At 42.4% G+C, this 288,358-nt stretch overlaps 1 protein-coding gene and 1 long non-coding RNA gene across 9 annotated transcripts; one reads left to right on the top strand and one right to left on the bottom strand.

Moving 5' to 3' along the window:
* Nucleotides 1-123,316: 123,316 nt before the first annotated feature.
* NRP1 (neuropilin 1) lies at nt 123,317-256,330 on the bottom strand. 6 transcript variants are annotated; one of them, XM_045535860.1, is made up of 17 exons: nt 255,758-256,330; nt 252,093-252,267; nt 203,125-203,306; nt 197,331-197,558; nt 191,268-191,423; nt 189,328-189,494; nt 163,253-163,408; nt 159,963-160,107; nt 153,789-154,120; nt 148,515-148,659; nt 145,140-145,244; nt 140,579-140,638; nt 135,163-135,300; nt 130,986-131,257; nt 130,387-130,483; nt 128,173-128,223; nt 123,317-126,255 (listed from the first exon to the last, which is right to left on the bottom strand). In XM_045535860.1, exons 1-17 carry the CDS (start codon nt 255,822-255,824, stop codon nt 125,966-125,968), a joined length of 2,766 nt encoding a protein of 921 aa, XP_045391816.1. In that variant the 5' UTR covers nt 255,825-256,330; the 3' UTR covers nt 123,317-125,965. The 6 variants fall into 6 exon arrangements, with proteins under 6 accessions (XP_045391816.1, XP_045391837.1, XP_045391806.1 ...); XM_045535881.1 differs by having other exon boundaries at nt 145,161-145,244; nt 255,758-256,294; XM_045535850.1 differs by having other exon boundaries at nt 130,986-131,260; nt 255,758-256,267.
* A 1,849-nt stretch (nt 256,331-258,179) lies between these two features.
* Nucleotides 258,180-279,762, top strand: LOC123626656. Of its 3 annotated transcripts, none has more exons than XR_006730961.1 (4): nt 258,180-259,470; nt 260,385-260,589; nt 262,580-262,676; nt 279,733-279,762. It is a non-coding gene; the product is annotated as an uncharacterized LOC123626656 (long non-coding RNA). The 3 variants fall into 3 exon arrangements; XR_006730962.1 differs by lacking the exon at nt 279,733-279,762 and adding an exon at nt 266,772-266,799; XR_006730960.1 differs by lacking the exon at nt 279,733-279,762 and having other exon boundaries at nt 262,580-263,619.
* Nucleotides 279,763-288,358: the final 8,596 nt, after the last annotated feature.

Genomic DNA, 288,358 nt, shown 5'->3' with positions numbered 1-288,358 from the left:
CATCAATGAACAGTAGGAAGCTCTTCCTTCAGGAAGAGGAAACTATATTTTATGTACCTTTTCATTAATTGCCAAGATACTTATGATTTTCATTCTAAGAATGTAAGTTCCAGAAAGCAAGAATGTCTGCCTGTTTTGTTCCCCAATACCCAGAACAGTGCCTCGTGCTTACTAGGTAGTCACTGATATCTAGCCAATAAATACATCTTATTGGGTAATTCAGTCACAGCAACTTATCCTCCTCTCAATTGTATTTAAGGTTGCCTTTTAAAAAATATATCATTTAAAAATTTTTAACTTTTGCTGTTTCTCTGCTAAGAAAATAAGTTCGTACTATGCTGGGGGTGGGGTGTTGGGAAGGATTCAAGGTCATACTGTGTTCACCTGCCTTAGGTAGCAAAGTGCAGCCCCAGGCTACTACTGGCTTCAGCTGTAGGTCTTCCTGCCGCAGCCTGCACCTCTGTTACCGCCTCCAGGGAGGGATGGGGCTGGGAGCTCTGCGCGGAACAGCGTCCAGCCAGTGAGTCACCGGGGCATCACGATGAGTCAGGCCCTCTTTGCACTAGTGACTAGGCGGCTTTGCCAGATCCCGCTGCCGCATCACGGCCTGTCGGTGCTATTGTGTGAGCCGCGCTGTAGCAGCGCCTGCCCGGGTCTGCGGTGCCTTCCTGGTTTTGCAATGCTGTGCAGGAGCGGAGGAATGCGGGCTTGCAGGGGACAGGGCCTTGCTCCGGGAGCAGGACTCTCAGGAAATGATGTTGCTGCTCAGATAAACCCTGGCTCCCTGCTGCTGGCTTCCTTGCCGGGAGCTCCTCTGCACAACTGTTCAGCTCTCCTGCCTTGGTCGGCCTCTGTTATTCCTTTACTGACCTCTCCTTAGCTCCTTACAAGGATTCAGAACATTCTCACCAGTGCTTTTTCTCTGTCTTCACTGACTGCTTCCTCCTCTTTTTTTTTTTTTTTTTTTTTTTTGGTAAAAAACTAGAGAAAACAGTTGATGCTTGAGTAAATAAAATGTGTTATCCCCTTTGACATAATCTGTGTGACTCTAGGCAAATCTTTTAATTCTTTGGCTACAAATTTTCTCATCTGTGAAATGAGAAGTTTGGACTAGTAGTTCTGGCACCAGGCCCCAATGCCCTGAAAATCTGATCCAGTTGGACTAGGAGTTCTGGCACCAGGCCCCAATGCCCTGAAAATCTGATCCAGTTGGTCCAGGCGGGGCCTGGGAATCTGTAGATTCTTGAAAGCTCTGCATGGCATTTGGATGGGCATTTGGGTTTGCCTGTCACTGGACTAGCTAATTTCCAAGGCCCCTTCTAACTCTAAAATTCTAACAGCCAAGAAAGGAACTTATTCATTACATTCATTTAGACTATAAAAAGGTAGACAGAGTCTTATAATTTTATTTTAGTAAAAATGAAATGTTTATATTTTTGTTTTTAAACTTTCCCCACCTGGGAAAGTACAGAACTGTTTACATTTAAACTCCCATTTGTAAGGATTAAAATTCCAAACTGAACAAAAGTCCTAACTCAGAGCCCAGTGCTCTGCGGCCTCGGGGGAGAAGGTGGTTGCTAGGTCAGCAATATTTGAGTGCTTCTATTTTATTCACAGCCACAGCCCACCAAGTTCATTGTGAGCGACACTTCCTGCCCTGCTTGTGAGCTGCAGACTGCATCAGGAAATAAAGTTTGTAAAATTGTATATTCTGGCCGAGACTAACCCTTTGTTAAAATAGCCACATTAGCTATGACATCAGCGATAAGGCCAAAGGTGAGAAAATAGACATGAATTAGTCTCTCAAAAGTATTCAGATAAAGGCAGGGAGACCAGATGTTTCCTTTCTAAGTGACAAAGGCCTTGGGAACAAAAGGTAGGAAGAACCACTTTGAAAGATCCACTTGGCCTTCTTTCTTGGTACCTGAGACTAAATTCCCCAAGGACATTGCACTCCTGGATTCTAGAAGAGAATCTGGCACATAATAGATGTTCAATAAACATTAAACAAATGTATGAATCAGACAGTTCTGGTAATCCAAAGATCATTATTTGTTGAAAATGAATTCAGGAAAAACTCTAATAAATTATAAATGCATAAAGGCAGAGACTGGGTCTTCACAGGGTCTAGCAAAATTATCAGTAAATATTTGTTTAAATGAATCTGCCAAGAAAGAGCTCGTCCAGTTAGGGGGGAAAATGTCAGGCAACACTCGAGCCTGGCAATAAAGGTTAAAAAAGTGTGTATGTGTGTGTGTATTTTACAAATCTAGCATTTCTCGAAAAATCATGTTTTGATTCATCGATGACATGCAAGCAGAGATAAAGTCATCTTTAACTGTAAATGATAATACTTATTTCAAGAAGAGAAACAGCATAACTCAAGGCAATGGGTTTACGGACATTTGATTTGACAGTTTTAGGACAAAATACTGAGTGATTTATGATGGTGAAAAACTGAATTTCCCTAAATGTCTAACAATAGGGAATTTGTTAAATAAACTATGATGCTTTCATGTAATGAAATCATGTTTTCAAAAAAAATATTGACATGGGGAAATTCATATATATTAAGTCTAAAGATATGGTAGCAGAAACTGTTGACTTTCTTCCCGTACCATTTCCCTTCTTCCTAACACCCCCCAGTTTTGTCGATATTGTCAGCCTCCTCTGCATAGCTGTGTGCTTCAGGGGAGGCAGGCACCAGCCCTGCCCCAGAGAGTTAAATCATCAGTGATAGATGTGAATTCCTCTTGCTAGTGGTCAGTTGAGGCGTGAGAGTGGAGAGGCTTCTGGAAGTTTTCCTTCATCCTTAAAAGAGCCACAGGAAAGGTCCTGCTTCTATTAAGCATTGGTGAGTCTACATGTGATGCTTAGAACCAAGGCAGCCACCATTAGGCCAGGTGTGGGCTGAGCTGACATGTTGGAGAATGGAAAGGCCCCAGGTGGATGTTTTGCTCATCAGTAGCCTTGCCGCCATTGGCAGAGAGTTAAATCACCAAACACCCACCCACTGCAAGTCCGTTCCCTTTATAGCTGATTTGCTGGATTTAGTTACTGATTTTAACTATTTAGATATTAAAGACTAAACTCTGATCTTTTTCTTTTGCCCAAATTCCTTTCTAAGGGGGCCTGGTGGGTCACGCCTACAAATGATTAAATCTCACTAAATAGGTTTTGTTAATCCAATACAATGTGATTTACTTCCCAACTTGATTTCGGTATGAATCAAATGAAAGATAGAAGACTCTTATCTTAACTTCTTTCCGCTGACTCTTGGTCTTTGAGACACAGCCTAACTCTTTCACCCAATTGTCAACTAATGAATCCCTAAATCCACCTGTGACTTGTAAGCCCCTGCTTTGAGATGTCCTACCTTTTTGGGCCAAAGACTAACACATGGACTAACGCATGCCTTCCATGTATTAATTTATGACTTTACCTATAATTCCTGTCTCCCTAAAATGTATAAAACCAAACTGTAACCCAGCCACTGGGAATCCACTTGCTCAAGGCTTCTTGGGCGTGGCTCCAGGCCATGGTCCTTAAATTTGGCTCAGAATAAACCTCTTTAAATTATTTTACAGAGTTTGGCTTCTTTTCGGTTGACAAGATTATTGATTGCCTTTCATTTTGTCTTCGTAATGGCATTTAAGGAATATTAAAATTGTCTCTGTCCCAGTACCTTGTTGATATTATATAATTGAAGACTGCCTTTTGATGAACTGTCAGGCTTAAGAAGTCACCTTATTTCTGGACATCTTATTATGTGAGCTAATTATTTCTCATGGTTTAAGCCAATTGTATATTGAGTTCAGGTTTTCTCTTAGTTCCAACTAAAAGAATACTAATGGGGCCAGGCACGGTGGCTAATGCGTATAATCCCAGCACTTTGGGAGGCTGAGGTGAGAGGATTGCTTGAGGCCAGAAGTTTGAGATCAGCCAGGGCAAAATAGGAAGACCTAGTCTCTACAAAAATTAAAAAAATTAGCTGGGCGTAGGGGTGCATGCGTAGTCCCAGCTATTCAGAAGGCTGCAGTGGGAAGATCACTTGATCTTAAGAGTTCGAGGATGCAGTGAGCTATGATTGTGCTACTGCACTCCAGCCTGGGTGATAGAATAAGATTTTGTCTCCAAAAAAAAAAAGTGAATTTGCTTAAGAAAAAGAGTGATGCAGACTGAACTGTGAGTAGGTAGAAGGATAATAAATTTGAGGGACCAATAAATGATGTCTTCCTTACTTTGGAGGAGAAATTGATTGGTGAAATAATAGGGTAACTACTATTTTAAGACTCTAGGAATTTTTACCCAATGACAGATGTGGAATTAAAAACCTGTTTATAGTTTGTACCTGACTAATTTTATTTTTCTTTTTGGATTAATAACAATTTATTTTTATATATTTAAAAAATCTGGACTTATATATAACATTTTAACATTTATTAATATACTGTATTAAATGTGCAACTGTCTTATTTAAACTTGAAAAGAGCTCAGTTTTGGTGATAGCTATTATCATCTCTATACCATGGCTAAAACTCCCTCAAAAGCATCTGTTTAACTCACAAGTACATGGTAACCTTGGAAATAAGGTGTGTTGGGTGTTATTATCCTTACTTTCAGATATAACGCAACATAGAGATCAAAGAGGTTACCTGATTTTTTTCCAAGTCACATATCTAGTGACCTGTGGATTTTGGGACTCTATTCTTGTACTGCACTGTAGTTACCAAATTGCCTTTGTTGTCATGTAGACTTTTCAATTTGCAATTACTTCTAGATTGAAAAAATTATGAATAAAAGAATAAACTATTTCAATTTTCAGTTGCAACTTATAACTGTTGTTTAAATCATGATTAAAGAATTATATGTTTCAGGAATATCACTTGAATCTGTTTGAATGAGGGATAGAAATAGACATGGGTTTTCATCTGTGCTCTGTGGACTTCTAAAGACTCAGGTGAACCTCAGGAGTCTTTGAATGTGCTTGCATGTTCCATAGGCAATTCATGTTTTCGGCCCAATAATGATAATGTACACTGTTGAAGAAGGCTATGTACCAGTTTTAATATCCCTGAATTATATTACTTTGCTACATGATTTACTAGATCATATTTCTTTCAGCTTTCATATTTCATCTTTTGTGACACTCTGAATCAAATGTGTATATATATATATATATATATATATATATATATTTTTTTTTTTTTTTTTTGAGACAGAGTCTTGCACTGTTGCTTGGGCTAGAGTGCCATGGCATTAGCCCAGCTCACAGCAACCTCAAATTCCTGGGCTCAAGCAATCCTCCTGCTTCAGCCTCCCAAATAGCTGAGACTACGCACTCAGCATCACACCCAGCTAGTAGAGGTGGATTTCACTGTTGCTCAGGCTGGTCTTGAACTCCTGCTCTCAAGAGATCCTTCCACCTCGCCAGCATTTGGTGCTACCTGTATTTTGGATTTGGGTCATTCTAATAGGTGTGTAGTCATATCTCATTGTTGTTTGAATTTGCAATTGCCTAATGACATTTGATGTTGAGTATGTTTAATATGCTTATTTGCCTTTTGTATATTGGTGAGATATCTGTTTGGGTCTATTGCTCATTTTTAATTGAGTTGTTTTCTTGTTGAGTTTTAAGAGTTCTTTGTGTATCTATTTTAGTAACAGTCCTTTATCAGAGTTGTCTTTTGCAAATATTTTCTCCCAGTCTGTGGCTCGTCTTATTCTCTCTTATTCTTATTCTGTCTTTTACAGAGCATCCCAAGATAATTTTATTTCTGGAAACTCATTTTTCTTCTATACCACTGAGCTTTGGTCTAGGTCAAAATTACTGTCTTAAAATTCACTCCCCAGACACCATGTTCTTCTTAAGCAGATTGAAACACATCCTCCCTAATAACCAATTTCGAATATCAGAGATTTCAGGTCAACCTCTATTCAGTCATAGAAGGCTCTGTTACACCCTAACCTCATGTTATGGCTGTCTAGATGTCCTACATTTGTCCTGACCCATGACAGGAAAAAGATATGATTTAGAAAAACCTTCTTGATTAAAAAATGTAGTTCTGAAACTATACTTTATGATACTGTAACGATGGATACATATAATTATGCATTTGGCAAAATCCATAGAATGTATAACACAAAAAGTGAACCCTAATATAAATTATGGACTTTAGTAATAATAATGTATCAATGTGAATTTGTGGAGCCCTTTTTTCAGACAGAGTCTTGCTCTGTTGCCTGGGCTAGAATGCAGTGGCATCATCAGAGTTCACTGCAACTTCCAAATCCTGGGCTCAAGTGATCCTCTTACTTCAGCCTCCAAGTAGCTAGGACTACAGGTGTGGGCTACCACACCTGGCTAATTCTGTTTTTTATAGAGATGGGGACTCACTCTTGCTCAAGCTGGTCTGGAACTCCTAATCTCAACAATCCTCCTGCCTTGGCCAAGCCTCTTTAATAAGGGCTTTAATCCCACTCACAAAGGAGGAGCCCTTGTGATCCCATCACCTTTTAAAGTCCCTGTGTCTTAATACTACCACACTGGCCCTTAAGTTTGGAGGGGACACATTCAAACCAAAGCAGGGCTTAATGAGGTTGTGCCTACTCTGTCTGCATGTGCTACTGAACATGCTAATCATTGCTTAGGGCCCAGTGAGAAAGTGGGTCTGAATTCAGATTTAGGCATGAGAGGGGTAGGAGGCACCCCCATACCTTGTGTCTAAACTATATTCTTGATACAGCTTTTCTCGACCTGTGGATTTAGGTGCTTCTGTAGCTAATCGTAAAGTAGACACTGTTTTTCATCTGCCTGCTGTGGCAAACCTGTGGGAAAGAGAACTGGTGGGCCAGATCACATGATACATCTGGGGAGGGGTCTCTGATCCTAGTAACATAACCGTTTTAAACTCTTAAAACTTCAAACATGTCTTAAGAACAGCTTCAGCAGCACAAACAAGTACAACAACAGCAGGAAACACACTCATACGATGTGGTATAGGCTTTGACCCAGAAATTCCTCTTATGTAATTTATCTTTGGGGAAATACTCACTCATGTGTATGCAAAATCTCAGTGCTATTCATTGCAATGCTTTCTTTAAGGGGGAAACAATTTTTTCTTTTTGCATTCCTGTGTTTGAATTTTTCATGATGAGGATGTTAACTTCTATTAAAAAACATTAAAGAGAGTCTATTTAGTGGTAAAGTGCAACAGGTCCTTGAGCAACATCGTTTCATTCAACGTTGTTTCATTATAACATTGATAAAGAAAAAAATCGATTCCTGGCCAGGGCCAGTGTCTGTGGAATTGGTATGTTCTCCCCACGTCTGTGTGAGTTTTCTCCAGATACTCCAGGTTCCTCCTATATTCCGGAAATGTGGATGTTAGGTTAGTTAATTGGTGTGTCTACACGGTCCCTGTATGAATGAGTGTGGGTGAGTGTATGAGCACGTCCTGTGATGGGGTGGCGTCCTACCCCGGGAGGGTTCCTACCTTGCACCCAGAACCGGAATAATTGGGTATATAATTATCTTACTTGTTTTTATTAATCTGTCTTAAATGTATGTATAGCTCACTTCTATTACCAATAGAAGTGTTTTGGTCTTTATTTGGAAGTTTGGTGATGTTTTTGTGGCCAGAAATATGCTGTAGGAACTTAACTCTTGTTTATATCAATTAGCCTGTGGTCAAATTGATTTCCTTAACTCGAAGTTTCCAAGAACCTATTGATGACATTAAGTGAGGACTTACTGTACTTTTTTTTTTGTACACAGCAAGCTTTGAGCAAAGAAGAACTCACTGTGTAATTATTTGGTTTCTTCTATCACTGTTATTTAGTTGTAGCAATGTCATAGACTAATTTTCCTAGTTGATTTGTATAGGATAGATAATCCTTTTCTGGCATGTTTATGGAATGTAAGACTAAGCCCATTCTGGTTATTTTGTGATGTTTAAATTTAAATTCCCCATAATGTCAAACTTATTTATTAGTATCTAATAATGTTATATATATAAAATTATATATTATCAGATCATAATAGGATGTGATAGCAAAGTTTAAAAAATGAGAATATATTTCTTACAAGAGGTTCAAAAGTCCTTATGGGCATAATCATATAGCGTTTTAATACAGTACTAAAAACTAAGGGAGACAGATGCTATGGCCATTTATGAGTGGAAAAGTGAGGTAGTGTGAGCTATGTGCAAGCTAGCAAAATGGAAGGGCCAGGAATAGATGTAAAAACTTTTGACTGTTTTCCAAACATTCATCCAAGTCTTTTCCTTCCTCCTGAAACATGTCTGGTCAAAATTCTTGATAGTTCTAGTTTCTGGTTTGTCAGTAATTGTTAAGTCACAAGCATTACAGAAATGAGTATACATTACTAATTCCTTTGATTTGTCAACAAGGTTGGTTCTCATGTCCTACGACCTTACATTTGCATTATTTTTTTAACCTACAGCAATGCTTCAACGTCACAGAGATTTTTGTCCTAGATCCTAAGTTAGACTCTCATTAGAATATTTTGTTGTTTTCTTAAAAAATTAAGCAAATCTAGAAATAAAGGTATAGTAACATTTATTTATTTTTTTAAGGTTGAGAAAAGTCTCTCTGAAATTCTCCAGAATTTTCATAACTGTTTAACCACGTCTCCGGCGGGTTCGATTTCCGTGAGTGCCCCGGCATTTGCAACACTTCCCTTTTCTGATCAGCCTTTTGAATCATCGGCAGACTTAACGCCGTTAGTAATAAAGTCTGCCGAAGGGCAGATTTCGTCCTGACCCTCGCAACAGTCACTCCTACCTAAGGCAACTGACTCAGGCTTCTCTCGGGCTTTTTTTTTTTTTCCTTTTCACTAGGCAGGCCGTTTTCTCTCTATATATGGTAATAATGCTCACACACAGAAGCTGCTCGCTTCCCCAGGAATACTGGAAAGTGAAATCACGTTAACAAAAACTGTGCAACCCTGTTGGCCACAGAAGTTTCTCTGCCAGTCATGGTGAAAGTCAGTCATTTAAGGGAGTTACGTCTTCTTTGAGCGATTTGACTTACGACGGCCCTGACTTGGGGGGTGCGCGGCTGGGGCGGTGGCTGGCACCCCCCGCCGGCCTCGCTGCGCTGTCCCTCGGCCCAGCCCCCGGGGGGAAGGAGGGGTCCGCGGGGACACAGCGCGCGGGAATGCAGGCGCCCTGGCTGCGCCTTCGGGAAGCCAGCTCCCTGTCGGCGTTGACCGTCCTTCCCATTGCATGCTGCTGTGCCCTGATCAGAGCCCTGTTCATTGCCCCCGAGATTGGCACCGAAACTACTGGGTGGGTAGGGCCCTCGTCCCCGCCGCTAACACGTGGGGAAAGGGAGGCTCAGACGATTGACTTGCCCAACGTCAGCCAGTCGTGCAGCCTAGATGTAAACATGGAACTCCCGGGGCAGGGTGCTGTATCTCTCCATGCTGCTTTTTAGGATTCCTTTAGAAGGGCCAGCCACCATCTGCTTTCATATAATAAACAATCGTTACACTTTAAATATGTAGAGAGCTACAAAAGGGAAGTTTAAGGGGGGGGAAAGAGTGAATGTGTGTATATATGAATCCTATGTGTGGAAACAAAACTCCGAATAAGTTGTAAGTTTTTTCCTAGTGAAGTTGATCATTAAAATAGCCCAGGATATTCAGAATGACCAGAGACTTAAGGAAATGTGTAGAAATAAAAAGTCTTTTAAATATGATCTCAGTAGCTTTAAATAGCTGTATCTTCCTCTTTTTTTTTTTTTTTTGTGGAATAAAACAACTTATCTTTGGAGTGGTTATCTAAAAATAGTAAAGACTTCACCAAAGTTATCATAGAGTTTTTACCAAATCTCATTGTCAAGTAAAATAATATTTTACTTCCTAGATATAGTCAGAGAATGGGTAGGAGGAAATCGAATGTTGTTAGAATATTTAAAATATGCAAAATACGCAGAAGTCCCACGAGCTTCAGTAGGTTTAAAGTTCCTTTGGGGGTGGATGTGATAGTTACTACATTGATACAAGTGTGCTCACTGTAGAGTGTGTTAAACAAAATACGCGCTCAAGGGATGTGAATTAAAACCATTCTTACTCTACTTTGCAAAGCAAGTCAATGTGAAAGTCGGGTTTGAAGTCCATTGTCGGCTTCTTTCTACCAAGTTGATTTAAGTAGAGTCCTATCCAGAAGCAGTAGAATAAATTACATGTCTCCTTAGAGTAACATTTAGTTATGTTTCTCAGCCCTGCCAGGGGCACCAGGGCATTTCTGACAGGGTGGCAAAGGCAGTATGGCTTTTGGGAATAGTGTCATTGCTGTTCATCCTGATCATACCTTCCAGCTGTGTATTCCCACTGCCTTTCCCACCCGAGCTTCCCTTAACCCTGACCTACAAAAATAAATAAATAATAAATCGAAAAATTAATTCATTATAATCAATTTAGTCTCACTTCACAACTTCATCACCACTCTCCTTATATGATCCTTCCACCATTTCCTACCTGGGAAAAACACAAAATATAAAGTCGAACAAATAAACAAAAAACTTCCCTCCCCCCAAACCCCATACAAAAAACTAAAAGAGCGTGGGCGCAGTGGCTTTCTCCTATAATCCCAGTACATTAGGAAACCGAGACTGGAAGATCGCTTAAGGCCCGGAGTTCAAAACCAACCTGGCAATGTAATGAGACCTCGTTGCTACAAAAAAACTAAAAATGTAAAAGTACATGTACTCCTAACTATATGAGGTTAGAGGACAAACAGAAATGTATGAGCCATAGTGCTTAGTTTTTCCTTACTGGGGCTTTACTTATTTGAATGGGATGGAAAGAAAGTAGTTATTGTCTGCCCTCTAGTGTACTAAATTGGAGTTGCGACTTGCCGCTCTGATCCGGTAGCTAAAATTAAGGAAAATAGTGTACTGATTCAAATAAGGATTGATGAGGATTCTACAAAACGATTCTACTTTCTGAGCTTTAGAGCTCCACAGGCAAGAAACAAAAACAAAAACAACCCAAGAAGACATCATGCTGAACATTTATGGCAGAACTGAAGAGCCCAGGAGTCGATGCTAAATCAAGACAGGAAGAGCAAAACCACACTTACAGAACCACATAATGAATAGCTGTGCGAAGTGAGGAAATGTGAGTCAATTGCATTCAGAATACTTTGTGGAGCAAGGACTTGAAATGACCCCCTAATAAAGCAAAGCAAACAAAACAGTGTCAGTGTATGCTGACTTCCAAACAGAGCCGAAGTTCTTGAAGTCGGCAGTCACCTGGGCTCAAAAACTTGAACAAACTTTAACACATCTCTCTCCCTGGTATCTAGTAAAAGGGATCTAGTCTTTTCAGTTTTTTCCTTTATAATGTTTCCTCGATCTCTTCATTTTTTTTCTGTTACCACTACGAAGAGTAGGAAATACTTTTCCATATCACTTTCCATCTTCTTAGCTCCAATCAGACTGTATACTGTTCTCGATGCATCTTCCTTAAGCTGTCATCACTGTTGTTTGAAAATTCCCCAGAACCCTATTCTTCTTCCTTTTGAAATACCTCCTCCATCTGATCTCACTGTTGCTTTAATCCAGTCTCATCCTATCTCTAAATTTTATTTTCCTACTCTTTTTGAACTTTTTGCTAGTCATTTGTGGCCCCTTGAATAAGCACTGCTCACTGTTCCCTTGGAGTCCTCATTGATGAGCACCTGTCCTTCTCTCCTTTGGCAAAACCTTTTTGCATTTCAAGATCCAGCCTGGCTGTTGTGCCTCCATGTCACCCTCCCTTGCCTGTGAAATCATAAATGAATTACAGGTTATGTTCTATAACCGTATGCTTGTGCAAATGCTGTCAAATGGTTTACTCTCATTACATAGGCGTTAGTGTCATCTTATCCAAAATCTATCGTGAAATACTCCAGGCCAAATATTTCTTATCCCTTTTCAAGCTGCCTTCAGGGTCTACACTTCTGGGAGTACTATGAGCTCAATAATACACCTCCTGATGGGTTTTCTTTATCCTCGGCTCATAATTCTGCAAGGAAGATGCAGCTGGTATTGTAATTCCCATTTTATTAATACAAACAGGGTATTTGTGAGATTTGTTCTTGCCAATGTCAGCTGCAGGACCAGAGCTCTGGGTGTCTCTTCCTTGTCTGTTCTTTTCCCGGGACACCCTGCGTGTGCCACCATCAGAATGGCACAGATGGAAGAATGCCCTAAGCCCTTCTTTATTTTCAGACAGAGTTGTAGATAACTCATGTGAGCTTGGCGTGTAGGGAGCGGCCAGGCAACAGGTGATAATCAGGGCGTGTGTTTATGCCTCCTGCTTGGCAATTTCAGTTCTTTCTGGGTGGTTATGCCACATTGTCAGCCCACACCCATTTGTCCTTTTTGAAAACCACAAACTGGTGCTCCGGCAGATCTGACATTCTTCAGCACAGCCCTCTGATTAAATGACTGCACTGGCTTGTTTACTTCTTTAAACAACCGTGGCTCAGACTGTCTCCTGCCCTCCTAGCCTGCTGGAAGGTTTCCTTGAGAGCTGGAGCTCCCACGCCTGGGGAACAATGAAAATCGACTACTGTACTGTGAAGTTTTTTAAACCAGAGTCCTCAGGGAATGACCAGTCAGGGAGAATTCCTAGGTAGTTCCTCCTCTGGCCACAGGATGGATTCATTCTCCATCCTGTGTCTTTTGCCTCATTCATTCGCACAGAATTATACCGGGAAGCCCTCCACGGATATGGGTGTTCTCCCATGCCTGGCGCGGGTCCTGAGGTTTTGGTTTACTGTGCAGGGGGACAGGGTAGCAAAATGAAAATATCCTATCCACATGCAAATAAGCAGCTCAGAGGGATAGCATGGATGAAATCAGTCCTATTAAATACCTAGCAAACAGATGCTAACAAGATTGTTAGGTAGTGCTACTAATTTAAAATAACTATGTGTTAGCTGAACAAAGAGCAGTAGAGAGAGTCTTAGATTGATTGCTTAAAGAAAATACAAATGCACGGTTGTAACAAGTGACTTCTATGATTGCACCTCTAATGAAATGATCAGAATGAATCTAAAAGTGTCACGAAATGCAGTATAGTTACTTTTATCTTATGACAAGCCTCTTCACATATAAAGAAGATTGGTTTCCAACCAAGTTATAACAAAGTTTCATGATGAGTAGTGGCAGGAAATTTTAAACTAAGAAGTAGAACCAACTAGGAACTTGCTCTTGAAGAGCCTGGAATTATTACCACTGGGACCTGTCCGGATGGGAATGACATCACAAAGCACAACCACAAACCGCATTTCCTTCTGTTCTCCCAGGAGGTACATGGGAAACCAGACCAGCTATTCCGATCCTGGCTTTGTAGGGTTAGAAATTCAGATGGCTTTCAATCCTTCCATGTCCATAGCTTAGTGGTGGCAGGGTTAGGCGTGGGTTGCAGTTCTGAAGCCAGGCCTCATGACTTTGCTATCCATTGACTATCCTTACACCAGTGTGTTAGGAGAAAAACTCCATCATGTCATAATAAAATCGACTGTTCAGCCGTTGAACTATGTGGGCATAAAATATTGTTTTTCTAGTCTTATGGAAATTTGAAGGTGGTCTCAACAAATTTCCAAGTGACACTTTGGGGGGAAAAATCTATTAAAGATGTTTTGTACTACAAATCTTATTGTATATGATTACTTAGATTTTAATGAATCTATCACTTGACACGAAGCTTAGTTAATGATAAAGACAAAAGACTAGAATCACATCTGTGGTTTCTGACCCTTTTTGACCCTTTTATTGGCCAACAACATCTGTAAAGCCACTTGTTGTTCTAAGTAACAAGGATCAGAACCTCTATGGCCTGAAATGTCTATCTAGTCAGTAAGCCTTGGACGCAGATGTCGCAAAACAAACCAGAGATGAGATGTGGGAAAACACACGGGAGGTTATTGCTAATTTTTGATTCTTCACAAGTTTATCAGAAACTCTATTCCTTGAGTCCCAGATGCAAATCAATCTTCCCCATTTAATGTGACAGACTTGGACGGGTAGATGGCGTGGCCACTCCATAAAATGGCAGAACATCCAATTTCCTGTTGTCAAAAAAATTCTGGGTAGGTTTCTACAAGTTAACTTAGTAGAAAACACTGTATTGCCTTTTCATGTGCAAGGCTCGAGTTTCTGATTTCTTCTGAGCTCCGGGTAGGTATTGCCGTTGGAAATGAAAGCTCGATTGGTTACAGCTGAGCTGTGCCTTTTATAAGATTGAATTGCTGGCCTTAAAGGACCAAATTCAACTCTCGAGGGGGATGCTGCCTTTCTAATTCTTTCTCCTCCCTGGGTGGTTGTGACTCTTTTCTCATGCCTTGAAATAACATGCTGTGGAAGATCAGATTGTGTGAATAGTCTCCTGTAAACTGTCCCTTAGGCCTAGATGTAATGATTACCATCTATTAGCAGAAAAGGAAAAGCTGAAAGATCCACGAACTATAGGCAAAGCAAGAAATCTTTTCTTGCTTCACATGATGTCTGCAGGAGTGGTGTCTCAGTGGGAATGGACATTCAGTTAGAAAAGTTAAAAACTGAAGAGCACTTAGTAAACAGCCTGCAAGGACGCACACCTCTGTCTAACCACAACTGTGACTTCAGTGTCCTGATTGGCACAGGCCACAATGGAGTACATTCTCGACTCTTCTCTTTTTTTTTTTTTTTGAGACAGAGTCTTGCTCTGTTGCCTAGGCTAGAGTGCCGTGGCATCAGCCTAGCTCACAGCAACCTCAAACTCCTGGGCTCAAACAATCCTTCTGCCTCAGCCCCCCGTGTAGCTGGGTCTACAAGCATGTGACACCATGCCCGGCTAATTTTTTTCTATATATTTTTAGTTGTCCAGCTAATTTCTTTGTATTTTTAGTAGAGATGGGGTCTCACTCTTGCTCAGGCTGGTCTTGAACTCCTGATCTTGAGCGATCCTCCCACTTCGGCCTCCCAAAGTGCTAGGATTACAGGCGTGAGCCACCATGCCCGGCCTTGACTCTTCTCTTGAAGCAGGCTTTCGGCTGCTGGTCTGGACACTTTCTCATTCGGACAGTGATCTCTGTGTCCCAGTCCCTTCTAAGTCAAATCAAGCTCTAAGTGGCTCTAGGCCAAATTGAAACCTTATCTCCCAATGGGACACAAAAGTTAACTGGAGGGGGTGGATGATGAGAAGTTACTTAATGGGTATAATGTATGGTATTTGGGTGATAGATACCCTTAAAGCCCTGACGTCACTATGAAATCTGTGCATACAACAAAGTTGCACTTGTACCTCATAAATCTGTACAGATAATAAAAAAGTAAACTGCATACTTAGAGGTGTTCTAGGCAGGGAATTATTCTGAGTCCAACTCCTTCTTTCCCAACTCGTTATAAACTGGCACTTGCATAAGAGGGTCAACCAATTGGGGAGGTTGGTTTGCCTTTTATAAATTATTTAATTGATATGGTTTTGACTAGATAAAATATGCACATGTTCAGAATTCAGGGAGCAAGAGGAATACGTAGTGAAGAGTTACTCTCCTCCAAAGACGGTCTATGCCTACATGTACACTATACATACACAGACACACATGCTATAGGTGCATACGGTTTTCATCAAGTGGTTGTATACTAGAAAAACAGCTCTGCACCTTATTTTTCAGCCTAGCAATATTATCTTGAAGCTGTCTCATTCTTTTTTTTTTTTTTCCACCCTACAAAAACTTTGACTATGTCTCATTCTTTTTGGCTGCTATATAGTATTGTGTTTCATGAATGTGCCATAATTGATTCAATCAGTCTCTTATTGATGGACTTTTATTTATTTTTTTCATTTCAGCATAAATGTTTCATTTCAGTACAAATGTTTAGGTTACGTATGTTGCCTTTGCCTTACCTGAGTCAGAGCTTCAAGCCTGTCAATGGACTTTTAAATTGTTCCCAGTATTTTGATATTACAAACAATGCCGCAGCCCACATCTTTGTACACACATAATTTCACATGGATATATTTGTAGTATCAATTTCTAGAAGTGGAACTGACATCTTATTTTTAATTATAATTACTGATATACTACCTGTTTTTATTGATGCATTCATTTCTATCTTTCACTATGAGGTCTGTGTTTTATTTTCCTTTTTTTCTGATCATGTGAAAAACTTAATTCTTTCTCTACTGGTTTGTTTTTATAAGAATACAGTATACTTTACATAATGCCTCTATTGCTCTGATCATCATTCTTTGATTCCTTACTATAACTAATCTTGAAATCAGTAATTCCCACTTTTTCTGCCTACCTTTCCCTCTACTGCTTGATTTTGCTTGATTTTTATTATTTTTCTTAGCGTTAATATTTATGTATTTAAATAGACTTCAATTAGTTGGTTTATCAGCATTCACACTTGGTTATAAAAGATGAGGACATCTCTAAATCTACATAGCCTTTTGATAGCACCTTTTGCTCTGAATTTTGTTATTTATATAATTTTTCCATTATCAGGAAATCTTTCTTTATCTTTGGTATCTGGTAGTTTTACTAGGGTAGGTCTCAGTGTCGATAATTTGAGGTAGTACTTTTCCTGGAATAAGAGGTGTCATTTCAAATTTAGATTCAAGCCTTCTACTAATTCTGTATCTCATTCACCTGTTGTCTGTATTTATCACTTTTCTCTACCCCTTTCCCACTCTCATCTATTCCCGTTTCTCTTCCTCGCTCTTGTCCTCCATGTCTCTGTGTTTTCTGCAATGTCTCATCCCTTTCATGCTGCCGCCAACATTTCCTTCCTATTTCTCCTATTATTTCACCTTCTATGTCCCTATCCTCTGACTTTAAACTCTTGTGAGCGAGTGCATGGTGAGTCTTCGATGTCGGCCTTTATCTGGCCCATGGCGTCACTTTTCTGGTGATGCTTTTTACTTGGTCGTCCCACCCCTCTCCCCTCCCTGGCTTCTCTACTTGTTTCTGTTTTTCCTCTTGTTGGGTCTTCATATAGACCCTGTGATCACCCCATGTGACCATCACTCACCTTCATCAGGAGGGGCTTCTTGGACCCGCAGTTGTGGTGGTGAATGTGAGGCAGGGAACACAGCCACCTGCCTTCTCTTGTAAAGTTTCCTCCTTGGGGAGTGGTGCACGTGAGTGAGCTCACCACTCCCCACCTTCCTTTTGGCCCAGGAAGAGATTGGCAGCTGTCCTGCTGTTGGCCATACACAGTCCCTACCTCTACCCTGCCCCAGGGGCGGGTAGGCGAACTGTGACTCATCATTCATCTCTGCCTCTTGCATTTCCGGAGGACAGAGGACAGGGGACAATTAAAGCTTTATTCTGCCGTTTAAATATTGGAAGTCAATAGGTAATTTTTTTTTTTTAGAGTTGGAGGTCTCACTGCGTTGCCCAGGGTGACTTCAAACTCTTGGACTCAAGTGATCCTCCTGTCTCAGCCTCCTGAGTAGCAGGGACTACAGGCCTGCACCACCACATCTGGATCAATTGATAAGTTTTTACCGAGGTTTGATAACATGGATAAAAGAGCAACGGTCTTGAGGCAAAATAAGCCACCCCTACTAGCTATGCAACTTTGGGCAAGTCTTTTAACCTCTCTGAGCCCTACCTATGCTTTGTTATCTGAGATGATAATAAAGCCAGTGTAGCCTGACTCAAGCCATGGGGAATAATGGCAAAAAGTGCATGTGACAGTACTATAAATTAAATTCACTATGTAAATGTGAGAAAAATCTTAAAATTATTATTAACAATAATTTTTTTTTTTAAAGTAAGACCCATCAACTCTTGCCCATCTCAGTGCTGGCTTAGAATTTACAGGTCCCAAAATGACGGAGGTTCATAAAAGCATTTTGCTCACTCTGGGACATCCATTGTTTTCCAAGGCGACATTTCAAATATTAAAAGCATCTGCCCTTCCAAGGAGTTATCTTCGTTTTTAAAGAGCCCAAATAAATCCTCCACAATTTTTATTATCCACTTTTATCACCCTTCCTTCCTCATAGCTGCAGCTTTAAAATAAGTTCTCCATTATTTTTAGAAACATTTTAAGGGCCAAAAATAAATTATATCAGAATTCATCAGCAGCAGCCCAAAAGTCAGACTGAGGGAACACTCTAAAAATCTAGGAAAGACTGCTATGTCCTTGTTCTGGGATAGAATTCTCATAGAGCCCCTTTGATTAGAATTTAAATCTGATTCAGTTTAATTGAGTATCTACTACCCCCCAAACCACCAATGAAGAGTTTCTTACAGTTCTAGCACCCTCTCATACCTAATACAACAGTGGAAGAGGGACACCTTATTAAAAAACAATAGAAAGAATGGAAACACCTACTAGTCAGTGTTCCTAGAAATTCCGATACTCCACTGAGCAAACATGGCAAGCTACCCGACCCTGGTGGCAGGAAGTGCTCCTTGGTTCGTCCCAGTTGCATTTTCTGGGAGTGATTTCTCAGTTCTTCATCGTTCTTGACACCACCTTCTGGACAGCTTCTCTGTTTTTATTGTCCTCCTTGGCCTTTTCTGAAGAGAATGTTGGGAAAGGAAAAAAAAAAACCCCACCATTTGTGGCTAAGATGCTGTCTTGGACTGCTTCCCATTTGTAGAAGATTGGGCACCCAAGGATTATTTTATGACTTGAACAGTTATTCCCTTTTCTAAGCCAGGTTGGTGGTGCTTTTGGAAATACATCTCTCTACACAACCATTTTTGTTTTTAGAAAATTTAAGCCCAGTCAGTTCCACGTACGTCAATAGCCACAGCCATAATTTTTTGAGAAATCCTCCATTCATAGATTTTGTTATACCTCCTTTGATCCTATGGAGCTTCAGATGGAATGTACCCTTGGTTTCTTTTCCCTGAGCCCTTTTGTCCAACTGGACAATTTACTGAGGGCCCTACTAATCTAATCAGAAGGCTTAATAATGGGTATGTTTGGATCTGTTGCCCGATCTTTGTCTTCATTTGAGATTCTTTTATCTGTGAGAGATGAGAGTTTCAATTTTCAATTTTTTTTTTTTTTTTTTTTTGAGACAGAGTCTCGCTCTGTTGCCCAGGCTAGAGTGAGTGCCGTGGCATCAGCCTAGCTCACAGCAACCTCAGACTCCTGGGCTTAAGCGATCCTCCTGCCTCAGCCTCCTGAGTAGCTGGGACTACAGGCATGAGCCACCATGCCCAGCTAATTTTTTGTGTATATATATATATATATTTTTTTTTAGTTGGCCAGATAATTTATTTCTATTTTTAGTAGAGACGGGGTCTCACTCTTGCTCAGGCTGGTCTCGAACTCCTGACCTTGAGCAATCCACCTGCCTTGGCCTCCCAGAGTGTTAGGATTACAGGCGTGAGCCACCGCACCCGGCCTCAATTTTCAATTTTAAAAGTCCTGGAATTTCTGCACACGCTGCAGCTTTGCTGGACTCAGAATCCAGTTGTCACCCTCAGGACTCGGATCAGCCCGTGAGGGCTCAGGGATGAATGTGCAGCGCCTCTTGAAATCTCCGCTCAGCTGAGGCAAAACCTCCCTGCTCATGGCCCATTGGCAAGCCACATGGCCAAGCCCAGATCAGTAGGATGAGGATATTTACAGGGAAATCTGGAAAAGGAAATGAATAATCGTGAACTAATGAGACAACCTCCACACCTCACAAGATAGACACTGTCATAAATCTCTCGATAAAGAAGGAAATCGAGGCACAGAGAAGTTGAATGCCCTGTCCAAGGTCCTACAACTGCTTCATTGAATCATTTTCCAGATTTTTTCCTCCAGAGCGCTCATGTGTTTTGGAATTATCCACACCATCTTGTCTACATTTTCAACAGGCTGCAAAGGAAAACAACTTTAATAGAAGACTCAGATATGCCAAGTAATAAATAAAGCTTTTTGAAATGACGTTGTGGGTTTCTTCAAGAAAGAATTCATTAAATTGATGCCAGTTGCGAGATCATAAAGCTGCGTGCAGGAATTTTGCAAATATAAAGGTGATCCAGTCGCAGCGTGTTCAATAACTGAGTGCCTTCAAAGGAGCTCTGGGCTTCCTCTGAATTGCTATGCTACACTTTCACCCAGAACCTTGAGACTATAAAAACCTAAAGCATCATATTGTAGAAGGGATTCAAATTCCTGAATCTTACACCCAGATAAGGAAATCTTTCAGTACAAATCCTAAAAGATTTGTCATGATCAGCCTAAGTCTCTGGATTCCAAAGGCATCCAGGCCTTGTTAAATACCACAGCTGGGGAAAGCAGCTATTAAAGCCACATGTTACTGTCCCATCACAGGCAAGTGTTAAAATTCCAAATGCGGTCTCCTCCTTATTCTTGACTTTTCATTCTTGTTCTACTCTCATTTCTTCAGAACCAACTCTGATTTGCCTGCTACAAGAGTTTTTTGTAAATTGCATTCCAGCCTGTCACCAGGGGAGGCTCAGAGCTTAGACTTATTTTACATTGCAGCTCCCAGACACCCCTTAAATAAAATATATTTATATACATATTAAATCAAGTTAAAGTGAAGAGTGGCCTTGAGGAAAGAGTCATACAGACGACTGACACTCTGAATGACACGTACAGAACGGAAGAGCAAGGGGAAGAGTAGCCTAGATGAGCCGTCTTCCCTCCAGGGCCAGTCCAGGCTCCCTCACTCCAGTGTTTGAAATCCAAAGTCAGCCTTGATTATGCCTTGAACATAGGTGCGTTTACTTTCTAGGCATTGTTGCTCCAGGGTACTGAAAATTGGAAGGAACTCCCTAAGGACTTTTATGGGGACAACATCTGCTTTTGATGCAAGTAGGAACTGAGCATTCTGTGAGCCTTGGGAACCCTCCCTGGAGACCTGGTTTACGGAGCTGGTTCTGTGCTACCTTATGGAGGGAGTCAGTCAGGGCTGGGAGAATGAGGGACACAGACGCACCTACTGCCAACGAGTTGGGGGAATCTGGTGCCATTGGCACATGCCCTGGGAGTCCTCCTGGAGAAAAGTGAACAGACGCCATTGGTATTTACCCATATGCCCGGGTAGACTACCTGTGCAAGCAAAGCTGCTTCGCCGCTCCCCAGAACTTCCTCACCTATGGAATTAGTTGATATGTTAACTCCCATCATGGACAATCCCCATTTTTTAGTAGCTTCATGGCACAGAAAGTTTATTTCTCACTCAGGTCATAGTCTGATTGGATATCTGATGGACAGGCTCCCATGCAGGAATTCTGGGACCCCAAGAGCCTTCTGCCTAGTGGCTCTGCCATCTTTTGGAGCTTCAGAGTTCTCCACTGGAAGATGCCAGAAGCAGTGCCCATTGCATTGCTCATAGTTCATTTAGCCAGAACTCCATTGTGTAGCTTCATGTAACTGTATGGGAAGCTGTGCCATATAGTCATCCTGGGTGCCCAAGAAGAAAATGAATGGGTTTGAAGAACATGTTGAGAAAGCCTATGCGGGCAAAATCCCCTACAGGTAAGAACCAAGTGATGTCCACATGCTGGGAAGAGGAATGCAGCCAAATCAAGCAGGTTCTCTTAGCAAAAGAAGTTCTGAGCCTTCGCAATCCAGCCCTCACCTATGTTTCTGGTTTCATCTCTTTCTGCTCACCACCCAGCTCCTGCCTGCCCTGCCCCGTGAACTTCACACTTCGGCCAGATCAGACTGCTGGCTATTCTTTGAATGTGTCACAAATGTTCACACCTTTGGGCCTTCACAATGTCGTTTCCTGCTTGAAAACCACCAGAGCCAGCTCAGACATATCTTTGCTAGGTGGCCCTTCTTGAACTTCCTTCCCCAGGAAGAATGGATTACTGCCTTCTTCATGCACCCACAATATTCGCCATGTTATTTCATGATAACTTACTACATTGCATCTATTTTATTTGCTTACCTCAATGTCTCTCCCCCTTTAGTGTAAAATGCTGGGAGAAACAATTAAGTGAGATGATACTTACGGGGCCATAAGGGTATCAGTGTCTAATTGAAGGACCTCTTAGCAAGTATAAATCAAGAAGCAGTCAGAAGTTCTTAAATACAGTAAAAAGCCCGAGTTGTATTTTAGAAAAGTTGTAAGCTATTTGGAAATGTATTCTAGATGCGTCATTCGTCCCTGGGGAAATATAAAAGCTAAAAGAAAGCACAAGTAATACATTTCTGAGGCCAAGAGAATCATGATACTGTGTGCTTTGCTCTGCTCTCTGCAGTGACGGTTTGAACGCATGGAAAAGAATAAAGCTGAGATCAGGGAGAGTCTCTGATAAAATGCAATCCCCACGCCATGTACATGGAGGAAGGCCCAAGTTTTGGAGAAACACAGGAGAGAGATAAGCTTAGATTAACATGTCATTGCCTGAGCTGTGCAAAGGATGCTCTCCCACGGAGGAACGTGAGCAGCTCGGAGCTGAGGCTTACCCCAAATCTTTCTTTCCCAATAAATGAGCCTGAATTTCCACCTTAACCAAAGTCAACACAGACAGCTACAGCTCAAAAGAAATTTTTCCATTCCCATAATGGATTGCAATAAAAACCACTGGCCAAGCCTCTTCCTTGTCGTGTTGGCATTTATGACTTTAGGCTTAGTAACTCTCAGAGTAAAATGAGTTCACCTTTTATGCAGACTTCTGTATTTTCTGCACTGCTCATTTCATGTGGTTGAAATGAGCCTCTCAATTTCTCTGGTTTCCTCTGTCCTGGCTGTGATATCCCCACTGCCTCGGGCCAGATCTTCTAAGACAAGCTTTCCTAGCAGTCAATGCCATGGTTATTGCTCCCAGTACTGTTAAAAATAGACCCTGTTCTGCTGCTTCAGTCCTTAAAGAATAAGAGACGAGATCATTTTCTGCTTGGAGAGTGGATCGGGACTGTGAGTGATTGGCATTAGGGCATTCGATTGCAGAAGAAACAGGTGTTAAAGTGACTTCTCCCATCCTATTAAACATCCTTTTCATACACTGATTCACAGACTTGTTTCCATCCTCATGATTGAATAGGCAACCCTGTAATTTGTCGGCTACATCCATTTTTTCCACCCCCTGGCAACGGTTTCTCTTCAGTTTCTGCCAAGATTGTCTATTGTCTCCATAAGTTTCTGCTCAAGGTGGGTGATAGAAGGATGGTCGTGTAAAATTAAACAGCAGAAAGCAACAGGCCTGTAATTTAACAGGACTAGCAGGCAGTGACATCAATCCGTACTTTTATTTGAATTTTGGAGATAGGGTTCCTCCCACGCCTTTTCATGTGCTTTTTGACAATAGCTTAAAATTACTGAAACTTCAAGCTTTCAGAAATGACCTTTTAACAAAATGTGGAGCAAGGCAAGAAAGAGAAAGCATCATAAAGTAAAAATACCGAGTGCTGGAACTAAGGAAGGTATTAATTAAATTCCTTTTAAATCTTCTGGCCACCGGGCAACATGTTTAGCACAGGAGGTGTGGAAACCACAAAGCATGTTTACACCTGAGTGAGCTAGTGGTTTGCAAACACCCTGGTACAGACATGAGGGTAAGGGGACAACTTCAGTTTTAAGCCCCCATTGGGGCAAATGAGGACAGCTGTTCTGAGTGGAAAGACTGGTATTTTAAAGAGACCTGGGTCCTAATTTCATCTCTAACCTTGACCATCTCGCTGACTTTGAACAAATGATGATTTCTTGAGATCTCAGTTCCTTCATCTGCAAAGTGAGGAAATTGAATTAGACGACCTCCAAGGGCACTTCTAGTTCTAATGATCTGTGCATGCCGTTTTCTAGTCCGTATATCATGTCATCTGGAAAATCAATTCTGTAGAGTTACTGTCCCCAACTCACATCGCTGGCATATGGCAACAATGGTGACATGCGTCCCTGGCTGGCTTGTCTTCGTGTTTTTAATTTTGAAAGAGTCTGTGAGGATGTGTGTGTGTGCCTTTGTGTGGGGCACGTGTCTGTCTGGGGTGTAGTATTCAGATTTAAAAACCTTAAAGCAACCAAGTAAAGCCACTGTGTTTAGGAGACCGAAACCTGGAAGGCCAGCCCTGCGGATGCTGGAGGGGTTGCCTTGGTCCTCTCGGGGAGGGTTTGGTGCAGTCACAGGGGAACGGAAGTGAGCCAGACCCGGGAGCAGCGGGGTAGGACACCAAGGTTGAGAGTGAACAGTTTTGCATTTTCAGGCCAGAGACTTCTTGAGGCCTTCAGAGGTTACCCTGAACAAGGTTCTTTGACTCTGCCCCCTCCTTCTGGGGTTTCGAAGCATTTTGGAGTTTGCCATCTCCAGTGTGATACGCAAAATCAGTTCTTTTCCAAAGCCTACTCTTCTCCAACCTGGTTGTTTGAACTTAGATGTGCTATAAATTCCCCTTTATGTGTGATTCAAGTAACAGGCATTATTTTCCTTTTAGTTCTACTTCTCTAGCAGAGACAAATAACAGAAAAACAATTTCAGAACAGGAATTTAAAAAAAAATAACATTCCATGGTACAAGTTGAACCTAATGCCCTGAATGACCTTGATTTATGCTACTGGTCTTGGATCACTGGTCTGCTGGTCTCCAGCTAGTTTCTTTGTGTGTCCAGTGGGGTTAAGGAATGCAAAGCGAGATCCAGCCTGCTACAAGGCCGGTGCTAGCGCTGGAAATGAGACGAGGCTGGTGACGTGGTAGGGCACGCGTTAGCTGTCTGCTTGCTTGGGGTCCTGAGGGCTCCTGGCAGCAAACCCAGCCTGAAGAGAGAGGCATCCGGGTCCACAGACTTACTCCAGCGGTAAAGCCTTCCTTACAGGTTGGATCTGTCACTCTGATTTTTTTTTTTGGTGGCTGCCTTTCCAATGAAGTCATATCCCAGGAAAAATGTTTCTGTAAATAAGAACTGTTTTCCCTAAAAACTCTCATAAGACATTGGGAGCACAAGCAATAGAACTCAGGGGCCCCATCCAGTGAGATGACAGTCAGTGCACGCACAGCCTTCAGGGAGAGTGACAGGTGTGCTCGCTGGGGCGGAGGCAGCAGCTTCCGGGGAGATGCTTCATGGAGGCAGTATGGGAACCTATGGACGGGGCGTCCTCAGTGGCGTTACAGTGCTCTGTAGAGGTTGGACCTGGCCAAAGGGAAATAGTAATGAACCTTGTAGACACATCCTGAAGACCCCTAGGTATGCTCGGGGGAAGGGGGGACTGAGTGCAGGGAACAGGTGAGGACAGGGAGAACCAACATTTTAGAGACAGGAGAACATCTTACTTTGGCCTCCTGGATCTTATACCCTAGTTGGGAAGGCAAGACTATCCCCCCTGAAAAACCTGGCAATGATAAAATCTAGGATGTGATCAAGCACTAAACTGATTTTTGGATTATATTCAGCCTAATTACAGTGGTCTTTGGGACGGAGGTGGTCTCTGACATGGCCCGAGATAATGAGTGTGTGGGATTTGGGTAGATGCAGAGTCTTCTGGAAGTGGTAAGAACTATGGGCCCCTTGCCACATGCCAGGGACCATGCAAGGAATTTTCCACCGTGTGTGGCTAATCCTCACAATAACTTGTAAGGGGAAGAGTTTATTTTTTCACCATTGTACAGAGGTGAAAATTGGAGATTCATAGTAAGTGACCTGCCCAAGCTCACGCAGTTAGGGATGGGAGAGCTGAGTTAAGGGTAGATGTCAGAGCTGTCTGTCCCCTGAGAACAGCGGGGACAGGGCAAGAGGAGGAACAGGGATGCGGTAGGATAGGCAGAGACCTTGAAAGCTGTGCCCAGGGGTTTGTGTGCAGTTCCAGAGAAATCACTGGAGATATTTTTGGGAGAAGACTAACAATATCCATTGTGGTCAGGCTAATTAACTAGGAAGTGAGAAAGGAAGAGCCTAAAAATAAAGGAAATCAAGCTAGAGGGTAAAATTAGTAATCCAGGCATTATGGAATGTGGAAGAAGGGTGAGCGGAACAACATCAGACAGGAAGAAACTACAGGCCTTGGTAACATGTGTTTAGTCAGGACCACAAGCCTGATAGGACTTGGAAAACTCTCCAAGGAAATGCTGCCTGCTGTCTGGTGGGCAGGTTCTGGCATAGCTGGGCCATGCAGTATGTCCAGGCCAGCACCATGGTCCAGGGATTCCCAGTTCACTGGACTGGAATCGAAAGTCCAGCTGAGAAACTGGTTGCAGAAACGGGCCCAGAAGCAGGCATTGGGCAGGATCAGAAAGTATGGTGGTAGAGATCTCTCTGGGATCCTCAAGTCCTCCTCAAGTCCAGTCAAGGGTGTGGGCACAACAGGAGAGAGTTCTGTAGAATGGCACCAAGGACCCCAAAAGTCTAGGGAGCACAGAACTGAGACGAGTCAGGGATTTTATTTGTCCCCACTCCAGACAAGGACATCAAGGGATGAAATCAACAGTCATCCTCTTAGAATTATAGTTTTAACTTAACTGTGTTTTGCTTGTTTCAGTCTTTGAAAACAGCTAAGCTCTGTTTTACATATGTGGTATCCTTGAGCTAGAAAGTTCAATAAAATCACAATGCCTTAATTCTCATCCTGGAGCGTGTGTGTGTGTGTGCGCCTGCACGTGTGTGTGTGTGTGTGTGTGTGTGTGTGTGTGTGTGTGTAAAATTGTCTAATGTTAAAATGTATCATTAATTTATTTGCCAGTGTCTAGGTTAGAATATTACTATGTGATATATATCAAATGAATTTCATGGCTACAATCCAAATGTAACAAATGAATCATTTAAAACTATCCGCATACGGGTGATGCCAAATTTTTCATTTTCTTCCATTTTATAAATGCATCATATCTCAGCTCAAAATCAATCTATTAACCTTGAAAACATTTTGAGCTGGAATGAAGGTTAGCAGCGAACTCTGCGACCTTCCATGTGATATTAGTCATATTTAGCAATTATTACTGGCTTTGAGTAACGAGGAGCCAGTTGAGACAGGAGCAGCAACGTGGCAGTTCCCAATAAACTAAAGTTCAGAGACCACGGGGAAAAATGAAGAACATGCAAAATCAGGTTTTTAAACCTCCAGCCTGTCTGCTACAAACCTCCTGTCTTTTTAAAACAAATTTGAACATCTTGGCAGCTATTCTGATAAATGACACACAAAATACTCTAGTAAAATCTTGGTGTTATGAGATAAGGAATTCTGTTTACTGGATTTGAAGGGCAAGTGAAGCCTGACAAAACGGTGTGTCTGCCCTGGAAAGCTCTGGTGGAATGAACTGATGGATTTCCCAGGTGCTAGGGCTGCTTCCTCTGCCGTGAAACTGGAGGAACAATGTGGGTAGAAGCTTAGCAACATTATTTTTTCAAAATTAAAGTCCAAATAAATGTCTCAACTAAAATTGCCTTAGGAATACATAAATATGTTACCCTCTGGATGAATTTTATATTGCATTATATAGATTTTAACACAATATAAAACATAATATAGGTACGTTTGGACTCACGACATAAACGAACAGATAATGCTTTGTCCATATGGGACACATAAAAATACTTCTCTTAAATTCTTCAGCCATGTTTTATGGATATTCTACTTTCATACCACTAACAGTAGGGAGACTTGTTACTACTATAAATGGAATATTTTTTTCAATTATTTGTTAGACATAAAAGAGTCCCATCTTTATGGTGAAAGAGACTAACTTTGTGTCATTTCAAAGTATTTTCAGCTGCGTTATTTTTTGTAATTTAAAAATATTTTCACATATGCACAGTCTCATTTTATCTGCTGTCCTTAAAATATATATATGATTTTATAGTGTTACCCACAGAAGCAAAGAAACGCCAGATTTACCTAATGCCACATGATAAGTATTACTTTCAGATTTAATTGTGTTTTTAAAAAGTTAGTTTCCTAGAATCTTATCTTCTGTTAAGGGAAACGTGCATTAATTTGCATAAACTAAAATAGTTGATATAAAAGATGATCAAACCACAACTCTAACTTGTGAAACCTGGAAACTCGGGACTGAAGAGGAGCCATCTCTGTCTGAACAATGGATAATGGAAAGTTACTTTCAGTAAATATATTCAACAACTTTTCCAGAGAAAGACAGAAATTAGCCATGGCCTGCTGCTTTAGAAGTTCTTCCAAGTGACCTAGAATTATGAGAATTCATTCATTTGAGTTGGGAGAAATAGCCCAGTGATCCTGGGAACCAGAAATTTTGCAACCAATTATTTGAGAGAATTTAACCAAGTGTTCCCTTTTCCTGTCTTTTGGTTTTTCGAACTGCCACATAGTGTAACCTGAGAAATGTTTTGAGCAGCTACAGCAAAAGGAATGGGTGGACCCATCTCTTGTACTTTTTATGTATCCCCCCCTGAGTATTTAATACATCATGAAGTTCATTGCAGGTGCTCAATTGCTCTTGGATTAAAAATCCCAGTTCCAATGGAACTGCTCAGAAAAATGGAAGGGCCTCCACTTCCAGAAAAGACCCACATGAAGATAACAGGAATGAGCAATGGATCTAAGCTACTGGAACCACAAAATACATTGGTCTCTGTCTAGGAAAACAATACAGAGGCCAGGGCAACTATTGGAATTTGCAAGTAGCTTTGAGTCCTATTGTAAAAGAGGGTTAATGCTGGGTATACTCGTGGAAGAGTTGAACTAATATGGGATTTATCCCCAGAATTACCAGAGAAAGCAACAGAGGATTAAATCACATACTTGTCTGAGGTTAGTGTTTCACTAGGAACATGTTTACAAATATTAGAGTGTGGTGGTTTATGCCTGTAATCCCAGCACTTTGGGAGGCTAACGCAGGAGGATCACTGGAGGCCAGGAGCTTGAGACCAGCCTGGGCAACACAGCAAGATCCCATCTCTAAAAATAAAAATAGAATTAAAAAAAAGAGAAATGTTAGAATTTACTTTTGGTCTCCCTTTGTGACAAGTAATAATGTATGTGTTTTGTTTAACCTCTTTGGTTGTTTTGAAATGTTTTGGTTTAACTAGCAAGTACTTTATTAATGGCAGTTTATCTTATAGATCTTTTAATGACTTGGCCTAAGAACAAAATTAAACTTCCTGGATTTGATTTCTCTAAAACATATCCAGCAAACGCAATTGCCCTTTCTGTCAAATAAGCCCTTCCTGGTTTATAAGTCTGAAGTGATTTTTTTTCCTCTCTCATTATGGTTGTTCCAAGACTCTTGACATTCCTGTAAATCATCTTTCGCTGAGTACAAGAGGTCCATGAGGAAGTCAAGATCGATGATAGACTTCATCTCCCTTGAATTTTAATGCAAATGTCTGTTACTCTAATCAAACAAAGGTTAAAAAAGGAAATCAAATTAGCTTATTACAAAAGCCAGCATAACTGAACTGACAAGAAAGATGCTTTCTGCATAAAAAGTCTTTAATCAATACCTTAAGTAAGAATGTCACTGGGAGGAAGAGTTCATATGTGGTCAAGTTTTAATCTGCAAATCAATATGTTCTTTTTAATAAATATTTGACCACAGCTGCTCAATAAGGCATTGTCCATAAGAGTTTCTTTCTTTAAACCAAAATGAAACAAAATTATAGCATAAATGTAATGTTCAGAGCATAACCTAAACCTGTGGGAGAATCCAAGGTTAGGGCTATTTTGCCATTTAATCATTGGGTGTTAAACATTGGAGAAATTCTCTTTAGTACCTTGTCTCAGATGCCAGTCTTCTGTGTAACTGAGCCATTCAAAAATAAAATGATCTTGGAAAACAGATTACTTATGAGAGATAGATCGAGGGACAATTTTCCTATTCTAGGTTTACTTCGGCTATCTGAAACTATTTAATCTAAAATACATGCGATATAGTCTAAACTTTGGCAGGTTTTCAAACAAAGTCTACAAAAATAAGTCATGTGGCAGATGGCTTTTTATAAATAAGTGTACTTTAATAATCTATCAAAACTATAATCAACTAATATCTGATAAGCACCTTCTACATGCATAGCAGCAGCCATACATGTTGGCAGGTCATTTGTATTACTACAAACATGATCTGGAACCTTCTACTTATTGGATGTGTGACCTTGAAATCACTTAATTTTCCATACTACAAAGTACAAATAGGAATGGTGTCCACTTCAAAGGCTGTTTTGGGGATTTAAGAATGATGTTAATATAGTGCCTGACCCATTGTAAATGGTAACTCTTACTATTAATTACTATTACTTGAATTTTGATGGTGAACACATAAAGAAACACAATTTAACACAAAATGCTGATTTTTCACAGCCTGATAATAACCAATAGAACTAAACAAAATATGCATTGGAATAACCCATCAGACCATTAGAGATATTTAACTTTAATCCATAATTTTACTGTGTGTCTATGATTTGCTTTCTTTCTCTTTTCCCACCAAGCAAGATAGGGGAAAATATGCTTTTTAAAAAATTTCTCCTTATATAACTTTAGAAAGACATCATTTAGCTCATTAGAGCAGTCCAAATAACTAAAATACATAAAGGTAATAAAAATTATTCTGAGGTTTCTGCTTTTAACATTATTCAAAACACTGAATATGTAGGTTTTATCCCTTTATCCATCTTCTTTGAGATATAATTTCTTTTTCTTCCACCATAGGACTTTCTTTCTTAAAGAAGTTTTACAAAGTAGATTCCTTAAAAACATTTGGGTTGCTTAGTCTTGATACGCACAATAAATGAAGATGTAAAATGTATTTCCTCGAAAAAATATATGCCATTCTCATCTTTCTGAGATGATTTTATTTATTTATTTATTTTTGAGACAGAGTCTCACTCTGTTGCCCGGGCTTAGAGTGCTGTGGCGTCAGCCTAGCTCACAGCAACCTCAAACTCCTGGGCTTAAGCAATCCTCCTGCCTCAGCCTCCCGAGTAGCTGGGACTACAGGCATGCGCCACCATGCCCAGCTAATTTTTTCTATATATATTTTTAGTTCTCCAGATAATTTCTTTCTATTTTTTTTAGTAGAGAATGGGTGTCACTCTTGCTCAGGCTGGTCTCGAACTCCTGAGCTCGGAGCAATCCGCCCGCCTTGGCCTCCCAGAGTGCTAGGATTACAGGCGTGAGCCACCGTGCCCGGCCTCTGAGATGATTTTAAAGTGGTTTCTGCATAGAGTAGGAGGTCTTTCTCTAAGCATAAATGAAACAAACAAGGAAAGCCCAGGGTAAATGTACACATCAAACTGCCTGCCTCTTGGCAACATTAGCAAAACTCTTGTTGCTGCTGCTATTGTACACTCATTTAATTATTCTTAGGTGACCATGTCAAGATTTCTAGACAGTATCCTTGGAAGCTAAGTGCTTTGAATGTTTGAAGTGTATTAGTCAATGTAAAACTAGTGCCCTTGAGTATTAGAGATAGTGCTCCAGTGAATTACAAAATATGTTAATTAAAGTACAATGTTTTTTAATGGGATTCCTTACTGATCTCTTAGGGTAACTAATTTAGGACCATGTATACGTTGGCATTATGATTTTTTATTTTATTTTTATTTTTTATTTTATTTTATTTTTTTTTGAGACAGAATCTCACTTTGTTGCCCGGGCTAGAGTGAGTGCCGTGGCATCAGCCTAGCTCACAGCAACCTCAGACTCCTGGGCTTAAGCGATCCTCCTGCCTCAGCCTCCCGAGTAGCTGGGACTACAGGCATGAGCCACCATGCCCGGCTAATTTTTTTTTTGTATATATATTTTTAGTTGGCCAGATAATTTCTTTCTATTTTTAGTAGAGACGGGGTCTCACTCTTGCTCAGGCTGGTCTCGAACTCCTGACCTCGAGCGATCCACCCGCCTCGGCCTCCCAGAGCTAGGATTACAGGCGTGAGCCACCGCGCCCGGCCGGCATTATGATTTTTTAAATGAAGAAAAGTGATGAGGATGACCAATGCATGTGTAATAATTTCTGGTGTGTGAAGTGCTCTATTTAATCATTTCAACCTCTATTAACTATTCAACTCTCACAGCTATCCTGTGAGATAGGTATTATTATCTACATTTTACAGATGAGGAAAATGGGTCTATGAGAGTTCAAGCATGTGGCCCATGTTAAACAGATAGAAAACTGTCATAATAAGATTTTAACATGGGCCCGTTAGCTTTAAATGTTTCATTCTTTTCCATCACATACCACTGATGAAAATTTCCCCAACTTTGCCTCTTTTGTATTTGAGAAAGCCGAACATAACAGAGGTCTGAGAAAGGGTTGATGCAGCTGTGCTGTAGTGTTTATGATTTTTTTTAAGTAAACAACATTTTTGACTTTCATGTGTATAATTTTAAGGTCAAATTTGTGGTTTGAAGTACTGGCATTTGAGGGCTATATTGTTAGAAATGTTCTGTTTCTGCTTTGCAACTGCAGCGTTTAGAACTGAGAATAGAAAAAGTTCAAGTTACTCAGGAGTAAACTTCCTGTAATGAAGTATTTTGTGAGTAGTCATGATGTTCAGGACTTCAGCACTTCCAATTGTCTTGTAAATTTAAGATGCTTCCAAGGAATGAAGGGTGACCTATTGAAGCTGGCAGATTAGATAGCAAGTGATTAGATTTGTTCATGAGTTTATCTAGTCCTGAGCCACAATGACAAACTTATTCCCATCTGGGATGAATCCTCTTTGCTTTCTGGCCAGTAATTTGGATAAGTCAAGGTCACTACGTTCAGCCTAGTTTTTTTTAAAGACACATACACCTTCCAGAAGGGCATTGCTTTCTTTCACATGGGGCACAACAAGTGAATGAGATCATCCTGAGCACAAGTGAGACGCCATCTCTACAAAAAAAAAAAAAAAAAACAAAAATTAGCTGAGCGTGGTGGCACGTGTCTGTAGTCCTGGCTACTCAGGAGGCTGAGAGAGGAGGATCCTTTGAGCCCAGGAGTTTGAGGTTGCAGTGAGCTATGATGATGCCACAGCACTCTAGCCTGGGTGACAGAGTGAGAGCCTGTCTCAAAAAAAGAAAAAAAAAAGAAAAAGAACGATTTAGTGCTTCAAATATCTTGGTGCCGGGCACAAGGCTGAGAGAGCAGAAAGAAAATCAGTAAACTGATCTCTGTCTGGCTCAGGGGCTTCTAAACAATGTGACTTGTAGAATTAGTTGAAGGCATCAAGCAAAATGAACAATAAGTGTTGATTCCTTTGTGTGTGCATAACATCACATTCAAGGCTATAGGAGGTAAACGTGATAATAAGAAAAAACTTGCATCCTCAAGGAATCTATAAGCTAATTGAGGACATTTCAAAATATTAGAGAGAAGTCAATGATATGTCCTAAATCAATGGTGTTCAAATCTTTAGGACCTCAAGTGCGGAAAAGAGGAATCTCAGCTGAGGAAACTCAGGTAACCATTTACGGACAGCATCGAACTAGGCTGGGTGACATGCAGGCAAGAGGTAGAAATAAATAGTCCTAAAGAGGAACTCAACAATAGAAGAGAAATTATGTGAGTTTGTGTTGCGGGACTAGAGAGAAGTTTCATACAGAGAAATAAAAACCTCTGGGATATAAGGATAAACTCATTTGCAGACGGATTGAAATGACAGGCTGAAAAATCTGCAGTTCATGACAAAGTGCCACCAGCAGTTTTTTTCCTCACCAGCAATAGATAGATACCCAGCTGAAGGTGATGCATCAGAGTGGCTGAGCTGGTCATCTCAGGTGTGAAAAGGTGGTGACAGGAGCTTGCACCTGGGGACAAAGAATCCCACCAGGAGGTGCAGCAACAATTCAAGACTTTTTTTTTTTTTGCATAGTTCCCATTCATGGAGCTGGAGACTTAATATGTATCCAAGGTCTCGCAACACAAGTTATACTGTGGCCAGTGGACTATCTGGGTTCTCTGCTTCAAGGATAGGATGGGAGAGTTGGCACAAATTGCTGACCCATGACTCTGAACTTAATCCTGGAGATGCCATGGGAAAGAAAGGAAAGAGTGAATTAAATGGCCACAAGTACCAGACAGTGCAAATTGGAAAGTGACCAAACCCTCCTGAAACTGGGAGAGACAAATGGTGGTAGAGTCCTAGTGTGAGAAGAAAAGCAGTTGGGTGAATGTTGCCTGGAGTAGGAGAGGGCCATGGGCTAGGAGTGGGGGAAAGGCTGGGAAGAACTTCCTAGTAGTGGCCTCTTCCCTTTGGAGGGACCATTGTCACCCTCATTGCTACCACGTGGCAAGAAAGCCAGCCTAAAGCTGCAAGGTTAGGCAAACTCAGTGCAGCTCAGAAGCCCAGCTGGGATGGGAAGGCAATAGATGAGAAGAAGGGATTGGCAGGCCTGAGAACTTCCCCAGGGGCAAAGTCAGAAGACTGCACCTGCAAATCAGTGCTGCATGGAGCAGGCCCTTGATTAACTAGGAGGTTCCCTGGGGAGGGGGATGCCTGGAAGAACAGAGAATGTTTGAGCCCAGATTGCAATTCTAGGAGCTCTGTGGCCTGGGCCTATTCCCTACAGGACGGAAACTCGATCCTAGGTTGTCATCCCCTTCTCAGACGTTACTAGCAAAAGCAATTGTTAGTCCTAAGATGTGAGGGAGATTGCCAGGCATCTGAGGAGTTCAAGTATAATGAAAGAAAGGCAGAACTCCACAGGAGGAAGCAGAATTAAAACTAAAACAGATCGAGAAGGCAAAATAAGTATAATTAACATCACCAGAGAAATAACAGAGACTATTGGAAAAAATGCCATAAGAACAAACAGGTATAAAGAAGAAGTAATGTGAAATATTGGTTTTGGAAAGATAATTGTTGAAATAAGGGATTTCACGGATGATGGCATAGCAGAATTGATGAAGCTGAAGAATAAGATGAAAGATTGGATTGAAAAATTCTAGAAGCATCAGGAAGGGATAACAAGATTGAGAGACAAGCTAAACTGTAGGGAAGTAGCAACAGAAGTATCAACATCCATGTAAACAGACCCAAAATTAATGGAAAAGCAAATGGAGGAGATGAAATATTTGAAGGCATACTATGAAAAATTCAGCCAACAGTGATTATCTACATAAAGTTAAACCCCCAGCTATTTCCAAATATCTTTCTGAATTATGTTACTGGTAACACTACAACATTCCAAGGAAGATTACTACTCTGTGAGGAGCTTCGGAGGGGGTCTTTGTTGCTGCTTGGTCTTCCTAATCACTTACAGGAAATAAAGGGCAGAAGTTACAACTGCATGTCATGTGACCCAGGCCACATATCCACATTCCTCTCAAGGCTCAGAATAATTTAAAGTTCCAACAGCTTTAAGTTTGAATTATTTAATATCACAGTGCTTACTATTTATTTTGTAATCTGTGCAATAGGGGAATAGGTTAAGTCTTCTTCCCTTGGGTTCACCCGGTGTTGAGGAAATTGTTTGGTTATGGTAGGTACCCAGTGTCAAATGCAGCAGTGAGGCCTCGGTAAGGGGACTGAAGGTGTCTGTGATGATTCTTGGTGACTTGGAGCACACCCTTTCCCCAAGGCCTACTTCTGGATGGCAGGCAGTGTAGAAACCAAGGGACAACTTCCCCTTTGCTCTGTGAAGGTTTGCTGAAAAAATCAACTGACCAAAGGTAGCATAATAAGAGAAAAGACATACAAAGTTATTAACATGCACAAGGGAGAACCACAGAGTGATCGCCCAAACTGGTAATGAGGTTCAGAAAGTTATATACTGTCTTGAGGTTAGAGAAAGAAGGTGGGCTCAGAGCATGGCCCTAAAAGATCATGGTGGTAAATCAGGTTACGGTGGCAAGACAGGCTATAGGAAGGAGAGAAGAAGAGGCCTGGCTAGCAAATGTGGTCTTGTTATTTATGTAAACGATCTCACAGGTAGCAGCCCTCCCAGAGAATATGTGGTAAATGTTTCTTCAGACTTTCAAGATGTCAGACTCTCAGTGAATCTTTCCTAGATCCGGACAAGGAAGGCCCTCTGAGAAAGCATGGTTGCCTCTATGCAGATTTTCTTTACAGATGCAAATCTTCCCCCACAAAAAGACAGCTTCTTAGCTATCCTTCTGTTTCCAGCCCTTCTGAACAGCCATCTTGAAATATGTCAAAGAAGTACAGTTTTTTGGATGCCTTCAGCATCCTTTCCTCTCCTCGAGCTGAGGGTTACTTAGCACTGCAGGGCTTCTTTAACTCTCTTCAGAAGTGACAGGAAAACTTAGCTATTGCCTCAATGGTGCAGAGCTCCAACAAGCCCTCCAAAGCTGTGGCAAGAAAATGAAAGCACTTTGTCTATGAAATCATAGAGGCTCCTGTCCCAGGTGAACTCCCGTGAAAGGACAGAAACTCCTGTCAAAGGGGACTAGAGCCAGAGCCAGTGGTTCTGGTCTCCTGAGTGGTGGTTCAAGGGCACAGAGGAAGGGTACCCCGTCCTTTCCACCCTGCTGCCTTTCCCAGCTCTCCAGAAACAAGGTCTCAGGGCACGTGGAGCATCTCTCTCCTTCCCAGTCTCTGCTAAGGGTGGGACCGAAGGCTTTTAGACTCATCATTATCCTGGTCTTCCTCTCAGATGCTTGGACAGGACCTTAGAACTTGGTTTGTAGGAGTCCTGATTTCCCTCTCTTGGGCTGTCTCATCTTTCCTGTGCCTGGGTAAGCAAGCATCCTCTTTGCGCCATGTTTTATATAGTGTTATGCTTAACAGCAAAGACATTTTTACGGCATTGGAAAAAATATAAATGGTGGTTGCGCCACTTCAGCAGAGAGGAATAAACGCCGGATGCTTAGTTTTTTTTTTTCAGCGAACTATTCCCATGATCTAACTTTTCTGACTGCAGAACATCAGACACTGTTAAGGAATTATAAATAGTGTGCGAATCAATCTGTAACACTGCCTTCTTACATAGGCTCTTTCAATCGCGGTAATGATTTAATACACAAACATGCCCAGTGCACCTGCCTGGGTGAAACGCCGCGATTTCCCCAGTTGAGTGGTGTGTGATTCCTCTCCTCTGTTCCACTGGGCTGTGCTTTCTTCCTTTTCGGGCCCCCCTTCCTTGTTACTGATCCTATACTTCTTTCCAGTAGCTCATGTTTGTCCTATGCATCAGACACGCTTCTAAGTGATTTTTTCCTCCCCTTAATTTGCTGTGGTGGTGTCTGGAAATGTGATCAGGCAAACGTCAAAGAGCCTCACAAAAGTGTCCTTTCCAACTGAGCTGATGTTAGAATCTTGCACCGTCTTCCTCTGTGCATAAAACACAAAGCCAGTGTTGCTACTGAAGCATCATCCAGGACTGAATTTATAATGAAGAAATAATTCATATCTGGTGAATAAATAGGGTGGCTGGACTAGACTCTACACATCTTTTTTTTTCTTTCTTATTCTTTGTGCTAAAAGGCAGAATGCAGAGAATGTAATCTTTTGAAAGCAAGTGCAAAAACTCCAGGTTGTGCTCACTGGGTGGGCTGATACGAGATGCCTGGTTTTGGTGATCAGGTACAGAAGGTTTCCATTCTGTTCAGATTTTGCACTTCAGAATTATTGCTTTGGAAACTATTTTAATTAGATCAATTGAGATAAGCACAGTTAGGGAAGTGATTCATGTGTAAACAAAACATTAAGGCCTAAGCAGTCCATGACTATATGATTTGGGTGGTTAGATTTTCTTTATTACTCAATGTTGGCTTGAACCTCCCCTTATCCATGAAGAATGTTTTAACCCTCCCAAGACATTGCCCTGGTGCTGTCTGATGTGTGCTCTCAAATGGGTCCTCGTGTTCTTAGGCAGCAGGTCCTTTCTGAGCCGTTGTACTGCTAGCTGTTACTACTGACCGTCGCTCTGGGCAGAGCGATTCTTCACTGCGTCCATCTATGCTACCTCCACTGTGGCTTCAGAAGAGATCCTCTTCTGTGATCCATAGGTCAGTTGATGCCAGGCTATCATGTCCTGTGTGCCGCATGCCAGGGGAAGAGAGAAGAAATGTTTTGCCAGTAGTCTAGTCTAAGTCCCATAGCCGAGTCCTTGGTTCCTCCCAGAAATTACCTCTTCGTTCCGTAGTTAACAAGGGAAGTGCCCACTTCCAAGGGGGAACCCACTCCTACACACCGGGTGCGTGACTTTGCTCTATGGTCCCAGCAGGAGAATCACATCACAGAACATAATGGCTTGATGTCAGTACATTCTAGGTCATTTATTCATTAATGATATCATTTATCAGAGTTGATACTTCAGCCCAATTTGGTCTGTGCCGTGTTCAAGCTAGTACTTTCCACTGTCTCTGTTCTGGTATGAAGAATGTTCTGGTAAGAAACACAGGTCCCTTCTGTCTTCTGCTAGCTCTCCAGTCCATATTTTTCATAAACAATTTCCAGAGCACAAGCGACAGTGCACACAATGCCTTCTAAAGTCACACAGAGCTAAGAAACACTCCCAGTACCTTTCCCTCATGGGCCACCCCCAATCCCTACCATCAAAAGGCTAGAAATTCTTAAATGGATTTAGCTTAGCTCAATTAAATCTAGCAATGTTCCAATTCTTCAATCAAATTTCTTCTCAGTGTAAAACATTGCATACAGGTCAATGGTCCCCTCAAAGCACCAGGAACAATAACGGAGTTCTTTCTTTCAGATCCAAGCAATTAAAGAATTTTCTTAAAACTAAGGTCGGTCTGCAAAAACAGTGAATGAAAACCTTTAAACTCTTAATAGATAAAAACTCTCTGAGTCTTAGAATGACTCCTTTTCTTCAGATTCTAACCATCAAGTTCCAAAATCAAATAATACAAACTTTGATTGATAAATGACTATGCAATGTACTCAATAATGGGAAAAAAATGTTCTGAGTAGCTTGTTACACATTTTGTTTTCCTACTTGGGTTACTTGGGAAATCTGAATTAAAATAAAATTAATGAGAGCTAAGGGGTTAGCAAGTGAGGAAGGGTTGGGGGAAAAACCTAAATATTTAGGCCGATCAACTGCTATTAATCATTGCTGATCTAGGTAATTTACATATGATATATTTTTCTATCCCTCATCATCCTGTGAACTAGCCATTTTACAGCCACTTGACAGATGAGCATAAAACCAGGACTCAGGGATATTAAGTATCTTGTGCAAGGTCGTAGTATATAAGGTTTCCAATTGTGAGGCTTGGATCCAACCAGGTCTGTGAGATTCCAAATCTCCTTTTCTTTCCATGATACTATTTTAAGCTTGGGGGGTATTTTCATTAAGCCTTGGAAGCCTAGTGGGATCTCCTTCTCCACCTTGGACCTTTGCATACCCTTTGTTGTACAAGACAATTATAACCCTGAACCTTGGCCAATCAAGACTTAACTCATTCATTCATCTGAGCCCTGACCATGTGCCAGACACTGTGGGAATTGCAGGCACAGAAGCCAATGTCAGTGGGGAAAGCCATTTCAGCACAATCCACTTTTAACACTCCCCAAACCACACTTGACCCCTGGTTGCCAATCCCAGCTACACATCAGTGCCCCCAAGAAAAGGTACAGGGTAGCAGCCTTGGATCATTCAGGGCATTAAGAGAACCTGAGCGATCGGAAGATGCATTCCCAGGACTCTTTGCTGTTTTCCACATTCTCATCATCTTTTTGTAACTCTGTGTAATTGACTGGATTTTTAATTGGAGGAGGGTAAATTTTTAATCAGGAGAAAGTAGTCATGGATAGGAGTAGGCAAATGGAGAGATTTATGGGGCTTTCGGGAAACTTACAGGAAAATCCCCTAAAAAGTCTCCATTTGTTATTCTTAGTATTGACTTGTTAAAAGTCATTACCTTTGTTTTATCTGGTGTATTTATGGAATATGTTTATTTATTAATGAATTTTTCTGAAGCAAATGTAACAGACACGTAGAGCATTCTGATAATCACTTAGCTATATGGCTGTGTATATATATTACTGGTCTTTAGAGACTGTTCAGAAATGCAGAGTTCCAGGAAAACAACAAAAAAAGCCTTCAGTTCCTTATAGTGCATGCATTCCGTGAATCATTTATTCAGAGAATTAAGAAGCAAGATATTTCTGCGTTTGTCTGGGATCAAAAATAAAGCTCCTCAGCATTGTTCCCAGAATTGTTCAGAACAATTTTCTTTTCTTCAAATGGACAGAGGCAGCTATGAGGTTGTAAGGGCCAATGAAAAACTTCTCCTCTGAACATTTGCTGAGAAATCAACTGACAAAAGGCACAATTAGTAGCAGAAAAGACATACAAATTGATTACTGTGCATGAGAGTCTTACAAAGTATAAGATCTCAAAGAAAATGGCCAGATAGTTGATGCTTTTATACCATCTTGAGGGCTCAGAGTGTGGCTCCAAAAGGTTATGGTGGTAACTTAGGGCTGTGATCCTCAACCCCCAGGTTGTGGACTAGTACCGGTCTGTGGCCTGTTAGGAACCTGGCTGCACAGCAGGATGTGAGCGGCGGGTGAGCAAGTGAAGCTTCATCTGTATTTACAGCCGTTCCCCATAGCTCATGTCACCATCTGAGCTCTGCTTCCCTCCGCCTTGGTCCGTGGAAAAACTGCCCTCCATGAAACTTGTCCCTGGTGCCAAAAGCCTGGGTATGGGAGAGGGAGAAAAGGAGGCCTAAGTAGCAGAAGTGGTCTTTTTATGCAGATGAAACCTCACAGGTAGTAGCCCTCAGAATACATGGCAAATGTTTCTTTCAGACTTTTAAAGGCATCAGACTCTAAGTTAATCTTTCCTGGATCTGGACAAGAGAGGGTTTCAGAGAAAGCCTGGTTGCATCTATGCAGATTTTCTTTACAGATGCGTATCTCAGCCACAAAAGACAGCCTTTCAGCTGTGCTTATATTTCCAGCCCTTCTGAAGAGCCATGTTGAAATATGTCAAGGATATATATTTTGGGATAAAATATTTGGTTTCCTTCAAGGTCATGGTACAAATAGGTTGGGTGTTCCTGGAAGGGGCTTTGCTGTGGAAGCTGCTCTCAATAAGCCTGGTCTGGTCAAGTGAAATGTGAAGAAGCAGATTCTATTATCTCTTTTCTTGGATCTTTGCACCTTCTGTTGTTTCCAGTCTTGGCAGATACTGGTGGGCATCACTAAAGTCTGTAACTGACACCTGAAGAAGCAGGTGGCGTTGCCCAGTGAGGCGGAGTCATAGCATCAGAGACTGCCACAGCAGGGAGGACCCTGACCTCCCTGCTTTCATCTGACCAATGTGAGTCTTTTTAAATAATCAGGCCCAGAGAGACACAAAAAGAGACCGCAGTCAGATCCGACTCCTCTCTCTGAGCTGTCTATTTATCGCTTGACGTTGCTTGCTGTTGCTGCAGTAACTATAAATTAACTTAGTAATGAAACCACCAATTACAAATTAATAAAGGGGTGCAAGGCGAGAACTGTGGTAGGGGCCTAAGCTCTGCAAAGGCACAGGCATAGTTAATAATATAACCAGCCATTGTCCCCTTCTTTGCTTTCCCATAATTGCTACTGAGGAGTCACATAGCTGATGGTCATAAAGATTCTTAACTCCCTCCATAGATAACATCATCCTTGTGAAACCTCTGCCTAGTTCCTGAGACAGCTCCCAGGCCCTGCATTCCAGTGGAACAGCTGATCTGCCCAGACCAAGGGACTGACTCAACTGGTCTTGCGACCCCGCCCAGGAACTGACTCAGCATGAGAAGGCAGTTTTGGCACCCCTGTGGTTCTATCAGTACCAATGGCCGGGCCTGTTGACCACTAGCTGTACTCACTTTGGTTCCAGTCAACTCTTTACATTTTATTTTGTTCCTCAGCCTCTTCCTTTTAAATCGACAACCTGCAAGCCATTCCACAATCAGCTCCCTTAGTCTATAGATTTGGAAATAGTAGAGTCAGTGACATGTCCGCAGTCACCAGATAGTTGCCAAAAAAATTGAGACTCCTTCTGGAACTTTACACCATTGCACACCAAGGTGCGAGACCTCAGGGAGCTCATCCAAGTCTAATCTCCATCCGCGTATGCCTGTACCTGAAGGAGCAGCAGCCACATACTGTACCTGCACATCTGAAGATACGCCAGGAGCCTGGAGGGGTGGATTGGTAGTACTTGGTCACCAGAAATCCCAGGAAGTAAAGAATATATGTTTGAACAAAAGACATCCATAGACAATAAATGAGTATGTGCATATCAGTTACATAGTATATTGCAACAAGTTCGGAGCAGTGTTACTTACCTTCTACTTGAAGGTTGAGGACTTGAGTGGCGTTCTAGAATCCATGACTGTCCTTGGGCCCTGCTTAATTTATTGGCAACACCTCAAGCCTCACAAGGAGAAGGCTGTGCTCCTGGTTGCTGGGGTCTGATTGCAGCAAGTCATCATCTGTCTGGTCTCAATTTTTTTTTAGGAAGAGGCCAACCTGGAGATTCTTATTAGGCTATGCATTTTTATGCATGTGACGGAGCCCTGCAACCATGCTTCTCCTCTTCCCTTTTTAATTCTGATAAACTAGCAGTTCAAGGCTATTTCATTATCAGCCTCTTATGGTCCTGGAAATTAAGGAGGGCTGAAGAGGACACAGAGCAGAGTGGGGGCCTTGGGCTGAATTTGGCTGGTACACATTTCAGTTGGCCTGAATGATGTTTAAAATAATTTGAGACAATGTTTAAAAACTGGTGGTCTCCTAAAAATATCTGGACTTTGGGGTGTCTCTTTAAATAAAAAAATCAGAAAATCAGGCAGCACTAGGCCCCAGTTCTGTGTGGCAAGAATGATCAGAGTCTGAATGGCCTCTGTACACTTTAAACCTGCCATGGGTTCTCTCCTGGGCCTCCTAATTGTTTGCAACTAGTTGCACTGGAGTTTGCAACCCTTACTGAAGAGGAAATAATAATAGCCACCAAACCGTGTCTCTACCAGAATTCATTGGTTCTTTTATTCACTCACAATTACAAATCTTTATTGAGCCTGACTCTATGCCAGGGTCAATTCTAATATGAACCTGTTTGTGAAACTGAACACCCATTCATCAAATATTTCTCATGGTAGCACTGTTCTCGGCAGTGAATATAAACAGAGCAAAGGTCTGATCTCTCCTTTAATGGAACTCACGTTTTTTGCATCTAACTCCTTAGTGGGACACTCAGTTCTCTCACCCTGTGTCTCCCTGCCTCATTTCCTGCCACTTCCTTCAAGGTTTTGATGCTTTAGCAACACGGATGATTCACACATGGCTTGGTCCAAGCCCACAGAGCTTGTGAATGGCAGGGATAGGCTCAGACTGAGCCCACCTGGTTCCTGCACTCATGTGCTGTGTTCTCACCACCACACCTGTCAGGGAGTGACAAGACACCTGAGCTTCCATCAATCAAGGTTGAAGAGAAGTTTTTGCAGTGGTTTGTTTACAACATTTCCTCTCTTGACAGCATGGCAGGCTGAATCATGGTCTTCCAGAGATGTCTTCTTTCTAATGCCCAGAACCAGTGTATATGTCACCCTACTTGGCAAAGGGACTTTGCAGATGTGACTCTGTTATGTGTCTCAAGATGGGGGCTGTTCTGGATATGTGAGTGGGCCCCATGTAGTCCCAAGGCTGCTTAGAAGGGGGAGGCAGGAAGCCAGAGGGGAAAAAATGTCCTGCCGATTGGCTCTAAAGATGAAGCAAGGTGAACAAGAGTGGAAAGATGCAGGTGGCCTCTGGGAGCTGGAAGGGGAAGAAAGGAAAGGAATTCTCCTCTAGAACCTCCAGAAGGAACCCAACCTTGCAGACCCATTTTAGACTTCTGGCCTCCAGAATTATATGAGAATAAATCCGTGTTGTTTACAATCACTAAATTCGTGGTAATTTGTTGTAGCAGCAATAGGAAACTGATACCGTGTAGAAGAAAGGCTTCCCTATCTGTGACATGTGAGTGTTGGACCCGTTTATTCCCAAAGCCCTTTCTTGTCTGTAGTCTAAGCCCACTAGGCTGGGGTCCTCAGTAGTGGAGGACCCACGGTGCCGACTGGGCACGTTTGGAGTTTCTGAAGCATTCGGTCCCTCGGATCACAGGCGTTCACCTGGGGAACAAATGCTTTCAGTGATCAGTCTAAAATGCAAGCAGCGTTTTACTGGCAGCCTCTTAAAAGCACATGACTCATTCAGAAGTACAACATTTGGTCGATGAATATGTCAGACTTTCAGGTAAATTTAATCAATGGACAACCACTCTTTTATTTTCCTCCAAACCAGAATTTCATATTACATTTCATTCCATTAGCCTTGATATAAAGTGGCAGTTGATAGCAAGCCATATTGACAGGCCCTCCTGGGCATAATCTAGCAGTTACCTTAAATCACTTATGCGCTGCATGATTCACGGCACACAGAGGAGCAGGTAGTCAGTGGGTATTTAAATATAAAGCTAAAATAACGGCACACTCAAAATCTTTTATTTCGGTTACTGAATCCACCTAAATAAATTAGAAGGCATTTGACCACCTCTCAGCATCTTGAGTCACAGCTCATGGAGTATCTGACCTTACCATGATCAAGGGCAACGGGCAGGTGACCCGAGGGGTAGAGCTGGAGGGGCTGGCAGTGCCTGACTTTGGAAGGACGGTCCCCATGTGCTTCATGGTGAGAATTCAATCCCGCTTGGCACAGCTGCCTTCCTTTGATGCAAGGGATGATGCAAATCATTTTAGCGTGACAGCTATTTCTTGATCAACCACTCAATGTCAGGCTGGCTATTAGGGGTAGAAAAATAAATAAGACTCAGAGCCTGTCTTGAAAGGTCCTTGGTCTCAGAAGGAAGAACAGAAGTTGTAACTCAGAGACTGTCTCTGAAGTTTTTGAATGATTCTACCCCTGGTGAGTTATTTTGGTTTAGAAATATTGTTGATGAGAAAACCAATGGTGACTTAAGAAGGCAGCTTCTAGGAGTGCTCTGCTCCTAGCAGGCTTGCAGAACAGAGTTTGAGGTTAGAGAAGGAAGCAGACCTGAAGGTTTTTCCTGGTCCCTGGAAGGGACTTGGTGAGAGGGATCATCAAGTTGGCAGAATCCAGTCACGAGAGTCTAGGTAGGAGAATGGTTCCAGGTGGCCTTTGCATGGTATCAGATTACTATGGGGCACCATTTGGCTCATGGACAATGTGCAGTTTGGGAATCTGAGAAGAAATTAAATGAGACCAATAGAAAACCCAGCTAGGAATGAAAAACTCCACGTTGGCCACAATTTGAGAGTGAAATGCAAACATGTCGCAAATGAAAACAAAGTGGAACTTTGTCAGCAACAGAGTAAAGGAGGAGGAGCTTGAATTCCCCCAGGTTTTGCTGTTGTTGAAGCACGTGAGGGTGCACAATTTAGCCCAATCTCATGCCCACAGTACGTAAACTCTTTGAGTTTGTCACTCGAGTGTTCTTCCCGGGAAGTAGGTGCCCAGTATTAGTGAGAACGCCAAGATGTCAAACAATCCAGTCCCCATGGTTTCCCCTCCCCTTGCCAGGGCTTGTCAGAGTCGCAGAGCGGTGGCAAGTCTCTAACCTGCGTCGGGGGGGAGCACCATTCTGAGAGCGGCATTCCCCGTGTGAGGCCTAGGACCTGCTACTGTGGGGTGACGAGGTATATATAAGAGGTAGGCTTTGTCCTGGAAGAGTCTGCAGTGCACTTAGAGGGGTCGGTCATTCCTGTAAAGATAATCACATAAAGGTTCGAAAGCTAAATACCCATCAAAGGTTAAAGACGATCAGTCCCGTAAAAGTTGAATTGAAGCAAGGGGGCTCAGGAAAGCCTTTTGGGAAGAAGTGGGCCTTGAACCAGATTTTAAAAGGACAAACCAGAAGACCTTGGGCTGATAACTAGGAGAACTCTTTGTACTTCTTTTGCGTGTGGTTTTCACACTACTGCTTGCTAGTGAGGTCGCGTGGTGTAGCAGAGTCCACAATCTTTCTTTTGTCCCTAAAGCCATAAATAGTGATGCCATGTACATCTTTGTACATGAAATTTCTTTTTAAAGAGTGCATAATCTTGAAGTAGGATAAACCTGAATTCAAATCACAAATCCCAGCTATGCCATTTCCAACCATTATGGACAAGGCACTAAGTGTCCCGGAGCCTCAGTTTTTTCCATGTATAAGATAGAATAGTACTCATCTCGACATGTTTTTATAAAGATTAGATGAAAAATGACATAAGTTGCCTAACTCGGTCTGAAAATTATAGTTTCTTATGGTTATGTGGCTACAACAAAGACTCCCAAAGTGATAGTGTTTAAAGAACAGAGATGGTCATTTCTCTCCCGTGCTAATCACCCCCAGTAACGTTAGAGTTGGTGAGGCATCTCACTCCAGGGAGTTTATCAGGGACCCATTTTGCTCTTCTGTCATCCTCTAGGGCAGGGATATGCAAATGATGGCCTCCAGATTGTTTTTGTAAATACTGGAGCACAGCCATGCCCATTTGTTGACATACTGTCTACAGTTGCTTTAACGGGTAGAGTTGAGTAGTTTCAACAAAAACCAAAGGGACCCCAAAGCCAAAAATACTTACTATGTGGATCTTTAAGAAAACGTTTGCTGACCTCTACTCATGCCTAACATAAATATCTTTACTTTTTAGGGCTTGCTTTTTTTTTCCTCCCTTAAAGAGACAGGGAAATATGAAAGAAATAGATTTCTTCCGAAGTAGAAGAGAAAAATGTGCTATTAGCAAGGAAAGGGAAAGACAAAGGGAAAAAATTAAACAGAGATGGCAGCGCGTCTGAGCTGTTCCCTTCAGCAACGAGCACACTGCAACCCAATTTGCAAGCTCTTGCAGGTTTGCGCGGAAGACCCTGGTGCTGTCTCTTTCCATTAGTTTCCCCGGAAGCAGGACTGTCTGGGAGAAATTGGCTCACTAGTACATCAGTAGTTATATTACACAACAGCTGTGCAAAATTATTAAGCTAACAGAGAGACAAATGGCTCGGGAGAGAGGAAAGTTAGCAACTCTGGAAACCTAAATAACAGTACATCATGTTTGGTTTCTTCTCCCTAGATTAAGATCCTGGTTTCTAAATGAGAATCCAAATTGCAGCTAAATCTTTTACCTTACCCGCTTCTTTTCTTGTTTTTCTTTTGCCAGTTACAGCTCATGGTATGTTACCCCATCTTGTTCTTTTGCCTTGGGACGTCCTTTCTTTTGGGACATCGCTGGAAGGAAGCATATATATAATCTCATACTTTCATGCTCGTGTGTCCCTCATATTCACGCTCACACACTCATGTGGTCATGTTAGGTACATAGGGATTCCGGGTCTCCTAGGAACGAAAGACGCTGTTGCCCCATCTCGGTCCTGCCCAACCCTAATTCTCCATGCCTGGGGGAGGAGGCAATACCCTATGAATCTGCCAATCAGAACTTGGCCTGCCAGCTGCAAAAGAATGTAGAGGACTCTCTAGCCCACGGGCCTAGTGGCATGGGTGCCATAGTCTGGAAAGTGACCTAGAACACACATGCGTAGTTAAGGCTCAGGTCATGTGACTCCCAACTGTCCAATCAAAGTGGTTCCATGGTGACCTTGGAACCACAGGGGAGGGTCCCTATCCCGGCACTATAACATAAGACACGGACCATACCCAAGCCCTCCCTTTCGTGCCCTTCCTTTGGCTCTCTTTTCCTGCTGTGACAAGGGGTCTGGTCGCCATCTGTGGCATATGTACCATGCTCTGTAAACCTATGTCTTGCTCTTGCCCTATAATCCTATTTTGCTCCCCCTCAATAAACTTCACCTCATGCTTGCCTAGCTTTGGCGTGTCTGGTCATTCTTCGACCATGGGTGCGCCAAGAACCGACATTCCAGACTACAACCTGACAGTCACACTCACTCTCCACACACACACACACACACACACACACACACACACACACACACACACTCCTCACACATGTGCACATACTTTCTTTCTCTTTCTCTCTCTCTCACACACACACGCACACACTTTTGAACACATTGCCGAGACTTCAGCATCTGGACCCTGGAGATAAGGCCAATTTCTAAATTCCTTCCCACTCTTCAAGGTAGCTGCAACCAAGTATGTGCACTCCCGAAGGCTCAGACCACTGCTGAGATTTCAGCATGTTTGTCTATGTGACTGGTTATCAAATGATAGGAATTTGGTGAGGAACACACATGAAGTAGTTTGTTTTTTTCTCCAAGTGCCACCTTCCAATAGGCCTGGGTGAATCTCCATTTTGTTTCTCTTAATGACAAATCCCATGGCTTCTCAGTTATTATCACATATCCCCAAAATGCAGTGGGGTCCAGATTAAAACTTAGTATCTTGTCACTCCCTTCCCCAAGTGCTGTCCAGGCACCGAGGGTCTTAGAGGAAAAAGGAGTGGTTGGCGTTTTCCTTTCTTCCCCCTTCTGCCTGTAGCCCGTGTGCAGTTGAGAGGAAGGGGGGAGTGAGATGAGAGAAAAGCTGTTCTTTAGCTGTTGCTGCTGGAGTTCTCTCCTGGTGGTTGGTGTCCCCTGTGTTCAGGCATCGGAAGGCTGACTCTGGAAGGGGCATAGGTGGTGCTTTGGAGGACAATGCGCTTACCTCCCCACGTGCAGTTTCCTGATGTGGGAGCTCATCTGGCTTGATGCTGGGGGCAGGGAGGGAAACTTCCCCTTTGTCCCAGAAACTTCACTGAAAGATCAACTCACAATAAGGCAGGTTAACAAGAGAAAAATTACAAATTTATTTACCATGCACACAGGAGAATCAGTGTGACTACCCAATATCCCAAAGGGGTCCAGAAGTTTATACAGCCTCATTTTAGAGGGAAGGGGGCAGATGAGGAATGTAGGTAATTCTGTTTAGGGGCAATGGAAAGACAATTGTTCTTGATGATGGGTCTGGTTTTTATGCAGATACAGGGAAAGCCCCTTCCAAGGCCTGTAGATCCCTAAGGGCCTTTAATTCAAAATACTCTTTATACCGAGGAGTCATGTTTTGGGGTGAAATTGCCTGAGCTCTTTCAATGTCTTCTGACGGCACCCCTCCACCCCCTCTGGCCCAGCCACAGCAAGCAGGCTGCTTGTGTATTATCTTGGGGAGCCTGGTCCAAACCCACTGCATTCTGTAATGTTTAGGGTACCGTGCACTAAAGCGGGTGTGCAGACTCACCGTTGCTGTCCCCAGTCACCCTGCCGTCTCTCTCTGAAAAACATTAAGGGTAGAGCAGCAAGTCTCCTGCATCAGAGGCTGTCACCCGAGGATACATGCCAGTAACTCTTCTTGCATTCACTCTCCTTCTTCACACACAGTCCTTCTGGAACACCCCTGTATGTGGCTTTTTGGAGGAAGTACTGATTGAAGGAAATCAGAATATTTAACTCCGAAATGTATTTCTTTGAAATATTTTGAGATGGCTGCCACAGGTCCAGCTGCCATGCTGTTCAGTGTTGGGGTGGGGGCCGGGTGGCAAGATTTATGTCTGTAAAGAATCTGCCTGGATGTAGGCAGGCCTTTCCTTACCTGATCTCGAAAGATTAACTAAGGGTCTGATACTTCTAAAGGTTTGAAAAGACACATTCACCATCTGTTCTCTCTGCGGGCTGCTACCTTTACGGTTTCATTGACATAACAAGACCACCTTTGCTAGCCAAGCCTCTCTCTTGCTCCGTCTCAGCACCTATCTTGCCACTGAAACTTGTTTTGCCACAATCCAAGGCCCCATTGTTTACAAATTTCTGTACCTCACTGAAAGCTGGAGGCTTCAGTCTGAAGGCTCCCATGTATGCACGTTTAATAAATTTGCGTGTTCTTTTCTCCTATTAATCGATTGGTCTTATGTCAGTGCTTTTTCAGCAAACCTTCAGGGGGCCAAGGGCCTTGGTCCCTATGCTGTGTAAGGCAGAATTGTGAGACAGCCCCAAGACCCCTGCCCCTGCTGTGTGCACCTGCATAATCCCCATGATTGAAAATATGATTTATTTTACTCCCACGATAGGTCCTGTCATACAGCACTGTTGACTTTAAGAAGGGGAGGTTATCTGGGGGTGGCCCTGACCTCATCAAGAGAATGCTTAAAAGGGTCCAGGCTGTTCCTGGAAAGATCATGAAAGTGTGAGAGGGATTCAGCCTGGGAGCTCTGCTGCTGGCTTTGGAGACAGAGGAGTCTTGTGGTGAGGAATGTGGGTGGCCGCTGAGAGCAGCCCACAGCTGACAGTCAGCAAGGAAGTAGGGACCTCAGCCCTACTGCTGCAAGGCACTGAGTTCTGCCAGCAACCACACGAACTGGAAAGAGGGCTCGGAGCATCTGGTGAGAACCCAGTAAGCTGACACCTTGGGGTTGCCACCTGACCAGGTTTGTTTGCCCACTGCCCGGGAAGAAGCCAATATGCTGAGTCAGCAGGTTTTATGGTGGAGAAAGAGTTTTACTCTGCGTAGCCCAGCAGGGAGATGGGAGAAATTTCTCAAATCCACCTCCCCGAGAATTTGGGAGACAGGGTTTTTAAGGATAGTTTAGCAGGCAAGGGATTAGGCAATTAGATTTGTTAACTAGGGCAAAATTATTGGGGTGTAGGAATCATCTTGTGCTGCTCCAGTGCCTGGGGTCACAATTCCAGCTGAGTTGGTTTCCTGGTACGGGCCATTGGTCTGGGTGAGTCAACCAATCCATGAGAATGTGGGACCTGGAAGGTATCTTAAAAACTACCTTTAGGTTTCAAAAAGGTGATGTTATCTATGGAGAAAGTTAAGAATCTTTATGACCACCAGCTGTGTGGCTCCAGAGTGGCAATTATAGAGAAGCAAACAGGGGGACAGCAATTATTATCGTTATTATCATATGGCAAAGGCTAGGCCTTTACCATAGTTCTCGCCTTGCACCCTGTTATTGAAGGGTGGTTTCATTGGTTCCAGCCTTGTGGCAATGGAAAAGAGCCCAAACGCTGTAAAATAATTTAAAGAGGTTTATTCTGAGCCAAATATGTGTGACCATAGCCTGGAAAGCCATGCCCAAGAATCCTTGAGCAAGTGATCTTGCTGTGGTTGGGTCACAGTTTGGTTTTATACATTTCAGGGAGACAGAAATGACATGTAAAGTCTTAAATCAGAACATGGAAGGCATATATTGGCTTGGCCCAAAAAGGCAGGACATCTCAAAACAGGGCATTACAGGTTATAGGTGGGTTTTAAAGATTCTTTGACTTGTAATTGGTTAAAGAAATGAAACTTTGTCTAAAGGCTTGGAATGTTTTAAGTTAAGATAAAGAAGTCTGTTAATCAGAGACAAGCCACCAGACATATACCCACAGTCAAATCATTAGTTAAGTAGATTGATGACTTGCGGGTGTGGTTTAAGCTTTGTCTTCCATGGCCATAGGCCCATTAATGAGTTACAAGGGACATCTCCAAGAAGGGACGGGGGCATGAGGAGGCATGTCTGACCTCCCTTCTCATGGCCAACAACTCAGCTGGTATTTCTGGCATCCCTTTGGCCAAGAGGGGGTCCATTCATTTAGCTGGGAAACTTAAGATTTTATTTTAGTTTAAAATTGTGATAGCCTGAGCAGAGAACCCAGCTACACGGTGCCTGGACATCTGACCTACAGAACTGTGAGCTAATGCCTTTCTATTATTTGAAGCCACTAAGTTTGTGGCAATTTGTTACAAAGCAATAGAAAACGAATACATGTTCCTTCACCTGCTAGTGCATGCAGACTCTCAGTGCTAAAGTGGGACAGAACCAGGCAAACCAGGACAGTTGGTCTCCCTATTCAGTGAGTCCCACTCTGTGTTCAGATTCTCCTCTTAAAGGATGTGGAACATCGTTGATTCCAGAAGCTTAGAAACCACCATGTCACCATCTCCTCATCTCATCCCTCAGCCTGAGAGGAGAGTTAGATCTTCCAGCCAGAATCCTTTTATGTGCAAGAGACATAAATGTCTGTCATTTTTATACCTCTGTTATTTTGGATTCTCTGTCATTAGCAGCCAAGCTCCATTCTTACAGATACAATAGTATAAATGTGATACTAATTAAATTCATTTGCATAAACTCACCAATTCATTCTTAATTACTATGATGTACAATAATGAAGTGTGTACCTCAAACTACTACTCTCAGTTTCATTTAATTATAGCACTAAACTTCTTAGTTTATAGAGATGCTTATCTTCTTTCAACAGTTTGTTCATTATGTAGTGTGATCATCCACGGAAACTTAAAAAAGAACAGAAGACCCATATTCCTTCTAGCATGTGAATGGAAACCCCGGGCACCAGGCCCCACTAATGAACTTGAATACATAGTGGAATCTCTTTTGAACAGAGTCTGAGAGATGGCATTAACATACACCTCATGGCCAAAGTGCATTATCTTCAGCCTTCTTTGCATGCAATTGTTTTTAGAGACACGATGTGACCTTTGGCATGTCTGCATCTGTGAAATAATAAGCCATTCTTTAAATCAAGATTTTTGTGGCATTACAAATGATAGGAGAGGGTTTAAAAAATTATTATTCTAGTGCTGGTCTGCTTCCTTCTTTCTCTTAAATAATCTGCTTTAGGCATTCAAAGGGTCTACTCATCCCAGGACATGACTATAGCTAATTTGCTGAGAGCCTCTGAACATACCCCAAGCCTGCTTAGGACATCTGCAGGGAAGTTAAATCATTTTAAGTGGAGGAATTAGGCTAGTGTTTTCTGCTAGCAAAAAAAAAATCATGAATCTTGTTATTCTGCACAAGACTTTTAATGGTGGAAACGAATTATGCTGCAGATATACAAAAGAAAAATAAATCCATCTTATTTTACTAGGAGCTTGACACATTTATTTAGACAATTTATATTTCTGATAAATTCTGATAATGCTTCCTTCATACATTACAGATGCATTTCAAATGTGACTCTGTTAAGTTAATGGTCTACCCGTTAAAAACAGATCAGGGAGAAAGTGGGGATTGGGGTCACTTCGAAGAAAGAGGATTTATCTAGGTAATGGACCATGATCAGTGTGTGTGTGTGTTTTAAATATACTTTCTTATTTGTAGATTCAACATTGAGTGCTACCTGCTATGCATATAGGATAAACTGGTGAGCTGAGGTTATTTGCTGGAGGCAACTGGGAAGTTGTAGTTTATGGGATAAAAGAGAGCTGTGGGTAGATGCCTCCTCGTCTGAATCTGAACTGGCTCTCAAATAAATGCTGTAGATAGGCTCATGTTGCTGAGAAAGATGTAGTTTTCAACTAAATAGGCAGAGTGACCCATCTCCATCCACTCCTGGACCCTAATGAAAGCCAAGTTATCTATACTACAATTCACCTATATTTATTAGCTGCCAAGTCTATGCAATCTATTTTCTTGGTGCTGGGGGACTGTAGGGCAGAGTCTGTTACCTCCCTGATGTGGAGTTCATTCGCTTGGAGAATATCAAGTCAATAGACACAGCGAAGTTGGTTATAGCAAGAGGGTTTTTATTACTTGGAGTAATTGGAGCACATTGGCGATAGTTCCCAAAGCAATGTGTCCCCTGACAAAAGGGCTGGGCTCATTTTATCAGCATAGGATAATGAGGCATGATCTGATTGGATCTTGCAATGAGGTGATGCTGGAAGGCATGATCTGACTGGATCCTGCATTGGGGTGGCATCAGGGCTCAATCTGATTGGATGCTGGATCCTGTGGTGTTCATTTCTAAATTCAGTCCCCACTCCTCCGTCCAAGCACTTAGATTCCACCCATGGTTGCAGGCTCGGTTCATCTGGGCTTGCTCAGAGTATGTGACCTTCAACCTGGGCATCATGGGGAACTGCAAAACAACTCCCAAATTTGTTACATAGAAGTTGAGGCAGATTGATCTGGTGGGGTTACAAGCCCACCTCTGGATGCAGACATTGCTGGAAGCACTTAACACAACAAATAGATGCCTGAACAAAAATGAAACCCACCCTCACTAACCTGATTGCTCTTGTTCTCTGCTGTCAGCCATGTTTTGAATTGCAGTCTTCCGACAGGGGTGACTCATTAACTGAGGTATCAAGTAAAATATTCTGAAAGTATGTTCTTGAGGCTGCATGTTCTTTCTTTTCCTGAAAGGCGTATGGCAACTGACTCCCTTACGTTGCTGAACCACTATCAAAGGGGTGGGTGAGGAATCAGCCAGTTGCTCCTGGCCTTTCTACGCTGTAGGATCTGATTATGCTGAATGTATGCGTGCCTAGGAGGCCAGCCCATGAATCAGACTTCAGTCCTGCTGTGTCAGATTCTGGGATTGCTTAGGGTCTCGGTGAGCTCATCTATAAAATAATGATTCAGAAAAATTGTGAACTGCTGGCTGAGTCCCTTGTCATTCTGAATAAGCATCACGTTCTCCCTCTATTCCAGGTTTGCATTATTTTTCTTCTTAACATCTAGCTGGGGAAGGATGGTGCCTGGGAGGTGTTTCAATCTTGCCCTGTTGGAGGGCACCCCAGTGTGACAATGAGCTCATTCTTCCAGGGATGGTCTATCTTGGCATTTGTTTCCTGATCATGATTCATGGTCCTAAATACCTGTGACCCTATGGTACTCTGTCTAGCTGGATTTCTCTACTCAGCTAATTTAGAATGCAGAATTTCATCTTGAGAGAAAGTTTAACATTTATTGTCCTTTATGCACCCTCCCAAGGATGGCTGCAGTGAGCCAGCCAAGCAGCCTTCAATGACTAGAGCTTGTTCACACAGCTACTATATTTATCCTAAGAAGAATATAAAATGTGCAGAATCCCCCACCCCACCCTCCCTCACAAAAGATTTATCAGAAAAAGTAAAGTTCATATTACCCTTAGAAAGATCTTAAATTGTTTTGTTTGTGGTTTCTCATTTCCTGAGACTTTGAGAAAGTCTGACCTAGCTTTTTTCTCTTTTTAATATATTTTATTGGAAAGAGAGAAGGTGGTGCTCTTGTCACTAAGCAACGTGAATGGAGAAAGAGCACCCATCGTTGTTTGTTGTATAAACAGTGCAATAATGAAGATAACTAAAATCCTGACCTTTTTCTATTTCTTTATAAACCAGCCTGAAATGCCAACTCAGTGTCTGAACACGTTAATATAATGGGCAAAGCACCATTCATGCCCTGCACCTTGACCTTCTCAAGCAGAGGGCAGAATGCTAACATACTAGTTGTTTTATGTGAGTGGGCAGCATAATTATTATCTGTAGCTTGGAGGCACAATATATACGTAATCTCTATTTCAGATATTTATTCTGGGACTTCGTTCTTTGGCTCAATTTTAAAAGGCTACTTGACCAACATACTTTGTGTCTATAATATAAAATCTAGTATGGTGTTGTTTTTCAGTGTAGAGAGGCATTTAAAGACAGAGACATATGTGAAGCTGGTTTCTTATGTAACAGATGAAGAAATAGAGCCTTTCATTGGTTTGCTCAATGTCACCACATTGAACAGGCTCCAGGGCTGTCACTAGAATTCACTTGTGTTAATATGCAAAACTTGGAGAGCCTACATAATGAATTTCCCACAGTGAAGTTTGTTTTCTGAAAAGAGTAGTAAGCTCCAACAAAAGAAGTGAAAAAAAGGCTTTCATCTAATATTCATTTTAGAAATATTGATTGAATGGTCATCTTATACTATCTGGTAACTAGTAGGAATAAGGTCTTTTGATTTCTTCTACCAGCAAGTCACCCACAGGAGCTTCACTAAGCAAAACAAGTAGTTCGAGGGTCTGGGGATGCAATAGTGCCTGAGACAGACATGATCACTGCTTCTTGGGGCAACCTAGTGAGTAGATGGGATTACAGAGGTGGAGAGTGGACAGTGAGAAGAGAAATGAGCCTGAGGTAGAGTCACCTGGGGGCCAGCACAGAAGGGCTGGGCAGGGGAAGATACGATTGAGATGGAGTGTAGGGAAAAGTTGACCAGCTCAAGTGTAATTGGCTCCATGAACAAACACAAAATGACCCCTCCCCACCCCCCGCAAAAATGATTTCCCTGTAGCTTTCCTATACTTTGGATTCTCAGGCCAGTAGGACTTGACGACCAGAACATTATAATCTTTCCATTTAGCTAAACTTTTTTACCTTTTGAGTTGTATCCCAGAGACGGTGGATTCTCCACAGGATAACAGCATGGAGACTCACCATCCATCACTAACCTGTAACTTCTGAATTAGATCTCCTGTCCACGTTGCTTTCAACACAGCCTGCCCCAATGCACGTCACCACCTTCCTGAACCCCTTGTAAAAACCCCTACCCTAGTTGGTCAGGGAGACAGATTTGAGGCAGTTCTTCTGTGTCCCATATGACATCATCCATAAAAAATGCTCTTTCTTCCTCGGCAATACTCATTGTCTCAGTAATTGGCTTTCTGTGCAGTGAGTAACCAGACCTAGGTCAGAACCCTCTTGTGGGCTTGGTAACAGAAGGAAGTAGGAGAAAAATTAATAGAATATGGTCTATCTAAAGAGAATATTGTGGCTTAAAAGGGAGGGGTGGTCAACATTGATAAACACTGCAGAGTGTTTAAGAGAAAGACAAACACCCATCCATCACTTTAGCACTAAGGAGGTCATTTGTGGGAAGGGTCTTCCAGGAGCTATGGAAGGGGCAGCTACCCCAGGAGGAAATGGGAGGTGAGGAAGTAGACACAGTGAATGTGGACATTTCTTCGGATTTCCTGTGGAAGGGAGGTTAGGAAATAGAATGACAGTTGGAAAAGGAGATCATGTCAAGAGAGTTTTTGTTTGTTGTTTGCTCATTAAGATGGAAGAGGATCAGTCAAGTGTGAGTGTTGCAGGTGAAGGAGACAGAATAACCAATAAAGGGGGTTATGGCCCCTGAGAGGGAAGTTGGGGCTGGGAATGGGCGGGAGCTGGGGATGGGTTTACAGAGGAGGAAGTTTGTCTTTGCAACAGGAAGGAAGGATAAAAGGGTGGGTGCTGGTGCAGGTGAGTTTGTGCATTCAGTGTGTGGAAGTTGAGGCACTTTCAGTATTTCTGCAAATAGGAGAAAAGTTGTGTGCTTCACATGAGGGGTCAGACAAAGGCAGGGTAATGGGCTGGGCTCTGTTTATGACTCCAATGTAGTTCATTCAGACAGAAATAGGGGCCTGTGGGTGATCTTTCCCCATTAAGCCCAAGTCTCATCAGAACGTGAGAGGTGTCTTCTGGGATGTGGGTCCAAATCCATGAGACAAATCCCAAATGCCATGTTGGTTCTCTGACTCTCCCATATCACATGCACATTTGTACTTGTTAGAAAATTCAACTCAAAAACTGTTTATAGGACATATACTAGGAGCCAGGATTTGGGGATAAAAAAGGAGTAAATAATGTAAGGATCTTGTCCTCTGCTGACATAAAATGCATTTCCAAGGGAAACTGACTTTTTAGAAGGGACTTTTAGATTATTTGCTTTCTTTGACTATCTAGTCCATGATTCCTTTCCACAAATATAAATAATAAGTAATTGCTTCTTTGGAAATACTGTGCTTTACTAAGATGAGAAAATTGAGATAAAATTAAATACAAGACTTTAATAATTAAAAATGAAACTTCTCTGCTTTATGTAGTACATTAGCTTTCACAATGCTTTATGTTTATGATGCTCTATATAGGATATAGAACATTTTCAGAAATGCTATTTTAGCTGTTTAATTTATCCATCATTTAATAACCACAACATTAATTCTTAACATTAATTCTTAATACTTCACCTTGGGAGAGAAGAGAAGGGTTAAAAAGAGGTAATATTTATTTTGTATCCAAGATGTGCCAGGTACCTTACATATTGTATTTAATTTTCACAAAAACCCTGTGATGCCAGTATTATCCCCATTTTACAGATAAACAAGTAGAGGCTCAGATCTTGACTGAAGGCATTTAGCTGGAGAATGGGGTTCAAACTCAGGTCTGTTGGTTCTATAGCCCTCATGCTTTCCTTGGTGCAGTATTTTCTTGGGGAGGTATTAAAATAATCTCTTGCCCCTCTGCAGCCACACTCTGAAGTGGGTAAAAACACTGAAAGGTTAAGAGTCTCATTCTGGGCAGAGACCAAGGCAGGGAAAACTCAACTCTAGGCCCCTGGCTTCTAGTCTGCGCCCTTCCCACGGCCTCCCCTTCCCCACTGCGACTCCACCACGTGGTCACCTCCAAGCGACCCACCAGAGAGTCTGCAGCACTCTCAGGGAAGGCCACACGAGTCTCCCTGCGAGAATCTGGCTCCCTGCGAGAATCTTGTCATGTTTATAGCATCTGGATTCTTGCCGCCTCTCTGTGCTTGACAGGCACTAATATTTAAGCTTCCTTCGTTTCTTACAGAACAGACAGGTGAGTCCAGGGAAAAAAATAAATGGGAGACGTTTGCTAAGGGCTGGGGGAATATTAACAGATTGTGGCAAGTTTCAGGAAGAGTCGCAGAAATGAGAAATGATCTGGAAGGACAGATTCGGGAGGGGAAAATGTGAAAACAGCAATGATGAAAAAAACAACAAAAACAGAAACAAACAAGCCAAACCTCAGCTATATATTTCTCAGCCAGCTCAGGGACTAAACGTGCTCTTTTCCGAGGCAAAATGCCAGCGTATTTGAATCACAATTTAGAGGCTTAAGCTGTAAAAACAAAAACACCAAAAACAAACAAAAACGAAATTGATAATGAATGGATATTTAGGTTGGACATTAAAAGAAGTTTATCAGAAAAACTTAAGGGGGTAGATTGATCTTTTTGTGAACTGGTCTTAAAATGTAAAGTGGTTTATATCCCATCATATGAGGCTTTTCACGTCAATCCATTGTTAACTGGAGTTCCACCACTTCAGAATGGGTGAGAATTCTGGAATCAACTGAACTGAACTGAACTGGACAAAATAGTGACTGTCATAAAGTCAGCCTTTTGCATCTCTCCCCTTAAAAGTCCCCTGTCCCTCCTGGCTTCCCCCATTTCTCTTTTGTGTCCACATTCTTCACTCTGTCCCCTCAGGGCCCAGGCTGGGACCACCTCTCAGATAGTACCAGCTCCCTATGTTCAAAACGTGACTCTTTCATGTCCCATTGCCTCTAACTTTCTTTCATAATGACTAGCAACCCAATTCCTACTATTTTAATAATATACCAATTATCCAGGAAGATTTTCCTTTTAAACAAGAACCTTTCTACTTCCCCCACTTCCCCGACATCCTTAGAAAAAAAAATCAAAGCCTTCAACCCAGAAAAATAGTTTGAGAAGGGAGACCACCTTGATTTCCCTCCCGCTGATTTCCTTGAAGGCAAATCCCAGCCTCTGAGGTTCTGTGTACTCGATGAGTTTCACAAATAATATAGGCTGTTGCGTATTTTATAATTTCCCAAGATACCAAACTTTCAGTATGCTCCTAAAAACATAGGAGCAGCTCTTTGTGAACAAGTCATTTATTTGCTAAACAGAGCTCATTTTTAATGTATCTTTTACATAATTTCCCTTTAGGAACTGGAATAAACTCATTCCAATCATTTCATGCATTTAAAAAAGAATAATACTGCATTTAGGAAAAAAATGCATAATTCAATATTTTATTAGTTCAGATATTACCCCCGCATCACAACCTGTCTTGAGTTATGATTAGCTCTGTGTAGAATAAATATTACTATGGAAACAAATGTTACATTGGGACAAAACACAAATCTGAGAAAAAAATGATTCTACAGTATGCTTTCAGGGCTTTTGGTTTAAAGTAAGAGAAACCAACTCTGTTTGACTGAAGCCAGGGTGGAATTGATTAGATGATATTGAGGAGTTCTTAAAATCAATGCCAAGATGCAGGAACTAAATGCGTCAGGCCTCCCTGCTCTAGTCCGATCACTGGCTTCAGTTCTAAAACCGACTGGCTGAGCCCAGGCCCCAAGCTTGGAACTTGTGGCTAGGAGGTGGGGAAAGGGGGAGTCTACCCAACTCCCACCAAGACCTAAGTGGGGAATTTCCCACAACACAATTGGGTCTTCCAAGTGCTGGCTATGTAAAAACCTTCCACTACTTATACACAGAAACTTAAATTTAACTCAAGCCCCAAACTCAACACCTTTGAAGGTAGAATTTCCAAGCAAGAACAGCCCAAATTGGGCTTGTTTTATTGATCCAGGTTTCAGCTTTCTTTATTATATGGAGAAAAACCCAACTATCTCTACCTTATGTACCTCTGGGTCATGCTGGTTGTTTTCGCAGGGGGGGCAACTCCATAATATACCAGGCACACGTGAAGTGAGGTACATTGGCAGGGAAATAGCAGGCAAGCTGTCCTGAAGAGTAACATCTAATTCTTGCATTTGAAATTTTTCCTCTGGAAAATTGTGTGAAATATCAAATAATGCTACATAGGGTGACGTAATGGTTTGGATCCTAATATATACGCAGCATGGTTCCTTTATGATAATATAAGATTTTTCTACTATATCAATAGACAGGCACTTTGAAGCATATACACTTGGATACTTGATTTTACCAAATCAATGAAATTTAGTAAGGCTCATGATGATGGAGTTTTACTCTTCAAACTAAAAATATATAAATAAATATCACACACATTTGATGCATAATGTAACTATTCTGTAGCATAATATATCTTATACATGTCACATATTAACAATATATAAGATGTAATGTTCTGTAATATGTAATGTATAATTAGATATTAAATATAATATATGATTATACATTGTATACATAATATATATAGCATAACATATAGTTTTGTCTTCTTTTGCCTAATTTCTCCCTTTACCTCTAATTATTTGTTTGCCCATTTTGAAACTCACTAAGTGACAGTCTAATAAAGTAAGTATTATTACTCATTAAACAGGTGACTAGGGAGAGGGCTACAGTAACATTTTAAATGGTTTATTTGAAGTATCTTTTTTTTTTTATTGCATTCTCTATTTCTGTCAGTGTAATGGGGAAATTGAAAGCTGGCTGCATGTCATTTTAAGCTACTATTCATTCTCATTTCCCCATTTTATTTTTGTAAAACTATTTCATTGGCCAGTTAAAGACATTAGATGCATTTAATCAAATCATCAATGAGTGATCAGTGCATGAAGAGTAGGAAGAAGAGGAGAGTTGAAAAAGTTTGCAAAAGAAAAGCAGAGATGTAGAAGAGTGGGTAGGAAGTGAGTGGGATGGATGAAACAGAGCAGTCCCATGAAGCACCTGGCAGACAAAGCCAGGCACCCCAGAGGAACACTTTGCTTCCCTGTCACATCTGGGCTCTTCCCCAGATGAAAGCTGGGCTGCTCTTGCATCTGGGCATATCCTTTTCATGGTTAAAATGGCTACTACGGATTCAGGAACAAACCTGCACACAGTGTTACTTCTTTACAAGAATGGCATCATTTCCTAATTTGTGAGAGGAGATGGTCTCTACCTACATCTATGTATAGGGCAGGGATTTGAAGACCCACTTTATATCAGATCTGTTTTACAGTGAAGCACATCGTGGAGGTTCTAGCGAACATCACATGCCACAGAGATTGAGAAAGCCAACAGAGTATCCGGCTCACCAAGTGTTGGATGCATCTACTCACGACTTACACATTTGAATTCCCTTCATACGGAAATCAGAGGAGAGGCCACTAGTATGTAATGCTCACAATTATGGGCGGTAGAGTCTGAGACCTGGGTCTCAGAAAACCACAGCCCCACGATGTGCGAGGTACGTGTCCACGAGTGAGTTACCTAACCTCTCTGAACCCTTGTGTGCTCATCCACAGTGTGGGGAGAAATCATAGCATCTGCCTCTGAAGGCTGTTGGAAAGGTCGCATGAGAGTGGAAAGCTCTCAGGATGTTTCCTGGCATACCGTGATTATTATAATCAGAATATGGTTGTTAATTCCTGTATGCTTTATAGTTTTATTAAAGCTTTCACATCTATTTTCTCATTTGATCCTCACTACCACCTATGTTGTAGACATTTTTAGTATTACTATTCTATACATTTTATAAAAACTCATTAGGCTGGCAGTTGAAATGATTGGTCAAGGTCGCTCAGCTGGTGATTGGTGAGACTGGAGTTTTAACCCAGGTCTTCATACTGTAGGGCATTTGCCTGGTTTGCTGTTGTCAACCAATGTTTAAAAAACCCTCTCTTGTCTATGAGAATACCCCTTTCATCTAACTCATTATTTAAATATAAATGGACTCAGATATGCTGTTGTTTTCTGTGTTAAAATATATGAATTTCATTATTTTTTTGGCATCTCAATTATGATTTCCCATTTCATGTGGGTTTACACTGGGACTTTGGAATTAAGACAGAGCTTTAAATCTTGTGGTTTAATGACGGAGTCTGGAGATATGGTTATTCCTTTTTATAAATGCTATATTGATGTACAATTGAGGCACAATGTGCTTCACACATGGATGAAGTGTAAAATTTGATGGATTTTGACATTATACGTGCACTCATCATACAGTCAGCACAGTCGAGATAAGGAACACTTTCGTCACCCTCCAAAGTTTCCTTGTGCTCCTGGGAACACCTCCTTTTCCTTCCTCTCATCCCTGCCCCATCTTCAGGCAACCACTGATCTGCTTTATATCACTATAGATTAAGTTGACATTTTCTAAAATTCTATATGAACAAATCATATAAAATTTACTTTTTTTGTCTGATTTCTTTCACTCAGTGTAATTATTTTGAGAATTATCCACATTGTCACTTGTACCAGTGGTCCATTCCTTTTCATCGCTGTGTAGTATGCCACTGTAGGGATAATCTGCAACAACAGAATATACCCCCTGGCCTATAGATGGACATTGGATTGTTTCCAGTTTTGGCTATTACAAATAAAGCTCCTATGAACCCTGGTCTGCAGATCTTTGTGTGGTTATATGATTACATTTCTCTGCCCGAAAGTCTAATGGCTAGGCTAGATCATCAGGCCGGTATACCTTTAACTATGTAAGAAACTGTTGAACTGTTTCCCAAAGTGGTTTCACCATCTTACATTCCCACCAGCAGTGTCTGTGACAGTTTCATTTTCTCCACATTTTTGCCATCACTTCACGGGTCAGTCTTTTTCATTTTAGCCATTCCAGTGGGTGGGAGTCATATCTTATTGTGGTTTGAATTTGCATTTCCCTGATGACTAATGACTGTCTTTTCATGTACCTAGAGGCCATCTGGATAATGCTCTTTGGCAAAGTGTCTGTTCAAATCTCCTGCTGATTTTTAAATATTGGGTCTTTTGTCTTATTATTATTATTTTTGGAGACTGAGTCTCGCTTTGTTGCCCAGGCTAGAGTGAGTGCCGTGGCGTCTGCCTAGCTCACAGCAACCTCAAACTCCTGGGCTTAAACAATCCTTCTTCCTCAGCCTCTCAAGTAGCTGGGACTACAGGCATGTGCCACCATGCCCAGCTAATTTTTTCTATTTTTAGTTGTTTGGCTAATTTTCTTTATATTTTTAGTAGAGACGGAATCTCAATCTTGGTCAGGCTGGTCTCAAACTGCTGACCTCGAGCTATCCTCCCACCTCGGCCTCCCAGAGTGCTAGGATTACAGGCATGAGCCACCGCGCCCGGCCTTTTGTCTTATTATTGAATGATGAGAATTATTTATTTATTTTTTTTTAGGTAAGAGTCTTTTGCTGGACATGTTTTACAAATATTTTCTCCCAGGGTATGTCTTGCCTTTTTATTTCCATGACAGTGATGCATAGGAATTTTCACTCTGAGGCTTTTTGCTCTCGGGAACACCTCTTTCTTCGCTTGCCTAGTGTTAGGGAAGGAGCCGAGAGAGAGACACATGAAACTTCATGTGTAGTAAAATGTTGTTTATTTTTGAGTATCTGGGTGTGGATGGGTGGAGGCGGAAAAGTGTCCACCCCGAGGGAGGGGAAAGCCTTGGGTTTTATAGAGGGTTTTTTTGGGGGCGGGGGGAGTAACACCTGCAGAGATAGGGGAGGAGGGTAGCTTTGTCCTTACTAGGGGGGATAGGAATGTGGTCCAAGTTAGATTTATAATCTTGGACTCTCCAGACTCCTGTGGTTTTTGTTTCACAGGGTTTATGATAATTTCAGGGTTCCCATTCTAAGTAAACCTAACACCTAGAACATCACATACTGCTAAGCACTTTGTACACCACCACTGCTTCCTAGACTGGATTTCTTTCAGTCCTTGCACAGTGGTCTTCTGCTTCTACATAACCTCTTGTTACCCTACGTCCCTCTCTGAGAACAGAAATAATGCCTGGCTGAGTGCTGAGGAGTGACGCCTTCTTGGAGTCATAGACTTCAGTGGAATCATTGCATTCTTTAGAACTCCTAGCACACTCAAACAAAATAAGGCCGTCTGGGTATGAAACATAATGCTAGCAAGTTTGTGGTGCTGATGTGGAATCAAGTCATTTATATTTATTTACCCAATAGCCACTGTGTGTAAGTAAGTGGTCTTCTCGATGATTCTAATGGTCAAGAAAGAGAATCTAAACAGCTGACTACAGACTGCAGAAGACTGGCACTGCACGCTAATTCCATAATATAAACACGGCCTGGGTTAGTGTGGTTAGGAAGGACACAGTGATGCTCTTAGATGTGGAAGCCCTACCATGTCGTTCAGAAAACTTTCTAAGGTGGTTGGCATCATGGTTCTACGGCTCACACCATTTCCTACTGATCTGGGACTTTTTGCTCCTTCATTAAGAATACATGTGAATTTCTTTCTATGACTTATAAATCTTTCAGTACTCTATTTTCCTTCTGAGTTCACACAAGGAAACTGTTCATAATGGTTAAAGAATATCAACCTGATGATTATTTTGTGTGAAATTTTCAGATGATGGCATCGCAAATGGTGAAGGTAGATTTCAGGTTTGGGGTAAGTGCAACTGCAGAATCAGTTAGGACTTACGGTCACCCATTTGCCGTGTCCAGGGATTTCTTAGGATTCATGTCACAGGCTTGTCCTCCTATCTGTGCTTTTCCAAATGTTTAATTCTAAATGCAGCCGTTGCCTCCTCGGGATAGATTCCTGGCTCATGTTCTGAGCAGTGGGGAAATTCTGATGGAATAACTGAGAAAGATCAGCTCTCTCTTTCTTGCCCCAATGGCCTGTCTTAGCAATTGCTACTCCTGGAAGGCACTTAGCCAGTCCAGAGAGGGACAAGTTCCTCGTTGTTTCGGAGATGGCCTCCCCAGGGGGACAGTCATCTGTGGCCTTTCCTTGAGTCATGGTCTAACATGCTTACCCTTGGCTTTCTTCTTGCACAGAGTTCAATAGTCAATTGTTCCTTGGCATCTGGCACTGCTCACTAACGACGCATGGAACAAACAAATTTCTATTTTTAATTTCTTATTTAGGAAAAAAAAAAAAACCCATAGGGCACCATTATAGTCAAGTGTTTGAGTTTCCTAGTTTTTAAACAAAAACTCTGTTCGTTCTGTTTTCAACCCTCCTTCGTCGATATCTATGGCGTGGTTGAATCACCGTGAACTCTGTTATTTCATCCTATAGAAATGAGCTGCTTTTCATCACAACTGTGCATTTTATGGTAAATTTCAGGTTCTAAAACAGGTCATTCTAAGACACGAGTAACCGAGTAGGCAGAGAAACTTAAAGAAAAAGCTAGTGTTTGGCTTCCTGAAGGGAGAAAGATTTAACATGAGAGGGTGCGAATCCTCAGGAAGGCTGGTAATAAAAACTGAGAGTCTGCAGGAAGGAGTCTTGGAAGATTTTGAAGGTAAATTCCAATTAGAGGATAAAAGAAAAAGAGACCTATTGCTAAAGCAAGGTGGTGTGATGATATTTGCAGCTGGGAACATGATTAGAATGCAGAGGTGATAATAAAACACAAGCGGGGAAGGGAGACTTTAAAGAACTAAATGAAAAAAGGGGTAAGGTAAAATATTTTAAATCATGTTTAATGAGCTTGAGTTAGAGCAAGCCAAGAAGCAGAACTGAAATGTGCTGAAAAAAAAAAAAAAAAGGACTTAAATATGCCTCTTCCCTATAATGAGGTGGGGGATGGAAAGAGATGAGAAGAGCCTATTCAACAAAGGGGTGCGTGGAAGGGAAGTCGAGGCACGTGCACCCTCTAGGTGGGAGGCGGACAGGAGTAGGGCTGTTCCCCTCTTTCCTCACCTCCACACCATTTGGTCGTAGCTGCTTTTCTGAGTCGATTATACACATGTGAGTGCCTCAAGTTATTTTTAGCCTCGCTGTACCTGCATCCTGACTCATGTCACTGTGTGCTGCGCTGTGGCTGGCAGAGCAGAGTGCCGATTAACAACGTGACACACCATTGATTGATCACCTGCTCCTTGGGTGCTTAATCATACATTGCAGCCTGCGCCACTTCGTTTTCAAGGTGAACATGTTTTGTTTCACCAGCAAGATTGGAAGCATGGTGAGGACAAGGACGACAGTCCATTCCTGTTTGCTTTTCTCACGGCACCCAACAAATGGCTATAAAAATAGGAAGCCGCCGAGAAATACATGCAGGATGGAGACCTCTGTCCTGTGGTCGATGGGGTTTCTGAATCAGTCTTCAGGAGAAAGACCTTCCGGGTGTGGGGGCCATCTGCAGGAGGAATTCTGCAGCACTTGGGCTGATCCTGACTGTCTTATGCATCCAGGGGCTGGGGAGAAGTCAACTCTCTCCTGAGCTCCCACAGTTGCACTCGGTAGCTGCACCTAATCAGGCCAGGGTTGTTGCTATTTTTCTAAGTGATAGAGGGAGGGAGAGGCTGCCTTGTCTACTTCCCCCTAATTGGGCCTCAATAGTGGCAGGTCCACATTGCGGAGGAGCTGATGGGGGAAGGGTGAGAGTCGCAGCTTGATGGGGGTGCTCTGGGGCTGCTTATGCAACTCACTTCTCTATGCCTGAACTCCTGGTAGATGAGTTTTGCAAGACTCAGTGTTTCAGGTTCAGTAGGGATATTTCGCTTTATCAATTTAGAAAATAAGTGTGCTGAGAAGAGCCAAACATTTATCTGATTAAAGAATGTAGAAACATGTGGCTGATTAGATATGGTACATTCAGATATGTGTGCTTTTGTTTTTATAACTAGCAATTCTTCTCCATGGTGACAGGGATTAGATCTCTCTTATTGATCAACGTTTCAGTCTAGGTCTTGGTTTTGGCTGTAACTATTTCATTCTTGGATTTTTGCTTTGTTCATTTTTGAGCCTCACTCAGCCCTCAGCCCTTCCTAGGTTTTTGTTTGTTTGTTTGTGTGTTTGTTTTTATTTTTTTCATATGAGAACCTCTCAAGGCTTTTATCGGCTCATTCCTTATCAGCCTTTTCCAAAGGGTATTGGGCACCCAACCATTGCTACATAAGCCATAGTTGCTGACGTGGATGTTACTGTTTCTCTTTCTGTTACTCCATTCCCTGTCTGGAGTCCTCCTCTTCCAGTCTTTTCCATTCTGGAGTCCTCTGAGCATAGCACGACTTGAGTGATTGCTGGAACAATGCTAGGGGCTGTGACGGAAGGAAGGAAGGAGGTTTGTGTTAATCTGAGTTTACAAGGATGGCTAGGATTCAGATAGGTGGGAAGGAAGGGAACACAAAGACACTTTGTTTAGCGCTGGGGGTGGACCCGAGGGACTGCTGCGCAGTGAGAAGATGGGAGAAGTGTCAGTGCCAGGCTGCTTTGGCCGTTCTCCGGCTGCTAGGACAGCCCGATGAAGACCTGAGCTGGGGACTGGGGTGACGAACGCTCTGTCTAGGGGGAAGATGAAAGTGAAGTGGTGCAGAATTTACTTCTTTAAATCCACCACCACACTGATAAAAATGTCCACCAAATGGTCAATTTACGGGTGAGTTTTCTGGCTCACGTTCTAAGCTGACTTGAAAAATGTGCACCAGCTTTGTGCTGTGTTTTCATTCAAGGTCTGAAACATCCAGTCTTGAAAACTTCAGCTGGTCATTGCCTCTAAGATACTTAAAAAATATTTCTCTGTTCATATTTGAGCTGGGTATTCGAGTGTGTATTATCTAAATGCCCACTGTGGTGGTCAGTCTCTAAGATGGTCCCCGGGATGGCTGTCTCCAGTATTGGTGACTCTGTGGGGTCCTCTCCACTTGAACGAGAGTTGGTTTTAGTAACTAACTTCTACCAAATAGAATAGGGCAAAAATCAAGGCATGTCATATCCAAGATTAGGGTATAAAAAGACTGTGCCTTCCATTTGGGGTGGCCTCTGTCACATTCTTTCTCTTGGATTCTCACTCTGGGGGAAGCCACCTAGTATGTTGTGAATAGACTTAGGGCGCAGCCCACATGGCAAGGATTTGATATCTTCACCTGAAAGTAAGCAAGGACGCAAAGGCTGCCGATAGCTTGGAAGCGTATACTTCCCCATCAGAGCCTTGGGATGATGGTAGCCCCAGCCGACACCAGGACCTGGGCCAGAGGACGCAGCTGAGCTGACCCACAGAAACAGCAAGATAATACCTGCTTGCTGTTTGAAACTGCTAATATTTGGGTAATTCATTATACAGCAATAGATAACTAATACATCCATTTATAGCAGGTTTGTGGAATAAAATTATGGCACGTCCATGTGATAGGACATAAGTCAGTCACTAAAATGATGAAGTAGAAGAATATTTAATAACATGGGAAAATATTTACCATATGCTGTTATTTGACAATAGCAGATGGTTACTAAACAACTTGTATTATGTGGTCTAAGATATATATGAAAAATACTGAAATTATATTCACCAACATAGGTGTTAGATATGAAATGTGGAATTTATGGCTGGGATAGTTGTTATTTTACACATTTTCTACAATGAACATACATTACTTTTAAAACCAGAGGGGAAAGAGGGTACATTCTGAGACGGCACACACAGGGCAGACCTTAGGTACGGTCCTAGCACAGTTGTTCTTGAAGGTACCAGGACATTTGGGGGTGGATTTTTAACCAGCTGAAGGTAAACTGATTGTTAGCACTGTTTAAGCTCAAATTCAAGTCTGAAGATGGGTACTTTGTTTAAAATAAATATTTATTATTAGGATTAAGAAATGCCTTTTTCCATAGGCAACATTCAGCATATGAGAAATGTCCTTGAAGCTTTCGTTGCACTGGTTCTTTTTCTTTTTCTTTTTTTTTTTCTTTTGAGACAGAGTCTGGCTCTGTTGCCTGGGCTAGAGTGCCATGGCGTCAGCCTAGCTCACAGCAACCTCAAACTCCTAGGCTCTAGCAATCCTCCTGCCTCAGCCTCCCGAGTAGCTGGGACTACAGGCATGTGCCACCATGCCCGGCTAATTTTTTCTATATATATTTTTAGTTGGCCAGATAATTTCTTTCTATTTTTAGTGGAGGCGGGGATCTCACTCTTGCTCAGGCTGGTCTCAAACTCATGACCTTGAGTGATCCTCCTGCTTTGGCCTCCCAGAGTGCTAGGATTACAGGCGTGAGCCACCGCACCCGGCCTGCACTGGTTATTGACTCAAGGTTGAGGTACCTACTTGGGCACCTTCATAGAAAGCATGTTTGGCTCACAAAGAGGGTTTTCAGACCACACGTAGTCAGTTAGCAAGAACGAGGGAATATCTGGGAAAATTAAGTGCTTAGGAGTTTAGGACTTGTTTTGAAAATTGCTTTGTCAATCAGCATTTTCCACATGATCTCCATACTGGTTTTCTCCAAGCAGGAAGACACTGGAGCCCACCTGTTCTAGATGGAGATGAAATCTGTGCACCACAATGGAATAGCTGTCACAGCAAAGGGAAATGACACCCGACGTTTGCTCCTGGTTTTAAATTCCTTTAGGATCTGTTCACTTTGGGGAAGACCTACTGGCTTTTGTAAATAGACAGGATGGTGATTTGTCTCAAACAGAAAAAAAAACCTTCTTTCTGAGAAATCTAGAATTTTCATCAATGTAGCATCTGTTCTAATTAAATGGAAGTGTCATTTAGAAGTGGAGTAACGTCATCTTCATCTTTTAGGAAAATAAACAACCCAAACAGTACTTTTCATGTTTTATTTTAGTTTTCTCTAAAATACCAATGCAGAGAACCTGACAAGCAGTTGAATGAAACAGTCTGTCCTGGCAACTGTGGGGCAGGTTAATAGAGTGTGTTCAGACAGCCTGACAGCCTGGGTTTGTTCCTCAGCCTACCATTCAGTAGCTCTGTGACTTCTGAGTCCTCAGTTTCCCTTATCTGTATCAAAAGTACTCGTTTCATAGCATATTAGGATTGATTGAATAAATGCTATTAGAACTATGTCAGTGATGAAGCATGTGCTCAATAAATATACTAATTACTTTGGAGACAGCAACATATTCTTAGTAGAGCTCTTCCTGAAGTGAAGGACTTGGTTTCAGAGAGCAATTTCATCAACGGCTTATGATCAGTTGATGGAGTTGGAAGGTAGAGTGCAATGCAGCTTTACTGAGTAAAGCCCAAATTCCACAGTCCTTTGGAAACAGGAAGGAGGGTCCTTAAAGTTCATATCATGGATCTGGGAGGGTTTTTTTTTAATAATTCCCAGGAGGGAATGCCTATTAATGTAACTGACCCCAGGCAACTCTGACCCAGGAAGTTCACAACGGCCTTCCAGTTGGAGTGGGTCAGAAGGTCATTGTGTGTGTGTGTGTTTTTTTTTTTTTAGAGAATGGGGAAGATGCTAATGTGGGAACTGGTTGGGAGAGCATCTGCTCATTGCTATTCTTAATTATTGTGGAAGGAGAAAACAGAACAGTCAAATCAGAAGTGTAGACCAGTTTCTGCATCTGGGAATGCACAGAAATTATCCAGGAGGTAGAGAAAAAGGCCAGGAAGGAAGATGGAAAGACAAGCAACCACATCTTAGGTTTTTGTTCAGTCTATTTTGTTAACATCAGCATCTATCCTCCCCTTTGTCTTCTCATGAGTTATTTTTGCAATTTTCTTCTAGGGGACTTGATACAAGTTTGGGGTTGGGATGTGTCTTTACCAGTGGACCAAAGGACAACACCAATAGCACCAGATACCTACTCTGTACCCCATGCTTCATGTTCATCATCTCAATTAATCTTCACAATAACCTCATAAGGAAGAGACTTGAACCCCAATTTTATAGATAAGGAATCTGAGGAGCAGAGAGGGTAAGCTATTTGCTTAAAGTCACACAGCTCAGACATGGCAAGTTGAAGTTTAAACACAGATGTACCAGAAGTCAATGCCTAGACACTTTACTTATTCCAGGATCTCAGAGGAGGAAAGGGGAACAATTTGTCAGAGGAACTCATTTGTCCAAAAAGTGTCTAAGGATGTATTTTATTGCATTCGTTCTTAAAGCCTGGTTTGAGCTAGGTAGAACTTGGTAGAGCCTGGTAGAGCAGAGTGCTCCAATCACAAATAACTGAGTGCTGTCTTCGTGAATGGAGAATCATTAGAGTAACTTCAAAACCACCTGCAATGTAAGGGATTTAGGGATAGAACCTTGAGATGGTTTGTGGTTACCACTAAGCATAATAAATAAAACGGTGAAGTTCATTAGTAGCGAGAAGTGAGAGGATGTCCAAAACACAACTTTTGAGGGTTAGGAAGACCTAGGAAGGCAGTATAACTAGTTCCCGTGGGGATTTGATCAAGCGATTCTTAGCAACAACACAGTCAATTTTATTGAGTTTTCAGATGTGTGTATACGTACAATTTTGAAAAAGGTCAATCGGTTCGACTGCAGAAAGGTGCCCGCATCCACAGATGGGCCAATTTCTATTTGGGGCTGAAACAGTTATATAGAAATTGCCATAATTTAGCCCACCCACTACATAGACAGAAGCTGCTGATATCAAGTTAGTTGCTCGGTTTTCTTCTCTATTTTATTTCTATAAAATAGAAATATTTCTATTTAGTTTCTTCCCTTTCAAAGATGTGTAACTAAAAGATGAAGGAGGGAAGGAAGGAAAGAGAAAAGAGAGAAAGGAAGGAAGGAAGATATTTTCTCTTCTCTATGTGTGTGTTTTATCAACACATCCTCGGCCTGCGATCCCCTGGGAGAGGCATTTCAAGACAGGCAGAATGATGTCCTTCCTGCCACAACATAATTTTCCAGCTGCCAGGGGGAAACTACATATTGTACCCCAAACAACAACCGAGAAAGAACAGATAATAATCACTCCCTAAGGGCACTTCGCTTCAGTTTCCCTCCCAAAGGGCTGTAGAAACGATCTGGAAGTTACTATTAAGTCTGTGTTTTAAAAGAGACAAGATGGATCCCTGGCCTCACTGGTTGGAATGGCTGCGCCGCTGTCTGCCGGCGAGGTCCCCGTTTTTATTTAACAGAACCCAGCACAACCGGCCTACAGGCATGGGAACAGCGAGAGTGCGGCAGATCACATCTGGGCTAAGATTAACCTTAATGGGAAGGGAAGTCTGCAGAGGGGTTCAAATTTCTTTCCTGGTCCTCCTCCCAAGATGTTCTTGTCAAGTGCAAAAATCCTGTGATCTCCACAGCAATGTGTGTGAAAACCACATGTTTCAATGCAATACAACCCCACACGGTTCTTATCTGGAAGCTTATAAGAAACATGTGCCATTTTCTTAGAAGCTCCTCGATTGAATGCCAGTGTAGCCCTCCCCAATACTCAGAACGCTGTGACTTAGCAGTGATGAAACCCCTCAAGTAGCTGCTATGTGAAAACTCAAATTTCCCCTTTTTTTTTTAAAGAATTGACCTCCAAAGGGTCTTTGCAAACTGTGTCACCAAGTGGCTCTGCCCTCCCAGGCTTCCCTTAATGAAAAACTTCTTGAAGGACTCACGTTGAGCTGTTGCAGGCACTGCCAAAGCTCTTTCTCAAGCCTGCCAGTGAGTTCTGCAAAAAAAAAAAAACCCAGAAGTGGTTGGCACTATATTTTTTTTTATCAAAATCAAATAGAAAATAATAATTTCCTCAGGATACACATCCTCTCAGAAAAGAAAAAAAAAAAAAATTCTCGTTTTGACAGCAAAAGGAAATGCCGAAACGGAGTCAGTCGAGAGCCTTCTTTGTTTTTCACATTATCTGCTTTCCTCCAACTGAGGAGGTGGCGTAGAGCCTCACGCTTGAAAGGGGTCTCTCGAGGTTGTCCTGTTGTCTCCCCACAGCTTTGATTCCAGCAGATAAGAATCCATCTAATTTCTAAACCTGCCAAGAATGGAGATTGCCCGAACTCCCCTGGTGCCTCATTCCAGTGTTTAACAGCCCTGACTGTCAGGAAATGCTTCTCGGTGCCTCATGCGAGCCCCTGGTGTTGCAATTTGCGTCCAGCCTTCTGCTGACAAGTCCTGGGGGAGGCGAAGTCCATCTCCCCACCATCGCCTGTGCGTCTAGGTCCTTCAAAACTCGAAGACTCGGAGTCAATCACTCCTCACTCTTCCCTCTTCCAGAGTGAAAACAACCATTTTCTTTCTTTAACTTCTCCTTTCGGGTCCTAAGTCTAACTGGGTTTTAGCTTGCCACCGTCTGTCTACCTTTTCATGTCTGAAGTTCAGAGCATAAACGTTTTAATGGGAAGATCACCATGGGGTCCCCCCCCCCCCACTGCCCTGCCACCCTGCATGCTGCAATTTTCAGATTTATATTTCAGGGCCAGAAATAGCTCAGTTAACTCAGGGTCACAAGGAAATTTTTGGACTGGCTCCTAAAAATAGTACGGGAAAATAGTTCTCCGTGTTGTGTACCTCTGGGAAATTAACTAAAAATTCCCCCATAGAATGTATTAAAAACAAAAGGCTTGAATCATCTATTTTCAGGTGTACATTATGGCTGGATTTTTAAAGGTGAAAAATAGTTATGGAAGAATTAGTATCAAAAAACTCACCCATAGCTTCATATCTTGTACTGGCAATATTCATATGAGAGACATTAGTTTATTACCCTGAAATATTGAAATTCTGCACATAAATGGGTCCCCTACATGGATGGGTGAGTCAAATCAAACCAAAGGACGGAAACAACGCAGTTGTTGAAGAATCTTGCAAAGTTCAATGTTATTTTCCGTGGAACTGCTCATATGCTGTTCGTTGCTCACCAGTGAAAGCCCAACGGTCATCATGTACGTAGGCATTTTGGGGCCACACTGGGCACTTCACCCAGTTATGAAATATATCCAGTGTTCCTAACTCAATGCTTTACAGTCTATGAAATTTTATTCTGCATGTGCAAAACAACTGCTTGGCATTAACTTTTTATATATGAAATATAAATTACTGCCATGCTGGAGGGACACTTAAGGCAAAATGTCCATTTGGCTCTTGGTTGGACACTGCTAAACTCTAGAAATATACCAGTGACACCATTCCAGATTTTTCAAGCATCTTAAATAAAGGAAATTCCAGCTCACCATGTGAAATCCTTCTGTAGAGAAAAGGAAACGGCCCACGCTGGTGACTTATTCTGATAAACAACTTATAAATTCAGAAAAAAAAAAAAAAAAAAAGAGAAGGCCCATGGTTGTAAAGAAAAGTGGTGACTGAATCCTAAGTCAAAGTGCACTCAAAATATTCTTTTTGGAGGCTTAACAATATATGACAGCACAATAGTTGTTAGGTACATGTGTCATTGTTTTAAAAAAATAAATATTTAGTTACATTTTTAGAGCATTTGCTTCTGTGGACTAGAAAACCTAAGATGTTATCTAATTAATTTTTATAAATGAGGTCTGGTTGGGCAGAGGGTTAGTTGGACAGGTTATTGCCAGTTACAAATGGATAAAAGTGAAAGGAATTTTAGAGTCTTCTCTAAGGTCACAAATGACTTGGTGGTGGGATGATTAATTCTCAGCCACGTGGGAGTCGGGGGACTAACCTCCTATTTCTCTTCTGCAATACATTACCGGGAGCCCTCCACGGACCAAAGGCTTGTGAGGGTTTCCTGATGTCTTTTGTTCTCTACTACTAGGTGGTGATGTTATTCATCCAAGAAGATAAAATCATAGACTATAAGGACTGAATCCATCTTGGAGATAGTCTAATCCAGCTTTCTTCTCTCTATAGATCAGGCAACTTGGGCCTTTGCAAGGTTATCCAAAGTCAGGCCCACCTGCTTCAGGGCAAATCAGAGACCACAGCACAAGTCTTCTGGCTCTTCCACGACACCAACAGAAAGCACCAGTGAACACTCATTTATGGTGTAATAACCAAATTCAAAGTCCATTTAGGCAAGGATGACTCTTTCTTCTCATATTCTATACTTCTGGTGCCTATTGGGGGGCTTACTGTCAAAAGCATTCATAGACTACATGTAAGTTTCCATGTGTTTTCCCTGGTAAATCAATAGTAATTTTTATGTTATATTTAGGGACAGATTTTATCTACAAGCATAAGACATTATAATAAACCCCCCTCCTCCAACAAAGGCATTCCATTCTGTATGTCTTGAGCAACTGCTTGCAGAGAACACGCACCATGTGAAAAAGTAATTACTGCCTTGCCTAAGGAATGAAGCTGATCCTATCAGCATGTTCAGGCTTTTGCAGATAAGAAGTGAGCAAAGCCACAGCTTACTAAGAACACTGCAGTTTTGTTTTTTTTTTACCTTTTGAAAATTCATTCTTACCTAATGATTAGGTATGGAAAGAAAGTGAGTTAAGTACTGTTTGACAGTTTGCTCAATAGAAGCTCTGTAATATCACCTCTCCGAGTCTTCTTTGATATAGAACCAGCCATCTGTATCGACGACTTCTTTCCTTCTTTAATAAGTTGTAAATTGAGCAACATAATTCTTCCCATGTCTGAGACTCGCCAGCCAAAATACTGCGTTCAGAAATTGGCTGGCTGTGTGTTCTAACGTGTCTGTCATCACTTTCTTTCATTACGGTCCTGTGGTTGGTTTTTGTAGACTTTAAGGACCTGTTCACTAGTGGTTCACTTAATTTGGGTATACGCTACATATTATTCTGTGCTTATGTTAGACCAAAATGCCACATCCCACAACTGTATCCAGATGATCACTAAGCCTGGAGAGTGGCCCGTCTGGGGCTTGGCTAAGGTTCCTTGTATAAGACTTCTCTTTTCACAACTGATAAGCTTGATCAGATCTTTCAACTTTTGACTGTTGTGCTGTTATTTCATAGAAATGACCCATTTTTGAGTCTTACGGTTCTCCTTTTACTTGCGAATATGTCTGAAATGAATACTTACTAGGACATAAAGTCTAGTGAAAGAAAGCCCTTTCCTTTTCATTATCTTCCTTTAGAACTCTTCAGAAACGGAACCGACAATCTTTTAATGAGAGGACTTTTTGTTAGTTGGAAATATTTATGAAGAAAATGTTAATTGGAAGATTGGAATCGGTACTTTCTAAAACTCCTGCTAAGGCTAAGATTTGTTGAAACTATACTAAGACACTTAGTTTAATGTAGGGGAACCAAAGGAAGCTTAATAAATATAAATGGAAAGTTTTTGTTTTGTTATCACTGTTGTTAGTTTTACTTGAAAGAGTAAAAATATTCTTTTTTGGTGTTTGTTGAGTGAGTCCCATGGGATAAGGGTTTTGTTCTGGAACAAGAGAAGGACGGTTGAGTTTGTTTGGTGTGTGGGAAATTATTTTGTTTTAAAGTGTGACAGATACTGCAAATTCTTGTGCAGCAGCAGCCTGAGACTGGTCTGCTGTTTCGGTAGGGAAGTAGGGGCCACTGTATAATCTAAGGCAAAGGTAAGATGTGCCAGATATACACATCTCCCTGTGTATTTATGAGAAATTTTCTTTTTTCTAAAACCAGCAAAAACAGCTAATCGTTGCATCTCCTGGTTGAGGTGGTAAACAACCCAGTGTCGACTGGTAGAGCATATCTGTGGGCTTATAATTCAAGTCAACCGTGCAGGAAGGAGGAAAATAAAGGAAATGCAGTTTCATTTCCCATTAACTCCTCTGACCTGAATTCAAGCAGGAACTGAGGAGAACATCTGTAAAAATAACAGTATGCAAACTTTACAAGGACAGGGCTGTGCCCTTTTAGCCAGCAGTTTGAGATCTGAACACTTTCTGGTTATTGTACAATAGGAGTAAAAAATCCTCAGAGATGAATTACAGTTCTAGAATTTTCGATAATCTATGCCTATGACAATATAAAAAGAACAACATCCATGCTACACTGTGCCATGTAAGCAATGTGTCGTCTACCTGCCTGAACACCAAAGACACTGGCAACTTGATGGAAAGAAAAAAAATCCAAATATTCATTCTCAGAGAATCATTATTTCATCAACTTGATCAGTATCAGCTGCCTTCAGTACAAAAACAGGACAATTTTGAATATATCAGAGACTCAAAATATTACCACTGAGATGTAGCCTTCATAAATGGGGTGAGTAATAAAGTGATTTCAAGGGACTATACAGTGATCTTGAATTCTGTGATTCACATAAATGTGATTATTAACACCAAGTAACCAAAATGGTTTATGTATGTACATTGCACAGAAAGGGTGGAGAACACTGCTTAGATACTAGAGAAAACTCGAGATGTTATTGCTTTTCTGTGTTTATGTCATGATGCCGTGTTGCTGTGGGCAAGTCCCTCAAAGTTAAAGTGTTAGTCTTTATCATCTGCATTCTTGGATGTGGCTTGTAAGACAGTCAGATAAGGCCAGAGATGTGAATTACCAAGGATGCTGGCACTTGAAACTCTTCTGTGTGGCACTGCAGGCGTGCAGGCCACTTGCTGTCCTGTGCACCCGAGTTCTCCCCACCCTGACTGCCCACAGAATGCCCCACGTCCACTGAGCCATGGCCGCCCCTCCAGTGAGCAAGCCTATCAAATGCAAACATCCGGAGGGTTCCGATTCTCAAGTGTCTTGCAGAAAATAGAGCCAAGGAGCTCCATCTGGCACTCCATTTGCTAAATGTCCCATGGATGTCAAATACCAGGAAATGTGGCTGTTTAAAATCCCAGGGAATAAGATTTCCACTCAGCAGCTTTGTAATGGAGACACAGCACACTCTGCGAGGCAAAAGCCCTCACTGAGCGGTCTGGTCACAGAGCCTCGCACACAAATTCTCTGGGCCTCCGCTGCGAGGTACAGGGCAGAGGAGAGGGGACCGTTCAGCTTCCGTGGCTTCTTAATATGCCAGGTGCCGATAGAGGGCAGTGTTGCATATCTGCAAAAGCCACACTCCACGGTCTCACAAGACCACCAAAGCACTTACATTTCTTCCGCAGTCCTGCACCAGTTTAATATGGAACAGGAGCAATTAAAGCAGCTATGCCATAAAACCTATGGCTTCTGGTCAAAGCTCACCATTGCTTCATCACTATTTTGATATTTGCAGAGGGCTCCATCACCATTTTTAGTCTTGGTTCCTCTCTGGCACTTTTCTGCAGAAAACCGAATTAATCAGCTTCACTTTTCATTAGACTGAGATCCAAAGAGGTTAACTGGATGGCTTGAGGTCATTCGGTGTGAAACCAGACAGAGCTAGAATAAAAACTTAGGGTTCCCACATTCGGTATGGGGGAGTTTTCCAAATGGCGCCTTTGAATGAAAAGCACCAACAGCCTTCATTGGCTCTTGACTCGTTAGGGATGGCTGTCTGGCTTGGCAGTTGACTGAGACTTCCCAGACAGGGCTCCTGAACCCACCACCCATTAACTGCTGTTTATCCCAGTGAAAGCTGATAACGGATAACCAAACCAGCTAATGAGGCCCATTCTGCAGCCCAAGGAAGGAGTTAGGGAGGGATGGGAAACAGACATATAAAATCAGACCAAATAGTGAAACTGATTTAAGCAAGTGCTTTGGGGTATCAGTGTTTCAGCCCTCCATGTTCCCTCTCAACTAGTAGTTAACTGAGAACAGATTGCCCAGAGCTTGGGAGCTGTCAGACCCCTCTCTTGCACTCTACTGCCATTGACCCCTGACTCTGGCAGAATCTCATTTTGCATCCCACATTCTAAAGGCATTGAATCATTTTTTGGGCTAAGCCCATACTGGCTTTGGTGTTACCTACATGCAGAGCCTTTGCTGCCTCATTTCAGGACTGGTGACATGTTCTATTATGTAATGTTCTGGCAGTCAAGGAAGATTCAAACCCTCCCTATTATGAAGTGTCATCTCCAAAGTGGAGACTATTTCTTGCAAAATGGTTTTTGATAAATCGATAAATGAAACCAACTGACAACAGCCCCGTAACAATGCGGTATCCTTTGTTGCCAATTTATTTCTAAAACACCATTAGGCAAAAGAAGGTTTTGTGGCCTAAGTAAGGTGCATTTGTACATTTGGAGAATGACGAATTAACACGACAAAGATTTGCAGTCCGGCCTTGACAGTAAATGTGCACTTGTCATTTGTTATAATGTGGTCTGGCAGACCATGAGGGTCATGGCCAGATGTGTGGCACATTGAGCAGCTAAAGCATCTGGTTTGGGGCTTTGAAAAATTTATATCTTTGGTGACATCTCTCTGTCTGGCCCCCCCCTGAATATAGAAAACTCAGAAAAGACTGTTGGCCCCCAGGTTGGCAAGTGTTACTTTCGCTCTTAGTAAGCCCTGTGCCAGTCTTGGGGCAGTCGGAAAGGGTGGAGGAAAGCACTGTGCTTTGATGGCTCTGGCCTGGTCTCAGTTGACACACCCAAGTCTGAAGGGTTTGTGCCCACATCCTCTCCTCTGCGGCTGGGTGGCTGGTGGCAGTCACCTTTGCAAGAACTGGAGGGTACAGTGCCAGTGGCTGCTCGCGCCAGTGAGGACGCAGCTGGATCTTGATATAAATGGGCCAAAGGCTTATTTTTCTTGGATACATCTTAAATTAGCCTGGGAGATTCAGAGATCACCATAAAACCATCTGGCCCAAAGTTTGTGCTAGTGTCTCTGATCCAAAATGGCACCTTGGTCTCCAGCTGCCTTGGATTGTATACAACTGTTTGATCTCCAGTCATCACCAAATATCAGACACAAAAGAAATCCTAAAGATAATGTGGTCTAACCTCTCTCACTTTGCACACAAGGACACTGAGGCTCAGAGAAGTGTAGAGACTGGTCACCATGTTGGTTCTAAAGTCAGGAGGGCTCACAGTTGGCTCTTGCAGTTACCATTCAACAGAACCTCTCTGAGTCTTGGGTTATTCTTTGTAACTTTTTGAGTTCTTGGGCAAATGACACGAATGAACACACATATGTTAGTGTGCCTCAGGATTGCCTGGAGTACTGGTTACACGTGCAAACTTTGGACCCCACCCCCACCCCCACCCCCACCAGAGATTTGGATTCGGGTTTTCAGGCTCATTCTTTGTAGAACACCATGGAGAAAAAATGGAAGTCTTTGCTATCTCATAGTGGCACAGTCTCCAGTTGTTGCTCTATTAACCATGTTTGTCCTCTGGTTTCAGCTCAGCCATCAATAGGGTGCTTCTGAGAATGTAGCTTAACTTTACTAGGTAGGAATAACTGTCAGCCTTATTCACCTTCTGTGCCACATCCATCACTCCCCATCACCAACACTTCTCTTCTCTCTTTCCTCTATTCAGGACATATAAATGCTGTGCTCAGCTATTTGCCTCATTACACCCACCAGAGGTTCTGGTGTGGAAAATGAATGTGAGTCCACACGTAATTTATAGAGCACAGGCCGTGATGCCTTAACTTCCGATGTTCTACTGCTACCATAGGACTGGACCAAGCTGGAACTTTCATTAAAGTGGCTGGTCCAGGAAGATGTCACATGGTATACATAATATCCCGGTGCATCTTTATGGTCTAAGGACTTATGTTATTCACTCAATAGAACACATCTGTAATTGACATTTGAGCATAAATGCATGCAAATGTTTTAGCCCAACACAATGGCACCCAAATGCTTTTATTTCTGATTCTGACCACAACAGATTTTCTACTATTTTTCTCGAACCAGAAAAATTAAAGTCAATGACAGTGGTGAGAAGAAAATTCACTGTGTAGTTTTCTGTTGTGCCTACATCGTATTTATTTTAAAATTACATACTTCAAAATATTTCAACTTTGCCCAAACACTATATAAAGACCCAGATTTTTTTTTTTGAAGTTTTGATTTTGTTTATTGAAAAGGCAAAATTGTAATCAAGGAACATTCAAGAGAAAATAATTTGCTATTCAAACATATCAGCTGGTTTTATTCCCTTCAGTTTTCTTTGTGTTCTTGTCCATATACTTGCAATTCGAGGAAGATTGTTTTCTAGCTCAGCTCAGCCATTAATAAGTGTGATCCTGAGAAAGGAGCTTAACTTTAATAAATAGGAATCAATGTTTGCATCATTCATGTCACTGGGTAGTTATGGGAAATCCAGGGACCATACAGGTGAAAATGCTTTGCATACCATAAAGTGACTTAAATGCCAAGAGGACTGTTATTTGATTTAAGGCTCTCATTTCATGGCCGTGTCCTCAGTCTCCCCAAAAGCTGTGAGCATCTGTCTTTAGAGGGTGATGAATACAAAGTAAAAGGAAGAAAGAAAAAAGGATCTGCAAAGATTTCAGAGTTTTTGACCCCAAGAAGAAGAAGCTGAAAAGCTACTCACTCAGTATCTGCAAGTGTGTGGAGGCCTACGTACGATATAGCGAGAGTGGGACCCAGCTGTTACCCATCTCTCCAGATGTGAATAAGGACATTATGGGCTTCAGTTGAACAGGGAATTTAAGTTTTGTGAAGATCAACTTCCTGACTGTGGGGAGTACTACCAGCTAGAAGAGAAGGGCTAGTATAGCATAGGCTCTCCTGCCTTGAGTCCAGAAGAATGTCTCATTTGTCTGTTGTTACATAAAAACCACCTCAACATTTCATGGTGTAAAACAAGCACTATTTTCTTCTGTTCCTGGATTCTGTGGGTCCGGAGTTCAGGCAGGACCCAGGAGGAATGGTTTGGCGGCTCCACAATGACCCAGGGGGCTCAGTTGGGAAGACTCTGAAAAGGGCAGGCATAACTTACACAATGGGGCTGGAATCATCTGTAGGTTTCTTCATGCACATGGGAAGTGGCTGGGGTCATGCTGGACATCTCTCGCTGGGAGTCTGAGACCTCACTGCACATTGCTTTTCCAGCATGGCAGTGCGGGGTGGCTGGGTATCTTACACAGTAGTGCAGGGCTCCAAGAGCAACAGTGAAAGCTTCATGGCCTTTGTCTTAAAAACATATATTTTAAAAAATTAATGACTATTTTTGTTTTATCTTATTTTTTTTTTTTTTTTGAGACAGAGTCTCACTTTGTTGCCCGGGCTAGAGTGAGTGCCGTGGCGTCAGCCTAGCTCACAGCAACCTCAAACTCCTGGGCTTAAGCGATCTTCCTGCCTCAGCCTCCCGAGTAGCTGGGACTACAGGCATGCGCCACCATGCCCGCCTAATTTTTTCTATATATATTTTTAGTTGTCCAGATAATTTTTATTTCTATTTTTAGTAGAGACAGGGTCTTGCTCAGGCTGGTCTCGAACTCCTGACCTCGAGCGATCCACCCGCCTCGGCCTCCCAGAGTGCTAGGATTACAGGCGTGAGCCACCGGCGCCCAGCCTGTTTTATCTTATTTTTAACAGGTTTATTGAGGTATCATGGATACACAAAGAACTGCACATATTTAATACAGTTCAATGAGTTTGAATATGCCAATAGCTGTGATACCATTACCACCATCAAATAATAGACATAGCCAACACTTCCCCAAATTTGTGTCCCCCACATTTTTGTGGTAAGAACACTTAATATGAGATCTGCCCTCTTGACCAATTTTGATAAGCACAATACCACACTGTTAGCTGTAGATAGCAAGTGGTACAGCAGATCTCTAGAATTTATTCATCTAGCATAACTGAAACTTTATACTCACTGAATAACTCCCCATTTCCCCCGCTCCTAACCCCTGGCAACCACCATTGTAGTCTCTGCTTCTGTGGATTTGACTATGTTAGATACCTCATGTACGTGGAACAGGCATTATTTGTTCTTCTGTGATTGGCTTATTTCACTCAACAGACTCATACTCCCTCCTGGGTTCAACCATGTTGTTGCAAACGGCAGAATTTTCTTCTTTTCAAAGACTGAATAACATTCCATTATATGTATATACCACATTTCCTTTATCCAGTCCTCTGTCAGTGGACCCTTGGGTTGTTTCCATATCTTGGCTATTGTGCATATGCTACAATGAACATAGGAGTGCAGATATCCCTTCTAGATTCTAATTTCAATTATTTTGGATATACACCCAGAAGCGGGATTGCTAGATCATATGGTAGTTCTGTTTTTGATTTTTCTGAGGAAGCTGTATGTCGATTTTCATAGTGGTGGCACCATTTTACTCCTACCACCAGTGTACCCGGTCCCCAATTCCTCCATATACAAATGGCTGGCAGGTATATGAAAAGATGCTCAGCATCATTAATTATTGGGGAAACGCAAATCAAAACTACCAAGCTCTGTCATCTCATACCCATTAGGATGTGAAGGTATCAGCAAAAAACAAAAGATAACATGTGTTGGCTGCGTGGGCTTTTATCACTTCACTTTGGAACAAGCTACGGGCACTTCTTCTCCACTAAGACGGTAGAGGCAGTCACATACCTGTCCAGATTGAAGGGGAGGGGTGCAGACTTTACCTCTCTATGCAAGTCTAAGAATTTGCGGCCATGTTTGAAAACCACCACAAGGAACTGACAGACATTCATTTATTCATTCATTCAGCTAACCAGCATTTATTAAGCACAGATACCAGGCTCTCTACTGGGAAAACTAAGGAGAATTGAGCATGTCTCTGCCTGCCTTGAGGAGTTCAAGGTCTGGTGTGGTGGAGCAGGTAGCCTAGAGTCAAGGTGATATACGTGGAGAGGACCTCTGTGAAGCCCATTCAGGGTTCTGGCCCCTGAGGCCCTCCTCTCTGGGACCGAATCCTCTAGGAAAAAAATTCGTAGTCCTTTAGAATCCAATTAAGCTGGCTAGCAACAAGTAGTTTTCAATTTGTTTTTATTTCTACCCCTTGGCTTGTGCTTTCTGGATTGTGGGCACTGGAATTCCTAATCGTTGGCAGCGAGTCCCGCTCTAAATGTAAACAGATGGAGAAAGTGCCAGCGTGGCCGAGCGTAATACATTCTAATGCAGGAACATGCTGACACTGGTTGGGCAGATGCAGCCGCATTAGACAACTGTGTTTGCTCAACTCTTTCCAGGAGGGCCCAGAAGTGTCACATCAGGGAGATGCACGGCGAACGCGCCTCTCAGGGTCCATCCGGGAGAGGTCGGGCGGCACCATCTCAGTCCAACAGGCATTTGAGCAGCATCCTGTGTGTTCATGAGCTTTCAGGGAAATGCACCAGCTTGGCCGTAGTGACTTTTAATCATTTCTTTTATGTTCTCCAGCTTTGGGATTTTTTTTGCAGAGCAGACAATACAATTAAGCAACCTCAAACCGACCTCCTGCAGCTACCACCTAAAATAACTTCTCCACTGAAATAGATCCCATGGCCAGGTTGACCACATTTGGCTCAGAATCAGCCTTCTGTTTGTTCTGCCTCTCCCGTCCTGCCTCCCTTGGCACAGTGACGGGCTGAGTGAGTCCAGTCTACCTTCCAGCCCAGTAGCGGGGTTTTCTTGCCTTTGCTCTTCTTGGGCAGGGTCATTGCTGCCCCGGGAGGGATGCCCAGAGAATCACTTACCCTGACACAGCTCCGCTTGTGGCCTGGACAGCAACATCTACCATCAATTGCCATTTTGATAGCCTTGTGGCACTATCTCTAGAAGGTTCCATAAAACTCAAATATTCTCTGGTTAAGTGTATTAACTCATGAATAATAGGGACCGTAATAATCAACATTTATCAGGCAATTAGTACGCACCAGACACTTTGCTGCTCTCTTTTCCTTGCAATAGCTTATAAAATCTCTACAGGTGACAACTTTATGAGGCAGTCTCACTAGGATTATCCTCATTTCATAGATAAGGAAACTGAGGCTGCGGGAGGTTAAATAGCTCGCCCCAGGTGCCCAGCAGGGAAGTGTCAGGACAGGATTGGAACCCAAGTCTGTCTTACTCCAAAACTCTTGTTTTGAAACACTGTTCGGTTATACGGTTGGCAGAGTGCAGGACTCTGGGCGTTTGGGATACCTGACAACTGTGCTTTGCTGGCAGGGTCTGGAGGGGAGAGAACGAGGTCTCTCTTAGGGAGAGGACTCAGGACACTGAAAAGATGCAAAAATAGGATGTCGGGGGTACTAAACATAAATCTGTACTTTCAGGATTTGTTGGACACCTAACACGTATAGAGAATTTTACTAGGGGCTGGGAATGTGGGGTCACCCCCTTGCTGGCTTTGGGCTAACGGCAAGGAGCATAGAAGGAGTTTCCATTGGCAGCAGTCGCCCCATATGAAGGTCTCCTTGTTTCCTGGCTTTCTGCCCCCTGCATTTTCCTGCCACCTGCCAGAGACATATCCCTGCCACTGAAGGCTGGGATTGATATTAATTTGTCAAATAAAACTAATGACAATTATACCAACAATGATAGCTCATATTTACTTAGCACTTACTAAGTGCCAGGCACTGTTTGAAGCTCTTTATATATGTTATATTTCACCTTCCTAATAACTCGGGATGACAGCTGTCATTACTGCCCTCCTCACACAGCCCAGGGACTGCGAATGACGAGTGTGGGGACTCGCAGAGCTCTGTGTCTTTCCTTTGCTCAGTTGAGATCATTCAATCTCACATCATTCCCGGCACTGTTGGCTGCCCCTGCTGCAGTGAGTGAGTCTGGAGGAATTACTGATGCCAGGAGGTCAGGAATATGTATAGGACCAGCAAGGAAGAGCAGGAGTCGCTTGTGAGAGGCAAGAGGAAACCTCTAGTCAACCTCAGGAACAGCAATGGGGTGCTTTTTCCTCCTGAAAATCGACCTACTGCGCATGAGCCAGTCAAGCTGCCTAGAGGTCAGGGTCCTTTTGGGATCTGCATTGGCTCTCCCAGCCCAGCTTCACTCCCGATTGCGCTGAATTGGAGGAGCCAAAGATATCAGTCGTGTGTGTGCGTGACTGAAGCAGGGACACCCCAGTGGAAGAAGACAAGGTGGAAGCAGGACCTCAGAGCCCAAGGGCACGGTAAGCCCCTGCAGTGTGGCCGCGGGGGCTTGGAAACCCAGGGGAGCCCCCCGTGTGAGCAGTAAGAGCTGTGCCGGTGACCCGGCGGACAAGAAGCAGCTGGACTTGTGGATGTTGTCATCCTGGGCTTGTCCCTGATGGACGGGAAGTACTTTCCTCCAAGTGAGCACTTAGTGCCGACGGGGAGAATCGATGGGAGGGAGGGGGCATGGAGGTGCCAGAGGAATCATAAATATTTTACACTGTCGAATCAAGTGGGAAAGGCAAAGCTATTTCTTTTTCAAATGGAGGTGGCGGAGACTTCATTCCATTCAAGATTAATAGGCACACTGCCCAGTCCTCAGAGCTTGGAGACAAAGCAAAATGGAACGGCAGAGATCGTGCAGCATAAAAGCGAAAGGACGTCCAGGGAGGGAGAGGGGTGGTGACTGGTGAATAGTGCAGGCCACGAGATCAGCTGACCTGCAGGTGTGTCTTCCTTAATACATTTCTGGCAAGTGTGAACACACTGGGGCAGTATTTTAAAAGCACCAGGAAGATTCGGGGGATGCTTGTTAAGTTACTTGGATGATACTACTAATAATGCTCCAAAAGAGTATGTGTCCTTGTGCATTTGGCTCAAACAAGGAAACCAGAGGATAAGTGTGCAGTCTTGGGGTGGAGGAATGGTGAGGGCTGGCTTTGTTCTTCCCCTCCCCCAGCCAGGGCCTGACCCCACCAAATGCTTCCAGAAAGCTGAGTATCTAGGCTATTTGTAGAGATTGACAGGGACAGATATCTTGCCTCTTGCTTTGGGAATTTCCTTTCATGTTTAATGGCCTCTGAAGGCAAATGGAAGGTGATTTTCCAAGCCATTCCCTCTGTCTGACCTATTTCCAAAAAACCGTGTCCCCCGCCGCCATTTCCTGTGCATTTCTATGAAGGGAGAACGTGGTGGAGCTTCCTACTTAGCCTGCGCCCTATTTCTCTCTTGAGACCTGAGATATTCTTAGGAAGTCGGTTCAGAATTTATAGTCGGGGCAAGAGGTGGGTCAGCTGGTCCTTCTAGAGGGGGAGGAGAGTAGGGTGTAGCTGACCCTTCTGGAGTTTTCTCTGGGCCTAAATCAGGCTTCCAGGAAACATAGCCATTCTGTTCGGCCTTTCTTCCCAAGAACTAGTGCACAGATCTGCGTTGGTCACATCCTGTAAGTCGGTTCGGCCCAGGTCGCAGGAGGAATAGAAGATAAGCTCACATTTCCTGCCTGCCAGGGACACGTAGAGTTTCAACTTTTGTCTCGCGCTCTCAGGGCTTTGAGCTCTGCCCAGACCTCTGCCGGCTCAGGCTGGGCCTGGGGGCAGCCGGGCTACCTGGGACTGCCCTTTGCAACTCCAGAGAGGAGGAGCATTGATCAGATGACTTTTGACCCCTGGGGAGAGGGTGACCTAGTTTGGGAGTCACAGAGGAGAAATAATTAGCAAGCAAAGCAAGATGGAGTGTTCTCTCCTTTTAGGGCCCCTCTTAACCAAGACTGACTCGAGTCGCTGACACCCTCACCCTTGGCAGCCACCCTCAGCCAGAGACTCGAGGACTTTCTCTTTGCTGTCCTTGCTAACCACACCTCCCACTTGCCCGCCCGCAGGAGAAATGCTGTTTGTGGCCCCAGAGGAGGGGGGGAAGCAGCAGCTTGATTCGGGAGGCTCTGCTGGGGACTGATGGCGCGTGTCACTGTTGCACTCCCCAATTCCCGCTGTGGGGCCAATGACACCCCATCACTCACAGCCTCACTTGGTGCTGACTGCCACACTTGGCACAGGCTTTGAGACAGTGCCACTCTTTCCTTCCAGTTCCACAAATCCAGGAAATCTTTACCATCCACCACTCAGTTGAAAACAAAACAAAGCAATGCTCCCCAACCCCCAAAATGCTTGGAAAACCCAAAGATCTTACAACGTTTTCAGACATGACTTCACTGGCCTCTCTTACAGCTCCTGTTTGGCTCAGATGCTCTGGCAAAGGGGGAGGGAGGTGGTCAAGGTCACAGGCCTGCATTGGCTTCTTCCCTGCCCTCCCTCCAAAAAAAACCCATATTCAATCCCAGGAAAAAGTGGATATTCAGGGTTAGGGTGTTGGAGAAGGTAATGTTACCTCCCTCTCAGCTGCCTTATTTTTTTTGTTTTAAACCCCTTTAAATGGAAGGGGCCAGGCATGGTGGTTTACGCCTGTAATCCTAGACTTCTGGGAGGCTGAAGTGGGAGGATTGCTTGAGGCCAGGAGTTCGAGATCAGCCTGAGCAAGAGCAAGATCCCGTCTCTACTAAAAAAACAGAAAAATTAGCCTGGCATTGTGGCAAGTGCCTGTAGTCCCAGCTACTCGGGAGGCTGAGGCAGGAGGATTGCTTGAGCCCAGGAGTTTGAGGTTGCTGTGAGCTAGGCTGATGCCATTGCACTCTACCCAGGGCAGTGGAGTGAGACTCTGTCTCAAAAAAATAAAAATATAAAATGGAAGGTTCTTGAATCACACAACACCACGCACTTGCTGACAGGCTGATGTGAGCAGATGCAGGGAGGGACAAGCACCTGCAGCGGGTCCCTGCTCTGACAGACCCAGTACCGGGCCAGGAGCAGTTTACTCCTTTATAAAATGTGGACCAGTTTTTCTTGAATGAGACCATGTGGGCACAGCACCTGGGACACGTGTGGCACTCCCTGCCTGAGGCTTTCGCTCCTATAGGAGCAATGTCCGAGCGTCAGGCTTCTCTTCTATGCCTGGAGCCACACACAGGCCCACGAGGGTGGGGACACAGAAGCATCCTACACTTGCAACAATTTTTATTTTCTCCTTCTGCTCTTTTTCTTTCATCTTCAATTTTTTTTTCTGTCTGTTTCTCTCCTTTCTCCTGCTTGCTCAATTTTTCCTCCCCAGTTTTTTGGAACCGAGAGATCTGGCTTTCTGCCACCTCTCTTTGGGTCCTTGGAAGTGGCCTTTCACCTCCGTGGGATGCTCTTTCCTCCTGGGCGGAAGCCGGAAGTTGGACTGCAGCGCAGGAAGATGTCATCAGGGTTGATCTAGTTGCAGTGGTGACCGAGGGCTTGGAGTCCTCTCCAAATGCTCTGGCCAGCCCACCCAGGGTGGCTTCTGGGTCTCCCAGGGACTCCCAGGACACACACCACCAAACTCTGTGGTGGCAGAAGTTGGCTCTAATAGTATTTTTTATTTTCTCTCCTGCCCAAGTTTAAGGGACTGTCGGGACAGAAGGAAAGCCACTGGGAATCCCATGCCAAGCTGCTGAGGCAGGGTATTCTCTCAACTGTCACAGAGTGTGTGTCATCCTCTGGGAGACCCGTCTCTGCCAGTGCAGGGCTGTGAACTAGACCACCCCCTGCCCCTTTGCCAGAGTATCTGAGCCAAACAGGAGCCGTAAGAGAGGCCAATAAAGTCATGTCTGAAAACATTGCGAGATCTTTGGGTTTTCAAAGCATTTTTCTTTCTAACTCCAGAATGAGGCTCTACCTTAAAAAAACACAAAACCCTTTGGGAGGTGAATTTGAATACACTGTGCACAACAATCCTATCGTCATGCTGTAGTTGAGTCCCCAGTCCTGGGGCAGGGCCAAAATGTAAACATTTAAATTATTTATCAACAATTTTTTCCCCCTGTATCCCCACGCAGATGTTGAAATGGGTCCCTAATACATTTTTTAAAATACGCTCTGGGTTCGTGACCTCAGCTTCGGGGAGTCATTACGCCCCCATCAGCTGACGGCACCAGCGATCAGTCAGCTCCAAAGAGCACATGCGCTTCAGAAAGACTGACTCAGCCCAGCCTCCGAGGATCCCTGGTGGGGTGCAGGTCTGGGTTCAAACAGAGTTCTTCTGCACTGGGCGTGTTTCAGCAAAGTAGGGCCGGGATGATGGCACGTCTCTTGCGATTCACCTGCTCCACAAAAGATGGAATGAGACGTGAACGTGGATTCCCCAGACGCTGCAGAGGTTTAAGATCCTTAGTTTTATGAGAATTTAAGATGCAAGGCCTGTCAGGAGGATTTGCCACCAGAAATGTGACATAATCCTATTGATTTTCTCTTAATGTCCATGAGACTGGGAACCCAGGGAGCGAGGCAGATAGCACCGATGGGTTGTACAAACCCTCCACAGCCTTCAAATCATGTAAGTTTGGTCGGGGGAAGAGAGTGCACTCCTGGGAGTGCTGTTGCTTCAGGAGTTGATGTGAAGATGCCGGTGGTAACCGCAGGCCACGCCTCCGGAGAAGGCTGCAGACACATAGCACATGTTAGGAATTCCTCAAACTGAAACCTCCGCTAAAGTCAGATTATTAGAACGAATTCTATGAAATTGCCAATACTCAACTATTTTTTTTAAACCTTTAAAAAATGGCTGTTTCCTATGGTTTGACTTACTGTGTACACTTGAGACTTGATAGTGACCTTTTAATTTCATGACGGCAGCAAGACCCCATGCGGAATTGAGAATGAAATCCTGCTTGTCCAGCAAGGTCTGGCCTGATTCACGGAGCATCCTGAGCCAATGTGACCTTAGGATCCTCCCACCTTCACAGCCAGAATTAATCTCTCCCTCCCTGGCATTTTGCTGATAGTTAGCTAACAGCGTATGAAATACATACCTTTAATTATAGCTGTTTGTGTTTGTAAATGCCCTTTACGGTTACAAATTCTTTGAGGATGTGGACCATCACGTGCATCTTTGCGTCTCCTGGCTGCCTTTTTGCAGACTAGGCACTTCGTTATTTGTTCTGTGACTACTTGAATCTTGATACTTTTATTCATGCAGCAAAATTGATTGCTGGCATTTGACTCTTTCAGAATTCCTAATGGGGCTGTAGTTTTTCCTTCATGGAACTGTTCATGGAACTATTCATAGTTCTCTTGAGCTACCTATAGTTTCTCTATCCTGTTTTCACGTTTGCTGTTCTCTCTGAATGGTTAAGCATGTACCTCTCACCTGGCCAACTCCTACTAAACTTTGGGCTTCCACTCAAGGATAACCTCCACCTTCTACTCTGCCAGGCTGGGTTGGATGTCCCACCCGCCAGTTTCCACAATGTCCTAAGCTCATCTTCCACAGAGTGATGGGAGCCTTCAGTCCAACAGCAGCTCTTCTTAGCTGGTGAGAAAACAAGTTTCCTTTGCCACAAACTACTTTGCTTTGCTTTGCTTCTGTGATGTTGCATGATGTGCAGATCCTTGTTCTTGTTCTATTCAATCACTTGCTTTCTTTGGAAAGGACAATGCCCCATGATGAAGATCAAGGTCTAGTTCTTGACACTCTAGTCCTACACCTTGACTATTTTCAAACAGGGCACGTTGCAATCGGCATTAATTTATGGGCCATAGAGGCAGACACAAGCTTTTTAGCTAATTAAATAAAAACACGGCCTACTTAATACCATCCTGCCTGCTTAGAGATAAAACACAAAGGGAGGAGAAAGGTGACATGCTGGTCATTCAGAGTCAGCCTCCTGAGGTTTCAGAGCTGGAATCTAGTGACCAAATAAGAAAAGGAATAACCTCCCCAGCTGTTGGTCGGGACTCTCGGAGCAAAGGCACCCGTAGAGTTGCCAAACCTATGTCAGGAATGATGAATAGGAGGTAAAAACTCACATCCTCAGGTGGTGAAATTGTCATCCACCTTTGTCACCTCCTTCCTAATGGAGGAAGCGGGCACAGGCAGCCTTTGAGTCCTGCTTAGATGAGGCCTGAACCTTAAGCAAGGTAATAAAAGCCTCCAGCAGGGGCCTGTGCGTGGAAGGGGGGCATGCTATGAATCACCATGCTCATGCAGGCTTAGTCATTTCTAGGTAGAGTTGTGCCAGTTCAACACCCAGTAATATTTTCCGCTCCATGAGCATCGACAAACAGGAGATAACTAGTCATCTCTAGATTTTGCTAAGAGCCCTTGCTCTGAGGCTCAGCCAGACCAAGGGTGCTGGAGGTGGCACCTTCATGTCCAGCTTTTTTCTACCAGCTGACACCCACCCTGTGGCTCCACTATTGCCAGTGCTACTCCTTGGCACTGAGCTAAAATTGGGGGCTTTTACATGTTCGATGTGTTTAAAGAATATTATATAACTGAAATAACATTAAAAAAAACCCTTGGCTCTACTGGGTGAAGCTAATATTAGAGGCTAGCATGCAACGGGGATATGAGCTATGGAAATGCTCAGAACTGCACCTGACGTTAAAGGTGGCTCGCGGCAGGGACAGCTAGGCTCAGCCCACGCTGGCCGGCACCCTGAAACTCGGTGTCCAGAGGTGGCAGCAGCTGGAAGGGCTTTGAAAGTCCTTGGCTTAGAACTTGGCACAGACACCGTGGAGATTGTTTATGCTACAAATTCAGGCATTAACGCTGGGGCAGAGCAGAAAGGCAGGGAAGTGGGGGGAGTTTGCTGGTAACTGGTTTAGTCTGAGCCCAAGCCTAGCCTCCCTTGGCAGACGCAACTGTTACTATTAAGAGAGACTGAGACTAATCAAAGCTATTTACGTAGATGTGCCAAGCCTCAGAGACGATGCAATTATGTGCACAGACCCGTGCTGATGAGGAGTTTGTGGCAAACTCCTCTGCACAAGAGGCGGTCGTGTAATAGCACAGGGGGCGTGTGTGGAGGAGAAAACCTGCTAATGTGAAATGAAGCGCTGACTCGGATGCAACATGACAGAAGACAGGTGTAGGCTCCCGGTGCAGCCTCTCCATGGAAACCGAGGGCAGTCGTGGGGAACTAAGCCATCCGCAACTCACTCATAAAACCCGGTCTCAACCCAGACAGGCACGACCTCCTCACCCTGCCGTGAAGTGATGGATTAGCATTTTAAAATAAGAACGCATGTTTCTTGTATTTCCTTTTTCTTGGTCAATGCAGTGACATGACCAAGGCATTGGAGGGTGGGTGCCTGGGGAGGGAAGGTATGCACAGATTAATTAGCAACCAGTAGGGGAGGCTCACCTAGGTTCTGATTTATCTTTGTTTTGGTCAATATTTACATAGACCTCTATATTTATGTGTAATTCTAACAAAAACCCTGGAGATGGCATTTCTAATATGCTCTTTTGCAGATGAGGGAACTACAATTGAGAGAAGCTAAATGAGTGGTAGTGATCTGAGAGACCAAAATAGACACCCCTTTATCAGCCAAGACAGACCCTAAGGTTAAGGAAACAACAGTTACCTATGGGTGGGCTGGGGTCGAGGGTTGGGTCTTGGCTGGCATAGCAACTTCCTAAATTCCTGCAGCTATAAGAAAAACCACGTTTTTGCTAAATTCCCTAACAATAACAGCAATCAGGCAAATTGTCAGACCCTTCCTAATTCTGATTTACAACCCACACCACAACTGGGATGGGACAGAGGGCTGGCCCTGCGAACATTCTTTCCTGATAAGCCACTGCAGACCTCAGGCCAGTGACAGCCAGCTTAAGGAGACTGTGCCAGAGCTGTCGTCGCTGCGTCCTGTAGTTCACCTTTTGACATACAGAGTCAAACTTCACCTCATTTTGATGCTAAAACTGCACCCCAAAGTGAACATGTGATGTATGTTACATATACATTTGCCCATTGCACATGCGCTTGGCTCCCCTTATAAGTATGTATAGTTTCCCCCAAACCCGCTAAATATGTCTGACTCTGTTGTGTAATACAGACTCTGTGAGGCATAAAAACCAACCTGCACTTTCCCTTTAAGAGAGTCCACACTGGCCACTGTCTCTTCCCAGTTTGCAAACTGATGTCACCAATAAACTTCTCCCTCCTACCAGTTAGCCATCCTGGTGGTCTTTCTGAAGACCTGGCCTACGTCACAAAGCTAGCAAGAGAAGGAGACACATCTTCAAACTGTGGTCCCAGGTCTCCAAACCCAATGCTCTCCCTGTAAAAATATGCCATCTTCCTTCTGCAAATCATATAGATCATAGGGATGGAATCTTGGTTCCTGGGATAAGTCGGGCTCCATGTATGTGCTACCATATTGGCTCAGGGGCTTGAGGGTGTGCAGACAGAATGTTTGCTCCTCCACATCTTGGGGTCTCAGGGCCATCTGGGAGAGCTGTGAGGTGAGTTTTGGGATGGATTGCCAGGATCCTGGGCCTGTGGGGGTGAGAGGCCTGAACAAAAGGAGAAATGAGGTTCCACCTCTTACATACGCATTGGTGGGGGACAGGTGTGCCTGTGTCCCAAAGTGGGTCCTGGTGTCCAGAGCTGTGACGGATGCTGAAGTTAGGAGTTCCCTCACCCCGGCCTCAGACCCACGTCCTCAGCACACTGGAGGAAACTCCTTGCTGGAAGATGTTTTGGAGAGAAATGGGTAAAGCCCTTTTGTGGACTGTAAGATCTAACACCGCTCAGGAGACAGACATTCTGGGGAGAAGATCTCGATGTTGGGAGCATAATACAGTATTCTCACAGCTACCCTTGGTGACCACTTGCTCTGTGCCGGTCACATGTATGTAAGCATTTATGAAATAGGTGCCGGGACTTAGGGGGTGAGAACTCCCAGAGACACAGTCCCTGTCCTCACGGAAGTCCCAGTCTCATCAGGGAGACCAGCTGGTAAACGTGGGCTTCTCCACACCCGGCCCCCAGCCCAGACCCGACTGAGAGGCCTGGGGCTGGGCCTTGGGGTGCACAGTTAATCAGACACCACAGCCCGTCCTGATGTCCACTCAGGGCTGGGGGATCCTGGAAGTGGGCACAGGGTGGGGTGGGAAGACGAGGAGGTGCAGCTCCCCTGTGCAGAGGGAAGGAGTGAAGGGTGGGGAGACCCAGGGGAGTGAAGTCACGAATGCATTCATTCGTTCATTCATGCATTCAGCAGATGTTTAGGAGAGTCTGTAATGTCTCCTGGGAGCTGGGACTGTGGCAGTGCACAAAACAGATTGAAAAACCCCTATTCTCATGGAGGTGGTGGGCCTTGATCTCCTTGCTGTAGGATCCAGATCATTGGAGAAGTGGGGGAGGAGAGGATATTCTATTCTCAACTTGAAATTGAGAAAACTGAAGCTTCTCCACTTACAAGGTGGCAGACCCAAGGTGCACACGCAGGCCTCCCCACCTCTACTCTGTGCTGCTACATACTACATACATGTGCCTGTTCTCTTTGTCAGTCCCCTACGTATGTACACAAGTATGGGGCCACAGAGCCCTGGCAAAGAAACTGTATGAATGCTGGCACCAAATGCTCTGATTGTAAATTCGGTCGTTCGGTTATTTTTGCCTTCTTAACAGTACTTTCCGGGGAGACAAGGGTTATAAATGCATCTGTCTTCTGGTCAGCAGTTTTAGCATCAGCTTCCAGGGCTATCGGATAGAGATATTCATCTACACAAACAACACAACTCCCTTAAGGAATTCAAGGCATTTTAGAAACCACAATCGAATTTGTAAAATGAAACAAAGCAAAGCATAAACGAAACACCAGCAAAAACCTTGTGTGACCATTGTTTGTTATACAAAGGTGTAATGAAGAACCAGCATTTAACAAACAGACAAGGAAAAACCACAGAGTTTATCAGCTTATTACTGTCAGGACAAATTATAATAGCAAACGTGCCTAATTCAGGGTATTTTACACACATACGTTAGATATATGATATCCCTAGACCAAGACTGAAATTCTTGTATTGACAAAAATATTACCTGACTCAGCTAGAGAGGTGAAGTATGGGATACGTTGGTACTTTCCAGCAATTTCTTTCTCTCAGCTTTATACCAGTTACAGGAAAGAATATACTTTGTTAAGGAACTTCATCAATAGCTTGGTTTTCGCAGGGAAACTGAGATACACGCATGCCTGTTCTCCGTTACTTCCGTTCAGAGAGAAAACAAACCCCAAATGCTTGAAGTGGTAACAACAGCTAGTTTTATTTCACGCCTGGTAACAATTTGTCCTTTCATAGGTAGAAGTGCGAAAACAGGGCTGTGTGTGACTTCCTTGGCTGTGGACAGGCAAGGCCTGGGCCCTTCTCAGAGAGCTGCTCCTGCCACCTGAGCTTGGCCACTGCCACGCAGCGTCCCGTGGTCACCAACCTGGATCATCCACAGTGCATTTTGTGGCCCACGTCTTAACCACCCTGTCCCTTTGGCTCTCCCTCCTCTCCCTGCCAATTTTCCTTCTCGGCGTCTTCAGCAGACATCCCCTGTCTCGAGGCCCCCGCCCTGCACCCGTGTTGGGCAGAGCCGTTCTCCATCCGCCTCGCAGGGCTCTCTCATCTCGCTCTGCTGTTCCCCATCCTCGGATGCCCTTTCCTGCCTTAGCCTGTTTTCTGTTGCTTATAACAGAATACCCGAAACTGGGTAGCTTATAAAGAAAAGCAGTGCATTTCTTTCCGTTACGGGATCTGAGAAGTCTAAGTGAGAGGCCACATCTGGTGGGGGCCTTCTTGCTGCTGGGGGCTCTGCAGGGCGTCCCATGGGGAGGGGCTGAGTGTGCTGGCTCAGGTCTCTCTCTCTCTTCTTACAAGGTCACCAGTCCCACTCCTGTGATAATCCATTAACGCATGAACCCATGAATGGACTGGTCACCTCTTAAAGGCCTCCCCTCTCAACACTGCCACATTGGGGATGACGCTTCAACATGGGTTTCAGAGGGGATGAAACTTCAAGCCATGGCACCTCCCCTGCCCCCACTTCTCCAACGATCTGGATCCTATGCCAGGAGATCAAGGCCCACCGCCTCCATGAGAATGGGGGGGGCGTTTAATCTGTTTTGTGCACGGCCGTAGTCCCAGCTCCAGGAGACATTGCAGGCTCTCCTAAACATCTGCTGAATGAATGAATGAATGAATGAATGCATTTGTGACTTTACTTCTCTGGGTCTCCCCACCCTTCACTCCTTCCCTCTGCACAGGAGAGCTGCACCTCCTTGTCCGCCCACCCCCACCCTGTGCCCACTTCCAGGATCCCCCAGCCCTGAGTGGACATCAGGACGGGCTGTGGTGTCTGATTAACTGTGCACCCCAAGGCCCAGCCCCAGGCCTCTCACTGGGGTCTGGGCTGGGGGCCGGGTGTGGAGAAGCCCAGGTTTACCAGCTGGTCTCCCTGATGAGACTGGGACTTCCTTGAGGACGGGGACTGTGTCTCTGGGACACCTCCTGGCACCTGTTTCACAAGTGCTTCCTGTAGCGAGGGCAGGAACGACTCCAGTGTGGCTGAGAGGGAGTCGCGTGCCCCGGGTGTGAGTGTCTGCCGCTAGGAAACACGCTGTTGGCACACTCAGTCCTTCGCTCCCTTTCTGACCCTAATTCTCCAGCAGCTTCTCAATGTGATGTGTGCTGGTCCGTGATAGTGAGAGGACGGTCACAATATAAGGCAATCGGCACTTGAAGGCCTAATAGAATCACACTGCTGGGTGCCCGGGCCTGAGCCGGGTGGGGCCTCAAACACGATGGGTTTTACCCCTGATGTAAATTCCTCGTCATCTGATTTGCCGGAGAGTCTGGATTTGTCAAGAGTCTCAGGTCACTGGCTTCAGGCAGTTGCTCTCCTGGGCCCGCCATCCAGGGAGTGGTCTCAGGGCCTGGGTCTGCAGCAGGGGAGCGGCCACCCGGAGGGTGGGCTACCCCAGAACACAGCCCTGCCCGTCGGCCGCTGGGACACCCTGTTTCCCCCGGTCCTGGGGGTTTGCTGAGGCCACCGCATGCCCAGCAGCACCGTGCACATCGGGCCTGGCTCCTGGACTAGGAAGAAAAAGAATCTCATCCACAGGGCGCTGGATGGTGCTTTAATAAGGCTCTTCTAGGAGAGGGATGGGCGAAAAGAGGTTTTGTGCATTGACAAAGCCTTTGATGTCACCAAATCTGTTAGGAACTAGTGAAAAGGCGAAGGGGGCTGGAAACTAGAAATTGTCTGTGGACACCTCTGCGTCTGCCCAGCCAAGCACAGCTGCCGAAAAAAGGTCCCGTGGCTTCTCGGAGGTCAGCAGTGAGCGACGGCACCAGCAGGGAGGGAGGACAAGGGGAGGATGAGGAGGCCGAGAGAGAGAAGAGGAGGGAGGGCCGGGGAGGGGCTGACAAAACCCAGGCAAGGCTGCTCCCAGGGGCTGAGGCTCTGGAAAACAAATCTGGAAACATTATCCCACAAGATCTCCACTGAAGACCTTAAGCCCAGAGCCCGAAGGGACCCATTGAAGAGAGGAGACCAGAGCCCGGGATCTCGGAGGCTCAGTTGTTTCGGTGAAATCAAAACAGCATGAGCCAAGCAGCTCATGAAGAGATAAGGGATTAGACCAAGCTCGAAACCATGTACAGACCAGGGAATCGCTAACATTCTTGAGTTCCCCCTAGGAAAGGGGCTTGTTCAACTCAGGAATGAGCTGTGAAAAGCTGAATTCTACTCTGGGGTCTCTGATGAAGCATTAAAAAACAATCCCCCCAAAATTCTCCCACAGCTGGTTTGGGGGAAATAGCATGTGAACTCATCCTTCCAGGGCTGGCCCGGACAGCAGACCCTCATTTGTTTGCGATTGTGCCCCAAAATACATAGCAGGGAGTCGTGAGTTAGGGAGATTTGGACTTCACTGATGAAATGAGTTCTTATTGGAATTCTCAAAGTAAACATGAACCCAGGGGTATTTTTATTGTACTTTTTTCTATAGTGGCAAAGCTTTTCCATCTTGGATTGGATTCCAATTACTCTCTGGGAAGCTGCCATTCAGCCTTGGGAAAAAAAAAAAAAATATGAAGCCGAGAAAGGCTTAGGCAGCTATGAGTGGTAGAGGTGAGGGAAGTCATCGCTAAGGAAGCCGTGGGTGGATTGAAGCAGGTCCCTTGGCGGTAGGGGGAAGCTGGGTCAGGGATCAGGTTGGGGGCACTGATATTTTATGCTGAACATATTTTATGCTGAACATTTCAGAAAAGTCACTTCCTGGAACACCACAGTTCACACCAAGATTTCCCATCTGGGGCCTCATGCCCAGAATCTGAGCTCCCCAGAAGAACTTCTGCAGTTTTTCCAAATGTGTTTCAGGTTAGGAAGTAAATTTTAATACCAGGCCAGAGGGCAAGGCCTTTTGGGGTCTCTCAGAATCCTGAAATGCCGAAAGGCACCCACAGAAGCTCATTGCCTACCTCCTGCAGCACCAATTCGTGTTTATACTTACAAACGAGCAAGCATTCCCTGCTTTTGTGTTTGCAAGGGTCAGGAGTTATTGTCTGGGAGGAGGCAGTGGCCCGTGGCCCTTCAGAACCAGGAAAAGGGGAAGGTGGTTCTCAACAGAGAGTTTGAGAAGGCACTAGATGCAGGCCCTCAGCACTGTGGGGACAGGGTTGGATATCAGGGCACAGGGGACGCCCTGAGGACAGATGCTGCTCTGAGCCTTGAATTTTCTTGGCCACTTATCTGGTCCGGGAACCCCTGGGAGTCAGATCTGTCTTCTCCAAACTGGTTATGAAGTGGCCAGAGCGTCACCATGGTCTACTCCGAAAGGTGCACAAGGGACGGTTCCAGCTTTGCCTCGGAAAGCTGCCCCTAGGACAAAGCTCGGAGATCCAGTCTGCTGGCCTGTGTTGGTTTCCTTCCTTCCCTCTTGTCGTGGGCTAGTGTCCTTCTCGCCAAGGAGTTAAGGCAGAGGGGTAAGAAGGGACAGTTCCTACTCTTTCTTTGCTCTCTGACTAAACACCACCCAGGGGATTCAAAGTTTGTAAGTCTTGTCCTTCTGATAATGCACGATGCTCATCTCTCCGTGTCAGGATAAGTGGACAGAAACCCAAGTGACAGCAGTTAGTGTCACTCAGACAACCGGGATACTAAAGGATACTGGTAAGAGTGTAAGATTTGGGACAGAGTAGAAAAAAAATGAATTAGGGTAATTTTAGGTGCTGTAAGAACATAAACTGTTAAATTGTGATGGCTTCACACCATAGAAATTTCTTTCTAGCTCCTGAACAGCTGATGCAGGTGTTTCTGGTTGACGAGAGACTTGCCCCAGCATGGCAGTCAGGACTCTGGGCTCTTTCCGTCTGTCGTCTAGCTGCCCTGAGGGCCTTGGGGAAGGCACCCCCCCCCGCCCCCGTCCCTGAATGCCTCGGACTGGAAGTGACACTTACGGTCGCCACTCAAAATTCCTATTCTGGTTCTTTATTAATGCTTAACAAATCACTCCAAACTTAGTGGCTTACAACAATGACATTTGTTTTCCTTATAAATTTGCAGTTTGGGCAGGGCTTGGTGGGGACAGCTTGTTTCTGTTCCACTCGGTGTCTGCTAGGATAGGCAAGGGCTGGGGGCTGGAGGTGTTAGCCGACTCCCGTCCACCCCCACGTGGAAGGCTGGTGTCTGCTTGTGCGTCCACTGTGGCCATAGCGAGACGCCTACATCTGGACTCCCCACGTGGCTGCTGGGCTGCCCCACAGCATGGTGGCCGGGTTCCAAGGCTGAGCAACCTGAGAGGCCTGGGCTGTCTGACCTTTCATGGCTCCTTCTGCTAAGCCTCACAAACCCACCCCGATTAAAGGAGAGAGAACGTAGACCCCACTGCTTGATGCAGGAGCACAACATCCTATTGTTAAGACCATGTGACATGGGACTTGTCAGTGTGGCCGACTTTAAGTATTATAATGCCATCTGCCACAATCCCATTGGTGAGAATGTCACATGAGGCCACCTAGATGTAAGATGAGCTAGAAAATAGAGCTCTAGCTGGGCAGCCGCTTCAAAGCCACACTGGGGGTAGGAAAGCCTATTTTGGTTGTAACGAGTGACCTCTGCCCCGTGCAATAAGGAGCTTTTTTATTTCATGAATGGGCCCATTGTCAATGCTCAGTGGTCACATAGAGACATCTGCAAAGGCACTTTGTAGGGTGGTTGGCAGAGGCAGCAGCGCCATGCTGTGAGCTCTCAAGTCTCTGCTTGAAGGGAAGGCAGGACCACGTGATTCCCAGACAGTGTTCCAACACTCTCTACCTTTAACACATCCTGGTGGACCCTGACCAGGCCAGACAGACCCCAGGCTTAGCCTGGCAGCTGCAGAAATGTAGCAAGGGGGACACTTAGTCACAGGCCCTGTCCTCATCAGCTATTTTTTGGTCACCTCCTCTGGTCCCTCACTTACAGAGCTTCTCTGGCTTCCTGTGGAAGTGAAGCATTGCAGTGATGAGAGTAAGGCTCTAGAGCATTCATTTATTTATTTATACATTTATTTTACAAATTTAATGAGCACCTATTTTGTGCCTGGCACCGTGCTGAGCACTAGAGAAACACTGTAAACTCAACCAGAAGGACAGGGCTACCATGCCTCAGGATTTGTGCCTGGCATCATCTGTGGTTCAGCGTGCGTGTACTGCAATGCGTAAAGACAAGATGGGTGGGCAACCGAGAGTCTAGTGGCTTCCACGGCACACTGAGGGCTGCAGCAATTAACCTAATTAAACCGCCTAACTGGTTAACTGCATGCTCCCCATGTCAGACGGGTAAATCGATGACGAGAGATGAAATGATAGGGATATTCTTTCCATTCACTTATCTGGGAGCAATTAATTATAACAGTCTGGAATGGCATTTGTGCCTTGGAATATGGAGGCAGCTGAAGACATTATGTATGTACTGCTGCAAGTAATTTGCATGTAATTGTCATCGGCATTCATTTAGGGTCCTGGCAGCTGAGCTGCACAGTGTGTCAGCCAGACACTTCAGCAGATCACAAAGTTACCCTCTGAGTGTTTCGGGGACGCTGACTGCATTTGTAACAAGTGGCATTTTGGCATCCAAGAAGCGTCTTTCCTCAGAAAAGAGACAAACCATGAAAGAAATGTCAAAATCGGGAACGGAGAAAATCACTGGGTGCCTTTGGAAATGCTTCTCCCACCTACCCTTGGGGGGGGGGAAAAATCCCAGACCCGCTTTTATCCTTCCTTTCAGCTGTAACAGTAGAACTAAAGCATGTTTTTCCAAATTGGCAGAGAATGAGTGGTATTTGAACAAAGAACACATCAAATGTGGGACAACTTCATAGGAAGGACTTAACAGGAAGAATAAAAAAAAAACACCAGACACCCAAACCCTTGACGGTTTTGATGCCTGTCAAGAGAGAAGACTTCATAGGGCGTTTGGGGAGGTTAATCCTTGTTTTTCAGGAAGCTGGAAGCCACTCTTTAGGATGGGCCTCATTTGAGATATAAGATGGGGCCATAGACTCAAGAGACTCAAAAAATATTCATAAGCAAGGCTTCTGGGTTCAGCTGTGCATGGATCCTTTCGAAGTACTTTTCCTGGGTGGCTCTAAGTTTAAACTGACTACGTCATGACTCAAAACATGCTTGGAATTCCTCTGTAGAGCGGGAGCCATATTCTTTTGAATATGCCTTATTTTACCTCTAAAATAATTAAGAGCCAAATCTGAGGACCAAGGTGGATATGCAAGTTGAGTCTAATGTAGATGTGTGTGTTTGTGTTTTTGTAATCACAAGAGAGGTGTGGTATCACACCATAAGGATGGTTTTCTTATGTGGATTTTAAGCTGGCTCAGAAGGCATTTCTCGAAGAATGCCACCTAACTTATTTGAAAGATACTGGCATTGCTGGAAGATGCCTGAGGCCTAACGCTTCCCTTGCGTATTTGTCCGTGGAATCCTTTCTTTAAATATCTTTATCAACAACCCTGGTACCCACCGTTCCTCGAAACATCCTTTGGGAGATGCGGAGCCACAGCAATCACGAAGAAACAGACGTGCAGGTAGACTAAGAAAGACAGCAGGGAGTTCTGAGAAGACAGGGAAATTGACTTCATCTATCTCTTCTTCCCCTCCCGATGTGCCAGCAAAGGAAGAAAAAAGATATCAGCCTTCAAAGGCAGGAGAAGACAAGAGTGGGCAAGGAATTTCAATAAATTCCCTGGAAGTGAGAAGCACATGAATGTGACAATGACTCAGGAAAGCACAAGGAGCTAAAACCTGGATTCTTGAGGAGGGAGACAGACTGCAGGGAGGGAAGCTGATTTGTCCTTGAGTCCCCAGGGAGGCTCAGGACCTGGAGGCACAAGATATGGCTTTGAAACACAGCTGGTGACATGAGGTGCTAACACAGGAAAGCCAGTAGAGAAGCTACATTAAGAAAAGTTAGATCTCCGGTACATTCATTGCCCTCGCTCATGCCCCTTCCCCATCAAGAACTAGAAGTTTATTTTTCTTTGGAGAAAATTGAACCTGAGATGGCGATTACGAAAAATGAAACAAACAAAAAAACAAACAAAAAAACCCAGAAAATAAAAAGTGTTAGTGAGGATGTGGAGAAACAGAAACTGTTGCACAATGCCGGTGGGAACGTAAAATGGTGCAGTCACTGTGGAAAACATTATGTGGCTCTTCAAAAAATTAAACATAGAGTAACCACACAATCCAGCAATTCCACTTCTGGGCATATGCCCCAAAGAATTAAAAGTAGAAACTCGAGTAGATATTTGTTTACCTGTGTTTACAGCCACATTATTCACAATAGACAAAAGGTAGAAGCAACCCAAAGATGAATGGACTAATAAAATGTGGGGCAGTACAATCAAGTATATTTCTCTTCCCACTCTCAACCAACCCTACCCTCTGAGAAGCATCCGTGCTAAACAGTTTAGCTTGTAAATACAGCGATTCTGATTGCTGGTCCACAAGCATGATGCCGTTTTTTTTTTTCTCCCTTGGTCTAAACAAAGTCAAACAAAATCTCTTTGGGTTCAAGGCAAATAGCCTTGACAGGCTTAATAGAAGACTGTAATTGCCTTGAGTGTCTTCATCATGAGTCACTTCTGTACCTGGCACTCAGTAAATGTCAGCTGAGTAGACAAGTGAATGAATGCCAAGTGTCAATACATTCCTGTTGATTTATTAGATGAGGAGACCGTATGGAAAAAATAAAACCACACTGTGTGGATCCGTTGTTCTCGAACCTTAGCATGCACAAGCATTACACAAGGGAGTGGTGAAAATTTCAGACCTCGGTTTCCAGCGCTAGAGTTTCCAAGTCAGTCGACCTGGCGTGGGGATGGGAATTTGCATTTTTTTAAACAAACATCTCAGGTGACTGGTACAGGTGGTTTGCAAACCACATTGGGAGAAACTGCGGAAAGGTCTGGCCATTTGTGGCGTGTTGCCTTATAGATGTGAACAGTAGAGAAAGACCTTGTTTTATGTTTACTCCCAGTCAGGGCCACACCTAGAGGTCACAGCTGCAGAGACCACACTTGCCTTCCTATCTGGACGGTGCTGGAGGGGAACTTCCTACAGAAAAAGGAACTTGACCACCATAGCAACCAATGACCTATCAATAAGCAGAATGAACTCCTAAATATAACCTCATCCCATAGGATTTCATCCTGCAAACATTTATTGGGCACTTACTTGGTGCCAGGCATTGTGCCCAGTTCTGGAGACTTAAAGGTGTTTAAGATTTAGAAGTCTTAAAACATTTTACTATGTCTGTGCTTCTTTGGGTAAAAATGCAACCATGTTTCCACATGAAGCCAGGGGCGAGACTCGTGAGTCTGAAGCCAGCAGTGATGAGCAGGAGAACGGGGTAGAAGGTATAAACCTGGAAAAACTGCGTTTGTTAACTGACCTCAGTGAAATTGTGCCGAGAAACCACGTTTTCTAAGATCCCACATGGTGAGCAGCTTTGCTGTTTGACTCACTTTGGTGGGAACGGGCAGTCCCCTCTTGCCTGGAGAGCCGGGCCTCCTGGGTCACATGGACCTGGGGAAGCGGCCTTGGTTTCCAATCTAGGCGATAAAGGGGTTTGGACACAACATTCCACAGTTAACTTTGCAATTTCCAGGGAAACAGGACCCTGAGTCCACGTCCCAGACCTGCTGGTAATCAGACTGTGATGTTCCTAACAGAATCTAAAAAAAAAAAAAGTTTCTGATGGGACAAGGCCAAGGCCACATAAACATTGTGTCTTCCAAGGCCATAGCACAGCTGCACAAGGGTGGGCCACCTCTGTCCTTTTGAGCAATTCCTCCTTTCTGACCTGGTAGCAGCTGCTTTGTCAATGACTCCCTCAGCCCCGTCTCATTCTTCCTCCTGAACAACGACTGCTATGTACCCAGTTTCTGAGCTGCCCATGCTTCATGGCAGCATCCATGGCAGCTGTTTCTCCCTTCCTTACAAATCATTCTGCACGAGCCCAAACCCTATAACAAGCCACCCCTCACCCACCAACTCCACCTTAATCAGATACCCCACAGTTCCTCTTCGCCCACCCTTGTTGTAGCAAATTATTCAATTATTCAACCTAACTTTTTTGGCCACAGGTGTGTTGTTGGTGGTCCTTATATGATCAGCTTTGTCAGAGGGTAGGGATTGGCAAAGACGGGATTCCTCCCCCTCTAGTGGTACATTGGAAAATGTTTTGTAACTAGAGTAGAGCTCTGAAAAGAACTAATAGTTACAAACCCTGATTTGTGGTGGTTGCCAGTTTGTGTGGTGTAACTACTCCCATCTGGTTAATTTCAAGCTGCCACTATGAGGTCGCTGAACACAGAGTTGGGAGAGACTCGCACAGGCAGCTTTTGGGGGTGCTGTACAGGTTGGGTTCAGCATACCACTGCCAGCTCCTCACTAGCCTTCCTGAAATAGGAACTTGCTTTTTTCCCCCCTCATTGAGTTTTCCAGAATTTGTTTCTTTGAGGGGTAGCTTACAATCATTTCCCCCTTCCCGAATGTGTGCAAGGCATCTGGCACTTAGTTGATTTATAAGCAAGTTCTGTGGAATGTCATGAATGAAACAGAAACTTTCACTGACAGAGACCCTGCATACAAAAATTGGCAAATAGGCCGGGCGCGGTGGCTCACGCTTGTAATCCTAGCACTTGGGAGGCCGAGGCAGGTGGATCGTTTGAGCTCAGGAGTTCGAGACCAGCCTGAACAAGAGTGAGACCGCATCTCTACTAAAAAAAAAATAGAAAGAAATTACATGGACAACTAAATATATATAGAAAAAATTAGCTGGGCATGGTGGCGCATGCCTGTAGTCCCAGCTACCCGGGAGGCTGAGGCAGGAGGATCGCTTAAGCCCAGGAGTTTGAGGTTGCTGTGAGCTAGGCTGACGCCACGGCACTCACTCTAGCCAGGGCAACAGAGCAAGACTCTGTCTCAGAAAAAAAAAAAAAAAAAGGCGGCAAATGGCAAACAGCCCAGAGTTTCAGAGATCATTAAATGCCTGTCCATAAAGTTGCTGTCAGTTGCTTCTTGGAAGGCGGCGTCATGGCTAGAGCAGAGGCCCTATGGTTTCGCTCTAGAAAAGAGAAACATACCCTCTTAGGTATCAACACCAGCTCATCTTGCTTTGGCCTGGACGTAATCTACAAAGCCTTCAGACAGACCTGCCTTTTTTATCCTACAAAGAAAATTATCTTTGTGGAGTATCCATGAAATCATTATAGACAGTGGGTCCACGACCTGGCAGCTACAATGTCAGCCACTTGGCTGAGAAGTGGATTCGCTATCTGCAACTACAAGACCTCATCACGTGCTGTGCTGGCGAATTGGCAATGCAAAGGCTTAAAAAGTGTCTGATGGCGAAGACGCTCCTTTCTGACTGGCCTCCAGAGAAGGTCCCGGGGGGAACACACAACTGAACTCCCTGCAAATTTTGAACACAATTACCAGCGGCATCTTAGCATCCTTTTGGAACTCTGGGGATGTGGGAACTGAAAAGCCAACAAAGATGGAAATACCATAGTTAAAGGAAAGAAAAAATGGTTTAAGGTAGGCTAAGAAGGTTGACATTATTTTTCTAAAAAGGCATAAGCTCCTTTGACAAGAATACAAAGAGTATAGATGTCACTTTGTCAGTCCCTTACTCAACAAGTTCAGGTAGTATGTTTCCTGTGCTGGAGCTACCAAAATGGAACTGTCTACAGAAGGAGACAGGCATGGGAGACAGTCACTTGCTTCTTTGCTCTCAGATCCAATCTTAGACCTTTTGCCAAAAGCTGCATTTCCCAGGCCCCCTTAGCAACTGGCTTCACGCTGTGTTTAAGGTGGTGGGAACACTGGCGGGGTAGGGGTGTGTTGAAGGATGGCGGTTGGATAGATGTCGGAATAGTCATCTTCATCTCTCCCTGCTTCAGGTGGTATCCCACCTCCCATAGACCAGATCTGGCCAGGAAGCCTTGACTACTGGGCTCCAGAAATACTTGTATTTTACCTATGTTCTTCTAACCCTGTGACTACCAGCAACTTCCTAGTGTAACCTAAAATCTGGGATGCCTCAGTGTCTCCTGCTTGCCTTATCAGCGCTCTCAACACATTTGTAACTGGTTTGTTGCACTAACTTCTTCCTGTTGAACTACCTGGAAAAGACTTTATTATATTAACTGTAGCTTAACTAATATAGGAAGTAAACAAATAGTTCTAAAGTAACGTGATGCTGCTATCTAGTCTGTGCCAGGCCCTCTGGCGACATCGTTGGTGGCTCACTGGTGGGAACCAGGAAGGCTCTCACTGAATGGGAAATTTGAGTTGCAGCTCCAAGAGTGAGTAGAAAATTCCAGGGCAACCAATTGAGGAGGAGGAGGAGGAAGTGAGGGCGGGGAGAGAGTATTCCAGGCATTTGCCAAAAGTATGGTAACATGACAGAATATGGTGCTTTGGAGAAATGTTGAATGCTCAAAAACCATGGAATTAGTGGGTCAAGCACAAAATGAGTAGACTACTCAGAGCTTAGATATTCAGATTCTAGTTTCTATGACTGCAGGCATCACTAATGACACAGAAGCCTTAAATTCCCCAGGACTCAGAGGATGGGAATTGGAATCACCTGGCAATAGATGGCAAAGTTGGCACTGGGTCCTCCTTCTGCACCCATAGATGAAAAGGGTTCCCTTACCAGCAACCACTGGGGAAACTTCACACCGCATAGTCACATATGATACTTCTGTTACCTAAAGTCTTTAAACTTCAAAGTACGCTATTGTTGGAAACTGGATAGTCACCTCCTGGAAGATTTTTTTTTTTTTTGCTTGCCTTCGTCCTACTGGGGGTGGATTGTCAGGAAGAGACTTTGAAGTCTCTGATAACAAACTGGAGCCAGGGCTTAGAAATGGACCAGAACACACCTGTTTGGTCTTTTTCTTTCAGTAGTGACATAAGTGGTATCTAAAACTTAATCATCACCCCTTCCTAAAATACACACATATATGAAGCAAGGGTGGCTTTTCTGCTGGGGGTGGGGTCTCAGCTTCCAGTTTGGAGTTAGGGAAGTTGACGACGCCCACCACACCCTTCTGATGGAAGCAGGATGATTCGCTTGCTTTGAGAATGATATTTACATTTTTATGCTTTCGTGCATCTTTCCTGAGTAGCAGACAATGGTATATTTTCAAAGATGCTTCCTGTTCATTTGTCCCCTAAGGCCCCCACACGACCCTGTAAACAGCTGAGATGAGCAGAAAGAGTTCCGTTACTTAGCCAAGAATCTCCAAAAGACTCTTACTAGGAATAAGGGTGGCACCCAAGTCTTTTTATTTTTGGCAGGGACGCTTTCTGCCAATCCACACTTCTTGTTGGTATTCCAGCTGCTCTTGCTGCAAGTTTAGGACCAACATTCCATCAAAAACACAAAAGCTGCCAGGTTGGCCCTGTAATCTCTCTCTCTGTCTAGACTACATTTAGGAGACAATGTTCAAGAAGAGATGTTCAACCCAAGACAATGCCTTTTTCGCTGCCAAACCCCTGACCCCAGAGAGAAATGCCCTTCTGACCCCTACTGGCTACGATGGGGCATACACCAGGTGGGGAGAAATCTTTCAGAGCTGATGCCAGAACATTCCCCCAAACACCCTCCAACCACAATTGGACAAGAAGGTTGAACACAGGGAACGTTGACTCAGTCCTGATTAAACAAGAGGAAAAGGCAGAAACAATCAGCCTGAATGTAGCAATAACAGAGCAACAAAGTAAATACGAAGGCAGAGGCTTGCTATCAATATTTAACTAGAGGCTTAATGTACAGAGGATGTACTTTGGAGATTGGGAAGGTGACCAGAGAGGCAGAAATGGCTCAATTATGATCCATTGTCACAGTCAGGGAAGAAGGAAGGGGTCGTCTGCATGGCTGAACTTCAGGTTACGAACACACAACAGAAGCAATCACGGTGATTAAGCAAGGAGGTGATGAGAAACGATAATGCCAGACTCATTGGCATAAAGAATGTCTTGAAAGAAATGGATAGGGAATGAGTTGTAAGTTCTGGCCAGAGTTTTGCACACTCCAGTCTTCCCTCTCAGTACTGTTCTAAGGCTTTTTTGGGGTTCTCTATTTGCTCATAGAAGGCAAAGGATTTCAAGGGCCAGTTCTTCACATCTTGGGGTGAAGTTCCCAACCATAACATGACCTGATGTTTATTCATACAACCAAATATACTTCTCAGACTGTTACTATCTAACCATTCCTTAGAAGGGGGACATTACGTTGCACTCAAAAAAAATTTTTTTTCCATAGGTAAATAAGACTGGGAAATTCTGAATCGAAGCTCACTTTAGCATATCAGAGTGGCTTCAGTATGGTAAGAGACACTGTGATTCTTCAAGAGGGATATGGCTGTGCACAGCATCTTCCAAAAACATCAATCTATAGAATCCTTTTTATAGAAATGACTTAAATTACCAAGATTCCTTAGGAGACTCCTGGGGAGGGGCTTTTCTTTCCTGTGGCTTTTCTTCAATCAGTCTACTAATTTCAGTTGTTGGGTTTCCTCTGTGGCATTTTGTCCAGTCTTCCTTCGTGTTTGCAGTAAGATGGCCACGAACTGGTTTTCTGAGAATCTTTGTACACGGGAGGTGAGAATGCTCTCTGGCATCACCTAGAGATCCCGCCCTTGTGTGTGCCAGGAAGGACTACATACCCCCGGGTCTTCTCTAACAGCAGTGATGCCTCCGATGTGTTTTTACCTTTACATATTAGAGCAGCATGCAGACGCATTGGCACCAAATAAATTAAAATCATTGCTCTTCAGCAGGAAATGACAAATTTTCAATCCCACTGCGGCTGCATCATATTCTGATGCTGTTTCTCGAAGAGCTAACGAAATGTGAACCTCTTGGATTTCAGGCACTCGTGTATGATTCACCCCTCCATGATTGAACATTACGAGATTCCCAAATTTTCCTTCTGGTCCTCTCTGAAATCCTGTTCTGCCCTCCATTCTGTGTCTCCCTAATGACTCCTCCTGGAGTTGCACAGAAGTTGGGATAGTTAGTGCAAAAGGGAGTTATTAAAATGAGTGGTGGTGAATTTCAGGGGTCGGGTTTCTCCGGAAGGAGGCGTGTTTCATTCCTGCCTCGCCCACTGTGTTTCAGGGTGAATTTGGTCAGGTGGTTATTACCTTTGTGCTTTCTCTGCCAAAACAGGATCATAGCACCCAAGCAGGGCTGTTAGGAAATGAATATGAAAAGTGAGCAAAAGCCACAAAAATGTAAGGCCAAGAAATAATTGAAAAGTGACAGCCGCAGACATTAATAGAGTTTTTTTTTTTTTGTAATTTATTTTCAAGTACATTGATTCCTTCCCTGATGGCGAGGGACACTGGTACAGGTCAAGTCCTTTTATAATACACTCCAGGGGATGGCACATTTTCAGGTGGAAATTAATGGATGGCACAGCTGCGAGTCAGCTTTAATCAAGTTGTGTATATTCGGGTTGAAATGGGTGACAGTTTGATTGCAGATATGGGTACAGAGGACACCAAGGCACCTTCGCCATTTCCTTGTGTCTTGGTGGCTATTTGCCTGACTCTGGCTTTAGAGTAGAGAGGCCAGGGAGCCTTGGGAAAGTGCCCGTCCTGCCGAGGGAGAGCAAGAATTAGGTGAAAACAATTTATCTGGGGAAAAGCCACAGAGAAAGAGGTCAATGAAGGATTTTTTTTCTTTTTTTTGAGATAGGATCTTGCTCTGTTGCCCAGGCTAGAGTGCAGTGGCATCATCATAGCTCACTGCAACTTCAAACTCCTGGGCTCAAGGGATCCTCCTGCCTCAGCCTCCCGTGTAGCTGGGACTACAGGCATGTGCCACCATGCCCGGCTAATTTTTCTATGTTATGTAGGGATGGGGTCTCCCCATGTTGCTTAGGCTGATCTCTAACTCCTGGCCTCAAGTGATCTTCCTGCCTGGGCCTCCTGAAGTGCTGGGATTGCAGGCGTGAGCTGCTGCACCCGGCCAGTGAGGGGTACTAGCTGAAGGCCTGAAAACTTGCTTTGCCTTAGTGGAGCTAGGCTAGGACAAGACAAAGACAGCTGAATTGCTGGGCATCCACAAATGTGACGAGTTTTCAGTGTAGGGCCTAGAGGTTCAGAAAAAGAAGTAAGGTCTCTGGTATAGCTGGTTCAGGGAGGCACAGAACTTGACCCTGGAGTCAGACTGCTTGTCTCTGCATCCTGTCCCCATCACATGTTGGCAGGGTCATTTCTGCCACGTGCCTTCATTTCCTTGTGCCTCAGTGTCATACTTTGCGAGTGATGGTGATGATGCGAACACCTAACTTGTAGGCTTGCTGTAAGGATGGACTAATACATGCATGTGAAGTGCTTAAAATAGTACCAGGCACATGGTAAGTTCTTGAATATCAATTATGCTATCAATACTAAAGAAATATCAGCTATTAGTAGGGGTTGGAATGGGAACAAGGAAAGTGTGGAAAATGCAAGGAGGAAGAGAGAATGTTCTAGGTGCCTTGGCAGCAGAGGAGGAGCACAGACAGGGTGTTGTGTGACGCGGGGGCTTTCTGAGACTGGAAGCCCATTGAGATGTTCCCAGTGTTGGGAATCACTGTGTAAGGAGTTTTAAGGGACGTATCGGATGCTGTTCTGTTGTCAGTCGGCTTTTAATAACTCCTCTGCCACCCCCAGATAACCTCATTCCCCAACACACACACTTTACTCCCCAAAGTTAAGTAAGACTCTGCCGTAAATAGTGATGTTTGTTGACTAGTTGCTTGGGGGAGCCCAGCGAAAGGGCTGAGTTCCATGTTTAGGTGGCTGTGGTGTGATGTGGTCGGATCGGGTCCTGGACATGAGGCTCCAGGGAGATGGAGAACTCAGCAGAAGCATTGTCACAGAGAGAGACACCCCGAGAAACTCAGGGGAGACTCGCAAGCGGGAGATGCTGAGGATTTCACTGTCTGTGGGGTGGGGTTCTCGGTGCTCTTGCTCTCGCGAGGAGACCCAGCAAGGGTGGCGATTTGGCTGATGCGGATTCTAGCTTCCTCTGGGTAACTGAGTTCCTGCTCCTCAGCCCAGCGCAGAGGCTTTGGTCCTGTCATCTAGGGCCACACTTCCTGCAAATTCGTGCCTCTTAGCTTGCTCCTTCAAATCCGGCCTGCCCATTTTATTTTAAGAAAAAAATTCCTGTGCAATTTTTGGAGTGTTTTAGACATACGGTCAATCTAGTCTTCACAATCGGTCTTCGGGTCCTATTGTAGTATCTTCATTTTTATAGATGAGTCAGCAGAGGCTCAACAAAGCAAAGTAACCTGAACAAAATTACACAGTGAGTGAACAATGAAATTGGTATTTACACACAGGGCTGCTAAGTTTCAGAGCCCACATTATGGTTGCTGCCTCCTGACACTCATATTCACCATACAAATCCACAAGTCACTTGGGGGCACGATCTGGATCTTATACACTCTTGATGTCACATAATACCTTGTGCAGATATGTGCTTAATGAATGTATATGGGAGAATGGAAGAATGAAGGGAAGAAGAAAGGAAGGAAAGAAGGAAAGATACCAAGTGGTATCTTGAATGCTATTGATCTGAACAAATGAGAAGAACACACCTACACTGAATTATCTTGATGCATTTCTGGTTTCCGTCTTCCTTTTGCATGAGGAACTGTGAACAGATTGATTTAGAATGGTCTGTGTTGGTCTGCAAGTTAGCATGAGTTATGAAGAGTTAATGCAAAGTTTAATAAATAAATTTATTTCCACCGCTTGCACAGAAGTGAATGAACTTAGAAATAAGATTTGCACAGTGCAGATCATTCCAGATACCCGTGGCTAACGAGGTGTGAGAATTGACTGAAGAGTTACTGTATACATATTAACATTGTGCATTGTTTTACTTCATCTAGTTGTCATTTACTGATTTTAGAAGTGAAATGGAATCACTTGACTTTCAAGATCTATAGCACTCTAGTTTATTTAAATAATAGATCATTGGCTTTGTAGCTTTTTTCCCCTTATGGTTTCTACCCAGCTTACTGCCAAGAATGGGTTAGAAGGGCGTAATGGTGGCGTTTGACATGTGCTTTGCAGAATGAGCTCTCTGGAGCTCAGAGAAACAGCCTAGAGTGACTGCAACACAGCATGACGGATCGGCTCTCTGCATTAGGAGGTGCACTTTGCCTTGTGATTTCATAACAAGAATGCTTTGCACTTGCAAATGTCCATCTGGGGATCCATATTTTACAAATATCCACTCCATCTCCCTGCACCCCTGGGACTGAGGGGTGGCTCCCGAGGTAAGCAGGACATTGCGTGTTGACACCGCGTGGTGCTTGGGCTACTCCACAGAGGCCTTCTGCTGACTTCAACGGGAATTCGAGGCATGGTGGGAAAATTGGACCTAATACTACTATTTCGTTTTTAAAAGCCCCTTTTCTAAGGTGCTTAACTATAAAGTGCTTTGCCTATTATATATTCCCATAAGCTAAAACATGTGGAAATGCAGGAGTTTACAAGCAGGAGTTATAGGCTATAATGGTGCCCTTTAACTTTGCAGGGTCCCATTGTCAGGCGAAGGGACAAAAAATGCCACTTTCAAAATGACCTTGAAAGCCCAAAATGCTGCGTAGGGATTTGACAGTGGTGGTGAGAAAATGGAGTGAGGTTAAGTGACTTGCAAAAGAGCCTAAAGGAGCAGCCCCCCCATAGGCTCGCAAGTATATGTGGATAGACAGTGGGTGCGTATGGAAGGTGGGGGTGATGTTTCTGGGCCCTTGATAGAGAAATGCAGGCTTGCTCCTGCCTACGGATGAAGCATCTCCTTTCCTGAGTGGGTTGCTTCTAGGGTGGTTTCTAAAACAGAGATGCTATTGGGGCCCTTAGTATTTGGGTGTTTTTATGAGCAGTTGTTGCTTTCTTGTGATGGACAAAGGTCCACAGCATTGGTCAGCTGGACATTAACATAACCCTGTAGCCCCCACTTCATGGTACCTTATACTGTGTGGATTATGCCCTTGTCCAATCATTCACTCCCCATTCATTTCCTGTCACGCTGGGCTCCCGCTTGGCGTCAGGCTATTCCAATACCTGGCTCACCACACCATCCCACAGTGGACTGGCCACTTAGTGGTTTGAAAAAACTCATCTTCCTCATGGGACCTGTTGCAGGAATGAGTATGCAGGCACTTTGGTTTGGGTTTGCGTACCTCCTTTCCCTCTGTGGAGCCTCCTTCTCTTCTTCATACTTTCTCCGGGTATTCAGGTTCCTTTAACTCCAAAGTCGTTTCCTTTTCCTGGCTGGGACAACACACCACAACCTGCTCCTGGCCTCCTCCCTTTCCAGAATGTCTTCTTGGCCTGATGTTGCCTTCCCTAAGGTCACACCACCCTTCAGTGGCAGTGAGTAGCATGAGGATCACGAGATAAGCCAATGCCCACCATGTTTTCATTTTTTAATACAGTCCCTCCTTAGTAATGCAAATCCCAAGAGGAGAGCTGCCACGTGGAATTGAAACCTATAAAAATGCTTTTAGTTATTTTAAAAATAAAGTTTATTCATTTAGAAAGTCATAAATATTAATTTGAATTGTGTTCTAAAATTCTCTCAGTTTTTGACCCTCAGGGCATGAGAAACTGTAGGCAGATGGGGAGACCCGTGCCGGTGGGGCTCACTGTCTTTCTTAGGTACTTAGGTACCAAACCCAGGCACCTTCTTTCCATTTTGCAGTCTCAGGGAATTTCAGTCCCATCATTCTTTGCCTCCCAAATCGTCTTCCTCTCCTGACTCACTGTGAGATACTTAACATTAATTTCCAATGGATTTATGTTTTTACAAAGTTGACTTCAGCTGCTTGTCAACTAGCAAAAATGCCGGAGGCAAGGAGTTACAAAGCTGGCTGCCTGCTTAAAAAGAGGGAAAAAAGAAAAATATGGAGTGAAACAAGCACACAATACTCTTTAATAAATTGCCTTGACATATCTGTTTTTTTTTTCCACCAGTCTGATACCAGTTGCTTTCTTGTATTACTGTAAAGTTTTAAAAGTACAAGTAAAAAAAAAATGACACTCATCAATATTCTTACTATTAAAGTAGTAGTTTAATGGTATAATTTAGATTGATGAATGGATGGGTACATGGATAGTTATTTTTACATAAATGGGATTACATTATAGATGCAACTTTAATGAAAATTATCAAATTTAATTTTACTCAAAGATGGGAAAACACTAAAGTAAAAGGAAGGAAACGAACTACAAAAATGATTCTTTACTGTTAACAATATTATTATAGTTACTAAAAGATCACCTTATGTTCAACCAAGGAGATTTGGAAAAATCTTAAGAAGTTAGGATCATTAAAAAAACAGTTGTTTTAATTTGAGACAATATAGACTGAATCCTTGTTCTGAAAGGAAGAGAACATCAGCAATTTTTCACTTCTTCTCATTCTCTTCACATCCTGACATATGTATATTTTTAGATATACCATTATTCTTACATTATTCAAATCTCTAACATTCACATTCTGTAGTGTGGCTACAGCATTCTTATGTAGCTTAATATTCATCCTTCCACCGTTTTCTCTATTCTTGGCTTCCTTATTTTCAGTTTATTTCTGGATTGTTTGAATTTGATAGTCAAGTAGTTCTTTTAATAGCAGCTCCTGTGTACTGCACTTCTTGATTTTTTTTTTTAATAATGTCTGCCTGTTTTCTTCATCTTTGAATAACATCCTGGACTGGCAGAGTTTTCTTGCTATCATACTTTATTTCCCTTGGACTTTTGTGGACTTTGCTCCATTGTTTTGGATGGAGTCTTGTCTGTTACTCTAGGGAAGGACTGAGGCTTGAGTGATTTTTTTTTTCCATTTTTCTGAATAATTTGCCTTCATTGCTTGGATATCTGAAGCATTCCTTAGTATTCACATAGTTCAACAGCCTAACTAGCATATAGCTTGGTGCCAAACATTCTATATCACGTTTTTCCAAAACACAGTATTCTTTTCAATAAGTAGATTATCACCTTCATTTTAAGGAATTTTAGTTTGTATTACATCTCTCAATATGTCTTCTTTTCTTGGGTGAGTTCTTTAATTTAGGGATACACAGAATCTTTATGTTGGATTGCTTTTTTCTTCCAGTGATATTAGTGTTAATCAAATCGCTTTAATATCTTTTTTCCCATCTGCAGTTATCATATAATAATTATCTCAAACTTTTCCTTTTATGTCAGTAATTCTATTTTCAGCAGTATTTTGCTTGTTCTTAAGTTATTTACTTAAACCTGTGATAATGCCATTTTGTCCCTCAAATTTTTCTTGAATCTGCAAACTCTATTTTTGTCATATCCTGTTATTTTGTTACCTAATTATAAGTTTTTGTTTATTATATTCATATTCTATATATAGCATCAAGTAATTATGAGTGAATCCCTTTGTTTCTTGATTTATGTGTTCTTCTAAATTGTGCAGGGTTTTTTTTTTCATGTTTTTGTGTTTGCTGTTATTTGTTTGGAGCTAAGCTGCTTTTTTAAAAATCTTGTTTATGCTTGAAACACTCTGCCTGGAGCTTCTCTTTGCTCTGATATATTATATGATGGGTAATGCCTGACTTTCTTCCCCCTATATCTGACTTATTGTGTGAGAAAATGAGAAAGGAAGGAGGCAAGAGCATCTTGGTGCTTGCTCAGTCTTTGTTAGAATATCTGGGTTCAGTTCTTTCTTTTAAAATTTTGTTAAATGTCCTAAATTAGATATCTAATCAGGTCTTAGATATGATACAGGTTTAGCTACAAAGGACAAAACAGCAGTGATTTAAATGACATAGGAATTCATCTTTCTCCTGTGTAACTGTTTGAACGTGATCGGTTTAGGTTGGCAACACAGACTTGGTGACAGCTCTGTAGTGTCAGGGATCCCACATTGCTCTATCGGACTGTCTGTCAGGCTTTTCCATGCACTATAGTGGCACTCAGCTCCTACTGTCATGTCCACATTTACTCAGTGCAAAGGGAAGAACAGGAAGGAAAGGGCATGATCTCTTTTTTTAAAGACAGGAACCTGAGTTTCAAGCATCACTTCTCCCACGTGATTGGTTAAAACATAGTCACGTGGCCACACAGTGGCTGGTGAGAGATGTTGGGAAATGTAGTCTTTATTCTGGGCAGTTATGTGTGCAGGTGAATTTGAGGATTCAGTTATTAAAGGGAGAAATTGGAGAACCAGACTGCTCTGCCTCCCCGCGTTTCCCTGCGCCTCGTGGTGGGATGTAGCTCATTCCCAGGGTGGAGAAGGCTTGGCCTTCAAATGGCTTCCCCACTTCAGAGAGCTTCATGGTGCCTCCTCCCGCTCCATCAGGTTTTCCCAGAAGTTTCCCACTTCTCGGCCAGGAAAGGGAAAGGATGAAGGCGTCCTTTCAGTTAGAGTAACTCAATTTGGCACCATCCCTGTGGATCCACCATCCCTGTGGATCTTGGGAGTTCTTTGACCAATCCTCAGGTGTCCCTTTGAGTGACAGAATCAGGTGAGAACCCAGACGGTGCTGCACCTCCCTGCTCCAGAGTTTTCTGTCTCTGTGATTTTAGGTCATTTGAAGTTTACGAAAGCAGATTGTAGCCATTTACCTGTTTGAGTTGCCTTTGGGTGATTATTTTTGCTAGCTTTTGCTATTTTAATCTCATGTTCATAGTTACCAGGAGAGGAAAAATTTGTGATGCAGGGTTTTTTTTTAAATTACTATTCTTCTCTATTTTCTCTTTACCGTTGATAAGCCCCTCTTGGTGTTTCCTATCTCCCACTTTGCTTACTTTTCTCCACTGCATTTATGAGAAGCAGTTTTATTTCATTATTTTAACTCGAAAGTCTCATAGTCTATCTTACTCTTTTTCTGTATTTTCTCAACATTTCCATTCTGCTACTGTACTTGTTTCATTTTACATTTTTTTGGCTCTACTACACTTTTATTATGCTTAAAGTATCATTTTCTTATAAATTCTTGGGGAAAGGGAAATACTAGTTTGTGTTTAATCTGTCTTTTTTGAATCAGAAGCAGGGTCAGAGATAAGTTTTTGGAGGCCTTTCAGTAATCCTCAAATAATACCACTTGGGGAGATGTCTGCCTCCCTTAAGTGAGCCTGTGGGTGGCCCAGTTATGTGCCTAAAATTTAGCCCTAATGTTGGCATCCCACAGAGCTAACCTTATATGCCATTTTCAAGGTGATATCCAGAAAGTTCGTCTTCCCACAGTTGCTGGGAGATGGGCTATAAGACCATGAGTCATGTTGCACTTAATAAATTCTGTGTGATGAGGATGTTGCTATTGGGTAGAGACAAGAAAAGGAGAAATGTAGGCAGAAGGATTGTTTGTCTTTGTGGAAGAGATAAATATTGGTGTCATCCTGTTATAGAGAAATTCCAGAACAAGTGGGGTGTAAAAGAAATTTCTTTTAAGAAAAAGACCCTAACACTCTAATCTTCAAGTTCTTGCTCCAAAGGAAGGATCTCCTGGTAAGTTAAACCTGCCCCCAACTTTGTCTCCCAATTTCCCATTTCCATTGAGGTTCTCTTATTCCAGCCTCTCACTATGGCTTCTTTATTTTTTTAAAAAATTATTTAGCATCTACTGTGTATCAGGTACTATTTATTCTATGTGTTGTAGATACTACACTGAGCTAAACAGATGAAAACCACTGCCCTGTGGAATTTGCATTCTGTTATATTAGTGTAGATGGATAATAAGTAAGTAAAGTATATAATGTACTAAAAGATGCTAAATTCTATGGAAAGGGATAAAATAGGGAGTGGAGATAGGAAATACTGTGGATAGGAAGATGGTTCCTGATATTACTTGACTTCCTTTCTTGTGTTTTGTCCCACATGTGAACACAAACCTTTTTCCTCTCTCTCATTTGGATAGCTGAGATGCATGGGGACTTTAAAAACTACTGCATATTACTAAAATTAACAAATACTAGAATTAAGGGAAATTCAAGTGGAAATACATGAACACATATGAGAAGTGTAAAAGTTTGCTCCCAGGACTCACAGCCTGTCCCATTTCACGTTCTGCTTCCTAAGATCTTTTTCCTCTGCACACAAAGGGCTTAGATAATTCCACAGGCCCTTAGCCCAGGTTCCTCACTTCTCCTCTCCTGACCTGCTTCCACGAGAGGATGCCCCCACACAATCCAGCACAAAGAGTCTCATCTTTGACACGAGCCATCTCATCTCACTTGACATCTTGTTTGACTGCGGCCTCGAAGTTATGGTTGGTTTCCAGTCTGAGAAGCACCTCACTTCCCTCTGTGACAGGCAGGGTGAATGATCTCACCTGCCTTCTGCAGCGGGAGGGTGGCTTTGCCCTTGAAAGTTGTGGCAGAGACTCCACCTGCCCACTGAATACACATGCGCTCTCTGACTTTTCTCAGAACTCTTGAAATTTGGCAGGGCTTGTGTCAACTCTAGGCTGTCACATCTAAGAGGCAGTGAAGAACTTTCTAGTTCTCTGTTGTACAAGGTCTAGAATCCACGTGTTCTGGTTAGTACGGCAGCAAGAGGCAACCAGCCTGGAGCCTTGAATCACTACATGGAGCAGAGCTGTCCTGCAGAGCTCCAGACCCACAGTCGAATTTGTGTGAGCAAAAAACACACCTTGATGACTTTATTCACTAACATTTGGGAGTTTATTTCTCACCACAGGACAGCCTAGCCTGACCTGACTGATACCAGGCCTAAGCAAAGTGAGATTGTAGCACAATGCGTTCCAAAGTGTGCCCATAACAAGAAGACGATTCCTTCACACTGAGGAGGGAGCATAGGGTAGCTGTTTAGAATTACAAGCTTTGTGTTAGATAGATGTATATTTCAATCTGGAAAATGCCCCTTACTAACTAGTTGTGTGACATTAGCTACACTTCTTAGCCTCTCTGAACCTCAATTTTTGCATCCCCAAATCATGGGGTAGTTTTAAGGATTAATCAAAACATCTAGTAAAGTCTGGTACACGGTAAGCATTCAGAAAGTTACAGCAGCTATGATGTTAAGGAGTAAGAAATGTATGCAGAGGAGATTCAACAAGGTGCTCACTGATGAGCTGAAACACACATATCTAATGTAGTAGCTCTGTGTGCTTAGAGACCAGGGAAGAGAGCAAACTGCTGCCACTCTAGGGATGTCCCCAACCACCCACACCTTCCAATAGGTAGATGAAATTAAATAGATGATTTATTATTATTTATTATTTGAACGACAGAAAGTGTATTTCTTCTGACAACTAAAAGGAATTTAGGTGATTTTAATATAAATAACATTAAAAGTTGACCCAAGAAAAATTACATTTCAGACCCTAGAAATAAGTTTCTTTTAAAGGGAGGGCTTGAATCACAGCAGCATTGCAAAAGATCTGAGGACAACGATCGAATGTGCTTTAAATATAGCACATATGCAAAGTCAAAAAGCAATTTAATCAATGCTGAAAATTCTCAGAAGTTGGACAAAATTAGAGAGATGCGATAGCCCTTATAGGTGATGGAATGGTTTCCCAGCAGGGTTGCGTCAGGATTGTAGGCGCTGTCAGCATTGTGTCTCTGAAAAGTGAGGTTGGAGCCTTGGAGAAAGGGCGTGGAATTGGCTCATGTCAAAGATGATGGGGTGGGATATGCCCAGATCCCTGGGACAGATACCTGCTCTCCGTTAGGTGAGTCATTGTCTCGTTCAAGCTGCACACAGGCAGGGCTCAGAAACACCACCCAGGACAGCAAGTCCCTTCCCAACCCAACACACTGCGAGAGCAAGCGACTTTCCAACTCCATTCACGGGGCAGTGATAAAATTAGGTTATTGGCTATGAATATTTTACATCTGTTGAATGCCTAGATTATAATAGGACCATTACATTCAGATGTGGGGATAATTTTTCTCTGCAGAAAACCCCTCTTTTGGGAGTCACTGTTTGACTGCGAAGCTCTATTACATGATACTTTCTCACTTATTTGCAATAAGGACCCCAAGGGACGAGATTAGAAATCATCAAAGAAAGATTAAATAGGGTTCAGCCTGGTTTTACCACTTGGGATTTTCACATCTTTGGAAAGTAGTAAACTGTGTGTGCTGGATAAGGCGACTTCTTTTGAATAGAGGATTTGGTTCTTCGCATACTGCTACGTGCTTCCTTTTCTCCACCGGCTGCACTGTGATAAGGAAAGGAGCATTTGCTATGCTTCTGTGGCACTTAAAATTTTTTAATCCAGCAAATTGCTACAACGGCAGTCTCTCCTCTGTGTCAGAAAAGCCCATGTTTACGCCCCTCGCGTGCAATCAGGCAGGCTGGCTGCAAGTGCTCCTGGGTTGAGTGAGTGAGGCTTTAAATTTATTCATTTTCCTTTTTCCTTTTCCAAGCTGCACTGTGCTCGAGCTCTTCTGAAAGAGCTTTGTGAAACCTGCCGGGATGTTTTCCCTGCTCTCTGAGTGTTCAGAAGCTGTCGTGGGAAGCAGTAGAGACTGTCACACGCCTGGCTCGGGGCAGCCGCAGACCACCTTGGTGCTGCGTGAACCCGAGTGTGACGACGGGTCATCCGGGGATCTTGCTGAAATGCCTCGGCAGGTCTGGGATGCAAGCTGGGATTCTGCATTTCCGTAAGGCTTCTGGGCGATGCTGCCACTACTGCCGCCTCATGGGACACACCTGGAGTAGTAGGGCCCGTGAGAACACCTCGCAAGGTCATGTGTGACTATGTTGGCGTAACAGAGGGGGATGACACCAGACACATCCCAGACACATCGCTCAACCTTCTGAGCTTCACATGGCTCATTTACAAAGTGGAATAATTACAAAACCTACCCCTGTGAAAACAGCTAATATTCTCAGTGAAAAGAAGTTCAGTGCCGTCACCATAGAAGATTCCCCTACTCTTCCTCTCCTGCCGTGATAGGCTCAGTTCACAGGCCCTTGACTGCTGGCTAAGAAGGTACATGTATGTGCTAATGTGATGTTCGCATCTGTATCATCTTGAGAAGTTTCTCTGGAACATTTGGGGGGAAAAGTCAGTTATCATCCTGGTCTCACGTGCTTCTTGGTGTTAAATTCTATTCAGTTTGAGGCTCCCTCTGTTCAGGTTTCTCAATCCCCAAGTTTGAATTCTGCTTAAGATCCCTTAGTGGATATAGTTTTAGGGAAATAGAGCTCATTATTGGCAGAACTGTTTTTTAATGCAACACAAAACAGTTATAATTACCAGTGGGAAGCAGAACCATTATAGGACCAGAAGCATTATGGACTGTCTATTTGGGTTGCATAAAGATACGGTGCAATTCAGCCCAAGTGGCAATGAATATGTTATCAGGGAAGACAGGAGAGAGAACAGTAAATAATTTTCATGTTTGAAGCTAAATATTTCAATCTTGAATGTGGGAAGTATTGTACAGTGATTCAGCTTATTAAACCTAGTGAGAAAAGCCTAGCTTAGCCCCTAACTAGGGCTATGAAAGGGGTGAAAAGCATCTATGTTCAAGGTCTTCAGCAAAGTGATTCCTGGCTTTGTCTCTATGTTGGATTCTTTTCTCTATGCAGAGAGACCTGAAAAATCTGCTCATTTGGGAAAATTTTCTGTTCTTGGTTAATCTTGCAAAAGGCAAAAAGGCCTAAGCGTCCAGAAAAAAGCAGGAAGTAGAGGCAATACTGATTCACTGAGAACGCGTGTCCAAAGTCGCCTACTTAGGGGGCCCCTGTGCTTTCAGGAATAGGTTTTCCTACACTCGGAGGAAGGTAGCGGAAGAACTGTGGCTCTGTGGCTAACAGGGATTAGGCCAGGCCAATTTTGCTGTACTAAGTTTTCTAAAGGCCCCTCCTCGGCATGCTTGGGCTCAACATTTCTGCTGTGTTTGTTGCTGTTTATAGTTTTTCTATTATTTTGATCACAGATAGAATAGAAAATTTCCCAAGAATTATCATACGAAATAGCCAGTTGTAACGCCATGTTCAATTTTGCCCTTTACCTAAATGTAGCTTAAGAAGTGCATGAATGAACACTGCCGGATTTATGACCTATTTTCTACCTAAACAAACTTACCAACAGTAATTTGTGAATATCATTAAAAAAAAAAAAAAGCTTAACCAAATGGAATACAGAACACTTGACACACAATTTGGGATTAAAAAAAAATTTCCATATGTAAGGCCAAATTCCATATTCCTTATCTTGGCAGTGTCTAATTTGGGTCGATATTCTGGTTTCAGGAAATGTCTTCTTAATCTCTCCTTGTGAAGATATTTTTAACAGAGAACTTTAAAAAATCTTGAAAGTTATTGGATGGTGAGATAATACCCACTTCTTTAACAACAACAGAGCTGACATAATAAAAGCCATCAGGTTTGGGATATTTTATGAAAATGTTTAATTCAACTGTTTCTTTGGAATGTAGTAGTCATAGTTTGGAATTTAAGTTACAGTTCAGTTCTATGTGGTTTTTATGTTACTCAGTGTCTGAGAATACAAATGTCATTTAAAGTTAAGGCTTCGCTGTTCATTTTGAAACAACAATTTACAAGTGTCATATTGTCATAGAAAATAAAAATTTCTGTAAAAAAAAATCTGCACAAAATCTTACGATGGTACAAAACATGAAGCAATAATATACCAGTAAAATGAAAACATTTTACTACAGAAAGTTTTATAGATTTCAATAAAGAAAAAATACGTTATTTTATACCTTTAAAAATTACAAAACAATCTAAAACAATATAAACTGAACATTTTGTAACACTGCCTTTACAAATTAATAACTTTATAAACATATAATTTTTAAATATATTTATCAGTGCAAGATATTTTAAAATTTAAAGTTGCAGTATCATTTTTCCTTGGCTGAGGATAACTTTAAGTCTGTTTACCTTAAAAGAAAAAAAATCAAATCTTCCTTAGTGCTTTCCTTGTGGCGTGATTATAACAACTAAATGAACGCCTCTGGGGACAAAAAACTATTCTTCTTTCAAGGGGATCAATACTTTCCCGGAAACAAAGGCATTCTCAATCCAATTTAACCAAGATGAATGGACTGTTCCGTGTAGGATGCAAATGTGACTCCCAACAAATGTATCTGAGTGAGACCTATAGCAAATGTGGGAAAGGAGGAAGATGTAAAAAAAATCTCACGTACAACACGTCATGACAAAAATACACCCAAAACAACCAAAGCTTCTTTGGGTTAATTCATATACTGCCTGATAAGATATTCACTCCTCTGTGCTGTTAGAGGCTTAGGTCTTGCCAGCCTCAAGGCAGGCTTATTCTTTGTGAGCTGCTGGAACTTTCTAGAATGGAAGTTTCTAGAAGCATTCATTCAAGTATATTTTTTTCAGGGTTGCCGTTGAATGGATTTTTAAAAACATTTGTTTTGACTTTACCTGCTTCTCCCACTCCTATCTTAAAATACTTCACCCCTCCCGACCCCGCATCAGGATTTATAGTTTCTTTCTTAACTTCCTTGCACTCCCCTTTGTCTGACTCAACATCAAAACAAGAAGGTTCTCATGGGTCATTTTTGCATATTTGGATGTAAAAAAAAATCTCATGTTTTCAGATATTTGGAAAATTTTATTCAATCTTTTCTTTGGGTCTCATTTGAAAGCCAATTCATATTATTTCTTCCCTCAACTTACCATTATTTCTGTTAAATGCAAACGTTTCTATGGAAGATCATTTTGATCAGAAAAGACTGACAAACCGGCTTCAGGAAAAAAGATACTGTCACTTTAACCAGTTAACAAGAAAACCAAAGTTAGACTTTGGAGGGCAAAGTTAGGAATTTCCCTTATTTATTTATTCTTAAACATAAAGTCTAGTAAAATTGTTTGCCATTCCCAGCAGGTTAAAGCTGCAAGTTTCTTTTCTGGACAATGGCAAATGCTTAAATTCTAAGAGAGGAAAAAAAGACAGAGCAATAGGAGAGAAAGAGAAAGAGTTTACATTTGAAAATACATTCCATATGAAAGAACAATAAAGAGAGCATATCGCAGCTTTATACAAAAGGGTCAAGAGACATGAAATTGAACTACAGAAAAAGCAGAACGATTAAGCCACATTGCCAAATCTTCAGAGCCCTTGCCTTCCCGGGGGGTTGACGTCTCACACTAAAATATACTTTCTTCTTAGTCAGTGGGCCACCAGGGTTTGATTAAAGAGGAGGGCTTTCACCAGCCAGAAACAGAGTGGGTTGTCAATGTAACACAATGGACCAGTACAAACAAAAAGGCACTTGAGGGGACATAGACTAGCCAGTGCCAAGGATTTTTGCTGTTGTTGCGGTTGGCAGCTATACACCCAGTTGCCAGCAGTGTTTGGTGATGGCACAGTTTTCTGTATGGAGTTCACAAGCACGAGGTTGAGTACAACACTGGAAAAACATCAAGAAAATCTGACAGTATTGCTTCGTAAACAGAGCTGACACACTATACCGGTACTGGGGCTACAGTACTTTTAAAAGAAAAACACCCTAATCCTCCTTTGCCTATGCACGACGCGGGCAACTATACACAAGGACAGCTTCGGAAGTCCATCGAAACGCAGTTATTCGAATAGATTCTGGGCACTGGGCTACAGGTAGCACGTCCGTCAAAAGGGCCCCACTCAATACACTTGGTGCCAGCATCTTGGATTTTGCACAGTTTCCGAAAAGAATCCATAAAAGGAAGGAGGAGGAGGAGAGAGAGAGAAACAGAGAGAAGGGAAGGAGGAAGCCGAAACGAATGAAGTCGATCATACTTGGTCTCAACACCAGCATCTGATGATTCAAATTAAACCAACAGGAGAAAAGCTGACTGTACATGATTCCGATTGTTAACACAGCGCACTTGTCCATGTCTGTCGGTCACACTCATTGAAGCTCCTGAGAAAAGCCTGGCTCAGCGTCACGTACTTCCCAGCCTGTCCCGCGAAAGAAGAGGGACAGTCCCCAGGACACGCACGCCACGTCCTTCCACCTCAGTTCTCCGATGACGGGTCTTTCCATCTCTGTCTGCCTTCATGCCTCCGAGTAAGTATTTTGTGTGTTCAGTTTGTCTTTTTTCAACTTCACGCCGTCCACGAGTTCGAAGTTATAGTTCTCCAGGGCGGACAAGTTTCTTTCTGACATCCCGTTGTGCCAGCAGGCACAGTACAGCACGACCCCGCAGACGGCACCCAGGAGCACGCCCAGGGCGCTCATGGCTATAATGGTGATGAGGATGGGGTCCAAGGTCTTCAGCACGTTGCCCGGCTTCCTGGAGATGTTCTTGTCGCCTTCCCCCTCGCCCTCGTATCCTGGGGTGCTCCCTACAGAGGAAAACCACATCGGCTGCGTGAGCACCATGGATGGACCAAATGAAAGCAGGCAGGAAATCAGAGAGAAAGAAAAGAAAAAGGAGCAAATCACATGCCCCAGCTTTGCATGTCGTGTTAGATGCATGGTTGGGGTTAGGGGTCTGGGAGGGCGTCAGCACGTGGGCGCTGGGATTCTGACACATCTGTGGGCTCACGGAACCAACTGATTCTGGTGAGCAGTGAGGGTTTGTGTCCTCACGGAATTCAGAGTCCACCCAGCCTCCGTCTGTGCTAGATTGTAATGTGTGTTTATAGTCCTTGGCCAGATAGGCGGCCATTAAGCTTTGCAAAAACGCTTAGTTTTGCATTTGTCTTGCAGTGGGGGCGGGAGGAGGCTTGAGCCTCCCCTGTGCATGTGCCTGACCCTCCAACCGGGCAAGAGGAAACCTTCAGAGCTGCCCGTCTGTGCGTGCCGATTCCAATGTCTGGCGTGGTTTACACGAGTGTAAACAGTGTAAAAGGGTCAAAGTGAAGTGGTTTCAGTGAGGAAGGGGAGGGCTTTCAAAGCAAGCGAATGCTTGCTGCTGGTATGGACACAGGGTTAGGCTCCGATTGGGAAACTGTGTCTTTGCCACGCTGAAGAGAAGACATTTAATAAGCAGCCCCTGGTAGTTTAACCAGAGACGGTCACACTGCTCTGCAGCTTGGTCCCTGGGGACGTGTTTTCTTCAGAGTGGAACACGCGAAATTATTAACATGGGAGCTTTGAGCCTAATTACCTGGTACTAGGAATGGGATGGAAATGTTAATGCGCAACATGCCTGGTGTTTACTTAATGGTGTTCTCATGCACAGAGATTCCCATCAAAGAAAACTAAAAATATGAGATGCAAGTCCCCGAGCAGGGGAGGACAAGCCTCGGGGCATATTAATAGTCTCTCCCTGGATGAAATATTGTTTTGAAACAATCTCTAATAAAGTTTACATTTCTGTGTGGACTTTTTAATGTGTTACTATAACTCACAGCATAGTGCCCTATTTATCTGTCTCTATCGAGTCCACGTCTGGCTGTATGGTAGGATCCTGTTTCTAATGGCAACAGATGCTGGTGCACATTGATGACTTGGGTGCAGTATTACCCACTTGGGCAACCCGCAGTGCTGCCCGGGAGGTATGGAAACTTCTGGGAATAAAATAACACCAGTCAAGGCCTAGCTCTGATCCATGGTCTTGCATCTGATCACAGCAGTGGTCAACAAAAACGCACATTTTAGAGTTAATCGGGCTAATGTCTGAGGCTACTACCTGATTAGCTGTGCTACTTACGTCTCAGTCTCATCATCTGTGAAATGGGGAAAAATATACCCCAAGGAGCTGTCATGAGGCTTAAATAAGGTACGTAAAGTACTTGGAACATAGTCAATAAACCCTTATCACCCCCCACCACAAAGCCAGGTGTCCAGTAGAAGAGGATGGGCAAAGATGGATCAAATGCAACAAATTACCACGGAAATTGGGCTCTACTCTCATAAAAGAGACTATCTGGTCTTGAACTCCTGACCTCAAATGATCCTCTCGCCTCGGCCTCTGAGAGTGCTAGGATTATAGGCGTGAGCCACCGTGCTCGGCCAAGATCCTATCTGCATATCAACCAGACACAAAAACTTGGGCTGGTTTCCAATAGTTTGCACTAGTTTTCTGTTTCTGTAGTCACAGAGGCTCCCAAAGTCCTAAGGGCACCTTTGAAGAGGACACACTGTGACAATAATCCAATCCACAGCATTGACTCAGGGCCACAAGCATGGGTGTTCATTTTATCTGAACTGTCTCTGATACACCAGTGTATTAGAGTTCCAGAAAATTTCTTCATAAACATAATGAAAGCCATAGTCAAATTAAAAAAAAAAATTGTTCAGCAAGACAAATTTACCTGTTTCATCAATTTTAATTTCTGTGTTCTTTTTATCCAGGTCTGCCGGTTCTGACAAGTCAAACAAAATTGAAAGAGATATTTGAACTGCCAGCAAAATACAATACACACAAATGCCAGAAACCCTCGTGCATACGCATCCCTGCTGTGCTTCCTTTGGCTCTTTCCGCACAATCTGAACCCACCAAGTAACTGCAGAGCAATCATCAGGGCCAATGTTAAATGACCAGGAAATTGGTGCCATGAGGTCATGACACTCCCTTTAAGGCATCACATCTAAACCCAGGTAGCGCTGCTGCTAGCAGAGTGTGTTGTTTTAGAAGAGAAGGGTGGAGAGACATGGTTTGGGCGTTTGAAATATGGAAAGAATTTGGTGTAAATAGGGAGCAAGTGGGTTTGTATGTATGGGTACCATCTTGTCGTTTGTAGATCACTGCTTCCTAAGTTTGGTGTGTGTGAGTTTGGTTTCCCAAATAGTATGCTAACTTTTTGGGGCCAAAGTCCATGTCCTGTGTATTACAAAAATAAATAAATAAATAAAACAAAATTCTACAACAGAAGTGGAGTCCCAGTGGCCCTTATGGTACTGAGCACAGGGCAGGAGTTTCTGAGTACTTTGTTCATACCTATATTCTAGCATTTAGAACAGTGTCTCACACATAATAGGTGCTTTAATAAATACTTGTATGAATGAATGAATGACTAATAATTAGTTGAAAATCTTACAGCATCCATGGCTAAATGTTGGTGAATACATGTTTGATGAATCATTATACAATGATCTCAGGCATACTGTTATTGGTAGCAACATAAATAAAGTGTTTTAGTGGAGCCCTTGTCTTGATTTTCCCAGTACAATGCATGGTGGCAACCGCAGCTAAGTGGACAGATCCCATGAAGAGAAAAAGGCTCACAGAGTTATCTTAGCCAGGTACATTCACTGCAGCCCTGGCATGGTGCTTTGCGTATGGTGGGCGGTCAGTTAAAACTTGTTGAACTGAACTGGATTTCACTTCTTTGTTTTAGTTTGTGGAGTTTGTTCTCAACAGCTCAAAAATATCACCATCATCCCTCTCATCTTGGAACAAGAAAGCAGTGATATTACATCCATTGTGTAACTACATGAAATACACATATTAACAGCAGCATAGACTCGAATGTGGGTAATCTGTAAAGCAGTTACACTGAAATATTAAGACTTACTTTTGTGAAGATTTGCTAAGTAGGGTGGCATTAAGCAGATTTCCTTACATAGTGTGATAAAACAGACTTTTATTCACTGCTTTTTTTTTTGCCCAATTTCTTCAATTGATCCCATCAAATTATTGCCACTTTAGGGATCATGTATATTCAATATGCTATACAATAAAAGCTTTGTAAGTTGCCTAAATGACCAAAAACCCATTATAGCCAACAGGCTTCCTTTGTCTTAAATTTGTCCAATAGGCAGATCCCATTTTGTTATAAATAACATCTTATTATGTAATGATATATAACAAAAGTTTAAGTGTAGCAAATGGAGCTTAAGACTAATTACTATGCTATTACACTGCCATTAGTGATGCTATTTGTAATTATATATCAAGAACTAGGGAATATGAATTGGTTTTTCTATGTCATTTATCTACCTAGTACCAGGCCGATAAAGACTAACTCTGAAATACTAGGCAAAGTCTCTGAATTCCATTGATTCTTTTAAGCCATTTCATCTATTTTTAGAGTCAGAAACAGCTACTCATTTGCAATAAAGCAAAGACTTATGTCCTGTATGATTCAATAACAATGTAATCTTAATTAAATTCAGTGTGATCAAAATTTTCAAATGCCTGCTGTTTTTGTTTATACATTCAGATATTTGGAATCATCCAGATGTCTAAGTTTTCCGCTTTTCATCAAAATGTTTTGGTGTGGCACAGATAGCTTGTAAGCATACTCTTTCTTCTTTGCTATGATCTCTGGATTCCACATCATTTATGTAGTTTTATAGGTACCAAGCAGACATTCTAAAGGAACTACGTTAGGTGAGTGATGGAGCTACTCAAGGTAAGTTGGCCTGATTTTATGCCCTGTTTCATCAGAATACACACTTCATATCATGTGCCTAGACCCCACACCGAAATTCTAGGTCTCAATGAGCAAGACAAAGACCATCACATGGAAAGACTCTTGCCCAGGGAAAGAGCTCCATTGGTTTCTACAGCAACTCATACTCACTTGCACAGTCCTCTTGCGAAATGTGGTTATTAATACTAATGTCATCCACAGCAATCCCGCCAAGATTTCCTTTTCCGATTTCGCCCTCAAAAATCACCTAAGAAAACGAGATCATTTTCACAATATTTAAATGCTAGTCCCACATAGCGGTGTTTACAAATGCTTGTTCGGCTCAAGCTACAGCACATGAATTACATTCATCAGATTTTGCATTCATAGAAGCACACACTTCGCTCGTCCATCCACGTTAGCTGCCTGGAGATGGCACACAACTTCTTCCCATCCTCTTTTTATCGTACAAACTTTAAAAAGGGTGCAAAAGCAGCAAATAAATGAAATGATACACGTGACAGCCCAGAAATAGATTACAAAAATGTACTTTCCTCTCTCTCTCTCAGCCAACTGGTTCTATTCCTGTAATCTAGGAGGCTGTGAAATCTGCTACCAGGATGAGCATTGTTGTAGCAATAGCTCAGGGTTGGGAAACACCGCCAATAATTTTTGGAATTAATTCTTGCATCTTACTTGCATGATCTTCAAAATATCATCCCAGTGTTCTTAAAGCCACCGCCCTCCCCAGCCTAGGAAAAGGGGCACACCTGGTACAGTTTCAGAGACTTGTGGAGCAAGACTCGCCCTTCCTTCCAGTGGTCTCCTTGGTGTCCGATGGCCATCCACACCAGCTGGTCATACTCCTCTGGCTTCTGGTAGCGCAGTTTGACCCTCAGTGTGCCGACGTGGGAACCCGACATGTGATACCAGAAGGTCATGCAGTGGGCGGAGTTCTGGGAATAGACCACGGGGCTCACCAGGCGGGCCACTTTGCCTTTCTGATTTTCATCAGCTTGGGAGTAGATAAAGTTGCCATCTCCTGCTGTGACAAAAAACTGTGTTAGGGAGAGTGGCCAGATTTATGATTCTTTCAAGTTCCACTACTCAGAAGTCTCCTGAGCTGAGAGCAGCAAGAAGCCAAATCCTCAGCAGAAAGGGAACAGTGTGCACAGTTGTCGGGGACCTTGTGGCCCTGCTTGAAGCTTCTGCAAATGGACATTTGATTAAGGGAAGGCTGGAAAACAGCACCCATCTGGACACTCCGTATTTGGAACACATTGTCATGTGGACACAGGCTGTGACTCAAATTAGCCTTTGCACCACTGCAGACAGAAGCCCAGTCTGTGCACAGCCTCAACCAAGGATGTCTGACTCTCTAAGAAGAATCCTTATTTCCATGTAACTTTAAGTTCGCTCAGCAGCACCCACGTGAACACAGACATTAAATGGAATTATTGAGATGTACCTTATTCATCACCGCAGCAGTGATGATATTTTGGTCACTATGACTGCTCCACAATAATAAACCTGCAGTTTTTCCTAATAATCTAGCGTGATCTTTTTTTTTTCATTTTTCAAGTTCAGATGATTTTTCCCCTAGTTCATCTGAATGGCTTATAGACTCCTTAAACACACCCGAGAACTTGATCTACCACATGCCCCGCTTTTTCTGTTTGATGTGGCTCCTGGTTTGAGGAGAGGCAAGGGTGTATTGCGGAGGCTCATTAGAACCTGCCACTTTGGCAACGTAGACACTTGCCGAGCTGCAAGAACTTTGTCTTGGCTTTGCTTTTAATTACCCCCAGTGGGAACATTTCCTCCTGCCACCACCTGGTCTAAACACACAACTCATGTTTCACTGTTGGCTCTGCAAATAGAAATCACCTCCTCTAACGCCTCACCTGATTAGGTGCGAATCTGATTCGTGGGCAGCGGGATGTTGTGTTTGCTGCCCAAGAGACTTGTGTGTTTGTATAGGACTTTTTCACTGTGCATATGTGGGTACGTTGTCCTGTCCGCTCACCTGCGTCAACAGCATCCAGGTGGGTGCGGATGTGTTAGCCAGCAGCTTCCTTCCCTTCCTTACCTGGCTGCTTCCATGAGATCCCACCATAACACTCTTATTAAAGCCAAAGGGTGGAATCATAAATGAAGTGTGGAAATAAGCCACGCTCCAGCAGTACGTCTGATACTGGAAGACGTCTCTCGCACTCCCTGCCTTTGCAGAGCGTCCCTGTGACGGAGCCAATGCAGTCACTCCTGAGTTTGTTTCAACCTCCTGATTTACTAAGCCACCCTCACCTGTCTGTGTGATGGAGCCATTTTACCGAGATGAGTCCACCAGGATGGACCGTGAAAAAACATACCTATCTTGCTCCTGTCCGCTAATCTGATGGAAAAAGACTGCAGTTGGCAATGCTGCCGGGAGGAAACACGTGTATCGAGCCCACTTCTTGAGCCCATCTGTTGAGCTTCCTTGAGGCCAGAGAGCAGGTGGTAGAAGGAGAGAACTGGGCATAGGCAGAGGGTAGGGGCTGCCCAAGAATGACTCATGGCCCCTGCCCTGCTGACCTTGTGGTCTTTCAAAGACGTGTTGATGTCTCTCCTCTGCTTAGAATTCTGCAGGGGCCCTTCGCTGCCTTCAGCCTGTTCTCACTTCTTCACCAAGCTCCCAAGGCCACGCATGCTCTGTGTCTCTCTCTGCTTCCCAGAAGGACTCTGTCCAAGCCACACCACTCGAGATCCAGCAAAACAAGCCTAGCTTAGATGGCCTCTGAGACATGACCGCTTTCTCAGTCCCGTCCTATGTCACCTTTTGCCATCCTATCTGGCCTCTGCTATTGGACACCCTCCCCCAACGGCACTGTACTGGCTTCCCACCCACAGCCAGACCGCGAGGTCCTCAAGCCTGGGGACTCCCTCCTTCACACCTGGACCCCCAGTGCTCAACACAGCATCCACCACGCAACAGGGCTCCTCAAGTAACATTTGCTCAGGGGGCCAGGAAAGATGCCAGAGTTCAGGAACCCTCCATAAGGAGGAACATAGATAGTTTCAGTCTTAAGAGGCCCGATACAGAAAACCAAGCATGTGAGATTCCTTGAAATAAACTCAACATTAAGTAGCAGGACATTCTTCCTAGATAATGTTAATTACAAAAAACAAAACAAAACCCTCAATGTCTGGTTTGCAAAGTGTCACCAAATATTACTATAAAAAAGTGCCAACTACTCTCTGATAGGTCTGTGCACAGGAGCTATGGGTGTGTAGGGCACTTTTCATCTAGATTTTTTTTTCCCTGTTAACAAGTTCCTGCCTTTCAGATTCGGGCTCACCCATCTCTCTCAACAAATGATCGTGTTTCTGGAGCTGTGGGGGAGCTCTTTCTAGTCAGAGCTGACCTGGCACTACAGCCCGAGTAAATCTGGGTGGCTGGGAGAACAAAAGAGTCAACCCCTTCTCAAAGAATCACACTTCTCAGCTGGGAATCGAAGACAAGCCCTCCTTTTCTGATACTCCAACACATAAAGCACTGATATTTTCCCTTTCAAGGATTTCATCGCAGTTCTGGGTCAGGAACTCTGTCTTCATTTTCTCAATTAGCACTTTACTTCTGCAAGCCTTTTAGCTTTTGTCTCTGGCTAACATAGCTTTTAACCTCCTTTGAATGTCAGATCCTACTGCGCTATTTTGCTTGACTCTGCATCAATTTTTCCACCATTACCGCCTTCATTTCAGCTAATTGCATTTAGTTAATTTGATGCCATTTCTATGTACAGTGCCACTTACAGTCAAAGTATTTTAAGTTTTCTAAAACTGCTTGTCTTAAGATTCAATTGAAAGTGTCTCAGAATTGAAGGAGTCCAATTTTATCCAATTTCCTTGTCATTCTCATTAGGCGAGGAGGTAGCCGTGGTGGAAGGAGGCCTATTCAACCTATTTAATGGTTACATTCACTGGGAAAAAGAGTGAACCACAAAAAGGAAAAGGCATGAAGTACTCTTGGCCCACTCATCGGCCCACTGACTCACACACCCGGAGCACCAGTGTGGGGAGGATTTAATGAGGTTTCCCAGCATCAGCCAATGCCCCTCTGGGGTACCTTTTGGGAAGCCACTGCTTGAGTAAGCAGTCCTGTGTAAACGAAGTTTGCAGATTGGGCATTTGATGCTTTTTAATGCCATACTTCAAGTTGGGCGATCAAATGACCAGGAGGAAAACAGGATGGGACTGGATAAAAGTTCACTAGAGTGGCTCCCAGCTCCCTCTGTCTCCCAACCCATTCCTCCCCCAACAATTCATCTTAAAAAGAAAATAAGGCAGGAGCGGGACAGGTCGTGAGCTGGGGCATACTGAGGTTTCTACCTGCTCAGCAGAAATGGGCTCAACTTAAAAATCTTTTCCCAAAAGAATAAGAATCCCCACCCTGCCTTTTTCATCTCGGGGCCAAGAAGGAGCAAGTGTTGGATTTGCTTATTGCTTCTTTAGATGTAAAGATGAATGAGATGCCATAATATATACCTGAACTTGCCTGAAAATCATCCAGAGTCAGGGATGAGAGAGACAAAATAAGACTCCTGTGATTTGATAATTGCCGAAGCAGGGTTAGGTACCTACAGGGTTCATTATACTATTTCTTTTCTAGTTTTGAATATGTTTGACATGGCCCATAATAAGAAGTTCAGAAAAAGCACGAGGTAAGTACCGATTCATACATTTTGCTGTTTTCCAGGGAGGCCAATCAGTGGCCAAGTTTAATCAGCATTCATTCCTACTACTTGCACCAAGCTTATCTCTCCTGGGCAAAGAGACCTTGTTAATTCCAGAAAATGAAAGCATGAGTCAAAAAAATATTCACAGGCACCAGAAACCCTCTCCAGTAACACCCTCTCCGATTCAAAGAGAATTTGCAAAGCCCTGGGGCCGCAACAAGCTCTCTGTTACCTGTGTGATCCTGGATGGGTCCTGTTTTGCTGGTCAGCACACTCCACTTGAGTTGCACGTGATTGTCGTGTTCCCAGTGACAGAATGTCTTGTGAGAGCCCCAGCCAAATTCGCAGTTAAAACCATATGTTGGAAACTCTTCCGTGGGTGGAAAGGAAAAATAGAGGCAAGCAGAGAAAGACAAATTTAATCATTTCAGGTCAGAAAGGCCCTTCATTTGTTCATGGAAAGCACGATTTACACAACCTCACATCTGTTCGAAAATTCTGGGAAAGCCACAAAATCCAGGATTACCAGGAAACCAAAAGATGCATGGGGATGTCAAAATGTTTGCAAAATCACATTTAGTAAAGTTTTCTTTCTTTTTTTTTTTTTTTTAGTCCAGCTTTAAAAAGATTATGCACAGCCTGACAAATTGGGTTTCCATAAAATATTCAGGAAAGCTACTTTCCAAAGCATGTATATGACATCTGCCGCATTCTTCCTATTTGCACAATATTTAATATGAAAGGTACTCTGTTCTTGAGGATGAATCATATAAATTGATATCCACTAATGAAAAGAATCTTAATTAGAGCCTGACCTGGGAGCTTCAAAAGTCTGGAAAAGTGAATTGGCAGACTGCCTCGTCCTAGTCCCACCTCAACAGCTGATGCTTTAGTTCTTTAGTGTCAGGGTAGAAATCTCAGAAGCATTTTCCTAAGATGATGATTATTATTTTCTTCTGTGCTTTCTCATCAGGTCAATTAATTTCAATATAAAACTTTTTGCTTTTTTGGTGAATTTCTAAATTTACATATAAATTGTTTGCCCCGCTTAAAATCTCAATGCAAGGTCAGGCAAAGCCAAAGCACATTGAAATAGTGACCTATTTTTATTTTTTTTAATGCTCAACATGCTTCCTTGGAAATCTGAGAAAGAAAGTGAATGAGTCTGCAGGAACGATTTGTCTCCCCTGTCCTACAAGGTGCTACCTGATCACAGTGTTTTTAAAAACCAATAGCCCTATTGTTCTGATGCATCCTCTTCTTTTGAAAGGAGCTCCACTTTTTAAGTACGGGAAGAATGAAATCATTGATACTTGGGATTTGTTTTGGTACATGTGAGTGAACAATAAAAAATCCTTCTAAAGAGCAAATTCTCAGGCTTCTGCCCATCCCCTCCATATAAAGTGAAAGACACAAAAACGGCTGTTTTCTCTAATGAAGCTCCACTTGTCATTGAGCTCAGGCAGTCCACGAGATGGCGGCATTGAAACGGACAGGGAGGCGACCAGCGCCTCTGGCCAACTGAACTTAAAAATAAGCCTCAAAAGAATCCCTGTGAACAATAAGGGAAGTCTGGTATTATATGCTGTATTTGGCTGAGACCGTATCTCGCTGTGAGCTTTTCTTTAACTTGCCCAAGTGTTTAACACAAAGCATCGCGCCTCCTCCTCCTCCTCCTCATTGGAGCCTGGTCGCCACCGCCCCTCCCCCACCGGCACAATGGCAGGAGGAATTTTAATGGCAAGATTTATTGAACAGATAAGGGTGATTTACTTTGCATTTTTAGTATCCGAGGAACTCTTTTCAAGTGCTAATGTCAAATTGTGGAAGGAACCCACCCTAGAAATTGTCAAAACTGAGCAGGTTGGATTTTCCCAACGACAATGTCACCTCCCAAAGGGCGGACAGAGCCAGTTTGGGAAAGTATACCAGTAAACCATGGGCTGTACACAATGTGCACACTTACAGTTAGAGCAAAGGGGCTGTATTTCACAGCTGTAGTGTCACTGGAGAGAGATATTTCATGTCTAGTCTATCATAACCATGAAATAGGACTTCTTAAGGCATGAGAAACCCTCTCCAAAATTTACCACACTTTTGCGCAGCAAGATTGAATTATGCAGATGAAGTACACTCAACCGAACGGTGACTGGATGGTTGAGCAACCTTGGACGTCAATGCCCGTGACCCTGGAATGTACTGTTGCATAATCTCATGGTAGAAAATGTTAATATTGGAAAATGTTAATGTGTGTGTGGTTTTGGTTTTTCTCCTTAAATGTACTTTACAAGACATGCACATACAGGAGGGCAGACAGCCATCCCAGCACACGCATTTCTGGTTATATTTGCCCGAGTAATACATTAAATTTCTTGTGTAGTACAGAAAAACCACATCATCCATTATGGTGGCTATTAATATTCTGATGATATCATAAAATATATGAACTTGGATATTTCTGTAACGACTAGGACACTGAAAAAAATGTTTCAGGCATCTCTCCTCGCTGTAGTGAATGACAGTCCGCCTTTACCTTCCAATGTCCTTTCCAAGCCTGTGAATTTAACACAAACTGCTCCAACTTTTTGTATTTTATGGCTCTTTTATATCTTTTTGTCTTACGGCAATCTTGTTTATTTAAAAGAAACGTTTTTAAATCAATGCCTTTTGTTGTGGAGGGAGTAGCTCAATGTTGAACATTGAAGCCTGGCTCTAGAAAGTCAATTAATGAATCACACAAAATACCCATAAACATTTATAGAAAGGAAAAAGAAAAAGAGAGAGAGAAAGAGACAAAGGCAGAGGAGAGGAGAAAAGGGGAGAGAAAGGAAGAGGAAAAAAACTAAATGGACAAACGGACGAATGAATTAAAGAAATGAACATATAGGACTATTGACTTTTAAGTTGCAAAATACTACCCAGGCCCTGAAGCTGCACACAATTCTCATTACATTCAATGGGAATAATCTGGCTAAATCCCTTCTTGACTCTTAAAAATAGCAGGAAACAATATTCTGAACTTAAAACAAATTTATAGCCCCTGAGTGCAAGGACCAGCTGTGCTTACTGAGCCCATCTTGCCTGAAGTTGAATCATTAGCACCCTGTATGTGCACAAGGATTTAATTTTTTAAATCTTGTATTCCAAACTTCTATGGAGTATGGTAACTCGGTTACTCATGGACTGGTCTTTCGGTCCAAACAAGTGGAGGTGCCAAGGCCCATGTAATCACAGGTTACGAACAGCCTCTGAGCTGCCATAGAAATGGTGGAAGATCTTCAGAGGCTAAGAGCCCTGGCCAGAGAGAGCTGGATTAAAAATGCACAGTTTCTCATCAGTTCCTGGCAGACCATTAACAGCCTTTTATGCATCTGCTTACAATCCAGACAGTATATGAATATTATACACCCACCGAGTTTATTATATTGATAAAAATCCTCAAAATGAAATCTTAAGACTCTGCTTGAGTCTATAATGGCTTCAGCAAAAATTGAATTATGAGGAAGGTTTAGGGGTCGATTGATTCACTGCTGCTCGTGAAGACGCTTGGAGAATCTGAAACCTGCACAACCGTGTGGATTAAAGCATCAGTTAGGTGAATCTGACCACTGGTTGGACAGCCCAGAGCTGGCCAATGGTAGACCTGACCTCTGACTCAAAGCATGCTCGGGTCCTTGTGCAGTGTTCTGTGCACGGGCTTAGCGAGAAGGTGACAACCAACAGAACTCCTCCCAAAGAGGTCACACAGTCCTTTACCAACAAACAAGGACTTGGAGCCCAGACTCAAGACCCACAATGGAAAAACAGGAAACCAAGTCCCTTCGCAAAGGACACTGGGCTGACCATCAAATTCACACCGGACTGGACCAGCCCTGATCAGTAAGCCAGTGTGGTCTGAACTGAACTGGTTCAGACGCTGGGAGCAATGGGTCTTACTGGTTTCCTGATGTGTTCACCTGCCCTCTGACCACAGTGGACCCTGTGAGAGGACCGACTGGCCCCTCCGCGAAGCCATCATGGGAATGACCTTGAGGTCATGCACAGATCAATGTGTCAACAAAATTGTGTCTGCTCTGACAACACAGACCTTGAACGTTCAGGGAGGATTATCTCAGTTTTGGAATCCGACAGAACGTTCCATTTTCTCTACAGCTGCTGTTCACTTTCATTTTTTTAATGATCCCTAGCTCTTTTAATAAGCAAGGAGAAGAGAGCTCAGATGAAGCATATTAGCTGGCAACTTCATAGTGGCTTTAATTACTTCTCTGGCAAGAGAAGAAACTAAAACAACAGTAAAAATGTTTGCTACATGATCAGAACTTCATTTATTCACCTCACCTCTCTTTCCCTGTTCCAGAGGGGCGCAGAGGGGCCTCAGGCAGTTAGCATCCTTTCTCCACAACCATCCCGAGGGGTGAGAACACCCAGGGACGGTAGGAAGCCAGCGAGAGGCTGGGCTTCCCTCGTGAGGGAGCTTCAGGTATACCAGGCGGCTACACCGTCTCTGAAGGCCACATCTTATAACTTCAAAAGATGTGTGCAGGACAACAGTGTTTTTTGGCATTTAGGTGAATACTGTTTCATCTTTTGGTATCTGGGGGTGTTTGGTGGTAGCATGGGTTTTGTCAGCCACAGGGCAACTTGGGGTTAAGTTCAACTGAAGAGAAGTTTGTTTTGCAGTTTAATCAGGTCAAACAGTGACAGCATCCTTTAAGGAAGCATACTAATTAGAGCAGCCCTTTCTACTGTCTGCCTAGCCGGTAGAGTCGTACCGTTGAGGAAACATTGATATACACCACACGCCCCACGAATAAATGACTGTGGAGGCCCAGGCTGAGTGAGCTCCCATAAAGGAAATGGGAGAAGCTGGAAAACTGACCTGTTCACCTCATTCTAATGATTAACTTTAAAGTATTTCAAACCTCTGATTATTTATACCCCCCGTTTCCCTCTGCGTGTGTCTGTGGGGAAGAATTTCACAGAATACTAACAAAAAACAAAAGCGTGCAAGAGGAAGGCCACGCTGTTTAACCACGACTGGCCCCTGGTAAACAGCAAACTGTGGGCTTTAAAAGTCGTTACGCTTTTCTATTAATAAAAGGATGAGGAGGAGCAGTTCCCAAGGGCGCCCCTCTCCCCCTGCACAACTATAAACTGCGGTTTCCTGAACCCCGTTTCGTGGCACACCCACTGGAAACGCTGTTGTAAAACTGCCAACTCCGTGGCAGGCAAAACTGACAAACTTTGCCTGTCTTGGTTTTTGCAGGATCGCGATGAAAATAAATAGTCAGGCTGTGCTGCCTGCGTGATTTCCTTCTCCTCTAGTTTGCAAACACAACCCATGTCCTAGATGTGCTGCTTTTAAACAAAGTATGTTACTCAGTTCCTTCCGTGGAGAGCTGGGATTGTCACCATTTGGCAATTACTGATGGGGAAGGAAATCTCGTTCCCTGCTGCATGTACGTGCGGATGAAAGGAGAGCAATATTTACGGCTCACGCTTGGAGACCAGATGCTGCGCGGCATCTCTCTTTCTAGGACTTTCGGGGAAGCTGAAACCAAGAAGTGTGGCAGTGCGCTATTTTCGTGGTGGGGGGGAGGACATTCCAAGGACATGGAATATACCACATTTTAGATTTTATTTCATACCTGATTGTATTGTGCTGTCTAATACTGTCGGCTTTTCTGTGCTCAACACGGTGGTACCACCTGAAAAACAAAACCAATAACATAAAAAATAAGAAAACGGTAGATAATTTGCAGGAGAGAGATGTTGTATGCTTATATACCTCTATCAGAGGCAAACATTTTCTGAAGACAATCCCTTCTTTAATTCCAACAACAGTCATTGTTTCACTTATATTTTGCTCACCACAATATTAAATTCAAACAAACCGTTATTTTTTTGTACCTAACACACTTTTTTAAAATTTTTAACTGTATATATTTATAGTGTACACGATGTTTTGATATATGTATACCTTGTGGAATGGCTGAATCAAGCTAATTAATATATGCACTATTTCACATACATTTTTGGTGGTGAGAGCACTTAAAAATCTACTCTCTTAGCAAGTTCCAAGTGCACAATATATTCTAACACATTTCTTTGTGAAGCATGCAGAAGGCATGAAGAGTTGGAGACTTTGTTCCAAGGGCATCCTCTGGCTCCCAGACTGAGAGTGGCATACAATTGCAACAGTGAAAGGCAAAGGCCTCTCAATGTCCTCGGTGACGTGGGTATTAAACTTGACCCAGACCTCTGAGCTTCGAATTGTATTCCACAGTTTCAGATGTGTGCCTTCAGGGAAGTTGCAAGGCCGGTCCCCACAATCTATTTTAAAAACTGGAAAACTGAAGGTTTAGAGTGGACGGTAGAGTTCCTCCTTTCATTGGCTGTTGTGGTTGTTTATTTTTCCCAAGGACAAACACTCTGCCCAGTATGTGGTTTGGAGAAGCTGTGGGAGGCAGCAGGAGAAGGGGAAGGGGAGAAACATTTCCTCTGCAGTCCTAAGGAACCAGGAGATTGAGAAAATAATATCCTGAACACTGTGTGCTTTCAATCAGTCAGGTCTCCTCTGGCATTCCTGGTCAGGGGACAGGGGGACAGGCTGTGACCTTACTGAGATTTAGCTTCACCTTCTCTTATTCTGTGTCTTAACTCACCCATTTTCCACTTTCCATCATTATACTTGTTTCCAAGCAGTGTTCTCAAACTTGCCGGATCATAGGTATCACCTGAATGCTCGCTGAAATTGCAGTTTCCTATTGACCTATCCTCTCCAGACCTGAGAACTGGAATCTCTGTGGGTCAGACCTTGAAAATCTGTTTTGGTTTTTTTTTTTTTGAAAGCTTCTCAGGTGAGTCTTATAATCCACTACATTTGGGAAAGAGCAGTTTGCTGTTTATGACTGTGCTTGAGAAACCTTTTTCTCCTGTGTATCTGTGATGCAGATTGTGGTTGGAGGTGGTCAGAGGGAGCCTGTTACCTTGAGAAAAGTACAGGACTAATTCAGGGTGAAGGAGTGAGGCAGGCCCAAGACTATTATGGAAAGTTCTGGAAGTGGTCATGAGATGCCAAAATTATACACTTTCCAATAGCATCAATCAATGAAGACTTGTGGTGATCTTTATCGGGGCCAGGCCTATGCTACAGCGTCCCTGGATCGGAAATCATGTCACACATCCATAGTATGAATCAGAGAGCCGTAAAATCGTGCTCTTGGAATGGTCTTCGAATTTCTGAGCTAATTGACTGTAGCAGCTACCCCCGGATCTCCCAGTAAATATGGGGATGAGTGGTCACACGTGTGCATGGCCTCAATAAGGCAGGCAGTGGGAAGAGAATTACATATATTATGGGTTAGGAAGGTGAATCTGTAATGGCAGAATTGGAGGGAGGCCAGAATACATTAGCATTCTGTTCCCAGTGGGCTTAGAGGAGAAAGATTCAAGGTGAAAATTCACTTTTTAAAACCGATATGCATTATCAGTTTTGTTATAGGTTGGGGGCCAAATTCCGCTGTTGGGTACACACACACACAGATCCAATGTGAAATTTGGCCTCCCCCTGCCTTTGAAGCCAATTGTATTATCTAATGACTTCAAAGGCATTTGCAAATGAGTAACTTTGAGGGAGAATTTTGACCTTGGCAAGCAAACATAGGAGAGCAAAGTCTCTGTTTATTTCCATGCATTTGCTACCGTTCACCTGGAATTCAAAGGTGTTTGTAAATAATGAGCATTTTCCTACAATATTTCTCCCCTTCTATACACAAATAGGTCACCCCAGAAGAAATTAAATCAATACCCCCCATCCTAAGAAACTAAATACCACCAAAGATGGCACTGATCCCAATTTCCATGTTCCCACCTACACGGGTGAAAGTGAGAATGCTCACGGTTTGGTTTCATCACACCGAACGAACACACAAAATTTGTAGTTCTCACAGTAAATTCTGTAGTTATACCAGAATTAGTGAAAAGGACACAACGTTGCATACGAGCACAGGGGGTGTGTTGTTTAGATGTAAAAAGGTACCTGGGTTAGGTGAGGTGTCTGCTCCTTGACAACAATTATATGTGAGCACAACTACTTTCAGAAAAGAATAACAAATAGCTTTGCAAAGTAAAATGAATTTTTTAAAAAGGAAAAATTGGCTTTCAGGCAATAAATATGAAACATGAGAATGTCTTCTTAAAAATCACCTCTTCTGGACCGGGTGGCTGGGGGGTGGGCGTTAACACCCCCAGAGGTTCTTAATATATGCAGGAATTTGTAGAATTAGTGAGACAAATGTGCTTGTCTGAGAAAATAACTTTTTTTTTTTGCCATGCTAATATGTGAGAAAAAATTGGAATGAACTTTCTTCTACCTACCCAAGAAATAATTTAAACACTGTAGGTAAAAGCAAAACACTTTGTACTTTTAAAGCATTGTCAGTGTTTCCACGATAAATGACCCATTTTCTGTGGTTTGTAACTCGCTGCCATACACAATTTGCTCCAGGCGAACATACCCTGTTTCATTCAAAGGCTTCAGTTTCAATTGATTCAGTCATGAACTAATGCAAAAATGAGAAGGCTGCTTTTTCTGATATGAGGAGTAAATCTGTGGCTTTGTTTCTAATCAATATTAACTGACCACTTTAGGGTTTATAAAGAAAAGAACCCCCTCCACAAGAGGGCAATTGAAAAGTGTATATTGTGATACTGCAGTCATTTCTTTTTATGAGAAATTTCACCAAAGATGTGTGACGGCGTCCACAAAACAGCCTGAGGTTTGTGGCAGGGTGTTTACAGGCAACCCCCAGAAGGTTCCAGAGGACCTGGGTCACAGAATGGTACTCTGTTTTTTCCATCAGCTATAGGATTTTCAACTTGAACTTGACATCTTAACATCTTACACAGAAAATGCCTCTGCAGTAATTAAAGTAATTTTTGTGGCTTGTGGCTACTGAGATACAAGATTTGCATTCAAAAGCCCATAGTGATGTGACATTTATTGGCCACATGAATGTTAAGGGATTATCCTAGAAATTTGGAAAGAGACAGCTTCAGGAGGTAGGATTTATATATAAACCCGGTTCACAGCACTAAATTTCTGGGCTAGATTTTTTTTTTTTTTTTTTTACCCTTTCCATTTCGGAGTGCAGAGCTCTCTTGCTCCTTCTGAGATAAGCTTTTGAAATAGCTGGAAATGTACTGCAGGACAGTTCCTTCTAGATTTTGCACTAATGTGTTAGCCAATAACATGGCCTTATTATGAAGTTACATGGTAACGCCTTCAGTTTTGCCTGTGGAAATTAATTATGTGGGCTGAGTCCCTTCTGGGTAAAAATACAGACCTGCATTCAAGGGCTTGTGTTTAATCTAAAATGAGAGTCAGATGCTATATGGAACCACATTTGACCCGGGTGGCAGTCAAGGTCCCATGATACCTTTTGCAACAATAGGGTGAAAATCCTAGTGCCTTGGCCAATTTCCAAATGGTGCAATCCCATTTCCCCACTTGCTTAACATTTCCTCTGCCATTCCAAAGTGGAAGAGAAAGTCACTTTCTAGCTTTTAGGGTTTTAGGAGATTAGGGAGTAACTCTGTAGATTCATTAGTGAGGCGTTTGGCACACACCACCTCTGACATATTTGCTAGTCGGTGGTGATGTGGAAACAACTAATTCTGCCTTTGTAAATTCTGTCAATTGATTTACAAAATCCCAACTTAAAAGCTGCATTTCAAATACAGGCGTAATTTCATCAGTGAGTTGGATAAAGGATTCACTAAAAAAATAAAAAAAAAAAAAACTTGACCTCGTGAAAAAATGAAAATAAACACTCTAAAGTGTGTGGTTATGCAGCTGTGGCATAAGTGTTGGGGCGGGGGGAGGAGAGGCTTGAAGATGAGGACTCAGTTCAGCGCATTTAGCCATGGAGAAATTCTTATTCAGTTAAGACAACCCTAGCCTTTAGCTCTGAAAAGTGCTCGGATTATTGTTTCAAATGGCTGTGGCTACTAAGAACAACTCGTTTACATGGATGGCATGAGGAAATGAAGATGCATGTGTCTTGGCAAGGAGGCCACCCCTCCTGGGGCAGCTCTGCCCCCACCCGATGCCATGCAGAGTTAAGAGCACACACACAGGCATTCGCTGGTCTCAACAACGACATGAACTGAAATGGCACAGCAATGGGATGAAGATGGTTTCTGCACCTGTGAGCTGGAAGTCATCACCTGTTCCACTGTGGCAGGTGGCCTGGTCGTCGTCACACTCATCCACCGGGTTTCCGTTGGGAGTGGTTGGTCCAGCTGTAGGTGCTGAAATGAGATCCAGGGATTATTATCTCACACCTTCGAAATGTATCCTCAGCCTCTGGCTGTTGGATCTGCTAAGGCTTTTGCAGAAAACTCTAATCTGCGGTAAGAAGGCCAGGCACATGCTTTGCCTCTCTTTCAGGAGCTAAATGTAGTTGGATTCTGCAGAATGTATCAGAGATTGCTTTTTTTTTTTTTGGTATTTGATTCATATCTGTTGAGTAGAGTTGGCTGCCTTAGCATTTTATATGTAGTTATCTATGTAAACATCCTTTTTTTCTGAAAAGCTCTTGAATTCTCACTGACTATTTATTCATGACCCTGGAGTTGAGAGCTTTGAAGATAGAGATTTTCCCTGAACTGTTTTTCCTTTCATATTCAAGGTGCTGGAGAACTCACTTGTCATGAATTCTTTCATATTTGTAGTATTTACTAAGTTTGCTAAGTTTATATTATATTTCCCCCCCCAAAGGGAGTCTCAACATTCACGTTTAGTACAATATTGTTCTTTTTTTAAAGGGTCATTCCATTTCTCTTTAAGTAGCTTCTCAACCTGGGAGCCCTCTCTCCAAAGCAGGTGTGTGAGAGAAGTTGTCTCAGATATCCTGAGGGTCATTTTACCTGAACCCTCGTAGGATTGCATTCCACTGCTGGTCGGTATTCCCATATCTTTGAATTTGTAGTTGAAGAGTAGCCAACATTAATCAAAAGACTGCTTTTGAAGTCTTTTCAATTTACTTCAGTCTATTTTTTTTTTTTCAGTCTGTTACTCATTTTTGCAATCTGTTTAATATTTTACAGTTTGGGGCATTACATTTCACTTTACAAGATTTGAGATAATGTACAGTTCTCTTGATGTTTGAGAAACAGACAAGATGCTGGGATGGGGGGAAGGGACTGTTCTCTGGTAGCTTCTGGCCAGTAGGAATGTGCCAGAAGCTGTTGCTTTCTCAATAAAAATGTGACACTGTTTGTTATGACGCGTAAGTGCCGAGCAGAGTTAGGACAAATGTGGAAAGATAGCTAAGTTTCAACTTGTTCAGCTGCTGAAGTACACACACCGATAATAACTGGGAAATCACCGTGTGCAGATAACATACACACCGTGTAGGCGTGCAGTGCAGACTTTGTAAAACGCATACCCATGTCTTCTGGGCTCTACTGACTGCTGTTACTGTAACAGTAGATGCCTTCCTTTCTGGCAATCCAGGTAGTTGTCTTCCCTAAGCTCTCCTTGCTCTTGATAATGTGCTACTTTCAAGTATTTTAAACTCTCTATTCATTTTGCTGATTCTTCTGCATTCCTTATGGTGTTTCTAAGGGCGGAGTTCCGCATTAGAAGTGGCCCAGGGCACTTTTCAACATCAGGTTGAAAAAAGTAGAAAACCAATGATTTGTTTGCTCCAATTTTAGTATTTGAAAAGGTATTATCTTCCGTGGTTCTCTAATTGTTTCTTAAATATAAGCGGTAGCTCAAAATAGGATGGGCGTGCATGGGAGACTGGATTGGACTTTAATCCTCTGTCTGTATCCTTTTTAGGTGTCTCCTGTAGAACAAGGCACAGAGTACATACTTAATAAGGGCCTATTAATTGATATAAAGTAGAAGAAATGCACTCCCTTTCACCAACTGCGTTAAAAAGCTTGGACGGTATGTTACTTTCCCCAGATGTTGGTTTCTCAAACAGCTCAGGGCAACTTCCTCACTTTTGTGAGTGCCTGGGAACATCTGGAGCCAAATCCCTTTCACCAACAGTTTCTGCCTCGCCACAGAGTTGACACTGGCAAACTGCCACCAGGCTTGGTCTTTTCACCCATCCATTCACTCCACCTCCTAAATCAGCGCTGCTTTCCAGAACCCAGGCAAAGACCTGCGTCGTAGCAGCACACTTGCTTTACCAGATGACCACACTTCCCAGGAAACCGAACCAAGGCATCTGCACTTTGTGCCGTCTGCCCGTCCCTCATTTTCTTGGCATCTCTGTCTAAGCCCTGGCACATGGTCATTCCTGGTGTGTGCTGATAGAGACTGGATGATTTAGAAGTCCAGGACGTGACTACAGATATGAAAACAACCACACAGTAAAGAATGGGAGCTAATGGCTTGCTTTTAAATAAACACATTGAAAAGTAGCGATGAATTATTCAGTAGTGTGGTGATTGATAGCTGAAAGTTTGTAGTGCATAATAAGAAAAGTTTTATGGTATTTAATGTGTCCAGGAATGTAATTACATTTGGGCAGCTCAAAACACAAATAATTTTAAAACCACAAGGAGGAGATATGAAAAAGCATTCTTCAAAGCTACCATGAGCATCGATGCTCAAAGGTAACATGTGGATGTCCACAGTAGTCATCCTTTGAGCCAGGCTGCAGAAGGACCTCTATGGAGACAGAAAGCTGGTGTAGGTAACTCACGTATGCCCACATCTAAGGCAGATTCTAGTGCACAAAGACACTAAATGGTACAATAACAAACTGAAAACATTCATCTCATTCATTATATGTTAAAAGAGAGTGCAGCCCTGAGGTCAATGTGTGAACTGAATTTGTATTTGACGCGACCTTCATAGAATAATCTAAGTGTATGTGGTAACATCCCCAAACAGACTTCACTGTATTTTCATATACATTGTCTCATGTAAAGTCCTGTTTCTCTGCAGCAGCCTAAGAAATTCATCCAAGATGATGTCTCTTGATGTCTTAGTCTGTCAAATGCTGCTCCCTGCCACTGTGTGATGATAGTCAACACTGTCATCACAGAAACTGGATCAGACACACACCTCTACACAATATTTAAAAAGGCAAAGGCATCAGGGGGTGCCAGGAGTCGGGGGAGGAGCAAGCGGGTTACCCGCTTAGTGGGTACCGGGTTTGACTCTGGAGTGATGGAAATGTTCTGGAGCTAGATAGAGGTGGTGGTTGTGCAACTAAATTGTGAAGGTACTAAATGCTACTAAGTTAAAATGGCGAATTTTATGTTATGTGAATTTTACCTTAATAAATTATTAAAAAAAAAAAGTTGAGAGAGACAAGCCCATAGGATCTGAAGACAGTCATACAAACAACCAAGACAAAAGTAGCACCCTGAAGGTGCTGCCTTGCCTGTGTCAGAGTGTTGAGTCGCCCTGCCGCGAGAGACGCAGGGTCATGGGGGTGGGGGGGGGGGGAAAGGGTGGCAATTTGCGACAGCATCATCAGGGGCATAAATGCATGAAAAAGGAAATAAAAAAACAAGTAGGGAATGAGAAGCAACTCTGGAGATGGAAATTACCTTCCACTTCGCAGCCGAGCAGCTCCATTCTCAGCCCTAACCCGCCGTGAGTGGCTCTCTCGGGGTAGATTCTGATGAATCGTGTGGAAAGAGCTGGAAAAGTCCGCAGCTCAGGTGTGTCATAGTTGTTGTTGCCCTCGAAAGACTGTGAAGCATGAAAAGCACAGGTCATTAAGACGTAAAAAAAAAAAAGATAAGACCTCGCATTCGGCAGTTGTTTCTTCCCTCCTTCAGGACGCTGAGTGGGGCAGAGAAACAATGGCTGACATCGTGTTCATCAATGAGAAAGAAAAACAATTAAACCTTTTCTATGAAGTGACAGATGTCATTTCTAAGAAAGTTCTGAGTATACACTGAGGCTCTACTGGGAGCCGAGGATTTAACGAGACACGTTTTTAAATGATAGGCTGATATCCCCTGGAGAAGCCACACTTTTATCACTTCCTTGAGGTGGAGGAAGAGAACTTGCCATTTTTCAGGGCTTCTAATAGACACCCCATTTTCGGTAAATATTCCTGTGACATTCTCTTAAATGAGAAGGTCCTAGTTTTGCTACAACTTGGCCCTCTAGAAGAGGGAGAAATTATTAAGAAATATCTGAAGTAGGAGATAGTAAATTTAATGTAGCGCAAATGCTGTTTATTCAAGAACTTGGGTTATTCCAAACTATTGAAATTTCTATTTACTTAAGAAGTGTCACCAGTTGGAGTCATTTGTGGATAAAAGACCTTCTCATGTCAGGAAAGTACCAAGGGTCCTGATAGCAATGTTCTGATTCCTGGTTGAATTGTGCGATGAGTTGGCACTGTTTTGAAGCACGTCCAGCTTGAAGTCACTGTGACTTTTCAGGAGCCCAGGCCACCCACTGCCAGTCTGCTGTTGGATAATATTATTTCCCTTTGTCCATTGACAGGAAGGTCAACAACCTTGAGTGGAATCATAAGAAAATGGAGCAATGACTAGGGCTGTTTTCTTTTCCAAGAAATGGATAAGCCTCACTATATCCTCTTCTCCCAACACCATTCTTTTTTTAAAGAACTATCTTTTAATTTTTTTAACCACAGTTTATTTTTTCTTTCTTTCTTTCTTTTTTTTTTTTGAGATGGGGTCTCTCTGTATCACCCAGGCTGGTCTGGAACTTCTATGCTCAAGGGATCCTCCAGCCTCAGCCTCCAGATTAGCTGGGATTACAGGCATGCGCCACCATCCCCCGCTCCAACACCATTCTTAATCCCATGCAGTAGGGAGGGGAGGGGGATTAGAAAAATAAAATAGTTTTATCATTGGGAATGTCCTTTTTTATATGTATATCAAATATTGTATGATGTTTACTGGTGTAAGGCATTGTTCTAAGTGCTTAAAAAAAAAAAATATATATATATTTGAGACAGAGTCTCACTCTGTTGCCCGAGCTAGAGTGCCATGGCATCAGTGTAGCTCACAGCAACCTCAAACTCCTGGGCTCAAGCAATCCTACTGCCTCAGCCTCCTGAGTAGCTGGGACTACAGGCATGCGCCACCATGCCTGGCTAATTTTTTCTATATATATTTTCAGATGTCCAGCTAATTTCTATTTTTTTAGTAGAGACAGGGTCTTGCTCTTGCTCAGGCTAGTCTCAAACTCCTGAGCCCAAGCAATCCTCCCACCTTGGCCTCCCAAAGTGCTGGGATTACAGGCTTGAGTCCCTGTGCTTGGCAAACCTAGGTAGTTTTAACGGGTACCCTTAATCACACCATGCTGACGCCTCTGCCCTTAGAAATCATCTAGTTTAGTCTTCTCTTTTTTACAGGTGAAAACACCATGATCTAAGACACATCTGTGCCCAAGGCCACACAGTTTCATTAATTTGTCTTTAATTAGATGCAAATTGGGCTACTAGACCTGATAGATCAGAAGGGGTGGTTGGGCCTCCCCAGGCCATGCCAGTCAGGAGTGAGAACTGTGCCCAGTGGCTGGGTTGAGACATCATAAACCAGTTGAAAATGGGCTCATGCAGTGGTGGAAACGCCATGACAAGATAATGGAAGCGTGTGAGTGAGGACAGACAGATTGGGTTAGGCTGTACAGAACCAGCGAGGTTTCTGAGTTCTAGAAGGAAATTAATTGGCTTTTTCCAACACAGAAAAGCCTCTAGGAATTTAAAACTGCATTGCTAACATAGACCTGCCTCTTCCAATCAAAGTTTCCTTCTATTTTTTTTTTTTTTATCAAGAGTAAATTCACTATTGGGGTTCTGACTCTTGATAGAACTGCAATTGCTGCCAGTAATTGAGAATTTGACATATATTATTGTTAGGCCCAATTAAGTTGTTGTCAGTAAGATACTAATTATAATGAAAATACCATTACTACACATGCAAGTTCTGTCTATTTAACATAGCTCCAAAGATCGTAGCAAAAAAGCACTTCTATCTATGGTATTCCAGGCTCATCTCTTAATTTTAACTTGATCAAAGAATTAATGCAATGTAAATACATTATAAAAGCTGTCAGTGGTAGCTGGGAAGAATATTAGCAATGGAAAACCATATGGAACTAAGCTAACTTTGACAGCGTAAACTTGCTTTTGAATTCTCTTTGTGTTCTGTTGCTAATTATGTTTTAGATGATGAGAGCTTTTGAGTGTTTGGATTTTCTATCTGTTCCTGCAAAGTCTAGTTAAAAGACTCTGATACAGCTTGTCCATCACACACTATTTAGGGACAGGGAGTAGGTACAGGAGAAACCGAGTATTCATTTTGCATTAAAAGGTACTTGGCATCCTAAACAGGTCACCTTCATTTGTAAAATTAAATATAGCATGTTTTAAATATCTTTATATAATTAAATAATATACACTGCTCTAAAATGAAAAGTTTCACCTGTTTCCTTTTTCATCTTAGAGATTTTATTTCAGTGGAAGGGTGTGTTAGGGATCACAGATGAGGCTCTATATAAACAATTTAGAAGCTTTTATGGTTTTCAATATCACAGGAGGATGATAATGATGGATAGGACCCTATTTTAGGCATAAACCCCAACACTTTCAACCAATCTTGAATTGAGTATTCCATTACAAGCGAAAAATGTGTGCAGGCTTCCCGTGGAATGCCATACTCGATTTACTACAATAGACTGATGGCTTCAGACCGGATCGCAGACGTGTGGATCAGACAACAGAGACGGGGAAACATATGACGCACCCTATCAAAAGCATATGGTGATTTGTTTTCTTTCCCTCTCAGAACCCTGGTGTTGCAGAACATGTCACACCAGCACACACTGCCACCAGCAGCAGCAGGAAGTTGTTGATCTGCAGCATATTCACACTGTATTCTGATGCAGTCACTGTGACACTCACCGCTCCCTAGAAAAGATCGGCTCATGAGGGGACTCCTGTTGCTGATGTTTATTTTACTTTTTCTTTCCCCCAAACAAGAGGGACAGATGTAGAAGGGGACAACGATATGGACACGGGAAAGAAGGTAGCTGCACATATAAACACGACACGGAAAATGTTTTGGAAACCACAAGTGAAGGAGGGGAGACTTGAGGAGAGATCTGTATGTTTCCGACAGCGGCTGGCCCTGTCACCCTGTCAGTGGTTGGCTGCTCTGGGGCTGACCCACAGCCCACGGGGGACAGGGCGATCCCCTCAGAGCCCCACATCTGGAGAGAGTAGGAGCTGGCGGCACTGCAGCTTGTTTCCTGCCTGCAACGCCTCTGGCCTGAGTCACTATATCCAGCCATATTCCCACACTTGCTTACAGTGGGAGTGAGGATAATTAATATGCTCTCCAATGAGCTAAAAATCCTCTTTTTTCACAAGAGGAGTAGGTCCAGGGCAGAGCAGGGATGGAAAGGCTAAGACCAAAAGGCCAATCGTGTTGGTGTGAGAAGTATCCTCAGCCCAGTATAATTCCCATACTGCCGACAGAACTAGACTGCGGACTGCGGGTGGGTTGTTCCTCATTGGAATCCTAAACAGGCATCCAGGCCATCCAGTATATTCCTGCACATCCTTTCCAAGTTGGTGTTGTGTGCTCAGGAAATGCAAATGAATTTCCCCATCAGCCTAAGTAAAACATAATTACTCAGGTAGATCGGATTGGTTAAAAACAATTATACCATATATTTTGGTGAATGTTGGAATATTTTTATATTGAGATTCCTTTTTCATTCTTTTCACTGGATTATCAAGAGATGAACTGCACTTTAAAAGGCTTCAATGCATATAAAATATACTTAAGCAATATTCACAGTAGCTAAAAGGTGGAAGCAACCCAAGTGTCCGTCAATGGAGGAGCGAATAAACAAAATGTGGTCTGTGCAAACAATGGAATATTATCTGGCCTTAAAAAGCATGGAAATTCTGACACATGCTACAACATGGATGGTCCCTGAAGACATTATGCAAAGAAACATAAGGCATTCACAAAAGGACAAATACCATATGAGGCTCCTAGAGTAGTGGAATTCATAGAGACAGAAAGTAGAAGGGTAGTCACCAGAGGGTGGGCAGTGGATGAGAGCTGTTGCTTACTGGGTATAAAGTCTCAGTCTTGCAAGAGGAGAAAGTTTGGGAGATTAGTTGCACAGCAATACGAACATATTTAACAGAACTGAACTATAAGTTGAGAAGGTTAAGATGGTAAATTTTATGTTGTGTGTATTTTATCACAATTAAAAATTTTAAAACATGCTGGGCATGGTGATGCACAGCTGTAATCCCAGCACTTTGGGAGGCCGAGGTGGGAGGATAGCTTGAGGCCAGGAGTTTGAGACCAGCCTGGGCAACATAATGAGACCCCGTCTCTACAAAAAATTCAAAAAGTTAGCTAGGTGTGGTGGCACGCACTTACAGTCCCAGCTGCTTGGGAGGCTGAGGCAGGAGGATTGCTTGAGCCCAAGAGTTCAAGGTTGCAGTGAGCTATGACTGCACCACTGTACTCCAGCCTGGGCCACAGAGCAAGACCCTGTCTCCAAAAGAAAAACAATTAAACTACGGGTGGGTGAGAAGAGGGTAAGGGAGACTCCCTGTCTGTGTGTGGAGCTGTCTGTCCTTCCCCACACGGAGGGAAAGGGGACCAGCAACTCGATTCTTTTGCACGTTATCTCGGACATCACTTTCCGCACCATGTTCCTGTCATCCCTGGAATCGGGGGTCTCACTGACACCATCACACACCTCCTCTGATCTCATGGCTGGAAGGAAATAGGAAGTCGTACTTCCTCAGGAAAATGCCTTAAGTCAAGGATGTTGGGACCAACTTCCTCACTGTCTGGAGCTCTTACCTTTGCCTTGCGCTTGCTGTCGTCCATGATCATCTTCCAGTCGGAGCCGTTGTTGCTGTACCCGACCTTGAACTTCCTCATGAACACCTTGTTCTCGCGGTGCTTCCCGCCCTGAATGATGATGCCGCGCACGATCCTCTCCTCCCCCAGGTCCACCTGGAGCCACTCGTTGACGTAGGGATGAGGCGTGGGTGGCAGGGCCCAGCCCGAGCGACTGGTCACCAGGCGGATGTTTTCGGGCATCCAGTTTCTGTCCGCTTGGTTCGATGCTGTAATCTGGGAGTCAGAAATAAGTCCAGACACCATGCCCAGCATTCCAGAGCAAGGATAATCTAGGAGGTGGAATGAGATGGATAATGTAAAATGATTTTCTGGGAGACTCCGTGCTTAGAAAGAAAATACAACGTATTGGGTAAAGACATGATTTTATACCCATTCATATAACATTTTCAATTTCTGTATTCTTTTATGGTAAACTACAGGCTTCCCTTCCCCAAGCCTTCCCCAAGCCTCTCAGAACTCTCCTCCCTACGCTTCCATCCCAGTAGAGAATATTTTCAATGACAGCATAAACTTCCCCCGTTTTGAGGTCTTCCGAGTTCAATGTCAAACTATGGATGTTCCAGTCTCTTTGGTAACCGGAAGTTATCCCTAGCTCAAGTACAGGCCCCGCCCCAAACCACAGTTTATGATGGGTTGGAAATATGTAAAAAAAATAAATCCAACAGCAAGAAAGTTGCTGAAACAAAGGTAAAAAGACAGTGATACGGAGGTAGAAGGAAAGAAGTGTGTGACTCAGCCTGGAAAGGCAAGAGGGGAACCCCCAGGGGAGGTGGCATCTGGATGGGTGTGGAAGGACAGTGCCCATCTTCCCCCCAGCTGTCCTCCCTCCCACCCCGACTTCTAGTTGCACTGGGGACTCTCCACATGAATGTCGCATTGTCTTTGCAAATATACCACATCCAGACTAGGACAGTTCTTTCCCCTTGACACTGAATCCCTTTACTGACCCCTGTATTGTATTTCTGTTTTTGTTTTCAGACTGGGTCTTCCCTTGTCACCCAGGCTGGAGTGCAATGGTACAATGACAGCTCACGGCAACCTCGAACTCCTGGGCTCAAACGATCCTCCTGCCTCAGCCTCCTGAGTAGCTGGGACTGCAGGTGAGAGCCACCACGCCTGGCTAATTTTTTCTATTTTTAGTAGAGATGGGGTCTCGCTCTTGCTGGTCTCAAACTCCTGACCTCAAGCAGTCCTCCTGCCTCAGCCTCCTAAAGTGCTAGGGTTACAGGTGTGAGCCACTGCACCCGGCCGCATGTCATTACTTGACTCAAACATTCACTGCCTGCTTGCCTAGGAATTGTGCGTGTATTTTTCAACCAGGCCTGCAAGGCCTCCCGTGTCATGTCTTTACGAAGCCTCTCCACATTCAGCCCTTTTGCTAGAGCCAACTAAGATGAAACACTTCCTCACCTCCGGGGATGCGGAGGCTTTCCTTCTGTTCCTCTCACAGGGCATTTCTCATCGCCTGCCCTCTCCTCTCTCTGAACTGTTTAAAATCTTGACCTATGCTCAGATGGCCACGTCATTTATTCGGTTTTTCCAATCTCTGCAAGTGGACACAGTTTCCCTTTTCTGGGATTCTTCCCAGCGCTTTGCCTGCATTTCTCACACGCTGCTTATATTCAGTTCTCCGAGTTGCTGCTCTTTGCCTCCTAAGATTTTCACTTCTTTGAGGACATGAACCAAGTCATATTTTTCTCTTTTCTACCACGCGTTATGCCCTGTTCTATACACAGTATTTGATCAACAAATATTTGCTGAATGAATCAACTTATTAACACAATAAAAGGCAGCTGTCGCTTTCTCAAGTGCCCTTTCCTGTAATTCAGCCACAGCATTTGCTCCAGGCTGGGATCTGGAAACCAAGAATAAACTCAGTGGGAATTAAAAAAAGATTTACGAAAACGATTTTACTGAGGGACTAGGAAACTGTAATGTTAAAAATAGAAGTCCCATGTTTTGGCCACTGTGGTCATACCTGCCTGATTCAAAACCAGCTTTTATAAAGGCAATGTGTAGCTGGTAATGGGGACCAGATGTCACCATGTGGGAGAAAATATCATTAACTGAATATTTTAAGGAGAGCAGAACCGTCACTGGATTAATGCCCTTTCCCTAGTGCAGAGCTGGTGGGTCACAGTTTACAGACCCACAAACCCAGGAGTGCCCACCTCCCATTCAGCCAGCAGATCCATGGTGCAGGTAGACTACATCCCTTCCATCTGTCTGCCTGATGTGAAAAGGAAACCAATAAAGAGGCACCTTGATTGGCCTTTTATTGAAAACCATGTCACCCATTTTTAACAATGATGAGAAGAAAAATTATACTAACAGTTAATTCAAGGTGCTTATTTCCAACTCTATTCTTCTGTGATATGAAAGGCTTCCTCAGATGTGATTTAGCCTGGCTACGTGTCAAACCCTCTGGAAATAGTGTTGCCAAACTTAACAAACAACAGAACAAGATACAGGATGCTCAGTTAAATTAGAATTTCAGAGGAACAAGGAATAATTTTTTTAGTATAAGTATGCCCCATGCAATAGTTGGGACATACTTATACTAAAAAAAAATCTGTTGTTTGTCTGCATTAAATTTAACTGGACATTCTGTGATTTATTAGGCAACCTTGTCTGGAAAGCTTAAAACCAGTCCTGGATGGGAGGGAGAAATGAGTTCTGTAATGGGGGACTGAGGTGGTTATTTTCAACAATATTATTTTATAGTGAAATCTCTGTACTCAACTTTAGTGGAAAAACTGACATACACTGATAAAACAAATATCCAGCTAACCAATTTTCAAAGAATGGAAAGTAGTAAGTGCATTTGATGGGAGACCCTGAATGAGAGTAATTTAATCTTCCCTTGATGACTCGGAAAGTACCTCTGGACATTACAGTGCCTGAGATCACCATTGTGAATATTCCGATTGACTTGGGAGCACATGAACTTGGGCACCAGGTAATAGACTTCTGGTTAACAAATGCAAGATAGCGGAGTCTGTAGTATGTTCTTGTACATTAATCAGTAACCCTCCAACATGATTTTCACCCATTTCCATCTTTGCCAAAATGATGAAAATGTTCCTTCCTTAATCACCTACAAAGCAGGATGGTCTGCTCCAATCTTGTTTTCTTTACATCTCTATTAGGGTGACAACCATCATCTTCTCTGAACTTTCCAGGATTACTATATTTCTAAAAAAACAATTTCTTTTTTTGTCTCTGGTCCTTGATTCAGGAAAAAATAATTTCTGAAGGCAAAAATCAGTTAAAAAAACGTGGGGCTCTCGTGGCTTTGGAAGTCAAGTGATGTGTTCACATGGTAGCTTTGAGTTTGGCAGGGTTTTCTTGAAATCCAGATTGAGTTAGAACTTGACTACTTCACAGGAGAGAGTGAAAATTATTTGAAGTCCAGCCACTTGTTTGTCAGAAGGCATGGGCAGAACTGCAATTCATTAATTCTAAAATAACCACGGAGTGCTGGTTGTGCTCCAGGCATACAAAACACAACAGAAAACAAGGCCAACAGGGCCCCTGCTCTCATGGACCTGCAGGGATACTGCAACCCTCTTCTTTCATTAATCTCCAATCTGACGGGACCATGACCTCAAAAAGAAGAAAATTATCTGCTCCTGGTAACCAAGAGGAAAACACTGATATTGTCTTATTAGAGGCTCTGTTTGCAGGGCGTATTGTAGGTTCAATTTATTGCATAACACGCACTGCTTTAATTTGCTGGGTACCATTCAGTGAGCACTTACTCTAAACCAGGTGTGCTACGAATATTCTTTCATTACAGCTGCATTAAGTGAGTCTTAACAGACAAAGAAATGGAGATCAGAGAGATTAAATGTCTTTCTCATGTCAAACATTCACTAAGTGGACAATCCACAGCCAAGCCCAGATAAGTCTGCATATCTTCTGCCCACGTGACCGTCATTGCAACACGTTGGCCTCTCCAAAACCTGCCTAGATCAGTTATTTGGAGATTAGAGCCATTTTGCTAGAGAGAACGTATTTAGAAGTATAGTAGATGTCATGGTTAAAAGATTAGCACTCTGAGCCTAAAAGCAATAACTTCTTTGAAAAATAATTAGCCACTTAAAATAATTATAAAACAGACTGCGTATGAAACATTAGAATATGCTATTTTAGACATCTATGTTTAAATAACTAGGTCATTTAGCCATTTTTTAAAAAAAATATCCAACAAATTATTTGCCTTCTTTGCTCGCATTCCTAGAATTCTCTCTCAGGGAAACCCTTGTGAAAATGAAAAAGGACAGTTTGGGTTTCAATAAGTATTTTATTCAACTAAAGTGATGTTACATAAATACCCAAGAGCCTGGAAATTCAAAGTTCAGACTAACATGTTTGGAGTCTTTGTGAAGTTTACCTCATTTCTTTCTGATATAGTGGCATGAGATAAGGCCAGAACTTTCCACCCAGACCCCAAGTGGCCTTGTCCTATGAATTTATGGGAAGCCTCTCAAATTTGTAATGCTCTGAAAATGACCTAGAACTTTCTGTAATTTAACTGCTGATCAAAAATAAAGCCAAGGTTAGGTTATATCTAACTTTCATTGTTCTTTCTACTCCAAAACCCTCCCCACCCTGTTTCTGCTTCCAAGACCTTGAACTCTCTGAGTCTTAGATCCCAAAACAATAAACAAGTCTGTCTCTGGGATGGAAATAAATAAAATTTTGGTAAAAAAAATCAAATGTCACACAGCTTTTACTTTCCAAGACAGCCTCTACTGTAAACAAGTGTAGTTTTCCCTTTTCATTAAGCTCTTCTCCAAATTGCTTGTAATTTCATGGAAAATTGCCAAGGTGATTTATTTCCCCTTCACCATTTATCAGAGATTTTAAAGTCCAGTTGATGTTTGCAATTAGTATTTTTCTCCTCTAAAAATAATTATACTAAAGAATATAAACATAAAAATGGAATGAAAAATTAAATACCCTAATGATATATACTAACATGCTATTCAAAGGTAGTTCACTGATTTTTAGAAGTTGTTCACTTTTAATTACTTTTTAGTGAATCAGTCTATGGATTCTGTCTTTAAACTTTTACACTTACGACGAAGATTACATTGCACTAGTTTTTTGGTGGTTGCTTTTGTAATAACAGCTTTGTAATGCATTTACTTAATCAGAAAGGAATTCTAGTATGACTGCTATGTTCTGCAGAATTCAAAAATAGTCATACAAGAGAATCAGTGGACAAGTAACAGTAGCACTGATTGCCATAGAAACACAGTAAGAGTAACAGTTGGGATCATTCTTTTAGTTCCAGCTCTTTCCTGACCTGGCCTACGTTTTCAGCCACTTAATCTCTCAGTATCTCAACCTTCCTCATCTTTCAAATGGGTATAATCCATTTACGTATTCAGCATTTATCAGAGACTTTTAAAGTCCTGTTGATGTTTAAAGAAACAAAAAACGAGAAACATTTATGAGTTGATTTCTAATTTTGGTACATTTCATTCAACGAAAAATAAACATAGCTAAAGACAAAAGCTAAGGGAAAGTTGTCACGGAAGTTAGTGAGTAAAAGGAGAAAGTCTTATAAGTTAAACTTCCTCTTAACTATACCAGATGAGGCAGCCTCTATGCTTCGAAATTAAAAAGATGAAGCCAGTGGAGAACATTTCATGCAACAGTTACTTATTTTCAATTTACTAAGTATCATCATGCCCTGCACCCTGGGAGCAGAGAGCAAAGGCATGGTCCTTGATTTCAAGGAGTTTACAGTCTAGAGGAAAAGGTGCCACTAAACACATCCCTGCCACATGCCAGCCTGTGCTAACTGCTATATATCCATTAATCCTGTGCATTACTATCAAATACAACTAGCCTGTGCAGTGTACAGTTTTACTATTTTCCAGGTGAGATAACTAAGGCTTTGAAAGAGAAGTATATTGTCCAAAAAAAAAAAAAAAAAAAAACAGGCTAGTGAATAGTAAGGTAGAATTTGAACTCCAATTTGCCTAAATCCAAAGCATATGCTTTTAATTAGTGAACAAAAATGACCACATTTATACAAAATGATTCTCCTTGCATTTATGCAAATCAAAACAGGACAATCTTCAAGCTGGAGCTCACCTGTTATCTTGCACCCATACACTTCGAATCTCATTGATATGCCGGTCTCCCAAGTCATAGGTTTGATTCGGACAAATCGAGTTATCAGTGGTTTGGGGAAAACTCCATAAACAACATCTGTGGGGTTGGTGTTTCCCTGAAAGACCTACATGGAAAAAGAAACGGCCTTTTATTAGCAGACTTTTTGGATATAAAACAAATCCAAACACATGTTTTCACCGATGCTTGCAAAAAATTATTTACAATTTCAGCATTGTCTACCAAGGCTGGGGTGGCATGAATAACTCGACATATTATTTTATCAAATCATGGCCATCAGAAAGAGTCACGTCAAATATAGAATGCTGTCCTAACCATCTATTCGATTTTCTGAGGCCAAATTCTCTAAAAGCACTATTACAGGGATAACATTTATTAAAGGATACATGCCATTAGCTAAAAAAGTGGGAAATTCTTAACTTTATCAGAAGACCTACAGAATACTGTAGACATGTCCTGGGAACACGCACTATTTTACTTTCCCAAGAACCCTCAGAAGGAATGCTTTTTGAGTTCATGGTAGGGTCTGGCTTTTTTAAATTCTAGGTTCTGTTCCCAGCCATAGCGCTAGGTCAGACAGCTTTCTCCCTTTGACTCTGTTGCCTGATGGAAGATCTTATCCCTGACATTAATTCATGACTTTACTCCTTTTTTGGTTATTGGTAAAATTATGTTTTAATGGTCAAAGTCCAAACTGAGTTATAAATGATTTTTAAGCAAAAAGCAGGGCTTCTGCTTCTGGTTTTAAAAGGAGCCATTTTATTCCAAGAAAGATAAGGCTGTGACTGCAAAGGTAATGAGGGACAGGCACGAATCCGTTTCCCACAATTACCCACCGCCTGGGTAGGGGCTGCAGGAGTAAGACCTCGGAGGGATGGAGACTGTTTGCTGTCACAGAACACTCTGGCCTCCCCACACCTGGATTGCACTTTAGCCCTGGATTGGGAGCAGCCGTTGGAGCAGAGACATTTCTCAGTTCTGTGACTTATGCATCTAGCACTCTGCTTCTCTGCATAGCCAGGGCACACTCCTCCTCCTCCTCCTCCCAGGTGGCACAGCTAGAGCAATTCCTAGGCACACCAGAGGTGTGGAGGTTCCTCCCCACCTTTCCAGGTAAGTACATGGCGGGAGGCTCATGGTTTCCCAAGCCTTTCTCTTCCCCCTGGGAGAAAGAGCTTGTAAAAAGTCAGGCTGGTGTTTTTACTTCATTTAGTTTAAGGGGCCTGAACAGCTGAAGGTGGTCAAATGCTTTACCAAGTCGGTTGTTAGCCGGATCTCTCTCTGGAGACGATTTAATATCCTAATATATCCTAGCCTGTGATGGCCTTTCCATTTCTGTCCTGTGTCGGCATCTCTCTCTGGGAAACAATCTGTGTGGGAGCATTTCTGGGTGACAAAGAGTAACGGGGACCTGCCAGAGGAGTAGAGCCCCCGGCCATGGCGCTGTCCTTACGGGGTCAACAAGTCCATGTCCGAGGGGGACCTGAGGTCTGTGAGGGGTGCTGCGTGCTCTGACGCAGGTCGGGGGTGTGTGCATTGGGCCCCCAGGGAGGGGGTTTTATGTTTGCTGAGAACCATGTGAGTGCACGTATTCTCTGCAACACAAAGAGGATGCTGGAGTTATTGGTCAGAAGCTGCTCTGGCTGAGGCCTGGGCAACCCTGTTGGGAGAAAGTAGGAAAGAAGGAAGTGGCTAAACCCCAAAGTACAGAGACAGGCAGGGTGGGCACCAGCGGCTAGACTCCTGTGGGATGTTTTGATTTCATTTAGATTCAATGAAAGGGCTCACACAGAGGCTAAGTCTTTATCTCCGCTGAAGCCTTCCCTATTCTTTCTGCCTTCCGCCCTGCAAGCCCTTCTGTGTGCCAGGGAGTTCCCGGGCGGGCTGTGTGCATTGGCAGACACCCCCAGGAACCGGAGTGTGCCCCAACAGCCTTGCTGGGCCATGCCGGCAAGCAGCACACAGTGGCTGCCCAGGTCCAGGGTCAGTTCTCCCCACTCTCTCTGGGTTCGTTTGTTTTTAGGCGCATCTTTAGCATGAGTGGTTTTTTGTTTGTTTGAAACTAAAGCATGCCTTCAAAAATATACTCCCAAACAAAGATAAATCAGGAAGCTCGGGGTCAAAATTTACTTGCTTCATCTTCATAAGCATTGACTACAAGGGTTTTTCTTCCCCAGATGGAGAATTGGTTTCATGTCCTCCAGGGCCAGACAGTGGCCTTGAACTTGCCTGTTCACAGACTTTTCCTCCCACAGAGCAGCTGTCTACCTGTGTCTGCGTCCACCTTGCCGGCCCTAAATGAGAGTGGGGGTTTTCGGCTAATCAAAGGGAATTAATAGCTCTTCTCTCACTTCACACCTAGGAGGTTTTTCTCAGTCCCAGACCCAAAAGGAGAAAATCAAGTACACGGACGCCCCAAAGAGACAAGGACATGTTAATTGGCCTCTTCCCAAACCCATCGTTGCGAGTTACCTAGATCTTTGCTACTAACCTCACCAATTTCCTGTGTGTTACTCAGCCTTCAGGGCAAGCTTTCAATTTCTAGGAGACAGTGAGTATGAATTCTCAGAAATCTTTTGATTAGTAAATCAGAGCAAGTATAACTTCAAATAAACAGGCTGGCTGAGAAAAACATCTCAGTTCCAAATGATTCGGGGCCAAGCGTCCAGGGACACGGCGTGGTCTACACCACCCCCTTGGTTGAAAGCAGAAAGGACGTAGCGTGTTATTTGTGTGATCTGAGGGAACACAGTGAAATACCTTTCGTTCTCTCCTGTTCTTACAAGAAGCGGCCGAATACACTTGTAAATTAGTTTGTGAGCCGCAGAGAGTAGATGAAAAGATGTTTTCTAAAACCAGCCCAGTACAAAGAGAAAAAATCTATGAAAGAGAACGAAGAAATGTCAGGAAAAAAACAAAACCTCAAATTCCTAAGGTTCTAAGAGGACGGAGTTTATCCTTTGCATAATCCGTGTCCCCGTGGGAGGCTCAAAGTGATTCTTGAGTGTGACACTTAATTTGGCTGGTATTGACTTTTCTTGGAAACATCCGTATAATTTCCTCTTGGCTTCTGGGTCTGGGAACATGAGACCCCTTGGTCAGATTGAAACCTCTAATTGCGCTTTTCATTTTAAATAGATTCAAAAATAAACCAGGCCAGACAGAAAGTTCCTGCTCCTACACACACAGGTAAAGACTCTGATCATCCATTTAAAAGACTGCATCGGTGGAGGGGTGGTAGCCAAACTTACAACAGGTTTATTTCCTTCTTTTATGGTGATCCAGTCTTCCCCATTGGAGCTGATTTCTATTCTATAAGTCTTGACGTAGTATTTCCTCTTGGTTTCCTTTGAAATGGCACCCTGTGTCCCGACGGCAGTGACAAAACGCAGGAGGCCCAAGTCCACCTGCAAGACAATCACCAGTGTGGTCAGTCGGCCATCCCTGCACCACCGTAACCTGGAGCATCTTTTCCTGTGGGCTCCAGGGTGTAGTTTTCATTCACCTGGGATCAACAGGGCCTAATTCCATCTGGTGTCAGCGGCCCCTGCCTCCCCATTCCATTCCTTCTAAAGAAAGGCCAAGCCATGGTAAGACAGCATGGCCCTAGGTTGGCGCCTATTGTGAGAACAAAGGCCGGGAAGATACTATGCTCATTGTTGCAATCCAGATTGCTTGGGCCCTGGTGCAAATAGAAAAATGGGTTCAAAATCATGTCATTATATATTCTAAGAGATTAAACATACCGTCCAAACAGCACATTAAATATATGTCATTTTACAAAGAGAAAATTATGACAAACAAGATAAACTCACACATGGGATACTGGAGAGGTCTGGACTAAATTCATATCTAACATGACCCTATTTTCCAACCACTCTTCAGCATCCTACCTCCTTCCAAATACATTGCAGACTGAAACAATACTTTTTTTTTTTTTTGAGACATGGGATCTCGCTATGTTGCCCAGGCTGGACTTGAACTCCTGGCCTCAAGCGATCTTCCTGCCTCAGCCTCTCAAAGTGCTGAGATTATAGGTGCCCGGCCAATGAAACAATACTGACTTGAAAGTGCTAGGAGTGTTGTGGTTTTGGGACTGGGCCATAGACTTATAATCTGGAATGGAGTAGAAAGCAAGAGTACAGTTGCATCTGTAAATTTTTTCCTTCCCCACATCTTCCCACGGCCTTTCTCCTTACAGCTCAGCTTGAGAGGCAGGTGGACTCCAAGGCATGGTCTGGGAAGGACTGATGTCTCCGGCAACAATTGCTAGGGCTTGCAAGGCTTTCCCCGTTAAGTTTCCAATGCAGAAGCCCCTCAACACGACCGCCTCGCCTTCTCCCAGCAGCCTATCTCACACCCCTGCAGCTGGGGCATATGAGGGCAGCAGAGTAGCGGTGACCAGAGGGTGACCCAAACCTTGGAGGTCCATGATTTCATCCCAGAGCCCTGTGATGTGTGTGGGAATGAGCAGACCTGAGCATTAGGCACTCAGGGTCCTAGTCCTGGCTTTGCCACCATCTTTAGGCTTCCCCGTCCTTATGTATAAAATCAAGGAGCAGAACTAATAACTTGGAAGGCCCTTTTCAGCTCTGACTTCCTATGATGTTCTTCTTTCATCTGCTTTACAGATGTTTCCAGTAAAGGAAAATAGTTTTTTAAAAATTTTTATTAAATTAATTTTTTTTCTGTAGAGACAGAGTCTTGCTCTGTCACCCAGGCTGGAGTGCAGTGGCATAGCAGCTCACTGCAGCCTCGAACTCCTGGCCTCAAGTGATCCTCCCACCTCAGCCTCTGGAGCAGCTGGGACTACAGGTGCATGCCACCATGCCTGGATAATTTTTAAATTTTTTTTTTATAGAGATGGGATCTTGCTATGTTGCCTAGGCTGGTCTCGAACTCCTGGCCTCAAGCAATCTTCCCACCTTGGCCTTCCAAAGTGATTCTTTTAACTTTCTTTATTACCATCACAAGTAACTAGGCATAATCTTAGAACTCATTACTAGTTTCTATATATTAGAAATATTTTCAGTTTCCTTTTATTAATACTTTTGATTATTCCTATGAAATTGTTTCCCTCTATGTATTGCATGACCAAGATTATACAAAAATGTCCAAGAAATGAAACACAAATATATGGTAGACATGCTTTAAAGGACATAAAAAAAAGTAATTACATATTACAACTGATTACCACTGACAAGATATTGCAACAGTACATTTATTGTTAAGAGGCAGCAGAATGCCATTTTCTCTGAAAACAGCAAAAAAAGCAAAAGAAAGCAAAGTAAAACAAAACAAAACAAAAAAAATCCCAACCCCTCCCCCAACTTCTGAATCCTGCTTTCCAGTTGCTATGTGACAACTCAATTTTCAGAAAACAGTATTTCAATTAATCCTCCAGTGCCTATAGGCTATGACCACTTAAAGAATTTCCATTTTAAGCACAGCCTGTCTCATGAAGGCATATTGTCTTTCATAAATTGCTTTTTTCCTGAAGGCCCTTGGAGTAGTTAAAACAACATGTTGCTGATTCATTTCAAAACCGAACCAAGAGTTTTAACCAGGAAAAACAGCACATAGAAGCCAACTTTAAGTTATACAACTCAACAATAGTAGTTTCTGGAAAGGATGGGGGTATCATTCAATGCATAATAATCTTCATTTCATTTCCCTGGTTTTAAAGACATAAACTCTATGTTCTGTAGGCTTTCACCAGATTTAAGAGAAAAGGGAACAAGACTTTAATAGAAATTAATATTTTAGAATAATAATGATAGATGTTTTACATTTTGATTTAACAAATAAATATGTAACTGACATTTTTATCAACTGCCTGTACTTAACTGGAATTTGCATTTTTTTTCAAAAGTGAAGCATGGTACTTTGTATGAATGTTTTCAACTTCCCATTGCTCTCGTGTACAAGTTTCAAAAAGGGGAGGAAATCTATGGTTGTCAGATTTAGTAAATAAAAATACAAGGCATCGGTTAAATTTGAATTTCAGAACTGATTCATTGCTTACTTAAAATTCAAATTTAACTGGGTGTTCTCTATGTTGTCTGGCAACCCTACAAGTCACTATATTCCAGAGTGCGATTTAAGGCGATTTTAAGTTGTTGCAAAAACTCTCCGATTTCATAATGCTGAAATCTGAAAGTTAATGGGGACTCTAGACACGGTTGGACTGAAGAACAATTTCAACTGTTTCCAAATGCTCTCAGAACACTTAGTGCTTTACTGACCATCCATTAAGTCATGCCCAATGCTACATCCACTTTCAAGCTGAAGGGTCCTTAAAATCTTGAAGTCCAAGGGAGCGTGAAGCAGAGCTCTTTAAATAAACTCTTCCTGTCAGACTTACAGATGGCTCTTCAGTTTGGAAATGATTAAATTCCCAAGTGTGTATATTCAGCTTGGGGCTGATTGGAAATAACTCTACTCCTTTATTCCCTGGCTATCCTTTTCTGATTTTTAAAATTTTGCTTTTTGGGGGGCAAGAGTTAGTTACTAGGTAGGAAAGAAGTTAACTGGTGATCAGATGGAATTATTCTAGGCATTAGGAACAGCTGATGTTAGAGGAAAGAAACAATTGACCGGAATGAACTAGGATCTAACACAGGAAGATGTGGAAGGCCCCAGAAGCATACACGTGAATCACTCGTAAAATAGAAAAGATATTTTCTTTTCTCAACAGCAATGAAATGCATTGGAAACCTCCTCTTGTGATTGCATTAAATTTCCTTCTGTGCTTCTCTGCAGATTCTCTTATTTGCCACATGGGGAGACTTGAAATTTCATTTCATTTTTCTTCCTAATATTATTGCCACTAGGTTTAGGAAGGATGGGTGATAACATCACAAAATAATTAGAGGTGGGACCTGAACCATTGCAATGAAAACAAGATGGTACCCACAACTCTAACAACATACAGCTTCCTCGGCACCATAGAACCCTCACTGGCAATACTTTCCCACAATTTATTGGGCCTAGAAACTCAAACCCTCTTTCTTTTGTCAAGTCACTTCTCCACAACTTATCACCCTTTGTTAAAATGGTATATAAGCGCCTGAGTCTAACTGCTTCTTTGGGTTTTTATGTCTTTTCTGTGAAGCCCCTGGGCACATAAAATTAAAAATATTAATAAAATTTATATGTCTTTTCTCCTGTTCATTTGTCTTTTGTCAGTTTAATTTGCAGGCCCCAGTGACAAAACCTAGGGTAGAGAAAAGGTTTTCTTCTTCCCTTACTTTCTCACCAGTGTAGCTGTCTCTTCTAATCATGACATTGGCCACGATCGACCTTTTTAGTCTTTCCTGCTGCATCTATACCCCTCCAACTGTACCATCCAGCCACATTAAATACTTGTTGCTCCTAAGAGAAGACAAGCATTTTCTATCTGCATGTCTTGACATGTAAAGTTCTTTGGCCTTAAAATAACCTTTTTCTCTTTTTTTTTTGACAAGAAATGACTTTTTCCTCTTTTTGGCCTAGTAGGCCAAGTAAGTCACTTCTACCCCAGTATGGTTAGTGCATAGCTCATGTCTCCATCACTGAATCCCTCATGCCGTGTTTTTCCTCTACCTCTTTTTAGACTTTTGTGATTTCTTTTGGAAAATATCTACTATAGTAGGAAAGTAAAATGTGCTCCTGAAAACTCATACAATATAGTAAATATTACAGAAGAAAATTAAATCTCCGTAAGACCACCATTAAGAAATAACCACCAATACTAACCTCCCAGAGTTTTTTTTTTCTTATGCAAAATAGAGGCAAATATTTGTGTGCATGCTTTGTTATCAAAACGAAGTCATATCACCTCTATGCTTGACAACCTACATTTCCATTTAGTTTTATGGCTATGTTTCTATGCCAATAATATTTTTCTAAATTACCATTTTTAATGGCTTCATGGTATTCCATTGTTTGGTTGTAGTGTAATCTATTTAGTCAGTCTGCTACCTTTGAATATTTAGGTATTGGATTGTGCTCAACTAGACTGACATTCATTCAGTGGACACTTAATACTGCTTATTTGCTAAGTTCTGTATTAAGTGGTTGTGATAGATATAGCAGTGAGGGTGTTGGAGACGGAAACAGAGCAGTATAAATAAAGTATGATGCAGCACAGAAGAAGAAGAAAACAGTTTACCAGGGAACTGGAGGTACAGAGGATTGGAGACATTAAGATGCATATTGAAGGATACACAGCAGGAGCTTGTGCATGGACACAGAGGGAAAGAAAGTTCCAGGGAGATGGAGGAGCAGGAATTGCAGAAGCAAGAGGAAATGAATGAGTGGCATTATGGGTATTCAACAGCTTATCATGTTCCTCCTCACCACTATAGACACAACTTGTCAAAAAATGGATTGCTCTCCAAAGAGTGTGTGCTCTGGTTGTCTTGAAGTCAAAACCATCAGTCATAAAAACCATTCCTAGTCAATGGCTGGCCATGGTCTTGGTGGCTTAACTTTTTGAATCAGGATAAGCTCTCCCCAACCTCGCATTCTAACAGACAAGACAAGACAAGCCGCTGGAAAGACAAAGACGCAACCCCGGTTCTACGTGATGCCACCCCTTTACGCTTTGGGGGTTCATCGTCCTAAACAATACCTCCTTTTTTTCCATAAAAATTCAGATGCACTCTAATTAAGTAACCTGCTTTCCCCACCCCCAATTAGCTTTACTCTAATCACCGTTTTCTTATTTTGAAAGAATATCATTATTTCCCAACTGGTTCATTTTTAATTAGAAGACGGATGTGATTCCACATGGGAGTTCGATGCACTTCTGCTTAACATTAAGGGTGACAGTGAAGGGGCTGTGACGACGGGACTGGGTACGTGTGGAACTGAACATCAAATGCATTTGCTGAGATCGTCCAATGTGTTTCCCTCTGTGTGTGCGACAAACATAAACATCTGGTACTTATCTGGCAGTATATAGACTATTCCATAGCTTATCAAACTCCTTTTGTGTTCTAGGAGAAGCTTTCTAAGTTAGCTCACATAGCACCATTGGCAGAAGTGACCCAATGTGATACCCTGTTTCCAATATAAATATAAAATTTTAACACTGGTGGTAGAATGCCTGCCCACATCTTACTTTCACTGTTCTCCACACACAGAGAAGACATTGTTGGCAGATTCAGAAGAGGAAATTCCAAGCCTTTCATGCCGGGTGGGGAGAAGCACACTAGTAGAAGAAAACAATTATCCTTGTCCATTTTGGGGGCTGGGGGGCAGTGTTGTAGCTGTCCCTGTGTGGTGAGGGCCCCCCCATGGAACTGGTTTATGGCCACGGTTTATGGTCAACTTGTTCTTTGCCTACAGGAACAATGCACATGTACTGTGTGGCCATGGCATTGTCTTCATAATGACAGGAAACACATTTCCCAGACAAAGAGAAGGAGATGCACACATTTTACTGGGAATCATCTGAGGACAAAGCGGCCCGTTTTAGCATTGTGTAGTGAATCCTGTAGCAAATCTTTGCAAACTGCTGATTAAACACCAGCATGCAGCCTTTGAGCCATGAAATGGATATCATTGCTTCCTAGAATAATACATAACCAGCTATTGGTAATGTCATAATGTGGAAAGCCTCATTTCTAAAATGAAAATCTGTCTTGCTCAATAAAATACTGCCCATTGAGCTAGCATTGGCAAGGGAGCGTTTACCAGCTTTTAACACTCCCAAGGCAGGTCAATACCAGAGCCTGAAAAAATAAAAGACAAAGAACTGAGGTCTGATTAAAAACAGGAAAATATTTTTGAAGGGTGGGGGGGAGTCTGTTGGATTTTCTTTAGAGCATCCCTGATGACTCAAAGAGCTGTTTAATTCATCACTTGACACTACAAGCTAAAGAAAATATTTTTAAGCAATTGTGTCATTTCCTTAGATAAAACACATGGTTTCTGACAGAGCCTAAGCATGTGATGAACATCAGGGCTATTCTAGTGGGCTTCACGCACAGCACCTCACCATTGTGATCCTTAACTTAGGATCCTGGACTTCTTACAGCTACTAATTGTAATACAACCATGTTATAGTTAGCAACGTAATTCCCTATCTCTTTACATATTTTGTTGCTATCACTGTTTTACATAGAAAAATGCAGACGGTTAAAATTACTACTATTAATAGAACATTCATGAGGCAACCTCTATGTGTTAGGCATTTTATTAAGGGCTACATTTATACACATTATCTCTTTTAATTCTCACAACAATCGTGCAAAGAAGGTTTCATGGACAAAGAAACCAAGGAACAAAGTGACATCTGAACTTTGCCCAGAGTCACACGACTTACCAGTGTTTGGGCCAGGACCTATACCCAGGTCAGAAGGGGGGGCCTTGTATGAGCCCCTACATCCATGCTGTTCCTCAATTTGTACTTTAAAACCTTAATTATTAGAAAGGTAATTTAGAATTTCTTAGTAAATACTAATTAAATCCAATAGCTATTCTTCGTGGAGATTAAACATTTTGTATAATTATAGGGAACAGGAAACCATTTATGCTTATGTTGACGATCAGTTTAAAATTGACACTGGCTGCTGCAAAGAAAACCTTTGCAAACGATTTAGTTTTGCTGTTGAAAACCAAGATGGTGGTTATGGATCATTTTTAGCAAAAGATAATAAAAAGAACATTTGAAAATTCTGGCAAAGAACAAAACATACCCAAGTACAAGAAAAGTGCAAGGCAGGAAGAATCTCACCAATTTTTTTTTTCTGTCTTGATTGCCTGAATTAATCCTTTTTTTCATTCTCCATAGTTAAATTAAAGGAGAACATTTTCCTGGGTGGAAACAAACTATTGGTTGCAAAAAATACCTTTGCTGATAGTAAAACAATCCCAAGTGAGTGAACAGATAAATTTTCCTACCAGAAGACTTGAGCCAGCCTGTTAGAATAACATTAGCTGAGGCCGTATCAGCACAGAGGTGGTGGAAGGGCAGTGCTCCCTTGACGGCCACTGCAGTTACAGCAAAAGAACAACAAGAAATGGGGCAAGAAAAATGAAGTCCCCACATAAGGGCTGACCCTTTGTCTTTTTTTGGCAGATAAAAGGGGATAATGCTTGCGTGGGCTCCAATGCGTCTGGATTCGCGGCACATTCTCCCACTCTCCTGTTAATTTTTTTTGTGTGTGTGTTGCATAAATCAGGAGCAACTAATTAAAAAAGAAATATTTAATTCTGACATGTTCTTTGAACTGGAGGCCCATCTGGTTCTGTTTGAATAGTAAAATCTGCTGTAGTTGTTAAAATTGGCGAGTAGCATCGGCCAAAAGAAACAAAAGGGACTCCATGAGGCAGGTTAATACTTCAGCATTTCAACTAGAGACTCTCCCAGAATTCGGCTCCCCAAATCACTCCAATATGGAAACCATAAAGATCAAATATGCGGGCGAAAAAGGCTGTTTGCAGGTGGAGACGCCACCACCGGGCTACAATTCTTCAGTGTGGTGGACACACCATCAGGCTCTGAAAGACCTTTGTTTGAGAGCAATGCATGCAACTAGGACAACCCACCCAAAAGTGCTTGGCTAATTTTACGAAACACATTTAAGATAAATATGGGAAGACAAGTCTTCACCACATTCTATGCAAAACCTAAAGGTTTTATTTTTTACTTCCATATTTTCTAGAGCAGATATAACTGTACTCAGAAAAACCAGACAAATATCACATTTAAATTCCTTTATGTTTTGACAACAAAAGAGGAGAAAATGAAATAGTATTGGGGCTTTGATACACTTTGGGATACAAATAAGCAACATCTAAGGCAATTTGATACTCCGATGCAGAGTTAAAGAGAAAGGCTGATTAAACCCCTATGCTTTAGAAAAGATTGTTTTACATGTTCAAGACATACACAGACCTGTGAAATCTTTTCTCCTGTGAAATGAAGTCTTTTGCTTCAATACCATGTTAGCTAGTAGATGAGTCCCCTGGAAAGCCTTAATAGCTTGGTCAAGAAGATGACATTTAAATGGCCCCCTTCATCCCACTAAGATACTCTAAAAGATTCAGGGATTTAATAATTTTAATTAACATTTTTTGAATGCTTATTTTTCAGTTGCATTTCATTTAAAACCTGAGCCTAATCCTTTGATCTGGAAAGACGACAAGTTCTCAGAATAGAACAAATGTTATCCCTAGGAGCTTGGCTAAGATTTTAACTTAAAAACTTGCTAACAAAAATTGCCTAACTGGAATTTCTTAACAGAGAAAAATAAGTGTGCTACAGTTTTAAAACAATGGTAACCAGCCTCAAATATGTATAAACGTGGTGCAAATCTCCCAGACAAAAGCCTTGTAGGAGAGTCACAGCATGTGCTCTTGCTAGATGGGTTTACTCAATAAAGAGTTAGTGGGCACCTCCCACATGGAGGTCGTGGGCTGGTATAGGGCTCTCCTGCTGTCCTTCTTGCTTCTGTCTGAGTGCTTATGTGTAATACCCATGAAAACCAGGAAGTGTTCTCCCAGTAGAAGACCTAGAAGGCAGGAATTGCATAGGGCAGGCAGGCACAAGCAGGCTTAGGGGTTATGGGCCACCGATCCCATTGACTGCCAAGAACATAGCTCCAGATTTCCTGTAGGATCAAGCATATTGTGTATACAGGTCTCTGGCTCCTGCCCTTTGTCTAGCAGGGTACAGTAATGGAAGAATGGATACATTCTGGCCTGGATTACAGTCACTTTGAAATTTTGTAGCAGAATTTTATTATCTCTGCACATGATTTCTGGAGGACTGTATTACAGAAAGTATTGATGAGGATGATTATTGCTGTTACTATTACTATTTAAAACATCTTTTGGGCAACCACTACGTGCCAGCCATTATACTAAGGGCTAAATGTCCACACAGCATCTCTTGCAACACGCGCCACCATCGCACAAGGCAGGTTTTGTAGATGAGGAAGCTGAGACATCACAGCGCAATTATGTCCCTTGCTCAGAGTCTAACAGCTAGCAAACTACATAGCCGTGGTGCACACTCACGCAGCCGTGTCCTGAAGCCCAGTCATGGTGCTTTATGATCGTAGGTGCTCAAACCAAACACGTGCAATTAAAATAAACTGGAGCACACCACGTGTCCAGATAAAAACCTTTTGAGGCATGCCAGGGTCCGGAAGCACATAGGTTTGGATGTACACAATGTTGTTACAAGACTATAAGTAAAACATGCCACCCTGGCTCTAGATGAGGCATTATGGGATTCAGAAGAAGGAAAAATTACTCAGGCAAGGGGACAGAAAGGGCTTTATGGAGAAGAATTATTAGAACCATTCAAGCTGGACCCCATAGGGTGGATTCAGACTTTGGCAGGGGAAGTGGCCATGATTGATGAGCTCAGGCAGAAGAAACAGGGGAAGAAAAAAAAAAAAAATCCCACCCAATTGCCTATAGTTGAAAATATTTGATATGATGAATATTTTCCTTCTATCTAATATCTTGTAGCAAAATTCCTTTCGAGAGCAAAGATAAGTGCCCTCCCTTCCCCACCCCCAACACCCTCCGCTGGGGGGGCCTTCATGTTGTCTAGGCGGCTACGCCATGACGTGCTTGGCTGGTGCCAGAGACAATGAAATCTTCTCTGTAAGTAAACTGGAAGCCTGCGGTCATGCCCCACACTGCTGAGGTAACTCTGAGAAAATGTGTGCTCTCTCTGCCTCTGGGAATCCAAGCATTCCTGGGAATGAGGTGAAACCTCAGTGCACATGAGTCAGAGGGACTTCTCTCTGGAGCCTAACCACACACTGCAGGACTCCCTGTGCTTCTGTCCACATTTAAAATAAAACATCTGTACCCCCTCAATATTTTGAAATTAAAAAAATCAATGGCATTTCTCTGAAAAATAGCAAAACATTTTGATGAAATAGCATAAAAAGCACACAATACCTTCTTCAGGGATGCACACTGCTATAGAAATTGCACCCTCCTTTCCGCCAACATGTAAGGGGAAGCCCATGAGTTCAGAACATGATCTTGGAACGATGGGTATTTGCGTTTTGAAAAGCCGTCACATCGCGGAAGGGAGCTGGTGGCTGGAGATTGTTCATTCATGACACAAGAAAGTGCTAGGTGCTCGGGTGAAAGGGAGTGAAGGTCACCAGATTCCTGCCCTCTCGCTAGCCAGGGAGGCAAAAAGTCAAGTAAACAATAAATCTCAACACGGAAGGAGCAGACTGCCTTAAGACTACTCAATGAATTCTGGTACTACGGAGAGAAAATTGGGGTGCTACAGGTCTGGAGCTTTGACATTCAAGAGTGACCTGGATAATGTTCAGCATGTAGATTAGCCAATTCGAGCCTTAGTTTCCAACTCTCTACAACAGAAATATTAATGCTTAGCCCTTTAGTCACTCCTCATGGTTAGTGTGAGGATCTCAATGACATGTATGCACACGCAGTAGCCATAAACATATTACCTTTGGCCAGGTGCAGTGGCTCATGCCTGCAATCCCAGTGCTTTGGGAGGCCACGGTGGGAGGATCATTTGAGGCCAGGAGTTTGATTTCAAGACCAGCCTGGGCGACCCATCTCTACATAAAATTTTAAAAATCAGCTGGACGTGGTGATGTGTGCCTATAGCCTCAGCTACTCGGGAGGCTGAGACAGGAGGATCGCTTGAGCTCCGGAGTTTGAGGTTGCTGTGAGCTATGATGATGCCACTGATCACTGATGTCACTGCATTTTAGTCTCAGTGACAGAGCAAGACCCTGTCTTTAAAATATATATATATAAATATTATATATAATATATATTGTATATATATTTATATTATATATATTATGTGTGTATATATAAATATGACCTAATATTTTTTCCCTTAGTTATTTAGGTACTTGGGGTGTGTGCCTGTGTGTCTACGTTTGTAGGCACACGGGCATAGTTTTGCTTGTAGTACCTAGATTATAATTCCTTTCAAGGAGGGACAGAGTCCTCTTCATTTTAAATTCACCTATCCCTGCATCCAGTGCCTAATCCTTAGCAGATGCTCAATAAATGTTTGTTGGATTTAAATTCAGGCTGTGTAAGTCTGGCACTGCCAGCCACATCGGAAACTCCTTTCTTCCAAACAACGGCCAACTGCTTGTCATTAAAGTCAACGTTCAAGTGTTTGAGCAACTAACTCGTACTCAAGCTAGGAATGTGATTATTCTTATCTCAGTATTTACAACTGCAAATATTATAACTATTAATAAAATTTCCAATCCTTTGAAAAGCCGACTACTTAAAATTGGAGTCTGCTAAACGATGAGTCCCATTGGCCAGGTCCATGCTGTATGAAGGTTTCCTGTGTTCCTTTTTGTTTATTTCTCAAATGACCTCTCGTTAACTTTGTTAAGTGTCTCTCCTCCTGGAAGTTACCCCAAAGGGCAGCATGGATTAAATAATGTTTTTACTTATGTCTATCACAGTCTCAATACCTCACTCAAACTTTTCAACTTTCTTATTTTAGAGCTAAGTTATTTGCAAGCATGACGTCCATAGGATATTTATGTATTAGATGTTTACATTATCTGGTATCTTAGACTCCTCCCTTCCTGTATTTTTGCAAATGTAACAACAGCAAAATTTCACAGCATCACTATAGGTTGCCATGGTTTTACCTAACTAACATGTAATCTTTATAAGGTGTCAGAATTAAAGCTTTGTGTGGCTAAGAAATGAATGCAGATTTCAGGCCTTTTGCAATCTTTGTGCTTCTTTGTCTCACATGGTCTCTGAGAAGCAGCCTCATAGAAGAGGTTCTAGAGGTGGCTCTGCAATGCGACAAGGTCATATTACACCTTTCCAAGGTGCAGTTATGGACACACATACATCTCCAGTCTCTCAGCAGTTTAAAGAAATTTTCAAACCTAGAAGACCAAGAAAATGTTAAATTGCATGTACTGGTAATGTATATTTTTGTTTCAAAAGCTGTTGTTCTACACCACCCATAAAGGTTTATCTGCTCTCTTGGGGTGATCCCTAAACGACTCAAGATAAACACATACTTGTACTCAAACAATGTCTGTCTATTCCAGCACAAACAAGGGACTTGTTGATTGTTAGTTTTGCAGTAAGTCATGCCTTTAATTTTTCTCCCTTCCTCTACGCGCTTGGTTTCAAAAACAAACACAAGGATGAATTTCTGGAAACTAAAGACTTGCAGATAAGGGTGATGGTCTAAATCAGTCACTTGGCCTATAAACTTTGACAGCATCTTTTTACACCCATTTTCTGTGTATTTTCCAGTGATCTGGGTGGGCCTCTCCCAGTAATGAGAGTTTCATGTGCTGATGGAGAATTTGGAAGTGCAGGTGTCCGAGAAAACTCCTCTACTTGGCATTGAAAAATCCAGCCAGGAGCTGATGGGATTACCAAGATTAAAGTCGGCCACCCGCCTAAGGTTATAACGAATGCTACCCTGGAGACAGGAACGAAGAGAAAGAGAAAGAACAGGCCACCTAGGTACAGCTGGTTGTCAGAAATTGTGTGTAAACAGTTAGTCTCTGAAGGGATGCCAATCATTCCTGAGAACAGATGAAATGAACTTCTCGATTTGATATTTGGTCAACTGCAATTTCCCTGTTGGAAGCTTACCATTCAGCCAGGAAGTGTACACATTGATTTCAAAGATCACTTACAAAGGGGATGGGGAAAGCCTTGAAAAAGTGGATTTTCAAAGCATGACTCCCTAAGAAAATCATTTGTAATTAGAATTTACTACTGGTGGAGCTGAGTAAGAGAGAAATGTTATCCAGTGATCTGTGATTTCTGGGCTCCTCCTAGAAAGAGCGCTGTTCTGCGCTTTGAAGACATCTGTTCCCTTCGCCATCCAAATGCAGTCAGTGGACAGAGCTGCAAATTCTTTCCATGTTCTGGGAAAAAAAATCTATCTATATTAATTTCATGCACTTCAGCCTGGGTCACACAATGGAAAAAATCTGTACGACTGTACGACTTTCAAACCATAGGAGCACAAGCACAGATGTTACTCTAAAAACATGCTGTTATTCCTTTCCTTGCACTACCCGAAGTCCTTAACATAATGGAATCTGTGACCTGCATTTATCCACTGGAACCATTCTTGACACACGGTTGGATACATTTATTTCAACCACATACTTGGAGGTGACAAGAGGCAAAACTTCCTTGGTGAACATGGCCATGCTGCTGTATGTGTGGTGGCGGTGGTGTGAGTACACGTGTGTGTGTAGTGGGGGGGTACAAGGTGGTAGTTCTTGACAGAAAAAACAGAGATAAGGCCCATATTTGGAAAGGCTAAGAAAAGACATTCTTTTCATGCAACCTTCCAGGTTTTAAAGAGCAGTAAGAATCTTGTCACATTGCCATCATACTTTTAGATGCAAAGTTAAGGATTAAAAGACAACACTTTGCAGGATTTCAATAAACTGCCAGTATTTAAGAAGAAATGGAACAACTGGTTCTTAATCTGTTGGAATTATTTTTGATAAAAAGATTTAAATGGAGATTAATTTTATATGAGAAACATAAATATTCTAAATCGAGACACTTTAAAGAAAGATAAGTAGACAAACAGATGTTCATATGAAACCCTTCTGGAAAACAGCAATGTTCTTCCACTAAGGGAACTGGATTATTGTATTACAGAAGTTGATAATCGGACCTGAATTTCCGCAAATACTGGTTGAACCCAAAATCACCTCTTCCTTACTCCTTTTTCTTGTTATCCTATACCCCAGAAGAGACTAGGAATGTCCAGATGGAGGTCATGTAAGATGCTTTCTGTGTTTATCTCAATAAATGAAATTCATCTATTTAATAGTGGTTGATTTTAGAGGAAATTTCACGTTAAACGAACAATAAATAGCATTGTCTGATTTTCCTTTACATGGTAAACAATCGTTAAATGAATTCTTGCCATCTTGGTATTGGAACTTTCCAAATATATAACAACATCCTTACAAATGCATATAATATTTGGAAACATACAACTGAAGAAATAGTATAATGTATGTGCTATAAAAGATTGCTGATTGAGGCTTGCAATGAGTAGCCTAGATTTTTTTAGGCAGTATTTAAATAATTAGGCCAGTCAAATTCTGCATGTTATACTTTCATTTTTTAAGATTGAGAACTTAAAAAAAAATCCTTCAGTATTTCACATTTCATATGATTTTCTAAGTTCTTTCTATTATCATGAGTATTTCTCACTAGAAATTTGACATTTCATTTCCAGATTCTCAAACTTAAGTCTCCGTCACATTTCTTACACCTGTAGCCATCAACTTGTGTGCCTACCTGGGAGCTCCCTGCCTCAGCGTTAGCCCTCAGTAAACAGAAGGCTAGAAGCGTAAGACATGAGACAATTGTAATGCATTTCTTCATACCGCTAGATTCCTGGGGCTGTGTTTTTTTCCTCTTCCCTTTTCTGGGTTAGTATTAAGGCCTATAAAATGGTCAGAATTGAACGTGATATTTATCTTCTTAAGGAAGGGAAAAAGAGCAGGTTTTGGCAGGACTTTAAGGTGTGAACAGCCTGCAATGGTGGGTAAGCCCATGCCTTACAGATATTTCCTTCAAAGATTGGAGAGACATGAAAGATGAACCGTCTGGGCTTCATCTTATCTCCCCTAGTGGGCTGCACTTTCTTGCAAGCTAGCTCAAAAGAACCAAGGAAACAGGCCCCACTAGTGAAATCTCTATGTGAAATCCTCAGAGAAGCTTCATGATGAAGACCACCTAAACAATTATTGGATCTAAAGGAAAAAAAATCTCCTTAATTTTAAAAAAAGTGCTATGTGCTGTCTCACATGATTATCAGTAAGTGTTTAAAACAAATTCCAACTAAGTTCCATATATTTATATTTTCATCTTAGGAAAGCTCATGGCATTAGCTGATAGAATAAATTTATTTTTAATAGGATCACAGAATTATAAATGCTTGAGAGGACCCGAGAAGCTGTCTGGTCCAATCACGCAATCCCTCTGAAGAATTCCATCTATAGCCTTCTCAGGTTCGCTAAACATAAATAAATAAAGGAGCTTATTTATTCATTGTTAAATCAAAAAATACGTAGTTAGATGTTTACAGCATTAGAATTGTAAGAAAAATAAAACTTTGGTAGAATTAAGACATCATTCTCCTGAAGGAAGGCAGGTAGAAGAACGCCATAAATGCATTTTTAACCCCTTGAGGCAAAGAGAGCTGGAAAAAAAAAATTCCCAGGTCCTTTGCACAACTGCATATGTGATTACCCTGAGTCATAACACGTGCAATTAGGCTCAAATGCTTACGCTGTTCAATCGTTGGAAATATAAAAGCATAATGCATTTTATTACTATTGGGATTTATAGAGCGTTTTTAAATTTAACCTACTTTCTTCTGTTTATTTGAACCTAGAAGTGAATGAAATTAGATGGCTGAGGAAGGAGAGGAGGGAGGCGGAGGAAGGAAGTAAGTTTGGGTGTGTGTGGGTGTGCACGTGCTCCTGTCTGTCTCGGTTTCAGGTCAGCATCCAAAATTGTTATTCTGATGTGGATCAAAATGGCCATTTTGATATGGTGCTTTCAAATGGTGCATTAAACGAGAACTATACGAGGGCACAGAGCCCCTACCCATACCAGGGCTTTGAAATTTCCAGGGTCCACCTCTCTCTCTCACCTTTGGAGAAGATTGCTGTGCATGTGCTAGAAATTGGGTGCTGCCAATTCTGAAGAACACACTTTTTTTTTTTTTTTTTGCTCTGGGGCTTTCCAATTACGATATGAAAGTTATTTAAAGCTTAGGAGTTGGTGTGTTATATTACATGCCGCATAAACGTAGCTGGGGCTCCTAAATGTGAACATTAATGCACTCTGTAAAAGGTACAATTATTACCACCGGGGCAGAAATCAACAAACCCCACCAACGGAATTTCTTAAAACTGCTATCATAAAATCTGTGCATGTTATGGATTTCATTAACATTTTCCCTGAGGATTCCCAATTGTATAATAACAGAAGTTCTTTAAATTTTAAATACAACAGACAGGAACAGCCTTTCACCCAAAACAGATGTGAAACTATCAGCCTTGCCTTCTTATTGGTCCACAGATATGAAACTGGCTGGTAACTGATAGCTCTTAATGTGTTGTTGTTTAGGTTATAGAAATGGAAACTCAATATTATTTTTACCACGAAAAGATAAGTTAATAAGCAATAGATAGGCTCTTCAACCACAGTTCCTTATTCTTGATCACATTTGAAGTTTAAAAAAAAGAAAACAACAAACCTCTGATTTACATACTGCATAAAATCTAAAATAGGTAGACCGAGGTCAGTGACATACAACATTCTTATCTAAAGGAATTAATTTCAGTCTTATTTTGCCTAAAACTTGTCTATGATAACTTGCAATTTTTATCCTGTTTCCTTTTCTTAATCCCATCAAATCTATGCGTTTCTGAGACCCCAATTATGCAGTCTTCTAAAATAACATCTGTATTTATTTAGCTAAAAACAGTTCACTTTTAAAGGCTAAAAATAGGGAGCTTAAGATAAATAAGCAGGGAGGTTTATGATGCTATTTTCCTGCATAAGGTAAACAAACACATCCGTATTTTTGGAAACAAAAGAACTACAGTTCTGTTCAAATAATATCTACAAGTGGTAGAAAAGTGACAAAACCCAGCCAAGCAACAAGTTACTCTTTCTTTCAGAAGGGCTGACTGGTTTGATTATTTAAAAAATGACTTGATTGGGATTTGAGCATCTTCTACACCAGTGGTTTTCAATTAGTCGTTTTCCTCAAAGTCTAGAGACATTTTTGGTTGTCATGACTTGTGTGTGTGTGTGTGTGTGTGTGTGTGTGTGTGTGTGTGTATGTGTGCTACTGGTTTCTAATGGGTAGGGGCCAAGGATGCAACTTAAGATCCTACAATGCACAGGACAGCCCCTATAACAAAGGACTGTCCAATCGCAAATGTCAGTATTGTCCAGACCAAGAGACCCTGCTCTAAGACATAGTCCAATTATTTAATTAAAGCTTCTGCAGTGGTGGTTGAATTTAATAGACATCATTTACCAATCACCAGCCAGTAGGGACAGACTAAAACTTAAACATGCTTGCTTAGTCTTCAGCTCACCACCCTTAAAAGGGACCCAAATCCATGTTCACATCTTGTTACAATTGAGTGGGAATCAGGATGCTAAGATTCTAGTCTAGGTTCTGTCCTTTACTTGCTACGTGGTCTTGCAAATCACTTAACCTCTGAACCTATGCAAAGTAAGGGATTTAGACAGAATGATGCTTGCATTCCTTTTAGTCTTAGACTTTAAGTTGAGATATCCTAGAAAGAAAAAAAAATCTTTAGAATATAACTATCAATGTTGGTTCAAATAGACACTGGCCTCTGACAGTAAAAAAGCAGAACTGTAAGTAAAATGGAACATTCATGCTACACAGCTCATTCATTTTTAATCGTAATTCTAGCTAAACAATTGTGGTTCTTTCAGTATTGTCTTTCCAGTAACACTTCATCATAAAAATCTAAGAGGCTTCCTCAGATGTCATGTATTTTCTTGAGGATGTGTTGATATGAAATACTACTTAGTAAAACCACTCAACTGATTTCTTAAACTGAATTAAATAGTCAACTTGACCAAAATATCATCTTGATATTTTCTACAAGACAAAACAATTGCTTAAAAATATCCCAATGACGATCTCCCACGTTGGCATAAGGTTGATTTTTTTGAGGGGTGTTGCCCAGTTCTTTGGCTCCTGGCTTGGAAGAATCACAAGCTGGGCCAGTGCCACAGAGTGAGGATAGACAGGAGCAACTCACACAAGCAGCTTTTACTGCAGGCTTTTCAGCCTAGAACAGAAAGGGAAAGTATGTTTCTCGAGGTGAAATGGGGCTGTCTCCATGAGTGGAGAAGACCCTGGGGTTTTACTGCACTTCTGCTTTTATGTCTATACCTTATGATATGCTAAATGATGGGTGGAATATTCATTATTTTCCTGGGAAAAGGGTGGAGAGTTCTTAGAGTTAAGGGCTCTCTCCAATTTTATCCTTATAGGGTAACTTCCAGGGGTTGCCATGGCATTTGTAAACTGTCATGGCTCTGGCGGGTGTGATTTTTTTACTATGCTACTGTATGTTAATGGGGAAAAGGTCACCTTTGGACGTGAGCTTCTAGTTTCTGCACTTGCTCCTGGCCAGAAAAAGTCCCTAATTGCAAAATTCCTGCCCTTGCAGGTTAGGTTCTAAATACCCATTGGCCTCCTCGTTTTTGCTCCCTCCTCTTTTCCTGTGGTTAGCGCTGTCAACCTGCACCTGTCCCTAACAACGTGTACATCTGTCTCCCCCAAATCACACTCTCCTTAAAAAATAGCAACAGAAAAAACCTCAGAATTGAATCCATCCCTTTATATTTCCTTCAAGTGACTTCCTGTAACATGAAAAGCCAAAGTCCCAGAGACAGCATTAGGAAAAGTTCCCCAGGAGACAGTAGATTTCAGAATATAGACTTCCTGGGTAGAAACCTCATCACGGGCAACAGACCTATGACGCATGAAGGATGGGATGTAAAGCATTTGTTTTATGGAGGAAGGAGAAACAATGCAAAATTGGGGTAAGATCACCAAAAGCTCACCTTGGGGAATTTTTTAAACCAAATTGTCTCCTTTCTAGATGAATGTTTTGGCTAACACAGCATGTTAATATTAGTTGCAATAAACATAAACACACACTCAGCACACCTGGGGAATACACGTTCCATCGAACAGCTGTATTTTCCCTAAATTTGCCAACACTATATTTTACATGTAGCATTCCACATTCAGGTAACCCAGTGAGCTGTTTCTGTCAGTTCTCTAGTTACTGATTTATAAAGTATCATTTTATTGTATTGCTAATGATCGGAATGAGTTAATACATCCCCTAAAGTGTCTGGTTTATAATAGTGGAGAGTCACAATCAGGACAGCCTGGCTTTATATATGTTATGGATCCGTCAATTGAGGAGATGGAACCGATTTTGAATACAGCATTACAGATTAGAAACCTGCTAGAAACTGGCAATTTTACGAAAAATCAAAACCTATTTCATAGGAGATACCTGTTCCACACTCAACACGTTAACCTCAGAGAATGAAAAGATCTGCCCAGAAAGTTTAGGAGGAAAGAAAATTATATATGAAACTTGTTAAAAGAAATGATATTCTAAAGCTTTAAGATTAACTGCTTTGGTTTCCACTTTCAATTTTTGGGAGATTCTAACTTTAAAGATTAAAAACAAGTTTCAAGCCACAAATTTTTCTGATCAAATAAGCAAGCACGCACTTCTCCCACCTAAAATATGATAAAAATGTATAATAATACCGTTTGTTAGAGGAAGTATTTCCAAGGATTCATAAGTTATTTCATTCCATCTGGTGCTTAATGAGGGTGCAGCCAGTTCCTTCTTAGTTCCTGAAGTCAGGTCTATGCCTTTAAATTATCTTTGTCTCTACTCTCAGCAAGTTGTAACAGACAAGTCAAGTTTTGAATCATGACAGGGCCACTTTGGGAAGTTGCTGGTAGCAAGAACTCACGGCTCTGGATGGGATGTTGAGAGAGCATGTCGTGTAGGTAGTAAACCCTGAAGGATTGAAGGAAGGACCCCAGGGCTGAGGTCAGGGACCTCACTGGAGGGAAGAGTCGCCTCTATGACCCTCAGGCCTGATGACCCTGCCATGCTTTGCCATCTCTCTCTGAATACTTGGCACGAGAGTCCCTGTCCAGAGCACCTCAATTGCAAGAGCATGAGATGAAACACGCACAATCAGAATGGCCAAAGGTCGATGCAAACCTCTGCTACACCCTGGCGCAGTGTCAGATCCAACCACAAGTGGTGATTCACCAACTGGCCCCTGCCTGGACTTGTCACTCTGTGCCTACTGACTTGCTTCCCAAGTCCGAGGAAGGAAGTCCACTTGAATTGTGTAAGACTGAGATTTCCCACAAGTTCTATCTTTTCCCAAAGTCAGATCCTGTCTGGGCCTCAGTTTTCTCAAATGAAGATGGGGATAAAAATCTCTGGTCTACTTACTTCACCTTGTGAGACCAAAATAGGATGTGTACGAAAAGGTGCTTTCAGAAAGGACATAGATCGTGTATGTTATAGAAACATAAGATTTTGTTTTCAGAACTTGTCTCCCAATTAACTTTAAAATCCATAAAGCTACCTAAAGCCCACTTGGATTTGACCAGTTTCACATGTTGAACCTGTAAAGGAGGGCATTTCCCTTTTTATTTTTTTTGAGACCGAGTCTTGCTCTGTTGCCTAGGCTGGAGTACAGTGGTATGATCATAGCTCACTCCAACCTTGAACTCCCGGGCTCAAGTGATCCTCTTGCCTCAGCCTCCCAAGTAGCTGGGACTACAGGCAAGTACCACAACACCCAGCTAATTAAAATTTTTTTTTCATAGAGATGGGGTCTTGCTATGTTGCCCAGGCTGGTTTCAAACTTCCACCCTCAAGTGATCCTCCCATCTTGGCCTTCCAGAGTGCTGGGATTACAGGCATGAGCCATGATGCCTGGCGGGACATTTATTTTCTTTGACACTGTTGTCATGAGGGGGTAAACGTGAATGTGTGTGTTATAGGTGTGTTTTGACTCAGCTCAGCCCATCTCCCTACCACACTAAGGGCTTTTGCTATTGGTGTTTGCTTTCAAAGTTCCTTCAGGGTGAAAATGGGGAAGACTTTAATATTATTTGAGAAAAACATATAAGGCAAAAGGAAAACACAGAAGCAAGCTTCCTCAGAAGGTTACCTCTAGCTACTCCTCTCTTTCGGAACCTTCCTTCTCCTCATACCTCAGAATGAACATCTGTACTAGGACAGGAGTGAAGAGAGAAGGTGCTTTGTCCTCAGGAGCTCGCTGATGTATTCTTACAGCCGCAGACTGTCTTCCTGGAGGTTTCCTTCTTCTGTGTGATTAATCCCTAATAGGGCAGATTTACCAAACCAAACAGGATGTGGTTCACAAGCCAACTGCTTTCCGCTCCTCTGGCATAAGCGAAGGCATAAATAATCCAGTCCCACAGTTTTTTCCACAAGACACAATGCCCTCCAATTTGGAGAAGAGTAGAGTTTCAGCCCCAGTTAGTTTGTGAAGTAATTCTATTTCTAAAGTCACTGCACTGGAGGGTATGACCATCAGTTAGACCGTGGTGCCATTTTTATTTCTTCAATCCACAAAGTTCATATCCCACCCAGGCATTGTGTCTCTTGCCTTTTTTTTTTTTTCTTTTTCTTTTGGTCTCCTGGCATTTTAATCACAGAAAAGTCACAGTTGTTTTCAGGAAAGCACTCCCAAGAGCTTTAATTAAAGCTGGAAGGATAAATCTGTTTACAGTGTGGTGAACACTATCATTAATAAAACATTGAAATAGTTAATGAATTAAATTCTGCTATATGTGTGAAGGGCTACATTTGGGATCCACAAGAACACGTCTCCTGAACAGACAACAGTATGCTAGATACTTAATTTGCAGAGATGAAAAGGAAAAATTCAGACTGCATTTCTCCGAGATTCATAGTATCACAGGATCGTATTATAGCATCCAAGAACTTGAATGGCGTGAAAGCTACATTATCTTTATTTTATAGGAAAAGAAGCTCAATTTCAACGGATTTAATGGCTTGGGTCTCTCATGATGTGCTTGAAAAGTAAGAATTTTTATTGCATCCTTTATACACTGAGTCTTTACTCCAAAGGAAGAAAAAAGATTAAATTAATACTAAGAGAAGCAGCTCTAGGACACAGAATACAGCATGGAATAGTCCAGGGAAAAAAAGGGGCAAATTTCGTAGTGTGATTAACTCTGCCATTGACAATGAAGAGTTTTTTTAGCTGCTCAGGATATGAAGTGGCCTTTTGAGCAGGATATGGCTGTGTGCAAACCTTCAAATTGGGACTTCCCTTCACAATCCTTCTCACTAAAGGGCTCCTTGACTTGTTTTTAAGCTTTCTGGCAGACGACAGATCTCACAGGAAGCACCAAGGTGGACGTTCATATCCACGGTTAATGATGCATTGTTTTTTTTATGTCACTCAGTAATTTCCTAGAGAAAACAATGAGAACCAAAGACTGTTCCTGTCTTGAAGGAAAGTCGGCTCCCAGTATTGCCTTATTAATTTAACACATGCAAGTATTTGTCCTTGTTGTTGCTACAGCAACTTGCTTTGTGGGGGCATATTTCATGCAAAATGTGAAAAAGCTGAAAAAGAAAACAAATGTCATCTGCATACTTATGTGCACATAAATAGAAATGTATGTGTGAGAAAGGTTCCTGTGATTAGAGGTAGCGCCTCTTGGCCTCCATCTAAATTACGCTGTACTTGTTGGTTAATTTATAAAACATCTATCCAATGGAAACAACAAGCCAACTGCTTCCAAGGAGTTTCATAAAAGCTGGAAACACATGAAATTATTCATAATTAGGCGACTGGTGGATGATAACAGCTCCTACCATGTAGACAGACACAACAAGCATGTAAATGAGCCCTCTGAGAGCTGAAGGAAAAAAAATGATAATTTTCCCTCAAGGTGAACCTGAAAGCTAAGCTTTTGTGACATTCACCTTTTGGAGGGGATCAAGGACCAAGGTCCCTGCATTTTAGGTGTAGCAACAGTAAGCACCCAACCCATCTCTGAGGGAGCCTTCCCAGCACGAGGAAAAGTTTGCAGGGAGGTGACCGATGTTTCACAAAATAATACTTGAAAGTATATGAATGGTGATGAAGGATCTTGTATACAATGGCATAAAGCAGCAGTGCTGGAGTGGGGCAGACCTTGTTTTCAAGCCCGATCACTAAGTGGCCTTGGGCATTTACAAATTTCTCTGAACTTCAGTGTCACCATTTTTTTTCTTTTTTCATTTTTTTTTTGAGACAGGGTCTTGCTCTGTCACCCCCAGGTAGAGTTCAGTGGCATCATCATAGCTCACTGCAGCCTCAACCTCTTGGGCTCAAGCGATCCTCCTGCCTCAGCCTCCCAAGTAGCTGGCATAAGCCATCACCCTGGGCTAATTTTTCTTTCTTCTTTTTTTCTTTTTTTGTAGAGACGGGGTCTCGCTCTTGCTCAGGCTGGTCTTCAACTCCTGGCCTCAAGCGATCCTCCCGCCTCAGCCTCCAAAAGTGCTAGAATTACAGGCGTGAGCCACTGTACCCACCAGCGTCATCATTTTAAAAACGCAGATCATTATATTTCCTTCCCAGGACTGCAGCGAGGATTAAATAACAAATTAGTCAAGATTTTAGCACAGGTTGGACCACATAGCGAGCACACCATAAATGGTGAGTATCCTACGAGTGGCACAGTGGTCATCCCTGCTGTTTACTGAATATTTCTAGCTCTCCTTCCTCCGGCAGAAGTCTGCTGCCCCTTGGAAGTTAAGCATGGCTGTGCGATGTGCTTTGGCAATGAGATGTGGGCGGAAGCCAGCATGATTCGCCACACTCTTTCTCCCTCTGCCTTGGGGACAGGCAACATTTCAGAGGACGGCGGCCCCCACTGTCTGAGTCCTGGTGTGAGGAGGAGTAGAGCAGACCCCAGCTGGTGTAGACATGGAGAGTGTGGCATGAGCTATAAGTAAACCTTCTTGTTTGGGGGTTTGGGTTACCTCACTTCTCCTGACCATGCTTTGTCACTGACAGAAAGAGTTGGATGATTTGAGTTTTGTTTTTTTTTTGTCCTTCTGGGGCAATCTCAGATTGTGCCTAACTCCAGAGAATGATGTAAAACCCTGTGCTGTTGACAAATGCTTTGAGAGGGTCCATTCTGTCTCCATGTTTCTGCTGACAGAGGATTGCCTTGCACAGAGAATTGCTACAGTCGCAATTTCAGAACCCCTGCAAGACCACCATCGCTACATTACTGAGCTCTCTCCCCATTACCAAGAATAGGACCACATTGCCATGCAAACGTGCTTAGCCCTGCAAAAACGTCAGCTTTCCTCTAGAGACACGGCTGTCAATCACACTGAACTGTTTGTTGGTTGGAGGATATGGAAAAGCAAGTTACCAAGAGCTATTTTGACACAGGCAAATTCATTTCATTTCTGACTTAATCTAGAGCCAGATTCAGCAATCCCAAGGTAAAAGTCTCATCTTTTCTCACCCTCTACACATTTGTCTGTGTTATCATTTTAGAGGTTAGCATGAGTTCAGTCTCCAGTAATAGGCTATTTCACTTTAAGTGTATGTTAAACTAATATTGACCTTTCCAAAGTAAAACAAAATCTGGTATTTGTGCTCAAAAGACTGAAATGCAGTAGATGTGGAAAGTAGAGGATTAATCATCTTGGTGGTTTTTTTCTTTTTTTTTCTTGCTTAGAAACTCTCTCTGGGAATTAGTCATTTTTATATATCTAGCAATGAACATAAGATAGGCTCTGCCTGTTCTCCTGAAAAGGAAGCCTGGATCATTCAGCAAATAACCTTTTGTATAATTTGCTCACTGTTTAACCCACAGATCCAGATATGGATGTTTCATTTAACAGTGGGTCAAACACTCATGAGCATGAGCACCAGGCCTTGCGTGGGAATATCCAGAGGTCAAGGCTGGGCACAAGGAATGGTGCTGGGATGAGAAAGGGGCAGATCAGATTGCTGGGACATGGAGACAGTGAGAGGGTCGGGGGCAGTAGAGGTGGGACCTGTGGGGGTACGTATATTAGTTACAGCAGCGAAGGGAATGTCAGAGCAAAGTGAGGACAGCAGAAGCAACATCATTAATGAGGACACAAGTATGCACATTCCATACATACCCATGAATGCACAGTCAACAGAGACCAGCGCCTGCAGGGCAACCCCGTCTTGAGTGTGTGATGTTATCAACCTATATGAAAAAATATACCCCAGCCTTCCCTTCCTTTCTCTGAACAAACAGAACACCCTATACTTGGAAACAACTATTTCATGCACATCTATAAACATAATTAACATCAAGGACATCAAAATTTTATCAAAGTAGGAACTCTATCAAAAGAAAATGCATGGTAGCTGGGAAACATCAGATCTCTTAGTTGTTATTAAAGTTGAGGCATCTGTACCCAAATTCTGTGAAGAGTAGCATCTAAGTATCTGAGAAGATAAACGGTTTTTCAGGGATGTCCCCTGGGCCTGCTTTTCTCCGATCACATTGTGATTGATCATTCAGCAGTGATCACACCTGATGCCCACTATCCTTTCTTCTCATTGGAGGGCATTTCCAACGGTACTGTGTTTTTTTTTTTTTTTTCATTCTTCTTTTTGGATGACCCAAACCTTCCCCAACCCTAGATGCGCCAGGCCTGAGGCTGCTTACCTGGATCCATTCCCTGTAGGAGTCCTCGCCAGGGGTCCACCCGTTCTCGGGGTAGTTGAGGCGGGAGCGCTCTGCAGACCAGTTGGTGCTATACTGGGAAGAAGCCGTGATTTGGTCAGAATGAATCTCTCCAGATTCCATGCCCAGAGCTTCCATGCATTTGAAATCTGAAGAGAAAAATAGAGCCCAAAGTCATCAAAACATAGGAGAGCTACGATGCATTTTCCTTTTTAGTCTGGCGGACTAAAGCGTTCATTTGCTGAACGTCTTTGGAAAAGTGGCTGCAAGGGACTTATTGGAACATAGCACGGATACTCAGATACTTGCATTTTCACAGCAATGTTTAAAAATAAGGCTATGAAGATCTTAACAGTGATTAATAATGTTCTCAAGTAGACCTAGGTTGACAAAGATACTATTTGAAATTTACTAGGAAATGATGGAAATTCTGATTTATTTTCAAAGTGGAGTATACGTGTGTATATATATGTATGTACCTATCATATGGGTATACACCAAAATTTATATTTAAATAAAATTTTAGTTTTAAATTATTCCCTCCAACATCTAATAAATCAGAAAAAGACTCTATGTCTATTTACAATTCATTCTCAATAGACAGTAGATCTTAGCTCTCTTTGAAATTCTTTGGATTTGGTCCCTAGACCATCTCCTCCTGAGTCCTTTTGTTCTCATGCTCCCTGCCCTGGCCTGGTCATGATTATTAACATAATTAGTTTATTTTATTAAAACACAAAAGCATCCATCAGGGGTAAGCTGAAGTATCTTACAGCCCCAAAGAGCGCCACGGTTTTACAGCATAAAATAATAATGATCACAACAATAGCCATGAGTCATCGAAACCCGCATCCCATTAGGCCTGGCAGGCTCGGTTTGATGACATCGGGAAAACAAGGAATTAATGTTAGGACACCGTTAACCCAGAGCACAAAAGCAAAAACAGCTTTCGAGATTAAACGGAAGATTCTCACCCATCCCGAACATCTCCACTAACCAGAATTTCACATTTTCCAAATTTACTGTCAAAACAGATAAGGTTTTAGGGCATAAAAGGTTTTCTTCCACTGGTTTCATACTTTTAAACTTAGGTTTGTTATTTGTAATGTTAAAAATTATTTACAGGCCCCCCAATACATAAATTAATTAGTCAAACAAATGAAGCACAAATAAGATTTTTGAAATTTCATTGACCTCTTTATTTTCCAGTGAGATCTGGAAGAGGAGATACTAGCACATTGGTAAGCAGATACTGGCATATCTGTAGGACGTGTCTCCAAACACCCCGTGTCTTCTCCCTATGTTACTTTACAGCCTGGAATCTAGAACTGATGAAGCCCACAGACAACTTATTCTTTGCTCTTTCCGTTTTTTTCCTCCAGCTTTTAAAAGAGCTGGAGACCACATAAACTTTGAGCAAGGGTTGAGTTAGCTAAGTGGGGTGTTTTAATAGGACACAAGAAACAGAATGGCTTCCCCTCAGGGTCTCCCACGACCAAAGCACCGTGCATTCTGCACGACTGCTCTGTCAGTGAACTATTGCAGATTTTTTCTTATCATCTGCAGCCTGTCCTTTTATGATTGGACAGGTTGGAGGGTGCCAATGACAAATTGGAGGGTGCCAGGTGAGTGGTCTGGTCAGATTTCTTTGTGTCAAGTCACCATTTTGCCAGTTCCCATTTTCTCCCATAATTTCAGAGGTTCACGGGCAGGCTTCTCATCTACAATTTTATGAAGCGAGCACACCAAATAGTTCTTTCTATTGATATGCATAAAAAAACATTTGAAAGAGAAAAACAAACACTTGGCACCCCAGCTCACAAAACGTTTCTTCTGTGTTTCATGTGGCCGCAGGTGTGTGAGAGGCAGAACGGGGGAGTGTTTACCGTAAGCAGGGCTTTGGAAGATGAATAAATACTGACCTTCGGAGACACTGCTCTGCAAGACACTGTAGTTTGCTGAGAAACCTTCTTTTGCTATCGCACTGTCGGTGTAAAAAACCATGGACAGAATGCCCGATGAGGAACGGATGCGACCTGGTGTTTTCTGTCCACAGTAACGCCCAATGTGAGGGCCAACTGGAAAGGGAGAAAGAGAAACGTCAAAATGTCTTTTCTTCTACAGCAGAGGCAAGGATTACCATTTGTAAACACGGGTCCCAGCAGAACCCAGAAGTGCTTTCTAACCCAAAGCAAGTCTTCCCCGGTTAATTGGCTTGCCGTGAACATATTGGATTGGGTTTGCGGAGAAGATTTCAAAGTGGGCTCAGAAGGGCAGTTACAGGCATAAGCACGTTCCCCAGCGAGCAGAACTGTTTTCAGGAACAGAGTCTAAATGTTTGCTTCCACTGCAGAGAATGAGATTTGGGCTGGCTAAGTGGCACCTTGGCATTCATCTCCAGGGCTGAACGGCACACACAACCCAGCACAGAAAGACTCCAGCTAGGCTGTGCTCACTGAGTCTCCTGTCCTCACTTCTCCTGCCCTAGAGGGAGATGCTGATGTCCTGGAACCAGAGCAATACCTCGAGTCTGGTCCAGGACCAGGCACTCTCTATTTCCTTCCCCATTCCGTCTTTTAGCACTGCTTTCTTGTTATGATACACATCACAGACTTGAACAAAAGACAATGGATCATGTCCCACTCAAGGCTTTATCTGAAGACTAATTAATAATTGTGACAATTAAAAAAGTTAGAGACTATCAAAGCCAATCATTGATACAAAATAGCAAGTTATAATCTAAATGAAACAGAAATACATCTCTCTGACTTCTGGTCCGTTTTTCTTGTCTCCCAAACCTGAGAGATGAGTGCCCTGCACGCGTGCCCAGCAGCTGAGAGATGGCTCAGAGCAGCCATGTGGCTGTGCACACGAGGACACACAGTGTACCCAAGGCAATACGTGATTGGGAACACCAGCTGAGGTATGTTAAAGTCAAACTGCTAATTTGGCTTAAACTGGCCACACCACTGTTGAAGCACTCTAGACAAACCTTGGCAATGAGCAATTGCAAGTTGCCTTGTGAATAGTGCAGAAGCCCCCCGGACTTGCAGAATCTTTCCATGTCCCTGTCCAGATCAGCAGAAAGCCAAAACAAAAAAACAAAACAAAAAAATTCCTTTTTTCTCTAGTTTTTTTTTTTTCATTGCACATATGGTAAAAATATACCAGATGGTTTGGGCTTAGAAGGACAATCTGGTGTGGACTGTTTTCCCCTCCAAGAAATCCATGGTTCTGTGCATTTCAACTAAGAATTATTGCTTTGTTTAAGGAAGCGCAGTAGGTGGACCTTTCCCTGGAGGGAGGGGCCTTCAACAGGGATTGTGTGCAAGAGGACACAGAATGCCGCTGATGAGAGCTGGGAGAACCTCCACGTGTGACTGCAAAACTGAACTGCACAAGAGCTGATCTCCCTGGAGCCCCAAAGGGCCAGCCCAGTCCCTAGTAGGCAGCAAGTCTGAGCACCCTGCTTTAGAGTGTGTAGATCCTTGGCTCTTGGCCAATCCTCCAAAAAATAAACAAACAAACAAATGAACAAACAAAAAAACCTGGACCAAAACAATCTCCCCCCCCTCAAAAAAAAAAAAACCAACCAACCAACCAACCAAACCCAGATCAAAACAAACTAAACTAAACTAAACCAAACCTAAGTGGTTCACATATTTGAACAGTATGCAAAATCGGTTCCTTTGAATACTTGATAACTTCTCAACATGTTCAAAGTAACTGATTTGACTAAATCCGAAGAGTTTTCTCTCCACGACCACCCCTTACTCTTCAGGACCAAACATGCTGCGTACATAGACTGTTTTCTCAGGAAGAACACCAGGGGGTGCCCCTGTGAGAGCAACTGATGCGGATTACTATGCACTGTCATGGACAATAGCTCTGCAATATGCGAAGCAAATTTTGTTACATTGGGCTTCCCAGTTGGCAGAAGAAAACACGTGAGAAGATGAAACTCTTGCTGTTTTTGGTTTTTCTTCAGCTTTAATTCTGGCCCCAGAGTCTCCTACAAGTGCTAGATGTGGCCCTCCTGGAAATTTTTTTCTTCTCTGTGGAGCTCAAAGTTGCCCATAACATACGCATGAAAATATCTTGCCAGGGCCATACACGTAGGTCTTTCCTTTTCTCAAAAAGAATCTCCTTTCTGGTCTGCAATTTTAAATGGGAGGCTTAGAGTCCATTCATACTGCCTCACTTCCCCCCCCTCCCATTTGAATTCCATTAGTGTGGCTTCATAATCTTTTTCTTTAGTTTGTAGGCAAACTTTTACATCCCTCATCCTGGGGGTCACTCTCTGATCACCACAGCCACTGACCTGCCCCAGAATATAAGCTCACAAGGAGAGCTGTGATCACCCGGTGGAAGGTCTGGCGGCATAGCTTGCCCCTCCACCATCGTGCAATTCCTTTGGGGAGGGTGGAAGGGGAGACGCTTTGAAAGAGCAAACAGAAGAGAACTTGTCTGATGCAGACTCATAATTTAGAGAGTCTCCATGACTCACTGGTTTATAATGTTTAAGACACGCTGGGTAAAGCTGCCTTCTGTCCTTTTCGAACATTGCCCCCGGACAGCAGCATGCAACTCTCTTTAGGAGCCCTCAAGATAGGAGAGTGAAAGGCTTTTTCGACTATAATACAAAGAAGTATTGAATTTTCCTGAACAACAGTGAGTCCTCAGCCTAGCAAGCTAATGCAATATTGATCCGAGTGAGAGTGGATGAAGTGCTCTTACCCTGTCTCGTGTGTGTGCTCATTTGTGTATTTATATGAACACAGCTATTGGATTTCCTATTTCTTGTGATTGTGGACCCAAAGGCCAAGGAGATAAGTGGAAACTTCACCCAAACAGAAGTATGATTCGAAAGTTGAACTATTGAGGACTTTAAGCAAGCAACATATACCAAGCTATCACTTGGGGAAGAACAGAACTATCATGATCATATCCGATCAGGTGTGAAGGTGATGGAGTATTTGTGCTGTTTAGAAGATACACTTGCAACAGGGAATGGTGATACCATATTCTTTGTATTTTCCCATTAACCTCTCCAATAATTACCACCCTATCCCAGAATCAGACGATTTGGCTTTCTGCCACCTTTTTATGCGAAAAAATAAAATCAAGATCTACTATACAGAGATACTATTTAAATGAGATATTTTGAATAATAAACAAAAAAGGGACTCATTTCAAAGGTGAAAACTAGGCCATTTATGCTTTTATTAAATTAAAAAAACTTTTTTGGTGCAGAAATATCTGGAGTACCAAAAATAAACTTTACAACTTGTCCCCAAGAAAAAAAATTGGCCTATTTTTACTTTTCCCTGTGGTTTTAGGAGGTTACTTTAAATGTAAAAATAAACAAAAAACAAACACAACTCAATCTGGTTTTTAGGAAACTTATTCCTGAAATGGTTGATCATTTTTGGAGGGTAGGTAACAACTATGGTTTCAGCCCTTTCTGCCGGCTGGGGCAGAGCCCTGACTTCCTCCGCACCAGCGTAGTGTGGTGGAGCCACCGTTCAGCACAAGCACTTATGACACCAGCCAGGGGGCAGCTGTCCTTGGCTCTTGGTCTCAAAGGGTATGTAAGTCTCCCCCACTTCCTTCAGGCTGCTGCTTGTGAATCCCCAAGAGCTTCAAAAAGAGTGATAGTTGGAGATGGGTATTCACAATGCGCGTGCTTTGAATTCTGAGTTTTGAAGTAAACGGCTTTGCTTCAAAGTCGATTTGAATCAATGGGTAGCTTTCAATTACTTAGTCATTTAATTCAATGTTTATGATAAAATGCAACATAAAATCGCTTGATGGTTAAAAGCCTTCAGCGCCTTCTGGTTGTTGTTTTTGGAAAAGATATCAAAGACTAAAAGCAATTTTGTTGGCAGAGGCACTGTATGTGTTGAACTACGATGACAAAAATGTTTCTAGTGCCATTGACAAAACACCCAGGAGGACGCAGCCTCTCATTTTGCCTAAAAAAGAGAGCTGTTATGTTGGCGTAGGCTGGACGAGGCCAGGTAAACATTAACAGATACACAAACGCACTCTTCCTATTCCAAAGCCAGTTTTCTCTGAGACTGAGTCAGATGCACCATAGTCGAAAACATGGGTGAATTGCAAGGCTGGTAACTCCTACTGTTAATTGTTCCTCGCTTCAACTCAATGATTTTCTAGAGCCAGAAAATTACTGTGTTGAAAAACCTTTGACACTAATAACAATGTGCCTCTTTCTGAAAGTATTCTAAATAAGTTGGCTGATTGGACCTCCTCTTCAGATGTCAATTTAAATGAAAGTTCTAGAAAGGAAGGCTGCAAATTTGGGTTGTGAACAAATAAACCCATTATTAAATGTTCCAACTATTGTTACAACATTATTATAATATTGTTTTCCTAATTATTGGATTGAATACTTGGAAATCAATCAGCATTCTGTTTGGGCAAATCTCATTACTTAATGAAGGAGTTTTGATAAGATCATCATAATCTGATTTATATGGTAAAAGAGCAAAGAAGATATTAAACTAATGTTAACTTGCCCATTTACTGCAATGACAATACAAAGTTTCTCTAAACTACGTTTTTCTCTAATGCTGTTTACTATTGAGGAACATAGCTAAATTGAATTACTTTGATAATTTTAATGTCATTTCAAAGACTAAGGCAATCTCCTTCACAGTATGGTTGTTCTTCGTTTACAATGTATTTAAATATTCTTTGCTCCAACTTGAGAATAGCTGATTCCATTTTATAGATGGTTATACATCTCTAACTGCATGGCCGCTATGAACTTCCAAGCCACCCTTTCCGATCTGTGTAGCGTATGCTCTCTAGAGAAATCTTAATATTAAACCAGACTAAACACAAGACAAGCAATGCAGCTGTGACAAATTATTTGATATTACCTCGCTCTGTTTAGAATTTGGGTGTGTATTTTTGCCATTCACCTTCTAATTCAGAAGGACTGAATGGAAAAGTCTCATTTAGATGTCCACACAGCTACGGCTACTTCCCCCATGGCCTCCAAATCTTGGCTCAAGTGTCACTAACCTGACCACCCTGTTTAAAATTTCAACCCACACCTTCCCTCCTCTAACTTCTCATTCCTTGACCCTCGCTTTACTTTTTCTTCCCTTCATTTTTTTATAGTACCTTTCACCTTCTAAAATTTCAGGCACATAATTCATTTATTTGTAATGTGCATTGTTTATTATCTGATTCCTTCTGGAAGAATATAAACTCTACAAGGGCAGCATCTTTGATTGTTTTGCTTAACTAGTGGCTAGGACAGTGCCTGGTACATGGCAGGTGCTCAAGAAATATTTTTTAGAGGTACGAATTAATTTAGATGATTGAAACGATAAATATAAATGATGTATTGAGGTGATTCAAATTGCCAAAGATGAAAATGCTGTAAAGCACATACCAGGAATCTATGTTAGGAATGCCCAAACATTCTCATTCCTTTTCCAAATTTTTAAATTTTTTGATAATGTAAAGGATGCGTATTTTATTCTTAAAATGTTACCAAGTACTTAGCCTCTCTGGTCCTTAGTCTCTGCATTTGTGCAGAGTGAGTGGTTTGATTTAATTGATTTCTTAAGATCCTATCCTCTGACAGTCTGTGATTTAATGACCAGTAGGCAGGTCTGTAAAATGAGCAAAATACTCCAGTGAAGAAAACTATGTGTTGGTCCCAATTCTATCACAAAAGCAGCTACAAGGCCTTGCATAATCTTTCATGGCCTCAGCTTCCTTATCTATAAAATGAAGGAATTGGACCAGATAATTACTGAGGTCCTTTTGAGCTCACATATTTCATCACTGCTCTACATAAAGAGAGCTGCCATTTTGCTTTGTTTTCCCTTGTCCTTTTGAGCTACTTTTTAAGAAAAAAACGATTCACGTGTCATGACACTTGTAAAAGGATCCTGGTGCCCTTCCCCAGGCCCTTCTGTTTTTGGGGTGTTTCCTGTCATTCTTACCTTCGGGGAATCCATCCCAGATTTCTAGCCGGTCATAGCGACAGAACATCCCTCCTGGAGGATTTGAGTCAGGCTCCAGGTCAAAGCTTTCAAATTCCAGGATAATCTCTGACATCTTTGGTGCAAAGATAATATAAGTGCATTCAAGGCTGTTGGGGTATTTTTCAGGGAACCCAGGGGACTTTATCACTCCACTGGACGCTGTATAGTTCTGGGAACATTCAGGACCTACGAGCAAAAGAGAAAAAGGAGCAATGTGAAAATCCCACTTAAACAACTTCACCAAAAAATAACCTGGGCCAAGACAGAATATCTTTCTAATAAAAGCCCGCCGTTAAAATCACTGTCCTAATCATGCATTAGTCAGCCTTTTCATATTAGCGAAATAGGTATGGAAAGTCAAGTTCAGATTTATTGTATTCACCTTAGTTTTCCATTTGTGTGGAGCAATTTAAAGACTTCTGCTGTTGCAGGGGGAAAAAAATGACAAATATAAAATCATGTGGGAACGGTGAATGAGTAAGCTGCAGAAATCTCGACAGAGCCCTAGAGAAATAATTATAGCCCCTTCAAGCTTAAATCTTTAAATCTTGAGGCTGACAGCCCTTTATTGGTGAAATAGAACATTTACAAAGGTGAGGGAGAGAATTCAGTGGAGGGAGTTTGGGTTTCAGATTCCTATACCAGTGACTCAGTAACTCTGCCAGATGTGACCTATGCCTCTTTGACAAACTAAATGTGAAAGGTAATTCGTACATGTACCCAGGGTGAGTGACTCATTCTGAGTGGTGTTGACACAGGTGTGCCGCTAAAGTGTGGCTGTTAGTGAGGGCACGATAAAATGGGATTATAGGCCATGATGCCGAAGTCACCCGATATCAATGCTGACACCCTAACCTTCCCCGCAGTATCGGATGCAGTATGCCACTCTCCAACTGCTCGTTAATAGATGTGTGCGTGTGATGTATGTATTTATAATGTGTAACTTTAATAACTGTTCAGTGTGATCAAGACTTTACAGATTATGGTGATTTGTCATTTAAATTGGTTAAGAGCATCCATGCGTGTAGTGCAGGTTGACTTTGTGCCTGTTGGAATGACCACAGTTTCAATCCACTTTATCCAGCACAGAATAGGGTGGTATTCACTACACAGCTGAGGAACTGCCTGTCTACACTGACATGAGCATACCAACTCTGCCCTTAGTAGCACCACCACTGCCATGATTTTTAAATAGCTACATGTAAGGCTCTCTGTGACTCAGAGAAGACTTGACCCTTTTGAATTTCAGGGTATGTTCAATTCAACAATTCCTTTCCTGCACCATTTTCTCACGGTGACGTGCAGGCAGAAGGAGCAGGCCCCCTGTAATGGCATGCAAGGGTTCAACTCTGAATAAGGTGGTTTGTTGAGATTGTTTGTAACTAAATATTCTCCCAAAGTACCAAGGAACTAGAGGCAACTGATTAGGCATCAATACAGATTAAATTTAACTAGCAGGTCTCTATCTTTAGCAACTCGGGTCAGTAAGCTGCATCTCCAGCTCAGTATATCTGGCAGCCCATCGAGAAAACAAATCAATCGTTTTCTCCCTGTGCACACATCAGATATCCATGGCACTGCAGACGCAGAAGAATATTCGTCAGATGGGCACAATAAACCTGGTCTGCAGGTTGTTTAAAATACCTCCCAGACCTTCTTGAACGTGGCTTGTGCCCTTCCCTATGAGGGCCTCAGATGCTTATCTATTTGATTCTGGCTAAAAGTTATGAACATGTGGCATTTTGCCAGGTCAATTCCAGGTAAAGAGATTATGACATGTGCTATATAGTTTATAATCTGTTTCTAAATTACTCTTTTGGCTTCTGAGATGACAGTGGCTATGCTGATTTGAGTCATTAATTCACAAGTGTGTGTCTGTGTGTGTGTGTGTGTGTGTGTGTGTGTGTGTACATATATATGTATACATAAAATATTATTTCCAAGAATTTTAGAATTTTATTTCCAAGATGTAGAGACAGTAATCCTAGATACATCCAACCCTCTCCCTAGGGAAGGACATTCTTTGATTATGTCCTCATAAAGCAAAGTAAACATCAACGTTTAACGTAGATGCTAATAATAAAAGGTAAAATTGTCCAGGTGAGATTAAAATTTAAGGGGAGGAAAAAAAAAAAAAACGACAGGCATTAAGAGCACACTTTCAAAACCCAATGAATTTCTGTGTTTTCACTGTGAGCTTGCCATGTCATGAAGCTACCCCAGGCTTTCTAATGTATTTTGACAAAACATGGGAAATTCCACAGGGTCATGGAAGAGAACTGGATTGAGTACCAGGACATCTGAGTCCTGGTCCTGCCTTTGCCACTAACCCGCCGTATATCCTCTGGTGGCCTCTCAACCCTTCTGGTTCTCAAATTCTGTGCAGAACTAACTAACAGGAGTTGGGCTTTAGGATTGGGAAAATCAAATCCCTTCTAACTTAAAGATTCTGTCATTTTGCATTTTCTCCATCATGCATCAAATTTTGTTTTAATATTTTCCTTATTCGCTGTTGCTCAAGTTTTCCACAATCGAAAAGCATGTCCTCCGAAAAGGACGATGGCAGAAATGGGTTAAGGGCTTCCATGGTGAGTACAAATAATGACCAGGAGTGAGCAGCAGCAGCCCTGGGCACCCAGGAGTGAGTGGTGCTCACACAGCCGTGGGAGCACATGAACCCCACGCTTCGCATGTCACTATTAATAGTGAGATCAGGGGTACCTTTTGTAGCTATAAGAATATCACATGTAGTTGCTAATGACAATAAGAATGGATAATAGTCAAGATACTCTCTTTGGAATTATTATTAAATACGCAAACTCTTAATCCCATAACATATCAAGTGACCAATCCTACTTGAAATAAATGACACCCCTCCCCCTGCACCAGGACCCCCAGAAAACTGCGGGAATAATTATAGGGCTGGTGGCCCAAGATTTCAGCATCTGGGAAGAGTCAGGTATAAGGGAGACGGGGCTTCCTGGGGAGAGAACGAGGGTGGTCCAGGATGGCTCCAGGAAGAACGGGAAGAAGTGGGGCCTGGCCTTGCTGACTCCAGACAGAGATGGCCCTGCAGCAACGCGGCCCCAGGGACTCAGAAATGGCCTAAGTCTCTCCTAGGGCTGTAATCTAATGCCCCCAAACCTCACAGTCAACAGGTGAAAGATTAATTTCCTGGTTGCATTAAACTGTGATTAGTATAATTCATGTGTTTTGAGGAAACTTGAAATTGCTGCACCCTGAAAGATTTGCTGTGTTTCCAAAAGAACAGAGGTTCACGAACTCTGTATTAAATGGCTTTGGAGGAAAAAATATTCATGACCTATATGTATATATATAAAGTGTAGTATGTACAGTGAGGGCAAAAAAAAAAGATGCATTCTTTGCATTTTTTAGGTGGTACCAATCTAGTGGGGCCATGAAACCTGCACACACGAAGACATTTGAAAATATTGAGGAGAAACATATTGGTAAGTGGGATGTGTGTGCGTATACACGGGATGTTTATACACACATACAAACATTCCACACACTGCATATAGTATGTATACATGCACACACACACACACACACAAAACAACTTAGATATGTGTATGGGGGGGAAAGCAGATTAATTAGGAAGAGCTTCCCGAGAAGAACAGGTTTCCGAGGATGTGAGGCATCTACTGGAAGAGATGAGGTGCTGTGAATTTTGAAGTCACCAGCGCTACCCATAGTCACTGTAACAGCTATTGTGCACTGAACACATCTTCAGTGGCAGGCACTGGCTGCATCTTTTTCCGGGCTTTCATTTCACAACTGATTTTCACAACAAGCCTGTGGCAGGTCCGCTCCTCCATGTTTTCAGATAAGGAAACCAAAGCCCTGAGCACTGACACAGACAGGCAGTGGCAGAATTAAAGTTCACGGGCAGGTCCAGCGGACCCCATCCAATGCCCATCCCAAAGCAGGAAGCCGGGCTGTGGGCCTGTGAGCGCTGAAGCAGGACAGGCACAGGGGCAGTGGATGCCCAGCCTGGAACGGGACCATGCAGGGATGGAGACCCACTGTAGGCGCTTCGAGGAACGGCAGCTTCGTGCCTGTTCGGGAAGCTGCGTCAGGCAGGGTAAAGTCGCACGGGGAGGACCACAACTTGGGCCTCTTCGGCTAATGGCAGTGGACGTGGAAAGGCAGCGGAGACTCTTTGAGAGCTTTGGATGAAAATTCAAAAGCACCGGACTAGACGCCGTATTGGGTGTAGGGGGTCAAGAAGGGAAAGAACAAAAGGTGGCTTCATGTCTCAAGGACCAGCAGAGCAGGATGGGGAAGTTGAGGCACATCTGAGGCCAAAAGGAATGTAGGGAGCTGAGTTCATTTGTAAGGAAGATCAAGGATCTCCGATGACACTTAGTGATGGATCTCTCTCTTTTCCCTTTCAACCGTCTTCAGATCTTTGAGAAACACTGAAAACCAAAGGCTATTCTTTGGCCCCTTTTTGACACCTTTCGTCTTTGATAGTGCCACATGCCAGTAAGCAAACACAGGTAGGGGTGTGAGTGTGTGTGTGCGCCTATGTGTACATGTACATACATGTAGAATATGATTTACACAAGTCAAACAGCTTTCAACACAAAATATGTGCATATATAATCATCTGCTTATACTGATGTCATGTGTATACTATTATTTATACTAAAGGTGTTCTAAGTATGTATGTGCTTAAACTTCCAAAGAAAGTTCTCTCCATCTATCCCTATTTATCTGGGGGCAGAGCCAGATAGCTTTAAAATTTAAAGAAGTTGCACCAATGTTTCCAGAAATTCCTAATGACTCTCTTTTTCATTATCCTCAGTTGTCCTTGACCCAGAAGACCTTAGCCTTTTGAAATTGGTTGTGGCTAGATATTTTCCTATTAAAACAAGTTCTTTCTCTTGGGCCTGTGTTCCCGGATTGGTCTCCCACACATTAAAACCAACTTAAAAATGTAAACAACAGGAAGGTTGGATTTTACACATAAAAAGGAAATCTACAGGCTGTTGCTAAAAACAGTGACATCCAGATAAAGTCACAGTGCTTATTTATTGACTGATGTGTGTGTTTAATCCCTCCAGAGCCTATGAATTGTTAGGGTCTATCACATCCCACTTGTACCACTATGACAGAAGATTAGTAAATGCTTATATTAGAGGGGGTAACTGATATTTTATTCCTAAGGAGAATGCCACTGAAAGCATTACTTTTTCGTTTCTTCTAAGATGTTCTTTACCCAATCATCCTGTTAATAGAAAACCTCTTCTTCTCCTAATAGCTACAGAAACCATTGGGCTGGTGGACTACTTTGTTTTTCCTGACAACTACCAGATCTGAATTTTGCAGTAAAATAAAGGGGATGTCCATGGCTTTAAGGTAAGAGGGACTAATGCATTTGTAACAAAAGAAACCAAACCTCAAGAGTAGATCAAACTTATTTTTAAAGAAGAAAAATAAGAGTAAATGCCTTTAAAAGAGTTTTGTAGATTATATTCCTTCTAAACACTGGTCAACACATGGGAATGATGCAATTGTGACTCTGGAAATGCTTTTCTGTTTTTCAATTTTAAACATATTTCCTCCATACAAGGGATAATTTTCCTTTATTTCAAGTATTTCCTAACATTTTTCTAATGCAAATATGTAATTTTTAAAGGAAAGGATAAAAGCATTACCCTGGTCTTTCTTTCCACTTTGTCTTTCAGGAAGTCAAACAATGTTTGATGAACATTTAGTTACTCACCTCTCTTGAAAATTTCATAGCGTATGGAAAATCCTGCACCGTGCGTTTCGTAGTCAGAGACAAATCTGATAAAAAGAAATGGCCCTGAAGACACCACAGGAGAAGGCGCGATCTTGCCACAGAACTTTCCCCACAAGCGTCCGTTTTCATTTCTTCCATCGATGACCTCCACGTAGTCATACCTAGCACACACACATGGAAGAAAACATTAGCGAGAAATGTCCTTGTCATTTCCATAATTTAGAATCCAGCATTATCCAGCATAGCCTGTCAGGAAAAAAAAAAGTTGCTATCTGCATTCACCACTGCATCACACGGAGGAAAAAAACATCTAGCAAAATGAAATAATTAAAATGGACTACATCAAGTCTGTATACATCATCTGGCAACACAGAACTATTAAGAATAATGGTATCCATTATACTTGCAGACAATGTCAGTTAAAGTAACCAATTAACAAGAAAAAGAGAAATCTCATGAGCACAATCCTCTATTATTAAATTGTGTTCCTTTGTCTATGGTGGTGGGGTGTCAATACATAATGCTATGCATTCTTTTCAAACTGTGAAGTTCCTTTATGAATCAAAATGTCTCCTTGGCTGGAGCTCACCATGAACAATACTTTGATTTCTGTGAGCGACCCTCTAAACATATGGCCACAGAATAATAAACAGATTCTTTACGATTGAACTCAATTCTGCCAAACTCCAGACTTCTCAGAAAGAACTCTCTCGGTATCCACATCCGATGGTTAAAACACAGATTATCTTCCCCAAAACAACATTTAGATCATAGAGCATTAACGTCTCCAAAGAAAAAGTTTATTTAAAAATGGAAAGTAACTTTGTTTATACCTACCATCCTGAGTCTTTAAAGGAATATTGCTGTTTGAAAAAGAAATATGACACACTTGAAATTGCCAAAGCGATGGGATTAAAAAACATTTCAGGGCTAATAATGACACATTAGGGAGACAAATCATAAAGGAGGTGACAATAAAATATTACTCAAAAGATTACACTGAGATGACAGATATGCTTGGGCCTAATTTATCTTTAAAATGTAGAAAACCGTCTCTAATACACTAGTGTCCCCCAAGAAAATAGGAAAGTTTTTGTTTAATTGGTGTTGTATATTTTTTAATATCTTGCTCTTTGCTCTGTTTTAATTTACCAGGTCACCAAGGAGCCAGGGAATCTGATTTGCCTTCCATTTTTCATCTAGAAATGACATGAAAACATTACAATCTGTTCATTTCAAACCTCTATTTTTATTCCTGTATTTAACTTGGTTCAAAAGTCCTGGGATATATTAATTTCAGGAATGGCTAAAATATGACAGTCACATAAACTGTATCTGGCAATTTAAAAGAGATCAAAGTGGGGGAAATCTTCCCGATGACCAATGTCATCTTTAACAATCCCATCTCCCACTGCCCAGGACACATGACTTATGTTTACAGAAAGTCTCAGGAGATAACTGCAGAGATGATATCACGAGTTAAAACGGACAGCTTAAGGCTCTCTAAATTAAAAATGACATTACCTCATCAGTTAAAATTGTGTGCCAGCTTTGTGTATATCAAGAAGAAAATAAAGCTGACATTGATGGAGCTAAGCATTAACATATGTGAATTATTGTATGAACTGCATTTCCTCTGCCATGTCTGATGCTTCCAGTGGTAATCACTTGGCCTGCTAACATCGCTGTCCCTTTGCAAAATTATGGAAATACACAGAGGAATTGTTCATTTCTCAATCCTTTGGGAGATGCTTTGCATGCTAAAAGAAGACAAAGGAGGAGGAGGAGGAGGAGGAGAAAAAAGAGGGGGGAGGAGGAGGAGGAGGAGGAGGAGGAGGAGGAGGAGGAGGAGGAAGAAAGCATTATGTTCAAAATCCTAACTAGCTTTTACAGCCAACTGGAGGCAGCTGGAAAGAACGCCATCTCTGTATTCATGAAAGCCTCCCAAGTTGGCATTTAGGGAGTAATTCCTTTTATCTCCCCTGCTTCACTGACAGGGCAGGTCTGTGTGTTTTGCCCATGCTTTCTTACAATTTCACTGTGATTTGAACCGTTGACTGTGTTTGGCCTGGCGACTGTGTACCCAGCTCTGCAATATAGGCTTTTTTACTTGCATCTTGACATGGTCTGAATACTAAGTGGCCAAATTCTAGTGCACGTTGCTTTCCAGGCACAAATAAGAGAGGTGGGCAAGGCATTGGGAAGAACGAAGGGCATTTCTGCTGAGGACCTGGTTCTCCCAGGTGGTAGAGAACTCAGCTAAGAGCCTGCCCGTGAGCTGCAACAGGGAAAGCAGCTAGTATTTTAATTCACATATCCTCCGAGAGTAAATACTAGGCTCTTCTCTTGGCAAAAGTAAAAGCTATTTTTAAAAGAGTGTGTGTGTGTGTGTGTGTGTGTGTGTGTGTGTGTGTGTGTGTGTGTGTGTGTGTGTGTTGAGGGGAGGGGAGATTAGAATCCCTTCTCAGCCATAGATAAGTCATTGCATAGTTAAGTGCCAATTTTAGGAAAGTGAATTATTCAGGAATACTATAGTTACATTTGTAAACTGGAATGCTGCTATCGCACTTCCCTTCAAAGTACCATCCAACAGGGCCCCAAAGAGTATCACAAATAGAAGTCCTTGTAAATATTCAGGAGGGTGTATCGCGCACAAGTTGCAAAGTGGGGGTGGATTGCCAAAGAAGTTAAGGAAGCAGCTTGCTTCGCCCTCTGGAGTTGATACCAGCTCCACGCGATACGTTTTGCACTGGCAAGCGTGGTGCCAGGAATGCAGCTGGTGTGCCAGCGTCGCTCCCTAGAGTCTAAATGTGTCACCACTGCAACGCACCCAGCCTGCATTGGCCCGAGGCCCAGGATACTGAGTTTGCAAATTTCGATCCCCCAGCCGGCTGCACATTGCTCTGTTACTGCTGCCCGTGTGGCAAACACGGCATCGCTTGGAACGTCAAGATCCCCAGTTGTGACAGCAGAGCCCTGCAAAGGTGAAAATGAGGCACCTGTTTGACTCATTCATTCGCCACGCTCCAGCTGCTGGATGAGAACTGGGAGTTGCATCCCAGGAATCTAATTCGTAAAAGCTAGAGGAGGGGCGGAAAAGTTGACGACTCCGCACTGCATGTTCAGGTCCCTGCTCTGGAAAAAGAATGTTCCAGGTGACAAGGAGGCTGTGTTTGGGTCCAAAGGGCACCACCCTTCCATGCAGAGGTCTAGAAGCTGGGCCTCTTCCTCTGTTCACACTGCTAACATGGTCTCAGCTAAGAAGGTGCCTCCCCACTTATAATTATGGGAATGTAAACGTAATGTAGATTTTTAAAATATGCAGAAGACAGCCAACTTCTCTTTTTTTAGGCATCTTCCCATTTTTTCTTAAATCTTCTTTCCCATTCTGTTCTAACAATGGTAAAAGCGTGCACATTTACTGGAAAAGAACGTCAAGATCTCCACCTAACCCTTCTGTAATTAAAAAGTATTTCCCCCCAGTTTCAATTCCGAGGTGTAACATACCAGGTGGCTCTTTTCACGGTGTCCCTGGCTTTAGAATCCAAGCTCCTCATGCTAAAAGCCTTTTTGCTCACATACTCCCCAGCGCTCACCCTACCCAGGTAGATGTGCATGGTGAAAACATTTTGAATCCTAATAATAGTCACAAGTTAGGTTTCCCATAAGGGTGATAAAAGAATAAAGATTTCCTTCTACGAGTCCTTGAAAGGATTACCCAGAGATTTTTTTCTTCTTTCGCAAAGTTTGAATTATGGTTTTAGGAAAATGGCCAAGCAGGAGGGAAGAGTGATGGGAAAATGAGAAATGTATTCAGTCACTAAAGAGCGGTTTCCAAGGCTTTATACATATGCGGTGCTGAATAGACAAATAGCACACTTTCCTTAAGTCGGGTTTTCTCTTGCGAGTACAAATGACCCCTGACTCTCCACGGTGGAGCCCGTTAATGGAAAGAAAGCTAATCTTCTACAGGGTGTTGTCGGATACGCTGAGCTACTGTACCAGCCCCCTAAGGCTTCTGGACATTCTCACATTATTAGGAAGGGGGGGTTTAGGTGGTGGTGTTTTTTTAATCTCCTTCCAAGAGGATCTACCCCCACGGGCAGACGTACATTAATAATGGAGAAATATGATACCCGACATCATAAACCAGAGTGGGAAATGATGTTGGCTATCATAATTTTCACCTGCAGAAATGTGTTTCAGTGGCTCTTTGGTTTATTTTGCACAAAGCATTAATGGCTACCCCAACCGAACAACCTGTAAACGACTGCCACACTGCCGTCCAAGCATCCCTCAGAAGAGAAGAGGTTTTCTGCATCTGTGGATTAGCATTAGTCTGCACCTCGGTTTCTGAGGGATTTTGCATGAGATCCACCCCCTAACAGTTCAGGCTTGCTTGCAATGTTCTAATCAAAATATATGAAAAGTCTCATAATGGTCATAGCCTCTTATTTAGTAAAAGTCTATTTTAATAATCTATTCTAACAAAATAATCTGGAATAATGTCAAATACTTATATACATTCATATCATGGAATATTAGTCAGCCATTAAAAAGCATGTTCGACCGAAGTTTTTTATAACAAGGAAAATGCTTAGGATATAATAAGTGAAAAATCAGAATATAAAAGCCTGTATTCTCAATTCTTATTTATATGCAGCATAAAAACTGGAAGGAAATAGGCCAAGCTGTTAAATGGTTATCTCTGGATAGAGAGATTATGTTTCTTAGTCATTTCTGTATTTTTCAAAATTCTTACAACTGACAAGTGTTCCTTTATAATCAGATAAAAGTTACTTTGAAAAAGACTACCTACCTATATACAAAGTAGCAAATCAATATCTGTTTGGCTCATTAACAATTTTATATTTCTTCGTCAGAAAACACTATCTTGGAAGTAAATCAAAGACTGTTTTTTTTTTTTTTAAACCACTGGATCAATGAGACACTGTGATTTTTTTCTTGCTACCAGACAGTTAAAATGAATCGGATTTGACCTCCTACTTTCTGAAAGGCTGGCGACAGTCCTCAACATTGTGCAGTCACTGCCATGCTACAAAGTGCTCTTATGGGTATCATCCAATGTTCTCATTACAAGGATCCCAGGAAGGCAATTGGCAGGTGGTATTGTCCCAGAAGGAGCCCAGAGCTGGAGAAGCATCATGCAAAATATGCAGGAAGTAATTTGTATCCTCTTAATATTGCCGATTCTTGGGTAAACTTGATACCAAACTATGCTCTTCTTACTTCCTTTCATACATTTTTTTTTGGGGGGGAAGTAGGTATTAGTCATTAACTGGTGTCTCATTTTTTTCAATTGGTTATGGTTGCCAGAAAATTGCCACATTAACTAATGTCTCATTGATTTTTCTTAACTGTGTTCTCAGAGCTACATAAACAGATACCTCGGTGTGGACAAAGGTATGTGTGCATGTGTGTGTGACAGAGACTGACACAGAGAGCTCTTGGTCCCAAGCAAGTCACACAGACTGGGCTTCCTGCAGGAGCTGTCCTGGTCGTGCCGCTCGCGGGGAGGCGGGGGGGGGGGGGGCGGGGGGGAGGATGTTCAGGGACTACATGACTGGAACCCAAGCCTGGTCTGGGTGACAGAGATGAAGTATGGCTAGCTCTGGAGGGTGCCAAATGGCAACTGTAATTCCGTTTTTCTCCTAGCGCCAGCACCCTGGGCCTGAACACAGGTAGCCCCAGGGAAGGTGGGGCCCGGCCAGGTGGGCCCATCTGCTCCCCTGTGACTAAGAGGGAAGGGCAGCCCCTGTGACCATCCGCAGTGCTGCAAGGCCTCAGATCCAGAGCAGGTTCCTACCTGAGCCCAAGGGCACTCCCCAGGAATCCCTAGACCTTTCTCCAAGAAATCTCTACAAAGGCTGGGGCTATGACCTGCAATGGATCATGGCTGGTCAAGGCCAACTTGAAAGGAGAGAAACTGAGGCAACAAATGTCTAGCAGGTAATAGACCATTAGTTTCCTATTGTAGAGGAACAAAGTATCAGAAACTTAGTGCCTCAAAACAACACACAGTTCTAAAGATCAGAAGTGCAGCACAGCCTGGCTGGATCCTCTGCTCAGGGTAGCAATCGCAGGGCAGAAATTGAGGTGTTGCGCCTGGAGTCTGGATCCTCGTGGAAGCTCACACCACGGGCAGAATTCAGGTTCTGGGCTGCAGAGCTGCAGATCTGTCTCCTGGCTGGCTGCCAGCTGGGGGCGCTCTCAGACCCCAGGCGCCACCTGCATTCCGTGCTGCATGGCTCCACCTTCAGAGAGTCTCCCTCACGTGGAATTCTTCTCAGGCTTCAACACGCCTCTGCAAAACCTCAGTCCCTTTTAAGGGTTCATCGGATGAAGTCATGCTCACCCGGGATAATGTCCCTTTCTTGAGGTTCACTGATCTGGCACCTTCATTAAATCTGATCTCCATACAGGAGCACCTAGCTGAGTGTTTGATTGAATAACGGGGAGAAGGTGTGTGCACACCAGGGGCTGCGGATCTCGGGGACCCTCTTGGAATTCTGCTCATCACACAGACCATGCTCTCGTAGAGCATGTGGTTATTGAAAACTGCAGTAGGAACCGAAGGCAGGAACGGTCATCATCCATGGACGTTGTGACAGAGCCGAGAGCAGCATGTCCAGGGTAAGGTCACACGCAGGATTAGGAACCCAGCAATGCAAGAGGCCGTTTCAATGCTCTCATGCCACACTGGCTGGGGGTTTGGGAGCCCTGAGCCTGCAGGCTTTGCTCATGGTGGGAAGGAAAACAGGATTATGGATTGAGGCAGGCTCTCCTGATTGAAGCAAAACCAGAAATTCCAAGATTGTCCAACACACATGTCTAGTGACCGAAAAGTGATCATAGCTAATTCAGAAATAAAAATATGAAAGAACTCAAGACGTGTGGGGTAAAAACAATGGTCAACAATATATAATTTTCATGGAAAATATTTGGAATCGAAATTTCTTATTTCTGAGGAATTTCACTTCATAATTAAGATTTATCGGCAAGGATGATTAAAAAACAACCTTTCACATGAGAAAATATTTCTCTGATTTGGCTCAGATTACAAAACCCTAAGATGCATTTTGAGTGGAAAGAAAGGAATGGCCTCCCTTAAAACAACCCTGCCCAAGAAGTGATGGAGTCTTCTAGTGTCAGACTTGCAAAGTTCAGTATTTATAGAAAATTCACATGCCTTTAATTACAATAAATTAAATTCCCAAGTAAAACTGTGCCATCTGGAAGATATTAACATCGTTTACAACTTGTTCACCTCCCTATTCCAGAGAATATTTTTACCTCTTGCCAACTTTCCACTGTTCTCCAGGAAAAAGAAAATATATAAGAATTACTTTTAATGGATTGTCTCAAGATGGGTTTATACAGCAAATTAAGCTATCAAGAAGCGACAGAGGAGGCATTTTGGACACATTTACTTTCTTCTTATTGGCTTTATTTATTTTGAGACAGGGTCTCACTCTGTTGCCCAGGCTGGAGTGCAGTAGCGTCATCGTAGCTCACTGCAGCCTCAAACTCCTGGGCTCAAGCAATCCTGCCACCTCAGCCTCCTGAGTAGTTGGGACTACAGGCACGCGCCATCCCACCCACCCAGCCCCTAACCCCGGGCTAATTTTTCTATTTTTTTGTAGAGACTGGTTCTCACTCTGCTGCCCAGGCTGGTCTCAAATTCCTGGCCTCAAGCGATCCTCCCACCTCGGCCTCCCAAAGTGCTGGGATTATCCAGCCTTTATTGACTTTAAATCCTTGTATCTTTAAGTTTTTTTTTTCTTCTGTAAAGAATATTCTCTTTGCTCCTCTCCTCTCAGCCTTCCAAAGTGAAACATTTCTTTTTTTAAGTTAACTGAATCTTTTTTTTTTTTTTTTTTTTACCATGGTTTAGAAGAGAGAGTTTTGAGGCCATTAAGAACTGGGTTCAAAGGAGTCTCCTCCATCACCAGGGGCCACCATCTTTGACACACACAAAGTGCATCCATCCTCACACTGTGCCACTGACTAGGCGAGGGCCCTGGGCAGGTCACTCAACTAACTTTTGTGAGTCTCAATGGCTCATTTGTAAAAATGGACAAAATAATGATTAATTTGCAGAATTATAGAAGATTAAATGAAATAATATATGCAATGACCTTTGTAGGAGCTTGACCATTTCCTTCCAAGTGAGGCTGGGATATGGAGAGAAGGAAAGAGACACATACATAGAAAACTACACAGAGCAGAGCTTTCTTTTCCAAAATGTATACTACCTAGTTCAAAACAGGCTATAGTTTAGGTAGTCCAGGAAATTTAGCTATTATTATCTCCCAGGGGAAGCAATCAGTTAGAAGATGACTCTTAGAATATGACCATAACCTGATAGTCTGAAAAATACTATTTGGAGTGACGGTAGGTCTTGCTCTAGTACTAACGCCAAAAATCAGTCAAGTAAAGCCATGGTTAGTAATGGAGTTAAAGAAGGCAATTTATGTATACCATGGTATGTTGTTTTGTTTTTCTTTGTTTAGATCATGAAATCTGTCAAGTGTTTCCATTGATGTACCTGACTGATTCAATGGTCTGCAGTTGGATTAGTGCTATTAGTGTGCAGGGCTGAATTTGTTCAAAAAGCTCCCTTACTCTCGTGCAATTCCCAGTTCAGGAAAGGCAGTGACTCTGCCTTGCAGCATCACAAAATCATGATCCTCAAGTTTTCCTTTCCATTCTTTGGAAAAAAGAAATAAAGCAATAATTCTGTCTTAGACTACAGGACCTAATATGCTAATTTTAAGATTTAAAATAATCCTCCTGATTAATTAGTAATTATTCAGTGGGGATCTAGGTAGTTTGCTAATCAGAGCTGTAGGAACTAAAGTTGGCAAATACTTGTTTTTTTAAAGTTTTACATTTTTTCCTCTCCAGTAATTACCGTAGAATGTTTTTGGCATCAAAGAGTTAAGATTATTCATTGAGGAGTAAGGAAGTCCCCTGAAATGACCAGCTCATCTTTCCTGAAAAAATGGAAAGCAAAAAATGCTGAAGAAAAATAGTTCTACTGGAATAGATGAGATGTTTTTCCTTTTTAGTGACACCAGTAGTAAAAGAAAGGCTGAGCTGAATTTTAGGATGGGGAGTGGGCAGTGATCCAAGTCAAAATCATGCTATTCTGTCTGGTAGACCCTTCCCATTTAAAGGACAAACCACTAAGCTAACCACAACCAAGAAACAGGAATCTTTTCAATATGAGCCTAATGTATTTATGATGATAGAATGAAATATACATAAGAAAAATAGATCATGTCATAGAGAGACTTTCTTTTTCTTTAATCCCCAATGTTTACTGAAAGCCACATACTGCTGTAAATTGTCTTTAGAGTCTGATGCATTCACACTTACAGCATCTGTCCTTTTGCATTATTTGAAATTCTAGTAAGTCAGAAGGTGGGTGTATCAGCTGCAGACTACTGAGCTACTAGGAGTCTAACTATCCTGCCAAAGATTCTCTGGATGCCCCAAATCAATTCATAATGCAGTGGATCATTTATACAACGAGAACTTCATCAGTGGACATAAAATACTTCAAATGTCAACAAGGACTTTTTTTCTATATGACAACAGGCAAACCAGCTGAAAACAAAATATTCAGAGAATCATTGGTTATTGTCTAACCAGGAGTTTATGTTTTTTTCTTTTCATTGACCTGCCTTACAGACTAATTAATTGGTATACAGCAAGACTTTAACTCTGTCTGTATTAGGAACAAGATCATAGAGAAAAGAAAGGGATTTAATGACCTAGGTAACCTCATGATTTATACGGACCTTAAGGAGTAATTGTGTTTAGAAGGAAGGAAGGCAGTGGCCATAAACTTTGCCGGTAGTCTCAGAGCATGTCAGCTAAGTTTAACCAGATGCCCACATAAAGGGGCAGCTTGCCGAAAGCTATGGTTTGAACATGGATTTAACTCAACCATGAGAATATATAACTCCCATCCTACCACCTAAAATGCTCCTCAATCCCCAGGTATCTTTATGGCAAGCTTAATAGGGGAAAAAAAGAAAAAAGAATATGGCCAAGTTCACTAAAATAAAATGTACCATCAAGTGAGCATTTCCAAACTCTTCTCCTAAGCCCAGTATAAGCTAGAGAAAGGCATAAAAAGTTCCCCCTGATGATATTAAACACTCAGCTGTAAAAACAAAGCAGGTAGGCAAAGAGCATCTTTTACTTTACTTTCTTTGCTTTGACTAATTATTCTATAACGGAAGGTATTTTTCTTTTTTTTAACTAAAAACCAGAATATATAAAATGATTTACCTTTTCACTATATTGAAGCAGCTTAATTTCTTTGAATGCTTTTAATGGAGAGGGCTAGAGTTGGCTGCACTTTATGAATAAAAGTTTATTAGGAGAATTGATAGTGTAGATAAAGTCACAGGATAAGATAGGAACAGAGCCAGCTTTTCAGCATTTTAGCTCCTGAATTATTTGGGGGCAAGTTAAGTGCTTACTTACAAATTTACGGTTTCCATTGGGAATCCTTACCGTGGAAACTTATTAAAAATATTGCAGGCTCTTGAAATTGTTATATTACTTTTAAAAATACCCCATATTTCAGATATTTCATTAATTCTGATTGCTTTTTTTCTCTGGCTATGGCAAATTACCTAGATCATATTATTATTGTTTTCATCACTTTCTAATTTGTTGCCTTTACCCTTTTTTTCCAGTAGGAAGTAGAAATAGTATAGAACTAGATTTCCTAAAATGTGTTCCTCTTACTATTAGGCTTATGAAATGCTTCAAGGGAAAAACGTGGGTTGTTTTTTTTCCCCCCCAAATCATCTAGAAAATGCTTCATATAATGTTCTTTTTATGAATATTTGCAATTTATATCAGCATGTTAAGGGCTCTGAGAAGTCCTACAGTGATGAAACCTTGACTTAACTTGATTTAACCTAACATAGGCCAATCTCATTGATCACAAGACCCTTTTATTACATAATACCTATGGAATTAGTGCCGTCATAAAGTACTGTCTATGTGCTATTTTGAAAAGCCACTTACTTTGCACTAACACAGATCAGAGCAATAAAAAATTCAGGGAGGGAATCAACTTTGTAGATGATGACATAAATTTGAGAAGACAGAGATAAAAATTTGGCAACCTACTTCCTTCTCCCATTCCGCCTTAAATGTTAGGGATTTGATTTGAATCCGTGCTTTGAAAAACCATTTTAGCAACTGTTTCTGGCTAAACAAGTATGATGCTGATACCTAAAACTGTGCCTATACTTGGTAAAATGAACTCATCCGAGGCTGACGCATGCACTTAGCGTGGGTGAGTCTAGCTTGTCTCTCTGAGGGCAGGAATCAAGAACGCCTGGTTCTACTACTTAGAGTTAAGGTAACCACTGTGAACAGAACTCAGCAGTATTTTACAGTGGGAAGAGGTAATAGTCCAATATTGCATTTTATAAATGAGAAAACTGAAGCCTGGAATACTTAAGCGACTGGAACAATATTTCAAATCTAGTTAATAGAAGAACCAGAACTTTCCACTGTATTCTGATGAAAGACAAACCATTCCATCTGATCTTTTAGGAGATGATAAGGGCCTTTGCAATGATCAAAATCTACTTCTAATTTGAGATTCCTACCATGGGATTGATCAGCCTTGCTCAGAAACCTACAGGAAGGGGAAATGCCCCAAGTCCAGACAGAAAGCTCATTCCATCTTTGATGCCCTGGTGATGATTCCAAATCTTCCTTACTTTGCCTTGGATCTGTCCCCTCAGCAAATGTTTCTTTAGTATGTAACGTAGCTCCCACCCACTGATGCTAAGACCACATTTAATTCCTCTTTCCATGTTGACAGCCCTGCAGTTATCTGCCCCTAAAGTTTATTTCCCTTTGATAAGTCTCTAAGTTTTATGGTATTGTGAGAAGAGAAAAATTTAAAGAACTCATTTTTATTGGGCTAACATCTTAAAAAAAAAAAGGCAGATAAGCAAAGAAACCACTTCTCTAACTGCTCGAAGGTTTTGAGCTATCATTGTTTTAGCAAGACAGGGCTGGCAGGCACTTAGCAAAGTGGGTCAGTATTTCAAAGCTCTGTAACGTGTGTTGGGAACCTGGAGCAGTATCTGTGCCACAGAGGGAAGGATGGATGGCTAGACTCCTGTTCCGCTCTGCCTTCTAAACCCTTCCATATCTTCCTTCTCCTTCCGTTCCCGCACCCCCTAGCCTCTGCCCTTCTTGTTGATTTCAGATGAGCCAATCTAGAAGTAGGGTCTTGTCACAGCAATGAAGACACCCCCATTGCTTTTTGGAGCAAGGACCCAGGAGATGGACAGAGGTTTGGGGCAGAAGGTAGAGGGCTGATCTAAGTCTCCCGTAGATGGGCCCAGGAGCCAGGGACCAAAGAAATGCCTGGGTGACAATTTAACACAAGCATTTTCCACATCTATTTTAAGGGCTGGCTTTCTGATGCCACAGAAAGCATTTAACGTATTCTGCTGATTTTTCTTTTACAAACTAGGCATGCTAGCCAAGAACTCCAAATTCTGGACAGAGAAAATGCCTATTTTTTGTCACTACTTAATTTCTATGCTGAATTTTCTCTTTCTCCCTCCTTGTGCTACTACATAATTTTGTGCCAAATCCTATCGTCCATTTAACATTTTTGTGTGGGTGTAATATAGTAAGATTATTGCTGCACTGTAAAAATGTCATTGATTCCGAATACTTTTCTTAATGACTCAGATTGTAATAATCCTCCTTCCCAAACATAGGCAAAATACCCATTTGCACTAATTAAACACATGCATAACCGTCATAATTTTTTTAACCTTAAAATAGGCTTCTGTAAATTTAAAGTCAAATGGCCTTTATATCAATTACTTATTAAGAAAATCCTCCCTAATTATTTGCTGATGAATATACAGAAACACAAGTTAGCAGTTCAAATACTACTGAAGCAGAAATAATGGTGAATTTGGCAGTCACTAAAAATAATAACTTCAACTTGATGTTTTTCTACTTTTTCTTCTTTAAATCCAACATCTTCCAATACATTTTTTCTCCTTAATGTGTGACAGGCATGTTAAACACAGGCTGTGCAAATGTTTGAACAGTAATAATATTGATCTCGTCCATGGAAATTCTCCATACAAATGGTAAAAGACTATTAGCAGAAGCTTTGATTTCCACTCCCATTATGCTTTGCAATTAAGGAGGAAAGTATTCTTAGCGTGGGTGATATATGTAATTTTCAGTGAAAAAAGTAGTCATAGCTTATATTTATGTAGCACTCTTTTTCTGAAAAGCTGAAAGAGCTTTCATGCTTGTCATTATTTTATAGGCTTGGAAAAAGAGAGTGAACAGGTAGTGTCCTGTTACACTTGAGAACATCTTTCCTGCAGCTGTGTTCCCATCACCACCCGGACAGCTGGTCGATTTTGTGAAACCACCTCTTTCACAGGCAATTCCTTACTGAATTGACTCGGGAATCGACTCCTGAATTTTTCACCCAGAGTCCCACAGAGGGGCCTGGAATGGAAAGAATGATATAGACAGAGCTGACTCCACATCATTGGGTCTGGACCTCACTGCCGGTGGCTAGGAGGTAAATCAATAGCTCAAGTGCTATGGAGAAGGTAAAAGAAATCGGGCCAGGCGTGGTGGCTCATGCCTGTAATCCCAGCACTTTGGGAGGCCGAGGTGGGAGGATCACTTGAAGCCAGGTGTTCAAGACCAACCTGGGCAACATAGCAAGACCTCATCTCTACATAAAAAAATGAAACAAAACAAAACAAAAAAACTTAGCTGGGCATGGTGGCACACACCTGTAACCTGTAGTCCCACCTACTCGGGAGACTGAGGTGCGAGGATCATTTGAGCCCAGGAGTTTGAGGCTGCAGTGAGCTATGATCGCCTGGGTGACAGAGTGAGACCCTGTCTCTTTAAAAAAAAAAAAAAAGAAAGAAAGAAAAGAAATGGAAGTTGTGCCAGTTGAAGATAATTTGAGAACATTTCCATAGCAGCATGTCTGCCATGGTCTCTCGAGCACGCGTTACCCATTCACAACTTCAGAGCTGTTGCAAGGGAGAGCGTGAGCCCACGCTTTCCCCGGCTGCAAACAACACAGCGCGTTTTGCGCGTTTCCTTCCTACTTTAACCCACACTTTGTAAAAAATGGTATTCAAATCTGGTTAAAATGAGCTTTGGTGATAATCTTAAAAACAGTAAGAAGATAAAAATATGGATCCCTGTAGATAAATGGCAACGTGAAAAAGAAATTAGAAAGCGCTATTTGGAGGTCAAATGTATGTCCCAGGTCTTAGCTGCAGGGTTTTCATATTAAAAGCAGAACTCAAACAGAAAGTGCCATCCCTTGGCTAGTCCCTGCTCAGTTACCACCCTTGGGACAGTATTAGTTCTTCCCAAGGACAAAGGCAACTGTCCTGATGTCCCTCCTCCAAGGATAACTGCACAGAATTTTTTTGGCATCTCTTTCCTAGAAATTTCTCTTTTCTTATTTCTGCTGATTCAAATCCTCTTCTTTCAAAGTCCAACTCAAGGTTCATTTATTCTGTGAAGCTTTTCTCCTATTCAGTCACCTGTAACTCCACTTAAATTTGTGAAACCCTTAGTTACACAGTATCAGCCAAGTAATTAAAGTTTGCCAAATGTTGCACTAGGATCATTTTTGGGGGCTGTTGCCATACCTTATTTACTTCCCTGATAAAACATATACTTCTTAGGGGAAGGAAATGCATTTCTCTATTTACCTTGAATTTTTCTGACAATCAAAAACAGTACTGTTTCTATGAGAATAAGTTCGTGCTTGTTGAGAAAATGAATCTATGAGAAAAACTAGAACAAGTATCACACAACCCAGGTAGGGAAGCTATTTTATATTCATACTTTTAACAACATTTAAACTGAATCTTCTAAATTGTTTAGTAAATAGTTCTGGAAGAGAACCCCTTATACCTTCAGAAATTTTTTCTGCTAATGACATAAATCACTTTAGGGAAAATGCAAGGCTTAGGGTGTGTTGCTTTTGTTCCCATTACATTAAACCTTATTAAAATAGCCGTAATGACAACAACATCTCTTCGGAAGAGCACACCAAATACTTAGGGGCATAGTCTCACCTTGACGTTCTGGGATTTAGTTACCTAATGCCTTATTAGTGATAATAAGTATTACGTCTATAAATCCCTAGATGTTTACATCGAGCCTATCCGGTTCACTTTCCACAGGTGGGATGATACCTCTAACGAGGTCCACGCCTTCAAGATTTCTATTTAGAAAATAGAATGTTTAGATCTCAACTTTTCTGTCAATCCCTGGAGGTGTTATGGATAAGGGTGACATTTACACATTTCAAATTGTACGTTGTCGAGCTGCAATTCGTTATCTTTTAAAGAAATTTGCTCCCCCTAAAGTCTCAATCCAACTGACAACCAGTGTGTGTTAGAGACACATATAAATGGTAAGTTTTGCCTAATGAAGCTGTTAATTATTCTTCCTGCTTTGTTCTCTCTTTGCATTATCACTCTCCTCTACTTCCTTCAATTAGGTGACAAGCATCACAAGATTTCCTATGCTTCACTTTTATCACTAATCTTCTGGGTACACTACATATAATTCGTTCTCTTTTGTTTAGTGCACAAAAATCAAAATCCACCACCATTTCCACTTAAGGTCAGTATCTGTGGAGGGCAACATTTTAGACTGACTTCTTGTGCCCTCATTTGAATTTCAAATTCTTACCTACAAATGCTTTTCACCTCCCTTTAGATCCAGAGGCTAAGGAGAATAGTAGCCCTGCTCTAATAATCTTTGTCTCTTGTGCAGCTTAGAGATGCAAATTATAGGTTTTGTTCTTTCATTTCTCCTTTTTAGTATCCAACTTCCATTAAAATGGAATATAAGTCCGGCTGTCACTTTGCAACAAGGGATGTATACAATGCCTGCATGGGATATGTCTACATGCACATCTGTTTGTGCACAGCTGAGCATAAATACAAAAGATTAAGATCTTATCTAAGGAAGATTAATTCCCAAAATAAAAAGTTTCCAAACCTGCGCTAGTTTACACAAAATGCTGTCATTTGAAATTCATTTTGTTTGCCTCTGTTACCAGGAGGTTGTCTTATCTGAAGGGGCCACCAAGGCACAAGGGGATGACCGACCCTGGTTAATCCAAACCACAGGACTGACAAATGATTAATTCCAGTCGTCAGATGATTAGCTCTAGTCATTGGGTCACAACCTCGCCTGTCAGTAACTTGCACCTAAACTCCTTCAGGAAAGGTAAGGAAACTTGAACACACCATTTTAAAAGTCAAACTCAGTACAGTTGCGATAGACCCTGTATTCTGTGCACAGCTTCTCAGAGGAGTCTGATTTCCAGTTTTTGTTAAATTAGTTTCATATCAGTCAATACTTGTTTAAAAACATGTCATAAGTCTCTGCGGCTCGTGCACGCTTCAATTACCTCTGATTATTTCATCAAGATGCACAAACGAGATACCAGAGTCACTCCTATTTACTGGAAAATGCTATTGAAACAAACTGAAATTCAATTTCAGAACAGACTGCAATAACCAGTCAAAACATCCAAGGAGAGAGGAAGTTGGGCCTCAAGGTGTGCCGAGGCCATTGTTAAATGCAAGACGGCATCTCACCTAATAATTTAAACATGGTCTTGTGGCCTGACATTTTTAATGCTTTCTTGATCTCTTTCTTCTGGCTTTGTGTGTTCTTTACCCCTGTAGGGTGCAGTGCATAGCGGGTTATGGATTAAATACCAAGCCTTAGTTGGCCACTAGCACTTTTAAAGGAGGGGAAAAATGATTGGGTACTTTTATAAATAGTCACGCCATAGGTGTCCACAGAAAGCAACCTTTATTCAAGGCTTTTAAAAGCTGTCTGCTTTTTAGATACAAACCAATCCATAAAACTACCAAGTTCAAATTGTCAGCTATTATCTGGGCAGTAAGTCTCAGGCACCTTGGTAGGCTAATTTGACATTTTTGTCAGCACAAATTAGGATCTCAGGTTTAACTAATACAATCTGGTTCTAAAAAATTAATTTAACTCCTCGTAATATGCAGCCTACGGTTCGCATTTACTTTGTGACTCATTGAATTTGGATTCAACTACTGGGCTAAGAATTTTACGCTTGAAGCAGCTCTGCCTCTGAAGAACAGAAACAAACACATATTTCTCCCCATCACTTGTTGCTTCAGGGCAAGAGAAAGAAAGCCACTGTAATTTGGAGACAAGACTTTTCCAGACAACTATGAGCAACAGCAACCATAGCACGATGCCAAACAGAAGCGTGTTGTGGAAACCCAGACTGCAGTATGAAATTTGCGGGAGCAGATAAGTGGGTGCAAATATACAATTTTCAGTAGAGATAACGTTGGCATGAATTCTAGAAGTAAATGCAAAGAGACTACAAACTCCTCTGTAATAAACATTAAAAAAAAAACAGATTACAAAGTGTTTCCTGGAAGCAGAAAATCAATTCAATGACGGAATATTTAGAAGAATCACAGACCAGGGAATAAACTTGACCATTGTCTGGTTCTGTGTCCTTATTTTCAAATATGAAAACTGAGACGCAGAGAGGTGGAGTTGCCCAAGATCACCAAGTTCGTTTTAACATCAAGAGACCTAGGTCTTCTGGCACCTTATCTAGTACTTTTCCAGAATGTTTCCCCCCACTTGTATTAGTTAACAAGGCAAGTCTTCTCTGCTAATGTACTTCTTTGCTGGTGTTTCTTGAAGAACACAATTCTACAATGTCAAAGTCTGGATTGTGGGCTGTCTGATCTTTCTAGCATATTTTAAACACTAAACAAAGTGATGTTTAAAATCTTCACTCCAAAAAATATACATTTGCAGGGGTTCTGATGGGCTTGGTTCATGTTTAACTCCAAATAAAAATAGAGAGGGAAGTAGGTTTTCTACGCATGTGCCGCTACGCTGACTTTGACACTGAGCCCTGACAGGCAAGAGAGAAGCATCTGAGTGTTTCATATTGCAGGGCTTCAGGGTCCTTAAGAGTTCACTGTACAACCTAATCCAGTCTGGGCAGATGAGCAGATCTGTGTCTGTTCTGTTTTTAAAACTCACCAAAGAAAGACATTCTACAGCCTCCCTAGTAACTCATTCCTGTATTCCACAACCCCTACTTGCAAGAAAATGTTAGAAGACAGTTCTGATCTGTCTTGTTTCAGCTTGAGACCACTTCTTGTTTCTTTCAATTTATTTAAGTGCACACATGCATGCATACAAAAATAATGTAATCTATTTTATGCCAGAATTCTTAGATTCTCTATTTTTTCAGGTGAGGTGAGAAACGTTTATAAAATATTAAGTTTAATATAATAACCTGGACAGGGACTTTTTCCAGGCTTTTCCTTCCCTGGAATGTTTATGGCCCAGCAAACTTTCATGCCTTTTGTACATATCTTGGCATCCAGTACAGAGGAAAATAGAAAACAGGGTGCTTCCTTAGAATTTTACAACCTGTTTGGACTATTACGTCTGTCTAATGTGTAACTGTCTAACTTTCTTTTCATGAATTCAATCCCATACAATTAATTTCATTGTGCTAGAAACAAGGAAAAATATCATGAGCCAGAATTATAAGAGGGAGTTTGGAGGGCATCTTCTCTGACCCCAAAATGTGACCGATAAGGAAACAGAGCCCCTAGTAAGTTGTGTGGACTGCTAAAGGTCACACGACCAGCAGTCCACAGTGCAGGACTTTGGAGCCCTGTTCTGAATCTAGTGCTTCGTCTATTAAAATGCACTCACTCAGCATTCAGCAAAGAGGGGAAAAAACAGAAAACATGTTCATTATCTTGGAAGGAAAAATGCTTGTTATCTGCTAAAGGCGCGCACATGCACACACACACATACACACACACACACGCTCATGCTCAAAACCCCATAAAATCCCTAAAAACATAGTTTATTTGCATGATAAAGATGTGGCACTATTACCACACTATGGGTTTATCCACTTCTGCATATCTATGTGAATGAATGGATTTCATTCATCCATACTCCACATGTATCCTTTTGTGCATCACAGCCATAGTGGGAATAATGTGCTTTCTTCAGAATTAACCCTAGAACAACCCAAAGAAGTCACTAATGCCAATTAAACGTATTCTTCATCTCAGATTACCCTTGAACAATACTGTGTGTGAGCAAATTCATCTAAGTAGAAATTGTGAGCTTCGCACCCTCCAGTTAAAATCAGTGTGTTTCCTTCAAAATAAGATGTTGATCACTTACTGATTTTTTATATATACGTGCAGTTTTATGGAGTAGTGAGGCTCCCACGCATCTCAAATGCTTCAGCAAGTTTTGGATTTGGGGTGAGCTCTTAGAATGTGCGAATGCAGCCCAAGTCTAACGTGGCATTTGATTTGGGGCTAAGGTGTGTCACTCTTCTTCATGGAGTTGCCATTTTTACATAATAATGTGCAAAAAAACCCTTATGTCTAATACCTGTGCTGAGAGATCCAAGGGGGGCCAGAAGAGTAGGTATCCGGAAGTTAATGAGGAGGGTAAGAACACACAGGACATTTTTGTGAAATCCTGTAGGGCTCACCATGTGTAAGTGAACCCGAGAGAACTTGACCTCTCTGGGCCATTGTTTCCTCGTCCACAGCCTGAGGGGATTGCCCTAGAAGATCTCTAAGGCCCTTTCCGTCAACGACACTCCATGATTCAAAAACAGTCATGTCGTGCTCTGGTTTCATCCTAGCTGAAGGCCTGTGACTTGCCCCGGCACCATCTGTAGGATGCCAACGTTGGGCAATGGATCTCAGGACAGACATTCTTCATGTGCCCAACAGTCATGAAAGAATTTAAAAATTTTAGGTTTTCGTTTTGATGACTATCGTCTACAAATGGCAAAGTAAACCCATTGTGGATCCCCTAGATAAGTCCCATAAGGAATCCTGCCATGTCTTCTGGTAGCCATTGTGTTGATGATTTGATGACTTCGAAAGGAAGGTCATAGGAAGGCATTGTTCCCTGTATGGACAAGGGTTTCCCAGGAGTTCAGACAGAAACAATGATGGGTGAGGTGAGTCACCACTTGGGAACACAGGAGTAGCACAGATCTGAATTCCAAAGAACTGGCAGCCTGGCCATTGGCAGCATGTTCATCTTTGGGAAACTAACGGGCAGCAGTTCATTAGTTGTAACTGTAGACATAAATAGGCAGCGGCGAACTTTTCATTAAAAGATCTTTTTTTCCCCTCAATATTATATTTTAAGAGTACACCATTCAATCAGTTGGGCCATCAGTGGCTAGAACAAATTAAACAATAAAAAGCTTAAAAAAAACCCCTAATAAACAGCAAAGATAATAGTAATGGCTAAAAGGGTTGCCCATTATGCAAAAACTCAAGGAAATTCAGTTAATAACAAGTAAAGCATAAAGTGCAAATACATCCTACTATTCCATATTCCAGTAGCAGGAATTTTGTTTGTACAAAATACCATCATTCATCACACCCAATTAATGTTGTCCTCTGAGTGTTTTGGTTGTGTAGTAAGGTTGGCGTTCGTGCATAAACTTGCTTTGATTTATTTGTTCGGTGGGAATGCTAAGCATAAAGTGTGAATGAATTTTTTGTACATATATAATAAGTAAGATGATAATCAAAGTGATTTTCAACACCAAAGGTCCTTGGAAATGTTTCCCTTTAAATGGGAACCACATCTTCCTTAAGGTTGAGAAACATTTTCTTTCAGCCGCACCCTGAGACCTTTCCTTTCAGTGGGGACAGGAACCCGCAGTCCGACAGGAAGTTCTGTTTGAAGCCAGACTGCCTCCTGGTCCACTGACCTCCCTAGTAAGTTTGATTGTTCTGGAACTCCCTGGTCTCCTTTTCTTTTAGTGACTTTAAGTGGTTCTACAAAAAAGGACTCTTTTCATCTTAATCCTACTCCTCACACCCAAGCCAGCCCAGAGCCACCTGAAATATTCAGAATCGACTTATTCTTTAAAAACAAGGACAAGTTGTTCCTGGACTCTCACGAGAGGTCTGGGTGCAGACAGAACACTGGGGAGGGTTGACCCTGGATGCCGGTGGAGCCACGAGGGGGCCCTTCTGATCCTAGAGCTCTTGGGGAGGATGGGGACAGTTAATCTGGCAGCTGAGCACCCCAGGGCTTCACACCTAGTTTGTTTAGGCAAGAGTCAGTGAGTCCCCCGGAAGGCACAGGGCCACCAGAGCCCAGGCAGGATTAGCCTTTTAGTCTCAATAATCCAATTTAAACAAAGAAAAACCTTTCATTCAGCACTTCAAATACCCTAAAAATTGATTATAAATCACAAATTGGAAACCAACACAAACTGTAATACAAAGCAAACGCTGACCATGGTGCTCTCTACCTGATGCCCTATAATTTATGGCACGTTTAGTTCAGGCTGTAGGCCACGCATGTGCCTTATTGTACATAACAAGCAGCATTCTTCCAAGGAGTAAATATTTCATTTGTAACCTATGAGTTCACAGTTTTCTCCAAGGATGTTCCTAAAAGCCATTTGCTATGAATTTGTCAGTTTCTTTAGATTTAGATCAAGTATAAGGATTCTGGAACATTGCTAGAGCCTCCGCATATTTTATTTCTTACCTTTCATCTTACGTGGTGACAGTACACCTTGTTCTGAGACACCTATTTTTCCTTCAAACCCTTTGGGGTGCACAGGTAGGATTTACTGCCCTCTGTCCCTAGGGCAGAGGGAAGAGAGGGGAGAACACAAGCTCACCTCCTTGGTGATTTACTGAGATCCTACAGCCAAGCTGGGATATGGCCTCCTGGCCCTAGGAAATCAGACTCTTGGATGCTGTTCTAAGAAAAAAAATTCCTTGGAATTATATTACTCTCTGAAAACCAGCGCCACATTTTCCTGTTGATAATACACTTACCAATTCAGTTCGCAGTCAAAATTCAGTTTTCCTGTTAGTCTTGCTCATTTTTGGCAGGCATTGAAATATACATGTTTGTATAGCGCCAAGCAGGTTTTCAGGATCTTGGGATCCTCTGGAAATGTTTTTTCAGTTGGTGAAAGGGAACTTGCGAGGGAGCATGATATGTCTCAGCACGGGTTCCAGGAGCACCGTGTGAAAGTCACATTAAACTTATTTCTACCCTGGGTGACGAGGGACTCCCTGCTGGGCAATCAGAGATGCAGGTGGACCTCTTTGTCTCTGCATGGCTGGGGCTTTATCGCCCAGGATAGGGAATTCTCGTCTCACGGATCTGAAGAACGAACGGGCTGTGCACATAGCCAGCTCTCACCCTCCTGTGCAGCCGCCAGTCCCTTCCTCAAGGTCACTGTTGTCCCTGAGAAACGCCTCATCAATTTTCAGCCTGGGAGATGAGGGGCCCATTTAATGTCCTAACCATACAGAGGGCCTGAATTCCCAAGATCTCCAAGTGCTTTTCACTTACTACCGTGGAAAGAACCACAATAGCATCAGCTATGGAGACAGGAACTCTGTAATCTGCATCTTGCCGGCTGGGCAGCTGGAGGTCTCGTAGTTCAGTATCTGGCCGGGCACCACAGTGGCTGTGTGTGTTGCTTTTGGCATCCGAGGGACCTGCCTTCAAGCCCTTGTTCTGCCATTTCAAGTTCTGTATTCTTAGGCAGATCTCTTAATCTTTTTACACTGAGTTTCCTCTTTTGCAAAATGAGGATGATAAATATCTTGCAGTGCACTTGTGACAATTAAAGATTATATTTATACACACACCACCAGGCACACTGTAGACACCACACAAATTGTAGCTGTTATATTATTTTAGGCTTAGGCTGGAATGTTGCCAGACTCTGAGTTCCATATTCTACCCGCTAATCAAAATACCCTCACCACCACCACTACTACTATTACTGCTACTATCTACCATTCATTGAGTACTTACTTGTGCCAGGAAGTTTACGAGTTACTTTTGCTGCATCATCTTGTTTTGTACTCCAAGAACCTCACATTGTAGGTAGTATTTTTAGCTCCACTTTGTAGTTAAGGGAAATGAGGCTTATGAGGTTACATCGTCCAAGGTCGCAGAGTAAGTGGCCAACCCTGGGTCTGTGTGACCCATAGTTAGGACTCTGAAAACCATGCCATACTATTTCTAGAACATGAGCCAAACCTGCACCCCGCCACTCCCCCAAAGAAGCTGAGCCCCCTCTTCCCCTCAGAGCTACCTTTCCACTTTCTATGCACCACCTCTCCCAAGCAGGGGTCCGTCAGCCCTGCAGGCTGGGCACAAAACAACAGCCTTTGGGTCAGATATCCAGCTGCAGAAACAGGGCTCTCACTCTGTTGTGCTCACCAAAATTGCATCTGGCCCTTGCCTGAGCACCGTCCCGGGACTTCAGTTCAAGATGTCTGAGACAGGACCAGTTCTGGGTATTTTAAAAAAATTGCTATGGGTAAGCGATTCTGAGGGGGTGTGCTCGGTTGAGAATCACAGACAGACCCCTGCTTTGACAGAAGCTGCACAGCCTTAGGGGAATGGCTGGGATGCCTGGCTTTCTCCATCTGAACTCTGGTTCTTGAACGTGCTCTACTTCTCCAAAGAGGAGGCTGTGAAAAGGGAAAAGGTCACCTATGTGACTAGGAACAGTCACTTGAAAAAGTTCCCGCTCTGAACTTTCTGCCATCTCCTATTTTCTACCAAGTCAAGATTTAAAACTTTGTTTGACTTTCAAGATGTTCTAGAATCTTCACAGTCCTCTGTGTTCCTGCATAGCTCGCTTTCCTTCTCTTTTCTTCACTGTGTTCATTAGACCTAGATTTCCCTTCACACCTTGGTACTGAAGTGCTTCCAATAACCAAACAACGTCACTCCTTTCCATTCTCTTTCAAAAGGACAAGAAAGTGCCTTCCCTTGTATTTTCATAGCCTTCGAATAGCAAGAAAATTTCTACACCCTTCAAGAGTGTCCACCCGGAAAGAGAAACATAAAGGCAGGAATGCGAATGTCCACCAGGGAAGTGCATCTGTGTCAGGAAGAACGATTCTCAGGTACAAGTTTGTCACCACCTCAGGTGGGAGCTCTGAGACTCTGCTTTGGACAGTGGCCAGGACTGGATTTCCAGAGAGCTCCTTTCCCCTGGTGTGGACAGAGTCAGGCAGGAGGGTCCGACATGAGGAGGTGTCGTAGTGTGTGCCCACAGCCTAACCTCCTGTGTGGCCACACTTCCTTCCATGGGGTCGTGGTCCCATTCTGTCCTCCATGGGGACTGAAAACAGTCCAAAGCAGGAGGACGTTTCCATACAAAATAATGTGAATGTTGTATCATTCGAACAGGGAAGAGACTCTCCACTGTTCTCATTTTGGGTTAGCCCTGCCGTCGGGACCGAAGAGTTTAGCGCGTGGGGACACTCCCTTTGGAGGGTTTGAGAGCCTGTTTGTTTAGCTCCTCTGTCCTGAGATTATAGTCAGGATTTCTCCTTCAGCCTGAAGTTAGGGAGGTAGGCGGAACAAGGCTGACCTTTGGAGTGGGATTTTCGTAAAATAAATAAACTGGATGACAGCGTATAAAAGTTACAAACCTCTTCAGAATGCCATATGTGAGCAACTTGTAAACAGTCCATAAATATCACCTGCTGGGGAGAAATCAAGGAGGCTGACGCAGAATTCTGTACTAACACATTTTCTGCAACTCTGAGCCATCTGGTAATGACAATTTATTCTCTGGTTGGCACAGGACGACAATTATAAAACATGTCACTACTGACTTCTGTCTGGAAACAGATGATCGCGGCTCACCCCGGGTGTGGGGCCCGGTAGGTGCGGCTCAGCCGTTCGCGTGTAGTGTGGGTGGTGTCAGGAGAGGGATTCAAAAATTAGAGGGGTGTTTTGTGGAGACCCCCATCCCACAGGCTAGATTTCGCCAGCAACCACCACCACCAAAAAAGAAAAAAAAAAAGTTTTCACAGTTAAAAAAACTTGTTCCTTGAACAGTAACGTCTAATTTTTGAAACTTTTTTTTTTTTTTTTTTTGCTTAAAGTTCACAAATATCTGGTGTCAGTCTTGGGGAATAAGTGTAGAAAAAGCATATTGAATAGAAACTGTACCCTTTACACAATTCTCTTATTGTCAATTTCCTAATTATTAGTTCTAGAAGGATTATTCCATGAAGGATAACAAGGTCTTTCTCAGGTTCTATTTCACATAGAGAATAAGAAAGAAAGAAAAGAAAGAAAAAAAAAAGAAAAGAATAGAAAGATAGATTTGATTTTCCACCAAACGGACTGAGCAGTTTCTTAGAAAAAATATTCCAGATTTCTCCAAAGTGGAGAAAAACATGACAAGGAAAACATAACTGAACAAGAAAACGTGGGCTCATGGCTTTGTTATCACAAACACGTACAAAAACTAGACATATTTTAATGTCATTATCCCCCTCCCACCCGACACCAACCTTCCAATTGTACTTTTAATCAAGACATTTTCTTATGTTGTGACTTCCTGCCCTTCTGGGTTCCTATGATATGCAGTTTCCATCCTGGTCTCATCCTGTTTGGCCCCTTTTCGTAAAAGTGAAGGGGCCTGGCCCATACACTGCCACCGGCTTTTCAAAGCCCCAGAAGTCTGTAAACAGGAAAGATTTCCTCTGAGGCTGTGGGCCCCTCCTTGATCAAAAGATGGCTCTTGGATGAGGACTTCCCCCAAACTGCCCAGCGATTAGCACTTCCCAGATCAGATGCTCTCTTGGGGGACACATTATTGGGTGTCTATGGCAGAGGTGTCGGGCATCTTGCCAGGGGTCCAAGGGCCATGCAGAACTTGCAGGAAAAGTAAGTTGCTGAGCAATGACCCGGGCTGAAGTTCCCTCCTGTTTAGCAGCCAGAGAGGGCAGGCAGATCACACTTCAGTTAACAGCAGGAAAGAGAAACAGGGTTGCTGTGCCCGGTGCCCTGGCAACTTTGAGGACCAAGGCTTGGAAATAAGAATCATGACTCCCAACAAAAAGTATGGTTTTATTCCTGTAGTTAGTAAGTGGTCTGTTTTTGAAAAATGGGAACATAGTCAGTGACTTGTTATTTGGAGACATCTTTCCATGTAAAAGGACTAGTTATGTTTGTTTGTAGGGTTAACTCTATGGTCACAGCTCGTGTCTTCAAAGTTGAGTACATTTTTGTCCAAGGCAGCTAATCTTCCCCTTGTGATTTCATTATAACCTACCCAATTCAGGCAAAACCTGTCCCTCAACAGCCAGAGTATTTTGCATCCCTTTCTAGTTAATCACACCTATCTATGAACCTCCACATGTAAGAGTGAAGTGAGAGGGAGAGAACAAAGCTTATCTTTTATCTTCTTTCTAAATTGGACAAATAGATCAAAGTGTACCAAAACAAACAAACAAACAAACATTTTCAAAAGACCTTCTTTCCTGCTCCTTATCTTGGAACTCATCCTTCACTGTTAATTACCCGACAAGAAAAAAAGGGTGCTTTGAATTCTTATCCTGCATTTCTCTGTACCGCTCAGTGAGCACTTCTTCCATTTGCTATCTCATTATTTGAGTAAACTTCATCTTCTGAAATAGATTATAAACTTTTAAAGCCCAGGGGGTTATAGCATAGTCCTTTGTCTCTTCCTTCCACACCCCATAGGTACTAACAGAGTCGTAACAGATTCATGTTTAAACTCTATTTCATTTCTAATTGACAGTGGTCTGGACTCAATTTCCTTATAATGGGGAAAGGAAGTGATGAGACCAAAACTCATCATTGTGGATGGATGTTCAGTGTCAGTGTTTCTAAGTCGGAAGTTGGTGGTTAATGAGAAGAAAGTACATGTTAAATATGCTTTGCCCACACAACCAAACTGGGTACCAACTTAGAAAACCTTTTATTTACACTTTACTTACTGCATTTACCCTCTTAAACTATACAATAATCTGTTTCCAAGTCCCATCTTGCCCACTGACTCTATGTAACCCTTTCAAGGACAATACACAAGGCTTTATCCATGTTTCTACACACCCGGTGTAATATCCACTGTGTTGCTAGCATAGATTCACACTCAAACAAATTTTCTTTCTGAATAACAGCAACTAATATTGGCATGATGATGAGAAAGAAGAAATTTGGATTCTGATTTTTTTTTTTTTTTCAAATCTTGAGAATCTGTTTTTCCTTCAGGATATAAATTGGAGATTCAACCACGTCACATGAGGGAGCAAGTATTTCCTGTGTGGTACTTAGCTGTTCTTGGGAAATAACTAAATGTAATTTGGTGAATGCGTACACAAAGGCCAAACAGTTGAAAATAACTGCAACACATTTTGGTAATGAGGTTAGGAGTTGACCCCAGACATGGTCTCATTAAAATTCTTTCTACTTTCGGTCTCCATTCCCTCTTCTTTCACTGATTTGCTTTTTCTTTCTTTGAATGAAACCCCCACCTCTGGATGGACTAGCTCATCACTGCAAAAAATTGAGAAAGCTAAGACAACGGTAGGGAAAGAAAGCTAACTGCACCAGAAGAGAACTTTGGAAGAATTTTGCTTCCCATGGGTTCTCTGGCAGCCTAGTCTGCTCTGTTCTACGAGACCACTCTTGGAGACCCCTCTTTCAAAGGCCTTCAAAAAAGGAAGGCCTTATATATTTATTTATTCATTCACCAATGATGACCTCATGAGGCACCCTGTTCTTTTCACCAGGGCCACCAGAAACCCAGCACGTGACAATGGGCCCCCAGCAGTTAACCCAATGACATTCTCCAATACAAACTTAGCTTTGCGATGAGCTGTATCTTTCATTATATGCTCTGGGGGAATGAACTGAGGATGATCCCGCCTAAACCAAAGGCCACGTGGCTGACACTCCATGATCTACCCATGCCCACTCATTGGTGGATCCAATTCAATCCAGGTCTGAGACTTTACCAAAATGCGTGGCACTCCTCACAGGTGGCATCTGGCCACTGCTCACAAGCTTCTGGTGGAAGGGGAACTTGCTGCTTTTGAGGCAGTCTGTCACCAGAGTAGAAATACAGCAGAGAACCATATGCCTGGAGTCTAAGCAATGACACCCAAAAAGGGAAAGCATCCATACAACCAGATTGATTTAAAGTAATGGAAACAGTCCAATCAATTCTATGCAATTGAAGGATGATTGGCTGTAGAACAATGTGCACCATGATGGTGTGCTCAGCACATGGGGATGGTAGCGTGAATCAATGATTTAGGGTGATCTCACTAGCCACTCAGTTCTGAAGATCTTCTGTCCTATATATAGGTGGGTGACCACTAGTATAATGTGCTGAATTGCATTTGTACAAACCTATCTAAGCTACAAAAACCATTTTTAAAAAATTGTGCATCTTTCAAGTTAAAACAGCTCAAGATGAAACCTGGACATCCCAGGGAAATAATATTTTAAGAAAGTTGGAAGGCTTGTCATGGTATATCAGGGCTATAATTTCTACCCATTGGTCCCTGTTCTTTCCTTAAGGATGACACAGATTAAGTTACAAATCCACTGAAGGACTAGCTGCAAAAGGGGTGCAGGTATCTCAAAGCACCAAATTGTGAATATGCACTACGTAGAACAAACAACAAATAGGAAAAACAACAAGGCTGAAGAGGAAGTGTCATCAGTGAGATCATCGTCCAAAAAATCAGGAGGAACAAGTTCTCAACACAGACCTGCTCACTGGGCAAGTCACTCACTGCCTAAACTCTATTTTCTTTATCTATCAGAGAGGTCAGACTCTCTGCTAGCTGCCAAACAGTGTGTGTGTGGACAATTTTATACATTTTTAATAATATGTAGTATTGATTAAAAGCTTATGATGATGGGAACACAATTTGGGATCTTTTAGTAAAAAAAAAAAAAAGTACTTCTCAACAAAATTTTATCTCCAGCTGTTATACATGCATGGTGTGTGCGTGCGTGCAGGAGAGTTTATTGTTTATATTCATTTGCAAAGGTTAAATCCATTTCTTTCCCCAACTCTTTATTACTTGCTTGGGCTAGCCCGAAAACACATTTCTATTCTTGGCAGAGAGTGGTCTACAGCCCACTCACATTGTTTCTCTAGCATAAATAAAAGAGACAGGAACAATGAACATAAAACCACTGCTGGACTCGGATGCAGTGTTTACTAAGGCAGCTGCTTTTGCGTTCTAGGGGTCAGAAGGGTGCGTGTGTGTGTGGGGGTGTGTGCGTGTTATGAACCCCTGCATCTATGCAAGATCTAACAGTCATGGAAAGCAACTTCCTTCAGCCTTTATTTTGACATAAAGATTCTGAATTCAGAAGCATTTTCAGAAGCTATAAGGGAACAGGGCGGTATGGCAGGCAACCACTAAAATAATATGGTCAAATATATTTTATCCCTGTGGTTAGTTTACAAGTTTCCTTGACAGATAACTGGTAAGTATCTACGACATAGTGGTATTATTTAGGAAATTACGCTTAGTTTATTTCCTTTGTGTTTTACACTTTTGTTAAAGGTAGTCAATGATGTCTTTTAGTTGCCCTATAAAAGAGTCACCTAAGGAAAAGCTATTGTACACTTAACATCTGGGAAAAATATTCCCTGTTGGGTAGGTTTCATGAGAACAAAGTTACTTCTCAGATGATTTTTTTTTCCTTCCAGCTTCAAGCTTTGTTTTCCTAGGAATTGTGTAGAAATGCTGGAATTAATGAGTGGGGGAGGCTTTGATTGAGTTTGTATACATGGATGTGACTACTTTTGTGGGAGTTGGGCTGAATTTCTCAAGAAAAGAATCAGGGCTGAGCTACAGCTGCCTGACAGAAGCCAACAGAAGCCTAACTTTATAGACTTCTCCATACTCTGCATATGTCGAAACAACAGGCTGATTCATTGCTTCCTTGCTTGGTTTCCAAATAGCTTTGCTACAAAAGCAGATTTACTCCCTTCCCTAGACTAGCACTGAGATGCAGGATCCCACAAGCTCAACTCTTGCTAAAGGGAATTTTGCAAAGCATGGCTTATAATTCTTGACAGCTACAAATGCAAATATTTTCACATAACAACAGGATTTTCAATTAAGACAGAGGTCAGCAAACTATGGGTTGTAGACTAAATCTGTCTGACTGCTTGTTTTTGTAAATAAAGTTTTATTGGAACACAGCCATGCTCATTCATTTGCCCTTTGTCTATGGCTACTTTCACACTATGATGACGAGTTGAGCAGTTGAGATAGAGGCTGTCTTGCCAGCAAAGCCTCAAGTATTTGCTGTCTGGTTCTTTTCAAGAAGTGTGCCAACTCCTGATTTAAAATATTAATTTATGACATAAAAAACATTGCTTATCCACTTCTTTGAAAATGTAGATGTTGTTTTAAAGTAAACCTCACCAACCTCCCCTACTTCCATGAATTACCCTCTAAAGCAAGTTGGAATATTATCAACCGTCTTAATCCTGCCCTTATTCTTTGGCTCAGGAACTATGCTTCTAGAAATCTCTTCTAAAGAAATTCCTAAGGATACATGAAGACTTTATCTACAATTATTTATAATTTTGGACAATGGAAAATATCCTAAATAGTTTAGGGAAATATTATTATTTTGAAAAGATAATGTGATTTAACAAAGCCTTGTTTATAAAAATATATAAGCCTAATATAATGCTTAAAATATAATTTCAAGAGAAAATGGTAGAATAAAAGCTGTTTACAGAGAATAGTCTCAATTTTTTAAACATATGTATCTTTCTAAATGCAAAAAAATAGGCAGAAAGAAGATATACCAAAATATAGATAGGTGTTATCCTTGGGTAGTAGGATTATAGGGGATTTATTTTCTTGTATTTTTTGAATATTTATTTAAAGGACAAATATGAGCATTGTTCCATCATATGCAATCTCAGTGCATATACACATCTCCATAAAAGGCATATTGTACAAAACAAAATAGGGAATTTGCCAAACCATGAAGAAAAATTTTATTTAGAACTTTAAAAATGATATTTTTAAAAAAAAATCCACATGCCTTGAGTTTTAAAAAAGTGATTCTATAGAATATATACTTTCAACTTTATTGAAAAGAAAGAAAGAAATCCAAAAGTTGTCATCGGGCTCATGTAACAATTAGCTTTTAAAGTCTATTGCTGATAATTTGTGCTCAAGAAAAAGAAATATATGACTTTCTATTTAATTTACAAAAGTATTTGTTTCCAATAAAGCTCTTCTCTGCCTTTCTATGGTTAGCCTATTTCCAAAAGAGCCTGCTTCTGCATGTGAATTAGAGGTGGCAGATTTGTGGCACTTATGCTACCATTTTTTCCTCAAGTCTATGGTGGGCATTGCAACCCACTAAGCCTGTGGTCCCCAAACCCCAGGCCATGGACCGGTACCGGTCTGAGGACTGTTAGGGACCCGGCTGCAGAGATCCACCACTCCCCACCCTCCCCCTGACCCATTCGTGGAAAAACTGTCTTCCGTGAAACCGGCCCCTGGTGCCAAAAAGGTTTGGAGACTGCTGCCTAATCCACTGCTTTCCAAGAAGGTTTCTCAAATGTGCTACAAATAGCCACTACTAACCAATCAGAAGTATCGTGTGATATCAAACACATTTGCCATCCTTAGCAGGACTACACAACAGGTTTGGCGAGTTAATTCTAGCTTTCCTCCTTCTCTAAGACTTAATGACGAAACACATTTTTGTCAGCACTAAATATGATCATCTTGCTTCGAAAGCAATAGAAAGTTTTGCATGTATTTCTTTTGGATCCAAAAGAAAAAAGGATTTACGCACTCATGGTCTGTTTCTTTATGTGTGTTCAATGCCTTGTGTTAGGACGTGTGTCCCCAAGGGGTGAGTGGAACTGCTTCCTCGAGAGTCCCCCGAGCCCAGATACTGCATCTCCCACGTCCACAATTTCTTGTATTTCTTTCTAATATCTGATACCGTGAACCACATTTACCTCTTCGAAATGCTCACTTCAGCAGCATTCTTTCGCGAGACACTATTCCAACTCTCCCACTCTGGTATCTCTCTCATAATTCCTTCCCGTTTTCCTCTGCACACTCTCTATACTTAACCTATCCCTTGAAGGTGACTTTTGGTCAAGGCCCTCGCCTCTGCTCTCCCTTCTGAGAAACGTCTATTTCTACGACTTCGCCTAACGAATGATTCCCAAACCTCTATGTCCACCTGAGTCCAGCTTCCTGTGTCTCAAGTTCCTTTTTGGACATCTCTACCTGAAATGTTTCAAAGCATCTCAACATGTGTGAAACAGAACCTACTGTTTTGCTTTTTTACTATGTATATTGCTGGTCTCACTGTCCTTTCAGACCTGAAGATGGAGATATCTGTGTAACCATTAATGTCCTAGTTCCTGTCGCCTCTCAACTTCTATCACTGTCAAGTTCTTCCCATGTCTCCCTGAGGATGTATCTTTCTTTCTAGTTCTACTGCCGCGAGCCACCTTCAGGGAGTGGCTGAGGGCCTTCAGTGGAGAGAAATGGAAAGAAATGGAAAGATAAAGCATTCTACTCATTTATTTCATCATTAATATTTATCAAATAATTATTATTTGTAGATCCTGGCTTGGGATATGGGGACGACAAGATTTCCTACAGTTTCTTTTTATCCTTTCTGTTTAAGTTGTGCCATTTGAAGAGCCAGTGAAATAGCTGCTGAGACTATAAACCGACTCCAAAAGGACTTTGTTCAGTCCTCCTACGGGAAGAGAGAAGGCCTGTCACTCTGGAACATGGGCTCCAGGAGGCTGGAGAGTGAACAGGGGTCGACTGGGACCTGTCGTTACAGGCAAAGAAGACCAGCACTGAAGTTAAATCCAGCCAGTATGTGTCTTATGTGGGGAACAGGCATGTGCTGGCCAAGTGCTCTGGATTCAGGGGTTGGGTGAACTTGGGAAACAAGAGTAGCCCCGCTGAGGGCTGAATGCTAGAGGCTCTAGAACCCCAGCAGAGGGTTCCAAGCAGAGAACACCCGCACCCAGGGACAGACCTGATGCTCAGCCAGCAGTTGCCTCAGCCAGCATTTCTCACATGCATCTTGTTTAGAGCAAGCTCCAGGTCCCAAATGGGCCTGCCTTGGAAGCTGCAGGTGGAGATAATGAGGGTTTGCAAGCTGGAGAGGCATGGAAGCCACCCAAGGAACAGCCCCTGGAGTAGCAGATCTCTTCTGTTTATCTCCGTCTCTCTAGAGTAGAAATACCACGAGGGCAGGGAACGAGGCCTGTGTTGTTCACTGCTCTATCACCAAAACAGTGATCAGCACACACTAGGTGGTCAATAAATACTTATCGGCCAGGCATGGTCACTCACACCTGTAATCCCAGCACTTTTGGAGGCCAAGGAGGGAGGGTCGCTTAAGGCCAGCAGTTCGATTGAGACCAGCCTGGGCAACATAGCAAGACCCTGTCTCTAAAAAAAAAACTTTAAAAATTAGCCAGGCATGGTGGCGCACACCTGTAGTCCCAGCTACTCGGGAGGCTGAAGTGGGAGGATCACCTGAGCCTGGGAGTTCAAGGCTGCATGAGATATGATCGAGCCACTGCACTCCAGCCTGGGCAACAGAACAAGACCCTGTTTCTAAAATATAAATAAATGAATAAATATTTATCGAATGAATGAATGCAGTAGTAGGCAAAAGTTGAAGTTTTCACAGGAAGAAAGAATTTTGTTATCCAAAGAAACAATGCCTGAGAAAGTGCCTGAATCTCCCTCGACTTCCAAGTTTGTGAGTTCTGAATTTATTACCACATGTATCTTTTTTTCTAAGCACATGTTGTGATGAATGTTTAACAGTGAACTCAGGTTCCCCATCAATCTCAGGGCCTGTAGAATATTCCATATATAAACCAAACCCTAAAACAACATTGATAAGAAACATGAATAGTTTAAATCTCAAGGTTAGTCTCAGGAAAAGATGTAATGACAAAAATAATGTGAGTTGACAGTTCAAATTCTTTTTTTTTTCCACCAGTGTTTAGAAATACTAGACATTTTCCAATTAATGCTGGGGACTAGCTAAATAACTTTAGATGTTAGTCTGCTGTTGATCATTTGCTTTAGAACAAAACTATGGCTTAGGAGGAACAAAGAGAGGAGAAAAGAACAATTAATATACTCATTCATTTCAGGCCCTGTTTACATTTGCATTCTGAAGGAATTGCATGTATTATTTTTTTAAACCAAGTTTCCCATCTGTAATAGAATCACTAATAGGGCTCTTTAATCTTTATTGGTGACAAATGCTTATGTTTAAATTGCTCAGAAGTGCCTGGTCAGATGCACTAAGGACACACTTAGAAGGACGACAAGTTTTAAATGTATCTCTGTCCTTGTTTAGCCTTTGCAGAGTTGAGTTATCTTTATACATTCTGGTTGATTTCATTTTAAAATGGGTCTGGTACAAATAAATTTCCTAAGGATGTGTGAATTAACCAGTGGTTACAGAGAGCTTTGAAATGATGATGTGCTATCAGTGCTAAGTCAAATTATGAAATTGCACCTTTGCAAAAATGCTATTGTGGGAATAAATGAATGTGAACATTGTATTTACAGTGTGATTTGCTTCCGAAATAGAATATTCATAATGGGCCTCAGCAGGCGATAACAAAGTGCTATCTTATCTCCTGTTGATAGACCACAATTTCAGAAAATTATTTTTACAATGGCATCTGAATACACTCCTTAATTTGAGACTGTTTTACAAATAGATCCATAGCTTATTACATAGCTTACACTGCCTTTGAGACGTACAGAGCGAGTTGGGATTCATTAACAAAATCGCTGTTGTCGTTCCTTTGTGTTTTTTTTTTCAATGTAATTTCTATTTTTTACAATCTAATTTTAACAAGCCACGCTGAACAAAAAGGTAAGGTAAAAGCTACCTTTGTGTTAGTGATCAAATCCGAGGTTAGGTTAGCACTCAGGTTGTCAACTGCGGTTAAATTACACCTCAAACTTGGCCTGCAGCACATCCAGTTTCAGTATCAGACCGCTCACTCCTACGTGGGATTTCCACTGACTGCAAATGTTATACTCAACAGCAGAACAGTGAGTGAATGTATCAGAGGACCACATTCCCAGTTCTTCTAGATTAACCCATTAGATACAATGTATCCGTTCCTAGGTAAGATTAAGGTCTAGGTGGAAAAGTGGACAATTCCTTAGAATAAATTTTGCCGAAATAGAGTCTACAATGTCTGAGAAAATTTAGGGGTAGAAAACTGACATAAAACATGTGTTTCGGGGAAAGATGAGTAGGAAGGAGGAAGAAGACAGTTCCAAGAGGCGGCAAGGGGCTGGGCCGGGATGGAGCAGCTGCTTAGGTCTAAGGAAGAAGAAAGCAAAACTAAGGTTGGAGGGGTTTGCCAAGGCCAAAGAAAGGCCCAGGGATCATGGTCACGGTCAACTGTCAGAAGAGACGTCTTTGGAATATGCTTTATGGCAAGAGGATTCCCCTGGAGAAACAGAACCCTCTTATACTAGAGCCAAAAGGAACCTTAAAGAGAAGAGCCCACCCCTCTCATTCCACAGACGAAACAGAGACCCATGAAGAGTCAACACTTGAGCCCACAGCTAACTAGAGGCCAGTGACTTCTGGGACTCGGGGTCACAGCGTGCACCCGGGGAGCATCCCACAGGAAGGCCACACCATTGGTTAAGCAAGTTCTCGAGAGAACCAAGAACATGGTCTACACGGGACTGGCACAACTGAGACGAAGCTGGGGGTACAATCAGGTGGTGTTTCTGCCTCTGCTGCAGTGAATTGTTCATCCTTGTGGACGCTCAGGACTTTATCATCTAAGTTACTCTGCTCTACGGATGCAGATAAACTAAGGATGTGGGAATGAGGGAGTGCTCTCCATTTGTTTCTGGAATAGATAACAGAAACATTTGGAAATATCCCAGGAAACTAAGTGTAAGATTAGGGGAACCACTAGGAGAGGTGGCTGGGGTTACTTGCTGCTATAGGTGTTGTTGTGCACCTGTTACTTCCTTGCCTCTTTCTCTTGGGCTGGCATCAGCCTCTGTGCCACACGACCTTAAGAAACGTTTAGGACACACTGGTATGGTAGAGGTGTGAGCCTGGGAGCAGCAGAAACCCCTCACTGCTCACTTCAGCAATGCCTCTACAAACACACCTGAGCTAGCTCCATCATCTACCACTTCTCCAGGCAGCATCTAGGACACGAGGCTTGTTATTTCCCCAGTGGTGTGGACTAACACGTTCACACTATTCTGCAAGGCAGGCACCTCATGTCAACTTGTCTAATGGAGAAGTTCACTTGTGCATCTTCCCCGGCAAGCCCGCTGTGAAGTTAGCATGTGCGTTTATTGGGGCTGCCAGCTGGAACGGAAGCAGGCTTTAAATTATTTGTGTTTAATTTATGTAAAGGTGGTTTGGACGTGAGCCCAGATGTGAATATACAATAGACCAAGTTTACAGAATTGTGACACGAAGTCCCCAGAGTCGTGGGGATGTCAGAAAACACTCAGCAATCAGGACATATTCCTACAATGTTAATACATTTTATGCCTCTAACTCCAAAACAGATTATGAAGATGACGGGGAGACAGAAAGAAAAGCTTTCAGTCAAGCGTTACTTCTGCATATTTTTTGAGATTTAGCTAAAGTTACTCAAATGTAGAAATTCAAGCTTTTAAAAATAGAGGTTTTTAGAAGAAAAATGTAAGTCTGACTCCACTACCCAGGAAAATGAAGAGCTTACTATGTAAATGAGAATATGTGAGCATCTTATGATCTAATTAAGTTAAAGCTTTGCCCAAAGAGAGCTAAAGTTAAAAAGTGTTCACATTTGGGTGGTTGCAGCAGAAATGTAACGGGAGCAGGTATGGGAGACATTGGAGCTGTGTCCTTTAGAAGCCTTTAAACTGACCAGGGATCTGGAGGGAAAACAGGAATCGGGAGATGTTCCAGAGTTTCAAAATTTGGATAAACAGGAAAGGAAGGAATCAATGAGAGAGAGAAAAGGCAGAAGAGACATCATCTGCAAGGAAAGGTGCAAAGTTCAATTTTTAGTTTGTGGAAACGGGCAGCTCTCCAGGTGGACAATGTCATCCAGAAGGAATCTGGAAGTTTGAGTCCAACACTTAAGGTGGGATCTAGGGCTGGCCAGAGAGCTGGGTATTATCTGACCTAGTAGCTAAGATCATCAAGGTTATTCAGGGAGCAGAATTTCGGGGCAGAGGCAAAACCTTAGCCAATATTTCAGTGTGGGAGGAGAAAGAGAAGCAAAATAGAGAAGTGGCCAGAGAAGAGGGAAGAAAACCAAGGTGACGCAGTATGGTGAGATGCAGGAGAGAAGGAAAAAAGCTGATGGGAGTGGCCCATCACGTATGATGCCACATGATGGTTGAAGAAATGAGGGCCACGCAATGGCCACTGCTTTGGAGCATTGGAAGAGGCACTGAAATGTAACATGTGAGCCAGCAATCTCCATCAACTGGAGGGGACAAAAATTATGCTGAAGAGGCTTAAGTGAGAAACTAGAGTTCTGAAATGCAATTTCCACTTCCGATACCATCGGCAATAATGGGAAAGCTACAGAGAGATGAAATGTTTGTTTGCAGGGTGACAAGGTCCAAGGAGGATTTCTTTTACTCATGAAGACAAAAGTCCTACAGAATCCATCGGACCCGTGGGCACCCATAACCATTCCACAGAAAGGGAAGCAAATCCCCTCTGTTGATCTCCCAGCCACACCTGTCATCATTTCGAATGAAAAAGGGCTGAGAGTACTTTTGAAGGGCAGCAGATATCATTTATATCAGTGGTCCCCAAACTTTTTGACACCAGGGACTGTTTTCATGGAAGACAATTTTTCCACGAACCGGGGAAGTGTCAAGGGGATGGTTTTGGGATGATTCAAGCTCATTACATTTATTGTGCACTTTATTTCTATTATTATTACAATGTAATATATAATGAAATCATTATACAACTCACTATGGGTTGGGGACTCCTGATTTATATCATATAAGGCCATTCATGAGGGTGAGGTCGGGACAAAGGATTAAAATACTCATCTCCTCCCTGGCACAATTCCAAGGTCTTTCCTGCAAACAAACAAGCTCCTCAGTGGTGCCACTGAACCCCCTTCTGGCCACCAATATTGGAAAATGTCATAACCAGAAAGGAGGGAAGGAGATGACAAAACTAAAGGACCTGTGTCTACTAGAAATAGGATAGACCATCAGTTTAATGGGATAGACCATCAGGTTAAAAACATACGTTTTCCCAGCTGCTTTTTCCTAGGAATTTATGCCACAAAATCCATGTAGTTTTGTCTTTCTTGGAAACGAATATAATGACACCGTTGGGTTGAACTGACTGGGAGACCAGCATCCCTCCCTGTGTAATAAGCATGAAGCTATTGGCCCCCACCTTGCTATTTAAGTATGGGCTCATTTATGGTCTGAATATACTGAACATAATTTATAAGTTCTCAGGCACACATGGGAAAATAATGATTTTTTTTAAGCCATTAATGCTACTATCATCAAGTTTGTGACACTGAGATAGCATCTTCCATGAGATTTTCCAGGAACTCCATGCATCTAGAGCTTTAGAAGACCACAATTATAACACACTTAACCCATGGACTGGTTACAAGAACACTCAGAAATTCTTGTTGGCTGAATACATGCTGAGCAGAGATACTATCTCCACTGTGGATATGTGCAATCCTTTTGAAATATTTACAAGTGTCTCCTCCTAAGGATGCAGAAGTTATTGTTTACTGTCTGAACTTATTTAAAGGAACAAAACCTGCGGATGCACTTCCTGTTATGGTAATACCTAGGTTTTATTTAACATATTTCTCTTGTATTCTTAAGACACTTCCATCTACATTATCTTGTCAACACTGCGTTACTGAGAGAGGTAGAGGAAGGAAAACATCTTTGCTTCAGAATTAAAGCTGCGACTAGGTAGTGTTGGTCAACCAGACCCTTCATGGAGGTGACCTGGTCATTGTCACATCTTCCGGAGCTGCACTGGTTAACACTGTCAAAGATGCAGGGATTAATGGTGCCATAATCAAGCCATCCGCACATGGGGACCCAGCCCATATGACCCGTCTCCTGTCTCACAGATGGGAACGACTGGCAGAGGCGCAATTATAACCCACATCCCTAATTCTCACCAGAACCCTTTTTCACAGGGAGCTGCTAACATAGTCCCCTGACAGTCAGAAATCCCCAGCTTGCAGTAATGAACTAACACACACACATCAGGTACGATGCTGGAACAAGCGAAGAGGGAAATGGGGATGTGTCTTGAACGACTTAACCTATGTATCCTAATAGTTACTCAGCAGTGTCCCCAGCCATGGACAAAGACACTGGTGTTGGAATAAAGGGGAAGGAGAATACAAAACTTTTTCCTTGGGGAAAAAGAAAAGAAAATTCCAATTAGTGCTAAAAAAACCAAAAAACCAAAAACAAACAAACAACAAAAGAAAACCCTTTCACCCTTCCTTCTCTCAGCCTAGGGTCACCACCCATTGGAAGATACAATTATGGGCAGTGAAGAAGCTGCTGGCACACATTTGGTGGTGTAAGGGTCCCCTAAAGCCAGGGCTGGAATATGTTCTAAATATCCCAGTTAAGCTTGGCAACCTGACCGCACAGCGTGACAGTGGAAGAGAAGGGCACACCTGCCCCTGCTGCCCTGTCCCTGTCCAACCCATCTGTGGCCTTTACCTGTGTTGCTGGGAATTGGAGGCTCCAAAATTCAAATTCAGATGCCTCTGACTTGGCTGGAGGTGGAGGAGTGGACGTGGCCAGCTTCTCTGAGCGCAAAAAGGCAGCCACCCACCTCAACGTTCAGGGAGTGGCAGTCCTAAGTCCTTTCTGAAAGGGTGTCATTCAGACAGACCACCCACTTGAGGAGTTATCATTGCCCCTTTCACTCTGTCTTCGCCGAATTTTGCTGGTCTCTTCTCCATACTGTGTACTGTGGACCACAGACTCTACTCTGGGAAACACTGCGTTTTTCATTTTGATGCTTTATATACCCGATTTCAATTTCAATGAAAAGTGTCAGCTATCTAATTAAACTAGTGCCTATATGTGCAAAGCATTTGGGGGGATTGGGGAGAGTAGAAATATGAGTAAGACATGGTTTCTGCCTTCGTGGAGTCCAGCCCCCAATGGAGAGACAAACCCTTGTCTATAAAGCTAGAACAAAGGCCATACAGAGACAGCTCTTGGGAAGGCAAACAGAGTGCTCCAGAGTCAGACTGTCAAATTAATCAGGACTTGTCATTTTTACTGGCTGCCATCTTTTCAAAAGAGTGGATGGATCTAGAAAGTCAAATTTTAATTTATTTTAATCTTTTTCTGTGACCAGATGGGTTAACAAATAAATACTTTCTCAATTTATTTGAAAACGGACAGACAAGTATGAACTGAGATTTAACAAAAAGTAAAACAGTGATCTATTTTAGCCAGGGGTTACTACATCTAAAAACATTTCTCCCTTATCGGACCAAGTCAGCCGTGGTGCTACCAAGTTTGGGGAGCTTCACGTCCTTTTTTTTTTTAATCTTTGAATCAAGAGTGTGTTCTTTTTTCTTTAGATGTAAGAATGTGGTGCCTTTAAATTCTTGGACGTTATCTGTGTAAGACTAAGATTTTGACCACATCTTAATTTTTTTCCCGGCCATTTCATGGGTTGCTTCTGCCTCACGTAATAGATGCCCCCGACCATAGCATCTGATGGTTGGAGAGTGAAACAAGGACTTGGAATCGTGACTGTATAGACTGGCCTTTGCCATCTCTGGTTGTTCTGAAGAAACTGAAGAACTTGCATTAAGTGACATTTAGCATCCTCTTTCAGCCCCGGACTGGAGGCTGTCTCCGTGACATGCCAGTCTATCACAGAAGCAGCAAGCAGTCACCTCCAACCTGGCTGGCTGCTTGTACAAAGTATCTGCCCAGATAAAAACAAAATACTCTGGAGCATCTGTTTCTTCTCAAAAAACACTCTCCTGTTTCTCATAGGAACCCAGCGCCTGAGCAAACCTCCTCCCTTTAACCCTTGCAGAGCCATTGTGGCAAATACAAGTGTTGAAATTTTATGAATGGGGGAGTTGTGAGAGAACAGCACTTCCCTTATATTTGCCTGAGATTAAGTCAATGATCAGTGCTTGGAAGGGAACGTAGCCTTCTCACTACTGGGCCTGAGACCAAGGATGGCTCAACACAGCGACATCTCACATGTCTTTTTACGCAACTGCATAAATCGAACCCACATGCTGGTTGGTTGTTGGGCTTCAAACAAATATTGTATTTATATACACTTTGTGCTTTCCAACTCCATCAACCAGAGGGGCCACAATTTAGATATTTAGCCCCTGTAGGATTTCCATCCCTAAATGAAGGCAAGTTTTGACGGAGTGGAAAATTGCTAACTGGTTAGAAGTTCCTGTGCACAATTTTCATGAGTGCTTACTTAATCTGGACTGAAAGTTTAAAAATTAGGTCTTTCCTCCAAAAGAGTTGGTTGACATTTAAACTTTTGTGCCAGAGAGTTCACAGAAGAAAATGGCTGCTTGAATAAAAAAAATAAGCCGGCAGCATTTCCTAAGAATTTTTTCATTCAAAAGGCGCATCCCAAGTGTGCCTTTGATCACAAAGCGGGAAGGATATATTTGATGCAGCCGATGAGTATCGGGGCTCTGTTAACGTAACTTTTCCAAACCTCAAGGCTGTCATCTGTGAAATGGGATGACAGAAGATTTAGTGGCATCATGTGCATGGAGGGTTTAGCCCCAAGGTGGGCACACACTGAAAGGACCTTAACAACAGTAAGAACTAGCCACTGATTCCTTTCCAAACACCTGATGATTATCTAAATTAAAATACCCACTGTTTTCCGTAAAACAAGGACTTTGTTGTAGTCTAAGTGATGATCCAAAACACAAGACTAGAGTGAGGCACTCATGTGGGACACAAAAAGCTAAACATCTCAGTAAAGATAAAGGGTATTTTAATGTAACATTTTTCTTTTTAAAAGTCAAAAGAAGAAAAGACATGTTGACCAAATGAGATCTAGCAACATAGCCCTGGGCTTGAGGAGGAGGAAAACTATGTTATAAGGCAAAACTTCTTCTTGGTGAACTTGAACTTTATTTTTTTTTTTTTTCCAGGAATTGAGTGGACAGAACCCAAAAGGTGGTTTATTTGTTTTGTTTGTTTTTTTGCCTCTGCCCCTCTGCAGGATTTAGTAGAGTTCCGAATGAATGCACTTCACTTCCTAAGCTTATCTGTTAAGACTCTGAAGTGGTGCAACCATAGACAGCACTCACTGCCCTAGATACCAGACACAGGCCAGTCAACCAGGGCAGAGCAGGAGAAAGCTTCTTTCAAGGTGCTACGTCCTGCCAAGTCTGACTCTTACAATCAGGACTGATGACAAACACCCAATTAAGAGGCATTTGGAACCTGATCCGAACACTAATTTTGTCTCTTGTTCTTTGGGCTTAATGATCAGCCTTGATGAATGCTACCACTGCAATTAGTTACGTTTAATTTTTAGCCTCTTTTACACGCACATATGTGTTTGTGTGTGTGCTTCTGCTAAAGCATGTCAGCATGCATGCAAGTATCAAGTTTTATGCTGGAAAGAAAGGAGTTGAGAGTGTGCACGCCGCTGAAGGCATATGTCTCACTTGGATTCCTTCTTAAGTGCCGGCTCCCCAAAGTGAAATCTGGTTGGAAATGCCATGCACATGTTGATTCAATTTGATAAGATTTCAACTAACCACCTTCTTTAGCTCATAAAGGTCGCTTCTTTGAAATTACAGAAATGCCTAACACAAAACAACCTTGTCCTACTCAAAATTCATTATGATCAAATGTGATTGCTTATACTAAGGAATAATATAGAAAATTAATTTTATTAAACACATGAGGTTCTGTTCAAATTAAATCAGTGCTAACGGGGAAAGAAAATCAAAAGGAAGACAGGAGATAATTATCTGCCTGAGTAGTAACCAACGATGCCGCTGGTGGGAGCAACACTGGCCAGCAGTTGTTCTAAGAAGGGTTCATTCTGATCCACCCAATAGTTTTTTAATTGAGTGGAGCTTGGTGGTGGCACCTCTCACATTGTTCCTATTGGGAAAGTCACCCGAGATCAAAACCAGAAATGAAGAAAGGAAGAAAAATAAAGCAAAAGAGGATTTTTTTTCTGAATGTGCCCTGCATATAAAGCAGGCTCCATACTGAAAACTTGTGTCTATTTTGACAAAATTGTAGTATATGAAACAAAGACAAGATATTTCTTCAGCAGCCACTGGAAAAAAAATTAGCAAATGCATTGGTAGGATGCAACTTTTTGATGAGAAAGGGAGTAGCAGACATTTTTCTATCTCCACTTCAAAGACTTTCACTGTCTATATTCAAAGGACAGTGTTTACAGACTTCTAGGATTATAGTTTAGTCTGATTTTGAAACTTATGAAAATGGAATCCCACAAGTCAGGACAGCAGTTGCCCTTGAGGGTAAAGGTTAGTGACTAAAAGTGCACATCACAGGATTTCTAGGAAGCTGGAAATTTTTGCTTCTGGATTGGTTTATCATAGTGTGCACTCAGGTTGTACAGTTTTCTAAATACATATTATAATTTAATTAAAAGTAGATACTTCTGTATTTCATACAGAAAATGGAGAAGTACTTTGGCTTAAAGTACTCACTATTTTCCATAAAACAAGGGCTTTGCTTTAGTTCAAGTGATGCTCTGAAACAAGACTAGAGTGAGACACTCGCCTTGCACACAAAAAGCTAAAAATCTCAGTAAGTGAGATAAAGAGTACTTTAATGTAACATTAAAAAAAATCAAAATGAATGCAAAAAAAAAAAACTATGTTGAACAAAATAAGGAAAGAAAGAATCAAAACAGAAATCATTACTCAGGGAAACAAAAATAAATGGAACTTATATTCCAAAAATTGCCAGTGAATGACTAAGGGACCACCATATAATTAAATCTGCAGGAATAATCAGATTTGAGAAACTAAGGGCAGATTTATTTTCATTCAATGAGTTCATGTTCTATGAAAAGAAATGAGATTAGCAATGTCTCAAAGTTTGTGATAACTTAGGTGATTTTAAAAATAGTGTTAAAGAAATAATCTGTGATTTATTCCAACAAAATCCCAAAACTTGAATACTATCTCTATTTAATTATAATTTCACTGTGATTAAACTTCATATGAAGTTACAAAAGTGAAATCTTCCTTTGAATGCACTGAATTCAAAAAAACATGCCTATTGTTGGTTACACAAAGGAGAGATTACAAATCTAAATTACAGACAGAGAAGCATCTACGCTGTGTTAAGAAACAGCACTGAAAAATCCGGCATTGAAGTCAGGATCTTGTCAGTAAGAAAACCACTACTGGGCTTTCTCTCCACAACACTACCAACCTTTTTAGACTTTTTTCTGGAGGTTCACATTCATTTTCTTAATGTTTTTAACCCAATGTCTGTGAAACATTTATTGCTCCCCAGATGAAGACATCTGATCTGAATGTAACCACACACCTCTTTGCTCAGCACTATTTGTCACAAACCATTATAAATTATCATGCTGATACTTTGCATGGCTGGGAAACTGGAAAAGTTTCATAAATTCTAACTACCATATCAATGACATTCTTGTTTATTATACAGATATAAAGTTTTATGAGATTCAAGATGTCTGCCCTACCAGTGAAGAAAACTTCAGTGGACTGAGGTCCAAATAGTTCAATGTAAAGCCTGAACTCACCATTTACAATAAACAATGGACATTTCTTTTGGAGAACCCTCAGCCAGTCACTTTTTTCCTTTCTTGACTACTTGTCACTGTGTTTTGACCCTTCACAAGTATGCAGGATTTTGCTGGTGCCAAAAAGAGAAATCATCATTCCTTCCCTTCCTTCAACACCTTCTCTCAGAGCATTCTCTGGAGTCCTCTCTTACATCAACATAACAATAAAATCATGCACACATCTAGCTAGAAATCCTAGTCTGAGGTTAGCCCTACAGATGCTCTACTGTTCCATCGATTGATTGATTTACACCACACCTTGTTCAATAAAAGAATTAAGGGGTTTTAGTATTATGGTTTCAATGCTTGTTTGTAATGAAACCTGATTCAGGTGTAACATAAACACAGATTGTTGCATTTTAAAACTACAGGGCACAACTTACACATTTATTTTCCCTAAGGAAGTATCCCCAACTTGACAGGCACTGTAAAAGCTTAACATCCATTTTGCAAAGTATGGTCCAGAGTTTACTTATGAACTGGGTCAGTCTTGGTGTTCTTCACATGAAAATCTGTGATTGTATACTGTATTGTTAAGATTATGAAATGATGTTTTTTTACCTAATTATAAATAAAACAATAAAAGTCTAAGTAAACATATTTTTCCTACCAGCACTATTTGGCTGCTGTGTTGAATTACTTATCTATCCCTTCATCCTACAAAAGGAAATTACTTACTTGGGTCTCAGGGATGATTTCTCAATAAGCAAATGTGCTAAGGCATTGATTTCTTGAGCTTTCTTACGGTGAAAGTTGACTGTACAAATACTGACAATTTCAAGAGAAAATGAAGGGTGTATTATGTGCGAATCATCCCATTACTGGATCAATATATTTAGTTTGACATATGTTTAGTTTCATATTTCCAAATGTTCTAACAATCGCCATGTTGTTAAAGATAGCACCATAAGGATAATGTATGCGGAGGAACACTTTTAACTTTTCAAAGGGCTTTCATATCTACTCTTTCATTTTGTCCTACCAGCAACCCTATGACACCACTACAGCCAGTAGTTTTTACTGCCAATGGACGTATAATATAGACAGAACAGGGAAAAATAGTAAATATCTCAAATACTATGTACAGTTTGTTCTTAACAGGAGTGAAAACTAAGTGCTTCCCAGCTCTCTGACTGTGGTTTACCATGCCTAGTTTTGTGTCAACTCAAATCTGCTTTTGTAAATAGCCTAATATAAATTACCAACAACAACAAAACAAAACTATGTTTTTAGGCACCTAATATGAACTTTGAAGTCTATGAATTTGTTCTTCTAAGAGTTTCTGGTGTATTCCATTTTTTTCTAGGGAATTCTGATCACCCATCAATTTTAAAGCTGTAGATTCTTCTTAGAGCCTTTATAAAAACAGGTAATTATTGTGCTATGTTTGTAGACTCTCAACAGCAACCTTACACAATGACCAGGAGTCAGGTGAATCAGCCTGGAAAAACAGCAAAGGCAGCACCTTCAGTGGGTCTTCCATACCTTTCAGGAATTTTTCATTGATAAAAAGATCAGATAGCAACATTTCAAAACATGGCACAAAGACATTTTCCATGGGTCTAATCTCCATTGACTTCATCAGACTAAATATATCACCCTTTCAGCACTGGCCAGGAGATGGCACCTTCACAGACAGCAAAGCCTCAGTTGGGACAATTAAGAAGTCATCTTACTCGGTGGCATTTAACAAACAAACAACATACACACACACACTTCACCATCATTAAGAGTGGTAGAGAAACGATCTTCTTGGCCATGCCAATTTCTTGATTGCTTTGCTAATATCACTAAAATTGTCCCCTTCTATAATTACAATCATCCTTTACTTTACACCTTTAGAGAAGGAAGCCAACTAAAAAAGTGCTCCTCTAACCTCACCATACCCCAACCTCACACTACTATAGGACAAATAATTATTTAAAGTCTATTGTGCACCAGACAGTGTTGTAAGCACTGGCTGGACTGGCTTCCCCTTCTTAAACTTCTGCTCCAGTTGTATACGCAGCTGGCTGGCACCAGCTCCTAAGAACCAATTGTGCATGTCTCTTTGCAAGTTTGTGCACAGTGACATCACATGAGCAGTTTGAACTTGGCCAATGTGGCAGTATTTACACCATGGAAATTGGCAAATGCTAGAAATCAGGACTCAACCCATTTGCTCACAAGAGCCAGCTGTTAAACATTTACCAGCACACCACTGCTAATAACTAGTGATTATTCTGAATTCCTTAACTATTGTATTATACATATACATAGTCACAATTTCCAGATTAGGTATTGGTAAATATGAGTTTACTAAATTCTAATAGCACTTTATTTTTTGGAATAATGTTACTACTTGAGTATGTTTTACCAGAGTGTGTTAAAAATATCTCATATAGCAATTTTAGCATTATCAAAAAGCAAAAAGAATAATAATAAAATAAATTAAGTAAAATAGAGAACAAGTCTCCAGATTGTCTAGGTGACTGACACTGTAAAAGCCACCATAAAGAATATTAGCAAAAACACAAAACAAAAAAAAACCCACCATGAACTCCCTGTTGCCTAGCAGTCACTGCCACACTATTAATGGCAACCTTCATACAGGATTAAAAAGTCAATATAATGCCCTAAAGCACTTCTGAATCACAGAACAAAGATTAAATTGGAATCGGCATACTTTTATTGCATTGTAATATATGCTGATTATTTGGAAACTGATCAGTCTATGGATTTATGTTAATTCTCCAGGCACCAAAATGTTGAATTAACCAGATGACCTCATTTCCCTGACAATGAAAAGCTACTTTACTGCACCAACTCAACAGGTGGTTGAGGACTTCCTACAGGTGGGAACAGTTTTATATTATTCCATTCTTCCCTAAAAGAATATGTGTGTACAAATAGAAGATCTTTAATAATGAATATACTTGCAAAATAATGTTTAGGTCCAATGGAAGTAGTAGCCTATAGATAATTGTATACAATTATATCAAACTGACCCATTTTAAAACTTGGGAAAACATATCAGTCCACGAGAAACTCTCAAAAATAGATTTCAATAGATTATTTTCCTTTAACAAAACTATATATATATATATAAACTTAATAAAAGATCGCTATTCAGGTTCACTCTGGAGATGCCACCACTTGCAGAATGGGATGCTGTGGACAAGACAAAGAAAGGCGGGGTGTTGGGCATAAGGAGAGGAGAGAGCACATGAGGATCTGAGTACACTGCTGCCGCCAATGTGAGAACACACTTTCCACACTGTGGAAAGCAGTATCTATACACCAGCTCTTTCAAATAAAATGAGGAAATATAATTTAGCCCATCTCCGTAGTGAGAATGGCTTCGTAATAATGCAATCTGGCATGAATTGATGCTTAGTAACTTAACAATGGGAGGAGACAGCAAAACTAAAGCAGATAGATGGAACACTGATTTATATTTGAGTTCCCCATTGTTCTCATGGTGCCTTAACAATTCTATTCCATCATCTTTCATACAAGTCCTTTAATCAGTAATCCATAAAAAAACTCTCTCATATGACTTACCCTACATGCCTTATTTTTATTCAATGACAATTTGCTTTTTCCACGTCAAAGTCAATATGAAGAACACAGTTCTTAAATCATAAAATGTGCCACAGATTTGTTTCAAAATATCCAATCTCACTATCTGGGCATGCAATGTATGTTAGTGACCCACAATATTTAATAAAAATGCAAGTGGGAGTTTGGGGTTTCTGGGTTCTTCCCCTTTCCAAGAAAGACGACGACGGGGGCAAAAAAGAAGCATACATACTATATACATTTCTTAACAAAAGAAGAGTTCCAAAACCAAAAGCGTTAACACGAAACAGTATGAGAGGTTACACATTTACGTATAGTCTTCCTGGTTTGGAGGACTCAGAAATCACTTAACGTAATTTAATTTCCATACCACTGACATATGATCTGGTAGAGATTGGAACCCCTCCTGGATCCATTTATAATCTACAATGTACACACGCCTTTCCCCCCCATAGACAGACGTGACCACTAGATGGTGCTGTGGCGCCCTGTTCAGACACATTCCCACTTACTTGCAGTCTCTGTCCTCCAAATCAAAGTGGGGGTTGAAGTTGATCATAATTCTCTGGTATGGGTCTGGAGCCTCAATCAGCCATTCACATTTTTCACTTGGGTGATAAGAATGAGGATAACCAGGAGACGTAAGGTACCCGGGGCTTTCAATTTTTATAGTATCGCCACATTTATCTGCAATAAAAAAATCAAAATAAGATTTTAGTAGATCTTTCCCTGACAACCTGTTAGGTATTCTAACTCTCCATATAAATGACTGGTGATTAAACATTCTGTAACTTTTTAAGGGGAACTCCAAGAGGTCCCTACAAGTCCTTCATGTGGCACTGAGGGCAAAATTCCCCCAAGGAACTCTCTTTGATTTCAGGAAGGCTGGCTCAGGTAGAAGGCAGGCTGATATCTGAGATAAACTCTCCCTCCAGCCCCCAAAGTTCCTTCCCAAGAAAAAGGTCTTCTAGCATTAAAAACATTAAATCCCCTCAATTGATGTTAACATGGTCCCCCGGGAGCTTCTGCTAGACTTAATTATCCCCCAAGAAGTGTAATCACATTAAGTAGCAAGTTCTAAGTAGAAAGTGACGGAAAGAAGCTGTTCGACCCCTTGTGTTGCTTTTTGATGATAAGCCTGGTCTATGTCATTGATCAGTGGGGACTGCCTTTGATTGGCTTAAAGCCAAACCTTTTTTTTTCCTTTTGGTCTTTGTTTTATCTGCCCATAAATCTAAGTGATTTTGAGTTATCTCTGCTCTTGAGATCCAGATCAACAGAGAACAAAGTATATTTGGTAAAGCAGAAATAATTCTGCTTTACTTCTCCAAGTAAAGTTGTTCAGGCTTGGAGATCAGATCAAAGCAACGGTGCAGAAAGAAAAGTAAATAGCCACACCGGCATTAATTCTAATTACCTAAATGTTGGGTGAAAAATAGCCCACCACACAGATCTGGGTATCACATATGGTGAGCCACATCCTCACGTTCTGGGGAAAGTAAGCTAACTAGTTTTTGAGCTCCCATTTCAAAAAAATGCTGAAGTGATTCACTGAGAGCCAAATAAACCAGTCTCTAGGCTGCTTTATTGTTCAGTGTAGATTCTCATTGTCACTTTTTATGATGGATTTTATACTGGATAGCTTCAGTCTGAAATGCTGCCACATTTATTGATGCTTAATTTTGAGCAATAAAAATTTGGTGCATAAACTATGTAAGAGGAACAGGTATGAAAGCAATGAAATATGTAAGCCTATCAATCACAGATTTTCAGTAATGGTATATATAGATTTTAATATTGCATCTAATAGATTCCCTGTGGAAAGAGAATGGCATTCTTTGCTCTCAGCATGAATTTATAAATCTACAGAATTTTATTACAGGAAAACCAGGTCAAATGGAAATGAAAGATGAAGTGCACATCAAAAATGCATAAAGCTACATGCATTACAGAAATCATTTCCCATAAATTAAAAAGAAGACAATATAAATTATATTGTTTTTCTCAATTGCTAGATGTTTTCTGACTTTGTTTCTTAGGCTAGGGGGTAGTCTTATACTGGTTTCCATTGCATTGGCTTGTAAAAAAAAGCTTAAGGTTTGCCAAGAAGAAATGATGTTGCAACCGGAGTTCAAAATCTCAGCTAATGATCATATTGGACTCTGCTATGTGATTCTACTGAGACTCTCGCATTGTTTTAAATGTACAGAAAACTTGGAAAGTGACCTCGTCTCATTAAGTCTCTTCCAGCTCTGGACAAACATCATGGCAGTGTCTGGCATCTGTTAGAGGAGTGAAATAAAACAGCCCTGATTCTAGTCACTCGACAGAGTCACTTCAGAAGACATTTAGGTGGACTTGGTACCACACCAGAGCTCTTTAATCTGTGACTTCTGAGAAAGTGACAGTGTAATAAGATAATGTGAACTGCTAGACTCCCTGGCTCTGTTAAATCTCTCTAACAGTTGATTAGGAAAGAGCAATTTCTAATGACTCTGGACCATTAGTCCTAAATAAGGTTAATGAATTAATTTAGCAGACACTGGTACTGGAGGAGGTGGACATGACTTTAAGAGGTCTGCTGAGTTACAGAGGCATTTACCAGTTCTGGTCACGTCAAGCATAGCCACACGGCTTTAGCTAGTTAAGCTCATCAACTGAAGCTCAGATTCTCAGCATTCCCCAGATTTCTGCTAAGGAAATCAAGAAATATGTTTGTGCCTGTGTATATGCATATATATATAATATATATGTACGTATCTGTGGAGTTCACAACCTAAAGTCTGAATGTGCAAAGGTTTCAAATCCATCCTGTGAACACCCCTACTGTGGATTTAAACTCAGGGGTTGCGGAAGACAGAGGGTTACTGCAATTTCTAAAGTCCAACCATTTGAGCTCTTTCAGCTGGAGGAGAATGTTATTTCATTCCCTGCCAGAGTATAGAAAGATGCCACCAACTCAGGTTCATTAATAAATTGAACTCCACATTCACAATTTTGTGTGTGTTTGGCTTCCCTGCCAGATAATAGAAAAAAATGCCATCAACTCAAGTTCATTAATAAGTTGAACTCCATATTCACAATTATTTTTTTGCATGTGTTTTGCTTCTATCTTTTAGAACACTGCTTGGTAGCTGTTGGGGGAAATCTATTGCTTAAATCACAAAACCTCCAAGCGTATTACAGAGATTAACTTCCATCATAAAGATGTGATTTAAATTCCTCTTGGTATGAACCCCTGCACTTGTGGTTTCTTATTAAAACAATATACCACAGTAAGTAGTGGATGTTCTTTTCTTCTAATTACTTTGATTGAGATCTAAGCCAGACGAAAGTAAATATTTGATCATTAGTTAATAACAATTGATGATGACTTACTGTAAAGATAATTGCATATCCTTGCCCTCATCTACTTTACAGTGTTAAGTCAAACATGCCTACCACCAGATCACGTTTTAAAACACATTATTTAGGTTACATGGTACTGTTTATGTCCCAGTACGGTTTTTTCATTTACTTAACAGTGAGTGGTTTTAAAAGCTAAGTGGAAGCTGCAACTAGGTTAGGGATTTTCAGATATCCTGGTGCCTTGCACTGTATATATCAGTTTCCTGTATTGACACTATGCAACTTTCATTCATACTCCAGATGGATTAGGGACGATTTACGAAGGCGGGGGAGGGAGTCCCATCAGCCCACAAACCGCTCGCTCTCTTGCAGTCACCCACCAGAGGAAAAACAGTCTAGGGGAGCTGCAGGGAGAAACCAGGAAGTAAGTTCTCCCAGTAAAGTGTTCATTAACTTTCAACAGCCATCAGATTTTTTGAAAGGGAGTCTCATCTAATTGCCTTTGGGAGGAAACATTATTAAGATAATTGGTGCGCTGAGCTGGGAAGGTAGGCGGCTGCGCCTTGTGGCCGAGGTAGGAAAACCCCCGCAAGCCAACCAACTTCAGGAGGGAGCCCCGAGATCTAAAATCCTCCTGCCCTAAACCAACACGATCCTATTTCCGTATTATCCCTTCTCCCAGAGAAAAGTTTCCTCGCCCGGGAGGTGGTTCTTCCCGGCTCGCCCGGCGGCTTTGCGCGAGTCCCGTGGCCGGGGTGGGAAGCCTGGACGCCGGCAGCCGGGAGCCCCGGGCGCCGCGCTGTCACCCGCGCCGCCGCCTGTCACTTACCGTTGCGGAAGGCGCCGGCCAGGGCGAGGGCGAGCGCGGCGCAGAGCAGCGGTAGCCCGCTCTCCATTCTCCCTTCGCCGGGTCCCCAGGCGGACGCGGGAGAACGAGACCGTGCGGAGGGGAAACGCAGCGAGGCAAGAGGGCAAGCGACACGATCCCGAAGCGCTGCAACTCCGCCTGGAGCCGTGAAATCCTCAGCCCGTCTTGGAGAAAGGAAAGCAGCGAAGCAATGCCTTGATCCGCGAGAAACGCTTCTCTTTTTGTGTCTCAAGTCGCCTGCATCCTGTCATTTAGCTCCGGTTTCCTCTCCCTTTTCCCACACTTGTTCCTCTTCCAGGAGCCACTGCCCCGGCCAAGTCTCAAAAAAAAGGGGGGGAGGGAGGGGGCGGAGGGAGGTAGGGCAACGCGCACCAAAGCCAATTTCCAGGAAGAAGAAAAAAAAAAAATCCGGCTTTTTTTCTGGACGCGTTGGAGCCGAGGAGCTGGCGCCCAGGGGAGGTCCGGGTGTCTGCGGGAAGGAGTGGAGCAAGCAATGAAAAGATGAGCGGGAGACAGAGGAGTTTCACCAACTGCACCCCCGCCTCCCCACCTCCTCCGGCCTCCCCCACCCTCCGGAGCCTTCCCTCGCTTCCTCCCTCCCCTCTCAGCGCACAGGCTCGCCCGTAATTGCCTGACAGGCGACTGGGAGGAACAAGTTTCCCTCGCAGTGCTTTCCCCGTCCGTCCGTCTGTCTCTCTCGGAGGCCCTGCGGGGATCTCCGCGGGAGCAAAGGCGCTGGGGTCTGCGCCCAGGGCGCGTGGGTGTGCGTGTTGGAAGACAGGGCGTTGGGGTCGGTGCCAGCCGCGGGGTCCGGCTAGCCTAGCTCACGTGCTGGCTCTGGACCCCCGGGGGGACAGCTGGGCAGCCCCCCGAGGCGAGAATCCCACCGCTGCGGAGTGCGGAGCGCCCGGGAGGTGGCGGCTGCTTCTCGCCACTCCAAATCCCGGGGCGGGCGGACGGGCGCCCGCGGCGGCGAGGAGCACGGGGTCACCCTCTGCCACTCCCCACCGTGCCAGCCCGAGACCGGAGGCCGGGAGCAGCCGGGCGCCCCAAGACGCCCCGGGCAGGGGCTGGGGGGCCAGGAGGAGAAAGCCGGGCTGGAGTTGGGGAGACGTACGGCAGAGCCGGGCGAGGGGCGGCAGCGTGGCTGCCGCGTAAGGCAAAGTCAGACCTCCCGGGCGGGCGAGGCTGGGCTGCAGCCCCACACGGCCTCCCTGCCCCGCGCCAGGACGCGTGGCTGGGTGCCAGTCGCCCCCGGATGCCCTCCGCGCGCCGTGGGCGCCATTGTGTCCTGAGGTTCGGTGCCCTCTCCCCGGGGGCACGGGGAAACCGCAGGGTGGGCGGTGCTGCGCCTCCTGAAGTAGGGGGCAGCCGCCGCCCGACCCCGCCCAGCCCTGCCTCGGGGCCCAGGTGCTGCGGAGGGGTTGGAAATTAGGGGTCAGGTGGCCCCTGTTTCTGCGCATCCCGAGGGAGGGAGAAGAATGGTGGGGGAGGGGCTGCTCTTTGCGGAGCCCTCCCGGTACCGGCTCCCGACCGCGGGCGTCGCGCGCGCCACCCCCACCGCCCCGGGCGGCGCGTCCTCGCCCCCGGGGCCGGCCCTGAGGGCTTTTCAGAGACCTGCCGCGGGAGGCGTGTGCGGATACGAAGAGCAAGGACCTTTCAGGGAACAAAACAGGTTGCGGCCACCGATCAGGTTCCAGGTCCAAATGCCCAGGGGCCACCTCCCAAGGAGTTCGGGGGGAAGGTGAAAAGGTCACACAGCTCCTGGGAGTTGGCGTTTATACACACAGCGCTGAAGCGCAGCCTGACTCCTACCTGGCGCGCAGAGCTGGCAGAGGAGAGTTAGGAATGTTGGCAAGGAGACTCTGGTCAAAGGTTTTGGCGGAGGAACTAAGGGCGGGCGGGGAGAAAGGCAGCCCGAGACGCGCGGGCCCCAGGCGAGGCTCTGCGCGCCCGGGTCGGGCTGGGCGCGGTGACGCGCGCCCCTCGGGGGGCGGGCGGGCCCGGCCGTGCCCAGGTGCACCCGCGGCGCCTGCACTGGCCACTCTGTCGCTGCAGCCAAGCCTGCCTTCTCCTGCCGCACCCCTGGGCCCCCAGCCGGCGAGCTGGAGAGCCGGCCCCCTGGGCATCGCGAGCTGCCCTGCCCCCGAGCGCCTCCCTCTCCTCGGCTCTCGGACCCCCGGGAGGCGCGGGGTGGGAAGGGGACACTGAAAGGCCGGGAGTCCGATGCCTGGGTAGAGCGGAAGGGGCGGTGGCGCGGCCGTGGGCAGCTCCAGGCCCCGGGCCGGGGGGCAGCCGGGCGGGCGGGCGGCGAGGCGGGGGCTCCGGCCGCGCCCAGCGCAGACCCGGGGGAGCGCGCGCGGCGGAGGAGAGCCCGGGCGCCTGGCTACGACCGGCGCGTCGCCTCCCCGCCTTCGTCCCTTCCCCGGGCACAGCCCCGCCAGTCCCAGCCCCCAGCTGCGCGGGGCAAGCGGCATTGTCAGATTTAGGGTGACCCCGAGCGACCTCAGTCCAAGGCGCGGAGGGAGAGGCGCCTCTCCGGCCCTGGCAGGTTGACAGCGGAGGGGACCGAGCGAGCGCGGCGGCCGCAGTGGCACATTCCCGCCTGCCTCCTCGTGGGAAGCGGCCGCCGCGCTCGCTCCGGGGAGCCCGCTTTGACCCGGCTGAGCCTTGGCGGGGTGAGCGAGGGGGCACACGCGGGAGACTCTAGCTGTGTTGTTTTTAGAAAACTGCAGCCAATCTCTCTTCCCCTTTCCCTGCTGAGTGTGCATTTCCCAGCCTAGACCCGCCAGGCCAACAAATAAAGCCACCGGATCAGGCAGTCAGCGAGGGACCGCCCCCAGCCCGACCCCGTCCCCTCCCCTGGCTCCCTCCTGCCTCTCCTCCGGGAAGGGCTCCTCCGGCGGCTCAAGCCTCGGAAAACGCAGGGCTGCTTTCCTGCTCGTCAGCTGAGCACTTCTGCCAGCTTTCTCCGACCAACTAATAAGCCATGCGCTAGGTACTCAGAGGGAAATGTCATAGTTAAGTTCTGCCTCTGGTTTCCCGGGTCTTAGCTGATCTGAGGCTTCTCGGGGTCCTCATTTGCACGCACAGTACTGGGCGAGGGAGCCCTACCGTACTGAGGGATAATTGCCGGCTAGCGGGTTGGTGCAGAGCAAATTGTCCTTGCTAACAACCTCTTTCCTTTGCTGTTGGATTCCACTAAGTGGTGAAAAGGGCCAGTTTTAGGTTTCTGCAGTTCCCCACCAAGGCAGACAGACAGACTTTCTGTGAGAGTAAGTGATGGGCCGAGGGAGAACTCAGCAGTGTTCCTGGGTCCATTTTATTTTGGTCTCACGAACATCTCTCTTCCTGATGTCACAAATCCCCAGAATGGACAGGACCCAGTTCCCCGGAAGGGAAGATGCCTCTAGAATGCCCGGCAGGGGCCGTCCGTGGGCAATACCCTGCCTCTTGCCCTCCCACCAGGGCTCCTGCACTCAGCTTGGACTCCCGGAGCCTGGCTGAAACCATGGCCCGTTGTTAAGAATAGACTGGATGGCAAATGCTGGTTCCTTTCATCAAGCTGTCATCAATTTGTCAGAAATAAGATGAAATCGATTGCTCCCAGAAGGCCATTTGAGCCACTAACTTCCTCAAAGTACTTCAGACTGATGCAATATATGGAGATTCAGGTTGGTAGTTCAAAACTGTATCTAGTCAAGTTTTTTTAACCACATCAAACCCATATATTTCAGAAAAGCAATAAAACACCTTATTTTTAGTAGGAGCTAACCTACATTTGAAATGTAAGAATAGATGAAGTGAAACTTGGAAAAAGATTAAAAGTTGGAATTTAAATTAACTAGTATTTAAAATAATGCTATTAAAAATGGCGCTTCCATCAAAGGACTCTGTCATGCAAGAGATGTCTTTGGGACCTCATGTATGGCTATCTCCTTAATTTGTACTGTTGAAGAAGGAGGAAAATAGACAAAGGAATCTTTACTTTCTGATCCTTCATTTTCAGCCTTTTAAAAGTTACCTTGAAAATTCTTCAAGTATTGGAGAAAAGACAGTACCATCCAAAATTTTAAAACAAAGTTACAATGTAAAGTTTTTGTAAAACAGTACATTCAATAAAAAAGATGAAGAAAGTGCTAAATTTTGAATCACATTGGTGGATTCAAAGCGTTTCTTGGTGGTAGAGGAGAGGGCTAGAATTTGGAAACTATGTTATTTGTCTGAAAGAATAATCCTAAATTATTCTGCCTTCATTGGATTACTTTTAAATTAGAAAAATTAATAATCAGCATCAACCCTCACAAAACCAATAAAAACATCATTAGAGGGAACATATTCAAAGTTTTTAAAGGACTATTTTAAATAGGGCATTCTTTAAAACATAGTTTGAGGGATCAAAGTAGGGAAGTGGCTGCCTCTTAAAAGTTAATCATAGTTTTATGTAACTAGAGAACGAAAATTGTAAGGGGTTTTGAAAGAAATCAATAAGAAACGATTTTTAAAATATCAAATGAAGACCACAAAACACTTAAGAATTGTTGAATTTATCCTAAAAGAATTTAATTTTATTTCATATTTTTATTAGGTGACTCTGGCTGTTGCCTGTAGACTGGGTTCTAAGTGGAGCAAGGGAGGCAATGAAGAGAACAGTTATGATCAAAGTGGAAGGAATGGATGAAATTGCTGAGGACATTGGAAAAGGAGGCTAAGGACAGAATGTTGAGGGACCTTTAAAGCCTTGATCGTCAGGATGAGCCAACAAAAGACCTTGAGAATGAGCAACTGGAGAGGTAGGTGGAAAAACTAGGGAAGCAGATCGTCCTCAAGGCCAAGAAGAAGAGGGATTTGTAAAAGGAAGTGCTGGACAAGAGTTGAACATTGTTGAGGGTTCACGTTGGTTGAGGATTGGAATGCAGGTGGACTTAGCTGGTTGATGGTTCCTGAGAGTTGAGTTTACCAAGAGTCATTCAGTGGAGTGAGGGAGGAACAGGATTAGAGACTATATTGCAATGCACAGAGGAGTCAATGTGACAATAGAGACAGGAGTAAAGATAATTCTCTCGGAAAGTTTCTACTGAAGGGGAGGAGACAGACAGACAATAGCTCTGGGAGGAAGAGGTGTGGAGGGAGGTTGATTGTTTTTATTTTCTTTCTTGCTAGCTTTTAAGATCAAGTACTCATGAATATTCTTAAAGGCCTGATGGGTAGAATCTGGTATTGGGGGCTATGTTGAGATTAAAGCACAGAAAAGATAATCGGTGCAAATTGCCTGAGAGGCAGGAGGGGATACAGTCTAGAACCAAAGTGCAGATGGACGGATACACGCCAGGTTGGAAGAGGGGTAGCTCCTCTGTGACAGCAGTGAGGACAGAGGAGCTGATGAGTGTGACGGCAGGTAGGTTTGTCGTTCCAGTGGGGGACAGTTTATCTCTACCCTCTTCCATTTTCTCTGTGAAGTTTTACCTTTTGGTAAAAATAACGGTGCAGGAAAGGTGCCGAAAACCGCCAGAGAATAGAGAAAATCTAAGTGGATGACCAAGCTGACCAGAGAAGCTGCTGTTGTCATTGCGGTTGTTTTGATAATTTTGCAAGTTGCAAATTTGACCTAGGAGCACATTTTCTGTAGAACACATTCTCCTAGGAAAATTGGCTAGTTTTTCATGAAACTCACAAAAATCCACTTAACTCATAATGAAGTAGTAATATAATATTAATGATATTATTTCAGCTTTAGTGACTCAAAGTAGGTGTTCAATATATATTTTTTTTAATAAAGGAGTTTTTCTAACCATGGCTTACAACAAATTAATGAATGTATCTTTCCATGTGCAGGAAAAGTATTCCCCCAAATAACTCTTTGCAATAAATAATGTCTTCACTTCCCCCTACCCCATTCTCTTCTTTGTCCTTTATGCTACTAAAGATGATCAAAAAAGAATTTAAAATTTTCATTTATAGCCTATGTCAGCCATTCACAGATTGGCTTATTTGGTTAATTCATGTGGAATGCACCCAAAATGTTTCTTCAGTTTCGTAAAGACCAGGCTCAACATCAATATTGCACACATTTTTCAGATATAGATGTGATTTTTAAAGAAATTGTTATATAATTTTAATAGTTTATCCTGCCTCAATAGTTCAGTCAAATTGTGTTAGATTATCAGTGGGCATTGTTTTCAACAAAGACTTATTCCTTCAATTGATTATGTTAAACCATCAGATTGCCAAAGCAAGAGGTGATAAATTAATACTTGTTTGGTTGATTTTCAGCTACAAAATGCACTGCCTCAATGGACTTGCTCTAATGTTACCCCAAAACTTGTATGACATGAGGACGTTATGCAGAACAGAGCAGGCCTTTTTGGAACTTTTATGTTTTAAGAAGTTTTCAGTTTACTAGTACAACAGGTTACCTTTTGGCAGATGCATCTTCCTCCTGCTCAAATGCTATAAACACCCCAGCAGGGATGATATATAGCAATGTAGACAGCAAAGAAAAATATTTGCTAAGAGATACTCCTGCACTTTCTCTTCTTGATTTTTTCCACTATAAGTTTTAGTTATAGAAACTGGAAATAGTAGAAAGGTAGAGGGCGAGACAGCAAAATTGTAAAGTGATGGGTGATGAAACAAAATATATCAGTTTGCATTTTAAAATGTAAGGTGAAAAAGCAAACACACACTGGAACTCTCTGCTTAGTATAATTCACATTCACAGAGTTCAAAGAGACCTGGGCATTACTTTCCTCTCAATCATTGCTGCTTCTCCCTGCTCCACAGGTGGATGAACTGAGGTACAGGGAGAGCTCAAATTTGGCAAAGTTACACAGCAATTCTGTGATGGAATATAATATGGGGATGGATGTTTTGTGTTTGGGTGAGTATCTTAAAGAAGGTGAAAGTAGACTTTATAATAAAATAAGGCTAAATAGCACAATTGGCGTATCCTTTTGGAAATTCACAGGGATTTCCATTTGATTGTATTTTATGAGGTCAAGTGGCTTCTTTGTTGAATTCGTACTGTGGCATGTGTCTAGCCCAGTGTGCAAAGGCAGCTTTCTCCACTGTAGTTCTTTTTCTGAATTTTTAAGCACCTTTTGATTTCATAGATTTAGTAATTATGCTGGAACACAGACAGGATGGAGTCAAATGTACTCAATTTTAACTCATGCTCAGATTTACTCAAACATACTCAGATTTGATGTTGTCTGCCAAAGCAAACTCCGGTCTCACTGATTTTTAAAATTCTTTGGATCTTGGTTTGAGAATCTGTGCTTTGGGTTTCAAAACAGTTATCCATCTTAGGTAGATCCACTCTGATATCTATGTATTTGATATTAACACTGATCCTGTAAAGTGCATATCTTTTATTATGTACAAGACAGCAACTTTCTTGTCCTATGTAAGAGGAAACATCTTATACATACCAGCATACAGGAGTGAGTGGTAATCAGGGTTTTTCAGTTGCATATCAAGAAACACAACCTGGATTAGTTTAAACAAAAAAATGATTTAGTGGCCAGAACTGGGAAAGCTGAGAGCAGACCCGGCTCCGGGTATAGCTGGAGCTAAAGGTTTTGTTGATGCCAATTAACGGGATGGCTTCTGTTTTGCATCTGAGCTGGCTTCATTCTCAAGCAACCACTCTCCAGGCAGTGTCACAGGTGGTAATGACAGCTTCAGGCTTAAGTGGTCCTCCAAGGTCATGATCACAGAGGAAAGATTCGGGAGCAGGGTGCTTTCTCCCACAGAGTATGTAATTATTATTAATAAAATTCTGACTCGCTCCAGTTGGAGTATGTGCCCATTCCAGTCCGTTGTCAAGGGAGATGGGTTCCTCTTATCAGCCCACCCCGGCTCTGGGCGTGAGCACACATGGTCGACAGAATGCAGAGAGGCGATCTCCAAGAAGACAAGAGAGTCTCTGGATTCTGTGACCAGAATCAAGGGCAAGGGATGCCAGGCTGCCAGTGGGCACAGGTGTCCGCTGCTCGGCAGCCACTGTCTTTGTTATTGTCATTTGTTTTCCAGTGACAGTACAGTTGACCTTTGAACAGCACAGGGATTAGGGACACTGACTCTCACCATAATCAAAAACCCACGTATAATTTTTGACTCCCCAAAACTTAACCACGAATAGCCTACTGTTGACCAGAAGCCTTGCCAATAACATAAACAGTCTATGAACACATATTTTGTATGTTATATGTATCATATATACTGTGTCCTTGCAATAATGTAAGCCAGAGAAAACAAAATGTTATTAAGAAAATCGTAAGGAAGAAAATATATATTGATTATTCATCACATGGAAGTGGATCATCGTAAAGGTCTTCATCCTCGTCGTCTTCACGTTGAGTTGGCTGAGGAAGAGGAGAGTTGGTCTTGCCGTCTCAGGGGTGGCTGAGACAGAAAAAAATCCATGTATTGGTTCAAAACCATGTTCTTCAAGGGCCAACCGTGCATGAAACTTTTAGTTCTTAGCTTTTATCATAGTTGGTGTGAGTGTGTTGTATTTGTTTCATTTTGCTTTGGTTTTGGCCTTTTATCTGAATATCCAACTGTGGCAGGTAGCGTGAATCTGTAGTTTTCACATGAAAATTTGAGGCTGGTATTGATACTTCATTCAGGGTCAGGCGTCTGTAAAACTCTAAAGCAGGTGGAGTTCATGTTTTTAACTCCATTTCCTTTGGGTGTACGTCCCTGATTTTTATTTTCTCCTCCTTGACCCCTTACAAGAGGCTTTAAACAAATATGTCAGTGGAGGAGCACAGTACATAACTCATAGAATGGTGAGATTTCAGACACCAGTGTTAGTCAAGCGGGGAAGGTTTTCAGAGGCAAGGAACCTTCCAAAATAGCCTTCTCATAAGGATACCAAATAGGAAACCTATACATGCTGGTATCAGACTGTGCCACTGGGTTCAAACATTTTAAGCTGCCTTTGAGAAGGAAATGAGAATATATTTACTCTGGGGAGATGGCCCTGAAGACAGGGCCTAAGAATCTCTTGTAAAATAGTAACTTTTCTTCCACAAATGAAAAAAATGTTAAGGGATCTTGATTGGTGTATCCCAGGTGTGAAGTTTGCAATAGAACTACAATAGCATCATAAAAGGAAAGGCTTGGAACAGCCTTCTGCAAATCTTGTGCATTTTTTTTTTTTAAGGAAGTATGTTAAGACTCTTGGAACAAAAGAATTACTTAACTATATTGAGATATAGTTGAAACAGGCCCACACACGTCTGTGGTACCAGTTTATTCTTTTACAAAATGTTACCTTTTTAAAAAATTTTAAAATACACACTTAAATGGGGATGGAAACAATGTCAAGGAGAATCTCACCTATGAAACTATATAGCAGAAAGTACAGCTTCAATGCAGAGCACTATACTCGGAATCCAGTCTCAGCGATACCTCTGCTCTCAGAGCAATTCTGAACATGTTGCTTCAACGTATTTTCATCTAACTTAATCTTGAGGTCTCTCTCTCTGGAGAGTGGCCATAAAGTATCGCTGCCCTGATGGGGCTCCAGGGGAGGTGGTCCTGACTGTTGACAGTGGGACTTTCATGAGATACTTCTTTTTCCTGGTGGAAGGCCCGAAGCCTAAGTATCCACCTGTGGCCAGGTGTCCCTTTCACAAAAACTCATTTATACTGGCAGACATCCTTTGGCTCTTGTCTGAACTGTGTCCAGTTCATTCCTGTGTGTATTACGGACAGACCCCAGACAGAGGAGGGCAGCATGCCCCGCAGGGCCAACGGGGAGCGGCGAGCTGTCTGGGACACACACACCCAACCAGCCAGTGGGCAGCAAGAGACAGAAGAGATACCTGCAGCCAAAGCCTTCGCTGGGGTCCAGGGCGTTACCCAGGCAGGTTTCCTGTGGGGAGTTTTAGTTGGTGGCTTGGAGCCAGCAGGCACCAGCTGCGTGGAGTCCTGCTGTGACTGATAGATGGTCACTGTGGCATATCTACGAGGTCCACGTGAGGTTTGGGGGTGAGTCATGTAGGCTGTATCTACATGTCCCATAGGGAGGTGGTCACCAGCAGGCAGTGGTAGGAGGCAGATACCTGAATCAACCACCATGAGGAACTGGGAGGAGACAGAGAGCTGGAAACCGATTCCAGGTTGACTGAGCCCTGCTCCTGGAATGAGAGAGTCACACCTAGATTCAGCGTAGATGCCAAAGCAACATCAAACTGTAGGATTCACCACGTGCTTCCTGCTGTTGAACTTCCAGTGATTTCACCGGTAAAAGGTGTTGAATTAAGTGATCTTTCAGGACCTCATCAATTTCAAAACTGAATGATTCTACTGTTTTGTATGCAGCTTTTAAAAAACATTAGAGAGGGCTTGTCATTACCTGATCCGACGGGAGCCCTCGCATGGGTGGAGAGCTCTACCAGGACAGGACACCTGGCGACTAACTCTGACTTTGACTCCTTTGCTCATCTGATATTGGAAACCTTCTCAGTATATTTTCTTTCTGAATTGTGTTCCTAACACGGACTGTGGATCTCTGAAGGGGGCATGAATATCATGTCCTGTGTCTACTTGTACGTGCTGTCAGCTCCTAATAAGAAATATGATGATATTAATACAATAAAGTACTGTCAGAGGAGTGGCAGGGGATGGCCAAACCACAGAAGAAAACAAAACAAAGCAACCACAAAACACAGGCACAGATACCCCTCGCCAAAACTCTTCCTTACCTAATTTCTCTTAAATATAAGGCAAGACAGTGTTCCTATTCAGCTGAGAACGAGAGTATTTCATGAAGGGTCTTTGGGAGTTAACTAAATTAAAAATTTAAGGAGAAGATTTATTGAGAAAATATAGGTCAAAGTGTGGCTGTTCCCCTGTTTCTGTGGTCATGTGCTATTGTGCTTCTAGAAACCTTCAGCCTACTAGGTGCCCTTGCCAATGGAAACCAGTTGCCCAGACTGGGTTCTTCTTCCTTCATTCCCAGCTCTAACCAGAAAAGCAGGAGCAGGAAGACAAATGATACCACATTTGGGTCATGGATCTCTTTTTATGTTATCTCTGGCTTCTGGACCACAGGTATATTATTTTTCAGAGTATTTTTCGGATCAATTTTTGAGCTTAATTGCCAACTTGCTCATGAGATTGGAAGCTCTACCTACAGAGTACCATGCTTTTGACCGAGAATGCTTCTGGGCAATTTTCGGTTCTTCATAGAGATACTGGCTGGATTCATACTGCTTAAGCTGTGGCTACAGCAAACATTCTCAACATTATGAAGTCCAGGAGGTAGGTTTTGTTGCAAACATAAAAATATTCCGGAGCTACATGCTGGTTCAAAGCAGGAGGGAGGGAGTCGGAGAGGAACTTCTTCACCCAGCTAACAAGGTGTGTATTTGCTACAGCTTTTGACAAGCACATCTCTCAGTAAAAGATGTACTTGAAAAACAGTATAAATAAAATAAAGTTTTAGAAAGGCTTCCAAACATTCCGCCTTTCCCCCTGAGGCTATAATGACTAGCCTGGTTTTAAAATCCCTTTTCTTATTCCTTCTGCATTTTTCCATTTCATGCTCCCTGGGAGTATCTCTGTAAAATAAGCCTGTGGAAAACGGGTAATGAGGAAATCGTTGCCTTAATTGAAGGTCACGTCTACAAAGGTCCAGGTAGGTGTGCTTTGGCTGATGGAAAAATGCCCCAGAGGGATATCTTGCCACCCTAAAAGAGAGGGTCGCTTGCAATTTGTCAGGACTTGTGTTGGTCTCTGGGTGGCGGTTAGAGCATTGTTTCCCTTAATCTCAGGACCAGGTAATCTCCGTCACTGATGACTCCCCACATTTGAAGGGGACAAGGAAGAGCCCCCAAGGGTTTTGTAATTAAGCACAAACACTTTCACAGTGTTCAGTCAAAGCTGAATGGCTTCCAGATCCCCTTGGAGCTGAGTTCACCTGCTCTACACAATTGCGACCCTTACTGTGTCCCTTTCAGTTCCAGCTAGATTAGCACTGAGCCCTGGCCTTGTTCTTTTTCTTTTCTTTTCTTTTTTTTTCTCTTAGTGTTGTTCTTTTAAAAGAGGAACAAAGAGAGTGATTTTGTTGTTTGTTTTTCTTTTCTTTTTTGGTTATTGTCAACATGTAGCATTGACACACTTTTTAGCCTAAAGCAGAGGGGAAATTCTAAATACAAAAGATATTACGCTTTTAATAACTTGATGTCCTAAACCACTGGAGGATCGTGGGATCCGTTAGACTGCAATGCAAGCAGTTTATAGGGGTTCCCACGACAGCATTATTAGTTAGTAGTTTCATCTAACAGCCTTCTTAATTTGCTTTTTTTTTTTTTTTTTTTGCCAGTGGACTTTCCCTTTGTATAACTACAACTATTAAATATCCATTCCCAATATTTGAGCTTCTCTTCTTTCCCTGGTGGAATATTTTCAATTGTGTCATTTCAGCTCCTACTGCTTATTTTGGGTGGTTATCATTATGTGTGGTCCCTGGCCCAGGAATGGGTTCTGCTCTAGAGCTGTTTCAAAATTAGTTGGTTAGAATTCTGCATGGTTCCCCGCAGGAACAATGTCATAAAGGATAGGCCACAGGCCAGGCCACCAAGACATTTTAAACTCACACATAGCTGAACTTTCACTATTGGCAGCTCCAAGCTGTGAAGTGTCTTATGACACTGGCCCTGGTTATTTTTAAGAGCGACTAGGAAGGTGAGTCAACAGGGCACTGGTGGAAGTAAGCTGGAAAAAGCCAGGTTTTGGCCACCAGGTTGTCCTCATGGGACAGTAAGGGGCAGCATCCTAAATTGTAGAACTCCAAAGTGGTGGCTGGATTGGGGTCCTAACAGTACACGTAGCTCCCAGCAGGAGGTGCCCTGACAGCTGAACACATTGATTTGAACGAGAGGATCACACGGAGTAGTGTCTTCAGGGGCTGAATTGGCTTGGCAGCTAGAGGGAGGCAGCCATTGCTTCTTATTGTACATGGCTTATTTGGAAGTTAGAGTCCATTTTATTCAACGAGGGTATAATTATGACTTTAAAATCAACCATATTTTACTATTATAAGATCATTTGATGCTTTCAAAGTCTGGATGCATTCTCATCTACAAGGGTATGTATTTCTTGTTCTAGAAATCATGTTTGGGTTTTTTTTTTTTTTTTTTTTTTTTTGAGATAAGGTCTTGCCTGGGCATGAGGGCAGTGGTGTGATTATAACTCACTGCAACTTCAAGAGATCCTCGATCCTCCTGCCTCAGCCTCCTGAGTAGCTGGGACTACAGATGCATGCCACCATGCCCGAATAACTTTGCTATTTTTTGTAGAGATGAGGTCTCATTATATTGCTCAGGCTGATCTTGAATTCCTGACCTCAAGCGATCCTCCCACCTCAGCCTCCCAAAGTGCTAGGAGTACAGGCTTGATTCACTATGCCCGAGCCAGAAATCATGTTTTTATATGGTTGCTATTGGATAAAAATGGTAATGTACAATTTTTAAATTGTCAAGAGTAGATTTGTCGGGTTATTATTATCATTATCCTATATTCTTTCATTCGTGACTCACAATATTTTTTGTACTTTCATTTAGCCTTAAAAAATAGAACAAGAATGCATCCAAGTATAAAGTCTCATTGCAATGTGACCCCTGCGGTTTTCGCTTCAAAATGATTACATTGTGGGTGTTTTTAATATCAAATTGCCATCATCCGGAAGCAAAACGATTATTTCAAAATGTTTTTAACAACCTAGAGAAATATCTAAGAAATATTAGCCCGGATCCTGCTATAATTTTTTCAGATGTCTTCCTATTGCTGACAATTGTTTTGTAAAATCTTTATGATGGGACCTCTTATCTTGCCTTTGAATGTTGTAGTCCAGGAATATTTAGACGGCTTGCTGCTATGTCTGATATATCCTTGAGGCCATCAGAAAGACGAGCGAGCTCTGTTTCCCAGCACCGATTTGATATTTCTTATGTATCCAGGATAGAATTCAGGAGACCTGGGTGACATGATCAATAAGTGATTTTGAGAATTGCTCAGAACTCCATTTTATCTTTTTTTTTTTTTTTTCAAACAACCTTTAAAATCAGAAACTCTGGCATAGCACTCTCCGACTGTGCCACAGAAGGACATAAGGATGTTGGTGCTTTTTCCTGTCTATTTTTGTCTCCTACCAAATCATAGCCCTGGAAGGGAGCTTTAGAAGTCATCAATCTGTTCTGTTGCCTTAAGCTCAATATCACAGAGGAGAGATAATCAACCCGGTTCTAAAAGGCTAGCCAGCGGAAAGTATTTCAAAACCAACCAACAAGTATTTGTGCTTACTATGTAAGTGGAACAATATGGCAGAAGAACACAGAAAACTGTAAGACATTATCCATACCCCCAAGAATCTTACATTTCATTTGGGGAGAATAGATACGCATATGTCCACAAAACCACCATCAAAGCTCCTGAATTCGGAGTAGACCTTGAAGATCTAACCTCCTGACCATTGTAAACATGCACCCTTGACGTCTGTCATTTGGCGCTATCAGTTCATCACTGGGAAATTCTAATTGCTAATAAATTCCACCCACTTCTGAATTCTACTTTTTTTTTTCTTTTTTGGCAAAGCATGCTTGGAGGACTACTTCTGAATTCTAAAGCCCTTCATGCATGATCGGTAGGTCTGTAGAAGTTAAATGACTATTCTAGAAATAGCGTGGATACAAATTTTGACTTTACCATTTATTAATAATGTGGCCTCAGGCAAGTTACTTAATGTTTCCGCCTTTCAATTGCATATGTGTAAAATGGGGAAAAATAAGAGCATCTACCTCATGGGGCTGGGAGAGTTACATGTTGAATTTTCAGAGTAGTGCCTGACACAGGGCGAGTGCCCATCATGTTAAGTGGTATTTGTACAATAGTCATTCAGATATGCCTCTAATGTCCCATTTCTCTGCCTCCACCTGCCTGCTTTTCTCCGGGTAAAACCTCTCCATGTGCATGACTCACGACATAACTCTTCAACTATGATCACACAGTATGATTTCATAGCTGACTTAGTCCTTCTCCTTGTTGGTTTTTAATGCCACCCTTACTCCAAATATGGTATGAATAGAAAAAAGTAGGTCAATTATTACTTCTAATACTGCATCCCAAGTTTGCAAGGATGTTTCACCAAAAAATGTGAACGAAACACAGCCCTCTGCCTCCAAGATCTTACCACCCAGTAGGAAAGGCTGATACATAAACAGCTTCCCTGTTCCCTCATTGAGTGCGAAGGACCAACCATGGATCACCAGGCATCGGAGAAAAGCCTGGAGCATGAAAGAGAAACACCGGAAAGGAAAACTGACCCTCAAGGAAAGAGAGATAATTACGGGGGAGAAAAGAACTTACTCAAAAACTATGACCAGGCCGGGCGTGGTGGCTCACGCCTATAATCCTAGCCCTCTGGGAGGCCGAGGCGGGTGGATCGCTTGAGGTCAAGAGTTCAAGACCAGCCTGAGCAAGACCCCGTCTCTACTAAAAAAATAGAAATAAATTATCTGGACAACTAAAAAAATATATATAAAAAAAAATTAGCCAGGCATGGTGGCGCATGCCTGTAGTCCCAGCTACTTGGGAGGCTGAGGCAGTAGGATCACTTAAGCCCAGGAGTTTGAGATTGCTGTGAGCTAGGCTGATGCCACGGCACTCACTCTAGCCTGGGCAACAGAGCGAGACTCTGTCTCAAAAAAACAAAACAAAACTATGACCAGTATACTCAGAGAGACTTGAAAAGATATTGTGCCTTGTCCGGGGGCAGTGAAGTGACACAAGCCAGGACAGAAAGTGACATGAGATTAGTCTCAAGAGGTCACCCAAGTCAGAGGATGGATGCCTTAAGACCATTTTATTAATAGTGTTTTTCAAAAGCTTAAGTTTGTTCTGGACTTTAGCTTCCAATTCTGTGAAATGCTTGAATTGGCCTGTGATTGTGTTAACCATCACTCTGTCTCCTACTTATGTTCTCTCCAAATTCCATGGTCATTGGTGAAGTCCTAGCATTTCATATTTGTTTCTTTGGAAGGTATCCAGTGGAATTCATTGGTGGAATATTGTGTGTGTGCTCATTGTATATGTGTATACTCAGTATCATGGGTTTGTTCTGTTTTAGAGAGTCCTATCTCTTTAGCTGTGCACATACTGCAGCCTACAGGATCATGCAATTTTGGAATCTGAGAAGCTTAAAAGTTATCTCAGCTTACTGATGAGAAAATGGAGGCCCAGAGATGTTTCCAAAGCTTGCACAATCATGTAGGAATCTATCTCAGGTCTCCCGGACTCTGGCTTGATAAATTCTAAATAAGAACAATGGAAGGTGTAGGAAGGCAGAGTGAATTTTAGTAGAAAAGGGGTTTGAGCTGAGCCTTCAAGGGTGTGTAGAAATGACATATAAGGGTTTCTGTTTGCTTCTATTTGTAGGATAGAGAGCTCAATTATCAACAAACTATTAGAGGTACAAATGTGTAAGATTTATTTAATGATGGTGAGCAGATGAGAGAAAGAAGATTCATATAAGACAGTAACAGACTATTAGACTGTAGTTTGCATATGAAGGATCATTAATACCAAAGAAAAGGAATTTTACCCTTTAAGCGATGAGGAGTAAGCCAGGGTTCTTTGAGTAGGAAAGTAGCATGTTTGGCAGAGTTTCAGAAAAATATATCTTGTGTTATTAAATGAGATTGGTTGTGTTATAAAAGAGACTAGACACAGGAAGACTAAAATGATGCCATTGAAATCATCTATGAATGAGAAAAACTAATATTCTCTTCAGGATGTTTTTTTCTATTTGGAGCCATTATATAATAAGACATAGAGAATAAAAAAAAAAGTCAGGAAAGAATCTCACCTTGTGTTTTAAATGTCTATAAAAGGATTTTTTTTTAATTCCTAAATATGTTTTGACCTTCTTTCTGCTTAAAGCACAGCTGGTCTTTTCTGGGTTTCTCTGTTGGACTTCCCAGACACTCTTTTTCCTGTTCTTTTTCTATCTGTATTATTGGTGCCACCCCTTTCCTCTCTGTTTATACCGTGTTACACACTGTGGGTCCTCTTTCTTTCACACTCCACATTGCCCCGGTTGAACCTGGCCACATCCAGGGCTCCAGGGTTCCTTGACGCAGTCAGGGTTGCTCCACTGAGGTTCAGACCCACGTGTCTATCTGGATGGACCCCAGAGAATTCAAATCCAAGGGGTCCCAAATCATCTCATCTCACCCTTCAACCCACTTCCCCTAACTTTTCTTCTTGGGTTCCTCATCCTGGTTCCAATTTCCATCAAAATTGTACCAAAGCTGGGAACTTGGAGGTCTCTGTGGATTTCCCTGCTCTGGGGTCCTCCCCCCACCTCCCACCCACGCTGTGTACCACTGTCTAAAATATCAGATCTACTTGAGCAACCTTTTTAGTTTCTCCCTCCCTGTGAATAGGATAAAATTCACAGTCATAGTAGGATAAATAGATTCCTTAATAACCTGGCCTCATGTTTCTTCTGGAATCATATTGTGCCAGCCCACCCCAATCACCCTTTTGCTTAAGGAACTCCCACATTTATGACTCGGTGAGTTGCTCACACACCAATCTCCTTAATTGTCAGGGCCCAGCTACAATATCAGCTGTGACGTCTTCCCCAACCCACTGGCTAGGATGAGCCCCCTTCCCTCTTTCTGCTCCCTCTATCTTATTAATTTTCCTTCTTGCTTGGTATTTGTGTTTCTCATGTGGTTTCTGCTTCCTTTATAGGGCTGAAGAATTCTTGAGAAGAGGGGCCTTATCGTAGCCATCTCTGTATCTCAGGGCCTAGCAAGTTGCCATATAAAAGTCTGTTACAATGAATAAAGAAATAATGAAAAAGTTTACATGGGGAATATTTTTTCCCTGATGTTATCATCCTGATTATTAGAAGACACGGAAGGCCTGGGAGAAGAACTGATTTATAATGAGCACCTACTTTGTGCCATATCCTACTCAATGTGGTTTATATATTCTCTCATTTGATCCTTGCGGGGGCCTCGTAAGATTAGTATTATTATGCCCACTCACATGTGAGTAAAATGAAGTTCAAAGAATTTGAGCCACTGTCAGATGCTAATTTATAAATTCCAGGGCTTGGAAGTCAATGAAAACTAGGACAAAGACTCAAATTAACTTTGTGTTACCCTAAAGCCATAGACATATTTAATGACTTGGAAGAACCTGAAGTGGTTCGAATTCTCTGGAAAGAGCTATATAAATATGATAATGCCATTTGCTTATTCAAAAATCCTTCAATAGCATTGTTTTTGCAAACTAACTAAATTCTAATTCTTCAGCCTGGTGTTTACGAGCCTCAATATTCATTTCTGTTCTTAGTCCCATTATTTCTGGGACTAAGAACCTAGTCCCAGTTCTATACCTGTGTGTTCTGTCTGGCAGAACTGAACTCTCTGAACACTTGCGGTTTTCTTCTTCTGCACTTTGGTTCACTCTCTCTCACCTGGAATGCACTTTGTCAGGAATAGACTTGCAACATTAATTATCTTACTTAGCCTTATCATAATTAAGTATATGACTCTTTTAAGCTTTGAGAGAAATTAAATTCTTAACGGACCGCCACTGCAAACTCTGGGCTCTGGCGGTTCAGAAATCTTGCGCTAGAAAAAGTCTCTTAAAGGAAAACATTCACATCAGTAAATTTTTTAAAAAGTTTTTTTAAAGGCTGGTACTTTCACCAACTCCTTGGAAACCTTGCTATAAAACTTAAGGATACAGAAAATTTGTTGTTGTTGCTTTTTGAAAAAAAAAGAACAAAAACAACCTACTCTAAAAGATCATTCTGAACAAACTTGCCCAACTCATCCACCTCCCGATCTAAACTTTCACTCAACTAATTCTCTCACTTACCTCTTGCTCAGTTCCGTCATCTATAGCGTTGGCCTTGGCAAAATATCAGGATTGTCCCATTGTATCAGCCTGCTGGATTGGGCCCAAGATTAGCCACAACTTTGTTTAATGCTCCAGTTTTCAGTCAATCCCGAGTCCGGCATGTATAGTACAGTAATTACACAGTTACACAATGGAGCATAATGTATATTTTCCAGCACATTCAACTCTGTGTCTTTTGATTACAATTCACTTGCTTAGGGTAGGGGGTGGGAGAGAGCATCTCTAAAGATGATTGAAGCACAGCTGTTGGGTGGATCCTCCCTAAATGTAAACCAAAGGATTGGGGCCGACCTCAGAGCCACTCCGGGGCCGGCACTCTCCGCAATCATTTCCCACCCCAATTCCTCCCCATCCCCACAGAAGCGAGTCTACTTTTGTTCATATATTTTTATAGAAAGTTACTTTTTTTTCATGGATCATGTGTAAAACTTGGAAGCGAGCTTTCATCTCTCTGGATGAGCAATGGTAAACATGTGTGACTTTCGGCGAAGTAGCATATTAAAATCATGTGCATTGTTTGAGCAGTACAGCTCTCTTCCTTGGAGAATGTGTGAAACCTCTTAGGAGAAAAAGAGAAAAGAAGAGAAAATTTTAAAAAATCAGATGACTCAGAGAAACAGAGGATTGTTGAATGCACAATGTCTTCTCAGCAACCCCCAAATTCAAACATCTCTGACATCTTTCTTCCTTCCTTTCCTTTCTTCCCTCCCTCCCTCCCTCCCTCCCTCCTTTCCTTCCTTCCTTCTTTCCCTTCCTTTCCCACTCAATTGGAAGCCAAACCTGACCAGATCTGAACTCCCTTGGCAAGATGGCTTGACCTGACTTGTTGCAAGCCTATTATTAGTCTTTATTTATCCCACTTTGTGTGAAAATTCATGGTGTTGCAGAAATAGTCACGTGTTTGATTAGAGAGTGCCAATGTGTTATGTAATACAGGGGATGCATATCCTGTCTCTTGTGAAATTTGAAAAAATTCTGAATGCCAAATACATCTGGCCAAAGGGTCTTGGAATAACTGATTATGACCTAGAAGGCAAGAGAAATGATCTTGATTTTAAACAACCTCTCTCTGTACACCATCTCCTATCCCTCCCACACACATACTCTAGCACCGCACATCAGTGATTCTTAAGTGCTATCAAGATCTCAAATACATCTATCCGCCTTCTCCCCTCCTCATCTTCCTAACTACAATCACTTTCATTTTCTTGTCCCCTTTCATTGCACTTGCCTGGTATATCTCCATCCCTGTTACGCCCAACTATCTATCTACTCTATGCTTTTGCCAAAGCAGCTGAACACTGTTGGTGGCGGGAATCACATAATTGTGCTGACTGGTCTCACTTGAGTCCATCACCACAATGTCTACTGGACACTGCTGTGCAGCCCTGCTTACTGGCCTGGGTTTGCACGCTGATGTGCCCACACCACACATCCTTACTGCCTTGCAAAATGTCTATATTCAGTTACTCATCTTGCTTAGCTTTTCAACTCGTACTTCATTGAAAATATTGACATACAAGTAGAAAATGAATGATTCATCTTCCTTCTACCAAAGCAACTAACCTAACTGCATCTATATCCATATAGCATTCCTTCTCTCCTGTTTTAATAGATGAACTATCCGTGTTCCTAGCTAAAGCCATCCGCCCCCCCCCCCACATCTGCTGCCTCCTCCAGCCTCCTCAAAGACTTCAATCCTATAGTCCTGCCATCTTCTCGTTGTATCCTTTCCTGGCACAGGGCAGAGAGAGAGACATCAAGCTCTCTCCTGTCTCTTCCTACAAGGTCACTCACCCCATCATGAGGGCTCCACCCTCATGACCTAATTATCTCCCAAAGGCCCCACCTCCAAATGCCATCAGAATGAGGATTTGGGTCTCCACATAGGAATTTTGGAGAGGACACAAACACTTCGTCCATAGCAGCATACCACACCAGCTGCCTATGCTTTGTCTTCTACTTCTTTGGTAGACACGTAACATTGTCCATGTCTACCTTTTGTACACATGTGACATTGATCACCACACTCTTCTTATACCATGTGAAGACAGACAGCAAGATGAGACTTGAAAGACAATCTTGATAAATCTCTTCTTGGTTTATATTATATAGATGAAACTCACATTATGGTTGACAACAAATTATATTTTAAATACACCCAGCTGTTAGCCATTAAGGAATATTGAGTCTGACCATTTGTACGTGAATCCTGTTCTGTTTTCCACCTTTATTACTTTTTAGAGGATCTTTGTGAGATTGGAGGGTCAGATGGTCCACATCCCCAATGCCCACTCTGGGGAACCTTGCTCAGTGTGGGGACAGAAAGGGGGCAACAAGCTAGACTGTCAGTCTCCAGGCCTCATCTCTGTTTTGGGGACTCAGAGGTCAAATAATATAACTTTCACATTAGGCAAATGCAAATATGCTAGATTGTATTTGTTTTTCTGTATCTATTTTGATGATTGATGCACTTCTGTACCAGCCAGTGCACAGAAAGGAAAGTTTACCAAATTGTGCTCCATGGAAAGGAACAACTTTCAGGGGTTTGGATGAGTCCCAATAAGGAAGACTTCAAATACAAAATGCTACACTTAATCAGAAATTCAGATTTGTGCAAAAGTAACATAAGATATATATTCATACTATGTATTTATGCATTATATATCATATTTTAGATTATATATTAGTATTATATATAATATATGTTTAAACCCTTTCATATTCTTTTTGATATTAAATACTGGATATACTATTTTAAAATATTTTCGTTTTTCACAGAAAGTTAAATTACCCTGATGAAATTAAGATGGGACATTTGTTTTTGACTTAACATGTGTCTTTCTTGTTTGTATCGTTTTAATAATAAAAACCATGGCTTTTATAAAGAAAGACAGAGCAAGAGAAAAGCAGAGGGAGAAAAGAAAAAAGAAAGCTCACAGTGCCTGTATATCTGCATAATTCCCTATTTTGCCTTGACAACGTATGCTGATTATAGAACTTCTGAAAAGGTCATTTGGTAAAGTGAAATAAATGACTTGGAAAAAATAATCCTAAGGGAAAATTGTTTTGAACAATTAAATCATCATAATAATAATTTAAATCACTTTGCAATTAGTCTTTTTATGAACATGTACAACTCCAAAATGATTTTTACAAAAATGAATCTTGGCAACCAATTACTGATTGGTCTAGTTTAATTTATTTGATTTTCTTAAGGGCAGAGAAAGCTGAAGAAGATTCCTAGGAATGATAGCCATTTAAGATATTCACACACAATAATAATTTTTGAAAGTATGTTACATAGATTTTTTATTACAAATTAAAATATTGTACCTTTCTTTTCATCTGAATGCACTGCAATAACTTTGAAGCAGTCTGCATTTCTTTACTGAAACTAAATCTACATGAGGAAGCTTATTTTCATTTATTAAAAAAATCTAATAACCTATTTTCAGCAATTATTGCTAACTTTACTTAGAAACAAAGTAGCACCATCTGCATTCTAGTGATTATAACAAACTCATTGTTACATTAAATGCAAAAACATCCTCTTTTACTTAAATATATACTTAAATTTATTTTCACAAACTGTAGGGATGAAGTTGCAACAACACTGGTTATTAGGGATATTTGCTGAGCCAAATGTTTTTCTCTTTCTCGCTCTCTGTACATAATGATGGAAAAGCTAAAAAATCAGATTTCACGTGTAGCTTATGGAATGTTTCATTACATGGAAATAGCTTCTGTGAGCTTATACAAATGTGTGTGATGTTTTAAGTTCACTTTGAATTACCTTACGCATAAAATATCTTTTATATTCTTGAATATGAATTTATGATTCATCAAAAACAAGACAAAAAAATTTAAAACCAAACATATACCCATATTATTTGTTTCATTTAACACACTTGAGAAAGATGACTAGACTGATGAGAAAGGATAGAAAAACCTAGCATCCATATATATAATGTAAAAAAATCAACAATTGCCATTCATTTCTCAAATGGTACCCCGGATCAAGAGTTCAGTAATAAAAGTTTTGAGGTGGAGTGTGGCGGCTCACACCTGTAATCCCAGCACCTTGGGCGGCCTGAGCTGGAAGGATTGCTTGAGGCCAGGAGTTTGAAACCTGCCTGGGCAACACAGTGAGACCCCATCTCTACATAAAATTTTTAAAAATTAGCTGGGTGTGGTGGTGCACACCTATAGTTCCAGCTACTCCAGAGGCTGAGGCAGGAGGATCGCTTGAGCCCAGGAATTTGAGGTTACAGTGAGCCATGATCGTGCCACTGCACTGCACTGCAGCCTGGGCAACAGAGCAAGACTCTGTTTCAAAAAACAAAACAAAACAAATAGACTTTTGCAGGTATGACTGCTTCCCTACAGGAGGCAAAGTACCAAGTACTCCAAATTGCATTGCATTGCCTCTGTCTCTTCCGGGCTTGTGATTAGAAACTAAAATAAAAACGTATGCAAGACAAACAAACAAAAAATCCTTTGGCTACGTTTGCATAACACAGAAAACAATGGAAAGGTTTGTTGATTTTACATCTCCTCTCTTCCACATCTGTCTCCTAGTCTTAATTCTTTTGTTAGGAGGCAGAGGAAGAAAAAAAAGTGGACAATCAAAATGGAAAGGAGGAGGAAGAAAAAGGAAGGAAAATGAGAGGAATTGGAAAAAGTAAAAATAAAGGGGTTATTTTAGTTGACATTTCACATGTTCTTTGGAAAGAAGATACAGCCCACTTTCTTTTGCTCATTGCCTTTCTCTCTCTGCCCTCCCTGCCCACCCCTGTGGGCTGCTCAGCCCCCACTCACATCTGCCTGCTGGGGTCCTGTGCTGGGTAGCGGAGTGGAATCACAGCAGAGAAGGGCTTCACCATCTTTCCCGTGAAGCCTAAGCAAAGATCCTTCAGATGGTTGTCTTCTTCAGAAAACATTATCTTCTCTGACGCTCTGTTTTCTCTTGTCTAAAACAGGAAAACTGCTGAGGTTACAAAGTGCTTTGGAGGAACAACAAAAATAACAACACGTGTATCCACACATGTGCACCTACATACATGGGACTCACATCCTGCTTCTGCCTCTAAACATGCACAGCCTTATCTATTCTAAAATAATAATAATAATTTTTTTCAAACCCAAAATGATATATCTTTTTTGATTTCCCAAGGGAAAACAGACACTCTGTAAAAAGAAATTTAAATAATATATAACTCTCAAAATAGCCACTAATGGTTTTTGGTATATTCTTTTTAGAATTTTTCTTCAATGAATATACATACATATATTTTTATCCCAAAACTGTATATATCATTCTGCAGCTTGCTTCTTAAATCTGACAGTACAATTCAGACATCTTTTCATGTCAATGCATATAGATCAATCTTGCTATTTTTGTTGGTTGCACACTCATGTGGATTTATTATAATTTATCATAGCTCATCTTCTTTATGGACATTTACATAGTTTTTTGGCTAAAGCAAGTAATGCTTCAGTGGATGTCTTTGCATACATACGGTGCTAATTTTTCTGTAGGATAAGTTCCTAAATCAGAATGTTTGTGTGAAAGGTAGACTCCATTTGAAATTTTGATGGATAACACCATGTTGCCCTCCAAAAAGATTATCTCTTCTTTGCAATATTTTTCATCTCTGTTTGGCAAGCTAGAAACTTCTAGGTCATCACCAAACATCTCCCTTTCACGTCCCAGCTTCCTTCCAAATTGTCACCACATTCCGTGATCGTACCTCGGAAATGGTGTCCTAATTCCAGCCCCCTATCTTCATCTAGTAGTTTCTCATAGCTCACGTCTTATAGCAGAACTTTCCAGAAGTTCTCCAAAATCCATTCTCTTTGTCTTCCCAGGCGCTTGAGGGAGTACATGGTTTTCCCAGTTTCCGAGGTGTTAGCCTGGTCCTGCCAATGGAAAGAAAAAGGAAATGGCATGTGCTCCTTCCAAACTTGGCCCCTGAGAACCTGCTGTGCACATTCCTCCTCCCTTTTCATCCTCTGCCGGCTCAACGCTACTGCTGACAAGGCCCTGTGGGAGAGGGTCTGCAGATGGCACAGCCTGGGCCTCTGAATGCATGCGTCGGAGGACAGCTACCTCACGGTGGCTCCTGACTGACCACCCAGAGCAATCAATGCCTCTTGCATTGAGCTATGACACGTGTGGGCCAATTGGTTACAGCAATTAGCCTGCAGTAGCAGAGGCAGAGAGATCTCGTCTTTCATTCACATGATGGTGGCAGCCTTCGTCTTGGCCTCCCTGCCACCTGCTTCTTCCCCTTGCAGCAGCTCTGTTGCCAGAATGATCTTCCTCTGAACCACACAGACCAGTGAGTCTTTGGGGCTCTTTCCTTATAGACTTAGATTTAAACTCCATGGCCTGGAATGTAAGATCCTTTATATCATGACCACAGCCTTTGTCATTGGGTTGGGGTGAGGGGCAAAGTCCTCATCTGTCTTTACTTCTGTGCTGGCCCTGGAGCTTAGTAGACATCCTAACATGCTGTGGTCCTCAATACACACTTGCAGAATCAATCAATTCATGTCGTTTGCTTTAGAGACAAATACAATGCCATGTCAAGGAAGCAGTTTCCTCAAAAGCTATTTGCTTCATAGGATTATTCATTTGTGCTTAATAATTGGCAACAATATTGATTTCATAGCTCACCTCTTAAGATGGGGTAAAAGAATGTGTTTTGGGTATTGCTAGTTTAAGCCCATAACATTCTAAGCTTAAAAGGTCCTTGGAGTTCGTTTAGTATAATTTTCTCATTTTTCAGATAAAACAACTGAATGAACTTGCTCCAGGCCACATAACCAGTGAGATAAATTCAAGGGCAGCCCCTAAGGGGCCAGCACCCAGTTCATACGTCCGTCTTCCATGACTCCAGGCTGTCACCAAGGACACTGGGCCTAGAAAACATGATATCTACTGTCTGCTTAGATTCAACTCACTTCTGGGCTCCATTTAAGGCTCTGTCTGAAGCTAAGGTGCTTCATTTTTCGGTTTGGTTTTCCCAGCCTTGATCTCACTGAGAAGAGGCAGAGCCAGCCTACCCGGACGCGATGTTAGACTGGGCCTCGCCACCTGCATTTGTCTGTCATCAATAGAATTTACCGAGCTCTTCCATGTGCAGGGCCTTCTTCATTCATCAGGGCCTGAGGCTGCTGGGAAGCAGGGATGCATTTTTCTAATGCTGTGGGAGGATGGCAGGTTTATAACTATAATTATGCCCTACAGAAAATAACTGTTACTCCAAAGGTATATTGTTCTCTGTACCCGGGTCTGAGGCTCGGCCGTGGGTACCTGCAGAAGTCAATCAAGCAGTGAGTCCAGCCTTCCTCTCTCATGTCACAATCTCACAAAGATTTGAATTTACCAAAAAGACAGAATAGGCACCCTAGTGGTTTTTCGTCATGGGCACCTACTGTGTGAAGGGAAAGAAACATTGTGAGACTTTTCAAATGGCCCTGCCCTCGTTCTGGTCGGGCCCAGCTTCTCAGATACCTTTCCTGTCCTCGCTGACACTTCCCCGTCACTTATGGAACACGGTGCAGGGGTTTCTGGCAAAGCGCTTGTTGCACTTGTGTGTTAACCAGATATTTGCAACCACACACTTTGAGGTGACTCCTCCCACGGAAGGAGTTGCTGATGGACAGCAAGAGCGTAATGCAATCGTCAGGACTTGATTGGGAGGTTTAAATCTTAGCTTCCAAATGATTGCAAGAAGACTTCCATTTCCAAATAGGGTTAATTATGAGAAAAAAAAAACCCTGAAATGCCCCCTTTATTCCTCTTCTTAGAACAAGGTATTTAAAAATACAATATGCACACTGGGTGATGGACACACTTATAACTTTGACTCAAACTGTACAAAAGCAATTCATGTAATCAAAACATTTGCACCCCCATAATATTCTCAAATTAAAAAAAAATACAATATAGTCTTGAGAAAGTTTGCTTGGGCTAAGTGGCATGTTGAAAACTATAATGTTGCTCATTTGTTCATCCAATCATTCATTTGATAAATACTTATTAATAATATACTCAATGTATTGCTCCAAGTGGTGGGATTACAACAGTGACAAAAACCAAGTCCCTATCCTCACGGAGTCTACATTCCAATGGGAAGATAACAATAGGGAAAAATTATAAGCTATGGGAGAAGCATTGGTGATACTTTGGTTTATTTAAAAACCTCCCCACACTGAGTGGCTTAAAACAACAGTGGTGTATGATTTCCCCCAATTCTGTGGGTGAGCAGGGCGGGCCATTGGCTGCCCTCACCTGGGCTCACACGGGTGGCTGCTTTGCACTGGGAGGTCAGCTGACACCTGAGCTCAGCTGGGAGAACTGGAATGGTCAGGCCCCTCTGTCTTTTGTCCACATGGTGTTTTGTCCCTGGGTGGTCTTAGGGTTCCATGGGAACAAGCACCAAAGAGCAAGTGCTTCTGGAGTTTCTGTGCACGTCGTATTTGCTAATGCCCTGTGGGGCCAGAGAAAGTCACACAGCAGTGGGCGAGGATGGGGGAAGCATGCTTCACTGTGGGCCATCAGAGACTCCATCCAGCACACCGGTGATAAGAGGTATGAAGCAAAATAAAGGATGAGGGAGGAGATGGATGGAGAGTGACAAGTGATGGGGCAGTTATTTCAGATGAGGGGGTCAGGTGAGGCTCCTTGAGGAGATGACAATTGGAACAGACACTTGTGCAGGAGGACAGGAGGCCATGTGGGCACGTGGAAAGAGTGTTCCAGCCACAGGGGTGGCATGTGCAAAGGCCCTGCGTAGCTGCAGGGCATTACACAAAGGGAGAACATCACATACCTGGTGAGACAGCCATGGCTAGAGGACATAGATGTTCTTGATGGAAGGAAACCTGTGCCTGACTTTATTCCACGAAGGGGCAGGGTTTGATTTGTCTGCAAAGGATCACTGTGGCTGCTGCGTAGAGAACAAACCTTATAAGAGCAAACGTGGGAGCAGGAAAAGAAGTTAGGAGGAAAGAGAGAGTGAGGTGGCTTGGAACGCAATTATAGCAGTGCAGATGGTGAGAAGGAGTGGAACTCAGCATATGTTTTGAAATCAGGATCGAATGTGGGTTGTGAGAGAAAGGCACGAAGGATACCTTCCAGGTTGCTGGTTTGACCACCTGGGTGAGTGGCAATTTCCATTTTGGGAGAGATGGCATTGATCCGGTTGGGGTGGAAACAAGACAGAGACGATATTTAGGAAATGAAATCTAGCTACATCGTCTCACAAAATTGTTAACTTGAACTTACAGGCAACTGACATAACCCCATCATTTTATAGATGAGGAAATTGGGGCCTGCAAAAACGAAGGGATTCTCCCCCTCCTTTTTTAAAGACGATATAGGAAATTCTGGCAGATTTGATGCTAGAAAACCCTACCTTGTTTTTGTTTGATTTGTCCTCTGATGCCTCAGGGCAAAGATTTTCTCGCCACTTCATGCTGCCTTTCTGGGTTTGATGAAATCACTTTTGGAATGGTATTAAAATTGCTTTTAAAGGGTTATTTCCTTCATTACTCTCCTGGTTGAGAATCGAAAAGTATTATGTATCTATTCTCTTTTCTAGGAGAATAGTTTGAAAGAGAGATTACCAAAAACTTTATTTTTAAAAAAATCTTTGTTTCAAAGATGATGGTAGGTGCCCATAAAGCACTTTGGTTTATCCTACAGGAGAAGTTAGTTTGCTAATAAAGGCTTTAAAATGTCTAAGTTTTTTAGATACTCTGACTCTAATTTCTTTTTCTGTTTTAGCATAGGGAGGATCATATCCCATAAATACTCAAGAGAATAAGACAGGGGAATGAGGCATTGGCAGAGGGGTTTAGAGGAGTGGATTCTTTGAAGATATTAGAAGCCAGGCATGGTGGCTCATGCCTGGAATCTCAGCTATTCGGGAGGCTGATACAGGAGGATTGCCTGAGCCCAGGAGTTGGAGGCTGCAGTGAACTATGATGGCGCCACTGCACTCCAGCCTGGGTGACAGAGTGACACCTTGTCCCTTAAAAAAAATAAATAAATAAAAAAGAGAAGAAAGAAAAATACAGTTTTCGAGACCATAGCTTGTTTGAATGTATTTCACCATTCTGGAGTTCCACCCGGGCACAGAAAGATCTGTGAGCACTGCCTACTGAACCTTCCACAAAGTTAAGTTGTTCTGCATTTTTTTGGTTTTCTTTTTGAAACCACAACATTCTTGCCTTTTGCATTTGACAAAAATTAAGCTCTGCTCTATGAAGTCTGCTGGAGTAGTTGTTTGTATCCATAGCATTCGCCTCCCACTTTATTGAGTGCATGGCTGGTGTTCTTGACGTTAATGGATTCTCAACATTTAGTGTTCTACAGGGAAGTAGAGGAAGCAAAAGAAACAAGGCCAAAAATGATTGTAAGGCTAAGAGCCAGGATAAAGGAGACTATGTCAAGAGGGGAGGAGGCAGGGTTTTATGAATTTAGATGGGACTCCCCTATATGAAATGGGCAGCTCCCTATTACTCAGCACCCTCCCACCACACCACCCCATTTCCTTCACTGCACTTTATCACCCTGAGATTGTTGCAGACAGAAACTTATTATGATGATCTTTATTAGGTGTTTACTATATGCGTTGTTTGGAGCCAAGGGATTTGTAAGCATTATCTCATAATTCTGTCCCCAGAGTCAATGCCTTTCTCACTATAATCTTCCTAAAAGTCAGAGCCCTGGCTTTTTGATATATTCACTTAGGTGACCTTCAGCGAGTCCCTAAATTCCTTACACCTCAGATTTCTCATTTATAAAATGCAGGACTAGTTTTTGGATATACTACCTTTCAAATGTTGTTTCTGTTTAAAAAAATATAACTTAAAAATAATTCCATGTTTGGCTTTAAGTAAGAATAGGACATTAAGGAAAAAGGTAAAGGCTGGGAACAGAGGATGTGGGTTTTGAGAAGTGAAAAGATGAACGAGGGCATCGCAGAAGTTCAAGGATTTGAGAAAAGCGAGGCAAAGCGAAGTCTCTTTTTCCATCATTCCACTTACTGCTTTGAACGGCAAGATTCCCTCATGTGTTTCTTAGTTCAAATTCAAATTGTTTTTGTTGTTGTTGTTAAAATGACCTTGTCCCACCCATCAAAGGCAAGCACGTAAATCCCATTCGCCAATTAGTTTAAGAAATGTGGGTAGCGTAGCTTCTTACATAGGTGGAGGAATTTTGCAGGGCAGGTAACCCTGAGCCTCTGTATTAGTCTGTTTTCTATTGTTTATAACAGGATACCTGAAACTGGGTGATTTATAAGAAAAGGAAGAATTTATTTCTTACAGTTATGGAGGCTGAGAAGTCCAAGGAAGAAAGGCCACATCTGGCGAGGGGCTTCTTGCTGGTGGGGACTTTTCAGAGAGGTGGTGCAGGGCATTGTACGGTGCGGGGGCTGAGTGCCCTACCATGCTGTGCTTAGGGTATCTCTTTGTCTTCCTATATAGCCACCAGTTCCCCTCCCGTGATAACCCATTAATCCATAATGGATTAATCCATTCATGAGGGCAGAGTCCTCCTCATCCACTCACCTCTTAAAGGCGCCATCTCTCAATACGGACACATCAGGGATTAAGTTTCAACATGCATTTGGGTGGAGACAGACATTCAAACCATAGCAGCTTCCGGTACAGAATCACCAATACCCTAGGTGCTCCCGAATAGAGAATTCCCAAGGAGAATCCATTACTCAATTACAGAGATAACTTCACAAGTCCTCTCCAGCTTGAATTTCTATGCTTCTGTGAGATTCTTTTCAAGATGCATGATTCACTCAAGAGTGTTCGGGAGGGCACTTTGTCATAGATTCTATTTCAAACCTGCCAGTTCTGCTTAACGTGAAAAAGTCTTTGATTCAGAGTTTTTAAAAAGGGTTACTCGTGTCTTCGTTTTATATTACGAACAGACAGACAATCTCCAATGCTGAAGTTTAAAAATTTGCACCAAAGTACGGTCTTAAAAAATCCAAGTTTACGAGTTTGATTTCTCACTTACCTCATCTCTGAAGGGCTTGTTATTTCATCTCTATTCTGAATAGTGAAGAAGTGCAGAATGACAGTCATTAAGGGTCTAAATTGGTTGTTGCTAAGAGTCTAAATTACTGTTGATGATGATACAGTCTTTCCAGTGGCCTACTTTGCTGCTTTTGGTGCTGAGATAGGGGCCAGTGCTGCTGGGCTTGAGGTGGATGGTGGGGAGGGGGATGGGCAGGTGGGATGAGCAGGCATCCTGCAGTTCCTGCTTCTGAGATTCAAACTTCCACCTCTGAACCTCCTTTTCAGGGGTCACCACTTACTATAGGCAGATAGGGGTCCCAATTCCTTATTAATAGGAACATGCAGGTACCCAGTGTAGATAAGTATCCAGTCAGGTATAGATAGAGCATCCATTCTTATAGATTCCTTTTGGTCTGGCTCATTGGTCCAAACCACAATCAATTCTTGGCCCAGAAGTTAGAATTGGCTCTCTGAAGTCTGTTTTCCTTCCATGTTGAGCCTGTCTCTTGAAAGTCAATTGTCAATCTTTTTAACATGCCCTTTCTACAAAATCCAACCCAGATGTTGTCTGGTTCTTTTGTCTCCCCAACTCCTCTATTCAGAACTATCTATTCTTGCTGTGGGAGGACAGGAGACTACCCCCACCCCTTTTCTTGAAAACCACCTAGTTATCAAAATGATTATACGATTGTAACTCCTCGAGGGCAGGGAGTATGGGTGCTGCATCATTTTATCGTCACTAGTGCTTAAACACTGGACAAATATTTGTTTTATAAATAAGGTACATACAACCAAAACGAGGCAGCAGAATTCAACATGGAACCCATGTTCACGAAAACGGAGTTCCTGGCATTTCCAGTGTAGTGGATGTATCTCTCCACATTTTTGTTTCTTTTCTTCAAATAATTGTAACCAACTTCCTAGGCTGTGTACTTGTTAATGTCAGAGATTATGTTTATATATATCTGTGTCTTCTGTGGTGGCAGCACATCCTAGGCACCAGTATAAATTCCTTAAGTGAATGAATGTGATTCTTCAAGCTAAGTTAGTTTATCTTTCAGAAAGACTGAGTTTTAGTGAATTAAACTTTTATGATCTAGCAAATCCTTCACACAAACCAGTTGGGAAAACACCTATAATTTATGCTTCACAGACCTTCTGTCTACATTCTAAAATTTTATTTGCAATGCCTACACTCATTTGAATAAATTGAAAAACCAAGTCTTTTTTTTTTTTTTTTCAAACAAAACAACCTAGGGCTGAACATTTTTGGACATTTAGAATTGTAATAATTTTCTTTCTTTCTTCATTCTGCATTTCTCCTGCTAAATGAATATGCAGGGCTTAAAATTTAGTGAATAGTATGTATATTTTGTACCAGTTTTACACTAAATCAGAATAATTAATAGAAATTCTAAATGGAAATCATCTAATGATATTGCGTTCAAATGTTGTTGAACTAAAGTTCAGTTATTTAGTTTTTACTAATCATTTACCAAATGTAGTTAGCTTTTGTGAATTACTTTAGAAACACATCCTTCTTTGAAGTGTGGA

The sequence above is a fragment of the Lemur catta genome, chromosome 1 (genome assembly GCF_020740605.2).
Source record: "Lemur catta isolate mLemCat1 chromosome 1, mLemCat1.pri, whole genome shotgun sequence".
In the NCBI taxonomy this organism is placed as follows: domain Eukaryota; kingdom Metazoa; phylum Chordata; class Mammalia; order Primates; family Lemuridae; genus Lemur; species Lemur catta.
Note: the sequence above shows the minus strand (reverse complement) of the source record. Positions and strands in the feature narration are given on the sequence as shown.

What these genes read in the sequence shown, in the direction of transcription:
- NRP1 (XM_045535850.1), bottom strand. Translation starts at nt 255,824, where the DNA reads ATGGAGAGCGGGCTACCGCTGCTCTGCGCCGCGCTCGCCCTCGCCCTG. An exon ending in AGACAGCACAATACAATCAG is followed by an intron (nt 135,301 to 140,578) that starts GTATGAAATAAA and finishes CACCCACGGAAG; the next exon opens with AGTTTCCAACATATGGTTTT. An exon ending in AGTCTCTGAAACTGTACCAG is followed by an intron (nt 130,484 to 130,985) that starts GTGTGCCCCTTT and finishes TCGTTTTCTTAG; the next exon opens with GTGATTTTTGAGGGCGAAAT.